Source organism: Grus americana, chromosome 16 (assembly GCF_028858705.1).
Source record: "Grus americana isolate bGruAme1 chromosome 16, bGruAme1.mat, whole genome shotgun sequence".
NCBI lineage: Eukaryota > Metazoa > Chordata > Aves > Gruiformes > Gruidae > Grus > Grus americana.
This window is the reverse complement of record NC_072867.1, coordinates 3,109,243-3,360,673: the sequence shown is the minus strand read 5'-3', so window position 1 is coordinate 3,360,673 and position 251,431 is coordinate 3,109,243. Positions and strand designations below refer to the sequence as shown.

The 251,431-nt window shown below is 56.8% G+C and overlaps 8 protein-coding genes across 14 annotated transcripts; 2 read left to right on the top strand and 6 right to left on the bottom strand.

The window, feature by feature from the left end:
- Nucleotides 1-5,315: 5,315 nt before the first annotated feature.
- Nucleotides 5,316-12,758, bottom strand: TESC (tescalcin). The gene is made up of 8 exons (XM_054844178.1): nt 12,611-12,758; nt 8,053-8,122; nt 6,916-6,996; nt 6,535-6,674; nt 6,383-6,444; nt 6,205-6,312; nt 5,697-5,744; nt 5,316-5,594 (listed from the first exon to the last, which is right to left on the bottom strand). Exons 1-8 carry the CDS (start codon nt 12,666-12,668, stop codon nt 5,517-5,519), a joined length of 645 nt encoding a protein of 214 aa, XP_054700153.1. The 5' UTR covers nt 12,669-12,758; the 3' UTR covers nt 5,316-5,516.
- Nucleotides 12,759-16,268: 3,510 nt separating this feature from the next.
- FBXO21 (F-box protein 21) lies at nt 16,269-38,214 on the bottom strand. Of its 3 annotated transcripts, none has more exons than XM_054844176.1 (12): nt 37,859-38,205; nt 34,948-35,083; nt 32,171-32,265; nt 30,015-30,136; nt 28,058-28,204; nt 27,226-27,359; nt 26,849-26,985; nt 25,844-26,020; nt 24,855-24,987; nt 22,057-22,247; nt 20,892-21,049; nt 16,269-17,951 (listed from the first exon to the last, which is right to left on the bottom strand). In XM_054844176.1, exons 1-12 carry the CDS (start codon nt 38,089-38,091, stop codon nt 17,773-17,775), a joined length of 1,842 nt encoding a protein of 613 aa, XP_054700151.1. In that variant the 5' UTR covers nt 38,092-38,205; the 3' UTR covers nt 16,269-17,772. The 3 variants fall into 3 exon arrangements, 2 of the variants coding, with proteins under 2 accessions (XP_054700151.1, XP_054700152.1); XR_008579496.1 differs by lacking the exon at nt 16,269-17,951 and adding an exon at nt 21,709-21,836 and having other exon boundaries at nt 20,911-21,049; nt 37,859-38,214; XM_054844177.1 differs by lacking the exon at nt 16,269-17,951 and having other exon boundaries at nt 20,909-21,836; nt 37,859-38,214.
- Nucleotides 38,215-40,980: 2,766 nt separating this feature from the next.
- Nucleotides 40,981-101,217, bottom strand: NOS1 (nitric oxide synthase 1). Of its 3 annotated transcripts, none has more exons than XM_054844609.1 (29): nt 101,134-101,217; nt 86,031-87,189; nt 76,554-76,686; nt 70,839-70,976; nt 70,226-70,371; nt 69,699-69,861; nt 68,351-68,442; nt 67,635-67,776; nt 66,768-66,907; nt 66,155-66,329; nt 64,986-65,087; nt 64,014-64,208; nt 62,765-62,850; nt 59,736-59,880; nt 59,236-59,340; nt 58,746-58,804; nt 55,755-55,871; nt 55,378-55,552; nt 54,835-54,973; nt 53,972-54,050; nt 53,266-53,459; nt 52,460-52,629; nt 51,999-52,209; nt 51,152-51,239; nt 50,755-50,876; nt 50,050-50,198; nt 49,310-49,504; nt 48,249-48,367; nt 40,981-47,007 (listed from the first exon to the last, which is right to left on the bottom strand). In XM_054844609.1, exons 2-29 carry the CDS (start codon nt 86,756-86,758, stop codon nt 46,944-46,946), a joined length of 4,371 nt encoding a protein of 1,456 aa, XP_054700584.1. In that variant the 5' UTR covers nt 86,759-87,189; nt 101,134-101,217; the 3' UTR covers nt 40,981-46,943. The 3 variants fall into 3 exon arrangements, with proteins under 3 accessions (XP_054700584.1, XP_054700586.1, XP_054700583.1); XM_054844611.1 differs by lacking the exon at nt 101,134-101,217 and adding an exon at nt 98,277-98,480 and having other exon boundaries at nt 40,981-47,294; XM_054844608.1 differs by lacking the exon at nt 101,134-101,217 and adding an exon at nt 98,277-98,480.
- Nucleotides 101,218-126,559: 25,342 nt separating this feature from the next.
- KSR2 (kinase suppressor of ras 2) lies at nt 126,560-212,307 on the bottom strand. 3 transcript variants are annotated; one of them, XM_054844716.1, is made up of 21 exons: nt 212,128-212,307; nt 205,036-205,176; nt 204,055-204,205; nt 196,035-196,539; nt 181,545-181,726; nt 172,714-172,783; nt 171,948-172,031; nt 168,951-169,018; nt 168,678-168,776; nt 167,265-167,383; nt 163,602-163,770; nt 160,634-160,675; nt 160,223-160,289; nt 157,992-158,040; nt 156,961-157,328; nt 143,920-144,016; nt 139,408-139,541; nt 134,528-134,659; nt 131,849-131,978; nt 131,264-131,397; nt 126,560-129,485 (listed from the first exon to the last, which is right to left on the bottom strand). In XM_054844716.1, the coding sequence occupies exons 1-21, from the start codon at nt 212,302-212,304 to the stop codon at nt 129,479-129,481; spliced, it is 2,925 nt and encodes a 974-aa protein (XP_054700691.1). In that variant the 5' UTR covers nt 212,305-212,307; the 3' UTR covers nt 126,560-129,478. The 3 variants fall into 3 exon arrangements, with proteins under 3 accessions (XP_054700691.1, XP_054700693.1, XP_054700692.1); XM_054844718.1 differs by lacking the exon at nt 168,678-168,776; XM_054844717.1 differs by lacking the exon at nt 126,560-129,485 and having other exon boundaries at nt 131,260-131,397.
- A 6,374-nt stretch (nt 212,308-218,681) lies between these two features.
- Nucleotides 218,682-221,495, top strand: RFC5 (replication factor C subunit 5). The gene is made up of 11 exons (XM_054844719.1): nt 218,682-218,723; nt 218,834-218,898; nt 218,992-219,128; nt 219,231-219,310; nt 219,648-219,721; nt 219,834-219,993; nt 220,127-220,208; nt 220,334-220,463; nt 220,672-220,749; nt 220,850-220,904; nt 221,184-221,495. Exons 1-11 carry the CDS (start codon nt 218,692-218,694, stop codon nt 221,278-221,280), a joined length of 990 nt encoding a protein of 329 aa, XP_054700694.1. The 5' UTR covers nt 218,682-218,691; the 3' UTR covers nt 221,281-221,495.
- An 823-nt stretch (nt 221,496-222,318) lies between these two features.
- WSB2 (WD repeat and SOCS box containing 2) lies at nt 222,319-226,400 on the bottom strand. The gene is made up of 9 exons (XM_054844798.1): nt 226,095-226,400; nt 225,751-225,922; nt 225,408-225,634; nt 225,056-225,187; nt 224,596-224,696; nt 224,180-224,352; nt 223,822-223,935; nt 223,220-223,327; nt 222,319-223,002 (listed from the first exon to the last, which is right to left on the bottom strand). The coding sequence occupies exons 1-9, from the start codon at nt 226,108-226,110 to the stop codon at nt 222,840-222,842; spliced, it is 1,206 nt and encodes a 401-aa protein (XP_054700773.1). The 5' UTR covers nt 226,111-226,400; the 3' UTR covers nt 222,319-222,839.
- A 1,315-nt stretch (nt 226,401-227,715) lies between these two features.
- Nucleotides 227,716-237,715, top strand: RASAL1 (RAS protein activator like 1). Its single transcript, XM_054844835.1, is given in 23 exon segments — nt 227,716-228,270; nt 229,848-229,904; nt 230,009-230,122; nt 230,222-230,283; nt 230,373-230,502; nt 231,342-231,423; nt 231,504-231,641; nt 231,918-232,006; nt 232,182-232,299; nt 232,391-232,544; nt 232,751-232,815; nt 232,952-233,064; nt 233,243-233,435; nt 233,525-233,662; nt 234,499-234,643; nt 234,909-235,084; nt 235,180-235,317; nt 235,797-235,932; nt 236,014-236,134; nt 236,239-236,303; nt 237,215-237,319; nt 237,322-237,390; nt 237,393-237,715. Coding segments are annotated over 23 exon segments (2,523 nt in total). The 5' UTR covers nt 227,716-228,205; the 3' UTR covers nt 237,443-237,715.
- Nucleotides 237,716-237,968: 253 nt separating this feature from the next.
- DTX1 (deltex E3 ubiquitin ligase 1) lies at nt 237,969-250,298 on the bottom strand. The gene is made up of 10 exons (XM_054844837.1): nt 250,182-250,298; nt 248,234-248,997; nt 244,543-245,203; nt 242,093-242,154; nt 241,772-241,933; nt 241,452-241,513; nt 241,118-241,276; nt 240,844-241,005; nt 240,660-240,749; nt 237,969-238,339 (listed from the first exon to the last, which is right to left on the bottom strand). Exons 2-10 carry the CDS (start codon nt 248,490-248,492, stop codon nt 238,115-238,117), a joined length of 1,842 nt encoding a protein of 613 aa, XP_054700812.1. The 5' UTR covers nt 248,493-248,997; nt 250,182-250,298; the 3' UTR covers nt 237,969-238,114.
- Between the last annotated feature and the right edge of the window lie 1,133 nt (nt 250,299-251,431).

Here is a 251,431-nt window from a genome sequence, read left to right as displayed (position 1 = left end):
AAACCCGTCAAATAAATAATCGTTTCTGTAGCACGAATGATTCTGTGGGTTGCTCCAGCCCTGTGTCTTCTGATGGAGCTGAACAGAGAAAGCTTCTGCCGTCATTGTTCTCCTCCCCTCTGTGCCGTGACCTGCTGCCCTGTCTCAGTACACCCTTGGCTTGTTCTGACTTCGCCTCTCCTTATCTCGTCTCGTTATCTTGAGGCAGCTTTGTTCTTTCTTCAGCTCCCTGCTGCAAGTAGCAGATAAGTTTGCCTTGTGCCCGCGTGCGTTGAGCCCTTTTCCCAGCGTCCATCTCCACGCTTCCCCTCTCCTTCTGCACTGCCCGTGGCAAGGCTGCCTCCCTGCTGCTCCTTGACCGCGGTAGTCGCTGAGCTGCGAGAAAACGGATGCTTTGCAGCACCTGCATTTGTAGAGGGGTTTGCTTTCTTATGCAGGGAAGACCTACAGGTCATCAATTCACTGGGGAGCAAGCATCAACCCATCCAGATGCTAGAAGGCTTCCAGTGGAGAAAAGAAATTCTCTGTCCCCACAGCCACCGTTTTGTTGGCTCACGGTCTGGATGCAGCTCCTCAGGGTGGATCGGAGAGTGGTCCTTTTGGTCTGTTTTTCCTATCATTGAAATTAATTTAGGAAGGTTGTACCACAGCAGAAGATTGTGTATGTATTTAACTAGCATTCCTAATGCAAATGAGGGCACTTAGGCTGTTGGAGGATATCCATGCTGGGAGTTTGATTTTTGTTTCTGAAAAGGGATGTTGTCCTACTTCGCTGGGTAGTCATTAATACTGTGCTGAAGTGGGTGCTGGAGTCTAGCAAATGCAATCGTGACTGTTCACATCTTCTCTAGGGTCAGCTGATATTTAAACAGAGCCTCTTCCCTAATAACTTCAAGAGCAAGACTGAAGTCACCACCCAATCTTTACCGGAGATAGATGCCACCTTTGGACTTTCCCTATGGGGACTCCCTAGGATGTGTTGGTGCTACCAGTTTGTGGTAGGTAGGGGCAAAGGTGGACTCTCTTCTCAGCAGCTCCCTGTTGTATCCCACAGGCAAAGGTCATCACTCAACAAGGGGGAATCTCAGCTGTGTTGGGCAGTGCCCGGGGCTCACGGCAAGGGTTTGAGTTGAGGAGCTGCAGTCAGGACGTGCTGGACCAGTGCTGCGGATTGACCAGGCAGAGGTTAGACTGAAGGTGAAGGCTCACGCTGTGTGAGAGCTGTGCCAGCCTCGTGACCATCAGACGGGCTGGGCGGTTGGGGACAGCTGAAGAATCGGAAGGCATCAAAGAAGGAAGTGGTTTGGGGTGAAGAGCCTTAAGAACAACTTCTGGTTTCTGTTGCTGATGACAGTGATCCTTAGCAAAATAGGGGCAGCCGTTGTCTTTGTGTGAAGGATCTCTGGACATAAGTTTCTTCCCTACTATTCTCCAAAGAGAATATACGCTCAAAGGGGGAGGCTGGCTGCGTACCGCAGCCTCCAGCTGCTCCCAGGCTCTGGAGCTCTGACTTCAGCGAAAACCCATGGGTGGCTTCACTGTACTTTTTGCACAGCAAAACAGTCCTGATGCAAAGGATGTGGTGGGACATGCTCAGCTGTGGTGGTGTATTGGAAAAAACCCGGCTGTCCCGCCACGTACTCTGGGTCCAAGGCACCAGCAAAGGCCCCAGGAGAGTGCCACCTCCACCCTTCCCTGTGGCTCGGCTCTGCGGAGCAGCACCTTCCCCTCCCACCCTGCAGCTTTCCTGCTCTCAGCCTCTGCTTGCCTGCCCTGGCCAGAGGGGAAGGGTCTTCTGTCAGGGAGGGGTGAGCACGTGGTGCGGATGAGCTGCAGGGGTGCACAAAATACTGCTTCGTGCCCTCTCCGCCCCCTCTTTTTTTCAGTAGCGTTTGGCTCCTCATTTCCCCTTCCACGCGTGGTCCCAAAACCTTCAGCTACGTCTTGGCCAGTGCTGGTGTCCTCCCAGCCCCTCGTACCTTTGAGACTGTTCCCTGGTGCTGAAGGAGAAGATAAGGTTGGAGACCTTGTAAGAACCAATGGATTAAGCAGTAGAAACTAGTGGGGAAAGCACCCCTTCCAGATCAGGATTTGTGCCAGTGGCAGATTTCTGGCCTGAAACTTGGACCTTCAGGCTCTGGGCCAAATGCATCTTCATGGAAGGCAGCTGCTGGCTTCTTTGGTGGGGGGGTTCCTGTGTCACCTCTGCGTCGTCAGATGCCACTTAAAGGAAGGGGGAGCTCCTTAAACTTTACTTTATAAATATCAGCTGCAACTGTCTGCCCCGGCTCCATCGCTTGTGCTCCTGCACTGCCCTGCTGCGCCTCCCATCCTTCCGGGGCAGGCGTCCCCCATGTTTCGATCTCTCCTGCCTTTCCTGGATTCCGCTGTGGCGGAGAGATGGGTGGGGATGGTGAGATGGGTCAAACTATCTGTTCCCTCTATGCCAAAAAAACCCCCACCCCCTGCCTGGGGCACCTGCCCTGCAGTCGGGCGGGTCACTCGGTCCCGCTCTTCCCTAACCACGAGTCGCTGCGCTCTCCGATGCTCTGCTCAGCCTTTATCAGCTTTCCCCGAGTTTTCCAACATGCGGCAAAGCGGCTTCAGTTTTCCAATTACCCTCTGCTGACACCACCGGGGTCTGCGACGGAGCTGTGTGCTGCATCACAGGTCTCAGCATCTTGGCAGCTCTGGCCGTGCCCCGTAACAGAACTATTATCCTTTATCGAATGCTCTGGGCTTTGCAGGATTTTTCCGTGGTCTGCGACAGAAATGTTACCTTTGCCAAATTTCCCAGCGCTCTGCCAGTTTTTCCTGCGCTTTACAGAATTATTATCCTCCGTCTCGCTGGGTTCGGCTGTGCGTAATGCCAATATTGCGTTACGCTTCCCCGGCTTTCCGCTGGCCGTGGGAGTGATGCTCCTGCCCACCCGGAGGAACCGTTACCGTGGGCAGGGCTGTACGCAGCCTCGGGGCTCCCGGCCTTCATCATCGGCCCTTCGCTGGGGTAAGGATCAGGCTTGTCCTCTCCGAACCCTCCCTCCCGCTCTCGACTCCATCCCGTTTCCCACGGAGAAGACAAAACCAAGCGAAGGCAAAATACGCTGCAGGCAGTTTGCTTTGGGTCCTGCCCCTGCTCCCCCGCAGGCCCTGCTCCCCCGCAGCCCCTGCTCCCCCGTTTTCCTCGCCACCTAACAAAATAGCTGGGGGACAGCTAATTAGCCCAAGGGATGATAATTACCCTCTTATCAGTACCCTTCAGTCCTCCTGCCCTCGATCTCCCTGCATTGCATGATGTATCCAGCCCTTGCTGGAAGCCCTGATGTCTCCTCCAAGAAAACCACAGTGTCGAGGGGGAGTGGGGCCACGGGCTCACGCCGACCTGCTGCAACAGCAGCGAGGGCTTTGCTGGGTGGCTCACGGGTGGAAAAGGCTCTTTCAGACGCACAGGACCGCTGCTGGGAGCAGGGTGAGGCCAGCGGCACGGAGCCCACAGCTGGTCTGGGGAGCAGGATGGTCCCGCAGCATCTGTACAGAAATTCCTGTGAGAAGACGGGGAAAGAGGCCCAGGTCTGGTCCTGACACCTGGGATTTGGGGAGAAGCTGAACGTTGTGCTCTCATGTGCGTGGGGAGGGAAGGGAGCACTGTGGGGCTGGTGCAGGGAGGAGGAGGAGGAGGAGGTTCAGTGTCTCCCCTCTGCACCGGATGGTGCCGATGCGATGGTGCCGATGCGATGCAGCCGAGGATGAGCCCAGACGATGGAGGTGGCCGGAGGAGCAAGAGGAGAACAGCACTGGAGAGTCGCAGAGCGCTGCGGATGCACATGGGGCTGTGGCTGCCGTCGGGCAGCACCGGGAGACCCTCAGGGCCTGAACGGCTGCGCTGGAAGGGCTGGGAGCTCCATCGGCACCGTCCCCTCCCCAGCCCCAGTGCTCGGCCCTGCCCGCAGCACCGGCACCAGCCCCGGCTCTCGCCACCCAGCCCAGGTCGAGCGCCACGCGCCAGCGCCACGGCGGGTCAACCAACGTCACAGGTGGCGGCTGCGCCGTCCCACGGCTTCGCAGCACGCCCGGCCTCGACGTGGCGGCATCCCCACGCGTGGAGCTGCGAGGAGGGATCGGCCCTGTCCCCGCGGCTCCCTCCGAAGCTGGGGCAGCCCCAGCCTGTCCTCGGAGCCGCCAGGCAGCACGGGTCTCTCCAGGACAGGACCGCATTGCAGGGAAGGGCTGTCCTTCGCTGGGTTAGCGCCGCTGCAATCCGGCTGCTGGCTCGGAAGGGCTGCTCCGGCGCGGGGGCTGCGGTCCAGCAGCTGTGAACGGAGAGCGGGGGCCTCGTCTCGGCGATGCGACGGATGGGCAAGATGGGGGGCGGGGGTGGTGTGTGTTTGGAGGGGCAAAGCTGCCAAAGGGCAAATCCTTATCTGTGCCCTCCGCACAGGGATGCCTGGGCAGCGCAGAAGCCCCCGCTAATGCCGAGCGGGAGGAGAAATTGTTCGTGCCCTGAGCCAGAGAGACGCCGGGTGCTCGCTGCCCGTGGGGGGTGGAGGGGGCTGTCGCCAGGGCCGTACAGGGCCGCGCATCCGTCGCTCCCTCCCGCCCTCGCTCGTGCTGCCGGCTGCTTGCTGTGGCGGGGGCTATTTTCCATCGAGCATACATGTCACCGGGGGAAGCTATTTTTGATAAAACAAACAAATCTTTCTGGCTTTTCTAAAAATAGCCATTGCCCTTTTTTTTTCTCCCCCTCCCTTCCCAGCTCAGGCTGCCTTAGAGACAGAAATCCGCCTCGAGCCATCCAGTTATTAATACCAGTAAACAAACCTTTATCTCCGGTGCCTTGTTCCAGCGGGAACATGTGGGGGTGGGAACCACCCGGCTGCCAGGAGCCCACGTCCCCATATCCCCGCATCCCCGCTGCCTGTGCCCCAGACCCTGTCGTGGTCCCACGCTGCTCCTCCTGCCTGGTTCTGGCCGGCAGATGCAGCCAAAGCGGGTGGTTTTGGTTTAAATTGGGGTTATTCCTTATGCCGCTGCCACCTTCGCTGGCTTGAGCATCCCGCGGGATGCAGAGGGGGATGTGCTGGGGATGCTGCCTTCACCTCCTGCCCCTCAGCATCCCCATCCCTGCCTGCACACAATCCCCGTGGCACGGGGGCCGGGGGGCTCAGAGCACAAGCTGGGCAGCTCCTGCCCCAGAGCAGCACATGGCAGAGGCTAAAAATTCAGATTTACTGTGAGACCAGGATTTGTGGAGGCTTTCTGCACAGGGAGAGACCCTGCCAGGTCCTGGGCGATGGATGGCCAGAGTATTTCTCGGCAAGGAGTAAAAAGAAAAATACCTTTTATTACAGATAAAAGCCTCTTATGTTTCTAGAGAGCAGAAGGCAGCCCCACTACGGGACAGGCACGCGGGCAGGCACAAAGCGCTTGGTGCCAGGAACATGGAGCCGCTGCAGAATCCTCATCTTCCTCCTCCTCATCTTCTCCTCCTCCTCTTGCTCCCAGGAGGCGGCCGGAGGTCAGTAGCAGTGCGCAATGGTCTCCATGTTGAGGAAGCGGACGTGCATCTTGGTCTCGATGTCGATCCCCTGCCACATCTGGAAGGGGAAGGGGGTGAGCGGGGCCAGGGGCCAGACGCCCAGGTCTCTGCGACCGCCCCACGCTCTTCTCCTGGGGAGACGAGTGGAGATGCCACCAACCTTAAGGAAGTCATCGAAAGTAATGCCCTCATACACCTGGTCCGGCCCCTGTGTGCAGCGAGAGAGAAAACATTACGTTGATGGGCCGGGGGCCTCAGGGCACTGGGTGCCCGGCGGTGGGTCCCTTGGGGCTGTGGGACACGTCTGCCATGGGTGCACAGCACTGGCCCTGCACCGTGCCCCATGGCCAGCCCAAAATTGGTTCCCAGAACCACCACGGCTGCAAGGAGCTGCTGGTTTTATAAGCACTAAAGCCCCAAGCCCCAAGGATGGTGCTTTCTGGGGTGCTGCCTGCTCATCCCCCCTGGGCTCTTGTAATGGGGGGGGGGGGGAACCCAAACAACAAACCCAACCCACAACCTGAAAGCTGCTGCCTGCAAAATACTGTCCAGCCAAAGCAGCCTGGGGACAGGGAAGATGCCCCGGGCAGGACGGACACCTTCCAGCCCCGTCTTTGATACCACGTGTGTAGCTCTGTGCCACGGCAGAGCAAGGAACCGGCTCCCACCATTTGTCCCACACAGATGCTGGCTGCCTCCAACATGGCCCCGTCGGCGATGGACCGCGCCGACTCCTTCTCCAGGTGGGGGTTCCCCGACAGCAGCTCCTCCACCACCTACGAGGCAGCGGGTCAAAGCCGGGGCCGGGAATTCAGTGGTGACGGGGCAGGAGGGACCATACGTTACATTTCTGTACTCCTGCAGCGTGATCTTCCCGTCGTGGTCCGAGTCGTACATGTGGAAGAGGACTGGGAGGGACGAGAGGAGCACGGCAGGGTGAGGGGAGCCCCTTCCCACCGCCCCCCCCACCCCGGCCCTGGGCTTTGGACGAGCCTCACATTTGAGTTTTTCTTTCCGGAAGCGATCGAGCTGCTCCTCGTCCATGTTCATCTCGATGGGTCTGAAGTAGGACATGATGGTCAGGAAGTCTTCAAAGTTTATCTCGTCCGCCAGCCCATCCGACTCCTGCCGCAGGTTCCTGCCGAGAGCGGAGCCGTCAGTGCCGCCCCCGGGCCACCCCCTCCCGCCTGCTGCAGAGCCCAGCGTGTCCCTCGGCAACGCTTTAGGACCGGTTTTTCCCTAAGACTCAGCTTAAATGTCGGTGATTTTCACCCTGGCTCCATCGCAGCCTTTAGGGAGATCTTTGCCCAGCCACGGCCTGCTTTTGGAGGACAAACCAATTGCCCCGACCCTCCCCGCGGTGCCGGGGATGCTCTTACCGCTTGTCGAAGAAGGCATGGACGATTTTCCCCCTAATGGGGTTGAACTCCAGATCGGGGATGCTGTCAAAATTCTCCTTGCTGCAAAGGAAACAAAGACAGTCCCAAGCGTGAGGGAGCCGCGGAGGGGGGAGATGCTGCGACAGTCGCTGAAGGGCTGGGGCAGGAGCCCCGACCCCATTCTTTCAAAACAATCATGGGGGAAAAAAAAAAAAAAACCAAAAAAGAGGTTTTGGATGAAAAACCCCTATTTGCTTCAATTCAGACTGAAAGCAAGCCGTGCTGCCGCATCGCTCCATGCGTGGTGCAGCTACGGGGGATTTTTGTCCCTGCTAAAATGAGAAGGTCTGGCACACAGCGGCTCGGGGCCGGTGCTGGGGCCGTTTGCGCGGCTCGACCTGCAAACGGTTGTGCGGTTTTCAGACAGTTTTCCCAGGAATAAGGTCCCGGATGGGGCTGGAGGAGACAGGGCAGGAGCTCCTGCCGTCCCCCCCTCCCCTCGGCTTCCTGCGCCCTGGCCAGTGTCTCGCTGCCGCCCCGGGCTGCGCTGCACAGACACCGGTTCAGCCTGTTGGCTATCGACTTTTTATAAAGCAAATGAGCCAAGAAATAATCTCGAGGTGGGGACGGGGAGGGGGGGAGGTGGGGGCAGCCGGGGTCCCTGGCCCACGCTGGTGAGGCTGGTCGGCCGTGACGGAGCTTTCCCGAGGAAGCAGTCGTGGCTTTGGTGCGCAATTGCCCGCACAGATGCCGAGGAGGGGGAAAGGGCGACTGCAAACCCCACCGTAGTTTCTCACTTCCCTCCCCAAAACTGATTTTTAAAGCTGGGGGGGGGGGCGGGGTGTGGAAACAGGATCCTTGGCAGGAGCGCCGCTGCTCTCAGACCATTGCTTCACCGCTCGTTTTTCCTCATGGTAGTTGCCGTGCCACGCTGCAGAGCGCCAGCTCAGCACGGCTGGGGGATGACCGGCAAGGACACGCTCGTCCTCGCAGCCCAGGGAGCCTGCGGTCCCGCCTGGGCCCCCTTCGGCCCCGCCTGGGCCCCCTTCGGCAGCGCAGGGAAGGCAGACGCTGCGGGCAGGGCTGCTCTGGCCAGCCCCGGGTATCGCCCCGGCCGTGGACATGGAAGCGCCGTACCGGATTGTCAGCTGGTCCCGGCTCAGCTGCTTGAATCGCCGGTGCAGGTGCTCGATCTGTTCAGAGGTAACTGTCGGGGGGGAAAGAGAGAGGTGACGGGGGGTGAGCTCCCTGGGGAACCCCGGGACACCCATCTGCAGAGCTCGTGTCCTGCCCGCTGCCACGAGGAGAGCGGCGGGTACCAAAACCTGCCACAAAGCTTGTTTCCCGGGGATGCCACCACACCCGCCCTGTGCTGGCAACAGCCAAAAGCAGCGGGGCAGGGCCTCGGGCACTGCTTGGCACAGTCGTCCCCGTCCCCCTTCGGTGGCTCTGTGCAGCCCTGCAAGGGCCGTCTTGCTCCATCGGGCCCTGTGTGCTCTGTCCCTTGCTCGCTGGGGGGGGGACAGGGCGATGCCAAGGGCTGGTTTACCCCCCGTCCCCATCTGCAGAAACGCCCCTGGCCCGGCCCGGCCCAGCAGGGAACAGCTTGCCCGGAGAAGCTGTGGCTGCCCCTGGCTCCCTGGCAGTGTTCAAGGCCAGGTTGGATGGGGCTTTGGGCAAGCTGGGCTAGTGGAGGGTGTCCCTGCCCATGGGATGGGCTGGGAGGTCCCTTCCCACCCAAACCAGGCTGGGGTTCCGGGATTCCATGATCCCACCTCCCCCAGTTTAGGCTCCCCAGCAGCAGGCCCTTCAAACAGGCTTGACCATTTAATTTGGGGTTTGTTGGTGCCCAGGGAGCACATCTCGACCTGCCCCAGGGCATCTCTACTTGCAGTGGGGAGGTTCATGTGCTCATGCCCACAGCCATGCCATAACATTAAAAAAAAAAAAAAAAAAAAGACAAAAAGAAACCCCTGAAGCTGACAGCAGCCACCTGTGTCTTGCCAGGGCGGAGGAAAGGCTGGACATGGAGGAGACGCATCGGCACCCAAAAAGCAAAGCCGGGCTTTGCAATTAGCTGCTGCTCTGGGGGAGCCAGGGCACTGGGAAACCCCAAACCATCAGGGTGGGTGCTGCCCCCACGCCCCCCAAGGGATGCCCCAGCCCCCAGGCAGCACGGCTGCACCCACCGGAGCATCAGCCTGGGGTCGGGCTGGGAGCAGGGCGCCCGGCAGCCTTGCTTTGAGACCCACGAGCCCTGAGCTTACAGCGTGACGCTCAGCAGCATCTTTTCACCTCCTTAATCCCACAACACAGCTTACTTTTTACTTTCTTTTTTTTTTTCCCCCCAGCTATTCTCTACAGGCTGTAACCAAGCTCTACAAACCCCACCGAAGACACGCAGAGCCTGGCTCTCTCGTGCAAATATTGCCAGTAGCCGTTCCCAGGAGCCAGGGAAGCGGCTTTCAGCTCTGTTTGCAGGAACCGGTGGCGTCTGTCTGGGCACCAGCTGGACCCGTGTGCGCGCTGCAGCCCCGGCCAGAGCCGGGCACGGGGCAGGGTCGCACCGGCGGCTGGGCATCAGCCTCTCCCGGTGGCACGGAGAAAGGTAAAAGCATGTAAATAATAAAGTATAATTGAGGGGTTGCAAATGGTTAACTGCTGCGGCTGAAAGACAACAGGTCAATGCTGAGCTCACGTGCTGGCTGGCTGGCTCCCTCGCTCTCTTTTATTATGTTTGATAATGTCCTTTGCTCTGTTTCTGACTGTTGTTTCACAGCCTCGAAATAGAAACTGTATTGATCAGTAAGGCCGAGCATTTACAGACCTCTATTAATGGACTGGAAAACCCATCTGTGCTTGCTGCTGGGGCTCTGTGCCTGCCCCAGATCTCTGCCCGCACTGGCACCTGCCAGACCCTTTGCAGGATGAGGCCGTTTTTAAACTGCCTGGACCAACTTTGGGGGTCCCTCCTCCGAACCCAATGGCTCTCAGGCGGTGATGCCAGGCTGCACGGGCACCACCGATACACCCATATGATCCCCCCCTCCCCAATCCCTCTCTGGCTGGTGCTCTGCTGCTGTCCACGCGCGCACACACACACAGACACACACACACACACACACAGACACACACACACACACACACACAAAGAAACTTTTTCTGGACTTTGCTTTCCAATTTTGGCCATGGAGAAGTGACCTTTCGCTTTTTCTCTTGACAACATCACCGTCACCATGGGAGCAGCTTGGCCACCAAGCCTTCAGCATCTGGGACTTGGTTGCACACCAAAAATCTTTGATCTCTCAGAAGAATGTCCCAGACACTGACATGACCAAAAAAACCTGGGGGTCACTGGTTCGTTGGATGCTCACAGTTGGTTCAGCCCCGCTCCCCATCCAGCCCACAGCTGCAAGGTGAAAAAAAAGGGCTCTTCCTCTCTCTTTCCCCAAACCCAGGTCTTCCTCGCCCAGCTCCAAGCTGCGGTGCAGGCAGGTCTCCGAGGACCGCACTGGTCCTGCGAAGGGCAGCAGCGCTCAGCTGCTTTCCAGAAAAAAAAGCTGCACCTGCACAAAGGGCAAAGGCTTTCCGGCGAGAAGGACCGGCTGATGGGCAGCAGAGGCTGCTCATATCGCTGAGAAACAGCCTCGGCGCTCTGATGCTGCACGCCCGCGTCCAAGCGCGGCAACCTCCGCTATAAAAACGGTATTTAAAAAAAAAAAAAAAAAAAATGGTAATAAAAATTAAAATGTTACTTAAACCGAAGGGCGCTTGGTTTGCTGTTTCGCAGCCTGTGACAGTTTGTGCTGCTTGAGCAAAGGGCACCTCCCGGGGAAAAGATGCACTGGAGGGGCTCAGCCCTGCGCTGCCCTCCCCGTGCCGTGTTTCACCTCTCTGGACCGGTGTGGGTGCAGGAACCGATCGCATCCTCCCGGGAGGAGCCACTTCAGCATCAGGCAGACGCTGCTGCTGCAGCTTCGTGATCAGGCACACGGCAGCAGGGCTGGGACCCGGCCCCGATGGCCCTGAGCAGGCAAATGTGGCTTTTGGGGTTCAAAGCACTGGGTGGAGAGGGCAAGGAACATGCCATGGGCACGTCCTGGGGACACGCAGGGAGCCCTGCCCTGTCCCTGCGCTTACCAAGGGTGACTGCGATGCCCTCCACGAGGTTGCACCGCAGCAGGAAGCCTGTTTAAAAAAAAAAAAAAAAAAAAACCCCAAAACCAAACAAAACCCCAACCCTTGCATTCTAGCAAGTTTTTCTAGCAGCAGCCACAGCACGGTGGGAGCCTGTGAATCCTGTCTGCAGCGCACTACGTGCACCCCGGTTGTGGCACGGGGTGATTGCACCTCCTCTTCCTCCTCCCCCTCCAACCTCTGGTTTCGATGAGACTTTTTTGGGTGTTGCCTTTTGCAAACCTTTCTCCGGGACTGATTCACGGGGGCAGCGGGGTGCCAGGCAGGTACCTCCCACGGGCAGGTGCTAGAGAAAGGCCCGTGGGCAGCGCTGCCTGCACAGGAGCTGCCTGCTGCAGGCAGCCTGGCAGCACCAGTGTGGCAGGATCCCCAGGCCAAGGCGTTCCCCCCCCCCCAAAAAAAACCACAACCAACCAACCAAAACCACCCCTCCTCCTACCCTGGGCTGCCACACTCGCACCCCGGGGGCTCCCCAGGCTGCTGCTTGCGGGGAGGGCTGAGCTCACCCCGGGGTGCCCCGTGGGGTGCTGTAGCAGACTGAGGAGTTGCTGGAACCCCCCTCCCAACCCCGGCACAGGGTTTGGCCATGGGCAGCGCTGCCTCCCTCCACCCCACCCCCCCACCCCCACCCCCCCCCAGCCTGCTCTCGGTAAGGCGGGAGCTGGGGAGGGGGGGAGCATCCCGATCCCTGTGCCCAGAGCTGGCCACGTCCTGGGGCATCCTGGCGTGATGACATTTCCCAGGAGGGACACGACCACCCCGTCCTCTGCACCACCCCTGCTCGGAGCCCCAGGCCACATCCCTGCTGCATCCCCCTGCCCGCTGGGCCCTTTCCCTCGCACCGCCGGGCGTTACGCACCGTACCAGCCCCGAGAGCATCACCCCTCCGCAGCGGAGCCGGTGGCTCCTGGGCAAAACAGCGATGTGGGGACAATTTCTTGCACTAGCGGCGTGGGAGGGCAAAGTGCTGCTGGGGCTCACACGTGTGCACGCTCGACGCCCCGGCTGGCAGCAGTGCGGCACTGGGGGAGCGCAGGTGCATCCCTGTGGGTGACATGGCTGCGCTCCCCCCCCCCCCCCGCCCCCGGTGACATGCTGGCACCCCAGGTGACATGCCTACATTGTCGTGTCGTTTCCCACCCCCCCCCTTTCACCTCTCCATCCCCTGGTGACATTTCTGCATTTCCCCCCCCCCCCCCATCACCTCTCCATCCCCCGGTGACATGCCGGCACCCCGAGTGACATGCCTACATTCCCCACCGCCCCCCCCGTCACCTCTCCCTTCCCCAGGTGACATGTCCTACACCACCCCACTCTCCCCCGGGTGATGTATCCCCCTCCGTGGGGGGCGGGGGGGCGGTGCGCGGTGCACGGCGGTGGGGCAGGAGGGTTCCGGGGGCGATGCGGTGCGGGGCTGGGGGCGGGGGGGGGGAGGCAGCAGGCAGAGCCCGGTCAAGGTGCCCCCGGGCCGGGCCGGGCCGCTCCGGGCGATACTCACAGCCGGTCCTGTCGGCCAGCTCCCGCATCTCGGCGGGCACGGAGTGCGCGGAGCCCATCCCGGGCCGTGCCGGGCCGTGCCGGGAGGCGGCGCGCCGCGGGCCGCTGCACCGGGCTCCTCCGCCGCTGCCGTTTATAAGGGCGGGCGCTGCGGGGAGGAGAAGGAGGTGGCGGCGAGGCTCCCCCGGGTCCCTGAGCTCCTCGCTGCTGCGCCGTCGTTAGGTTTCAGAGTTAACAGCCCCGCCCGCTAGCTGGTGTGGATGGGACCCTCACCGGGAGCTTCGGGGTGTGGGGGCAGCTTGAAGTCACTCGTGGCTCCGGACACTTGCCAAGCCCCCAGGAGAGGGGCAGGGAGAGGCCCCCATGCCCCCCCCCCCCCCCCCGGCTCCCTTAAAGGGAGCCGGGGGGGGGGGGGGGGCATGGGGGCCTCTCCCTGCCCAGGGAGCTGTGACACCCCCCCCCCCAGCCAGACTGGGCTCCGGCACTGCCAGCGAGACATCAACCCCCCCCCATGAGCACAGGGGAAGAGCAAAGCGCTTTGAAGAAACAACGCAGAGGTTTTAAGAGAGGCAGCTCAGAAAACACAGCGCGCTACGGCAGTAGGTAGCAAGTCAGTGTGGTTTATTTTTATTTTTTTTTTTTAAAGCCAAAATATAAACAGGACAGCAACCACATCATTTCCAGCTTCCCGTTGTCCCACATCCAATGAAATACCTGGTTTTTTTTTAAAAAAAAAAAAAAAAAAAAAAAAAAGAGAGATGCCCCCATCCAGCAACCTCAGCTGTCAGCATCAGGGGGACCCTGCAGATCAGGGGTCCTAATCCTTCACATAATTTTTCATCTAATGTGTCTTTTTGCTCAGCACAGGCATCCCCAGGCCACAGGAGGAGGGTAGGAGAGGGGGTAACACGCACACCGTTCTGTCCTTGTCCGGGCAGCCAGTCCCCGTGTGGGAAAGAGCCACCAAGGAGGCAGGTAGGTCCCATGGAGCTGTGACATCTCTTGGAGATGCTCAAAACTAGTCAGGTCAATACCTCGAGCAACCTGGTGGTTGTGAAGGGGGCCTGGAAGGGACCAGGAGAGCCCCAGGGACCCCCCTTCCAGCCCCAATCCTCCCCTCGCCCTCCCGTGCTCAGCGGCAGAGCCCCAGAGGACGCAGCTCTCTGCCGGAGGCAGGGCTGGCTGGCACGCAGGGTCTTGGGGCCTCTGGTTTTTCCCCGCAGAGGTTGGTGACAAACTGGGGTTCACCACAGAGGCCACCCGCCGTGCCCTCGCTCCGGGGGCTGGCAGGGCACCCTGCCCTGCGTGTCAGGATGGGTGCGGAGGGGTTGGAAGGGCTTCCCGAGAGGATGCTGCACCATTAGCTGTCCCTGCCCTGGCCCTGGGAACAGACCTTGCCGTTCTTCAGCCTCTCCCACAGGCAGCAGCACATCAGGACGCAGTCCTGTAAGGGAGGACAAACCTCCCCGGGGGGGCTGTTGCCCACAGCCCTCCACCCCTGCTAGGGGCAGTCCTGGCACAACCCCGAGCCCCACAACCCACTGGCACTGCTCAAAACCAGCCCCCAACTGCTGCTCTGTGCCTTTCCCTAACGAACCAGACAGCAATTATTACTTGCTTCCTGCCCCCTCCCAGCCTCCTCTCTGCCCTGCTCTGTATTTTTTTTCCTTCCCCCTCCAGAAAGCCATTTGGAGATGACAGCACGCAGCTGTTCTGTCCATGGGACAGGAACAAAAAGAGAGAAAGATGGTATAGATGGCATTAATTGCAGGAAACCCACCCCTCTGCCCCAGGGAGCGTGGGTACTGCACCAGACCAAGCGGGACAGGCTTTCTGCTCGGTGGGACGGTGGGTCGGCAAGAGAAGGGCAGCAATTCCACCTCCAGAAAGCAAAACGCCCCTTCTCCCAGGTGAGCTCTGCACAGACACGACAGCACAAACCGTGATGTATATATGTACCGCCTTTAACATAACGTACATCCACGCGGACCCAGACATTACTCACGGACACAAGGAACGTTTGGGATCCACTGCTGTCTTCTTGGGGAAATGGTGACTGCAGAGATGCCTGTGCTCCCGGGGACGATGACAGAAGAGCCACCTGATGCACAGGCGAACACCTAACATGACCACCACCAACCCACAGAGGTGTTTCCCGGCGGTGCTGGACCTCAGGTGCTCAGCCTGTGGGAACTGCTGTGCATTTCAAGAGGCTGCTCAAGCAGGGACAGAGAGGTAACCGTGGGGGTTTGTCCAGTTTTCCCCGGCCACCTTGGACGCTTGGGCTGAGCGTCTCCCACAGCTACGAATACTTACGTGGGAATTCCTCCTCGCTAAAGGCAAAGACTCGACCCGTAGCACGCCACACAGCCCACCCCACGGGGCGGCTGGCATGCCTAACCAAAACAGGAACAAGAAGGAGAAGCCTTTACACACCAGTTCCTTTGGTTTTGTCTGGAGTCCCAAAACCAGACTGGGACCCTGCACTGATGTCATGTGGTGCCTATCAAGATGCCTCCGGTCTCTTCCAAATTTGGCACATCCAAGGCTGTGTCAGCGCTCCTGGACGACACCAACCCACATAACCGCGCACTGACAGGGTCCGCACGGCAAAGCAGACAGGTAGACCTGCCAGAGGACACAACTCCTCCACAAAACATTTGCCAAAGGGATGAGAGGTTTCAGTTACGGGGCTGGCCGGGATGCCTCGTGTACCCAAGTCGCTTGCGGTGTGTCTGTCCCCCGTTGTGCAGTAGCACTCCCCTTTTGCAGCCCATGCAAAAACGGAAATGGCTAAGAGTCTGTGAGTGGGGGAAGTGTGCGTGAACCACGTGAGGAACAGCTCCCACGCTTCCTCCTTGTCCAGACTCTGAAAAGAGTCTAAACACAGAGCAGCCCCAGAAAGATGGGTACAATGGGCTCTGCGGGCTTCTCTGGGACCTCCATCTTAAAGCGCGCAGCGTGTTTTCAGTGGGTTAGGTATGCATTGTCCAGCACCAGTTTTCAGAGGAACTTTGGGCAGCTTTCTGTTAAATCCTGTGGCTTTTTTATGGCACAATTCTACCTGGCATTCAGGCAGCTCCTCATGCTAAAGCCTCCTACGAGCTCGGTATGTGGCAATTCTCTTGATGCACCTGAGAGGGGCAAGGTGCCAAGAGACTGCCCGCATGGCGGAGGGGAGCGTAAAGCCCCAGGAAACTCTCTGATATCCATGCTGTCACTCATCAAAGCCAAGGCTGGGAACAGGGGACACAAGCCCTGCTCCTGCCTGCCTGTTCTCAGCTACCAGCATCAACCTCATGACTCAACAATCCCACTCCCAACCTTGCATCCCTGCTAGGAATCTTTTGAGAGCTGCTTTCAACTCTTGAAAAGTGCTGGAGGATTGGGATCTACTCAAAAACAAGAGATGGATTTTAAGATTTTGCTTAATGATTCCCTAACCTGCCTTCAGCTGGATCCATTCGGCTTCAGGAGCAATTCTTCAGTCCCTTCCTCCTTCCCTCCCTCCAAGTTCATTTCGGTACAGACTTCTTTAAAGACATAATTCTACTCGGAGTACAGCACCTTCGCCATTCCTCAGCACTAACCACACAGGGCTCTTCTTCCTAAAGCACCAAGATTCCTGCAGACCACCACCACTCCGCCGGCAAAAGTGCTGGGCTTTCAGTATTTATTTTTCATATTTAATCAGTGCTCAGTATTTCAATAGGACGGCATGCAGTTCAAGCATTCTTTTAAGAGGAGGGCTGTGTGATTTCACGTGGCGATACCTGAAGTGCTATAATAGGCTACGAGCATCCACCTAACTCTACAGGGGACAGTACCTAATTCTCACCTCTGACGTAGCTACTGTATTGCAAGTGGATAGGAGACACTAGCTGAGCTAGTCTAGGGACATTGCTTCAGAAACCACAAAGATATGCAGGCTCTGTGTATGCACAAACACTGTCACTCTGCACCCCGTAACGCCTGAACCCAGAGGAGAAACCTTTTCTGCAGTGGTTCTGTCTGGGCCTTTAAGTCATGTTAAAATTCATGGGCCTTGAGCCCATGCTAAAGCTCTTCCCTTCTGGGCAGTGGAATATGCGCTCCCCCAAAATCTGCTCTCTTTTGGCAAAAAAAGGAAGAAGGCCTCAAGCTGCAGGAATTAACATTTCTCTTCCGTACACGGTTTGGCTGACTCCAGAGTTGGCCAGTTTCCAGTCACGATCCCACTGTACCGCATAAATACCTATAGACTGGAGACGGCAGTGAGCGGAAGCTCCCCATCCAGCAAAGTCACTCTGGCACTGACCTCCACGAAACAGTGCCACGAGGTTCAAAATCGTCCTGGAAGCACTCATGGCTGTGCCGCAGGTCCTGCCTCGGACATACACGATGAACAGACCAAAAAACAAGTTAAGAACGTGGACTGGGTGTGTTTAGCAGGCATGAAAAAAGGTGAGAAGCTCATCTTCTGCATTAGGAGAGTCTGTACCATCAGTGAGGTGGCCAACTAGACCTCAGTGTTACCACTGAGCTTGCCACCCCTGGAAGCCTAGCTGCTGCCGTTTTTGTTGCTGGGGCTCTTTCCCATGCCCATAAGGATATTCGGAATCAGAATGGTAGCTCTGGGAACAATCAGACTACAGAAGTGAAGCAAAATCTGACCAAAAATTCAGACTGGAGAAAACAACAGTGAAATGTAAGAGACTTTAAAAACTATCACCTGCATGAGATATACATTTTTAAAAAAAAAAAAAAAAAAAAAAAGCACAACCAAACAAAAAATCCACAATACTGCAAGGACAAGCAACTTCTTTCCCCGGAAGAGGGGGTTCTTTCGTATTCCACACCAGGGATCTCACTGTGTTGACCTTCTAGCAAGACAATCACAGAACGAGTAGTATGTGCAAGTCCTTCCGAAGGACAACACGCCTCCTAGCACGAGTCTCTGCAAGAACCTTACGCTTTGCCTCAATTACCAACGTGTCCCTGTGCCTTTGGGCCAGAATGGGCAGGCAGGCAACAGAAAGATGCTATAGCACCAGTTACAAAGTTCAATGCAGTTTTCAATGCATTAAGCCAAAGGATTGTCACCAAACTTGCCTTCCACGCAAGTTTTGCAAAGAGGGTAAAGCTACACTCCAGCTGCTTCTGTCCTCATGATGCCTTTTGCACTCATTCCTTGCCTGAACCATAGATCTTCTGAACTGTGGCACGTGTGAGCTCCAAATCCTCTGGGTACCGAATTTCTAGCTCGGTATTTGGTAGGTAGTGAATGCCGGTAAACTCTGAAAAATAGCGGCCAATGTCAGGGTGAGGGATCTCTCGTGGCTCAGAGTTATATTCCAGGTTCTCTGTTAGGAAAGGAAAAAAATCAGTTATCACCACATGAAATGGCCTGCTGCAAGGCAGTTAATCCTGCACCTCTCAAGTCTTGTTTCTGTCTCTAGAAACACTACCTCCTGAGGTTTTAAAGCGAAAAGAAAATCCCTAATCCAGGAAAATATGCACAGAGTATGCCAGTATGATTGCTCACAGAGCCTCATCTCCTAAGCGATGCGGACCCCATTTCCTAGTGGCATGAAAACTATTTTACGCCTGAGACCACACTGTCTGACATTAGGTTAGAGTGGTGGGACGCTGACCTGCTCCCACTCTGTTGGTCACAGGTCTTGGTTGTACACGCAGGGAGAGGCTGCAGCACTGAGCTCTGATCCCTCAAGTCCCATGGGAGATCAGTTCCTAGGAGAGATCCTTCTCAAATGCTCCAAGGTGAGGCCAGCTGCACAAGGTAGTCCTGGTAGAGGAGCTGAGTGCTTTCTTGCTTTAAGTCACCAGCCCGTGTTTCAACCACGTCAAGTCACCAGCCTGTGTTTCAACCACGTCTCGCACAGCAAAATTAAGTTTTCCAAATCGAAACTTCCCAAAGTTATGAGAAAGTCCCTAAGAAGAGCACATTGATTCTTTCCCAGAGCACCCCATTTCCTCCTTTGCACTAAAAGATAACCTGTTTAAGCACAACAGTTAAACACCACAGAAGCACTGGCATTAAAACACAAAGGTGACCCAAGCTGAGGGTCCCTTTGCTCCCACAGTATTTGTGTAAAGCAGTGTGACTGGGAGGCAGGCCAGCAGTAAATCACATGTGCAGGTGCCCTGCAGCAGTCCCCAAATGATGTCATTTTTCCCAGCACAGCGCCAGATATACAGGTAGAAACGAAAGTTGCGTAAGTCCCAACGTCTGACTTATCTGCCAGGCAGGGCAGGAACAAGATGGGACACAGAGACCATCATTCAGGAATAACCCATCTGTCTCTGAAACTATTCAGTTCACTGCAGAGAGCACACAGAAGTCACGTTAATCCATAGAGGCTCTTTGAAGGTACTGTATGTCAGCGTGTGCAGCCAAAAGCACCAGAGCTTTCTACACCTCAGTCGGCAGGTGCAGTCCTACGGGTTTGCAAAGTACCTTTTTGCATACTGCACCACTGCGGAAAACAATTTACACTCCACTATGCTCTGCAGAAGCACGGCTGAGCAGCGAGCTGTGTACAAAGGGAAAAGCACAGTGACGAAACAGAAGCTGGCAGGGGGGAAGAGGCTGAGACAAGCAAGTTCGGCACTAGGTGGGGAGCCTGAGAAACGTGCTGACTAGCAGCTTTGAGCCACAGATATCTGGCCGGTGCTGCTACAAGGCAAACAAAAGAAAGGCAAGAGCAGACAGGTAGATACCAAACTCACTGTATGAAACAGGTGTTTTGGAATTAGCTACAGCTCAACCTACGAATTTACAGGAAGGACTCAAACTGAGGTACAATTGCCTAGAGTAAGTTTGGTGTTATTTCTGAGCTGATTAGATAAAACTCTGCATGCAGATTTCTTTAAGATTCTTTCAATAAAAAACTATCATCCCCTGCCCAAAGTCAGGTCAGTGACTTATGAAATAGTTCCTTCCCAAAAGATATGAGGATGTATTTTAGAGGGGATACTCAATAGTCAGGCAGCAAGATTTCAGCAAGCAGGGACAAAACCTTCTGTTTTTCCTAGCAATGCCGAAGCACTTGGATGCCACAGAGTGTCAACCTACAGCTTGACTAAAATATGCTGTGCTCCGGAACCAGCCAGCATTATACCTGTTTATAAACAATTAGACAAAAGATTAAGAGATGACTCAGCCCCAGAAGCACTGCGGACCATTATCTGATTAGTTTTCACTGAGATGCATATTATATTATCAACCCACAGCACATAAGAATTTTTAAGACTCTCTCAGAGGCCGAGTACTGCCTAATACAAGCCATAAGGCCAAGCTGTGATAGTCCCAGTCCCCACTTCATCTTTGTGGACTACTGAATATAAAGTAACTCTCAGGACAGTGAGAAGTGTCCCCTCCTGTAAAACCACATGTAAGGGAGCAGGACATGCTAGGGAGCACCCCCTAGTGAAAGAGCTGAACTGCGTTTTGTTCGGCATTTCCCCTCCAGCAGCTTCCACAGCTTCTCTTACCAAAACAGAATCAGGCTGTGCAGCTGCCCTGCCAGCTGGATGGGATGCCTCTGGATCACAGGGAGAAGAACAAACACGAGGCAAAGAAACACTGTTTACAATGGACAGAGTTATAGATGTACTTTTCTTTTTTTTTTTCCTTTTGAACCTCAGTTTGACACTTCTTCCTGTATCCTAACCTCATATTCTGACCACCAGACAAGAATTTCCTTTCTTATGGTACGTTGCATGGGTGATAGAGATTTCTACACCTCTTCGCACTCATAAAGAGACATTCATTTTTGTCCCATTCTCATTAGAGGTGGCACTAAAAGCCACGCTACCTGTGCCCTCTGGGATCTTGGCACACAGCCTCTTGATGACAGCTGCTCAGAACCATGCCCTGACAAGCAAAGCCTGTGTGATCCCTCACTAGATCCTATTTCAAGGTCCTGCCCAAAGCACAGCTGTAATTTCAAAGAGCAAGAGCTGCTGACAGAACTTCAGACTTCAACAAAAGCTGAATACTTCTTTCACAAGCAGCAATCATGGTTTACACCATAAAATCAATCACGTCCAAAACACACTTCTTGGGCAAGAGGAGATTACACCAGAGTGGTCCTTAACATTCATTCCTCGCAGTACCGATTTCATGGAGAGCAAACAAAGCAGGCCATGATTCACGATCATTTTCCTTCCTACCTCAACCTTAACTAACAGTTTATGTTTTGTAGTTAAAAGTTAGTCACTTAAGCATGCCTTTCTCCTAATGTACTTCTAAACAGTAAACACAGGAGACTCCTGCTCACCTTGAGCAGCATATCTGCAAGAGCCATCTTCCACTAGCACGTTGTAGAAAGGCTGGTGGGGGCCATGTGGAAGGCTGTGGACGTTCATATTCCGGATCCATTCATGTCCCATCATGCAGGCGGGATCCCAGCCATAAATCACGCAGTTATAGCCATATCTAATTAAAAAAAAATTGCACACCAAAGACTGTGAAAACTCCAGAGCCAGCTCTTTTTCCTCAAGACTAATATAGCACAAGCAGGATAGGAACCTCCTGCAAGTTGCCACAAGGAGGAGAGGAACAAGAGGGGAAAAAAAAGCAATTTAAAAAGATTGTGTGTGTACGTGAGTGTATTTTGAAGTGGGGGTAAATGACTAGGAGTGACTGGATAAATAGACAGGAACAAACAGCTGAGGACAAAGGAAAACCAAATGTGAACAAGAAAAGAGAATGGGAAAGAGACTGGAAGTCAGCAACAGGGAGAACAGGAAACAAGAGATAGGGAGGGAATCAACCATCCTACTGTGTTGTGCAGTTACTTCTGTGCCCATCACACAGATGTGGTAATCCCAATACTGAACTCCCAGAAACAAAGCCATCATTATTTTCAGAATATTTACGCAATTAATCATGAGGTATTATAACTGTCACTGCTGATGCCCTTAAAATATGCTCCAGATGTCTTGTTGAGTCGGAGGAGCGGCCGAAGCAACACAGTGCTGGCATGTCATTCTGGCAGAGTAGTACAGAGAGGAACACAAAGCCTTTGTGCAGTGCAGGGAGAGGGGGTAATAATAGCACGGGGAAGGATTCACGAGCTGTCTCAGGAGTCTTACAATCTCTTTTGAAGTTGATTCAGTTCCACGGTCCCTCATTAATTGATTACTGATGTTTCTTCAAGAGCTCTGGGCTGTTGAAATTTTACCTTATGATGACTCAGACAAGTCACCCCACAAACTTCTCTCTGCAAGCAAACAGCAGTGAATACACTCGCTCTCTCAAAGGACAGACAGAGCTGCTCCCGTTTTTCTACGAGGTACACGGCACAGATGCACGTGCCTGGCATTTTCCATTCCAGGTACCTCCTTGGTAGATAAAACCACCTCTCATTACTGTCAGAACAAAGACTTCTGCACTTGTTACAGTACAGCCTGCTAAATTGGGGAAGGTTTTGAAGAGCTCACCTCTTGTGTTTCATAATCAGCCCGATCGAAAAGCAGACCTCTTTGTGCTTCTCATCTGAACGGTGCTTCACCTCAGGTCCCACCTCCTCTTTCCGGCGCTCAATATGCTCCAGGGTATGTTGAACCAAGTACCCGACAGCCCCATGCTGGGATGGGTCCAAAGCCTGAATATGCTGCAAGATGTCCAGAACCTTCAGCAACCAAACCAAAAAGACAGATTCAGAACACATCTCTACAGCAGTCCAACACTTACAAATATATACAGATACATTTCTCAAGTTCGCTGGGTTTAACTGTCCAGGTCTAGAGGTCTGCCACATGAATTTTCCACAGAGGACTGAGAACCTTTGCTCTAGCTACACACTCCCAAGGAGTTCTTCACACTTGCTTAGCCTGCAGAAATCATAAACAGTCCTCTCCTCTATTTGTAAAGCTTCCTACTTCCAAGGAAAGGCAGCATTGAGCAAAGTAACTCCCTAAAACTAAGTCATACAAGCTAATCGTGTCCCATTTTGCGACCACAGGGCATTGATGAGACCATTTCAAGGTTTCTGAGATGTTAAGAGAATACTGCTGCTGTGAAGTGATTCCAGATGACTTCTGCTGTACTTGAGAACAAACATTGTAGTTTAAAAGAGCTCCTCAGCATGTCTGTGGGAGCCTGGCAGAGGAAAAATAGCGCAGCACAGAAGAAAATGCAAATAACCTCGATGATGCTATACCATGAAATAGTGAACAAGAGACAGAGAACCTGCTCGTCTTGGAGTGACTGAAGAACACTAACTTTATGGGTGCTCTCAAAGCAGCAAACCCTGTAAATCCAGATTACCAGCCTACCAACACCCTCTGGCACACTATCAGAGCATCTGCTGCCAACTTTGTTAGAGGCGGGCAATGCAAGTTTTGCTTCTTTTTGTTTTTTTCTTTTTCTTTTTCTTTCTTGCTCTTACCAAAACTGTTGTCTGAATAGGTTGGGAGAAGACAGATACATCCGTCTTAACATCAAATACCTCAAGTGCTGCCACAATTCCAAAAATCTAACACATCTGGCAAAAAGACTGTCTCCTTGATCACATGCTGGAAGTTTTGGTCAATCCTAAGTTCAGAGCAGCAGAAGAGTAACAGAAATCTTGGGGTATTTAGCATGAACGTCAGCCAAGAGGTGAAGAAAATAAATTCAGAAAAAGAACAGGTAAGTAATTAGGTATGAGAAGAAGAAAAACAGCTCAGGCTTCCTGGCCATCTTAATTCTCTGGCTGGCATCTTAAGAAGGATGTGAAACTCCTGAAAAATTCTACAGAAAGGGGAAGGCCTAGCACAATGACCGTAGCTCCAGAGATTCTTGGCAATTTAATTAACTGTTATTTGCAAACATTTAGGACAACATTCTGGGTAACTCTGCTTGACTTTTAAGATTTTGTACCACTTTCTATAAATCTGGCAGACCTCTTATATCTGGTATCTTCTGTTCTGTCAGACTGAGAGCATTCTCTCTGGCTAGCTACAATCCTACCCAACGGCCTGGAATGACTGGATGCATGTGAAGATGCAATACTAAAAAGTCCAAATTTGCACATTTTCATTGCATCTGGCAACGTGGTGCAGTGAAACTACATGTAAAACTGAGCCACAGAGTTGTATTATTTGTTCTGAGAGGCAGCAAAATGCAAGTATGTAAAGTCGCGGTGCTTTACAAGTGCATCGCTGAGTGCCAGAAAAGGGAAAGAAGATCTCTCAGTGTTTCACGTACCTGTCCCCTGTTTACATACAGTTGCCATTTCAGCTCAGCGAGTCCCCCCCCATACACAATTTCTTAGTTTGTGCTGGTTTTTTCTACAGCGACCCTAAAATTTGCTGCCATAAGAAAGAAGCTGCAAGCTTAGCACAGTTTGTTCTTCAAAAGGAAGACAGCTTCTCCAGCAGTCCTAAGCTTCAGCTACTTTAGTGTGAAGAGCTTTGCTTTCTGCTCAGCTGTCCAGCCAACACTTCTGTCCCCTTGCCCAAAGCTCACATTTGAAAATGCCACAGGCATTGCCCAAGTGCGTGAACTTCACCGAAGTAGTACAGGAATTAAAGTAGAAAAGGAACACCTCTTTGCTGTAGTGACACACTAAAGAAATAATACTTTGAGTTACCTGCTTTCTCCCTGTGACTTCCCCAAATTCAGTGAAAGACATGGATGGCAACTTAGACAACTTGCAGGTTTCTACATTTTCTTTCCCACGCTCACAAGATGGCAGAACACAAGGTTTCTAGGTTAAAGGTAGTATTAATATTCCTGACCTTGGGATTCCTTTTAAGTTGCTTTTTCACAAGAGCTACCGATTATGTGGCTAAGGTTTCAGAGAACAGCTTTGGTCGCATTTACAAAAGATAGTTTCCTACAAGTTTTCTGATAAGGTAATTGCTCCTTTTACATGAGTCTGGCAAGCGCTTTACCACCACTACCATAATCTAGGCATAAAGCAAAAAGAATGCTCTTATAACTTGCAGCTAGAAGTCCGCAGTATCGGTTGCAAGATAACCTGTCAGACTTGGGCAGTAAATCATAAATTATGAGTCAGGCTCGAGGCTACTCACAAGCCTCCCCCTAGGGCAAGCAAGAAAGAATCATTCTCTTTTCCCTGCTTCATATAGTAGAAATTGATTCTCTGAAATGCGATAACTTGTTCAATTGTGTTTATTACAGAAACAACTTGTGGCAGACTGTAATGCAAGCTGACGTGGTCCAAAAATCAATAGACTAGTGTTAATAGCGCTTAGCCTATCAGAAAACATACAACCGAGTGGCAAGGTACCTTTTCTGGCCAGATTCCCAGGTGGAAGTACAACCTAGCCTGGAGCATTAGATGCTGCACATTGTCCGGATACATGGCCAGGTATAGATCCAACGAGTCTCTCAAGAGTTGGTAAGACTGATCAGTGCTTTCTCTGCCAGCAAAAAAGAAACTCAATTGTAAGGCCAGCTCTTCTACCCCTATCCCCAGTACTTTGCAGTACAGGGATAGTCACTAAAAACGTTGCTGTAGGTACAGGCACGCCCATTCAGTAAGGGTGACTCCGGGCTGACTGTCACTCATGACATCCAACAGCCTGCTCAGAAGGAAAAATGCTACATGATTGATGACTGCACTCTACCCTCCCACTTCACTGGTACTCTACTGGATCAAATAATCCTACACAGAGAACTCACTCCTTTTGAAATCTGCTTTTGTTCCCCTAGCTTAATTATACCTAAAGCAATCATAGAATCATTTAGGTTGGAAAAGACCCTTAAGATCATCGAGTCCAACTGCTACCCTAGCACTGCCGAGTCCACCACTAACCCTTCACTCTGTGATTTCTGTTTATAGCTACTTGTGAAAGTGATTATCAGGGGTATTTGAAAATAAAATCAGATTTTCTACAAACCAACAGTACCTTTGAAACTGCTCTTTTGAGCACTTGGGTTATGCTTACCAGAGGATAATGAAGGTTTCTGCTCTTAAGGGAACAGTGGACAGTCCCTATCAGCTTTTCACAAAGAAAAAAATGATCTGTCCATTTTCTTGAGGGGAACTAGTTTTACTAAATCTTCTCGCTTTCACACAATACTGCTGCAGGTGATTAAAAGCAACTAGACAACGCAACATGACATACAGAATTTTCAAGATCTGGGGTGACCCAACACCTTTTTAAAGCACTTGCTCAAATACTGTGAAGAAGCAGTATTGGACACGCAGACAGTATACTCTGGGCCCTGATTCCACAGGCTTTACACGCCACATGAACCTCAGTTACAACTCACCGCTTGCCAAGGTTTAAGAGATTTCCCACCATACGCTGCAAGACCTCTTTTGAAGTCACCACTCCATAGAACTCCTCTGTCACATGGTGGCCAATAAGGTACTCGCACTCCTTCACCGTCAGCTGCTTCCCCTTCCCAAAGGCGTCGATGTAGGTGTAGTCAAAAATATCTGTGCTTCTAATGAAACAACAAGGAAACCAAATTGTGATGACGGGTCTCGTGGTACAGCAAGATTACCTATTTCTGTTCTTCCCTCAGCACTTTCAAGTTTATTTTTAAAAGAAGTGTCATTCATACCTCAGCTCCCTCTTAAAATGAGATTACCTGCTACCTTCTCCCTCCTCCGAGCTTCTTCTTCAGATAAACATATATGGGAAAAGACAGAGAAACTAAGGGGACATTTTCACTCCATCGTGCCAGTTCTTGCCTTCAGACATTTTCAGGGTTGCTGTATCTATCACCAGATTACATTATGACACCGCACTGGAAAGCAAAACAGAGCCCATGCATATGGCATCTGAAGCCTAGTGCCAAAAGGGGCATATGCAGACAAAACCATCGCTCTGAATTGGACTGCTGATGTCATTCACAAAGTAAAGATTTCTGTAAACTGATCACAATCCAGTCAAAGGCATATCCTGCACTGACTCAGAGAATTAAATGAGTGCACAGAACAACAGCAATGGTCTCTAGCAACTGTTCTGTATGAAAGGTTACATGAAATCAGCACCTTTTTTCTTCTTTTCAGTTCCTCGTAATTTTCTTAAATAAGAGAAATATTACCTCATGGTTACTATTATTTCACACTCAGGAAATCTGTTATCATTCAGCAGCAGCAGAGCTGAGTTCTGGGAAAACTTCCTTTAGAAGTCTGATCTTTTCCTCCATATAGGTTATAATTACATATGGAAAATAATTAAACATTCTGGTATAGGTCTGGAGCTGTAAACCCTTTCTGGCTTTTATTACTGTGGACACAATTTCAAAATTCAGCAGATCGCTTACCCTTCTTTTCCTTGACACCATCGCAGTAGAAAATGACTAGGGAAGTTGACTGGTTCAAGTTTGACTCCCAGCTGCCTTGCAATTGTTAAATAAAGCACAGACAAACTGATGGGAATTCCTGTCCTGCGGATCAAAACCTGGGCAATAAGAATGGGATAAAAATGTGGGATATTAAGAAAAATGCAAACCCCCAAGGTTTGATTTCACAAATTAAAATACACCAACTAGACAGAATATGCACTAGAAGATGATTTCATATTGACTGTACAGCAAGCTGTTCTTCAGAGAGGATTATTTGTCTGACTAACTTCAGACAAATAAACACCACAAACAGAACTTCTTAAGCCTTGCAGCCTCCTTTTTTGCCTAATACATACCTGGTGAATGTATGAATTCAGGGAGTTATAGTAATCCAGCTCATTTCCTTTGTATTTTAACTGCTCATATAAGACACAATTCATAGCATCAAGCACCTGTCGCTGAAGCTCCACTTCCGGAATCAGGACTTCTCCTAAAAACACATGCAAAGAAATAAAGACTGAGAAAACAAGTGTACTTAACCTTTATGCAATGAACCATATACCAAAATTCTTCATATGGACTGAGAACACAAGAGACTCGTCTCAATTAAGAGACCACCCTGTGCTGGCACAGCCCTGCAGCTCACGCTGCTCAGGCATGCTTTCACTGCCCAAGAGTCCCAGCTTGGCCACTCCAGATATACAGACAGATCATTCTCTCTTTGAAAGACAGTAAACATTAGATAATGGTTATAAAAAACAAGGAGCAAGACGCTGCTTGACCTTTGGAGATGATAAAGCACACACGTTTTCTATTGCTGCTGACTTTCTGAGACTTGCAGAGGAAAAGAGGTTGATCCCCCCCACAGCTCTACTACAGGTATCAAGACTACTTAAGGCTTTGGGGACAAATGGGGGAAAAAAAAAGAAAAAAGAAGAATTCCCCTCCCAATCCTTTTTGCTTAGACAGCATCAGATGGACAGACAACCCCGGGCTATCGAATTCCTGTGACTGAACAAACGGCTGTTTCCTGAATGATGGTTTAAGCAAATGTCAGAATATTCTTGCCAGGGCATAAAGAACAACAGCTCTTTAAGCTGCAATAATTCAACAGCTGTTTCACCTTGTTTGCTTGTATCGAGACTTGCAGAGATGCTCTGCAGTAAAGCCTACGTTTCTGTACAGTACCTGCCTTGGAAGCCAAGCTGGGGTGCCTTGGATTTTTCATCCGCAGGACTTTGCGCACTTTATCTGTGATATCATCCACCTGTGCCTGGACACTTTTTAAGCAGATGTCTGACAGCGGGTTACAGTATTGGTCAATTAAAACAGCACCTGGAAAAAACAAACTATATAAGAAACAGGACTTCAGTTTTTTTTCGTTGCTTAGTTTTACCTACTCTAAATTCCAGGCATGCACGCAGCAGAACACAAGAGCTTTCCTTTTAAAATCTGCAGTCATATATTGCATTTATCACATAAAATGCAAAGAATAAGCTGACATGACAAATGCCAATTAAATTCAGTATTCCCTGAATCTTCAAAGGGAAAGCAATAGATTTGTACATGGAGCAGGTATGCCGCTAGACCAGGCTTAACCAGCCAACTCTCCAGTCACGTTGCATCTCCTGGCATCCTCCCGACTTAGAACGGTTTTTATTCAGAGCCTGAAACAATCTCAACTTCACTTCTGCTTCAGTTCTGATTTCTTCCTGCCATACCCTCCACAACTATCATTCTTGCTCATCATTCCCTCTTCTGTTACATTCATCTTTCTCTGCCACGCCTGCTCTCCATCTTCATGTCAAAACCTGACTATAACAGAACAGACTTTCATTTTCCTTCTGCCCAAACCTCTTCTGTCAAACTTCTGCAGGAAAAAAAATAGCCCCTTTCTCAGAATCTTCTCCTTGTCATCTTGTCACACCACCACTCTTTCCAAAGCCTCCATACTGTTCTTGGAATCAGCTGTATTCACTTGCAAGAATTTTGCGTGGATCATACCTCTTCCAGCTTCCTACACTGCTTCATTAGCACATCCATGACAGGCCTGTATTCAAGGATTTCAGCAGAACCCCAAGTCATGTCTTCTTTCCCCCCCTCCCCAGTGCTCTCCATGCTCACCAGGTGAAGTTTCACAAACGACTACCTTTCGGTGTTGTAATAATACCTCCATGGCAGAGAAATGCAAGTATTTTTGGCCTGCATGATGAAGTCACATAATTAATTGTCTCGGTTGTTTCTAGAAAAAGCCACTTTCAGCTTTGTCTTCTTGCCCCAATACAGTCTGTTCATCAGTCTATTGCCGCTAACAAGAACCAGCTTTGGTGACAGAGATTCTTTCCTATGATATTTTGAGGTATATATCAAGAGTAAGGGACTCTTCTACAGAGCCTGGCAGGTTTTGTCCCATCCAGAAGACCACCTCCTCCAAACAAAGCTTGAAGCAGATAATAATCCACCAGCCTGAGGACAAGAATCACAGAAAAGCCTTTTCTTTCTTCACAGCAGGTTCATGTGCCTTCCCACCACGTGGCTGGACTTCCACCCATCCATTACCCAGCTTTACACCACACAGCTCCAACAGTCCAGCAGTCAGGCAGCTCTCCAGAGAAAGCCGCAGTGCACAGGCTACGAGCTGCAACAACAATTCCCCCTGCCTGCAGCTTGCTCCTTGCCCTTATCTGAGAAGCTCTGGGGAAAGGAGATAGTAGGGAGCTGACTCAAAATTAGATCAGTTGGTCTGTGAGGCCGTATTCAGCCCATGGGCCACAGTTCACACGCTTCTGCAATGTCAGCTAATTAGGATGCTCAGCTAGTGCTGATTTCATCAATACATTGCTCAAGATTCAAATGCAAGTGTTTTACCATTTTCTTCGTTACTTTTCAGCTCATCTGTCCATGGGCAGTTATTCAAGCACACAGCACTGACAGAAGCTAACGTAATCCTGATGTTCTGATGCAACACTACGCAACTACTGCAACATTTTGAGGATTTCAGGTACATCAAAAATCCAAACTTAATTCTGAGTTGCTGTCCAAGGGCTAGTTGAAATATAAGCAAGGAAGCCTCTCTCCAAGTAAAACAACAACCATGAAAAGCTGTCATTAGGTGCTCTACATGGGATTTCTGCCAAAGACTTACCCTCCAAGAATGACTGCCGATCAGTCGGGCGTTGAAGATACTCCTTCAGATTTTTTAATATATTCTGTTGCCGTAGGAAGTATAGAATTTTCTTTGCATAGTACTTCCAGGTTAGACCTTTCCTGCACATTTAAATACAAAAAGTAGTATTGCCCTAAACAAGCACTTTAAGGGTGAACATTTGATTTAACTTTTCCAGTGAATACAGGTTTACAATTGAGACTATAGCTTTTCTAACAAAGACTGACACCACCACTATCAATGAAGAGTCAACCAAAAAGGTAAACGTTAAGAGGAAACTCATCAACAAAAAGCCCACAATATAAGACACTTGCAAAACATTGCTCCCATCATCTCCAATTTTTATCCACCAATGTATCATTTTGAGAAGACACAGTATCATGGGAAACAACACAGATCCTAATTAAAGCAGCTCAGGAATATCTGATTTAAATCCTATATTTTATTCATAAAACACTACCCTCTGTCTGACTGGATCCCTCCAGAATCAAACTTAAAGTATCCTCTTACCATTAAAAATAAATTGATGAGGGATATGAATGTAGGTCCAACAGTATTCAGAAGGAAAAAAAAAAAATCCCCAGAGAAAAAACCACTTCTGTTGCTCTGAAAAGGCAGGAGCAGATCAACAGTTGGCCTGTAGATCACACAGTCCAAAACCTTACAGCTTTTACAGTAAAGCCCCTTCACTTTCTAAATGAACAAGTGAAGGCAGAGTGCCCAAGAAGAATCAATAGAGAGCTGGTTACTGCCCAGGTCAGGTTTGAAGAGGTCACCTGAAATATGACAGACCAACTTCGAGGCATTCAAATCAAATGCATCTACGCAAGCCCTGGCCTTTAGCAATGCGTTAGAATTCTACTGACTCCCAGCCTCTGTCCTTGCTACGTGTTTAAAACAAGTCCAGTTTCCTTCTTCAGCAAAAATCCTCTTTCCCAGCTTACATTTCCTCTCCTCCAGATTGCAGGGCAAATCAGCCTTCTCCATCCTACCGGACAGGAGAACAATTAAACCTCATAACACTTTACCCTCTTCCAATAAATTGGGATGCTCAATAGGGACAACTACTTTATCGGGATATCTTCCAGGGAAATGATTTAGCCTAATGCTCCTGAATGGCAATGACTACAGCTTAATCAGGGTGTAATTAGCAGCAATTCTGCTTTATGGGGAGGCATTTGGCCAGTGCAAAGGCTCAAAAGCTTTTTAGCCAGTTGTCAAATGAGAGATGTTTAGTCCCAGTTCAAATAGAGTAGGTAATAAAATGGATGTGAAAAAGCAAAAATGAGATGATTGCCATGCCAGTTACGTTTTTTCAAGCTCTACTAACAGTCCCTTTAATCAAGACTACTAGACTCCATTAAAAGCAATCTCTCGCTGCCTCGTATCACAGCAAAATCAGCATGGTTTATATGCTACCAGTATAGTAAAGCAGTGACTTACTCATCTTGCCCAGTGTTAACCTCAGTGATGAGAAGTATTGAGGCAAATGCAAACCCAAAGTTTTATTTACCTGCTTGGCATTTCACCTGTCTGAATAATTTACAGAACTGCAGATTTTGCAGTGGCTGAATTAAACTCAGTTGCTTATTTGGGGACAAAAATTGTACCAACCTACTACAGCTAAGAAAAGCAACAAGAGGAAAAGAAAAAAAGCAAAAAAGTTGTAGTTTCATGATACAAGGATTCACGGTGGCAATCCTCATCGAGTACTCCTGCTTCCCTCCGGTGCTGTGGCCTCATCCTGCAAATCAGTTTAGCAGACTGATCCAGGTTTAAATAAAAAGGAAGATGAAGATGGGAACTCCTTAAGCCAAAACTACTGCAGAGAAGAGGGTACATGGAATGTGTCCCGAGAGATGTCATGAACTGGCAAGGAAACAAGCAACAAATAGCAACACAAAGCCACAGGACCTCCTTCTTGTAGAAGAGTTTACATGGTTTCTTCTGGGAATGTTAAATTTGTTCTGAAATGAAACACACAGCAATACTTCCCAGCTTTGGTAAGCCCCGGGATGTTGTTTTATGAGTGTGACAAAAGGACAGAAGCTGATGTCAGGCATTCACCATAGCACCATTCTTTAACTGGTGAAAGGAGAAAAATCCCTTCCACTTCTAATCCTTCTCTTTCTTACCTTCCTTCCATGTTAAGGATACACATCAGTTCATCCTCAAAAAAATGACTTGGGCACCCGAGAGTCTCAATGTCACTGAATCCATCACAGGGGACCTGTCAAACCAGACAATGAATTATGCGGAGCACAACAGATTCTTCCCAAAAGAACATAATTTCATAAAAAGTCTCCAAATCAATTTTGTTCTATTTTGTAAAATTTATGTAAGATCTTAAAAAAGTCCAGCTCACCAAGTGCTCATAGTCTCTACTCCAAGGATCCACTGAGAGCCCCAGTAGCACCCTCCAGCAATCTGAGCTAGCTACTACAGCATTCGGGGCTCCTACAGTGGGTGTATGGACCAGCACAAGCATACCATATCTTATGCAGGCTGGAGCCAAGCTGAAAGTAATTTTAAGGTGGAATCACCTTTCACCTGCAGTTGACTGCACCTCTACATATGCTGCCCAGTGTAGAAGATTCATCCTGGGAGAAGGAATGAAGGAGCAGGAGCCTTCATTTTTTGAAACAGTCACTTATGTATCTATATTCAGAACAGATATTTTCTTCCAGAATTCACAATTCTTTTCTAAACTTTGGCTGAACTGTAAGAAATCTATTTGCTTTCAAGCTCTGCAGTATAGGACATGGGCTAATACAGTAAGGAAAAAGCGATGCCCATCTTAGCAGGCACTCTGTAGGATCTAGCAGAAGTGGGTTGAAGGTCTCTTCCCCTCAATTCTAAGCAGAGAATCAAGCTGCAGTTTCTAGCCTCACAGGAGATGATCTTCACTATTAGGCCTTTGGGCATTGCTGAATGGTCTCGCAGTACTCTTTGCATACATGATTAAAACAGCAGGAATGCAGGAGCCTCTGCCCCCAGTTAATGCCCTGACACATTTCTCTGTGGTCAATGTCTATCTGCTGCAACTACAGTGGAACAGTTGAAAAAGAACAGCTGAAACACACGCATCTCCAAATACCTGACTGGCCCCACGGCATTTTGATCCAGGGGTGAAAACCTAGGTGCCAACCCTTGCTTGAAATCAGGTAACAGGGTTTCAACACAGGATCTTCTACATCTTAAGGGAATTCTGTACCAGACCACAACATATTCGCAAAGGAGCCACAGAGGGGTGGCTATTTTGTGGCTCTTGTGCGAACTTTTTAATTCAGCTGAAGTTATGGGCAGCATTTATGCCTATTCCACAGAATTTCAGGCTGACACAAATTGTAGAGCTAGACAAAACCCACAGCCGTCAACTAAGCAAACAATGACGTAACTGTGGTTCCATGTGCAAGTATGTCTCTCAAAGTACCGTTTCACCTTTTTCACACTGCAAAAGCATCTCAGAGTCAGGGTTGGGTGTCAGGGTTTAACCCCAGTTGGCAGCTGAGCACCACGCTGCCACTTGCTCACTCCTCCTCTCCTCCCAGTGGGATGGGGAGGAGAATCGGAAGAAAAAGGTAAAACTCGTGGGTTGGGGTAAGGACAGTCTACTGGCACAGCAAAGCAGGAGGGAAATAACAACAACAGTACTTAGAATATACAAAGCGGATGATATACAATGCAATTTGCTCACCGCCTGGAACTCTATGCCCAGCCCCTTCCAGAACAGCAATTCCTCCTCCCGGCCAGCTCCCCTCTTACATACGGAGTATGACATCATATGGTACAGAATATCCCTTTGGCAAGTTTGGGTCAGCTGTCCTGGCTGTGTCCCTTTCCAGCTTCTTGTGAAAAATTAACTCTATCCCAGCCAAAAACCAGGACATTGGGTAAAGAAGTTAAACAATATACTTCCCAATTCAGTGAACCTATTGCGCCTTGGGCCTGTTTTCAAATGACTTCTGACAACTCACAGAACGTATCCTTGCACAAGGTCTGCAGTAAGATAAACTCACAGGCTGTGGTATGTGTCAACAAACTATCAGTCCTTCAGAAGTTCCCACAGCCAGGTCTGAACACGCAGAAATGAGCAAAGAGCTTTTAAAGCTGCAGAGGCAACAGCTGAATGCAATACGCAGAGCGCATTTCAGACTCTGCAGTTTGCACCTTTGGATTGAGGTGATCCTGCCCCTCTACTCCACTCTTGTGAGACCTCACCTGGAGCGCTGCATCCAGCTCTGGGGGCCCCAGTACAAGACAGACATGGAGCAGTTGGAGCGAGTCCAGAGGAGGCCACGAAGCTGATCAGAGGGCTGGAGCACCTCTCCTATGAGGACAGGCTGAGAGAGTTGGGATTGTTCAGCCTGGAGGAGAGAAGGCTCCGGGGAGATCTAATTGCGGCTTAGCAGTACCTGAAGGGGCTCCAGGAAAGCTGGTGAGGGACTGTTTATCAGGGAGTGTAGTGACAGGACAAGGGGGAATGGGTTTAAGCTGAAGGAGGTCGATTTAGATTCGATGTTAGAAAGAAATTCTTTACTGTTAGAGTGGTGAGGCACTGGCACAGGTTGCCCAGAGAGGTTGTGGAGGCCCCACTCCTGGAAGTGTTTAAGACCAGGTTGGATGGGGCTTTGGGCAACGTGGTCTAGTGGAGGGTGTCCCTGCCCGCAGCAGGGGGGTTGGAGCTAGATGATCTTTGAGGTCCCTTCCAACCCAAACCATTCTATGACTATATGATTTTGAACCATCTCTCCCCTTTTGGCAGGTGATCTAACATTTTCACACAAAGTGAGGAAATACAAAATTTCTGACTGTATAGTTGAAAAGATGTGAAAAGAGAGGAAAGACAAACTAATAAAAAGTACTAAACAAGTAGCTAGGCTGTTGCATATACATAGAGAAGATGACTTACATGTTCTGAAAAGAACCTTTTGGAGAACGAAGCTACAATTCTCTGGGCTTCTAGACCAGCCTTGTGCCGTGCCTTGTATTCTTCAAGCCAGCTAACACCATCTGTGTGGCTATAGTATTTCAGCAGCGATGGCCATCTACACGAGACAGAAGTGAACAGGTTCATTAGCATTTCGACATCACTGAGAACCTCCAGAACCATAAAATGTTTCATATTGTAACCAGGCAACTTCAAGAGCTGAGACACTGCCAAGACACTGTACAACTTCAAATGTAATTGTATAAATTAATCCAATGACTGACTCAAGCATCAAAGCATCAATCCAACTGATGTCACCTGTGTATTAATGCTTATTAAGAAGTAAGGTCTCCTAAAGCCTGCCAACAGGAAACCTTCAAAAGGTTCATACTCCAGGTATTTCAATATCTAAATATCCTAAACACTTCTGAGAATTCCTCTAGAGCTTTGCAAGATAAACATAGGTATCACATTAGTAGAAGAGATACGGTTTCATAATAAAAGAAAAAAGTTTGCCATTCTGAAGATGTATCACATTTAAGCTTACTTGTCATCTATAGAACGAGAATTCACTGTCCTGTGTTCTTCCTACTACCTTGTGGGTCTAATTAAAAGGATGCACAAAACAGAGCTCCCTTTATTGCCCTTGCTGGTGGCAACATCTACTGGAGGAAAACAGAGAATTCTGAAGTCAAATTGTGACAGCTAAATACTTTTCCAGTTCATTTTTAATACAAGAAATAATTATGTTTTAAAAAACCCCACACCTTTCTTGTAAAAGAAAGCTATGCCTGCTTTATTGAACCTAAAAGACCAAAAGCTAAAACGCATTCCATAGTTTATTAAGAAGCATTTCAAGGTGCAAATGAAAACCTAACTTCAGGTAACGTTATGGGGGCTAACGGCAGCAGCACCTTTTCTAATAAAGCAGGCGTGTGCTGCTGCAACGCAGCCCTCTGCAATAAAATACCTGCCGGCCCAGCAATACCCATGACTGTTCTAAGGTACCAAGATCATTTGTGTATGAAACACAAAGAAGAATCAGTGCAGATGGAAATATTTTCGATGGGAAAGCAAGCTGAGAGAAAGGCCTCATAATTTGCTGGGGGGGTTATTTCACATTTTGAAATTCTGTTAATTATTTACAAAACATTTTCCTTCCAAGTGCATGGATTGCCTTAGGTTCTTTTCAGGTTATATATATATATATTTTATACACATATATATACACACACACACACTTTTATATATCTTTATATTTTTACCTTTATAAGTAGAGAGAATGCCAAATGTTTAAATCACTACTTCTGTATAAAAATTATTACCAACTGACCAAAACGCAGAGTTATGTCCATCCACACATGGAAGATACTTTACTACCAGTTAATAATAAAACTACACTGCAACTGCAGTTACAAAACAAAGTCAAAGACTAACCAAATAACTTCACATTATGTAACAATGTCTCTCCTGATGGATCCCCAGCCATTCATCTACCGCTGAAACGCAGTCACGTTGTAATAACAATTAAAATCATTTATTTTAGGATGAGAAAGAATAATTTCTTGGGTCGAAATTACATTGAAAATTTTAGGAAGATACAAGTGCAATTACTCACGATGGAATCCAGCCAGGACGACAAGGTCAACGTGCAAACTCCTGCCAAAAGTTCTATTATCAAAGAGAGAGGAGGACAGCAGCATGTGCTAATCACCCACTACATTCAATTTCGGCTCTTGGATCTGAACCATTTTTAAACTTTCAGGTTGGCCTCAGAAATTAGAGCCACTGAACTGGTGAAAGTATCTGGCCAGCCATCCATAGCTCAGTGAATTGGGGGAGCTGTAATTGTTCAGTAGCCTTTTTCACCCGTGAAAAGAGAATAATCGTCTCATTTGAGCAATGCTAAATTTTAGAAGCCAACTGGCAATTGGAGAAAGCAATATTGCTGCCTTTCCTGTGCCAAAACACAGACAAAAACCGGTAGCAGATGAGCATGCCCTAGTCTAGATAGGTCGGCAGCCCCAGTGAAGGAGTGGTGTTTCTAGGTCTGCTGAAACCAGCGTGGCATAAGCGATGTAACACTCACGCTTTATTCCCAGCTAAAGTGTTAACAGTTTCACTGATGACAACACAGCTATGCCCTCATCAGGTACCCTGTGACAGCCTTTGGGGAGCACTAAACTCACAAGCAGCAAAAGTCATTCCAAAGGATTTTGGTTTCTGTGAAAACAGCTCTCCCAAAAGCACCACAATATAAATAAACACCTCCCTTTGCTGTAAAGCATTAGTCCTGCAAGAGGACAAGTCTTGGCTGTTGTTCTGGAAGCTGCTAGCGGGGCCGGGGCGGCCAATGGACAGCCCCAGCGCGCACGGGCCCTGTGGGACTACCGCTGCCAGGGCCCAGGCTGGATCTGGGGACTGCCCGGCTGTGGAAGGGGCTGCAAAGATGGATCTCCTCCGAGTAAGGGGCTGCAAGGACACATCTCCTCCAAGCGGCAGGCTCAGCCTGGTCCCGCGCCACGGGATGCGGGAGGGGCAGCAGCCTTGCAACAGCCCCGGGACACCCACATCGCCTCACCCGTCACACACACAGCAGAAAGCCACAGGGCTCGTCCCACCCGTCAGGGCTTCGGCATGCACCCTGCGGGGCCGGGAAGGGCCGAGACACAGGGCCCGGGGGGCGGTGGGGGTGCACTTCCACCACCCCGGGACCACCCGGGCCCTCCCAGGCCAAGGGGCCCGAGGGGCCCGGCCTGCGCTGACGGGGCCCGCCGGGGCGCTGAGGAGACCCGCGGGCACCCCTCGCCCTCCCTTCCCCAAGCCGCGTCCAGCCAGCGCAGCTCCCCCCCCCTCCCCGGAGCGCCGGGCCGGGCCGGGCGGCGGTGCCCACCTGAGGCGGAAGCGCTCCCGCCACACCTTGCCGCGGGGCTGGCACGCCTCACGCAGCCGGCGGCAGGTGCACGACACCCGCCCGATGTCGGCGGCTCCCAGCACGTCGCAGCAGAGGATCAGCTCCAGCAGCTCGCCCGGCAGGTCCGTCAGGCCCATCCCGTCGGCGTCGGCCTCCGCCGCGCCCCGCGGCCCCCGCGGCCCCGCCAGAGCCGGGCTGTCCGCCGCCGCCATCTTGGCTGTTTACCTGGGCGACCCCCCTTCCCCCGCGGGCGGGGTTAGGGAGCGTCTGCCGCTTCCGGCGCGGAGCGAAGGCGGAGGAACGGCCCGGGGAGCGTCTGCCAAGTGCCGCCGCCCCACGAAACGCAGAGCTGAGCGGCGCCTTCCCAGTGTAGGCGCTAGGGAGCGTCCGCAAAGTGCCGCGGCGGCAGAGCCGAACGCGCCGCCTCTGCAGGTCAAGGGCAGCGGCGGGCCCTAGGGAGCGTCTGCAAATTCCTGTCCGCCCCCAGGGGCGGTGGGGACGCGGGGCCGGGGACACCCCCACACCCCCCGCCGTGTCCCTCCCCGCACCGTCGGCTCCGCCGGCCCCCAACGCCGACCCTGCGGCCCGGAGGGGCTGCGGGGAGCCCGGTGCATGGAGGTGCCCCTCTTGGACGTGCCTGAGCTAAGGGGGCCTGGCAGGGCAGAGCCGACACGCCGCGGAGTGGCTGTGGTAGCACGGCGTGGGGACCGGGGTGGCGGCAAGGTGTGTGGTGCTGCGTGGGAGTGACAGCCTGGCCGTGTCTGCAGCAGCACCACCGCCACCTCTGAGGTCACACCCTGACGGTCTCTGAGGTCACACTACTGCCATGTCTGAGGTCACGCCACTGCCATGTCTAAGGTCACGCCCTGATGGTCTCTGAGGTCACACCACCGCCACCTCTGAGGTCACACCCTGATGGTCTCTGAGGTCACACCACTGCCATGTCTGAGGTCACACCGCTGCCATGCCTGAGGTCACACTGTGATGGTCCCTGAGGTCACACTGCTGCCACGTCTGAGGTCACACTGCCGCTGTGTCTGAGGTCACGCTGCAGCCCTGTCTGAGGTCAGACTGCCGCCGTGTATTCGGTAATGCCGCAGGCACGCTCCCCTCTCAGGCTGGCGCCGCGGGCCATGCCGGGGGGGCAGCCCGTCGCTCCTGCCCACGGACGCCCTTCGTGCTCGCCCCTGCCCCTTGCCGACACGCGGGGAGGTTTCTGCCCCCGGCGCATCCACGTCCCGCTGCTCCTCAGGGAGCGCCGCGGGGCGGTGACCCAAATACGGGCAGATGAGCGCGACGGCGCGCTACCTTCCAAATACGGGCAGATGAGCGCGACGGCGCGCTACCTTCCTGCGTTCCCGAGGCTCCGGCATCAAAACCTGCCCTGATTTGTGCGCAAACAGCCCTCCTTGCTGTTTTCCCCGACGGACACGGGATAAATGATGTGAAACGCGTAACGCTGTGACTCAAGCAACCTTACAAGAAAGCGTTTCTGTCTCGCAGATAAACAGACATCGCTGACTGACGCCACCACCACCCTATTTATAGCGCTCCGGCGTTACAGGTAGCGAACCAGAGCAAGGCTGAGGTACCAGGAGAGACCCCTCAGCGTTAAAATCCCAGAGGACAGAGAAGAACGAGGGCCACCAGATTTCGGTTGAGTTTATTTTGGCTGTAATGCAAACAGGCATAAGTATTCCATAAAATCAGAAGGTGGGAACTATACAGAAAGAGGTGCATGCGTTAGAACAACGTGGGTATCTTGCAAACAGAGCCAGAGCCAGTCCGAGAGAGGGGGCTGGAGAACATTGTACGAATGGCGGAGACTGTAGCAGCATCGAGAGCTCAGAGGTAGGGGAAAACCATGTTTCTGACCGCTTAAAGCACTGGTATGATCGGATACACCACCGGCTCATCCCTGCTCCCACTGTCCCCACCCCTCAGGAAAAAAAAAAAAAACAAACCCAAACCCTACCGCAGGGTCACGCGAAAAGCTGCGAAACAAGGTACCCCTCCCTCCACGCATACCTGCCCTACGGGGTGCAAAGCGAGAGTAAAGACAACGTGGCATCGTTTTATAAACCAAATGAAGGCACAGTGACGCGGGGAGGTGCTGAGGGGAGGGAGGAAGGAGCAGGAGGACCAGAGAGCGGCGAGAGGTTGGAGCCCCATCCAGCAGACCGGAATTTACCCACATCCGAAGAGTTCAGAAAAACCTCTGCAACGGAAAGTTTGGGAGTTGCTTGCCCCAAAGCCGCTACCCATCACGGACCGGTCCCCTTTCTCATCTCGGCACCACTGCTCTTTAGGAAAAAGGCCACCAGCAAAAAAAAAAAAAAAAAAAAAATCCGAACCAACCTTTGAGGCTTACGCTTTTCAAAGGTGCCTAAGGGAATCGAGGGAATAAATCCCTGCTCCTATTACAAAAATTAATTGGCACTGAATATCAAATTCCCTGGGTGGCTGGCAGGACTCGTGTTTCTAACTACGTGCAATCTAAAAAGCAATGAGTCCTGGCTGAAAGTCATCTCACTCCGTTCATCTGCTGCCCGCGGAACTGCGGACGCTCCACAAGAGCCGGGGATGTTGCTGCAGACCAGGGAACCTATTCTGAAGCTCCTTCCTGCACACAGATCCCAGGGGTTTGTTTTTTTTTTGAAGGCATCTCGAGGCAGCAGAGCACGTTTAACCGCGGGAATTGCGGGGATTTGCCTATTTTTGTGGAATTCTAGCAAAGCGGAACTTTTGCATTGAATTTCATTTGGCTTCAAAGCCGTCACTTCAATGCTGGGCACGGGGAGATTCTGGAACACCATCTTCTGTTTCTGGAAATCCCGCTGAGTACTGTAAAGTGTGTTTTGTTAAGACACGATTCCGTGCCACGATCCCACAGAGAGAACAATAAAAAAGCAGGTTCAGAAGCGAGCAGCACTAATGCCACTTGTTGGAGTTGAATACGTATTAAGGCAGTTTTGTTGCCCTTGGGAAATTTCAAAATCTCCATTAGCAATTCTTGTGGGGACAAAATATTCAATTTTGTCCAAAACAATTTGATATACCTTTTTTTCTTCCCCCCCCCCCCCCCGCCCCAAGCCAACACATGAAAACAAAGCAACAAAAAGAAGCCCCAAATCAGTTGCTCTTTCAGATCAACTTTTTCAATATTTAGTCTTTACATTTTTAAAGTATTAAGAATGCCCTCTGGAAGGAAAAAAAAAAATACTTTGCCCAGTGTTATTCGCTAGCAGATTTCTGAACGGGAACACCGCAGTCTGGTGATGCAGGACTCTACCCACAGCCCAGCTCCACGCTCCTGCCCCAGAACATCTCCTCCAGCTTTGGTCCGCGGACACAAGAGAAGCCCCTGGTGTCTCGCCCGCTTCCCCGCCGTGGTGACGAGGAGTAGCTGCAAAGCCTGGACCTGTGGGCTCCTGTGAAACGTGGGATTCTCAGGGCAAGGCTCGCGGGTTGGATTTTCTTGCTTTTGAAGTGTTTCCTCCCTCTTCCCTCCCTGAAATCCGGCCAGGTAGGTACAGGAATGAGTAAGGCAGGAAAGCAGCAGCCCTCGCAGCGAGATGCTCCCACTGCTAAACAAGCTGCGGCTGCTCAGCTATCAACTCACAATCTGGGGTTGGTTTTGGTTTGTTTTTTTTTTTTCCTCCATCACAGCCAAACATCTGCAGGGGTGGAGGAGTTTCTAGTCTACTTCATTCCCGGTGCAGCAGGGAAAAAAGGTGTATCTGCAGTACAATGCTTAAATATTTCATGAGTTGCCCTTGTACCCGTGCTAAAATCAAGCCAATTTGGACCTCTGGTAAGGTCTGTTTTACTTTGGGAACCAAGTGCTTTAAAGCAGCAATCTCATGAGCTTTCTCCAGCTCCCCTGATTTCCTATGAAATACAGACGGCCACATGGAAGAAGCTAGAGCTCAGATCTCCCCGCCGAGGGCAGATTTCAAACGGATTACTAGAGTCATGCATTGCAGGCAAGTGCAAGTGCAGATTGACACACGCAAAAATACCGCCATCGTGAAACCGCTGCTGCTGCGAAAGCCCAAAAGCTGCTGAAATCCCCAACGCCACTGAAGCCGGTGGGCGTGGAAGGCAGTTTGTACCTGGGAGGACTCGGATTCTAAACTAATTTTGTCCGAGTTTGGGAATATGGTTTTCAAGAGGGTTAAGTGCTGGCCAAATTTTGCTCCTCCTGTTACAGCAGAAGAAATTGTAACAAAAGACAGAGTTACGGCAAAGTTGAATGGTCCTGAAAATGTGTCTCCATCTGTTCCGTAAAGGGACTGCGCTCCCCTCCGGAACTATCAAAGCAATTGCAAAGTTATCAGCGCGATTCTGGAGCTGAGAACAGGTCCCCAGTGAAAGCAGGAATGAAATTTAGTTTTGAGCATGAAATTCTCCTTCCAAAAAAAAACCGCTGGGAACTCTCTGCAGCTTCCTCGCAGGTGTAAATCAGAGGACTGCAACGGCTTCGGTGGTTGTAAATCGGGAGGCAGCAGCTTGGGCTTGGTGCAAGTCCAGGAGGTTTCAGCACAAACACGCCCTCTCCCCAAAGCAGCTTCATAAAAACGTGGTCTCCAGGACGCGGTAGGTGTTCACAGACCTGGGGTGCTTTTGCAGAAGGTGGTGTCCAGTTTGCACCCGCAGTCTAACCCCGCACCGCCGCCGTACCGCTATAAAACCCCAGCGCTGGGAGATTGGTTGCGGAGCACGGCTGAGTGGGGCCGGCCGTTTGCTCGCAGTTATCCCAGGGGGAATTTGCCCACCAAGAATTTCCCTTGTAAAACGAAGTCAGCCCCCCGTCTCCGTGCGCTATGAGCGTCTCTGGGGAACGGGAGGACAACCCCGGTGCACCAGTCTCTTCCCAGCACAAGGCACTGTAAGGCCGTTGCCACCCCCAGGCCCCCCCCCTTGCCGAGCAGCTCGCTGCACTTTTGGCCGAGAAGGAAGGAGAACGGAAGGGTCTCCAGAGGGCAGGTGGTGGAGGGAACCCGGGTTACAGCCCGGGACGGGGCGAGAGGCATCACCCGCTGACGGTGAAGGAACTGACAGAGCAATCACAGTTAGACCGGACACAGGTTCACACAGCTCCTGTCTCTCCCCGTCTCTTCTTCTGCACAAGCGCAAGCGTTTTCGCTCAGGACACGACTACAGGTTTGCTGGCCGTGCACGGACACATCGGCTCACGCTGCTCTGGGTGTGAGCAGAGTCCCCTGCTCGCCCCTGGGGACGCGTAGGCACAGGACGGGGGACAGGGAGCGTGGACAGCCCAAACTCAAACCCCGTTTCTCAAACCCCAGCATGAACGTGGCCGGCTCGGTTCCTCTAGTGCAACGAGCTCAGGCCTCCCCAGCAACGACCGTGGAGGTGTCATCTTTGCGAGCCTACTCCTGATGGCAGAAGTCTCATTATTTTCCCGCTGTCTCTCATAAACAGAAGAATAACAAACTCCCAGGCAGTCCTTCTGAGGAGATGAAACCTTTGAAATCATCAACAACACAGGCAGTAGATACCTTGCACTGAATGAACAACTTATTTTTCCCTGCTAGCGGACACAGCAGGTTGGGAAAACAGAGAACCATTTCCCACGAGTTTCCAAGTTCATATATAACTTTCTGTGGACATTCCAAAACCCCACGAATTTAAATCTTTGAGAAAAAAAAACCCCTCACTTCATTGTGTCTTGAAAATCAAATCTCCTGTTCGGAGAAAAGCCTCTTCATGTTTAATCCCTGGGGAGCGAAAAGGAGCTGAGCTGCTGCAAAACAGGCAGTGGTGGACATCTTCCAGGAGAGGGGTTGAGACATTGGATCAGGCTGGGTGTCCATCAGGTCCAGTATCCCCTTGCTGCAAGAGTCGTGTGGGGCGGTGAGGGAGCCTGGATGGGCAACAGGGACCCGGAGGTGACAACAGGGACCCGAGAGGCACAACTCCTCCGTGCACGACACCCCCAAGCAGCTCACGGCACGGGTCTGCGGCAGACCCCGCCTCGCGCTCTGCCGTTTATGCGTGCTGGAGATAGCGTAGCTACACCCACGCGTCAGAAATGTCACACCCAGATGAGCAGAGTCTAGACAACTGGTGGAAGAGCCGCGTTTGTGGAATGATAAAGCGGATCTGGAAGTTTATTTCCCCCTTTGCTGTGGGAGAAAATTAAGCTGGAGGGGAACGCAAAGCCCCTGCAGGTAAGGAGGATGAAGGAGAAGTTAAGATGGCTGAGACCGACTCAACAGAAAATAACGGATCAGAATTCCCAGCGGTGCGGCTTGCGAGCGGTCCTAGCTCGGGCAGAGGGAGCGGAGAGGCAGCCCGGAGCCCTGCGGGACGCGTTAACCTCACGGACCTTCGCGGCAGGGAGGGCGCTGCCTCTGCGGGGCCAGGCAGGCAGGCTGGCCTTGAACCAGCACGTCCCTTCCAAAGGGCTCCGACGGACTCGCCGACCCGGTGCCTGTTGAACTTGAGACGGCTTTGGCTGTCTGCCCTGCACAGACCCCTCTGGAGATCCCACCGAAGGCAAGGCACACCCCCCGTTCCCTCCTCCGCTGCCTTCCCTGGCGGCTCAGGTGGCGGGGGGCGATGGAGGTGGCAAGCCTTGGGCTGCGGGAAAAGCAAGGCAATTCGTCTCCGACACAGACTGCAGCAGCGATGGGACTTCCAGATGGGAGATGTTATACCAGGACAGGCAGAAGGCAGGACAGGAGAAAACTAATTGCCGGCAGCACAGATGAGCTGGAGAGAGGACGAAGACAAGGGCGTTTCTTCGGGCTCTACCTCCTCTCCAGGTTGCATCGCTCCTTCTACTAAAAGGAGGATCAGAGCACAAAGTCTTGAGCCAGGAGCAAATTTCCCCAAAGAGGGGTGTGAGCGTGATTTTTTCTCTTCAGCCCTGTTTCTGGGGGCAGAGGATGGGGGGTTAGGGCCAGGCGTGCTGTATGCTCACAGCTCTAGGGCCAGGGAGCTGGCTCCCACAGACAGACCCTCTGCCCAAATTCACACACCCCAGCAGCGAAGGGACGCGGACACCCCCCCCCCGCCGCCCCTCCCCACTGCTTGCCCTGGCGTTGGGGCACAACCCACAGAGGTGGACCACGGGCTGCCCTTTTTCCTGTCGTGTCCTGCTTTCACCTCCCGGTCACAAAGTCCCCAGGCAGTGACATAAAGCTGGCCTAGAGCCTGGCTCCAAACCCCGCTCCGGCCGCCCTGCCAGCCCAGCGAGCTCGGCTCTGGCCACACCGTGGCAGCATTCATTCGCCTTGTGCGCCATGCTGGATGCTCTGCTGGGACCAGCACCTCCGAGACCTGGGATCTCAAATTCTCCCAGTGCCTGGAGGCCTTTTGCTCCTGGATTTTGGGCTGGAGCCGTTTCAAGCATTCAGGGAATTGAAGTTGTAGAAGATGGTTACGGCACACGGAGACGTGGCCAGCCAAGCGGCAGGCAAGGGCAGGAGGTCCTGTCCTGGCTGAGGGTGGGGATACCTGCCCAGCCAGGGGAGCCAGCCCGGATTGTACCATGGACTGGGAGAGCAGCAAACCTCCTGCAGCTCTTTTTGTTCCGACTTTGGCTTAGGGCAGCTAATGTCAGCCCTCTGAAAGCAAGCTCACCGTTGCAGCTCCCGGACAAACCCTCTGCTGTCACCGGTGCGGGTGCTTTTCTCCATCAGCGCACGGTTCAGCAGAGCCGGGGCAGGAGGAAAGGCTCAGCATCCACCAGGTCAAAATGTCAACCCCGGACGCCTGCCTCCAGCAAGAGCCGCAGCCGTGCCCTGCTGTCCTCATCCTGCCAGTGAGGGAGGACAAACCTTCTTCAGGGCGAGGAAGGGAGGAGAGGGAGGAAGGACACACAAGGTCACGCATGCTTTACCTCGCAGACAGCTTTTCTCTGTTAAAGGGACTGATACCTTTCTGTGATCGTGTTAACAGATTGCTTTTGGGGCCAGATTTTTGCAGCAGGGCTGAGGTGTGAGCGTGTCAGAGCCCAGAATCACGCGGCACCTTTGCAGCCGATCTCACCTCGCTTCTCGTATGAGATGTCCCAGCAGAGACAGCTCGTGCGGCTGGCAGGTGGTACAGAGCCTACGGAGGGGACCAGCTCGCCACCGAGATGCCACACGCATTTCTTTTGGCAGGCAGGTCGCTCCGTGCTGGCACTTTCTGCTCCCAAAATTGTGGAAACGGGGTCTGCTGTCCTAGAACTGCTTGCGAGACTGCGCTAAGATGGAGCTGGTGCTCTCTGGGCTTTCAAGAGTCCTTGCTTGGCACATCCTCACCAAGGACCAGGAGCATCCATAAAGCTCCAAGTGCTGCCTTTGTTACCTCTTGTAGGCAAGATGCCTCTGGCAGCCGGGGTTGGAGCTGCTTCACTCCCATCCTCGTGGCTTTCCAGTCTCACCTGGGAGAGGGTTCACGTGTTCACAGCATGCAAAGCTTTGGGATGCAGCCGCTCCCTGAATCTCCCCCACCAGCATCATGGCTGCAGATCAGATATCTCCTGTAAAGCCTTCCGGAGGACAGCCTGGCCAAGCAGCGGTCATTGCCATGGGTCTTCCCCTCACGTACACATCAGCCGGTGTGTTCAGTGCTTGCTCCCCTGTGGGAGGACTTTCATGCCAGCAAAAGTGGGGACTGAGCAAAAGGAGAGGCTCACGGGGAACAGGGAGCAGAGAAGGAGGCAAACATAGCGCAGAGTCCGTTTAGGAGAAATCACGACACATGAACGAGAGGCATCCTACCCTTTGGATCAAAACAGACACATTGGTACCCAGGCTGCTCGGGGATGAACAAAGTTCATAGGTACGAGGACATTGCACATCATCTCCCCCAGCCTTGGGCACGTGCCCAGGTCTGTACAAGTCTGAAGGAAAGCCAAGAAAATGCAAGGATTCAGCCAAGCCCCGAGCTGGGGAAAGGGAGAGCCTGGGGGAAATAACCCCCAGCTCTGGTCGAGCAACAAGACCTAGCCATTGCCCAGCCCCTGCCACCTCTGCTCTCCCCCAAAACACCAAAAACGCGGATGATCACAAAGGTGGTGATTTCATGCAGCTGCAAAATGCCCTCATGAGAAGGAGGAGAAATGTGAAGTTCTGTTAGGAGCCACTGCAGGGTACAAAGCCATCGTACTTCAGTGGGGAAATCCAGGGAAAGGGGGTGAAAAGAAACGGCCACAGGACAAGAGCAAGAGAAAGAGGAAGAAAAGGAAATAAAAATCATCATCATCATCATCATCATCAGGACACAACAACAGGACAAGAGACAGAGCGCTTTCCATGGGCAGTTCCCCGCGGAAAAGGAGCCACCGTGTCCGTGAAATACAAAACCCAGCGCCCTCCGGCTGGAGGGGGCAGCAGGTGCTGGGACTGGTTTGGCATCCCCTTGGGGCGAAGGGTCCAGTTAGGAGCAGAAAACCCTGCAAGGGAAAGGGGAGAAAGGCTGACCTTAGAGGGGGTGGTGAGGAGCGTCTAGGACTAAGGACTTCCCAAGGGACCATGTTGTGAGGTGGGCAGGTAGGTAACCCTTATCCCTACCTATCGATGGGAAACTGAGGCACTCTGTATACAGTGCAGACCCCAGAGTATGGGCTTGCGTTGGAGAAAACTCCTACCCAACCCTCAGGGATGTTGGGAAACCCGCTCCGGGTCAGCCGGGCACTGCGTGGCACAGCCAGAAGTGCAGGGAAGGGATTGCGCCCCAGGCTGCCGAGGGCCAGGACGAGGCGCGAGATCCGCGCGGCCGCTCGTCCTTTATCCTAAATAATCCTTCTGCTCAGCCAGGGAAAATCCCACTGAGACAGAGCTGAGCAAATGGCAGGAAATGGTGCAGCAGAAACAAACATAGCAAATGTCAAGGTTTTTTACTTCTTAGGGTTCTTTTTACAACAGTGGGAAGAAAAGTCTCCAGATCTTTCCGAACTGGGCGTGCAGCAGCCTGGAGACCTGCCCACACTGTGGGTACCACTACCAGCACCCCCAGCCAGCACCGGAGCTGGGGAGAGCCCCCCCCTCGCCAGGCATCCTGCAAACCTTCCAGCCCGTCACCCGCTGGCTGGCTGGCAGGGGAGCGGGGGCAGGCAGGACTTTGGCTTTGCATCGCCACTCGGGTGGGATTGTCAGGTCTGAGCACGTTGGTACGACGGGTGCAATAACCCGGGAACGCCGGGGGGGGATTTGTCCTAGCGAGGTGACAGCTATTTCAGAGAGACTGCCAGGCAGCACCCCTGCTTCCAGTGCAAAAATCAAATGTCTTTTCTCAGCCTCTGCTATAACAAGGACCGCGTGTGCAAAAGTTAAAGCTCCCTTCCCCATCCCGCAGCCCACGCGCTTGGGAGACAATTGCAGGGGTTAAAATAAACACGTCAACTCACTCATCCGTATCTTTTTTGCTCTCCTCAATGAATGCAATAGACTCAGATCTAAGGCGGTTAGTCACTTCGTACGTACGCAGGGTGACTCCAAAAATATCCTCGTGGTACCGGCTGTCATCCTGAAACAGAGGATGGGAGAGGGGCAGGGGGGGAAGAAAAAAAAAAAAAGAGTATTTACAAACAGTCGGTGTTGCTGCAGCACCAGAAATCTCTCATGTTGTGGGTAGGTGCCAAATACACGGCAAGCGTTCTGGGCCTGGTCACAAGAGCTGGTGGGACGGGCAGGGCAGAGGGGCAGGAACAAGCAGGAAGGTGGGATGACCTTCCCAAGGTCACACTGCGGAGCTGCTCCGTGCATTAGACCTCCTCAACCGCCGGCACCCCAGGGACTGCCTGGCTATCGGGGGACAAGTGGCCCAAGGCCAGCTAAATACGTGGCTGTGGGCTCCCCTGGCTCCTGGATGGAGTGTGGGGACATGGTTCAGACGGGGTAGTCCCATGGGATTCAGGCTGAGTTGTCCTCCTGGGCAGAAGCAGAGCCTGTGTCCCAATCCAAGCCCGCTTCTGCTTCAGCTGCAACACCCGCAGCAACGTGTTTGCCCGGGGTTAGCATCCAGCCAGCCACACAGAGGAAATTTTGGGAGGGGGACACACAAACTGCCCTGTTAGCCTGCTGCAATGACAGAGGGACAGCGGGGGCTTAACCAGATGAGTAAGCCCTGTCTGGGGTACCAAGGGTTCCCAAAAGAGCTTGTACGAGTGCTCAGGACAGCACCGGGCTCGTCACAGGAGCCCAGCGCGGGCTGAGGGGGCTGCAGCCTGGAGCAGAGCTCCTGCAAAGCGAGGTCACTTCCACAAAGCGAGGTCACTTCCACTGCGCGCCCAAAGCTTTGGAAGATCACGCTCCCGACCTTGCCCAGGTGCAGGCAGCGTGGGTGGGAGCCGCAGCCCCCCCCCCAGCACCCGTCTGCTCGGTGCTGCCCGTTCTGCAGGAGGAGGCACCAGGTGCAGCGCCCGTGGCAGGAGCTCGCATGGTGTCGCGTGGTGCGGACGCTACTCACCCGCAGCTTGCTGATGAAAGCGCCTGCCTCCTCCACCGACAGCTGGCCCTGCTGCTTCACGATGCGCTGAATGGTCTTGAGGACGTCCCCGGCCATGGTGACATCCCCGCAGACGTAGATGTGGCCTCCCTGCTCCTTCAGTGCTTTGAACACGGTTTGGGCCAGCTGCTCCTGTAACACGTCCTGCACGTATTTCTGAGGGAGGAGGAGGAGGTGGGAACTGAGATTAGCTACAGCTTCTCAGCCCCATCCACCTGCACGCTCTGGCCAGCTCTGCGTGCAGCAGTGCAACGCGACTGCCTCTTTGGGGGAGCGTGCCTGCACCTTGCAGCACCCACAACGATAGAAAAGAGATGGGGGGAAGCAGCAACGCATCGTTCTGCTCTTGCACTGTCACACCTTCACCATATATCTCGTTGCCAGGCCTGCTCAGGTGACGGTGGGGATTTAAACCCACCGGGTGACATCCCTCCTTGGGAAGATGTGCCTTTGCCCTCCTCGTCTGCTCCCACCTGGTGAGGACGGCCGCAGCCCTCCGGAGCAAAGCGTGAGCAACGTGGGCACGCATTCAGGCTGGCGCAGGGATGGTGATGTGCCCTGGGAAGGGCACGATCCTGCGCACTTACACAACCAGAGCACCCCAGGGCATGAGCCGCTGTGGCTGTGCCGAGGAACCGGCATCTCCACGCCGTGCCGGCTGGCCACGGCCACCCAGGGCTGCACCGACACCCACCACGCACCTTTGGTTTGTCCGGTTCCCGGGAGTAGGCTGTGTACAGCTCTCTGAAGACACCTTGGGTTTTGGCAAAGAGCGTCTCCTCCTTGTAAATGTGGTCGATCCTGGACTGTCGGCAGCCAAATACCAGGACCATAGGACAAGGCTTCAGACCTGGGGGAGAGACGGGAGAAGCAGTTAGCCCGGGGACCACCGATCTCTGCCTTCTGCAAGCCACTGCCCTCCAGATCTGGCAGCAGCCTCAGCACCCAGCGTCAGGCTGCCAGGAGCTTTCCCTGCCCAAACTGGGAGGGAGGAAAAAACAGCAAGGAGGAGGTAACGCACTGCCTGAGCCAGTGTAAGGCCTGGGGTCACACGGCAGGGACGTTTGTGCCAGGTTTTGGGGAGAAATTAAACTTTTTTTTTTCCCTAAGTGGTCTAAATGATCAGTGGAAAATGCATATTTTACATAAACTTGCATTAAATGTTCTTTTAAAAAAACCAACTCCAGCGCTATAGTTCTGCCATCAAAACTTGCAAAGTTTACAGGAGGGTTTTCACGGAGTTTGTTTCGGGAGTTTGGGCTGACCTCCGAGCCTGCACTTGGGTCAGCCGCTGCTTCAAGAAGCCCTTTGCCTCTGCTGGGGCAGCCTGGGCGGGAGACTGGACCCCCCATCCCCACGCCACCAGCCCAGGAGATGAGAAACAAGAGGAACAAGTGTCGACCCACCTTTGTGCTGGATTTCAAAAAGCCGCTGCTGCCAGAAGCTCCGGAAAGGGGCGATGCCGGTGCCAGGGCCGATGAGGATACAGGGCACCTGGGGATCCTGGGGCAGGTGGAACCCGGGCGCGCTGCGCACATCAAAGACACGAGTTAAACCCAAGCGGGATGCCCCCTCCCTCGCCTCTGCCCACCGCAAGCTGAGACACCACTCAGGTGAAATCCCAAAAAGTGATGTTTTAGTGCAGAAGAACTGCACCAGAGAGGGACCCATTTGCTCCACAAATCCAGCCCTGTTTTCTCCACACCTTTAGTGCTTTGCAAAGGAGGATTGGAGGCAAAGAGGTCATCCTGCAAGGGGGCTCACCCCATCTTTTTCACCCCTTGGCTTGTGTAGACCACTTACCCTCTTACAAAACAGGGCACTACTTCATCGGTCTGTATCCGATTCAGCCAAGAGGAGCAGACTCCGTGGTGGATTGGTCCTTCTCCATCTAGGAGAGGAGGGAGGGAGGTCTGTACTTGACACACCAGCCAACTACTCCAGTTGCTTTTCCTTCTGAAATCCTCCCTGCTACATCCCACGTGAACACCTCACGGAAACATTTAGTATCTCTGTATCCATTCTCCATGAACTTGGTAGAAGTTTGGCACTTGGATCCCTCTGTGGAGCTACCCAAGCTCATGCAGGACCCAGCCCTGGGAGTGTTGGACCTCCACAATACTTAGGAAGCACCCAACTTCTCTTTGGTCCTTTTTGGCGGAAGCAGCATCACGCTGCAGTGCTTCCAGACACAAGCCCTCCGCAGCAGCCCCAGATGAATGGCCAGTGTCTTCCCCTGTGTCCTCCCTGCTGCAGGGGTGATGGAGCTGTGTCCACCCACGCCATGACTGCTTGGACACATCAGTGCTTGCGCAGGTACAGAAACCTAGCTAGTTGTGGCAATGGGGACTTTGGTGTGGGCAAACACATGATCCCACGTGGAGCTTGGAGCCACCGTGGCCAGCCTGTTGTTGGTACCTGACTCAGATCTAGTATCTCTGCAATACACTGCCCTTTGATGGATGGCCATTCTCCATAACACAGGACAGTAATGTCATGGGTTGAAGGAACCTAGTCACTGCAGCAGGCAGAAAGGCTTTAAAATAACGTCTCTCTGTTAAAAATCTCGTGGTGTTGCCCATGTGCTAATGTTTCTTCCTTGCTCTCCACACCAAGCCTGTCTCCACTGACCCCAGCATGAGCATAGTACCTCTTGTACGATAGGAGACCACTGCCACGGTGAGGTGGACCTCGCCTGGGTACATCTCTGGGGAAGAACTGATGGAGTAGTAACGCGGTTGGAGGAGAGGGAGCTGTGTGAGCAGCAGTGTGGAGGGCATCTGCACTGAGGGGAACTCCTCCAGCACCTCCACGATGGTGGGGTTCTTGGACCACTTCCATTCCTCGTACTCCTGCAAGCCCTGCAGCCAGGGAAAGAGGGAGGGATGGAGGAGAGCGCTGCAGCATCGACCTCTTCCAAGCCAGATGCCTCTACAGATATCCCACCGAGCCTCTGCAAAGCTGGGGTGGGTGGCAGTGCAGGAAGGCAGGAGGAGCCTTACTGTCATGGGTAGGGACTCAGCCTAACCACAGTGTGGGATGAAAATGCCCCAGGGTTGTGGTTGTCCCCAGGGTCTTGAGAAACTTGGGGTCTGGGGTCTGAGGGTTTACCTTGCTAAGGACCTGCAGACGTTTCTTCTCCTTGTCACTGGTGGCCAGCAAGGCAAACTGCTGCAGCAGCAGGGGTGTGGGAGGGGTGGTGATGTCCAAATAGTACTTAAAAGCCTGGAAGATGGTGCATGGTGGGACACGGTTCTCGTCTGTCCAGTTACTGATGACACCTGCCAAGAGGGAATTCAGCAGAACCATGGGATCAGCTGAGCATAAGAGCCGAGGTGGACAAATCCTTGCTTTCAGTCCCCTGATCAGCTCTGAGACAGTGAATGATGAAGAGCTGGAAAGAAGAGTCAACGAGATATCCTCATGCTACAAGTGAGACGCTGTACAATGAGCACAACCATGAGTCTGATACTCCACCACCTTCAGCCTCGGTCACTCTGAGTTAATATTGTTTTCCATCTCCTGTTATACTGGGCATGGCAGTTGGGTGTCAGACTTATCCCTGAAATATAGTGTAGGGATGGTCCATCAAAATCCCTTAACTCTTCTTTCCAGTCCTAGACATTGCTCTTTCCACGAGAATATAAAGGCCTTTAATTTTTCTGAAGAACAAGGAAACATCTCCCAGGGCCCTGCTCACCCTTCAAACCCTTGCTCTATACCCCAAATGCAGATGAGCAATGGCTCTGGGCCGAGGAAGGTTGAAGGAGGTGCTCCCAGTCCAGGCAAGTGTACCATTGAGATGGGAAATGATTTCTTCTGAGGGCCACCTACCTCTCCGAGGAGCTACAAGAACCGCTTCAAGGGACGGGTGAGGAGGAGAGAGGCCACCTCTACGCAGAGGTGGCTCTGGTTACCTAGAGCTGTGTTCCTCTCCTCCAGGAGCTCCACTTTCACCAGCTGATTGGCTGGAGGGGCATCTTCAAGCCTGTCGATTAGGGCATTGACCAAGTCTTCGTGGTTCCCTGGAAACACACCCAGGTGGTCCCCGGGCAGGTACTGCAGTTCCTGGTGTCCGTTGGTGTGGAGGCGCAGGAAAATTGTCAAGCGACTGCAGGGAAAGGAGAAAAAGCAGGATGTGTTTTCGGGGAGTCCTTCAGGGCGTCGCTGAGCTCTCGTCTCAAGAGTCGCTGGGTGTTCTGGGCAGTGGTGGCATGTCCAAGCCCTGGTGCCCCACTGAGCACACCACCAAAGTCAGAGCAGAGAGCTAGGAAGGACACTGCAGTGTCCACTTTCCCTCGCTGCTGACTCACCCTCAGGGACTTTTAAAAAGGCAAAACCAGTTTCACCTCTTGCTTCAGCAATTTTATTCTTTCTTTGCATGCACCCTGCCGCCCCACAAGTGCGGCCACCCATCTTCTCATCCTTACAGGCTAATTTATGTATCGGCAGAGATTTCACTGCATGAGAAGGCAGGAAACACCCTTCACTGGGTTAACATGGCTTCCAGCCTTGGTGAGGATTTGCGCAAAGGTGGCACGTGTGGGACGTGGTGCATGGACGCTTGGGTGCACCACGAGTGCATTCAGCTCCCGCAGTTCCCGGGGCAGCTGCATCTCCTACCTGGACTTCGGGCTCTGCAGGTTCTGGCGTGCGATAAGCCGGGCTGCATAGACGCGTTTTTTGTGGATGCTGTACAGTCCTGCGGAGGAGAAGGGTCAGTGAAGCAATGCAGCAGAGCGTGGCCAAGGCAGGCGGCTCCTGGCTTCTGCAGGGCTGTTGGCCATCGCTGAGGGTTCAGCCCTTTGGACGGAGCTGGCTGACACCAACTGCAGCGAGCGGGCTGCGGGCTGGACCACCCTCCCGCCTCCATCTCCTGCAAAGCTTCAGCAAGCCTGGGGGATGAGAAACCCCAGGGGGGAACCAAACACGTGTCCCTTTTGTTAGTGACTGAGGAGGACTCCTAAACCACCCGCACAAGGTGCGGGGACGTGCCCTCACGTGCAGGCACGCACCTCTCGCTGCCAGTACCACCTGGATGATAGCACAGCGCCTGAATTTGGGAAGAGCTAAGCCAGTGCGGCAGATCATCAGCTGCAGGAGCCGTGCTGAGGGGCCAGGTGTCGGTGGGCTGGACCTGCCGTTGCACCGCAACGCTCCGCGGAGCAGCATTTGGACAAAGCGAGCTTGGAAAGCTCCCAGGTTTCCAGCTCTTTGCTTCAAAAAACGGGGTCAGGAGGAGGGACATCAGATCATAGCCCAACATCTCTGTTACGGATACAGACAGGGACCAGCCCGAGGGGTCTGAAACCATCGCAGACTGCTCCTTTGGCACGTGATGGAGGGGAAAGGCGAGACTGAAATGCTGGGAATTTAACACAGAATAAGTAAGGAGATTTGGCCCCTTTACCCCCTGCCCCTTGAGCCCACTGTGTCTTCTCCTCCACCTGCCCCATGCCAAGAGCCCTCCAGGGTGACTTTCATACCTTGGGTGAGTTCTGGGGCTTCAGCCACGTAGGTCAGGCGAAACTTGCTCCTCTTCCAGCTCCGGTCATTGCTGATGAGGGAGTTGTTTGCTTTCTCGATGTTGACGTCGTCCCCCACGCAGAACACGTCGCACGCTGCCTGCAGCATGCACCAAGCTCTCAGGCATCTCCCTGCTGCCCCTGGGCTTTCTGAGCCCCGCGACCCCCCTTTTCCCACCCCACCTCAGCCAAGACACGGAGGAGGTGGTCTTGATGGTGTAGGGCTATACCAGCGGCCATGGGTCTTCTCGGGCCCTCCTCCCCCATGCATCTGGGATAACAGGAATTCAACATAGTATTCACCCTCTGGCACTCAGCACAAACCAGAGTGTCAGCTCCACCAAAATATGGAGAACCTCTTTATTGTGGCCCAGGGTGGTGGACGGGTGTCCCAGTGTGGGGAAGGAGAGGCTGGGTTTCAGTCCACCTCTAACCAACAGTTTTGCTCTGTCCCTGTGTCCTCCCCACCCTCCTCCTCTCTGGAGCACAAGGGAAGCGGGTTACCTTGAAGACCTTCTTGGCCCAGGTCCTGAAGGACTCCTCCTGGCCACAGAGCTCATCCCCTTCTCCCATGCGGAGGATTCTCTCTCCGCCCAGCTCCTCCAGGAGGGTGTCCACCGCACGGGCAAAGGCGCAGAAATGGGGGTAGGCACGCGACCCCAGCCCAAACACGGAGAACCTGTGGAGAGGTGGCACAGCTGTGGCTACCAAGCTGGGAGGGACACTAACATCTCCCTCCACGGCCAACATCAGCATGAAGGAGCGTGGAGGGATCTGCATGTTGCAAAAATACATCATGTTTTTGGTAAGAGCTGCGACAGGAGAAAGGGGCTTTGTGCAGCACCGCTGTCCCTTGCTGCGTCCCACCCTGTCCTACTTGCCTGACATTAGCCAGGGGCCCCGTGCTTTCAAAGTTGTCCCTGGAGTCCGGGCCGTCACTTGAGGATTTCCGTGCATCCGAGTACGAGGAGACGCTGTTGAAACGGACCTTGTAGCTCCTGTGAACAGCAACAGCATCAAGTATTAACAGTGGTGACAAACGTGCGTGTGGTTCCCACCGGGCTGTGTGCTCAGAGGGGACCAGACTATGGAGGAGACCAAACCGGAGTAGGGTCAAGCTCAGGGCTCAATATTTCCTGAGCAGGTACTGTGATCAGTGGCTAGAGCAGAGAAACGCGCTCCCTTCTGGGGGTAAGCTGTAACAGCCCATATGTTGCATCCCCCCAGCTGGACCTGCTCTCCTCCACGGGGTCCTCCAGTCACGTCCCAGTGGGTTGACCCAGGTGTTGACCACCACATTGTCCCCAGTGGTGAAGAGCTGGCAGGACCTTTGGCTTTACCTCTCCTTCCCTGGCTGCACACAAGGTCGGGTATATGTCTGAACACATATTTTGAAGGTTTTTCATTCAAAGGAAGTAAAAAAAAAAAAAAATAAAAGAGGGGATGAGGCGGGGGAAGGGGAGTGGAGAAAAAATCTGACAACAGCAGAAGTATTTCTGAATTAAACCATCTTCAAAAATTGCTCTACACAAGAGTTTCTAAATATACTGCCAGAGCAATGAAGCAGTAGTGTGTGGATGAGTCACAGCAGACCTCCTGCACCCTGCACACCACGCAGAGGAGACAACCCCTGAGCAAAATAACTGCCAGGGTCGTAGAGCCCTGTGCTCCACCTCTGCTCCAGAGCCTCCTCCTTTCTGCACAGACCTCTCATGCTCTTCTGCTTCACTCCGTCTGGATGGAGCCACCTCTTTCTCCGCTGTCCCTGGGCCACGTCCTCACCCCGGGTTACACGGCGAAGGCAGGGCAGCACAGCCCACCGGTTTAGGTGGGCATGAAACCCAAACTCCCCACTTGGGTGTTGGGCCCAAGGTCGGGGCACCAGCAGCTTGTGTTGAAATGAATAGGTCCTTGTGGCAGGGGATGACTGTTGAAAGAGGAGCTGCGTTTGAACAGCAGGTCCTTAAGCATGGAAGGATTATGAATGCCTCTGAAAACCCTTGAAAAACCCTTGCTGTAGGACACAAGGAACCAAATATACAACCACAGCAAAACCTCTGGGCTGTGGTCACAAAGCCAGGGCCGCAGCACCCTGGCAGGCTCCTCGAGACGCTGTGGCTTAGAGCGGCCACCGATCCCCACTCTGCAGGGTCTCGGCCACCCTCAGCATCCCCTGGTGGACATGGAGCTGGGAGCCCGTGGGGTGCGTGGGCAGGAGCTGCTCTCTCCAGACCTTTCCTACAGACACCAGGCCGACTCTGCTCCTCTTCCCTAGACGGTCTCCTCCAGGACACCTTTTCTCATTGCAAAAGCTTTTTTTCATGCTTAACGTCAGCATCTCTTCCTACCACCCAGAGCCATGACCTCTTGGCCTGTCCTGGGGGGGGGCCAGGGGGAGTAATTTATTCCCTCCGCCTCCGCAGTCACCTTTTCCGTATTTGAAGTCTGCTACCGCACTGCATTTCTGTCTCCTCTTCTTCAGATAAAACAGCTCTCACCCTTTTCATCTGTCCTCACAGGTCACTGTTTCCAGAGCTCTGACCACTTTTGCTGTCAGGTAACCAAGCCAGGGGCTGTCCTGGCTCTCAGAAACCCTAAATTACATTTAGAGGTGTCTGGGACAGCCAGCACTGAGCTCAGGTCCTTTAGTCCTCCTCAAATCTGCCTGGCTTGCCATGGGTGGCACCTCCGCACCCAACCCAATGTTGCACCAACCCAGCCCCAAAAAGTGAAGATCCTTGGGGTGAGAACATCGCACAAAATGCCCCTTCTCCATGCCGACACCTCCAGGGCAGCCTGCACGTCCCGTTTTGTCAGCTGTCCCCATTAAGGCACGAGACAATTGGAAACCTAATGGGTTTTCGGCTCGCGAGCCCTGCGGGGATCCATCAGATGACTCGGCTGCGCAGCAAGGAGACCACTGCATCGCCAGCAGCCGAGAGGTACAAATCGGTCCCTGCCCGGCGGTGTTTGTCACCGCTCTGCAGCCCCACCAGCACTGCTCTGCTCAAGCAGAAAGTCAGGGCAGTTAAATTGTGCTGCATCACTGGCCAGCGCTAATTCTGCCTTAATTAAGAAGTAGCCTTTTGCCAGTTGTGAGCATCGTTGCGTTAACTCAGGAGAGACTCCAGAGCAGAGAAGTGTCCCAGTTAAGCAAAATATATTGTACTTAATAGCTAAAATAAGAGGAGGTCCCAAATGATTAACACTTTGCCAGCTGCTCTCACTTCCCAGCCTCTGGGACGTGCAGCGAGATGCTCGAGGCTCATCTTCCATCAAGGAGGATTTTCTAAAACTCCAGACCCTGTCTCCAAGGTACCAGTTCCAGACTCACTGTTACAAACATCACAACCAGAATTTATAACAGCTCTTATTTTCCCTGGAAATATTTTCACACGATGCAAGAAGTTAAATTTGGTTCTCAAGCCCTCCCCTGTCTACCTCCACATAGCTGGGAACCCCCTTCTACCTCCAAGTCTTACTATTTTGGTGTCTCCTGGACATCTCCAGCTCTCAGATTTGATGATTTTGGGGAATTCCTGCTTTTATTTGTTGGTTGGTTTTTTGTTTGGTTTTTTTTTTTTTTTTCCCATAGATGCCTGCCTCTTATATCTGAAGAGAGAAGCTTTCTCTTCAGAGAATCACAAGCTGGAGTCCACAGGCACTCAATGCTTTTGTCCTCCCTGGGACCTCTACCAGCTCCACCCCCTGGTTTCTCCGGGCAGGTCCCATCCCTTGGACCTTTGCAAACTTGAAACCTGCGTGAGGATTTCACACGTCCTTCTGAGAGGCGGAAGGCAAAGCAGCACACTGCGGGGCTGCCTGCTCGCTGGGGTTGTGAGTGGGAAGGGAGGGGTTTGGGGTGCTCTTACTTCCTCTCCTCCAGGTTGGAGTTGGGATTCTTCATCTCCATTAACGCACAGCCAAATTTCTACAGGGAAGAAATACAAAAAGACCATCAGTTTTGATAGTCTTGGCAGGAAATGAAGCTGTGACCAAAGCCTGGACTGCGACTCTGCTTGCTGTCCCCAGCAGCCTGCAACGCTGGTGTACAGGGCTGGACGAAGTCGTAGCTCCCCAGCCAAGGGGCTGGCCCCTTTTGCGTGACGCTGACATCAGTGGTACAGGATGAATTTAGCGACAGATTAGTTACTTGTCTCACAGCAGGGAATAAGTAGACATCCCTATTTCAGAGCAGGCTGGGGGCAGGAAGCACAGCACCAGGTATCACACAGAACCTCAACCTGGTTTGGGCCATTCCAGCTCAGGCTGAGCAAAAAAAGGACAATCTTCCCTGTTCCCCACCATCTCTCTTCTGCCCGTGTTCCTGCTGTAGTCACCCGTCCCTGTGCTCTGTCCTACCTCTCCATTCTCAGGTGGGTCTCCATTGCCAAATGTGCTTGTGACCACCAGGACCATGGTTTCATGCTCTAGGTGCACGATATCATACTCGTCCATGGACATCACCTGGGAGCAACAGAGACGTTAGCGAGAGGCCCTTGATGGGGAGCTCTACCACCAGCCAGTCTCCTGGGACGGACCCCAGTCCACCGGGGGATGAGAGCAGCATTGTCTTGCTGACTCCATGGCGGTGCACTGTCAGAGATCTCCACACAGGCAAGATGAGAACAAGAGCCTCAAGGGACACGGACAAACCATGGGGCTACCACCTGAGAGGCAGAAGACAAATGTATGCCCCAATGCCTGCAGGAGCATTAGCTGGAAATGCTATTCATGTGCAGGCTTCAGTCCAGACCCACAAGGTCACATCCTAGGAGCTTCTGAAGACCTTTGGCAGCTGGGAAGCTCCACATGCCCACATACACACATAATCTTGCAGGGCCCGGGAACTAGTACAATACCTTGGCATCAAAAGCGTGCTTGAAGATTTCACACAGAGTTTTTGCATAGACCTGCGACTTCCCTGTTTCAGTGGCATACAGGATGGTTGCTTTGACCCTCTTGGCCATGGCCTGTCCCATCAGCTTGGCTGAGAACTTCACGGCCCTAGGAAGCAAGAATAAATCCTGGTGAGAGAGCTTGCTTCCCTGCCAGTGCCTCTAGCCCAGACTATTCACACCATTTTATTTATTATTAAATGAACAGCCTGCCTTAAAAACTTGCAGCATCGCTTTTTTTGTTGTTATATGCCAGAAAAGGAAGCTATGGAAAAGCGTGTTCATCTTGACTTGTCAGAGAGGAAGACTGGATGGAGCAGCTTGAACACAGAGCTGAAATACCTGCATGAGTATAAGGAGGAAAATGCTAAACCAGGTGTGGAGGTGGTCTTTCTGCAGGGACAGAGAAGCAGAAGAATCAGAGGCAGCAGTCACTGAAAGCAGCAACCAGATAACCTCAAAGGAAAAGCTGGAGACCAACCAGAGCCCAAGCTACGGGAGGAACAGTCACTTCTCCATCTCTTTGTGTCTTTAAATCCTACCTGGCTGCCTTTCTGCAGGAGGTGTCCTAGCCAAGCAGGAGCACCCGGGCTCCACACATCACACACAAAGCCCCGAGACACTGAGAAGGTCAGACGGGGCTGTCTGTAGTCCCTTTGATTTGCACTCCAGCGACGCTATGAACTTTACTGAGAGGAACAGCCCTCCTGAGGCTGAGAGGTTGCACATTTATTTGAGCGTTTGCAAGGCTGCGTCTAGCCGGCTGCCTCCTGTGGCTGCAATCGTGACAGGATGCATTTGCTCCAGTTTTCCCCACCGGCTCAGCTCTGACAGCAGAGCAGAGGGGCCCTGAGAGGTCACCGGCCTCTCTAATCCTGGCCAAGGTGATACAGCACTGGAAACGCTGGCTCCTTGTCTATGCTAACGCTGCTGGACGGGGTGGCGTCAGTGGGAGCAGAGCGATGGGGGACAAGGGATTATTATTATTATTATTTTAGGGCCATTCATAATCACAGAATTTGGACATCAGCATTGTTTTTCCTAAGTGCAGGATATCGTCACCTTTTCTAAATGGACCATTAAGCCTTTAAACTTGGCCACCAGAAAGGCAGGACTGGATTTAGCCTGCTGTGTTGCAATAGGGAAGGGGCAGTTTTCGGGGGGCTGAGAGACCACAAAGCATCTCTGTGGGCTTTGCAAGCATAAGGGCTGCGTGATTGACTTCGACAGGGTCATCAGCCCCTGCCCCGGGTGATCAAGTTCAGCAGGACTCCTGCACCCCCTTCGGACGAGCTATGGGGAATGGGGGTTGCAGCCGGACTGGTTATACTGGCAGGAGAAGAGAAGCCCAGCATCCCCCATGCTCTAAGTTTGGCAAATCGGTTGGGAAAGAAAAAAAAGGGAGGAAAGAAGAGGTAGAAACCCCACCAGGCTGGTATGTCCTGCCTTCTCCAGGCAGCTCCCCTCCACGTTGAAGTCAGCCTCAGGAGCATTTATATTTGCTGCTATGCAGTCACCCCTCGGCGTAGTTCTGCATATTAAAGTTGCCCCTTTGCTTTCCCACGACGGTGGTGTCCCCTGTCCCCAGGGCTTACGCTGGCCGCAGGGGAGGGAAGGGGCAGGACGGGCAGGGGCTGCAGGTTTGAAGGCTCTGGTTTGGCCAGAACCGGCACAGCCTGTCTGAACAGGCATCAAGATCATGCTGCGACCGGTGCCAAGTGCGACACTCAGGACTGCTGGGCTCCGTCCGCCACTTGTTCAGCTGATTAGCTCAGATCCAGGCAGGATTAATGGTGAATTACAAAAATAATTCCTCCCCCCTACATCAGGAACAATGGAGAGATTTTTTTTTTTTTAAATTACCTGCCATGGTCACATTTTTATAAAATCATTTATCAATCGCACACACACAAATAAAAGCATTGTTTCTTCTAACTCAATGGCTCAATTAATCTTCCTGCGCTCTCCACCAGCCCCGGGCTGCAGCCCAGACCCAGGCACCAGTGTCAGCCTAAGGACCACATTCATCAGCTGCTGATCATGTTTATGGATGCGCCGTGGAAAATAGCTTACAGAAGGTGACAGCTGAAGAGTGGGAACAAACTGATAGTAGAGACTCGGGGAAAGTGAAGCGTGGTGAGATGCTGCGAACAGCACAAGGCCACCTGGCAGCCTGGCCACAGATACCGGGGCAGACCCAGCCCTCCCCAGTCTTGGTCCAGGGCTCTGCTGCCGCGGAGCCAGCAGCTCCTACAAGAACCTCTCTGCCAATGGCCCACGGGGGAGGCATTCAGGCCAGGATGATCCAAAGGGTCCAAATTACACTTCATTCCTACACCCCTGCTGACTAGGAGCTTTGGCAGGGGAGAAGGACTCACGTGGTCCATTACTAGGGGTCAACTGTGCAAACCTCAGCTCAGCCCTGATCCGTCCGCTGTGTGTAAGGGGATTCCTCATTCCTGTCTCCCCCCTCTTTGCAAAGTAGGTGTTTGGAGGTTTAGACACGCACTGGAGACAAGTGCTCCTCAAGTAGCTAAAGAATCAGTGAGAAAAAGAGAAATATGGACACGAGTTTCATCTCACTTGTGCCAGCATGGCCCTGAACAGTGATGGGTGATCTCTCTGTCCCAGGAGGCTGTGAAAGGAGAAACAGGCAACATACCCCCAAGAAGTGAGAAAGCCATTCCTGAGCATTGAAGACCACCTTACTGGAGAATGAACCAGCTTGGGAGAAGAGACTATATGCAACAGCTGGTATTCACCTGGTCACACACCTTTTCGTGGTCTAATGGGGTGTTCAAAGGACTGCTTGTTTCTCCAAATGTCCCTCTTGGCAGCTGAAGCCTTCAAGTGGCCTAAGACCCAGGCTCACAACCCATCAGTTTGCACACATCCGTAGGGTAGCACTATCAAACAGCACAGCAAACTAAGCTGCCCAAAATCAGGACCAGCCTGAAGCACTCCAGGGCTTTTCAGAGCCCATTGGTACTTACTTTGCTAACTTCTTAAAGCCAATGGCCCTCTTCTTGGTAGGTGTCCCATTGACCCCTTTCCAGATGTGGGTGTTCCAGGGGTCCGGCTAAGAGAGAGAAGAGCAGCAGTAGCTTATGGGCAGTGCTCAGAGCTTTGAGAAATGCTATATCCACAGCAATGAGCGATTAATTCCTCTAGTCAGGCTACCTGGCCTCTTCACAGCTCTTGATCTCTTGTATATAGGTCCCTGGTCCTTGGAGCCTCGTGGGTTTCTTGGGGCAGTTGGGCAATGGAGCATGCACAGAAAAATTGCAGTATAATAAAACCTTGCTGGCTCGTAACAAGCATCTGGCCAACTGCCTTCTCACCTCTGAGATGGGCGTTAATAGACCATGACCAAAAAGAAGGCAGGCAACGCCAGAAGGGGAGAGGTGATGGAAACACATCCTTCCCCCTCCACAGCCCACAGGGGGTTTTTTTCCTAAGAGGTCCTTTGGGAAGGGGGGGCAGCTGAAGCAGGGAACAAGCGCACAGAAGCTAATTCAGTGTCCTCGCAGGCGACTGTCTGTAATCAGGGCCAGGAACCATCGGGGTTCCTGGTGGACTGGTTATAGAAACGAACAGACTGCTCCTGGTTTGTGATTGTTCCTTAAGGGCTCTTGACTAAAGGTCACATTGTGTGAAAACCACAGGAGCAGGGATGGTTGGCTAATGAGGGTGTGTTTGCTTAGGGCCCTTTTTCTCATGGTCTGAAGTGTTAAATACTCCAGCACCAGCATTTCAGCCTGCTGCTTGGCCTGCTGGGCAGCAGCCCCCCACCCCCATCAAATTGTTGGATCCCCAAGCTGGCAGCAGCCATCCACTCAAACCTGCAGGCTGGAGAGAAGAGGGATACGGTGACTACCAGGTCATTTCCTCACCTACCCAGCAAAGCACAAAATTAGGCACTTCCAAAGGGAGGAGCTCGGCTTAGTTCTGCTTCCAAGGGTAAAAGTTGGGGCCTCAGGTGTCCCATGTTCCCATGGAGGGGCAAAAAGCCATTGGCCTGGGAAAAGGTGTAACATCCAGGAGGCTATTACACCGGATTAGGGGGAATCATCAATTAGACTTGTTCATGAACGTCACTGCCTCAAGGGGCAGCTTGTTGAAGGTATTAGGTGGTGTCCGTCTCCTTCCTGCATCTCCCAGTTTCTGAGCTCCAGGTCCTACCCTGCTCTTGGCCATGCTTTGGGCATGCAGCACTGGTGGAAGGTAGGGTGTGGACAGTACCTGGTACTCGAAGGAAGGTGTGAGACGGTAGTTGAGCATTTCCTGATGGAAAACTGGGGTAATGCTGCCGGACATTGGTGGGACAATCCACACCCAGTCAGCAGGACAGCCTCCACGGCATCGGTACTCATTCTCCATGTGCTTGATAAAGGATTCAGTGGCTGAGTGGTGATCCACAATGGTCACCTTGTCGCTCTGTTGGATGGAGAAGAGAGCAGAGCCAGCAACTGTGGGTTAACACTCCCCAGAAGGCAAAAGCCAAAATTTTACATTTGCAGCTGTGTGACCCAACTATGCCTCACTCCCATGGCCTTACAGGACTGTACCTCTCGAGGTGACATTGATTGGCTGCTGACCCTGGTATTGCCAAGGAGCACAGTCAACGAGCAATGCTATTTTTCAGGGACAAGCTGCCCTTGTCCTTCCTGAATAGATGTGATATGGGATGACTGTTCCTCCTGTTATTTGTGGTGGGCCAAGCAAAGACTAAGATGGCATGAACAGGATGGACCATCCTCTGCTCAGCCCCTTGGGGAACTCTTTCATGGATTGCACAACTCAAGGACCAATTCTGATCCAGCACTGGGAAAGACTCCCACACTCTCAAGTTGGGTTGCCAAGGACTAGTTTTGCTACTTAACCTTTAAGTGCAAGTGGAGGGAGAACCTGGGCCAATTCCTGCCTCATGGATGGGACAGAAGGGCTGGATATTGCCCCCTTGGGGCACTCCCTCTGGACCGGCAGAGCTCAGATGCTGGTAGTGATGTCTTTGCAACATCCAGGGCACAGAGATTATTTAATTTCACTGAAGAGTCCTGGAACAGCCCAAAACTAGGAAGGCACAGCACAATTTCAGCTGACTGTATCAGCTGCTGCCATTGTCCTTGGGCAGATGTCTCCATCCTTGTCCCATCCAACACTTCTGTCCCTCAAGCCTGACCCAGACACAACAGAGTCCTGTTACTCAGGTACCTGGAAGCTGTACAGCACAGCAATGTTGATCTCCACCAGGGCCTGGTCCTTCCACAGCGAGGAGGTTTTCCTCATATCCAGATTCATTTTCTTGGCCACTTGCTGTAACAAAACATGGTAGGTGGTGAACACTTTTAATGGCCAAAAACCAAGGACTGAAGATCTCTGCTTGAGGAGAGGAACCCGGCAGAGGGACCCAGGCTGACACAAGGTCCACACAGGGCAAGGCAGCACACTTGCAATGAAGGGCTGACGTTTTGCCTTCCTCTGAGAAGACGTGATCCTGCCTTTTCCTCTCCATGACAGGAGCAAGGCCGCTCACCTCCCTTCCTCCCCCGGGCACAGGAAGATGATTAAATGCTGCTGAAAAGGGCCATCAAAAGCAGTTGCTCTTTGTTAGAGGAGAGGAGATGGGCGGGTCCACGGGACAGCAGGAGATGGTGGTGATCCATGTGCTGCGTGGAACAGACCCAGCACCCCTTCCCCTGCCAGAACCCCTGCTGCTCCCAAACTCTGTTCTTTCTCAGTCCATTTCTTCTACCTGGAGTCCTTCCCCCAGACACTATCACAGACAGGTGTGTGCACACACATGGGGAGGGATGCAGCCCCTCCAAGTAACACAGCGTGCCCCTTGGAAGGGCAAAGGAGCCACCCTTGATGTGTGCAGATCCCCTACACCAGCACCTCCCCATGGCTTGGCTTTGTCTCTGACTCCGTGTGAGGAGTCCCTGAGCCATGGTAGAGCACTCCAGAGGGGCCAGCTGGAGGGTCCCCATAGGCAGGCATGTCCCTGAGGAGTCACCAAGTGTCTCAGCACCCTCTCAGCCTTAGCTTAGCAAGGTCTTAGCACTTGACCTCAATCAAGCACATGGCCAGGTGCCTGCTGATCCATAAGATGCTTTGAGGAGTCTATGGGGAGCTCAATAGGCATCACACTCGCTCTTCTAGCTAACAGCTGGCCCCATAGGACACATAAAACCTTGCCAGCCTGTCACACCCTTGGTTATGGGGCTCTGGGAGAACATAAGGGCCCTATCTAAGAGAGACTTGGATGTCCTGTACTCTCCCACTGAAGGCAACACTCTCCCAGTGTCCTTCCTGCTCCCCAGTAATTTCATACACCCACTGCACCCCAGGAGCACCTCACCTTCTCGAGGAGGGGCAATTACCTCCAGTATGTTGTAGCGAGAGTTGTCACAATAGTCGCGGACCCCAATCTCTGTGCCCATGTACCAGCCGCTGAAGGGACAGGCCGAAAACTCCAAGCCACCAATCTCAAGGAGCATGTTGGAAACAGCTGGCAAACCATACCACTTCAGGCCCAGGTCCTTAAACCATTCGAACCTGCCAGGAGACAACAGGGTTAGGCAATCGACTAGACCTCCCCTGCCCAGTGTAGGCAGGGGAACAGAGGAGGTTGCTTTGCTATCAGCCACCAAGCTGAAAGGACATGTGAGCAGAATGGTTCCTGGAGGCAATATCTCCCTTAGGAGCTGTTTAATAGGGACAGAGTGATATATCAGGAGCGTTACAGAGTGCCTAAGTCCTGGGAGACTTCAAGGAAAGGGAAACCAGCCCTGATACAAGGACACAACTTGCTTTCCATCTCCAGGATCTGCCGGCTTTACATCAGAGTGGAGGGAAGACCTAGAAGAGGGTTTTGGATAAAGCACCCAAGCCACGGCAAGGAAAGGCCAAGCACACGAGGTGGCTTAGGGTGAAACCAGAGAAGCTGAGTCCTGCTAATCCCCTGCAGCAGTTTCGGGGCTTACTCTGACTTACTTGGGATGCCGGATGGGCACTTCCAGCACAAGCTCTGGGGGGATTTCAAAGAGCTCCGGATCGTTGCCGTTGGCTTGGAGGAGCAGAGGCAGGATATCGAAGCGCCCGTGCGGTGCCTTCCACCCTTGCTGAATGCAGATCTACAGACAAAACAAAGTTGGGGTTTAGAAGTCCCAGCAGACCACCTGCTCTTCAAGCATTATGGTCAGGGAGTTGCATGGCACTGAGCAGTGTCTCCTAACAGCATCTCTGCTCAGCCCTTATGGTTGAGTAATAACCTCCATCCTAGGGAGCTACGACACGGGGTTGCCTGTCACAATCAACTCATGGCCATGTAAGGGGGATTTGGGATTAAAATGAGCCTAGAACTAGATCCTTGGGTAGGATCACCATTCTGAAGAAGCTGCTTACCCTATTTGTGCCCACAATGGTGAAGGAGAAGTTGGGTGAGAAAAGCAGAGGAGTTTGGGAGAGCTGAGCTCTTACTGGTGCTGTGCGGGCAGCGCCAGAGGCAGCAGCAAAAGGCAAATCTCATTTCTGATTCCCACTGGCCCAGGTCAGCAGTGGGTACACACGTCCGCCTGCAACAGTTCCCTCAGCACCACTCAGTGACCCCTTCTCAGCAAAAGCAAAATGAGGTAAGAGTCAGTGCGGCTATGGCAAACTCCTGCATGCGTGGAAACAGTTTTATTCCTGGGAAAATATCCGAGGGTGAGACAAATCCAGCTTCACTTCGTGGCACTGCAGTGGGTGCGATAAACCCTGCTTGACCCAGCATATTCCTCACTCCTGAGATGGTCAGAGCTTCTGCCTGCCCCCACCAGCCCATTGCCCATGGTGCCCAGGAAGGATGGCTTCAGCCGGTACCTCCGTCAGCTCCACGTTTGCGGGGTCTCCCAGGATCGTGCCGTCGGGCTGCTTGTACCCAGCGTAGCGGATGAGCTGGGCGTTCCAGATGCGAAAGTCGTGCTTGCTGTCTGTCCGCTGCGGGAAGATGGTAATAGCAGATCTGGAAGGAAGAGGTGCTGGCTGGTGAATGTTGAGGACATTGCAAGGGCACAGGACAGAGGTCATCAGGGGAATGGCAAAGCGTTGTGGGGGAAAGGCGCTGCCCCTGTCTGCTACCACCCTGTGCACCACCTCTGCTTGTGCCTTGGACAAGCCCCAAACATTTATTATATTTCCTTCACCAGAAGAAGTCATGGCCAGGTCCACATGGCCAGGAATTCAGGGTGTTTCCAGCAATTCAGCTCCAGACAGAAGCTGGCTGCTAACATGGGGTTTCAGATAGATCTGAAGAGCAGTCTGTGCTCTGCATTTGATGCGGAATATAGGAAAGGAGAAATAATTGGAAAATCTGCCCTTTGAGGTCCCACAGAGAGCAAGAAGAGATATAGTTGGACCAGTAGGACACCTTCCCCCGATATCAGGTCCCTCTGATGCTCCCCAGGACAGGTGCTGGCTACAACCATCCTGTTGTGCAGCGGCTGCTAAAGGAGACAATATCAGCAGGGCCCAGAGCTGGGTTGACACACATCCAGAGGCCTTCAGATATAAACCCCGGTGACTCCCTGATGGCTCACCTGAGGTTCCCTTTGTTGGTGGCATATTTGATGTGGTTGCAGATATAATTGAACATCCCATGGGCTGTGGTGCAGTCCCGGGCATCAAACACCTGCAACAGTGAAAGCAATTGTGGTGATGCTACAGGATGCTCCAACTCCTAGGGCAGAGCCAAGCAGAAGAAACACAGCACAGGCAAAGCCCTAGAGGCCACTGTGACTTGTTAGGTATCTAAAGTTCCATAATTAAGTGTTCCCTGCCTTTATAACATGTGGATGTCTAATCCAGCTGCCCCTTCTGCTTTGGAGAGGTAAGTCATCTGCTGCTCAGGCAAAAACCTCCTCGATCCAGTGCTCCCAACCTGCTGCTGTTCCTGGCTTACCCACCAACAGTTTTGGGTTCTGCTTGTTGTCTCTTGGAGATCAAGACTTAAAGCTGAAATAGGACAGGTGTCAGTCAGGTCTGAGGGACACTGAGAGGATGGGGAATCATAGACTCACAGAATGATTTGGGTTGGAAGGGACCTTTAAAGGTCATCTAGTCCACCCTCCTGCAATGAGCAGGGACATCTTCAACTTGAGCAGGTTGCTCAGAGCCCTGGCCCAACCTGACCTTGAATGTTTCCAGGGATGGGGTATCTACAAAAGGATGAAGAAACCAGGAAAAAGGATCAACAGGAGGCCTGAAGACAACTTCTTGCAGAAATGGCTCCCCCCGAGGTTCAGATATGCCAAAAGAAACAGTGGAAGAGAAGAGCTAAAGGCTGAGCTGGGAGTGAAGGAGGCCCAGCTTCCTGGCCCCAGGCAGGGCCCATACCCTGTGTGAAGCAGCCACAAGAATTGTTCAGCAGCCCTTGAGCTGTGCTCCAGGTTACAGAGAGAGACATCATCTCTGTACCAAGGGATTCCACTAGAGATCACTAATTCAGATCCTACCCTATGCTTCCAGCCAGTCAAAAGGGCACTGAGCCAAATCTTCTCCTGCCAGAGTATCTCTGTACCAAAGATGAGTGTGTCCTGCTGCCTTTCTCCAGGCAGAGCAATAGTTTTGGAAGCAGCATGTAAGATAGTGGAGTAATATCTGATTTTGGAAAATCTTGTCTAGAGCACCAGCTTCCAGCTGGCCCCGTTTCAGACAGACACCTCAGCTACACCTACCCCACAGATGCTTTTCCAGCTCCTGCTGACTTCCCAGCCTGTGCATCCCCAAAGCTGTCAAGGAGAGTGTTAGCTGCTGTGTGCTGAACACCCGCAACTACCCGTGCTGTGCTTCCCCAGGTATCTGAAGAGCAAGTTTTGCCTCTCCAAAACTCCAGTGCATCCTTTCGCATGCAGCCTGCCAGCTGTCTGCAGTGGAGATGGTGCTCACCTGCAGCTTGGACCACTGAATCCTGCCCACGCAGCGGGCTGCATTTCTCCAGGCATGCTTGGCTCCATAGATCAGCTCTGTGTCCCGCAGCTGGTAGGTATCAGTGGCTTCAATCTCCTTGGTCACTTCCTCCAGCCTTTCCATGTGGGCCTTGGAGCCAGATCTGCACGTGTGGGGAACGGCAGAGATGGCAGTCACCAGCCCGGGTGGAGGGCAGGGAATCCTGCCGCTCTTCACCTGGGCACGACTTCTTTCTTTCTTAAGCACGACTTCTTTCTTTCTTAAGCACATGTGCGCATGTGTACACACACACGTGTGCTTTGCACCACGTGCAAATGGGAGAGGTCAGTAATTTGCACAGAGGCACACAACACATGCTAGGAATGAAACTCCCTGAAGAAGCAGCTGAATGTGGAGCGCCACAGTCTCACCCTGCTTTGACTCACAAGTGTGAAATATCAGATCGTAGGTGACATCCCAGCATAAGCAGCAGCCAGGGTCTGTCACCTTCTCCGGCCAATACTTACCTCTTTATGGAGGAGTAGTACTGGTCGATGAAGTCCTTAGCCAAGAGGAGCACCTCCTCTTTTGTCCTGGTATCTTCTGACTTGCGGACGTGCTGGCTAGGGGTCATTACTGAGCCCATGCAGATCTGCTCGGTGCACGCAGTCGCCTGATGAGACAGAAGGAGACAAGTGTGTCTTGGGCCACTGCAGCACTTTTGGTTACACGAGCTGGGCTGGAGGAAGTCAACAGTTAGCTACGCAGAAGTTGGTGGCATCTTTGACAAGCAGGGACAGCTCCAGCTTCTTTGTTTTCATACCTATCGGTAACGCTATGTAAAACAGCTCAAGCATGTGCAGTCATCTCTTGTCCCACCCGATACGGACATTTGGGGCTCACCAGATTCTTGCCCCAGCTCGGCATAAAGTCATATGCTTTTCCTGATTTATCCCAGATGGGTTTCCCTCTCACTTAGCTTATTGAGCCAGAGGTTTGAAATTCAAACACCACCAGAGATAAGACAACTGGCCTGAATTCATCCAGCTCTGCATTTCCAGCTAAAGCCATCTTGGAAACGTTATGATCCACTCGATTATGCTCAGATAACTCTTGCCCAGTCCTATCAACTCTACTCACCATCGCCGTCTTGAGGTGCAAAGTGTCGTGAAGCACTGAGCCTGTCTCCCAGTTCTTGATTTTGACAAACCGCGGGCATTTGGAAGGACTTCCATTCACTGTGTTCTTAGTTGGGGACTGCCGCCCGGATGGCGGTGGCTGGACAACAGTGAAGACCAGGCACAAGGTTAGTATTCATCAACGAGGTACAGAAAAAAAGGTCACAACGAGCAGCAGCATCTTGTATTAGTGGATGCCTGTGCTTAAATCTTAGTGATAATATGGTGAGACAAGGTATATGATCCAAATACTTGGCAGCATTTGTGATCCTACAACGGAGCAACCAACTCTCAATGCGATTGAGAAGTCATCCTTGTTTACAGGACAGCCAAACCTGTAGAAGAGGAGTTAAAAACAGAGGTAGAAGTGACTTAGGAGAATGTTGTGTTCAGGCTTCCCAGTGGAAGACTTACCTCTCTAAAATGTATTAGATGTTTCTTTTTAAGGAACATCACCTGCTCAAGTTTTGCACATGCCAAGCTCTGCCTCACTAATATGAGCACCGTGAGATAGAGCTAATAGCCGAGCGTTCCTCCGAGCAAGCCAAAGGCACATCTCCTTTGATATCAATGCTGGAAGATCACAGGAATAAAGATGGACAAATTATGCAAGTGGGAGGGCTGCTGAATTATGTATAGTTGGATTACTTCAGCCTCAGCTCTGAATCTCCAGCCCTCCCTTGATACTCTGCGTCAGGGTGCGCTCATCTGGAGTTACACGCCAACGTAAGGAAGAGCCTCAGCCAGCAGCGAGCTTCTAACGAGAAGAGCTGGCTGCAAGCGCTTATATTTGCACATGTTTTCATAGATAATATCTAGCATTTCGACTGTGACCCTTATTGGCCCCAAGCACTGAAAAACTTAAAGAGCAATCAGCGTCTGCCAGCGTATCGTGGGACAGCGAGATCCATGGTGGCCCTGGAAAGCAGAGAAGTTTCTTCTAGATATCAGACCTTATAGTAGGGTGTAATTCAGTCACTGCAGCCGCAACGGTGTTGCTGCAGGTTTCAAGGGGAGAATTGATCCTACACCAGAGCATCCTGGCAAAACCTGCTGATATTCGGCACCGCTTAAAGGCTTGCATCTCTGCAAAGTAGATGTGGGCTCAAATTGAGTTTTGATGTAGCCTTCCTTCACAAATCCTGTAGCTTGTGTCCCTGTCTGATCAATCTGCAAAGTTTTTTAAAGTCAGCACTGCCTTCAGCAGAGCTGTGCAGAGTCTCACCCTCCGTTTTGGTGGTTCTGTGTCACAGCTGCAGCCCAGGGACTAGCAGCAATAGTACAAATCCAGCATCACAGCCTGAAGGACCAACTGAAGAAGAGCCAGCACGTGGCGGAAGAAGCTCCTGTTTCAGAACAAGCACTTTTGCTGGTGAGCAAACCCAGGAGAGAAAGCAACAGAGGCCACAAGGATGACAAAAGCAGATGAGGCTCCAGACCCAACCTGTTCTTACTCTGCCAGACAGAGGGTTGCTACCCTTCTCTGAAGCAGAGAGAGAGTGATGCCTGATTGATCACGAGACTGATGCCCGGGCTGAGCAGACACCACTGCGTTGCCCTGGTGGCAATGGTGTCGGTATTTTTTTGCCCAGTTCTTGTTTTTACCATATGCTCCACACCTTTTTTTTCCTGGAAAATAGGGATTTTGCTGTCAAGCAGCCTGAGGCTCACACTGTAATACCATGCACAGAAAGCGTATGCTGGGAGCAAGAGAGAGAGGATGGAGGGGAAGGGGCAGTTCTACACCCTGACCCCTCGGTAGGACCCTCTTTGGTCCTCGCAGTTTCCAAAAGCCGCTCTCTGCACACCCTCAGACGATGCTGTCACGGGTCTCTGTGACATTCCTCGTGTCACAAATCCTGTGCTCTTCCCAAGGAGTGTTTTCAAGCCCTGGCCCCTGAAGCCAGATGACCACACAGTGGATCTCAGCTTCCCCTTTCCATGCTGCAGAAAACAAATATCAGACTTCATATAGTGCTCAAAACCAATAGTAAATAAGAAGAACCTCCTAAATGTAGTCCTGGAAAAGCACTAGTTTTAAGTTAATTTTTTTTAATTTTGAGGAATCTGGCCTGAATTATGGCAGTGTCAGTTCCTGGTCACTTTTTTTCTGCTTGTTTTACTCTTTCAAGAGAATTAAACCATTTCTGAGCCACTAACAACATCCTGCGCTTTCTGAACCAACCTGGGCCACCCTTGGGACCAAGGGGGATAAATCTGCCACCTTTCTGCTGAGCGTGATTGCTCGGAGCAGCTCTATGAGACTGGTAAAACCTAGCTGAAAACTGCTGCTCAAAGCCACAAACAAAACCAATCCTCACCTGTACCTCCACCTGCCAGACAGAAATTAGAAACACCAAGCAGAAAGCGCTCGTTGCAGCCAGCACCACTTTTTTATTCTGAATTAGTTTTGATTTGCTGACAGGGCTTCAGTGCGGCTCGGGAGGTGTGCTGCTAAACAGCATCGTGCTAGGTATGACCCAAGGGTGTTATGAATCCAGATGTAGCAACGACCCCACCCCTGGAGCGAGCGGCCATCGGCTGCTTAACATCTGTCTACAGATGTTCTACCTTAAACCTCTCTTCAAGCTACTCCCTTTCCTTTTTGTCTTTTCCCTGCAGGAACCGGCAAAGTTTGCATGTTTGCTGGGAGAGGGCCACGGCGCAGAGGCATGCCGGATCCCTGGGACGCCAGCCGGAGCAGCCGAGGCGACACCACCGACAAGAAGCAGAGGTGCCAGGTCTGGCGACTGCATCGCACAGCAGCTGTGGAGAGCGCGACACCCAGAAGAGCCCGGGAAAGAGCTCTGTGCGCGTCTGTGCCTTCCCTGCACGGCAAAGCCGAAGCCAAATATTACCCCTGGTTCTGTCAGGGAGGTTGTGTGAGATCCTTTCATGTTTTAATTAGGCAGCTGTGATATTAGTGACTCAAGAGTGGGACAAACGGAGAGACTAACGTAGCAGTCGGGGCGCACACGCATTATGCAAACATCTTTTACAAGGGAGCGCGTTGGCACTTATCGTCAGCGCGCAGCTTGCAAGCTGTCTGCAGCTCTTACAGATGCAGGGCAGAAACGCACCCAGCCCCCGGCGCTTCCTGGGGCCGGAATGGCAGGGACCATCTCCCTTCTTGCAGACCCGAGTGGGCTCTGCAGGTCCTCAGCATTCCTCCTGCGTCCCGGCTGGGCTTCGGGCATCCCTGTGACAGCGGCATATATTGCTGTGCTGGAATACATCGAGAGTGGGAGGACGAGGTCTGCAGCATTAGCCCGGGTCATAGATATATTGGCACGCTGGCGTTTCCTTCCAGACTGCATTAACCCCGCTAGCTGAAAGTGTGTTTTTCGCTTTTATAAAGCTGTAAATCATCCTTACAAGCGTGGAGCTGATATGACTCCCTTCCCCTGGTAGCTACATGGACACACACTCCCCCCGGTTACCCTGGAGCTCCTAACAAATCAATCTGTTTGGACTGAAATACGACTCACGCAGGACCTGGGCTGGTGCAGACACAGCATCTTTCCATCGGTCAGGTTTAGGGCCAGGGGAATTGGGCTCCTGGGAAACAAGCAAAACACACTGCGTGATTTTGGAAAAAAAAAAAAAGGGGGGGGGGGGGCTAGGGATTGATGCCCAACGGGTCTTTCAGCACCTTATTACAAGCCTGAGTGAGCGTTCCCCACCTGGCCAAGTGAATCCACCAAATCCTGCTTTGAAGAATGACGTGTATCAAAAGCTCGCGCTTGGCTTGACTTGCCCCTGTGTTAACAGTATTTATTGCAGCTTGCAAGAAGTTCAGTTGTCTTGACCGCATGCAGCCCAGGGGAATGGCTGCAGGGAGCATGGGGGAAAAAACCAAAGTGCCTCCAGAAGAGCTGGCATACTGATTTGGGGATAAGAAGGATAAGAAGAAAGCTGCACATCTAGTGAAAAAAAAATATTAAAGAGTTTAATAGCAGCTTAAGACTGGGGGTTTTGGCAGCCCTAACACGGAGAGAAATTATAACCTTCTGTGTTCAGAGCTTAAAGTGCTTATAGTAACAGACACGTACACGCAAGGAGCTTAGCAAAGGAGGCAGAAGGACGGTGTCTTTCCAGAGCCAGAGCAAAGGGACCAGAGCAGTGACCTGTCCTTGGGCGAGATGGGCTCGTGATACCTGCCACAGTGCATTAACCGCGCGGCAGGACACGGGGCTGCCCAGGGCCGTCTCTCCAGCGGCTGAACAAAGTGTGTTGCTGGTCTTGGATGCACCCATTTGCACGTGCCGATGTAGGATGATACCCACCGTAAGGTTGTCTATGCTGCTGGGAGACCTGGCCACAATCCTGAGCTGCAGCCAGGCGATAGGAGGATGGAAGTCACTCCCAACTGCATCTAAGCACCCAACCAGGTTGGTTAAAACCGTGCAGCAAGTCTGGCATGGTCAGGAGTATCTCAGCCGCCCCGCGTGTGCATCAGGACCCACACAGTGGGTCTCGCATGTCCCACGAGCCTCCGACACTGTGCGTGCTGCAAAAGTGCACGTGAACATCGTTCTGTTCAGGAGTCCCAGGAGAAATAGCAGTGCTCCTGGCATGGGGGGAATGAGGATGTGGGCAGAGTTAAACCCACGTCACCTCCGTGGGCATGAAGGGACCATGTCACCTCATGTGGCCTCACCCCTTGCTTCTGGCTTTGCATCTTGCAAAATGCCCGTGAAATGAGAAAACCATCCACTGGCAGAGCCATGGCCCGGGAGGTGCTGCCGGACACTGCTGGGCATCAAGGCCAAGCTCAACATCTGGGCGTCAACCACACCATGAGTAGCACCTACTCTGTGGTGGTCTGCAAATGGCACGTCAGCGAGGAGCGTTGCATTGCAGCTCGTTGGAGCTGGGAAGAGGCATCAGTCAGAGGTATCTGCTGAGGACATGCCTGAGCTGAGGAAACACTGATTTTCTCGGAAGTTTTCACATGACCACTAAATCACTTTTCTCCCCTCCCTTGGGAAACAGTCCTTCCTACGTCACCCTGAGAAATATGGCAGGGCAAGGAGAGCAAACGGTCCCCAGACTGGTGCCCTGCGTCCTGCCCTGCTGCTGGTTAATCCCATCAGGGAGACACGTTAGCCCGAACAGGCTTGGCAGTGGTCACACATGTCATGTGTTCCCCGAGGTGATCTTTCTGTCCTGGCAGGGTCTGCCTTACATCTCTGGCTTTGCTGCAAGCGTGGAGTTAATCCCCTTTTGGCAGGGAAGCCTGAGAATTTATGTCCGTGGAGTGTGAGGAGATGAAAAGGCACCGTACAACATATTATCTGAAGTGCTCTGTTGAATTACTGTCATATGAATCAAAGGGACTTTAACGATGCAACTCGGCGTTTTGCCACGAAAAGGGACGACAGTCCCAAGGGAGGTTTCAGACTCCTGGTCCCTGGCTGTGTTCCCATCCCACTCTGGCACCTTGGATGAAGAGCATCGTTCTCCAGTGACCTATACGCTGCCCGAACCACAGGGAATTCGGCTTATGGATCGAATGGGCTCTACACCCCATCAACTCCAGCTCTTGGGATCAAAGGTCTTCAGGGCAGTGCAGCTAGTCCTTGCAGGTTCTCCGTGGTGTGAGAGCCCACCAGGATGGGTTATGTGCCCCCAAACTCCCTTCCCACCCAAAGCAGCATGAGCCACGGACTCTCACCTGCTCAGCTTCGGAGTAGGGGTTGTTCAGGACCACGGGCACGTTGCTCTTCCCCCACAGGTCACCGAAGACACGGTCGTTCTCCATCTGAGCCGGTAAGGCTTTCTGCGGCTTGTTTTCCCCTTCCCTGAAACTGAAAGGTTAAAAACCGTTTGGGTCAGTGGGCTGGAGGGTGGCTGGGTGCTGGGACCACCGGGCCAGGCCCTGGAGCCATCGCTCTTCCTGCAGGAGCAGAAACTCCTGCATCGCCCTGCGGGAGGGGAGGAAATGCTCTGCCTCGGCCAAGACAATGAATCACCGCGGCGAGGGCAACCCAAACACAATAGAAATATCACCGTGCAGGTGAGTGCGGTGCCTGAAAAACAACAGGAACCCTCTGCCCTGACACTGCCTCTAGCGGGGTTACATGCCAGACCCTCTGCACCCCAAAAACCAAGCTGGAGCCCTGGGAAAGCAAGCACGGACCTGGGGAAAGGAGAGTTGCATGCACTTCCAGCTGCAAAACCTCACAGCAAAACCTCACAGCAAAACCAGCTGGGTTTGCAGAGCAGCTTGGTGTTCATGAGCAGAGGAGAGGAAAAAAAACCCAAGAAAAAATAGGTGGCTCCCAGGAGGAAGAGACAGCTCTCTCTCCTCTCCCTGACCTTTACAGAAGCTGCAAATGCCGTCGAGTGCAAGCGATTCTACTCAAGCAAACTGACGGGTTGCCTGCACGGAGCTGGGGACACTGGTAAGGCTGGGGGACTGAGGACATCCCCAGCGCTGGCTGCCCTGGCCCGGCGTGGCTCCCGGTGCACGCGGATTGCCGCACACGTTTCGCCTGGGGAGCGTACGGCAGGATGTCAGTGAGGCTGTTAAATGCCATCCGGGCAGGAGATGGAAAACCACTGCCGTACGAGCCCTCACGAAAGAGAAAAACAAATGGGGTTTAGAGACATGACATTCAGAGAAGGCAGGCTGCGGCATCCGCACCGAAGGCGCCGACCGCCCTGGTGAGGCCACGCGTGGGAAGGAGCTCCGTGGGTTGGGCTGCACGGGGCCGTGGACCAGGACGGGCGCAGCCCCGCGGCTCGCAGCCATGCTGCCTTCGCCCTTGCTCAACAGACCATCGAGGTAACGCGCTCTGGCAATTGTTTTGCTCCTGCTGTCAGTTCTTAAAATTCTTCCAGATGCCCGCTAAAGTCAATAATGAGCCTTCCCATTAATAACGGCGGGCTTTGGGCACTGACCAAAGTAGGACACTCGCACTCAGGACATAATTCACACCAACACGGTGCTCCCGACGCCATCTCGGGCAGACATGTACGTACAAACAAATTCAGTTTCACAATCCTCCTAACCCCCAAAGCTTGTATCTTTAGGTGTGGCTGAAGGAAAAAACTTCATGTAAAGACAATCTCCCCGTGCTCTAAATCTTCTGTAATTTTTCTGCCTCTACAGAGCAATGTTCAGCTGCCAAAATATTACACTAGGCTCCTGGACATCTTCCAAACATTGGCTGCCTTAGGGTGAAAGTGGCCAGCTTGGTACAAGCGAAGAGGTACAGGTGCCATAGGGGCAGTTCCTACTGGGTTTTCCATGCCCCCCCAGGAAAAAAAAGCTGTTCGTTTGTGACTTGTCTCCTACAAGTACGTGAAAGGGTTTCAGTCAGATAAACCACAAGAAACCCCACCCACCACAGCACACAGTCAAAGACAGCAGGTCCCAGCTCTCTGCTACACGGCGGCGGCGCTGCCGGGAGCTCTCGGTGGCCACGCAGGTCCCACAGCTGGGGACAACCATGAACCGTACGGCACCCACTCTGCCCTCTACCAGCCCACCTGAAGGGGAAGCTCAGGGTCTCTTGACTGGTCCAGCCTACCTCCATCTGGAGGATTCCCAGCGGCAAGACAGAGAATTAGCAAGATGAAAATTCAGCAAATCTGGCTCTTCCGCCTAAGCCAAGGCCAGCTATTAAACCTCCCAGAGAATACTCATTTCCACGGCCGCACATCCCTGCCCTCTCGCCCTGAGCCCCGTCATGTCAGGAAGAGTGGAGGCAGGTCAACACAGAGCCACCGAGCACAGGAGGTGATGGGCATACACGAGCCGTCTCTTGCAGCTGATGAGCCCCAACGTGCTGCTCCCCATAACTGGTCCAAAACCAAGACACAAGCCCTAAATCCATAAAGCTGTGGAAGAAATCCCTCAGCTTTACTGGCGCCTGGGGTTTATCAGAGGGAACCTGCCTGTTGGAGGACCACGGTGCCTCTCCAGGGCCACGGACTTTGCCTCTATGCAGACAGGAGAAGCTTGGGCAGACAGACCCCAGTGTGCCAGATATCCCACAGGCGCCTCCAAAATGACACTGAGCGTACGCCTGCAGGCGCCTGGCACGACCTGCTGTTTCCAGGAAGGTGTTTGCAAGCCTGTCTAAATGGGTGTCTGCCGGCACGAGGGAACCTCGGAGAGGAATCCATCAATCGGCAGCAGCAGCCGGAGGTCTGGGCCAGGAGGCTGCACGCGTAATCTTATTGTCCGCACACCAGCGAAGCCATAAATGTTGGTACCTGTGCCAACGGCATGGAAAAAGACCAGATGCTTGAATTAAGTCATCGCTGTAGTTGGCTACTTTGTGTATTACAAGTATAGCTGGAGCAGGGCCCCGCTCCCATTCACTGGCCCTGAGCATGACCCGACAGCGAGACGCGCTGTCCTGAGGAACAGCAATGTCCAGGTGGGCATTAGGGGTTGGATGCTCAGGAGCAAATGCTCCACATCCCATTGCATGTTTGCAACTGGAGCAGAAATGGGTCGCGTCTTGCTATCCTTACTTGACAGCCGTGTGGCTGTGGAAGCAAGGCAGCGAGGTGCCGCCCTCACCCTTGGTCTCAGCTATAATAGCGCAGTCAAGCGTAGCTGCGACAAAGCCATTAGTCTAAACTCGCGGCATGTATCTCCATGCTGGTGTTGTGCTGCGGTTCGCTCGGAGGTCCGTCCCTCGCAGGGCTGCGGGTGCGTGCCCCTGTGCTGAGCTAGCACAGACCTCTCCCGGATGAGGCTGCCCAGAAGTATCCGGCTCTGTCTTTTGGAGAAAGACAGGGAGAGAAAAGCCCATTCAGAGCAGCCGCAGCCTCACCCCAGATGGGGGGAAAAAAAATTTAAAAAAAATCAATTGCTTCATTTCACAAATATTTCCTGCCCATTTCTTGTAACTGCCTTGTTTGCGAGCTCAGACAGGAACAGGGTCTTTTGGGTCAGTTATTTTCCTCTCTTGGCCTGGCTTCCCCAGCCACCAGCAGAGTCGCGGGGCGACCTGCCATGTTCACATGAGGATGCCACTCACACGCTGAAGGAGACTGGCAGGATGGCCAAAACACCACGCGCCCAAGCTCAGCCTCCAGATAACGTTTCCAAAAGCACTTTATCGACAGGAGAGCCCAAAGGGCCGTTCTCACGGGTTCCCAGTGGGCGATGGGGAGGGTGCAGTTCCCCCGAGGGGTGTTTCGAGGCAGCCAGCATCTCTGAGCGCTGGAAGCAATGCTGTAGATCTGTCCTTGGAGGCACTTGGTTGGCTGAACTCTCCCAAATCCAGAGATCCCTCTCTGACCTGGTCCCGCTGCCGGCTCTATCAGATACTATTAGCAAGATCTCTGGGATCCAGAGCAGATTTTTGGGAAGGGACCCCGTTTGAGGTCGCCTTTTGTTCTGAAAGCAAAATTCGTTACTTAAAAAAAGAAAGAGGAATCCTGCCCTCCCCCACTGGCGCAAAGGCAGAGCCTTGGATGCTGCCTCACCTCGGAAAGAGCATCTGGCTGTTTGGAGAAATGAGAGGCACCACTGTTTTCTTTTGACTAATTTGATGATGTTGCAGTGCTCAGAGTGATGAAGCAGAAGGGAAGTTGCTGAGACAGCCGTTTGAGAAATTTCTTTTTGGAAAATCTTTGGAGAAAGAAGAGGAAAAAAAAGAAAAAAAAAAAAAGTTTGTCACTTCAGTCCTTTGAATCTGCTCGGCAGAAGGAGCTCTCTGATTTCCCAGGCAGAGACGAGAGGTACAACTAGCTGCTGCAATGCCCAGGGGCCAGTTTGGATGAACCGATAAGGACGCGGATGTCCACACTCCCGACGACGGCTCTCGTGCCGCGATGCCGATAGCAGTGCCCCGTGCTGCAACCACGGGGGATGGACTCCTTCCAGACCCTTGTCCTGGAAGCTGAAAACCCTACGCTTGAGCTTGGGACTGTGCAGGAAGCTCATACGTGCACGCACCGCTTGCTCTGAGCTTTGGGAGAGAAATTCCTTATTTTTACTTTCTTCCCCTCTCCTGGTGCGTCCTTGGAGACGGCTGCAAGGCTCCACTGCGCATTGCTCCTCCTTCCAGAGCTATAGACGCCGAGGTAAATGGCTCTTGCCTCACCTTTCTTTTGCCCCATGGAAAACCATACTCCAGAGGGCGTTGCATCCTCAGAAGTTAATATTTCCTTGCTATCACACCCCTGGGGCAGCTCAGAGTCTGCAACGTTGGAAAACGTGCTGGCTGCAGACTCCTCGCCTCGAGGGTTAAAGCAAGGTCTGGCACAACAGCACGCGTTTGAGGGAAAGGCAGGAGAAGGCATCGGGCAGGATCTGGGATTTGCAGGGTGCTGAGGATGGAGCAGAGCTCAGGAAGGAAGTGGGAATGCTGGAAGTCAAAGGAATAACTCCAAAAGGTGGGATGTGCTCTCTGGAGAGGCAGCGGAGATGCCCAGAGCGGGCAATTGCAGAGCGATCAAAGCAGGAAACCACTTCCTAAATGAGAACGGGGAGCCTGAACAGCACTGAGAGAAGAGGACAAAAGCCTCACTGACGAGCACGCAGCATGGCTTGAAGAAGGTCTCGCGCCCTCAGAAGGTCAGAGCATTGCTGGGCTGTACCCAGTGCTGGGATTAGGGACTGATGAGCCAAACGAGCTACACAGGGCGGCCTCGGAGAGAGGCCGATGAAATAATGAGGTTGGTAAATGCCGTTGAGCAGGCATTGACAGATAAACACCTGGGACCAGCTCCAAGCAATCCCAAAGTCCCATTGGCAACGTTCGTGATTCAGCCAGCACCAGATGCAACCTGCAACCGCCGCGCTCGTCCCTTCCCAGCCGTGCCCAAAGACCACCCGGAGGATTCCACCCTCAGCATCTTATTTGGAGGCCAAATGCAGTTCAGGTCTGCCGGGAGAGCGCAGGCTCGCACATGGGCCATGGACTTGTCTGCTGGGACCACCTACAAGGAGAATGGCTGTCCCGTGGGATGCAAGCAGCAGCACCAGCACAAGGGCTGGCTGGATGAAGGGTGCTTTGGAGACTGGTCCAAGAGGGCTCCACGGGGGTATATTCAGGTGGAATATGCTGTTTGCAGGCACAAAATGCCTCTCTGGATTAGACTCATGTAGTCAGAGTGACGAGGAAGAAGAATCCGCCCAGGGAGAAGGGGAGGGTTATTCACTGCCAAAGCTCCCTACTTCACCGTTCTGCAGAATGGCAACAACATGATAGTTTCAAGGAACCTTTTCATTTCAGAGGTTTTGTGTCCAAGTACAGAATAACGAAGACATCAGAAATGCAAATGAAATGTTTTGAGCAACACAAAGAGATTTTGGCGGCGGTGAAGGAGGTGGGAGGAAGAGAATTTTCTCTTCGAGAACTGCAAAATTACGGGGTTTGTTCCAATGCAGGATGGAGCCTGAAACCTTGAAACCTTTCATAAACAGAATTCCTGCTCTCAGCACACTTTTCCCTCTCAGGGCTGCTGATGCTGCTTTTTGGACCGAAACTGCCATGTTTCCATCATGCTGTTCATGTTATGGAATAGACCTGAGAAGAAAAATAAATACTGGCAACTTGGTGGGGGGGGAGAGGGAGGGAAGATGGGACATGACAATCTCCCTAGAGCTCAGAGGAAAAACAGACCTAGGTTAGCTGGCAGTGAGTGAATCAAACTCTATTTTTGTTTTCTAGCCCACGGTGAGCCTCATGGCAGAAATGCCAGCTCTCATCATACCTTGCACCCCACTTCCATGCTCTGCGACTTCATCGCAGATGGCTTGAGCCGAGTAGCAGACATTCAGCCGTGGTCGCAGCCCATCCCACGGGCATGCACCATGGACCCAGGGCACCTTGCAGCTGGAAATCAGCAGGGAGCAAAAGCCAGGTCATTGCAGGGGCAGCTCCCCCGGGGAGTGCAGACCATGGGTGCAAGGGATGGAGATGAACTGATATTTTTTTCCCAATACATACTTAACAGTTTCCAGTCTTCCTTGCAAGTAACACTAGAGACATGGGCTGGAAGCCTAAAGCATCAGGTGTAATTTGCATCACTTTTGGCAAAGCCCACTTTGAACAAGAAGTGTTTGGCTCCTTGTGAATAACCTCAAACTTGTACCATTCCCTTTTAGCCCTAGGAAAGCTGTCACAGCTCTGTGAGCCGGACCGGCTTTGACAAAGTGCTGCAGGCTGTGAAGGTCAGCACCAAGAGAAGACAGAGGAAGAACAGGACTGGTCTCTAGACCAGCACCTCCAACTGGATGAACAGTCAAGTGGTCCAGGCTGTAGATGTTGAGCTCAACCTTGAGCAAGGTTTTGCACTCTCCTGGGGTCTAGGTAGAGCTCTATTCCTGTTCTGACTAACACCAGCTTTGCTTGCTTCCCCTCAAGCCTGGAGAAGTCACAGCCTCCAGCGTGACAGCTCTATCAATCTGATAAGGCTTTCTTATTTTTTGGGGCATTTCTTTGGCATCGACCAACACAGTCTCCATGGTTATCCGCTCCCCATTGCTTCCTGACCTTTCTGCACTTCTCCTATGGACCAAGAAAACTCTCACTGTAGAAGACCTTCATGATGCCCCAGCTCTGTCTAAGACCAAGCAGAGGAGATGAATCATCTCCAGCATGTCACAGGAGTGGGAGGAAAGGTGGCTGAGAAATGCCCTTTACCCTGCAGAGTGGCTCTCGACAAGTTTTCCCTGCAGTATATCTCCTTTCCCACTTCTCTGCTTGATCCCAGGTCTTCTCGCTCATACAGAGTCCTACCGCAAGAGCGAGGCTGCAGCTTTTCATCAAGCAGAAGATTGAAGACTAATTTTGACCGAAAAGTGGATTTTCAGTCCCAAGGTACATAGATTACATAGATTTTTTTTTTTTTTAAAGGACATTGAAAAATAAAGTGAGTGGAGTTTTGGTGAAGTACCCACTTCACTAATATTCTTGCTGGTTTGAGGTCCTTCAGTTTAAGTGAATTCAAAGTGTTCCAGTTTAATCTCTTTATGAGTAGAAGATACTCCTCAAAGAAAGAAATCACATTTTTCATCCTTTTCCCCAGCTGGAACAGAATTTCCTCGGAGAACCCGCAACTGGTGGGATGGGATGGGGACATTGAGGTGGACAGTTTGAAGGGTGAGGCTGTACCTTGTGTCAATGCTTGGGATTGTGTCCTCCGGGGGCTTCACCACATTATGACCCCCAGCTCCACCGCAGCAGTCTCAGCAAACACAGAGGGACAGAAGGGACTTTTAAGCAGCCCTGCACATTTTGTTGGACCTGTAGTCAAGCACAACCCCTTCAAGGTCTCGATTCTTTGGTTGCTTAAACCAGGTTCCCCCAGGGATGGGTTTATGCTGGATTAAAGGACGTGCAGCCTGGGCAGGTAGCCCTCAGCCTTCCAGGGTGAGAGCTGGGCTCGAGGAGTTAAATTGCCTCCTATTGCACAGCAGAGACCAAAAACAAGGGTTTCTGAAAGCAGACAATGTGTCAAGACTTGGGAGCGTGAAGGGTGTCCCCGAATGTACCCTGTCCCACAGCTCTTCCCCAGACGTCTGCCACCCGCCGCCGGCACCGCGCAGATTTATTTTTTTTTCTTCTGACTCAGTGTGACCACCCTAACGGGCTTTGAGCAACCGTGTCCTCCACGGAAAAAATGCACAATTTGGGAGAGCAGAAATGACGACGCGATAACAACTGAAAATAATAAAAAAAAAAAGATGGAAAACACACGGCGTGGGTGTTGGTTTATGACGGGAACGATCAGGAGCTCAGCCGGAGCTCTGCCACCAAGCCGGGTAGGGAACCCACCGCACGGATCCTGCTCCTCCACAGCCAACAGCTCTGCCTTTACCCTCTCGTTTCCAATTAAAAAAAAAAAGAATACATTTCTTTTTCCCCTCCCTAAGGAAGCAGGTGCAGCAAGGGACCGTGAAGTTACAAATCCCTCTGTCACTGAACCGAGATTACCAGCTCCAGCAAACCCGCCTGAAAAAGCCTCCTGGCTTTTACAACCGGTCGGTAACCGAGGGCAGCCACAACCTGCTGCGGCACCTGACTCCGCTAAAATGTGTTTGGGGACTTGGGGAAAGGCAACGGGAAAAGGCAGCTTATCATTGCTAATGAATGGCCAGGAGGAGAGGGAGCTGGTACTAAAAAAACCATAGCTACCAACAACGGTTTTGCAAAGCACGAAGGATCACAGGGATCCGCTTCGGCTGTGGAGCGATGGTTTCCCTCTGTAAACACCTCTCGGGGAAATGCCGAGGAAGATTGGGAGGGCAACACCACACATGTGGCCCCTTGCAGAAGCAGATACCAGAAATGAAGCAGTTCCATCCACATGAAGGGACTTCACCCTCCTCAGGAAGCCATGGGGCAAGCACCCAGCTGTCCCCACCCTTGTTATACATGCATACGCGTATTGAAATAATTAGCTCGATCTACAAACAGCGGAGGGGACGAACAGGCAGCTCCGCTGTTGCATTTCAACAAGGGATGGCCATTTCTGAGCTCTCGATGGGAAACATTTCCCCCCGTTCCCAGAAGACGGGGCATCCAAGGCGGGTCCCACTGCCATGGTGCAGAGGTGCCCTTGGCTTCAGCTGGAGTGGGGCTCCCCTCTCCCCTCCCCAAAGCCGGAGCCTGACTGCCAAAAGCACAGAAGGTTTTGAAAAATCATTTCTCCTGGGAAGCATCATAGTCTGTCAGTCTGACCTTCCTTCTCCCTCTCCGGCAGTTAATCAATAGCAGATTTCAAGGGGAGAGCTCCAAAGCAGAATAGCAAGGACAGACGATACCATGAATCTTATTTGGCAGGTGGGGAAACTGAGGTACAGGATTGTGTTTAAAGCTTACAACAAATGAGATTGAGAACACAAAACAGAAACAAATCCCAGCCCAGCCCATGATCCACCACATCGCATAGCTGAGCTTTCCATGAGACATTACTCCCGCTGTCTCCCCAATTTCCCACGTTTACATCTCTCTCCCTTTCTTCCACCATCTACTCCTGATTTTTCATTACTTTTATCTCCCCCTCATTAACCGCTTCCCCCTTTTTTTTTGCATCCCTTCCTCTCTGTCTCCATCCTGCCGTGTCAGCCAGCAGCCATTTCTGGAGAGGTGCTCACCGACACCTAAACCAGCCGCGTTGGGTAGCCAAAACCAGCACATTTCACCAAATGTAAAAAATGTATTTAGGGACCTACCAGTCCACCTGGACTTCTATATCTCTTGTCTCTACCTTGGAGGGTGCATCTCCATCGCTGTCCTTACTGCTGCTCTTCAGGAGATCCAGGACAGGCTCGATTTCTTTGAGCAGTTCATTGTCTTCCACACCACCGTTGAGGCAAGGGTGACCACAAGCACCCTCCTTCGCCTTCCCAGCATCCTGCCCTTTGCTGCCGGTAACGACGCCGTTAACGTGGACCATCGGCTCCACCTCCCGCCCGATATCTCTTGTCCACAGGGAGCCCATGGTGCGGTCAGCTGCTGGCAGCGGCTGCTCTTTGCCGTGCAGGCTTGGGTTGGACAAGTCAACCGCCTTTGGAGTTGGGCAGAGGGGTCTGGTGACACGGATGGTTTTCGGCGTCCCGTCGCCTGCAAAAGTGGTCTCCAGGTGAGTGGTGAAGCCCTCGGGGCCCCGCAGGATGAGGACCACGTAGGTCTCGGAGGCAATGCTTCTCAGTATCTCCAGCGCGGTCTCATAGCTCATGTCCACCAGGGGCCTGCCATTGACAGCTAAAATGATGTCCCCAGCCTGGATGAGGCCGCTCTGCTCCGCAGCCCCTCCCCGGATCAGGTCTGAGATGATGACTGGCGGCTTGCTGACGCGCTCCTTCACCAGGAAGCCGAGGCCGCCCACCTTACGCTTGAAGAGCCTCACCGAGATGACGTTGGGCTGTATCTGCTGCACGCTGAACACATTCTCTTCCATGGCAGCGCCCCTCTTCAAGCCTGCAGACCAGGACCTCGACACTCGCAGAGCGCAGAGAAAGTCGCTGCCCAAGATGCTTATCCACGCCGGGGCGGGGAAGGGGCAACGCTTTGGCTTTTAAGCAGCTGGCCTCACTGCAAAACTCCTCTGGGCTTCGGCTGCAGGCTGGCTTTCTGCAGCATACTCGCTGCTGCCTCTCTCCGAAACACAGCCCGGGGAAAGCAGGGTGTATCACCGGTGGAAAGCAAGGCTAGGGGCAGGGCAGGCAGGGCAGGCAGGGCGGGCAGGGCTGGGCATCGCGCGGCCGAGCAGGGGCTGGAGGGGGCACATGCCAGCTTCCAGTCAGCCTCTGGTCCTGGGCTGGGCAGAGGCGGGGAGGCAGCCCGCGTGCTTCACCGACATCCCTGCAAACGGTCCGCGAGCTTCTTTATCTAGAAAGGAGGAAAAAAAAAAAAGGAAAAAAAAAATACACAACAAAGGAGAAAGAAAAGTGAGATAGGGCAGGCATAAGTGCCGGCTCGGCACGGGGCTCAGCACGCCACAGACACCCACATGCATCAGCCCGTCCCCACAGATGTCATCCCCCAGGCTGCGTTTGGGAGACAGGCTGCAGCCTCCCATCGCTCTGGGCTTTGTTTCCTCTGCTCCCCCTGCAAAAATCGGCACCATCTGTTCGGCGGGGGCCGGGAAAGCACGGGGGGGAGCGGGGAAGCCCTCGGAGGGGGCCGCTGGGCATCCTTGCACGGACCCTCCCCACTTTGCCGTTGGGTCGCAAACAAAAAAATGCGCGAGCGAGTCTGGCAAATGGGTAGAGCCGCGTGGAGCTCAGCAGTGATTTCTGCCGGCTGAGGATCTTGCCTCCCTGCGTTTTCCAGAGTATCCAACAACCTGACGGTCGAGATGGATCGGGGTGACCGGTCAGGGGACGTATGTCCCTGCCCAGGATGGAACCCTTTCCATAGGTGCTGTCACACCAAGACTGTTTCGGTGCTTCAGGAAGAAGAGTAGCAGCCACCAGCGAAATGAGTCAGTAGAAGAGGACGTTCAGCTCCCTTACCCTGAGTTACAGCAAAGCACTTACGATGGATGGCAAGTGCTTTTAAGCCTGGCTAGAGGGATCACAGCCTCAGCCTGACTCGGCTCCTCCTCTCCCCATATTTCAAGCCTGGCATGATATCCTGGGGACACAGGAGGCAAAGCTAGCACTCCCCCGTGCCCAGCCCTGCCATCCGGTTCCAAACAGTTCCCAAACAAACTGCTTTAGCTGATGGAAAACCATCTAGAGGAGAACATGCAATGAGTTTACCCAGCTCTCGGGAGACCTCGTGCAGCTGGGTATGACTTCATACAGCCCTCGCGTGGCTTGGGGAGCCACGTCTCATTGACTCCTGATGGGACCCTGGTTCTTACGTGCCTACGCTTGCATTTGATAACTTCAGCTCCCAAATCCTCTCTGTGCTTCCCTCCCATTTCTTAGATGCTCTGGAGAACATTTCTCTCCGGGACTGCGCCCTGACATTTAGCAGCAAGCTGAAATGCAAATGCCTTCTTTTCTGCTTTAAATCCAGATTTTGGGGAGAGAACAGAGGGCACTAGATCTGCAGGCTGGAGGCACTGACATGCCAAGGAAAACACTCTCCGGTCTCTCAGAGGCAGCACATTCAGGGCAGCATTTGCACCTTCAGACACCGAGCCCCCCTCTGCCAGGAGCTCACTCCAGCGCCCGGATGGGAAAAACAGGGATCTGAGGAGCAGGGCAGTGACATCAGCCCTGGCATGAACTCACTTGAGCATTTTAATCCTCATGTGACGAAGGCTGCTGACCCCAGACTGACTCTTTACAGGCGAGTAAAGAATAAAGCAATTAGAGCCCGATAACCCGAGCCGATGGATTTAACCCCTCTTGCCCTTCTCCTGCCGTTACTCAGCGCTGCAGAGCAGCAGCAGCCTGCAAAGGGTTAAATGTCACCTGAGTAGGTCGGTGGGGAGTCATCACCTCCTCAAGGGCTAATTAGCCCCGGTGACATTAGCCCTAATTGCTGGGTGACTTCCCACCAGTGGCCCTGGCCAGAGGTCACTGGAGCAGGACCTCCGCCAGCCGTGATGGGCTGTGCCGCCTCACAGGGCTCGGGCCAGCAGAGCAGGACATCTCCTCCAGACCCTCAGGCCACCCGGGGGGGGGGAAGGTCACCTATTTGGGGAGGAAGGAGGGCAGCAGAGATCTCCTCCTACAGGGAAGGTTCATTTCCAGCCCCTCCATCCCTTCCCCAGCCAGACCCCGCTTTCACCGGCGGCGCTGGACGCAGCGGCACAGGCAGGACCCCGGGCAAACCTTCCCCCTCTTTTGCAGGCAGGAGTCCTCGGCTTTTTGGTGCCGGTGCCAAACCACAGGACCAGCTTCCTTCTCCCTGCACAGGGTCTGTCTTTTCCTCGCCCTGCTCCCGGCAGCCCACCAGCACGCCCAGGAGCACAGCACCGTCCCTGCCCCCCGCAGCCCCTCCACTGGTTCCCCCCTGCAAACGAGGTCACCGTCACCCTGACGTCCGGGCAAGCCGCTGGTTCCCGCAGGACTCATTCCTAATGCATTAGGTGATGCTGTAAGGACGAACGAGGCTTTGAAAGCGATTTAAGCGCCACGCAAGTGTGGGACTGTCAGCTTCTCTTCAAGGGGACAGCCCTGTTATTTGCTTGGGTTAGTCGCCAGCTATGCGGCGCTCACGAACTCCTCGCAGTCGGTGAAGTCTCTGTTCGCATCGTGCCCGTCTCAGTGGGGCCAGGGCCGTCTTGGGGACTGCCCCCCATCACCGCCGGGCTGGCAGCATCCCTGGCAGCTCCCACGGGTGGATGCTCAAGAGCCAGAGGAGATGATGTCCTTCAGTCTGGTGTGACCCCTTACTGCGGCGCTTGCAGGGGACCGGGGCGATGCTGAGCTCACTGGAAAGGGCACTCGCCCACCCCAAAGAGCTGAGAAACCCCAAAGTGTTTACAGACCCTCGCTCTTCTCCAACCAGACCAATTTCCAGTTCTTTGCTCAAAAAAGCTTATAATTTGTTACGTACACGCAGCTCCAGCCTGCAAAATCCCAGGGAACATCATTGCTGGGCGCACATTGTTCCCCATCCCCGAAACCCGCCGACATCTCAGCATTCCTTACAAGTGGGAAGAGGAGAAAAAAAATAGATTATAGGTGATACCTAAGCACCCAGCCAGGGATTTCTCCAAGATGGGGGTGAGCACCAGCATGTCCCCTACAGACAAGAGGGTAACTCGTTCCCAGACCTTGCACGCTCTCGCCCGTGGGTGATGGGTGGCCGGTATGTCCCCCCTCAGCCACGGACTCTGCAGCAGCTGCCCGGGACTGGCTGGAAGACAGGGAATGACATTATTTGCCTGTTGGGGATTTATTTTTTCCCCCTTTTCTCAAAGTCAAGCCTTTTCTTTCCTATTTCTCAGCTGCTCCCAGAGTAAGGAAGGTCAGAGAAAAGCCAGAAAGCCGAGGGGCAGGCAGGGAGATGGAGGGTAACCTGTCTCCGAGCCCCTGACCCTTCTGCTCCTTCCGGCAAGATTTGGCCCAGCATTTTCGTAGAATCATAGAATCATTTACGTTGGAAAAGACCCTTAAGATCATCGAGTCCAACCGTTTTCCAGCTACAAAATCTTGCGCAAACTCAGACTGAAGATGAGAGGGAGATGTTCATGGCAGGAGAAAGCAGCAGGAGACACCTGGGAGAGCAGGGAAGACTTCCCCAGGCACCCAGCACAGGTCAGGGCTATCCCCGTGCCCAGCTCCCCGGGTGTCCCGGGACGTCTGCAGGTCTGTTCCCAGAGGGGACACGTTTCGGATGAAACCTGAAGCATTCAACCCCGTGCGAAGCGACAGGGAGACGCCAGCTGTTTGCAGCGCGGGAGGCTGAGCTGCACTCAGCTCCGCCGAGTTCGGTTCTCCCTACGAGCATCATTAAGAGTCTGATTTATGAACCCAAGAGCAGTAGTACGTTTGCCAGGTCATACATTTAAACCTACTGGAGGTGTCACGTCTAACTCCTTAAAACCAGCGAGAGCAGCGCGGTGAGCAGGGTTTCACTGGGGTGAGTGCTGCTCAGGTGGAAACACTTATTTCACTCTCGAAAGACGGGCAGGAGATGGCCAACGCCGTGAGCAAAACCAGTCTCAGCTCCCTGCCGAGCCACCCCCCTTTATTAAACACCCACGGATGGGGCCGTCCCACTCCCTGCCTCAGTTTCCCTCCCCTACCAAAGCATAAAATCAACTCAAGTTACAGAAGAGCAACAAACCCTGCAGAGCTGCAAACTCGTAGCACCCCAGACAAGCGTTACGAAAAGCGTTGACTCTGATCTCGACACCGATCCATGCTGACATCGCTTGTTTGGAGGCTTTAATCAGCGTAGGGAAGAGCAGCAGAACAGGCTCCCCTACGGCAGCAACAAAGGCATTTGCTTAACAAACAAGCCCGACGAAAAACCAATAACGAAAAGCTTTTAGAGTCGCCAGATAGCATTTCAAGCAACAAACTCCAGCACATATGTTAATTGGATGATTTGATTTAGAAAGCAAAGCGGAGGAGAAATAAATCTTAGGAGCTTAACGCAATCTCTTAACTCTCCCAGCCAGGAGCTGCAGGCTACGGTGAGCTAGGATGTACCCAACACCAGCCCTTCGGCGCGGGCACTTGGGTTGCCCTTGCCCTCAACAAATCGATTTTGAGTCTTGTCTTTGCTGCGGTAATAGCTTACGTTCCTACGTGCCAGCTTTAAATGGAGACCATTGTCCTATTTAATTAGTTTTCGTGGGATTTATAGCGTTCAATGAAGAACCCCAGGGCTGATGGATTTATGGCTGTTTAATTTTTATGACCCATGGAGCGTCAGTGAATCTGATGAGGAGCAATGGGATGCAACATATGCACAGTTACTGTAAACCTGCGTGTTTGTGCATCTGAAAATGAAGCATTAAAGTGATTCACTGGCAGCCAGCTCGCTCGTGCCAGCAGTTCTGCGCTCAACTCCCGTTTGGCTCAGACCGCTGCTGCGGTGTATCTATGGCCTTTTAATCCCGAGAATATATAGACGATGTTCCTGCAGCTACCTCTAATTATCCACCTCCCACCAACCTTGCCAAAATCCGTCCGGGAAGGAGCGAGCCCTTTCTCCTTCACAGCCAAACGACGTGCTCCGCTTCTCCCTTCCCATCCCCAGCAGACGACGCTGGGAAGCGGCTATTTCACCTGGGCCACGACATTTTCTTCACCCCCAATAAACCTGATTTACACGTAGGAGTGAATTAAATAAGAGGCACTCGGCCATCTGTACAACACCCTGGTGCCAGCGCCCGGCGTCCGGTGATGCTGCAAGAGCCGCTGGACCGCTCCACGCAGCCACGGAAGCCAGCGGGCTCAGGAAGGATGCTGCCGAAGGGACGAAGTGCCGAGGTCTCGGCCCTGGAGACCCCCACGTTAGCAGAGCATGGGTGCTCGCACTGAAAACACGCCTGCCACCGGTAAAAGAACAGTTAATAAAATAAACGCTTGCTTTCTGATATAAATAAATCTACCTCCATTGCACGGAAGAGTTCGTTTGTCTCTAATCAGGGGGTTGTTTTCTGGAACGCAAAACAATACACGTTTGCTCGTGGCCATGGCGCTGGGCCGAAGCTGCCCCAAAGCCCCGCAACCTGCACGTTTATCCAACTCCTGGCGCCTGCTTTTGTGTTCATCCCAACCTGGGGAATTAAACGGCCAAGGAAAGCCTGGTCCTGCCGGAGCAAGCAGCCACCGGCATTCCTTCTAGGCACCTGGACTAGGTGATCATTGTAGGTCCCTTCCAAGTGAAATATTCTATTCTGTTCAGGCCAGCGTCCTGCACACTCCTAATCGCAGGGCAGCAAGGCTAGAGGAGGCAGAAGCACACCAAAACTTTGCTGTAATTTAATGAAGTCCCTCGTCCCTCTCCCCTTTGCCCCATCCGATAGGAACCGCACCTCTCCGAGCAGACTGCAGGCAATACGTTTTAATGTTGCCAAGACAACTGTGTTGACAAAATTCCCTTTTTTTTTTTGATGACAGAAACAGGGTTTTGTTTTAATTTGGAGTTCAAGGCTCAGCATATTTCAGTAACACGCCTGCCATTTCTCTTTTACTGTTCTGTACAATATTTTCTTGGCGCCTGCGGTGTGCAGCTGAAACCGAGTTTAGATAAAACCGTCAATTCTGCCGCTAACCCCATCTGAAAGTGATGTTCTTATTAGGGCTCTGCCCATCTGTAAAACATAAATTTCACCGCCATCAATTTGCCAAGAGGATTGGAATTACACCAGCAACTCCAGTTTGACAAATGGGAGCTGCGTTAACAGAACACCACTTTGTCCTAAATGACAAAATAGGTAAATAGGAAATAAATGAGAAAATGCCACTTGATAGATGGTCTAAAAATCCAATCGCAGCACGAGAGGGGAATCGTGGCTCTGTTTAGGAAAAAAAGAAAAAAGGAATTTAAAAATCGCAGCAGGTTGGCTGGAGCTGTAATAGCTCCAGAGCCGTCAGCCGGCATCAATAAAGTCAGCGGCAGAGCTCGCGGCTCAGAGTCGGTCTAGGAATTAAACTCCCGGCTCGTTTCAGCAGCTCACATTCTCATCCCCTCCTTTGCTGCTGACTCCCCAAAAATCCTTCTAGCGCAGTGTTAAATTTTCCTACTCTAACAAGCCAGTGGGAGAAGTAGCCCAATTAGGACAGTAAATAGCAGTAAACCTTATTGTCACCGACTTTTTCTGAAAGAGTGACTCACATCACTATTTAAAAACCTCGGGAAAACAGCAGGCTCCTCGCGGCACAAGCCTGGGTTCCTCGGTCTGGAGGCAGGAGCCTCCCGCCGGGTCCCCGTGAAAACCTGCCGCTGCAAAGGCTGCGGGATTTTCTCTGTCCCCCGAGTATCGCTACCATCTCTCTTCGGCACCGAAAGGTGCAGGAGGACTAGAGGTGCGATTCCCCACCGATGAATCCGGTACGTGGAGTCAAAGCAGAGCTCTCGCCCTCTTCGCACCGGCATCCTCAGCGACTGCGCAAGGCAAAAAGCAAAGATAATTTGTTCCCCTGAGTTTCTGTCCGCGCTTTTCTTACGGTTTTGCGTTAGCACTTGTTGCCATAGTATCAACAGCAGCGGCAAAGTTCTCCGTGGGCCTCCTGGGACCCGTCCCTTGTCCCACAGAGGGCTCTGGCTCTAATTCAGGCAGGAACAGAGTCGGGGGGGTAGGTGGAATTTTCTGCTTCCTCATTTTTGCTAAAGGTGCTGCCGGCGACAGCGAGGCTGCTCCTTAGAGGCAGCATCAGGCACATCATCCTCACTCCACCAGCGTCCCTGAACACAGCCCTCGTCGGGGCTGGGCACGGTGGCCAGAAAGCCAGGAGTGTGGAGAAAGGAGTGGAAACGGCCCCTGGTACTTGTGCGTTCCTGGGGCTTTTCCCCTTCCCCCGTGGGACAGTCCCACGCCGGTGACGCTGCTTTTGGCTGAAGCAGCCCCAGCTCCTATCTCGAACACAGAGAGTTTTTTCCCCTGCCAGAGGAGAGGATTTGGGCTCCCCAAGCCCCTGCTCCTCAACACCAGCATCACGGGGACAGGCAGCAGTGGGGCTGGCTGTCACACCAGGGCCACGGTCCCACTGCACGCCAGCGGGACTGGAGCCCTCGGCCGAGACGTGCCACTGATATTTCCAAGGACATGTTCGTTTTGATGCCGTTTGGGGATGAAGGATGGGTCCTGCTCGGAAAAGACTGAGCTTGTGTGACTTTCAAGGCAAGGAAGAGCTGCACGTTTGCAGCGCGTCTGAAAACATAAGCCTGAGACTCTGCACAATGGGATTAAGACAAGCCTACCCTAGAAGGGCACTGCAAGATTTCCTTAAGCATTTCGGAATTGTCATGTAAAAGAGGGGCGATGGAAAGAGTTGCCTTAGCATAAATACCTCCGGTTTTGTATATACACACACGGTACTTGCAGGTTTCCATGCTCTGCATATAGAATCAACATACTGATACCATATGGGCTTTCCAGACCGCGTGTTTCTGGTGCCCACAGCCAGATCCCGAGCGCTTGGCTTGGCGTCATAGCGGTACTTCGCTCCGTGTAGGGCGGCAGCACGGGGTGCGTTGGGTCAGGTATCGCACACAGCCCATGGCAGAGTTAATTTGGAACAAGCGGCTGGAATTAAACATGCTTTCATCCGGCTTCAGCCAGACAGTGGCTTACAGATCCTTCCCTCTTTGGGACACAATATGTTTATTTTTGGCTACGTACGAGAGATCAGATCGCGTATATAGATTTGATTGAATGCACAGATACAATCAGAACAGCACGAGTAGACCAAAGGCATTTCAGCTTCATTTGGAGCCTCCTCTCAAAACTGGTCCCTTGCTATCAGCATTGTATTTCTTTAGTAAAAATCGATGGTATCAACAAGTATCAGACAATATTCTCGTTACTCAGGAAAGGTAAATGCTAATCTATGCGAGCCGAGCTCATGTGACTTATCAGTTACTATATATAGTTGTTTTCAGGCACTGATTTAGGCAATCTGGCAGATTTCCTAAGCCTTTGTACAGATACACTACTGAAATGGAAAATACAAAATACACGAGCAAAGCAGGGGGGGGAAAAAAAAAATCTGACAGGGCCAAAATGTCCCTGAGGGTCAGGGAGGACCAAGCCCTCCCCGTCAGCAGACACACAACATTAATTGCAAGGATTCAACCCAAACCCCTCTGCCTAAAATGGCCTCTCTGGTATTCGCTCACGATCGCCACGCTGACAGAGGGAATAAACAGAATTCAAAGGGCACGAGGATTTGTCACTCTCTTTTGCTCATGAGGGAATGCAACGCTTCTCCCAGTGCAGATACCTGATTAGAGAAATATCCCCCCACCAAAATCCACGTCTGCGTAAGAAGAGACTCTGTACTGGGAGTTTGTTTGCAAACATATGCACGTTTTAAAACTGGAGAGTATACGACTGAGTTTGTAGCGTCTTTAAGAAAATATTCTGGGTAATACAGGCTAGAAGAAAATAGAGGGAGGAAGAAATTGCTGATGCAACCCCAAACTCTTTAAAATAAGACTTCCCCACCTGAAACCTTTAACAGGAAAGGCATAGCCAGCCAAGATGTGCAGGTAGAAATCTCCGGGAGAGTGCTATTTTGAACAGCCCCGCTGCCCCAAAAGCCTCCCCACAGCTCCCTGGTGATCACCTCTGTACACCCCGTTCTGCCATCTGGCTGAGCCATCAGCATTTGGGGATGTAGAAGAGGAAAAGGAGCCGGCATTTAAAGCAGTCGAGCCCCCGACCACTGCAACTGCCCCCTGCAATCTCCCACATCTCCCGCTCCAGACAGCCGGTGCTCCCATGGGAAGGAAGAAGACACTTCCCCTCCATTTCAGTGAGAGGCGGATCAGCTCCTCGGGGACTCAGCAGATAATTGTCAAGTTGCCTGCCAGAATTTCCTCCTGACAGTCATAACTTGAAAGCGTTGGAAGAAAATGTCTGCACCTGGGCTGCGGAGTCAAGCGCGCTCAGGGAGAGCAGAGCTGAGGGAGGGAAAGGCTCTGCGGGACTAGAGCTGGAGGGGGTGATGCACACCCACCCCAGCACCAGATGCTCCAGATGTGCGTGAACAGAGGGCTCTTTTCCTCTGCTTTGCCAGTAAAAAACAAAAGCTTTCTACCATCTACCGCAAACCAAGCTGAAAGCAAGACCACAGGCAGGGCAGGCAGGGTTCATCTCCTTTGATCCCTGCGACAACAACTCCCTTCTGCATTTCGAGCGCATTCAGAGGGGAGTGTCGAGGTCCTTGGTGTGCGGGTGGGGAGAGGGAAGGGGCAAGATCCGGACTGACCCCCCGGCTCTCCCTGAAGGACAGGAGCCAGCCGTGAGCGGGACATCCCAGGGCTTCACTCGGGGGAAGCTCCCTTTCCCAACCCCGGGCTGGATCGGAACCTTGCTCCCTCCCCACCCCAGTGCCCCGGGGACGGCGGGGACACGACGAGCCGGTGGGACAAGGGGAACAGTAGGGACCCCCCCACCCCAGCACTGGGAGGGGTGATAGCATCTCCTACAGCCCCGAGCCCTCCCCGCCGGTGCCCGGGCTATCGGGGGGGGGGGGGGGGGGGGGGGGGGGGGTCGGGCTCGGGGCTCCGGTCGGGCGCGGCGCCCGCAGCGTTCAGCACCCGGGACAGCTCCGGCCCCGCCCGCCGCCGGCCGGGGGGAACAGCCCTGGCCCTGCCCGCCCCCCCGGGAAACTGCCCCCACCCCGGGAAACTGCCCCCCACCCTCACCCCCGGGAAAACCGCCTCCCCCCGAGGAAAACTGCACCCTTGCCCTGCCCAGAAACTCTCTCTGTTAACTCCCCCCCGGGAAAACTGCCCGTCTCCCTGCCCTCCCCGGGCAAACCGCCCCCCCTACCCCAGGCAGGCCGGTCCCCCGCCCCTGCCCTCCCCGGACAGATCGCATCCGGTCCCCCCCGCCCGCCCCGGCCCTTCTCCCTTCCCTCCCCTGGCAAAGTGCCGGCTGTCCCGGGCACGCTGCCCGCCTGCTCCCGCCTGCCTTCCCCGGCCAAATTGGCCCCCTGCCCTCCCCACGCACACTGTCCACCTGCCCCTGCCTTCCCCCCCCACCCCGGGCAAACCGGCCCCCCCCCCCCAACACCAGGCACGCCGTCCCCCTCGCCTCCAGCCCCTGCTGTCATGTGTCGTGTGCGTGTGTGTGTCCCCGCGGTAAACTGCCCGCCCGTGCAAGCGCCCCCCCCTCGCCCCATCCAAACTTGCTGCAAAGAGTTGCGGGGGAGGAAGATAACAGCCAGCTTCGCTCCGTTCCCGCAGCTGGCTCAGCCCCTCCAGCCCGAGGGACGCGGGGGGAAACCGAGCACGGAGGCGGTGGAGGAAGTTTGCAGCGGAGCCCCGGGGTGCGGAGGGGGGGGGGGAAGGACGGACACCGACACCGACCGCGGCTGTCCGGCGGGCAGCACGACCCCGGGGGGGGCGGGGGGGGGCCGGGTGGGAGCCGCGTCTCAGCGCGGCCACCCACAGTCTCGCTCGCCGGACCAGCAAAGCGGCTTTAAGCCGGGCAGATCCCACGCGTGCCCTCCGCTCCCCTCCCCGCCGCAGGGTCCGGGGGCGGCTCGGTCGCCTCCGCCGAGCCCCAGGCTCCTGCAGCCGGAGGCAGAGCCCGGCTGCCCGCACCGGCGGGGCTGGGGACCCTCCGCTTGTCCCCCCCCCTACCGCGGCCAAGGGCACGGCGGAGCGGCGCAGCCCCGGTGCCCCGAGGCACGGCGGCGGGGAACGCTTCCGACGGGCGCCCGAGGGAGCGCACGGTCCCGCGGGACTCCGCGCTCCGCGGCCGGTCCCGCACCCCCTACCCCGCCGCAAAGTTTCCCGGAGAAGCGGGGCTGGAGGAAGGGGAAGGGGGGTTTGGGGGGAGGGGGGGGACGACGACACAGCCCGCCCGCCGCCCCACCTACCGTGCGGCGGAGAGGAGCCGTCCCCGTCCCCCGCATCCCTCCCGGCGGCTCCGGGCACGGCGGAGGGACGGAGCCCGGCGCGGCGCTGGGCTCGGCTGGGCTGGCAGGGAGGGAGCCAGTCCTCGCTGCGCCCCTTTATCCCAGCATCACCGAAACGAATCCGCTTTGACGTCCAACCAGGGTTTTTATGGGTGTGGAGCGAGCCGGTGCAGCCAGCCCTCATTAGGAGACACTCTGCTCTCCAAATCATACATCTTTTATATAACCTCATTTCCAGCCTGGCTTTTCTTCCCCCTCCCTCCTCTTGCCAGGGAGCATCGCCCCCCCCAGCTCCCCCACCAATTAAAAAGCTGAGAGGCGCGCGCACACACACACACACATACACACACCCCGGCCCCCACTTGTTGCTGGGAAGCTCCTCACCCCACTGGCCCGCCTCAGCCTGCCCCGGGGGAGCGGGGGCTCAGCCTGCCCCAGCACCCCTGCCCCAGCACCCCTACTGCTGCCCCACTCCACCGCCAGCTGCCTCCGTGCCCCTGGAAAGCCACAGCCCCCCCCCTCCATCTTCCTGCTCCAAGCTGGGTTGTGCTCTGGGGGCTGCAGAAAAGCCCCCCCTTTCCCTGACAGCAGGCAGCCCCCCTCCTGCCCGGCCTGCCCCTGCCCCCTCTGTGTCAGGGGCAGACAGCACCAGCCCCACTGGCATCCCCCGGTGCCCCCAGTCCGGAGCTGGGCAATGCTGCAGGTCAGGGCAGTCCCGCTCCTCTCCCAGCTGCCCGTACCGCTGCTGCCAGAGCTGAGCCTGAGCTGCACGCAGGGGAGAGAGCAAAGGGGCTCCTCCTCACCCCGTTGCCCCTTCTGCCTCTTTACCTGCCCCCAATAAGGCCCAGTGCAGACCGAGGCTTGACATCAGTCTCCAGGCTTTGCAACTGTGCTCATTCCCATGGCAACAACAAACACACAATTATAGATATATAATATTATATAAACCCAAGCGGGCTCTCGGGCAGGAGGGCGAGGTTCACCTGCTCGCAGCTTCCTCCCAAACCCAGGAGGCAGGTCCCACCAGAGCACGGAGAGACGGCTTCAGCCTGGTGAAGACGCACAGCCCCAGGCAGCCCAGCAGCTCCGGGAACCAGCCGCCCCGAGCAGCCCCAGCCTGCTGCCCCACTGCCTCTCCGGAGGCAGGCAAACAAAGCACAGCGCAGCAGGCGATTCAATTACAAAAACTTCCCACAGGGAAGAGGAAACGGAGCAGCCCTGTTCCTCCCCGGCGCACAGGGAGTTTTGCAGAGGTGGCAAAGGGGAGAGGATAGGCAAACGCAGCAGCAGAATTGGGGCTGGGGCTGCTTCCACCATACTCCCCCCCTCCTCACAATGCCCATACGTCAAGCTGTAAGGCACTGTCTGGGGCTAATGAAAACATGATTATGCTTATTTAGATGCAGGAGGACTAATCTAATAGTGAGCTACCCGACGGCATCTGCTCTGATCCATTGGGCAGGGAAACCTGCCCCGTGGAGGGATCAGTAGGTGCATGCCGGCAAAAAAGGGCTTTGTAACCCAGTTGCAGGCTGAAAATTTCTTAGCCTGGGCTGAAGCTGACAATCCAACACCTTCTGCTTTCAGGGCTCACACCTGGGCTGGTGATTATCAGGGAAACCAGACCAGTCCCCCTTGGATGGCAGCACAGACAGACAGGGGTGAGCAGAGCACGGCTGGATGTCCAGCTCACACAAGGCTGATGAGTACGATGGCACGCACGTGGTGTTCGAGGGGACTCTGTGCTGCCGAAGCCACCCTGACACCCGATGTGAGCTCCTGCCACCCGCACCTTGCTGCTTCTCTGCCCACCAGCCCTCCCGCCGGGGACGTAGATCTATGGGAGGCAAAACCTTGCTGGGGAAGCAGAGCCCTGACTGCTGGGGTGCTCGGATCCATTCACGCGGGGCTCTCTGCGCCACTCGGGGACACAGCTTTGGCAGGGCACCTCACCCACCCCACCCGGCACCCTCGGCAGGATCCCAGCCCTCTCCCACTAGCTCAGAGCTTAAGAGACCCAGATGAGCTGTGCTCATCCATGGGCCACGTCCTCACCAGGGCATGGCAGCACTTCCTCCACCTGCAGAAAACTTAATGGGACGATGCTCATTTTTGCATCAGCTAGAGCTTTGCAGAAGCCCATAAATCCAGGCAAGGGAGGAGCAAAGCATCGGCCTGAGAAGGGAGCTGCTGGCCCGTGCACATCCTGCGCATCCCCCTGAGCCAGAGAAGAGCCCCAGGTAGCCTTTCCCTCCAGCCGGTAGCCATGAGTCAGCCCGGAAAGGAAAGCTCAGAGATTCATAAACAACTAATGAGACAGATGTTGGTCTGCGAATGGAGAAGGTGGAGCGTGACCCTCTCCAGCCCGTCTGCACCCAGCGAGCCTGTTCCCACACAGCTCTTGGTGTGACAGCAAACGTCTGCACCTTCCTTCCTCCAGCAAAGAGCATTTGTGGACAGAATTTCTCCATGGGGGCATGTTCCTGTAATCCTGCCTCCTCCTACTCGGGTAGCCGAGAGCCCTGGAGAAGAGACCCCAGCTCTGGAGAAGCCCCCGCCACGTCCAGCCCTGCCGAGCCAGCCTCATCCGCCAAAGTTGCTTCCCCCCTTCTCACAGCCGGGAGCAAACGCAAACAGCAATACCGAGCAAGTTACCCCCCAAAACTGCTCGGGAGAGGGAACAGCCTCTTCCCTGCCCCTTGCACAGCTGCTCCCCGGTTCCCCCTCTCCTCTGAAATCAGCTCAGCGCTGCTTGCTTCTGGCCATATGCTCCCAGCGGTTAGAGAAGCCAAATATAAACACAGCAGCTAATGCTCACCCAAGTTTCCTCTCTCTCCCTCCCCTGAATCTGGGCTCTTTCCCCTCTCCTGCTGCCCTTCATCCTCACCCACCTCTCTTTCGGGAGCCGGCGGTGGCTGTGGGCTCCGGTGGGGAGGTCGGGTGCGTGCCAAGAGTCTGGCGATGGGTGTTTCTCGAGGGGTGGGTGGCCGGCAGCCGGCTCTGCTGCCGGGGCTCGCTGCCTGCCGGCGGGAACGTGCCGCTCAGGATGCTCGGCTCTAAGATCCTTAGCAAACCGTGGCCTCGGCGCGGATCGCGCACACAACATCCCCCGCAGCCGCGGCTCTGGAGTTATTGGGCTGCTATTTCGATGCAACTCGAAATGCGTTCGAGGGATTACCGCCCCGGGGAATAAAGAAACGGCTGACCATATTTATGCTAAAGCTTAAGGAGCCTATGTAACCGCACACACACCCAGAGCAGCTGATAGCGGGGTCTGGCACAGAGACTGCAGCGATTTGGGACAAATCCCAGGATTGTCTGTCTGTGCTCTAGTTTAGAGCGAGTGCCTATGCCGGTGCTTGCCTAGAGGTGGCAGTGAGCCTTCGCTCTCGCCCTCTCCCCGAGCAGAGCCGGGCGGCGCAGGAGGGCCCGGGCAGTGCCCAGCCGGGCCCGGGCGTTGCGCTCTCTGCCGGGCTGGCCGCAGGGGAGGCGATTGCTGGGGGCAGGAGGTACCCGTGCCCACACGGCAGCTCCCGCGTGGGATCCGCAAGGGGTCCCGCTGCCTCCTTCCTCCCGCGCCACGGGCTCAGGGGGGTTCGGTGGCATCCTCCTCCCTGCGAGGTTCGTGGGGAAAAGCTCGGGGTGTGATCAAATCCGGGCTGCTTTTAAAACCTGGGAGGCCACGGCCAAGGGAGCTCGCTTTCAGAGACATCCCCGTGCCAGCTCTCAGCTCCACCAGCCCACAAGCTCCAGGACATGTTTGGGGGGGGGGTGGGAAAAACTCTTTGTTCCCCACTTTCAGGAGCTGTAACAATTCCCGGGCTACCAAGCAGAGATGTGGCAACGTGAAGTCTTCCAGCACAAACACCGCCGTCAGCTTTTCCCCAACACTGCCCTCCTTTCCAACAAGACACGTGTAAGTCCCACCAAAAATCAAATATATGTCTTAAACCTCCCTGCACTGGGGGTTACGGTTTGAAACACGCTGCTGGAAAGATTCTTTTGGAGCGTGTCTCACAGCCTCCAAGGGTATAAAGTGGGTTATAAAGGGTGATCTCTCTCTCAAACATACGCGTGGGCATGCACGCACACACAAAATCTAATAAAAAAATATTAGTCGAAGAGTATTTGGCTTCTGGCATTCAACTAACTCAAGCTTCATACAGACACCAAAGAAATGAAATTATGGGAGCACACAAACAAGAAATTCCAGGGGGATGATTTAATGTTTCATCGCTATTATAGGGCAGAGAAGTACCTGTCTGTCTTCCCTTGCACTTCTTTTTCTTGTACTTCAAAATGTGAACCCCCTACCTTTAAAAGTCACGGTAACGTGTTTCCCCCAGCCCAAGCCCTACCACCTTTCCATCAAAATCAAGATCGCTTTCATTATCATTTTAAGGACACGTTGCAGGGCTAACAAATACACTGAAGTTCAAGGACTTCTTCTAAATCCAGGGTCTAATTCAGACAGATTAAAAAAAAAAAAAAAAACAAAAAACCCAACACTCCTTTAAGACGTCGCTTCACAAGCTGAACGGGGTTTGAGTTACTTCTGGGTTATTCAGATGCAAACACTGTTTTGAAACACAAGTGCCTGAGCCATCCACCAGCAGCTGTAAGTTTTGGGGCAGATGCTCGGCAGCGGCAGAGCTACACGACTCCACTGAAATCAGCAGAATCAAGATCATTAAAGCCAGCTAAAACCAGCCAGTTCTCAGTATTTTATACCATCTGAGTCCCTATTTCAAGCCCATTCTTTTCTAGTGGGATCCAGCCCCCCGAACGGCACCTTTGGGTCAATTCTTGGGGTAATTGCAAACTAGAAAAATCACTTTTGTTTCAACCTTAAACAGTATACGTAGAGATTTTTTTTTTTTCTGAAGTGACACATTTCAGAGGACTGTACGCTAAAGACTCTTTCAAAAAAAAAAAGTCCCAAATCCCTAATCTTAAATGAAAAGTTATCACCAGAGGACCTTGGGGTGGGTGGTGACAAATACAGGAAAGGGCCCTGCGTCAGCCAGCGCCCTGGGTAAATAGGGACGGGGAGGAGAGCGGGGTGCTTGGAGCAGGCTGACGAGCCTGATAAGCCAAATCTGCAAAGCATTCATTGCAAAAAAGAACACAAAGCAAACCCAAAAGCAGAGAAACAGCTGCTGTTGAGTTCTTAATTTCTAAAAAAGAGCAAGAAGAAAAGAAAAAGAAAAAAAAAGACAACCATGCCAGAAATACTCCGCTACCCACCAGCAAAGCCCCTCGTGTGCCTCCCCGTGGCGGGGGGGGGAGGAAGAGAGGCTCCAGCATCCCTGGTCACCCCACAGCCCCCCCCTCCAGACCCACTGAAGTGAAGCAGTGTATTTGGGGCACCCCCCCCGAGGAGGAGCGAGCCGCGCAGCCCCTCCATCACGTCATCGCATCCACCCCAGTTTCATCCAGCCCGGATGGAGCAGCACAATGATGCGACCCCCCAGCTGCAAAGACCAAAGGGAAGGCGATAACGTGGAAGGCTGATCCCAGCCCCCAAGTTACTCACAGCCCCAGCAAAATAATAATTAAAAAAAAAAAAAAGAAGCCTTGGGGGATGTGCAAGCATAGGGGGACACCAAGATGTTGGTCACCCACCTCCGAATCAGCACCATTCGGCCACAGCCAAACGGCGACCGAAGATCTCTCCCAGCCCAAACGCGTGAGTCAGCGGCTCCCCAAAAAAAGGGAGAAAAACAACAAGTTGAGAAACAGAGCTGTAGGGATTTTTTTTTCCCCCCTTTTCTTCCACAAACCTAACAAAAGAAAGACGGCACTCAGCCTTCCCACCGACTGGGGAGAAGTTTGCAGAAGCTGTGCCAGGAATTTAGATTTATTTCTGGAATGACTTTAATGGAATATTGAAACGCCACTGTAATTTGAAGGTATTAAACAGCTTCTTCTAGCTAAACCAAGATGAAGCAAACCCTTCCACAAACCACTTTGCTTTGAGCCGACGAACACCCCAGCACAGCCGGGAGAGCTCAGCAGCCCGACGCAAAGCTCCAGCAGCAGGTTTGAACATGTCAGGCCCTGAGTTCACAGCTTTTTTTTCTTTAAAAAAAAAAAAAAAAAAGCAATTTACAGCTTTTTGGCTACCTCCAGACGCAGCTCGGCCTCAGTGATTCACCTACCTCCAGGCTGCAAGAGTCTCCCCACAGCCAAATCCTGGCTCACACGCAGCCCCCCCCTGGTTTCAGGAAGCAGAGCTGACCCCACTAATGAGTGGGAATTGGGGCTGAGCAGCTCACCAGGGTCACCTGTGAGAGCTTCGTTAGCACCGAGGACCCCAGCCCCGAGCAGGGCTGACGTCAGCTCTAATAAGGTTGATGGAGATTTTGCCCGAGGTCAAAAACATCCCCGACGTTTCCTTGTGAGATCACCGGTGCCGCGTGGATTTCAGCCCAAATCCCAGCCCCCCGCTTGGCATCCCGCTCATTTCAGCCACCTGGGACCCATTTTCATGCAACTCACAAAAACATCCGATTTTTTTTTGAGGTCTCAACCCTCCCATTACATTTGGTTGAAATTAGCTGGATTTGTTAGGACGAGGCGGACGGATAAACCAAAGCACAGCTGTTTACTTAGGAAAGCGCTACCAAAGGTACCTCCGAAAAAGAATACCGACCCCCCAAACCTTCTCGTGTTTTGGTGCTGTCGGAGAAGGGAAATTGTGCCTGCGTTTAAAAGCTGGAGCATTTCCACTTCTCCATACCTCCGGCGGGTGATGGTAACTCCACCATTGCTGTCCACAAAACCCAAACCAGCTGCTTCGGAGGCTCAAATAATGTTTTCCTCGCTCTTTAGCTGGAGTTACCCCCCCAGGGAAACGCTGGAGGGACCCCAACTGCTTTTATTTCCAGGTTCCTGCATTCCCTGGTGCACCTTAACACGCTTTGGCTCTTCCGAGCCGACTCGGTTAAGTCTGGATTAAATTGCTTGCTGTGACATGAACATCTGACCTAGGGCTTCGCCTGCAGCCAGCCGTAGCTGCGTGCTTTCGGGCTTTGCCTAACAAGCTTGCGGATATCCTCGCCTTTCCGTAACACTCCGTGGTTGGTAATCTGCCTGCCAGCCTGGGGGTCACGGCTGTAGGACTCGCTGCTCCGTGGCTCTCCGGCTCCATCTGGTTGAGCTTCTGCTCCCAGCACAGCTCAGGACCTGGGGGGTGATGGGTCCCGCCTTGCCCCTGAAACGACAGGTCCCAGAAGGAGCAGCACCGCTGTCCCCCTTGGGCTCCTTCAAAGGCCACTTCAGCACGGGGGACGGTCCCTTGGCCAGCAGGCCACCGGCAGAAGCCCTTTGGCAATGGAAGGTGGGTTGCGGCTGCACCCCTAGACTTCATCAGCGTCCCCAGACAAGGCTGTCACCGCCGCACGTCAAATGTGTTGAATCCCCCTCTCGCCCCACCGCAAAATACCGGAGGAGAGCCCAGGCAGGAGGACGGAGACCCCCAGGCTTTGCCCTCACGCTGGCCGAGCACCTCGGCTGGTGGAGGAGGACAGCCCCATTGCATCCATCTGCAGCCCAGCAACATTTTCTGCCCTGCTGAGACCAGTATCGAATAGTTGTGGGCCAGGAGGGAGGGGAGGTGTTCAGAAGATACCAGGAGAGCTGACATCCAAAGCACTCAGATTTTTATTTTATTTTTAGCAATGTTTTCCCATCCTCATTTGAGAGTTTTTTTGCAGCAAGAGCAGCTGATGGCCTGGAAACGGGCTCTGAGTTAAGAGCGGGAGGCACCCATCCACACAGCCTGAGGGAGAGCTTTGAGGCTAAAAACACAGTAAACAGGAAAACCAGCCTAACAAAGAGAGAGGCCACCTTGGACCTGCGAAGTGCTACCCCATGAAATGCTGGAAAATAACCACCCTTCTCACCAATCCCCGTTTCACAAATGGGGAAACTGAGGCACAGAAGGGGCTGCGGTCAGCCAACACGTTTGCAGCACCCCCGGGACCAAATTTCAAATAAATAAATAAAAAAAATAAATCAAAGCACTTTTGTTTTTCCTCACCTGCCTGCCGGATGAGAGACAGGGCTGGGGGTTTCCCCCGCAAGGTTGAAGGACCATCAGGAATCCCTCGGGCAGGGCAGGGCTGGAAAACACCCCAAAGCAGCAGCCACAGCCAGGGAAACCCAGCCTGGGACTTGGCAACCCAAAAGCTTCTGTTTGCCATTTAGACAGAAATAAATCAGAGAGTCAGATGCTCAGAAAGACCAGAAAGAAAAGAAAAAAAACCCCAGGCAAGATCAAGCAAGAGAAGAGCTGTTGCGAAACCCCAGGTCACAGCAGGCAGCTCTGTCCCTGCTCCTTGAGCTGCAGGGAAAGCTCCCAGCCCCAAAGCGCTCCCCAGCAGAGCCCACGCTGGAGCAAGCAGCGGAGCGAAGATCCCAGCCCTCCTCCACGGAGGCCAGCTTCTCATCCCGGGGTGAAACGAGGCCGGTTTGGGAAATCTGGGAAGACCTGCGTGCACGCTGATGGAGGAGGAGGGGAGGGCCGTGGCGTTAGCAGGGGCCGCGATGGCACCGGGTGCGTTACCCGCGGCTCACCCTGCGGTGGAGGTGGCACCTGTACCCAGGCACGTCCCCTGCGTGACCCATTGCTGCCACCAGTGCCACCCCGCGGGGCTCAGCCGCTGGGGCTCCAGCCTTGCCGGGGGGCGGGGAGCAGGGAGGCCCTGGCCAGGAGCAAGACGAGCTGTTTGAATTAGAAACACCTCGCCTTATGGATTTGTGGGGCACGCTCTTCCGAGGTGAGGAGGTGTTTCGTGCAGCCGTCCCTGCCCTGAGTACGTGCCCTCGCCGCGCCAGGGTGAGCTGCCGTCCCCATCCGCGCGGGGCCAATGGTCCGGCACGAACAGCGGAGGGTCGTTGAGCCAACGCCAGCCCCCGCTGTGGGTTTTCACTGAAAAACCCCCCACTGTTTGCAAAGACCATAGGTCCAATTCATCTCTGCCCTGGCTTCACCCCAGCCAAAGCACCAGGGTGTCCCACTGCAGAACCAGGGCAGGACCGGTGGGACAGGTCCCACTGCCCCAGCCCAGAGCACCCCTCCCCTGCAGACCCTGCCTGCGATCACACCCACAGGCTCCTGGGCAAGAGCAGGAGGCTGCTGGCTTTTCCCCGTCGCAGCTAGAAGTCAGAATAAAACACGCCTCGGACCTTTCTTGGTGTAATTCAGCTTTCCTACAAAGAAATCGCTGTCTTTCTAAGGGTATGTTTTCTCCTCGCTAGCCCCGCAGCCTGTTTCACCTTCCCTCTCCAGCATCCTGCTGGTTCGTAAAGAAGTCTCTCTCACCTTCTCTGAATTTTGGAGTGCTATCACAACCTCAAATGTGTTTTTCTTGCTCTCAGGGTCCTATCAACCCCCTGCAGAGGAGGACAGAGCAGCCTATTGCCCTCAGCTGCACTCACGGGGCGCAGAAGTGAGCTGCAATAACCGGGCACATCTGAGACCTCTTCGAATCTTCGATACAATCGAGATGGATGGAGCCCGAGACAGGCTTCCCCCCTCCCCTTTTTCTTTCTCTCTTTTTCGTTTTTTTTTTCTTCCCCCCCCCCCAACCTTTTATTCCCAATGGCCAAGAACATTTAGTCTGGCCGGGAAAAGGAAATCTCATTACAGAATTACGGTTCATTTAGCAGGTCCCACTGGAAGCCCTGCAATAACCACTGGCTTCCTAACAGGATTAGCCAGTGTCTGAACCTCCCGATCTCGCTGCAGTCATCTCCACTCCCCACAACAGGCTCGAGGACCCCAGAAAACCACAGAAACCCAAAATGCAAGTGGACACGGGGAAGGAAAGATTGAGGAGAGCCAAAGATTGAGGCTTCATTGGTGTGAACATGGGCACAGCTAGCGGAGGTTTCAGCAGACATTATCCCAGGGTCTCCAGCTACAAATCCCACTTTGCTTTGCTGTCTTGGCCTCTTCCAGCCTGATGGCTCATTCTCAGTCAACGGTATGTGTTGGTTCCCACGAGGGGACTGGGGATATGAACTTCAAGATACTGGAGTGATGCAAGTTCTGCTACAGCGTTAAATAGGACATACACTGTCTGCTGCACCTGAACCAGTACCAAGATGCTTGTGTAAGGTGGTTCAGGGTCCTCCTGACATCAGTCTTGGAGTCTACATGCACATGGAGGGTTTTGGTTGGCATCACACTGCATGGTAGCACATTTTCTGGGATCGGTAAGAGGGTTTAGAAAAAATAATTCAGAGGAGGAGAAAATGAAGAAAGAAGCCAAGTTACGAGGGGCCACCAGAACAGCCAAGATCGGGTTTTGCCTTCAGTGATGCTGAAATCTTCTTGCTTCTCCCATCCCTGCCCCCAGTCAGTACAAGGAAGCGGTGGTCAAAGGGCACTAGATTGGGTATAGCACTGCATATGAAACCACCTCTGCAGTTTCACAGGGGTGGACATCTGCCTCTCGCCACAAATCCGCTCCCAGCCCTTCATAACCACAGCAGTTCATACACGGAGAGAAAGCAAACTCTGTCCCCAGCAGCAGCCGGCAGAGATGTCGGGCTGAGGATGGCAAAGCCGCCTTTTCCAATGCAGCCTGGAGCTGGCTGCGTGCTCGGCACGGCAGCCCGTGCCCAGGCAGGGAGGCAGCGGCAGGAGCATTGCAAAATACTTCTGCCTACAACGGCCAACGAAGACGACAGGAATTGTCTCGGTGGCATCCCTCCAGGTGTTACCTTGGAAAGAAGGAGTGCAAAACACTCCAGGTAGGATTTGCCTGGTTTGCCTTCCGTTAGAGCAAGGAGAGGTGGCACAGCTCTGGTTTAACCAAAAGCAAGAAGCAGGAACCTTGGTTAACCATGTCCGACAAGACCATGCTCTCACCACTACCTTACTCCATCACACATCTACTCGACCTTACTCCATCACACATCTGCTACAGGGAGCTTTTGCCATGGCAGAGGCCACACCAAGCACCGCAGGGTGCAGCCCTGTGGACATCCAGGTGCCCCGTGGTCCCCCGGGACCATAGCCCAGCCCTGCTGCGGTCCTTCTCCAGTAAGGGGTGGGACCCCTGGAAGGTGTTGGAGCTCGCCCACAGCTCCACCTCCAGACATGCCTCTCCTCTCTGACAACACGAGGAAGCCAGAGAGTTGGCTCCCACCTTTGATGCTCTGAGCGAGCTGGGGTGGCTGAGAAACATCATTAGTGCTGGAAGAAATAAAAGGGTTGGGTTGGTTTTTTTCAAGACACTGCATCGCTGTCCCCGGAGCTCCCACGCTGTTCCAGCTCCACCAGCAGATGTTTCCATCATTAGCAAGACTTTTGACTGGAGGCGAAGGGATGCGGTGGCCTTCACACCGCTGCTAACGAAGCTGCGTGGGCAGGGGTTAAGTGCTGGGGGTCAGCCCGGTGCTCGGATAGCGGCAGCAAGTGGAGGTTTGTGCTCACAGCACGCTCCCGTGAAGGTGATGGGGACCTCGTGGGTTTTGCACGACCAGCCCAGGGGACAAAGCACAGGGTGAAGACAGAAGCTGTGGGAAGAAAAGAGGGAGGGGTGATGCAAAGCCGAGAGTAGGAAAAGTTTTGCTCATGCACGCACTGTGTAATTCAGTTTGCAGCATCTCACTGAAGCCAAGAATTGAGTAAGAGGCCAAAAGGGACGAGGTGTTTATGTGGCTAATGAGAACACGCAGGCTGTCATCATCCCTGCTGGCGAGAGCGCCCAAGGAGGGCGTGACCCCCTGCTCCTGGCCTTCCACCAGCGTCCGATCACTGGGAACACCAGTGGATCCTCCCTGGGGAGGGGGATGACAGACAACCTCTGTCCGGCAGTCTGTCTGTCCTTGGGTACCGGCAGCAAGGTGCAGAGGATGGGCAGGGGAAGGAACCGCCTGCGCCTTGCCAGAGCACCAGGGCAAGGATGCTCCCGCTCCCTCAGTGCAGAAGTCACCCTTGTACCAGTCACCTTGGCTTTTGGGAAGATTTTTCAAGCCCCTTTTGGCTGCAGACTGAGCTGGCACAGAGGTGTGAGTGCTCTGCCTTCCTCTGGCCCCTCTGCAGGGACCCCTGAGCACCGTCACCCTTCCCACCGTTGCTCCCTACCGCCGCTGTGCAGGACAGAGAAGTTACTCGGTGAGCTGGGAATGAAGAAATCTGTCCTTCTAACATAGCCACATACAACACCCAAGAGCATCAGCCACCGCAGAGGAGAGGATACGGGGCCTGACCCGGGAAACCTGGCCGGCAGCAAGTCTTGATACAACTGCACACCATACACTGCCCCAAGCTTCCCCCCACCCTCCTTTCCATTTTCTCTCCCTTGTTTGTTTGTTTGGCCATACAAGCATTTATCAGCAGCAACAGGGTCTGGCAGCCCAAAACTTTCCCTAGGGAAGAAGTTCTGGCATCCAGCGGCCAAGTCAGGAGATTCTGGAAAGTTGCTCTGAGCCTGTCTCATCTCATGACTTGACATATCACCGCTGTCCATTTCCCTTCCCAAGGAAATCTGATTTGTTCCAAAGTTTATAGTTTCAGTGACCTAATCCCAGCATAGTCGTTCCTGTTTCCCTTTAATTTACTGCCGCAGCTTGTATTAATTGATGTATTGCAGAGGGCTTGAGCCAAGCTAATTGTTTTAGAAAAAGAAAAAAAGAAGAAAGAAAGGGAGATGTGAGGTCCCTTAGTGGATTACGAAGGTATTTGACTGGGGAAACGGCAGCCACCAGAAAATAGCAATAGCTCCGATCAGAAGCAACTGCCCGGAGAGGTGGAGGCTCTCCAGGCTGCTGTTCGCAACATGCCATCATGCTCCCTGCAAACAGAAATATCTTCCCCAGGAGGACCTTGAGGAGAAAGGCAAGGTGGGGTAGGGGAGGGCTGTGATGTCCTCTCTACTCTGCCAGGGCTGCCTTCACCCCTCTGGCTCTGCCCTTGCCCAGGGCAGCTTCTGTCACGGAACGATAGCGGGGATCAGGGGAGTTTCCCGAGGACAGGAGAAAGGCAACTGTCACCCATCGTCCAGCAAGGCCGATCTAGGGAACCACAGTGGGCTGCTCAGCTTGCCTGAGAAGGTGATGGAGCAAGTCCTCCTGGAAGCTATTTCCACCCATGACGGACAAGAAAGTCATTAGGAACATCCAGCAGGGATTTATCGGGCATAAATCATGGCCAAAGGACTGGATCGCCTTCCGGGGTGAGAAGATTGGCTCTGTGGACCAGGGCAGAGCAGTGCAAGCTGTATAACTTCACGTAAGCAAGGCCTTTGACAGAGTCTCCTGTAATGTCCTTGTGGCCCAGTTGTGGATAAGCAGATAAATCGGCGACAGGGTGCACTCCCAGCTCATTTTCAGATGATGCCAGATAGGGAGAAGCAGTTGACATGCTGGAAGGCAGGGCTGCTGTCCAGAGGGACCACGATGGGCTGGAGAAACAGCCCAACAGGCACTCAGGGAATTCAAAGGCAAACCCCAAGTCCTGCCCCTGGAACGGGATAACCCCAGGTGACAGGACAGGCTGGGTCCAAAAGGCTGGAAAGCAGCTTTGGAGAAAATGGTCTGGAGGTTCTGGTGGGCAAGAAGAGCCATGGTTCAGCTTGGCCAAAGCCAACTGCTTCCCTGGGCTCTATTATTCCCCTCTATTCGGTACTTGCAGGTCTGGACGGTGTCCAGTTCTGGGCTCCCCAGGATAAGACAGACATGGACACACTGGAGGAAGTCCAGTGGAGATCACTGTCCTGATTGGGGACTGAGACAGGAGCACACAATGCACAAGCGGAGGCTGCAGGAGTCAGGCTCCTTCTCCCCAAAGAAGAGGAGGGGAAGAAAAGACCTAATGGATGTCTGCAACCACCTGACTGGAAGCTGGGGAGAAGACAGCCGGAGGTCACCAGAGGCAGGCTGAGATGCAACGGCACAAGTTAGAACATGCGAAATTCTGACTTGCTATTGGAGGGGGGGAAAAATTCCCCATGAGGATGGTCAAACACGAGGGATTTTTATGCTTAGAGTTATTCGAAGCTTGGCTGGGTCATGTTCCTGAGCAACCACCTCTGGCCCTGCCTGGAGCAAGGATGCTCACGGTGCAGGCAGAGGAGGCAGGGTGCAAGGCAAAGCACAGAGGTTGTTTGTACAGGCTAGGTCTGGAGACCTCACACTCAGTTTTGCCAGTTGGTTTCAAGCAGAAGCCAACAGAGAACAAGACAGAGGAGGAAGAGGCTTCCCCTCCACCAGCTCCACCTGACCACCCGGTGTTTCTAGGTCCTGATGCGCAATGTGGTGCTCTGGGCAGACATGAGCCAGGTCCGACCCCATGGGAGAGAGCAGCAAGGGAGGAAGCACGGGTCTCCTCTGCCCTCCCTCATCTCCCTGTCTTTCGTCCCTGCCCACCCTCCTCCATCTCCTCTGGGAGAGGCGAGGCCAGAAGCAAACCCCCAACGCCGGGTCAAACCGAGACCTTTCTGGGGAGCAGCCCAGGAGCGGGGGTCATGCACGGCTGCCAGCAGAAAAGCATTTCACAGATTGGTAGGGGTGGGAAGAGACCTCTGGAGACCATCTAATCCAACCCCCTGCCAAAGCAGGGTCACCCAGAGCAGGTTGCACAGGATGGTGCCCAGGCGGGTTTGGAATCTCTCCAGAGAAGGAGACTCCACAACCTCTCTGGGCAGCCTGTCCCAGGGCTCGGTCACCCTCAGAGGGAAGAAGTTTTTCCTCGTGTTGAGATGGAACTTGCTGTGTTCCAGTTTGTGTCTGTTGCCCCTTGTCCTGTCACTGGGCACCACTGAGCAGAGTCTGGCCCCATCCTCTAGACACCCACCCTTTAGATACTGATAAGCGTTGATCAGATCCCCTCTCAGTCTTCTCCAGACTAAACCACCCCGGCTCTCAGCCTCTCCTCATCCGAGAGATGCTCCAGTCCCCTCATCATCTAAGATGACTAGTTTCGCAGATGGGGATGCACGGAGGGGCACCCCGGCACGCTGGCAGACCCCGGGAGCAAAGCCCAGCTCCCACGAGTCCCTGACACCCCCTGAACCACAGCACCATCCTATTAAAATATTAAACTTTGCCCGGCAAGAAACTTGCTTCTCATTGTTTTCCTGGCCGAAAGTCCCCCCTTTTCCATAAATCAGCCCAGGCGCTTTCAGCATGACTCTCGCGGAGAGGTTGATTTATTCGTGAGCAACACAGGGAGTTTCCAGATTAACACTAATTGCTCGCCCAAATTACTTAATAGTTTAAATTGCAGTCCTCTCTTTGGAAATCATCTCAGACAGTTCAATAAAGAACTATCATCGAAGAGACAACTGCAAATTGATAAAGTCTTTGAGACGAGGCTAATATCGTTGCTGTCTGGCAAATTTATTCATCCGAAACAACACGAGGAGGATAAACACCCTTGCTCGGTGAGGAAGACACCGCCTGCTACCGAGTTGCTCAATTTTCTCTTCCAGAGACGCTCTTATTACTTGGAGAGAGCCACGACGCTGCTGAAAGAAAGGCAGCCGACTACGATGCCTGCGAATAAATAGCACCAGCCTTTTCCTCATGGAGAAAAAAACCAAAATTTTAAAAAATATAATTAATAAGAATAATAATGTGAATATTTGTGCTAGTTATGACGGGAGGCAGGGGCTGGTGCTCCCCTCCGGGGGGATGCTGGGGGCCGGCGTGGATGCAGGAGCCGGCTGGCGGTCACCGATCTCCTGTGGGGTTGAAATTGTCACCCAGGAGGGGAGGGGAGAACTTGTTTCATTTTGGCCATTTCCCAATTTCCCGGCCCCTCCGGGGGCAGGAGATGCGCTGTGGCTGGCAGGGGAGGATGAGGGAGGGCGGAGGGGAGGCCAGGGATGGGGGGCGCATCGGGGGAGAGCCGGATGCGTGCGCGGGGGGGCTCAGCATCCTCCCGCTGCAGGGAAGGGGGGGGACCAGCGACGCCAGCGGGGACACTGCCCCAGCAAGGAGGCTTGAAACAGCCTAAAGGCACAGGACCAAGAGAACGGGTGCAAAGGAAGCACCAGGGTGGTTTGGGGGGGATGCTGACCGGGACAGACACCGCCAGCACACCGGGAGCATCCCCTCCGCCGTTGCAGTATTTTGGGGTCACAGCGCAGCCCGGGAAGACACGTACCCAGGGTGAGGGAGGACCTCAGCACCGGCACAGCGGTGGCCGTGCCCATCATCCCGAGGTGACCCCACTTGCCAACAGCCCCCTGGGACCCTGCGTGCCCTGCTCCCACACAGCCAAACCCCCGCTCCTCCCCATGGCACCCTCTGTGCCCCGGGACCGAGCGAGTTGCTCATTTCCTCTGTTTTTAAAACCATTTTTGGAAAGTTTGGCTGAAGGCTGTTGGGGGAACAGGGTCTCTGCTGACACCCGTTTGCCTGTAACACAAACCCCGTCTACGCTGGGTCCCCTCCAGCCCCCAGCACAGGGCGTCACACCAAAAACCGCAGTGAGAAGCTCCTCGGCACGTCAGGGAGGGGGCTTAAACGCAACGTGCTCAACCAAGAGGCAAAAAAAACCCAAACCCCAGCTCTTTCCCCGGAGAGCGGTGTGGGAGCGAGGGGGTTACCGGGAGCCGCTGCCCAGCGCGGTGCCAGAAGCCACGGGGATTTGAGAGAAAGCCCGGCCGATGGCTGCCATCTGCTCCTGGCACCTCGTGCCACTGCCGGAGCCTGAAAACACGCGAGCGCATGGAGAAAACAAACCGCGGCCGGTTCTCCTCCCCGCCGCGGCCGGCCAAAAGCAGCCGGCAGCCCTGCGAGCCTGCGCTGGTGGGCTCGGTGCAGGCAGGGGGGAATCGCAGGCAGCTGGGGCACGGCCAGGCGGCGAGAAGCAGCAGCAGGATCTGATCGGCCAAGCCGCTGAAGCCCTTTGGTGTGTTTAAAGGGCTACGAAACGCTGCCCACCTCGGTGGCTTCGCAGCCGGGGACGCGTCCCCCTGGCCCTCGTGGGGTGGCTGGTGGTGGCCACGCAGGGGAGGCAGCGGGAGGGATGGGGAGCAGCTGTGGGGATGCTGGGGGGTCCCCAAGGATGCACCGACAGCATCGGTTCTCTGCGCCACGGCGGCGGAAACACCGATGCCGAGAGATAACCTCGGGCGGGGGCTCAAGCTCCTGAGGACGCGCGGAAGCTCCCGGGGCTGCTGCCGAGGGTGGGACGTGGCGTCGCAGCCCACGCTAAAGGGCACTCGCACAGCGACACGCAGGGCCACAGCTTTGATACACCCACCCCCTCCCACCCCCCACCACGCTGGCCACAGGGAACAGCGGCGTGGAGATCCATCCCCATCCCTCCGGGAAGGCGTCCAAGGGAGCCAGCGTGGCGGAGCAGCCAATTAAAGCAAGAAACGGGCAAACGGCGAGCGCCGGCACGCAGCCTCAGCTGCCACGGCCGGGTGGCCTCTGAGCCGTGGGGGAGAGCAGCCGAGTTTCCTGACCCACATCCCAACCCCCCCTCGGTGCTCCGAGAAAGAAAAACCCTTCTTAAAAAAAAAAAAAAAAAAAAAGTCTCATTCATCATTCAGCCTCTGTTTGTTTTCTGCACTCCGCTAAGCTCAAACAAGCAAAACAGATTAGCTGGGCTCATTTGTTTCCTACTTAATTACACCTCTTCGGCGCTGATGTAATATTTCAAGATTTGGGTTGCTAAGGCTGAAAATCCACCTGCCCCCCTCCCACACCCACCTTGGCTTTTCATTCCCATAATGAAAAAGCCCAGATGGTTTTTGTTTTTTGGGTTTTTTTTGCAAAAAACCCTCTAATTATTGAGGAATTCAACGCTCTGAATTCAGAAGCTGCCAGCGAGCGCTCAGGTTGTCAGAAGCAGATGGACGCCAGCTCCAGCTTTTGATCACGGTCTCCGAACCCCTCCCCAAAAAACAAGGCGGGGGAGGGGGGTAAGGACCCCACATCTGCAGTCGCACGCAGCCCCGGATAACTTCAGTCGTTCCCCCCCTCCCACCCCGTTCAGGCTTGCTTTGGCATCAATAGGACTTCCCAGGAAGCTGGAGCAGCTGCGTGCCGACGCAGTTTGCAGGATGAGGTCCTTGCTGGAGGAAGGAGCGCACGCCTCCCCGCAGAAGTTGCTGCGCAGGCTGGAGGTGCCTCCCCTCCCCTTCGGCTGCTTTCCTTCCTCCCTTCCCCTGGCCCCCACGGCCACCCCTCTGCACCCCACATCACTTCGTCAATGCGAACGCCTGCCGAAAATTTGCCGTGGTTAATCCAGCAGAGCACGCCCCACCAGCCCGTGGCACGTAGGAGAAGCTAAAGGTCCCAAAAGAGCAGCCAGGTGCACGTGGGAGGGATTTTTAAGGATTCCCGTGCATAAAACGGTCCTGGGGACCCCAGCCCGTCGACGCGCTGAGCCGGGAGGGAGCTGCTGACCCTCCGCTCTGGCCAAAGGGACGCTGACGGCAGCACCGGCCCCCAGCCCGCTGTGCAAAGGCCAAACGTGTTACACCGAGGGGCGTAAGCAGTAAAGCACCTGGAGGGTTGGAGACAAGACGTGACGCCCCCATGACTCCCAGGCTAAGGGACCAGCAGGGAACAGGGAGCAGAAGAAGAACCGACCCCCACAATCCCATCCCAAATAAACCGCAGTGCTCCCACACCTGGAAACCTCCTGGTTGGGTGGGACACAAAGATGTTCGCACCCCCCTGGTCACGCAGAGCCACCCTGAGCCTCCCCCCACCACTGCCAACCCCCAGCCAGACCCCCCCGGTACCCCCACCGCCCCCAGCCTTACTTGTGTCCAGAGCGAGCCGGGCATCGAGCATCGCTCGCCCCCGCCGCAGATGCCGTTTGGCCGAGGCCCCGCTCCCCCTCCCCGCCCCGCGGGATTTCAGCCCCAAAAGAAAGAGCGAACAAAAGGCACACACCGACTCCATCGCTCCGGAGCCGTCCGAGAGGCGAAGGGCTGGCCGGAGCTGGCCGGAGGGAAGAGAGAGGCGCTGGGCGGCGGGGAGAAAGGGCTTTGCTTGCGGTGGAGCAGGCGGAGGGGACGGTGGAGCTGCGGGAGGGCTGCGTGCGCGACGCCGAGCCGGCTGCGCGGCCCCAGCCAGCTTTCCCACGGTGGCATTCGCCCTCCCCGGGGCCCAGCGGTGTCCCTGTCCCCTCCCCAGCCCGTGCAGCTCTCCCAGGACCCGCTCTGCCCATCGCCCCAGCCAGGGCATCCCTCTGCTGTCCCCAGGGTTGGGATGGGGGGTAATTGCTTGTGATTTTTGGGTGCCCAAAATCCCCCCAGGGCACCTGGCACCAGCGCAGCCGCAGAGTCCCCGGCAGCGACCGGCAGCTGACGGAGCAGTTTAGTTATTCAGTAACTTTTAACCTCTCTGGGTGGAAGCTGCTCCGAGCCTGCCTAATCACACAAGCTGCTTTTTCCAGCTAATTTCCAGACGTTTAGTGGTTTAGAGCCCGTCTCTCCCACGTACCGACTGGTGGGGTTGGGAGAAGGGCAAGGATGAGAGAAAGCAGCAGCTTTGGGTTCAAAACATCCAGCTACTGGGAAAAAGCAGAAGGAGAAAGCCCAGCAGACCCTCACTGCTGCAGAGGCTTGTCCCCTGCTTCCCAGGGACACGTGCACGGGGGAATCAAGACCTTCCCCTCTGCAAAATGCTTTTTCCAAAGCAGAACAAGGTGCAGACACAGGGAAAAGGCTGTTTCCAGGACAAACGTGACTCTTTTTGCCCTACACCCGGGGAATTATATACGCCTAAAGGAAGGAGTTGGGGTTTTTAACCCACTCCCAGAAAAGAAAGCAAGGAGCTCTCGTCCTTGGTGCAGCTGTGGAGGTTTGTTTGAACTTTACCTCCCTCAATCAGGAGATAACGGGTCTTTCCGGGCATCTTGAAGGGTTTTGCATTGATTTTTCTCAGCTACAAAGTGAGGGAGAGCAGAAAGGTGCGTGCAGGCTGCTCACCACAACTTCAGCCCCCCCGTGTGCTGCAAAGTCAGGTGTGCCTGGAGAATTAGGATGCAGCCGAGCTCTGCTGCGTTAATTAAACCAGTGCTTTGAGATTAAATCATCAGCAGGGACCCTGTTGTCTCCTACCCCCTCCAAGCTCCCCAGCCAGCCAGCCATGGGAGAGCTGCACCTTGAGTCAGCACTGGGTTCGGCTGCTGCAAAGCCCCTGAGCTTCCCTAGCTCAGCCGGCACCGAGACAATTTGTTTCTTTGATTTTAAGAGACTTTAACCCCAAGTGAGAGCCCTCCAGCCCCAAGCAGGGAGCGATGTGCTTGACCCACGCGTTGCACCGGCGGCGGACGTGCCTGTCTTGCTCAGAGGCCTCAGCTCAACCCCAAGGAACCCAAACCTTGTAAAATAAGAATAGTTTGCAAAAGTCACGTCCTGCCCTGATTGCTCTCAGCGCCCGTAGATCAGGTCCATGCCGGACTTCACACGAGCCCTTCCCATCCCAAGGCGACTCAGATGCTGCTCGAGAGAGAGGGCACGATCTCCTGTGTGTCTTCCAGTCCCTCACCGTTTGCTTGCAAACCCCCACTTTTATCGGGCTGCGAGCCATTTAACCCGGCTGTTTCCTCCTCCAAAGCTGGAGCAGGTCCCCATTGCCCTGCACCGGGACCATTTGACCACCAAGTCTCCACGAGAAAGACTTTTGAGCAGCCACCTCGCAGCAGAGGCATTGGGGCAGTTGAGTGTTTCTGCTTTTACACCCCCAGTTGTGGGGCAGAAGCAGGATCCATCCCCGCTCAACAGCCGGCTTTGTGCAAACGAGGAGGGGGCAGGCAAAAAAGGTGCTGGGCACTGATTTACAGGCAATGTTTTTTTATAATAAATTACAGGCATTTAGCAGTGCAGAAGGAAGCCCTGGAGGGATGCTCCGGGGCTGCAGCTGGACAGGAACGAGCAGTGGGTCCTGCTGGGGCAGTTGCTGTTTTTTCAGCTTCCCAAGCATCTGAAGGCAAGCCCCTTGCCTTCCCCACCTTATTTCTGCAGGCAACAGCGCTGCGAGCCTCTGCAATGGCTTTCATCTGCCCCTTTAGGAGCTGAGCATGACTTTCCCCAGCCACTCAACCCCCAAATTCCCCCCCCCCCCCGCCCCCCAAGCACGACGGGCACCCCAGCACGTAGCTCACGGCACACATCCCCGCGGCAAGACCCCATCCAGCATCACCCCAAGCCCCTGGGCCAGCCCCGGCACGCACGGACCCAGCCCGGGGTCTCAACCCACCACCCCCAGCACAGCCCGGGTTTTGCTCACCACTGGGTCCGGGGACAGCCAAAGCGTTGTTCCCCTGGGAAAAAGTCCCGGGGGATGCTCCCCGGGAGGCTGTGGCTGAGCCTCTCGCCTGCACCCACCAGGTGTGAGTGAGCAGCACCCATGGGCCCCTCTCCTGCCAGGTGCATTGTATTTAAGGTGTGGGAGAAAGCACTGATAATGGGGCAATCCATTTTCCTCCTGACACCCAGGGCAGGTTTGCTCTGAGCCAAGCCCAGGGGCAGGACCTGGATGAAACCACTGAGGGCATTTGCCCAGCCACAGAGCAAGGGGTCCCCACGGCCAAAACCTGCCCCTTCCCAGCGCAGCCACTGCCCAGAGCCACTCCGCATCCCTGCGGATGCAAGCGGGAGTCACGATGTGTAGGCTGCAAAACCAGTACTGTAGCAGAGCCGTGGTTTAGTTGCCCCACCAGCGTGGATGCGCTGCCGTAAATGCAAAACAAACTCAGAAGCAGCCCAGCGTGTTGGGGTTTGGGGGGGTCTGGGCAGGGAGCGGGGACTGATCACCGTGCGGTAGGATGCCACAGGCTTATCTGAGCAGCAAACCCCCCGTGCGAGGGGCAGGCGGGGAGCCATCCCCACTCAGGATAGGAAAGGGGTTGTATGGAGCAAGCAGCTGCAAATAAGACCCTAAAAAAGCAAGCAAGCACGGCCAGGCTGAGGAAGGACCCATCACTCCGAGGATGACTTTACTGCACACGCGCAGCCACAAATGTTTGCACCCGTCAGATCTGCAGGCCTGAAATAGCCGCCAGCGAGTGAAACCCAACCCGGGGCTCGGGCGCCGTAGCGGCACCGCTCTAATCTCAGTGTCCATGAGCCCAGGGGTGGCCGTCCCGTCCCGCGTCCCCCCCAGCTCGCGGGGCAGCCAGCGAGGCCACGAGAGCCTGTTGGTGCAACGTCAGCGCGATGGTGCGAGCGGACGCAGAGGGACAGCTGGTCACCGAGCTCGGGGCGTCCCCAAGGACCTGTGGCCGCAGCAGTCAGCAAACCCAGCGCTGCAAAAGCTGCCGAGATAAAGAGGGATTTGTGGAACGTGATTTTCCAAGAGACCTTCACAAATCACCCCGTGAGCTTCCAGAGCTGCAGCACGACTGGGTGTGATCCTGGTCGGGGCGGCGCAGGAGGAGTCGTGGCTCTCTGCCCCACGGAAGGGCCGAATTGCCCCAGCAGATCGCAGCTAGCGTGGCTTTCCCCGCGGATGGAAGGGCCAGGCTGGGGGCATCCCTGTCCCAGGCACCCCTCTGCGCCAGCCGTGCCGAGGGTGACGCGGGCAGAAGCGTTTGCTTTCACGGAAAAATATGGTTTCTGGTCCCCCCCCAGTGCTCCCAGAAAACAAACCTGGCATGATGTGCTGGGGGGAACGGCAGGCTCTGCCCGGGTCTGGCTGAGCTGGGGACGGTGCCCCGGCCCTGCCTGTGGCTGCGGGGGCAGAGGGAGCAGCGCCCAGCTGAGCTCTGCCCCAGGGCTGCTGGCAGAGGAGGAGGGGAGGCGAGGCCGAAGGCTCCCCGGCAGTGACAACACCCACGCTGGGACAGGCGGCGGGTTGCTGGGCTGTCCCTCTCCTTCTCCTCCAGCTGGAGACAGGGATGTGGTGACAGCGGGTACCGCAGACCATCCCTGACCCACGGCTGTCCCTAGCGTGGGTGGCACAGGACCTTCCTCGTGCCCCCTGGGGACCCGTGGCAATGCCCAAACCCCCGCCATGCCCAGCGAGGTCAGCCCAACGGCACCCAGGCACGCACCCTGAGCTGCACGTTTATTTTCCGAGGGGACCTTCAGCTCACCCATCTCCATACCACGGGGACCTCACAGCCCACCCAACAGCGAGGGGGGGCCCTGACCACCACCCCCCCCCCCCCAGGTCCAGGGTTTGCTGGACAGCCCCAGAAAGGCACCCTGTCCCAACAAAACATGGGATAAATAGATAAATAGCTGCAAGGCACAGGAAAGCCTCCAGCCAGTTTTTTCTACCTGGTGCTGCCAAGGGCACAGCTCTTGGACCCTTGGAGGAAGCCGCAGGTGTGAAGTTTAGGGCAAAAAGCTGGGAATTGCTGCTCCTTCCCAGCGCTGCCAGGAGGAAAGGGTCCCACGCCGGGAGCCAAGCAGGAGCTCACGTAACATCTCTGGGTGCAGGACAAGGCAACCGGGGGTCAGGTTTCTGTCCCAGAGGGCAACGTAAAAATAGAGGCGAGGAAAGGGAATCTGCTGAGCAATGGGCCAGCAGGATGATGGGGACCCCAGCCAAGGGCAGCCCCTCTGCCAGCAGCCAGGCAGGGGAGGATGGAAACCCCAGGGGGGAAGCCAGGCGGGTCCCTTATACGCCCTGGCTGGCACTAATCCTGCTAACGAGCTGGGTCTTTCTGCAAAGCGGGATCAGCTCTGCTCCGGCTAAGAGCAACAATCCTGTTAAAGGACGGGTGGCCACGACAGAAGCGGCCAATTAGTCCGTGCGTGGCCAGCCACCCGCCTGGGGCTCCCCGCAGCCCCCCGCGATGCTCTCCAGGACAGCCGCGGTGGAGCGGGCTGGGGTTGTCCCGGCGTATCCTGCTCCTGTGGCAGGACAGCCCTTGATGAGCTAATCAAGCCCTAACGAAGGGCTGGAATTGGTGCTTTATCCCCCAGCCCAGGTGTGCAGCACCCGGGCAGGATAACCCCCCCACCCCGGTCCATGCTGGGGTGGCTGCGGGGGGGGCTCATCTCAGCCCTGGCCCCCCCAGGAGGGACCAGCCCTGTGCTCCAGCAGCGAGGGCTCGTTGAGGCTCCTGAGAAAGCCCAGGCGAGCCTGGGGAGGAAACATAAATTACAGCAGGCAAACAATACCCCATTGTCGGGCACTGCCACAACCCCAGCCCGTGCCGCGGCTGCACCCGTCCTGGGGAGGACCAGCGCCAGCAGGATGGTCCGGACCAGCCCGGATCAGCGATGCAGGACCCCCGCTAGCCCCATCCTGGCTCCAGCTGCAGCACGAGTGTTGTGTTAATCCGCAGCGGTTTTCTGCTCCGCAAACCCTGCGCAGCCCCAATCCCCCCCCCGGTGCTGGGCTGGAACTGGTGAGAGTGCTGGCTGGGGGCCACGGCCGGTTCTCACCCTCCAGACTCCGGGCTCAGCTCCTCGCCAGCCTTTTCTTCTCCTTTTTCTGCTGATACAGAGCAGAAAGGGGAACCCAAACCCGCCGGCAGCAGGCGCGGTGCCTGGAACCGTCCCTGCGGTGACGGCGCGGTCCCCACGGTGAGCAGTGGCTTGTGGCCGGCGTCCAGGTCTAACAGCCAGGCGCATCGTCTTGGTAGCCACGTAGCTGATTTTTCAAGTTCAGGTCAACAAAAAGCTTCAGCATGTGCTTAATTTGGGGGGCAGTCAAGGAAGATGCGTGCGTAGAAAACCCAGTGTGCCCAGGGGGAGGGTGGGTCACCCAAGCAGCACCCAGGACACGTGGGGACACCTCTGAAGCCACCATCCTCGGGAAAACACGGATGCCCTCTGCTCTCCTCCTTATCCCTCGACATGGGTGACCCCGACAGAGTTACTAGCCCAAAGACCACAGCCCCGTTCGGCGATCGCAGCCTCTCACACCAGCCAGGCTGGCTGCACCACCCCGTACCCGGCCCTGGGTGGGAGCGATGCCCCCCCTGAGCCCCAACCCACGGGCCCACAGCGTTGCCGTGGGCTCTCCCGGGAGCGGCGGCAGGAGGGCTGGAGCCGGCGTCCTGGGCGGTTAGCTCCTCTCTCACTCCCTGAGCTTATTCTTTGCCTGTGAAATATTAATGGCTCATGATTCATCAACAGCAAGAAGGAGATTTCGACACGCGTATGGATTCATGTGGCTCTCCAATACGCACACATGCGCGCGTATGTATATATATATATGCAGATATGTATTCAGAGGAGCCTTTAATCCGCCACCGCCGCTGTAAAGGCTGTTTTGGGGATATATTGCCCATTTATCCCCGTCCTGGTGCTGGCACCTCATTAGCCACAAGCCAGGAGTGAGCTCAGCATCCCTGCGCTGGGCTCAGCAGGGGCTCGGGTGCTGCCGCTGTCATTCCAATTAGTGGCTCTGTCCCTGGAGCCGCCATGGCCACGCCTGCCCACTTACACACCAGTGCCAACCAGTTACGCTCCAGACTGGTGGGATCCCTCCAGATTTACAACAGGGGAAACACCAGCGGGGTTTAACCCCCCGTTTATTGCATATATGCAATATATGCATATACAGTGGTGACACCGCGTTGCAGCCAGCATCCCATCCAGCCTGCAAGCGAACCAGGGGGGTGGCAAAGTCCCCGGCATGGTGAGGGCATCAAGTGGTGGCTCTTTACCCCCACGATCCCTGTATCTCTCTCCTCTGGGACGCCCGTGCCTGGCCGCAGCAGCCCACTTCCATCCGGCCTCGCCTTCCCCATCCTTCCCAGGAAAATCCCCCCGGCCGGCTCCGCCACCGCTCCCCACCCAGGATGTGCCCGGTCTAATTGGTTACCGGCTCCTGCAGGCTTTGAAAGATGAAAAGCCCTCAACAGGAGAAGCGTTGAGTGTTCATGGTTTATTAATGGTGAGCCATCATTATTTTACCTTTCAAGCACTCAGGTGATGGCGAGGAGGGAAGGAGAAGGGGGGGGAAGCAACGCAAACCCTCCGTGATTTTCTTCTCCATCTCCTACCATCGTGTACCGCCTGCGTCAGCCCCCGTGAGCGAACACCGCTGCTGCTTTCCGCCGGGCTCTTTTGCAGATTTATGGTGGCCCCCCAGTAAAACAGCATGGGAGAAGCAAACAAACAAAGCAGCAGATGCGAGGAGCCTCCAGCGCTTCATCATCAGGCTCAGCCATCCCCGCAGGGGTCCGGCTGGGGAGGAGCATCCCCCCGGCACACACACACACCCCCCCCACACACACAAACACGCCCCAGCCCCAGCCCCTTCGCCCGGCAGAGATTTATCCGCTGCCTGCCCCATAATTTTCCCAACTCCCATGTTTTTGGCTGCCCATCCAAATGTTCGCTGTGAATTATCATCCCCAAAGGGCCGGGCTGCGAGCCGACACGGTGGGAGAGAGGAAAAAGGGGGGGGGGTCCGGCAGCGTCTCCCCACTGAGCATCGCTGGAGCGGAGCTCGGCACCGAGATACTCCCGGGGGTCGAACGGAGGAGAGTGGTCCGGACCCCGGCACGGAGCGGTACTCCCACCCCATCACCGGGATGCGATGCCGCTGCGGAGCAAGGAGAGGGCAGGGAGCGGCGCGGGGACACGGAGCAGCACAGGGGTGCAATGGTTTTCAAAGGTTTGCTTTTGGTTTGTGGTTTTTTTTTTTTTATTGGCATAAATAATTCATACACTGTCACCTCACCAAACACTGCACGAGAAACCACGGGAACAAATGGCTATCCATTTCTGCAGGTCACAGAGATTCGCACTCAGTCAGACAGCTGAAATTATAAATACTTTCTTCAAGTGTAGAAAACGTTATAAATGTTACTGTACAAATTTACATCGGGGAGATCCATCGTGCCTTTCTCAGCGAGTTGGGTTTTTTTTGTTGTTGTTGGTTTGTGGGGTGATATTTTTTTTTTTGCACCAGAATCAACTGTTCTTTTCCAGTGACGAGAGTTTTGCAACGACGACAACAAAATATATATATATATATATTTATGTATATATTTATAAAAAGAAAAGGGAAAGAGGAGAAGGGAAATGAAAGTCAGCTCATTCTGCAACGGTCAGAAATAACACAGAGAAAACAAAGCAGGCCATCGAGTTCAGTTTGAAACTGTACAGGATTTCGAGCTCGTTATATATGTATATATCTATATACATACATATAGAGATATGTATATATATTTATATATACCTTATATACAAGAAAATGTAACAGCGTACTTTACAGGGACCGGAAGTTAAAGAAGGCTTTTGCAGCTGACCAAGCTTCCCAAAGAATCATTATTCACAAAAAAACCCCCCAATAATTAAAAAATAAAATAAATTAAAATAAATAAATAGCGAAGAAAGGAGGAAGGAAAGCAAAGGTGCCCGGCAGAGCGCCGGCCGCCAGCGGGCTCGACCTGGGGCTCCCCGCGGCACTTGGGGGGTGCAGGCGGCATCTCACGGCACCACCAACGCAGACCCCTTCTCCTTAGCACGGCCAAGGAGACCGAGCCGTAGGCACCAGCCCTTCCTCAGCATCCACCACACCTGAAGGTCGAGCAGCTCCTCCACCTCCAAGACGGTCGCTTCTGCCCACCGTCTGTCTTAAATCTTAATTATCTCGGCTCCCGCCACGGTCAAGTATCGGATAAAAGTCGTCGGGGCCGGACTCCGAGCTCATCGCCCCTGGGAATCGGCCGGTCATGGCTCTGCGAGGATTTGGGTAATTTGGGGGGAAGGTGGATATAAGGAGCAGCAGGACCAGGGGATTTGATTTAGCAGCCAAAGGAGGACACAGTGCTTCGGGGCCGTGCAGCACGACCGCTCCCATCACTGGTACTGCCTTCCCTACCCGGCCCCAAACGCAGCGTTCCCCGTGAACTACTGGAAAAACCCTCAGGCACCGGCACGGTTGGGGACCGGGGAGCTCAGGGAAGAGCCTCGCAGGGCGCCCGAGGGAGAGGATGAAGCAGCTGAGAGCTGGAGGAGCAGACCAGGAGGACATCACCAGCGCTTGCTCTGCTGCGAGAGCCCGGGGACGTACCCCGGCGTTGGGGATGGTTCCCTACAGCTCGAGCTGCCGCCCAAAACACCACCATGCTAAAAACAGCTCCGCTCTCGCCTGACGCATCTGGAAATAACCCCCGTCTCTCCTCTAGCTCAGGCAGCTAAACTGAGCCACCGGATGGACCTTCTCGCTCCTTCGGATCTCCTATTAGAGGGCATTGTGGAGAGCTTCTCCTACATTCTCTCCCTGCTGAAGGGCTGGATATTTTTAAACTGGGGGAAGAAAAAACCCTCTGAAAGCCAGAGTCAAAAAACAAAGAACAACAACAACAAAAAGTAAGATTTGTTGGTTTGGGTTGGTGGTTTTTTTTTAATAATTAAGACTTTCAGAAATAAGAAGGCATGATGCAAATAACACGGCTGCAAAACAACCGTTGCTGCGCTGAATGGAAGGGAAGGAGCTGCTCTTCTGAGCTAATTTATGATAAATACAGGGCAGCTATTTTTCCATCGATACTATTGTGTGACAGCTCTGCTCGTGGCCTGGCTGAGACATTACGGTGAGGGAAAGGGGGGAGAAGGAGGAGGGAGATGAGGGAAGAGTTGGCAAGATTTGTTGGCCATAGGAGCATTTAGCTCCTTTCAGATGCCCAAAATCCAGGGGGAAACGCTTGGCCGAGGCCACAGCAGAGAGCCCCGTGCTCCTGGGGAGGACCTGACGCGGTGGGGTAACCAACGTGCTCATCGGTTCACTTGTTTCCTTGAGTCTCGGCCAACAAAACAGAGTGGGTGTCTGCCAACGGGTGGTGAGAGCCCATGGGGGGACAGAGCAAGGCGAGACCTTCCAGGCAAGTAGAGGGCTTGGGGCACAGAGAGCAAACCCACAGCAAGTCTTTGTACCTTCCGCGATAAACCTGCACAAGGTCTATCAGGGTACAGCCCTTTGCCAGCCCCGGTGCTGAGCGTCACCCGTGGTATCACCCCCTTCATCCTTCCAACGTGCTCCACTGCCTACTGCACACCTAGGAAGCTCACGCCTACTTAGAAACTAAAACCACCGAGTGAGAAGGACACCACCTTTCTACAGCGATCGCTCCATCTGAACGTGGTTTGGGGACCGGTGATTTCATGGTGAGACCTCCCCGCACCCCCTCGGCAGCAGAGATCTCTGTCGTTGGGGGTTCGCTCCCTCCCACAGAGCCCAGGACCACCGTGGGTGAAGGCATTGGTGAAAACTCAGAGAGACCTGAGGATTAGTGCAATATTTATGGCACACGCACGCACACGTGCAGAGGATGGAGAGGGCATGAGAGAGCAGAGAAGGGTTGGGACGGGGAGGACGGGCGGCAGAGGACATCGCTGCCACGGCCCGGGCTGGGATGATGAAGACGATTTGTGTGTGGTAGCGAGAGATGGGATGTGGAGGAGGCAGAGGGCGAACAGCCATGGAGCGTCCTTCTTCATCACCGGGATGAGGTGATGCTCAGCCACCTACGCTGAGCTCTGCAGCATCGCGCCCAGGGGACCGCAAACCACCCGTGCTGCCTGGTGCGGGGGGCAATTAGCACAAATGAGGACTCATCCTGCCCTCGCTTGCTCATCCCACTTGGCCTCAGCATCAAAGGCAGAAGCAGGTGATCCTGCTTCATCTCCACTTCACGCGAAGCATCCGAGAGCGAGGTGCGACCGCACGGCGCAGCAAATGTCCCAAAAGCACCATCGGGACCGACCCTCTGCCAGCACGCTTGGAGGCCGGATTCGGCCCCCCTGCTCCTGCCCGCCTCACATTTTATACATACGCACGTGTGCAAATTTTAAGAAATAAAAGCACCTTCATACATGCCCCCACAATTACAGTAACATCTCTTCCTAGCTGCAATTAGGTTTCTGATCTTCATTTACTTATGCTAAAGTGGTTCAAATGCCGGCAAGGGGGAGTTAGAGGAGCAGCAAATAAACCAGGCTGGTTAGTTTGCAGACCCTCGTCATGTCTCCAAATTAAAGCTAACTTAGACTACGATTGAATTGTTCAGGATGGTTCCTGTCAAGCAATTACACTCAATAAGGGCCTGAAAACACAATTTGCTATCCTCTGTCACTTGACAGCTCATCTAATGGGCCCATCCGAGCTGATGGGCAGAGGGAAATACCGGCACACGGTATTCAGATGGCCACGCCGGCTCCGAGACGCTGCCTGAGGAACATCTCCTCCGGGAGGTCAGGGATTTGGCTGATGGAAGATGAATATGCAGAGGAAACCAGTCCTGGGCACGGCTGCTTGTTCAGCCGAGACATCCACGGCTCCCGTGCGCGGGGCTGGGAAGGGAGATGCTCTGTACAACCAGAGCCTGTCTGCATCCCCGGCTCCGGCAACGAGCCCGGGGAAGGCAACGGGAGAGGGGCAGGACCCCGACCCCAGCCGCTCCGCTCTGCCCGGCCCCGGATCATCCCCAAACCCGGGGCTCCGGCAGCACCTTCGGGAGCGAGGGTCGAAGCCAAGAGCAAAGCGACGCCGGGGAGGGCGAGAGGGAACGGCTCGCTCATTAGATACGCGCTGGGGCAAACAGCTAAATTAACGGGAATGTGGAGATGCGCCCTGCCAAGAGGGAGACCTGCGGGGGGAGCGTAAATGGGTATGGCCGGGAGGTAGAGAAGCCACTTGTGAAAGGTCACTGCTGCCTGTGAAGGGGCTGCGGGGGAGCAGGACTCCTCCAGCTCCGGCTCTGCAGATGCATTTCCCCGTGGGGGGCAGCTAATAGCAGCAGCACTCCCCGGCCCCGGCAGGCTCCAGCACTAAACTCATGAATCAGCAACATTTCCCCCCCCTTTTTCTTTTTTTTCATAAAAAAAAAAAAAAAAAGGAAATGAAATGAAATAAACCCACCGAGAACCAAGAAGCAACCCCTCCCCAACCGAGCATCACGAGCACTGACCATGCTGATTGGGATCAGAGGAGTCCTGGGGTTAAATTGAAGCCGTCTGCCTCGTGGGTTGCCCCTGCTCTGCGGGGAACCGGCCCGAGACCCGACCCCGTGTGCCCGGACAGCCGCCCACCGGCCCCATCCCACCACAGCCGCCGGCCCCGGGGCTCGCCCGCCGGCTCTGCTCCTCCAGCCCTGGCAGAGGCTTCGCGGGGTGAAACGCTGCAGGAGAAGAGGCTCGTTCCCATCCCGCTGTCGGCCTGCGGCGCCCGCTGCTCCTCCGTAGCGCCGGGTTGGGAAGCGGAGAGGAAGAGGAGAACCGCACGGGGAGGAAGGCACCGTCCCTTAACTCTTCCCGTCACAGCCTGGAAGGGACACAACACGGCAGTGTCAGCGCCGGGCGCTTCATCCCGCGGCACCGTGGGGGTTTTTTGCAGAGCGGCTCATTGCAAAAAGCCTCCTCGAACGGCTTTGCCACGGAGCTGCCCCCAAAGGCAGCGACACTGCGCGAAGCCGTGCGCTCCTGCGCTCCTGCACCTCCCCGCCAGCCCGGCCTGGGTGTCCCTGGTGCAGGTTCAGTTATCGTCTAGAGGGGAAAGGGCTTGTTGGGTCCCCCACGCCTCCCTCTCCCAGCAGCAGGACCTCCAAGGGGGTTTTGCCCACCGTGCCCCTCGCGCAGGGCTGGCAGAGCCCCCCGGGTACCGCAGCCAGGCCGCCCGGGCGAGCAGGGACCCCGCGGGGAAGCCAGGACCTAAATGGGAACCGTGGCCGGAGCCAAGTCCCTGAGGAAGGAGCCAGCTCAGACGGAAAGCGAGTGCCGAGGCGAAGCATCCTCCCTCCTGTCCTGCTTAGAAAAAGAGGCGGCCGGTAATTAAGGGGAAGCGGTGGCAGGCAGAGCGTGGCTCGGTGATTGCAAAAACCTTCCCAAACCCAACCGAGCAATTCCACAGCCTGCTGCTCTGGGGTTCAGCAGCTTTCCTTGCCACCCGAGCGCCTGCTCCGAGCACGGCTTGGTAATTAACTTCCCTCCCGATTAACGGCTTACGTTCTGGGTGATCTGGGGGCCGTTTGACCGCTGGCTTTGCGCTGCTCCCGGGAGCCCCTCGTCAGCCCCGAGCACACGGGGATGGGAGGTGGCACGGGGGACACGTCAGCACAACTCCGGGGCCGTCCGCGCTTGCCACACGGACAGGGAAGCGAGGAGGTTTGGTTATTAGATGCAGGAGGAGAAACCAGCATCTCCAGCCCTCGGTGGGGTCCAAGAGGGATGCTCGAAGCAACTCCAAGCACCCTCGCTTCTCTCCCTCAGCTTGGCTTTCCCTCACCCCCCCGATCCCAGTTTCCAGCCTCCGCGGGCTGGAGACGCGCACTGGGAGAAGGAGAAATCTCCCGATGTGCATGCAGCATCCGCATGGATTAGGCTTTTGGTCCTATTTGTCATCATATGATGAATTCCAAGGAAGAAAATTAGTTTCCAAGTGTTTCTTCTGCATTTTTCCTGCTGTTACCAACAGCCCAGATCCCAAAGCCCCGACTGGGGAGCCGTTTACGCTGCGTTTGCTGAAGCAGAGAGATGTGACTAAGCCAAAGCAAGGAAACAGAGCAGCACTTGGCCACGAGCTGTCGGTGGGAGAAGAAGAGACCATGCTCTTCTCCCACCGCTGGAAGCTGGGACGGCTGACGGAGGCTGCAGGTCTGGGGAGGGACCCCGGGCAAAGCATCCCTCCATGTCAGTTAAATCAGGGCAAAAGAAGGAAAAAACACCTTCCCAGGAGGGAAAGCTGCTCTGAGCATGGTGCCCTGGCCGATGTCCCCAAAGGGGATGTCCCCAAGGCTCCAGCCTGCCCCTGGACCTACCCTGCTTCGTCCTCCAGCATTGGTGGAGCACACCAGCAGGTGTGATCCTCCAGATCACCTCCAACTACTTTCACAAGCTTTTTCACCCCGAAAGGACAGCCAGCACTGGAGTGAGAGCTGGCATGGGCACGGCACCCTGCGGCCACCCATCCCTGCCCCCCCACGGGGCACCAGTACACCCACAGCTTGTCCCCGCGCTCCCCCACCACCGCCAGCCGTTCAGCTGTGACAGTGGGGTCTTGAGGAGCCCTGGCACGGGGAAGGACGGGCAGGGGCAGGGACTTACTCCGCCGACTTCCAGAAGTGCCCGGGGTGGGAAAGGCGACGGTTACGCTTTGGCAGTTTCTCCAGCATGTCCATGAGCTTGGTGAAGGTGGGTCTCTCCTCTTGCTCGTAGGCCCAGCAGAAGAGGAGGATGTCCTGCGGCCACGCAGGGCGAGCGTGTGAGCTAACAGAGCCAGGCGCTCTCCCACCACAACCCCTGCGCCCAACACCCACCCTGTGAGGACCCCGTCTCCATCACCGCATCCTTGAGAAGGGCTGGCGTGGAGGGGATGTGCAAGCTGAGCGGATACTCGTGCCGCAGTAGCAGGACCGAGCCTCACTGGCTGGGGAGAGAGGGACCCCTTGCTTTTGGGGGGAGGGAAGGAGGGACCCCTTGCTTTTTTGGGCAGGGAAGGAGGGACCCCTTGCTTTTTTGGGGAGGGAAGGAAGGACCCCTTGCTTTTTTGCTGGCAGATCCTGGGCAACACAGAGTGTTTTTCAAAGGGACCCTCCACCCAGGGTGTGCACCAGTGGGGCACTCCATGCACACACACACACACACACACACCCCCCCACCAGGCTCCAGCGCCTGCCCCACACCACCTACCGAGATCTCCTTGCCCATCCCGATCTGGCTGAGGTTGGGCTTCATCCCTCTTCCCACCTGCCAGATTATTGCCTCCGCCGGCTGCGTCTTGAAGGGCCATTCCCGCGCGTGCAGCTCGTACCAGATCGTGCTGTTGGGAGACGGCGAGGATTAGAGATGGGAGGAGATGGGAGGCATCCCTGGGGGGGGGACGTCTGGCCATTGCACCCACATCCACCATCTCTCCCTGCTCCAAAATTACCGACATCCAGGAGATGCTTCATCCCAGATACAACACCAGAGGTGCTCAGCGCTCATTACAGAGATCTCACCGCTCCCATCATCCAGATGGGGAAACCGAGGCCATCGACTTGGCTGTGAACAAGTCACCGACCTGTCGCAGCCCCCATTTTACACCAGGGAAGAACCTGGCCCGTGGGCAGGAGGATGGATGTTGATGGGCAAAGGCACGGGCAGAGCCGCCAGCCAGCCTGTTACATCAAGTGGGAATCTCCCACCGGGCTGCGATAGCGCTTTGCCCTGCTGCCTGCGGAGCAGCTTAATAGATGATGCGGGGGGTAAATACGCCGTCCAGCTGCCGGGCCGGCGTTTCTAACTCTGCCACCTGCTCCAGCTGCGCGGGGCGGCGAGCACCGGGAAGGGCGAGCCCAAGCAATTGCTTTTACTCCGACTTTTCCCTTTTTGCTTCTGCAAAAAGCGCTCCAAGCCACAAAAAGCCATCCAAGCCATGTCATGAACCATCGCCGGTGCCCTCACCAGGCGACGGCACACGTGAACCCCCGGCCATCTGCCGCTGCACCGCTCTTATCGCTGAGCCAAGCCCTCCTTTCCTTCAGGACTCCCAAATCCAAGGGAATATCCCAAAACAAGGGCGTCTCGGCATCTCCGGCTGAACTGCCGGCCGCCCCCGCGGTCCTCCACCCCCGCTACCGCCTGGGAGTTTTGCATCCTCATTTTCCGGCACCCGGAGGCTGGATGAGCCCCGACTCCCACAGCGCTGGCCCCGATTTCCACGGCAAATTCCCCAGAGCAGCTTTTCCCTTCAAGGGATGCCGTCACGGCCAGTTAAAGCAGCAAGAAACAGGGTTAAAATGGCATTAGGGTGGGAAAAATCTGGTGGAAGGGGTCTGATAAATGAAGGATCACTCTCGGATAGAGGGGGGCTCCCTGATTTTGGAAATCAGCTCTCCTGATTTTGGAAAAATATGCACAGTTTGGCTGTAAATCTCCAAAAATTTGAATAACGTGAGATGCCCATTGGTGCTGCGGGGGCGGAGGAATGGGGGGACTGGGGAGGGGCAGGTCGCGGTGGCACAGGACGAGATGCTCAGGCAGGAGCGGGGATTCTGAAGGTGCCTCAATGCATCCGACGCAGCTAAATTCAAATTTCTAGCTGGGAGCTTGGGGCTTAATTTTTCACCTTCCCACGTGCAGATGCATCCAAAATATTTGGGCTGCGTTTCCTGGGGTATGGCTGGTGCTACGGAGAGCGGTCTACTGCTCCATCTCCCTTTGCACGAGAAGACCACGCATCTAATATTAATTATTGCCGCAATCTCTCAGACTTCGGCGAGCACACGCCGCCAGCCTCAGCGCCCCGCTCCGCATCGCCCTCACACACACTTTAATTTAACGTTTCTGTCTTCTTTAAAAGATCTTTTCCTCTCGCTGTGGCTGATCCCCAAATCCCTAGAGGGAAGCGGTGATGGCAATAACCCTCCGGATCATCTGTGAGCCTCCCGGGCTCAGCGGAGGGCAGCAGAAACAAGAAAGAGGAAAAATGTGGGAAAATCTTAATCTTTTAAGGAAATTCATGCTTTACATAAGGGCAGACCTCACAGTAAAAAAAAAAAAAAAAAAAAGGAAAAACTAAGTCTAACTAACCGACTCTCACTTAGTTCAATACAATCCCTTAATTACTTCTTTATTTTTGTGCTAAAGTTATACCTCGGGGAGGGAAGGAAAAAAAAAAAAAAGCCAGACCCTTTCAGCTGTAATTACTGTGGGTTTGATGGAAACATCACCTCCGATAACAGCCCCACGCACGCTAATCCCCGCTGCCTTTAAGGTAGCCACGAGAAAATTAATCCTCTGGGTAAAACCCCCTAGGTCCTACGTCTGCCTCGAGAAAGGTTTTATCGGGCGTGACTGGGCTCCTGCCGTAAGAGAGGCTTGCTTTCAGATAAGCGGCAGGAGCCACGAGCCGGTTCGCTGAAGGAGACTCATCAGTTCTCTTTTGGCCGTTCGGCATCTCCGCTCCGCGGCAGCCAGCTGGTGGGGAGAATCGGGGCGTTTGGGGGCTCTCAGACCTGTGTCCCCAGCCCTCCGCGTCCCCAGTCGACATCCAGAGGACCTTCTCGTCGGTACCCGCCCCGGGAGGATGCAGGGGAGAGATTATGCCGGGCTGGCATCCCCAGGATGCTCCGAATCCCATTGCCCAGAGCCACCCGGGTCCAGAGCCGAAACAGGAGGATTTGGGGATTTAGGGGGGTTTAACTCAAAATTTCCCGAAGCTGGGAGGTGCTCGGAGCCCAGCGATGGGGATTCCCCGCAGGCGGAGTCCCCTCAGTGTTGTGGCAAGCAAGCAGTGTCCCCGTCCCCTCCCGGCTGCTCAGGGCGGCTCACAACTGACACAACTGCGCCAGTTCTCTGCAGCCCGCCCACTCCGCGGGGACTCACCCCAGTGCAAAGACATCCGAGTGCTTGGAGAAGGGCAGCTTGTCCTCCTCGGTGTCCGGCGAGAGCTGGCGGATGATCTCAGGGGCGAGGTGGCACAACCAGCCGTTCTGGATCCGCAGCTTGTTTTCCCGCCTGCCAAAACATGGAGCCAAAGCCGTGGGGTACCACGGGGAGCGGAGGGGGACATCACCACCGCACCACCGGCAAGCAGCCCCCCAGCCCTCCCACCCTCTCCCCAGGTCATTTAAGCCTGGTTTTCTCTACGGCATCCTTGCAAAGTCAGGCTTTAAGCCTGCTCTGAGAAATGCCGGCACAGTGGCTTCGCGCCTGTCCCTGCCAGGCAGCGGGGCACAGTTTGGGCACAGGACGGTGGCGAGGGGCAGTTTTGGCTTTGCCAGGCTGGGGAGGGGGATGCAGGGTCTGACGTGGCCCTTGCTGTCACCATTGCACCAAAACACCTTAAAAGAGCGGAGGGCAAAGCGTTACCCGGGGTAAATCCCACCAGCGTTGACACCTGAGCTGGTCCCACTGTGGTCTGAGCAGCACATTGGACTGGGGACCTCTAAGAGCTTCTTCTGACCAAACCCACCCTAGAGTAACAGCCTGGAAATCAGTGTTTTCAGGTGTTTGGCCCCAAAAAGCCCCTCTCTGTCCCACCTTGGTGTCCAAGCCTCCCATGCCGTGGCCCATGGGAGCAGCCTGGCTCTGTGATTACCACGTGCCCCGCCACGGGCGGTGGCTGATCCTCGCTGTGACACTGCTATGAAATCTGGCGCTGCCACCCAGGGACTTCATCTTTAATCCCCCTCACCAGCCCCTCAGCCGTCTTTACCTCCTCAAGGTCCCCCTGCTCGGTACAAACACATTAGGCTCCTTTGGCCAACAGCTGAGGATGATGTTGGTTGCTTCTTCATCCTTTACATCCTCCAGCAGGCACCTAGGATGCACCACTGGCACAAAAAGGGTCCCCAGGGAAGGGAATTGGGCAAGGACCACCACACATTAAGCAGCCTGATCGTCTGTCTAAGCCCAAATTCGGCAGTGTGGTTTGGCACGAGATAACAAAACCTGTCCCACGTCACGTCGGGCTGGAGAAGGAGGAGCCCATCATCTCGTATCAAGGAATTCTTTCCCTGTTTGTACTCGGATACCCTCCTGAGGATGGTGATCTGCAGGGGTAAGGGACGGCTGTGGGGTTGCTGGGGTCAAAAATCCCAGAGCCCAGGTCCCAGGGGACATCATCCAGGCACGGGCATCTCCATCCACCCCTGGGGCAGGATGACAAGCTCCCACTGCAAACGCCGACTCCTTGGCTGGCTTTTCTCCCCGCGGCTGCACGCACACAGTGCGCACAATCCCAAGGCGACGCAGTCCGGATCCTCCCGGCCACAAAGCCCCATCCGTGGGTCTGGCAGCGACCGGAGGAGGAGCTCCCCCTCCCTAAGGAAGGACGCTGCCGGTCCAGGGAAGCGCTGATTGAGTCTCCATGCCCCCCTGGGCACTCGATGGCTCCTCTTCACCCCGCTGTGTCAGAGCCACCGCCGCAATCAGCAGCACCGGCGAGGCGCGGAACCCTCCGGTCCCCAGGAGCCGGAGGCGAGAGTGCTTTGGCACAGGGGGGAGGCTTTCAGCTCCCCAGCCAGCCCCCGCTGCCATCCTCCACCCTTGCGCGGCTCTTAATTACAAGCCGGCGTTAAGCACTGGGGCAATTAGAAAAGACATGGAGGTGTTGCTCATCCTTCCTCACCGGTCCTCAATGTCTACGGTCTCCATCCCCAGGCAGGCAGCACTCAGATCTTCTCCAGCACCCTCAGCACGGCCAGGATTGCACCTGGGGCTTTTATTTTTGCTCACTCAAGTCACCCAGTGCCATGGTATCCCGGAGCGGTGTTCAGGCTCGCCCTGGGATGCTCCAGGGATGGGATTTGGCTCTGCAGCTCCCATGCAAGCACGGCCCCGTACTTCTGCAAAGCTCACGTAGCGATGGGTTTACGAGCTCCCAGCAATGAGGGCTGAGCTTTAATGCTATCCCAAACACGGTTCAATTACAGCAAATTAAGCTTTCACGGCAAAAGTTTGCCTGACTTCCTGACCGATCTGGCCACTTCCACTAGCAGAAACCAGCACAACCAGCTGAGCATCTTCCAAACCGACCAAAGGACAAGACAACCCCAAGGCAAAACCAAGAGCAGAAGAGCTCTTCAGGCTACTCAAGACCCACCTCATGCTCCTCCTAACTACAGAGCAGCCCTACCAAGCCCAACAACGCTTAAATAAAGCAGAAATAAATCTGATTTCACCAGGATAAGACACCGGCTTAGGAAGTCTCTACAGAAGGTATTTTAGTTGCGATAGCCGTCTTGTTTTTCAGCAGCGCAAGCGTGTCACGGCATGGGTGGACACTGCAAACTCCTTGTGCCAGATGCTTTCATGAACTGAAGGTGAGCCTGCTCTAAGAGGATGAGGAGGATTTTTAAGCCATGTCTTTTTTTTTTAACCCTAGTGAAAACCACCCAGTTTGTAGTTCTCGTTCATATCTGAAGCAACATCCCATCCTTAATGTGACCTGCAAAAATTTGCTCCGTTCTCCATACATGCTTGTCCTGCAGCCATGCAAGCCTCCAAGGACCCAAAACTGGGCTTTATCGTTCTTCTCCATCTGCGAGAAACCATAATCAGAAAAAAAAAAAAAAATCCCCCTACCCTGAGAAGAGAAATCAGACCTGCAGACACTTGCTGCTTCAAAATTCATGGCCAATGAGCACGGACCCCCAAAGCCTTCTCTCAGCTCTCCACCGGCAGAAGACACGTGTGCCACCAGCAGTCCAGGACAGCCACACCACAGGGCAGCTCTTTGGGGCAGAAATTTTCCCATTTTCTCAATTTTTCTAGTAAAATGCTGCTCATTTCTGTCCAGCCTTGCATTTCTGACCATCCTTCCTCTCCTGAGGAATTTCCTGGACTTTACCCCCCACGTGACACCCCAGTCTTGAGCAGAGATGGCCACCCATTGGTCCACCCCATCCAAAACCCCATTTCCCCAGCATCTCATCTCTCATTTTATCTCCAAAACATCTCTGATGTTCCCAGCAAAGGTGCCTAGCAAAATTTGGCCCAATTTTTGCCCAAATCCTTTTATCACTGCTGGTATGAGCTGCAACCTCATCCTGGCAGGACCAAAACCCCAAACCCCCTGCCCAGCTGCTAAACCAGAGCCAAAACCTACTTATCCACTGCGGGGAGAGCAGCAGCACTGTTTGATTTCTTGGGCTTCCTAAGCTTTTTGACTAAGTTTGTGCTAAAACCAGATGATATTTATACAAGCGGAACGGAAAGACTGGCTGCCCGGCTCGCCGCGAGAGGCGTGGGATGGAGAGGGGTGGCCATCGCCTTTTCCTCTAATCCTTTGACCTCATCACATGGGAACTAGCAAAAAAAAAAAAAATTTCCAAGATGCATTTAATCTCCTGAGCATCTTTGCCTTAAGGTGGTGATCGGCCACGAGAACCTCTCCAGCGACAAAGCCCATCACGTGGGGTGATGGAGACCAAAAGGACAAGAAGGCGGGTACCACGCTGCCGAAGGAAACCTGCCCGAGCTGCCGACGCCGATAACGCTGCACTTGGCCCGTGCTGCTTCTAACACAAAGGAGTTTGTGAAAAAGTGCTCTCCCGCTGGAAAAAGTCAGGAATGCTCTTTTTTTTTAAGTTTTAACAAAAAAAGGAAAATATGACCTTTGTTCTTTTTTTCCCTCTTCTGGTTCCTTCCCCCCCCCCCAGCTTTGCTTTTCTTCCTTTCCACGGCTGCTGAAACTCTTTGCCCTGCTGTACCTACAGCTTGCAAACCTCCCAAAGCACTGGGAAAAAAAAAAACATTTAATAAGGAACATTTGCCAAATGGGCTTGATTCCAAACCCAGAGAGACCCAAAAAATATCACAATGCTGTAAATGTCCTGAGCTTGGCTCTCATTTTCTCTCTGTCTTTCTCCGTGCCCCGGCTTGGCACAGACACCACGGCCAGATGTCTGCAGCACCCGAAAGGTCACCAGAATGGCCAGGGGACAACCACGGGACAACCACCGCTCGAGCCGGGCTGCCGCTCTGCCTGCGCTGCTCATCAGCCCGGAGGCAGGAGATGAAGCAGATGCCGGGGGATTATAACGACAGTGTTAGGGAAAGACCAAGGAACGAACCAGGTTTGCCAGCCTGGTCAAACGGAGTCCAAGGAGCATCTCCTGGACAGCTGCAGGGTGGTTTGGCCATGGAAATGATGCATCCCGTGGGAAGATCCTGCACGGGGTCCAGGTCCTGCCTCTCTGAACCAAACTGCTGGAGACTCGCACGCAGCACCGTGCTCCTTCCTACCAACCGAAAGCAACTCTGCCTTTAAACACTAGGTTTAAAAAAAATAAACAAAACAATATAAAATCAAGCTGCAACTTCTGCACCCAAGGAGCAGAGCAGTTTGTTTTCACCGCTTGGTGCTGAGCCCAGACCCACCTTGCTGTGGAAACCCCAGCCCTGCTCTCGCCATCCCTCCGGGGCTTTGCACTGCAAACCAAACGCCAGCGTTGAGCGTGGAGCTGCGTTTCAAGGCAGCACCACTCGTGGGGCAGAAGGGTTTCTGCAGGAACTATGCATCTTGCACTTTTCTCAAAGCAAGCCTCCTCAAAAGCAAAATCCCGGGAGGTGAGATGGTGAGACCCCCGGGGCAGCCCCAGGACACTCAAAGGCACCTTGTCCTCATGTCTGTTGAGGCTGCAGACCCAGAAATGCACTTGCACAGGAGGTTTTTGGGCTCCCTCCCCATGTTCCCAGCTCAAAGGGGAGCTCTAGGGCATGAGGAGGAACACGGGTATTTCCACCACGCCATGTCCTACCTGCCTGCTTGGAGAACTCCCGAGATGCTGAAGAGGCCGAAATCCGTGATCACCACCTTCCCGTTGTCGTAGAAAACATTTTTTGACTTGAGGTCCTTGTGAAGGATCCCCTTGGCATGCAAGTAGCCCATTCCCTAGGACAGAAGAGAGAGAAAAATACCCCAAAACTGAAAAAGCGGCACAAACAGGACAATGCCAGAGCAGGGGCAGCCCCCCAATTGCCAAGACAGGGAGAGGCTGGCTGCGAGCATCCCTGTGCCACAACGGCACGTCCGCACTACCGAGCTACGGCGGGGCCAGCGCCAAAGGCTGCACGTCCCCAAACGTCCCTGCAGAAAGGACAGACGTCCGGGGGGTCCCTGGCTCGGGACGGGCATCGGGTGGTGCTCACGAAGGGCGATGGGATCACGGCGTGGATGTCTCGGGAGCGACGGTGCCCACTCATCTTCCTGATTAATTGGTTACGCAAGAAAAATTAGCGGCAAACCAAACTGGCAGTCGCTTTCCTGAAATCCTCTGCTGAGAAATTGATGATGATGATGTTTTCGCCTTCGTTCTCTTTCGGGGCTGGGAGCAGAAGGGAAATAAGTCAAAGCTCTCCATCACCGCTATCGCCTACCCTGGCTGAGCCATTAGTGCTTCCTACGTGCACACCGACACCATTAGCCTGGAAACAAGCCCCTCGCAGGAGTCCTGCCTTAATTCTTTTCCCCTAGGAAAAGCTACTTGGTGGTTAATTAAAATTATTGCTAATGATGCAAAAAAAGGCCATGGGTGGGAAATCCAAACTCCCCTGCGCCGGGCTTGTTTAGCATCGGCAAATCAAGCAGACTGCCGACAGCTCCGTGTGGCGGATGTTCAGCTCAACGGGATAACCAGCTCTGGGAACCGGGCGGGCGATAAAAGCCATTTATCCTGACTTCAGCAGGGCTTTCGATGCTGTCTCACTTTTCATTCTCCTAAGCAGACTAGGGGAAACTTGGTCTAGAGGAAGCTACTGAAGGATAAGTGCCAAACGGGCCAGCAAACTTTTACTTAGGAGTGAATATCAGTTGTCTGTCACTGACACGGGGGGATTTATTAACTGGATTTCCACAGGGGTCCATCCTAGGTCTGATCTTTTCACGTACCGTCATTAACCACGTAGGCAGTGGGACAAGAATAAATTTTTAAGTTTGCAGCCGATGTGGAGCTGGGAGGCACAATCCAAATTCAGAAACGATCTGGAAAAATTGGGAAAGCAACCTGGAAAACCCACAAATCCTCAAATGCAAATGCCCAAGACGTGGGATAAAAATCCTGAAGGTACCAAGGACTCGCCAGAGCTGCGGGGCTCTGCTCCAGCAGCGGGAAGGGCTGGGGACAGCTGGGGACAACGTGCTGCTGGGGACAGCAAACACCCCGACCCAGCAAGTCATGGGGGTTCAACTGCACCCCTCGGCGGTCAGATCCTGAAGACCCTCTGCCAAGGGATGCTGGAGGAAGGAAAAGGAAAGGATTCGGGGCTGCGGCTGGCCCCAGGATGCCACAGCTGCAGCTGGATGCCAGGACCATTCCAGGCACCGGGATTAATTAGGGGTCACCAGGTCCCAGCACATGAAATAATGATGAGGTTTAAAATTCTGCTTTAAAATGTCACTGTCACCTTCACAAAGTGCCGGGGTCGTGCAAGGAACAGCATTTCAATGCCATGAGCCCATTCCTCCTGCAAGGTGCAGTGCACAGCCCCGAGCATCCATGGGACAGGATGAGACCCAGCGCCATGGGGATGCTCTGCAGCCCCTTCCCATCGGCAAGGACTTGGCACCCGTGCTCACGCAGCGTGGATGGGAACGCATCTCCCATGCGATCATTGAATGCAGCCAAACCTTTGCTGAAGGTATTTCTCAAGGAGCCCCTGGCAAACCCAAATCCCTCGCCTCGCTCCGCGAGGTATCGCACAGATCCCACTGCAAATTCCAGCCCCACCGCCTTCACCCCCGGGATGAGCGGTGAGAAAACACTCTCAGCCCAGTAATGCCTTAATTTGCTTGGCTGCCCGGCGTGCGTGCAAAGCCAGCTCCCTCTGCCGGCTTCACTTCTTAAATAAATTAACTTTCGCCTCCGGAGGATCGCGGCATAACGAGAGCCCTTGCACCCGCTAATCCAATAAGCTTAACAGCTCTGCTATCGCATACGGGGACTCAAAGGATAAAGTCAAACGACTGCCACAACTGGAGAGCGGAGCCAAAGCCTCTGCTCTGGTCCTGCCTCCAGCTCCTCTGGGCGATGCTGCCCCAAGCCCAACCAAAAACCCAAGCCCAATCTAACCAAGATGTCGGGGTTTTCCATCGCTTCTCCACGCCAGCCCCCTCCGAGTCCACCAAAACATCCTTAACATCTGCTCATGGTGGACACGGAGAGGTGGGAAGGCAGAGAAACTGCTCCTGCTGGTGCGCACCAGCAACGGGCCGTGTGTCCAGGGCACAGCACCGGGGTGGCTGAGACAGGGGTGTGATGGGCCTATCCTGTGAGCAGGAGCTGTTGTCTTAAAATCCCTCTGGTGCACAAGGAGAGCCTGGGCTCAGCACCCATGCTGCACAGCTTTGCCTTTGGACCTCTGCTAACTCCTACGGGGACCTGGGTCAGACCCAAAGCCCCTCTGCCCTGCCGCAGGAGCACCCAACCCCGCACTCCCAAGGAGGAGAGGACGCAGGGAAGCTGGCTTGCTGCTGGGGCTACAACCAGCTCTACGTGCAGTCATGCTGCTTTGCTTCAGCAGATCTCATGGGTGATGCTCTTCATGGACATGCTTTCACCTCACAGATCCAGTGATGCTTGCAATGCCTCGCAACACCACGAAAAGCTTGAGGTTTCCGACCCGTTCCTAATGCACGTGCAGCTGCAGAAGACAGCAATCTCTTAGCCTAACTCCTCACAACCCCAATCCACACGAAGCAACGCAACCCACACAGAGAAAGGGGCTGAACCGAGCCATTACCTCCCGCTGTGAACATCTGGGAGGCGAGAACCCTGAGCACAAGAGCGGTGGTAGTCAGGGGAAAAAAAAATGCGAGACAAACCTATGTGATGCTTGAGATGTTTGCTCAGTGGGAAAAAATCCATCTTTAAAAAGTGGAAAATGCAGATCAAAAATAGAAATGAAGCAGAGAGGCCCTCAGTGGTCTCACACACCCCAACTTGCAAGCCAGAGCTTTGGAAGAAGGTGCCACCACCCCGCTTGGGGCACACCACAGCCCTGCACGGGGCTGACAGCATCACCCAAGGGGTCCAGGAGCACCCAGGGGGCAGGCAGAACCACTCGGTGCCTCAGGACAGCACACCAAAGACGCAGGGTTCATCTCTGGTGGCTTCCCTCCATCACCCCACCATGGGGCTTGGCTGCGTCACCTCTCCAAGACACCTCTTGCAATGTCTGTAAAGACTCAGCAGAGTGGTTAAGCCTATGCTTGACTGTCAGCTCTTGCCCGGAGCACAGAGACTTTGAGGGAATTTAAGGAATTTACTCTAAAAACAGGATGCATTTTGCTAAATCTGGGTGTAAATAAACACAAAATAGACAATCTGATAAGATACAGCATAAGCACTGGCAGGGGAATGGCATTATTCAGGATATATTGCAGAACATATTCTGGTTTACAACATCGATTGGAATATTTAAAGGGGTTTAAGATCTGCCAGAAAAAACAGCTTCTTCCCCCCCGTCCCAGAAATACATTAAACGTGAGCTCAGCCCCAGATGATTTGACCTTGCAGGGGGCCGGAGGTACTGGCTGACCTTGACCGAGGCACAAGGTCAAATACTTTTGGTACTGTTTGGTGTTAAATGTGTTTGGAATCACAGTAGAACCCTACTCTGGCAGGCGGCTCGACACCTCTGGGGAAAACGACACTCGATGGGAAGCTTTGATGGCTCAGGACCCAACTTCCCGGCCACTCGACCCCGCCACACGAGGATCCTCCCCAGCATCTATTGGTACGGTCACGTCTGAAGTGTCAAAGACGCACTTTGAGTCATCTCTGCAAAAGGAAAAGCTTTTCTAGCTCTGAAAAATGTACACGTGCTCTGCCTCGTGGCGCACACAGCACCATGGCGCTGACTCCTCCGGGCACCTTGGCTGCGGGGATGCTTTCATTGCAGAGACACGGAAACCTCAGACCAACTGCAGATTAATTTGGGGTTTGTTTTTTTTTCCCCGAGAGGAGAGGAATGTCCAACCAGCAGCTCAGGGCAGCAGCAAAGCTGTACTTCCAGGGGGGAAGAGGAGCTGGGGCCAGGATGATCCCCAAGCTCATCGCTGCACGGGGACCCCGCGGGAAGCCTCGGTTCCACCCCAGTTCAGCTCCAAGTGGGCAAGGGATGTCTGAGAGACCTGGATTTTGAAGCCAAGAGGTGCTATCCCACCCAGCCTCCTTGACTTCTTCACTCCCGCTCCCCGGAGCAGCTCGGCCGGGCTCTCGGCCGGATCCGGACCCTCATCGGTGTCGAGCTGCCCCCGCACCGTACCGTACCTTCACGATTTCTTGTGCTATCTGCCGTGTCTTGTTGACGTCCAGGACGATTTTGGCATCTCTCACCACCGAGTAGAGAGTCCGTCCTTTACACAGGCTGAAAGAACAGGAAAAGGGAGAAGATAAAAACACGGTTCATAAACACCCGCCGAGAAACATCCCCAAATTATAAAGGCAGCGGCTGTGGCAGGGAACTATAAATAACCACAAGAGCTTTGGCTACATCTCAAGGCAGATTGAAGATTCAGCATGGAAACTGGGGGCTCTCCCCAGTTTGGCACTGGGAGGGAGCTCACCCCGCTCCCTGGTGCATGCTGGTGCCATCGCCGTGGCGTCGAGCCCCGTAAGGGGGAACCTGGGCCGGTTCCCCGTCCCTTCCCCGCGTCCCAGCCTACGAGCGAAGCACCTGGTCCTCTTGCTTCAGATGTTTTGTGCAAAACTGGCCGCGGCTCCCCGCCTCTTCCCTCGGAGCGTACAATGCTCACAGATGTAATATGAGTCAAAAGAGGAAAGACGGGGAGGGGGGGGGAGAAAAAAAAACCAACCCAAACCCCAATGCACTGTACAATGTCCTCCAATTTTCCTTCTCGTACCAATTACAGTAAAATCTATTTACAGAGCCTTAATTACCAAAGGCAGCTGGAGGGGGAGGGGGGGGATATAAACCAATTAAAAATATATTGACATTTGAATATCATAATGGAGTACGTGGGTGGATGCTGCCTCGACTCCCGCCCACAAAAAAAGGGCTTTTTTGCTTTTCTATATCCACCCACGCTCATTACAGGCAACTTTAGAAAGATGAGACTGGATACCTGTGCCCGGGAAATAAAGCGACCGACACACATCTCGTTAAAGAGGCTTCGGCAACCGCAGACATTAATTTGATCCTGTTCTAGTTAGCAAATAAAAAGTTACGGGTTTTAATTCCTCTGCTCTCCCCACCGCTGCATCCTCGCTCAGCTCCACCGCTTTCCCCTTTGCCCCTCTCCTCCAGCACAGACCGGTCTGGATTTGTCCCCTGGGAGATAACAGGTTTAGCCCCTTTTTGGGTGGAAATAATCAGCCCGAACCGTGTGTCGTTACAAGGGCTGAGGAGCATCGCACCGAGCCAGCCTGGGTTTGCCTGGGTACCGCCTTGCTCAGACAGGGAGAGGGGCCGGGGCCGGGGCCGGAGCTCCGGCATGGATGAGGGGGAAGAGGGGTGCCAAGGGCAGCGATGCTGAGCACAGCCCAGCCCCACAGCGACTTCCTCCACTTTGCAAATCCGCAGAAATCGGGAACGCAACGTGGCGGTAAAGCCCCGGTTTTATTTTGTAAATTATTTTATGTTTTGTGGTTTATTTTATTTTTATTTGAGGCTGGCCCAGAGCAGTACCAGGAGACAAAAGCCCCAGGAGGCTGCGCCGCATTTTCCTCGGGGACATCAAAAACAACGGCAATCCCCCCAAACCGTGGGGCGGTCACCGTTCCCCCATCCCTACCGCGCGTCCCCTGGCCAAGGCCATCACCTGGATGCTAACAAGGTCCTCGTGAGCAATTAAAACGTGATCTGGAAAGCAGAGGAAGCTGAGCTCTCGGCAGCTCTTTGGGAGATTAAACTGATTGGGATCGAGATAGCGCTTATTGGGATTAAACCTTACTCGCTTCTTCAGAAGCTCACGGATACAAAGGACCCTCCTGCTCCTAAGCCGAAAGCTCCGCGTCCCTCCACGGGCAGAGAGTGCAATTTTCAGGTCCAGCAGCGAAGCCCGAATGGGGCCGGGCCCATATCTCACCGCTTTTGGAAGGACAACAGCATCCTTCAGAGTGCTTTGCCGCAGGTCGGGTTGGGAATGGCGAGCAAGCCCCGGCAGGGACTTCAGGGCATCTTTGTACCCGTGCGACCGCCTCCTCGGGAATGCTTTCCCTTGCTCAGGTGTCTCGGCACGTCCCCGGGCACGCCAGCTGGACTGCAAACCCGAGGCACCCGCAATTACAAACACCATCTTCCTCCAACTAAACCAGCTGCTTCCTATCTTCTGCAATAGCTTGGCTGCAGTCATGGGGAAATACGAATTTGTCTGAAGATTAGGATCCAAGCACCCGAACTGCTGCTTGGAAATAAGTGATAAAGACGACCCGTGGGTTTCCGCAACTGGAATTAAAGGGTGCAAAGTAACGACGGACCACCATTCCGGTGTGAAGTCTTTTTTTGCTAATTTGTTAAATAAACCTGTAAAGATTCAAGCTCCGCGATGCAACAGGCTTTCTGCCACCTCCCGTGACCTGCCCGCACATGAAGGAGCTCCCCCAGCCCTCCCCGCTCCCCAGCAAACGCTTGTTTTCCCCCAGAGAAAACCATTCCAGAAAGCTGCTCATGGTCTGCGTTAGCCGTGAATCGACGTCGCGAACACAATGAATAGATTAGTGCTGGAAGGGGGGGGTTTGATTTCAGCCCTAAAGTGAGTTAAGATCAGCTGTTTTCCTGGAAAACGGTCGTTTAGAGAAAAAGATCCTCAAATTTCTGCCTATCTGAACCGCTGAGATAACCCCGGGAGCGGAGCTCAGAGCCCTGTACTGATGAGATTCCCGTCTCTCCACTTCATTTACCGAGGGACGGCGTTAAAGGAGACAGCGGACGCACCCAGCGCAAGCAGACCGGCCACCGCTCGCACCCGGGGTGGTGGGACCTGCACGTGGTGAAGCACCGCGGGCACGGGACGTGCCACCGCCGCTCCTCAGACCCCGGGAGAGCCTGAAGGCAGCCCAGGTGCCTCTCTCCTCCCCTCCATGAATGACTCCTCCGAATGAATTCAACTAGCAACCGCTGCACCGGTATTCGTTAGAGTTTTCTTGCTGGATAAGGAGCTGCCAACGCAGAGATAAAGCCGGGTTGATACCTATTATGCAGCACCTGAGCCCATTCAACCACCACCTGCACAACCTTTTCACGGCAGAGCTCAACAATTTTGTTGCTTCTCGTTCCTCGCCTGCCGTCAATCGTTCCCCATTCGGGCAGGAGCGACGGGCACAAAGCGCGGCTCCCGGGGCACACGCGTCATCTTCTGCCTTTCCACTTGAAGAGGTCTACGCTGAGCCGAGGCATTGAGGTACCCAGCCGGCTGCGAGCGAGCGACGCTGTGGATCACAAGGCCAGAGACTGCCTACGCTTGACACCAGAAACAAAAGCAGACGATTTGTGTCTTCAGACGGATCCTGGCATATTCACCGCTGAAGTATGTATTCACAAACGAATACTTCATCTTCTCCTCCTAAACCTCTCCATCCCGCCCGTCGGCAGAGTGCGGAGGTTGGTGACACGTGCCCCGGCGCCCTGCGGTGACCAAACGCCAGCCAGAGCTGAGTGTCAGCAGGGAGAGCCCCAACGAGCAGCTCGGGGAGGTGCAGAGGTCCGTCCCGGGGTCCCCAGCACCCAGGAGCGCACCTCAACGCACGGCAGAGCCTTCCCCCTGCCTTCAAAAGCCCCGGCCCCGTGGCCCCATCCCGCTGCAGATGCAAGTCTCTATTCAAAACGAGTTTTTGAAGTGTTCAGCCAAGCAAGCCAAATCCCAAATTGCTTTATAAACACTCTGCATTTCGCCAGCGTGGGCTGAAGACATCAGCAACGGGAGCAAAGCCAAAGCGACTTGCAGAGGAACAATTTGGGAGGGATGAGTGAGGAAGAGCTGGAGTGCTGCCTCTTGCTATGTTTTGCCATTTGATGGGAAAACAGCCTCATCCATCTCCCACCCGTCGGGGTTCCCCCCCCTCCTTGCAGTACTGATGGCCATCACCTCTGTGTTGATGGCCATCACCTCTATAGCGCTGAAGCTCCGAGCCCGGCTCCTGCTCAGGAATAAATTCAGAGCGGAGGGTACGGCGGCTGCGTGCAGGTCGCGATGCCGTTACTTACCGCTGTTTTGCGCTTTTCTTCCCTCTGCCCAACCAGCCACATAAATACCCATTAAATTAAACGGGATCATTTGAACACCCCAAAGTGATAAATGCCAGACCCCAGGAAGCTCATTACTTGCTGGTATATTGATTTATGGGGAACCAGCTCAGATACCATGGTGACAGCCGGCACGACGCACCCAGGGGAGACACAGAAGGAGAGTGGGAATTAATAAGAAGTACTTTAATATAAAAATACCTCTACTAGCAGGTTACATCTGTGCTTGAGGAAAGACAGAGCAGAGGAGGGGCTGCCCGGATGCTTCCGCATCCCCCACCAGTTGACTGATTTTTTAGTATTTCACAGAAAAGAAGAAATCTCTGGGGAGTATTAAGAAAGATACGGCCGCAGCAACCAGAGCCGCTGAGCTGGGACTTATTTGATTTCATTTGAGCAGGACCAGCCGCGGCAGGGAGGGGAGGAACGAGCGCTGCGCACGCCCGCACGTGCCTGAGTTAGTCCGGAAGTTTTCAAGCTCTTTCCATATATTGGCTTGTTTTTCTCTTTTACCGATGTCTGGCAATTGTGCTTTTGAAACGAGACGGCCACAACTGCGTTTCCCAAAACGGAAAACTAAACAAGGCTGGAAGGCTGGCAAAGGGAGAGGTTTGGGTTCATTTTTATCCCTAGGCTTTGTTTTCCTCAAAATCGATAAGAAATATCGCACCCTTGATGCGCGCTCTCCCTGCTGTGCCGGCGCGAGCGAAGCGGAGCAGTGGCACCATCCGGCTCCCCGAGCCCTCTGCAGCCGAATGCCACCCCGAGGACAGCGGGGACAGCCAGCTGGGACAACCGGGGTCACGCTGATGTGACCTGCAGTGAGTTTGTTAGGTCTCCGACTAAGGAGAACGCTGGCACGTGTCGGACCCCACACCTATATATAGAGATATTATATATCCCCAGGCCCCGGAGAAACACCACTCATCCTCGCTGGACCACAAGCAGGGCGGAGAGCAGCAGCCCAAAGCTTTGCGGCAGCACAGCGCCATGAAACGCTGGACCGGGAGCCTGCAGACCTGATGCTGAGCATCAGCATCCATCAGAGCCCGGTCCCTCCAGGCGCATCGCTCGGGGGTGAAAATACTTCTCCCGTCAAGCTCCACCCCCAAATTGAACCCTGACACAAGTCTCCCCCCAAAACCAACCCCAACGGGGAGGCAGGGAATTCATTACCTGCCACGAGCAACATTTTTGGCCAAGTCCCCAGCCCACAGCTCGCAGCGATGTGGCTCCCGCTTTGCACGGAGGAGCAAAATTAACACAGAGAAACAGAAAAGCCCTGAAGAGACGATGCTCCCCTTGTCCCGCGCTCGCTATCTCCGCCCGATGGAAGCGCCGTCCTTTGATGGATCTTACTTAGGAAGCAAAATTTTCCTCCCAGCAGCTGGCACGCGAGATAACTACAGCCAGCGCAGCCAAACCGCAAGGGCTGGAGGAAGAGGAGGAGGAGGGGAATCAGCCTTCCCGAAAAGTAGCTCCAACTCCATCACAGCTTCGGAAAAAACCCAAGTTATTTAGAAAAAGCAAGCTCCGTGCATTTTTATTTGAAGGAGATAGTGTCAGAGGAGACGAGCTATTCTACAGCTGCAGGGAAAAGAGCTAAGAGACAGGTGAATGCAAAGCAGCCGCGAGCCCCAGCAGCTTATCTAAAGCCCTGGCTCCAAACAAGTCATCCGAAAACACTTGATGCTTCGGGTGGCACTTGCTGCCTTTTGAAAGGGCGCGCTGGTAATCGGCTCCGAGAGGGCCGGCTGCGTGAAGGGGCTTTGACCTCTCCTTGCCTTTGAAGGAGCCTAATGTATTCTCCGCGCCGTGATCCTCCCGCTATTTTGAACGTCAGGAAGGAAGAGAAATTTAAAAAAAAAACCCCACAAACCACCTTCTTTTTGAAGAGAGGGAAGAAGCAAGTCTTTTGATCAAGACAGCTGCTTTACTAGAACCCAACTCCACTTTGGAATAGCAATAATTATTATTATTAATAAAAAATTAATCATGCTGTCACAGAAAGGATCTATCGCCCTGGGCAGCATCCCCTTTGGCCAGGCAGGAGGATGCCAGCACACGGGTCCTCTGTGACCTGCCCCAGCCAAACAACCCTCCCCGGCCCCAAGAGCATCCCCGGCATTGAGGATGCTCAGAAAAAAAAAAAATAAGGAATCGTGCTGAGATGTCACTCGATAGCGAAGGGAAGAGCTGGCACCGGCAGAAAGACTTGGTGGGACCAGCTCTCAGCGGGGCACTTAATCACAGGCTTTCCCTGAAACACCCGCTTAAATCCCTTCCTCTCCAGGAAAGCGCTTCAGCGCCGCGTCCCGCTGCGTTAAGTACTTTCCCCAAGAAGTGACGGCCAAAATAGAAATATTATGGCATTTTGAAACACTTTTAAAATACAAAGGAGAACTTTCCCCTCGAGCATCACGCACACACACACCCCCGCCAGAGGAAGCGCGTTAAGGCGGCGCTAACGAAGAGCCGCCAGCGGGGATTTGACGCTGCAATGGGTAAGAGAAGCCGAGCCAGCGGCGAAGCAGTCAGCTCTTCTTTCAGCATCAAACACCCTCGCAGAGGATCAAGCCGCTGCCTTTCCCCATCCCTGCCATCCTCTTCACTCCGGATACTCCGGTTTCCACCCCAACCCATCCCACCCCACGAGCTGCCAAAAGCGACGCTGTCTCCAGGCGGAAGATATATACTCGATTAACGTATATATTAATACACGTATCGACTTTCCTGTTGTCAGCCGTTATCAAGATTTATCCAGCCTGATGGCCTCTTATTGATTGCGAAGGAGTGTATTCCCACGGGTCAATCAATTCTGATCCAGCCTGTGGCATCAAGTCGATACCTATTTATTATATGATCTACGAGCTCCATTATTTAACAGCTAGGAAAGGGAAAAGGCAGCAGAAAGTAAGAGGAGGGAAAACAAGCGGGAGGCAGGGCAGGAGGCGATGCTTTGGCTCCCAAAGTGGGTCGCTCCATGTGGGGAGGGTTAGGGGAGGCAGGACCTCATGGAAAGGCATCTCGGCAAACGCCCGGCACGGGGACGCGTGGCTCCAGCCTGGCATGGAGGAAAACGACGTGGCAGCTCTGTGCCTCAGTTTCCCTCCTGTCGAGCAGGAATTAAAGCTCCTGCTTAACTTTCCGGGGCAGGAAAGAAGGCTGAGAGGATGTATATTGAAATGGGTGGGTTGTAATGAGGAGAAAAAGCTAATTTGCTGTTTATTAAAGACCAAATGGCCAACATTGCTCCCTGGAGAGAACAACGGGCTGGCTGCAAGCAGCACGCACAGGCTTGCACAGCTTGCCCTGGCCCCACGGAGCACCCACGGGGGAAAAAAACCAAGCAGCCCCGATCTGTTTTGTCCTAAGCGCGATGTTTTACACCCTTCCCCATTCACTCCCATCCTTCAAATCACGTTAAATAGCCACTCGGCCCCCAGCTCCCCAAGCATTGAGATATACAAGCCCCAAATCCTTCACAGCTGAGCCGGGCCGCTGTAAATGTCGGGAGGTTTGGCACGGGGAGAGGTTTGGAAAAGCCGTGCGTTTAAAGCCGAGCTTTGCCCAGAGCTCCCCGTGCCCGCAGGGAACGGGGTCTGGGGACGGGAGAGGATCCCCTGCGAGGAGCCGGGTACGTTCCTCCCGGCAGCAGAACCAAGCATCAGGCATCGCTAAAAGCCAGCGGAGAAATAAATTACAAAACCGAAACGAAGCCCAACATTTAGCCCACGCGGCGCAAGAAAGTTATCCTGTAAGACAGAGCCGCAGCATCTCCGACATTCTTCCCACCCCTCGCTCCCCCCCTTCCCGTTTGTTCATGGCAGGTAACGTGTTCCCCGTTATTAAAGCCTATTTGCTTTGCCCCGGAGGAAGAAAGAGCAAACTCTGTTTTCATCTTTGGCATCTCACGTGAGAAGAGGTGCCCGGGTTTACGTTCGTCCTTGGCACCCGGCACCCCACCAGCTCCAGGGAAGGGTTTGGGAGATGCTCCCTCCCCGGCAGCGGCTCCTCTGCTGAAAGGCACCTTCGACAAATTAATTCTCCTTATATAGTCCTGCCATGGTCAAGCTTAATTCCTAATGTTCTTCAATGTTCTCCTTGGTCTTCCCGACACGTTGCAGCCATAAATCACGGCCACACGTGGGATCACCAGCAGCTATCGAGCTGGCTCCCGGTTGCGCCCTGTAAACCCAGAGTCGCTCTGGCATCGCGCCGTGGCGAGAGAGGGGCCAAAACCTGGCCAGAAGCATCTCAGGGTGCAAACCCCAGGGTCTTTGCGCGGGCTCCTAGTGCCACGTTTGAGCTTTTAACTGAAAAAAACAAGTAACCTTCTCAGAAAAGCTGCACCAAATCCCCCACGCAAGTCAGCAGGAGCTCAAAGCACGGGCAAACTCCGGCTCAAACCTCCTCTCTCCTGCTTTTCAGACCTGCTAACCTCACTCCTTTCTTGCAAACAATGTTCACACCCACCAAAAGCCATTGGTGCCCCCCAGAAAGCTGCACCCAGCGTGCTGATCCCCCCACCTCCATTTCAGACTTGAGGAGATCCAGGAGCCTTAGGAAGGATCAATAAGCATTAAAATCCCTTTTTCTTTTTTCTTTCTTTTTTTTTTTTTTGCCCCCGAAGGAACACCCAGAATCCTAAAACCTGCTAGTTTCCGCAACCCATTACCTTCGTGGGTGGCTCGAGCCATTTTAATAGCATTAGAAAACCGTGAGACTTTGTCCTTTGAAGGACCTCCCGGGTGGCTGAGGCTTTACCTCCCCTCCCCGTGCTGCCGCTGACGGGGGCCGGGACCAGGACCCCCAAGGAGCTGACGTGAGCTTCCCCAGGCTGGCTTTGTCTCATTCAACGCCGGCAAAACCAACTCGTCGTTTGCCCGTATGCAGCGCAAATGACATTTTGTCAGTCCTTTCATTTCCACCGGGACGAAGACTTCGATACCGTTTTGTGCCATCCGCTATGCAGCATTCAAAGCTCCAAGGCTCACATTCGCTCTTGCTCGAGACTAATTAAGATGAATGTTAACTGTCCCCACCACTCATTACCCAAGAGAAAGCCTATTAGCGGCTCTGATGGAAGCGCTCTTTGGTGTCACCACCTCCCGTCGCCAAAAGGTGCTGAATTTCCTCCTTTCCCACCCAGATGGTACCGTTAAGAGACGGCCTAAGACTCCTAGAATGGTTTGGGTTGGACCTTTAAAGGCCATCTCGTCCACCCTCCTGCCATGAACAGGGACATCTTCAACTCGATCAGGTTGCTCAGAGCCCCGTCCAGCCTGATCTTCAATGTGTCCAGGGATGGGGCACCCACCACCTCTCTGGGCAACCTGTGCCGGTGTTTCACCACCCTCAGGGTGAACAATTCCTTCCTTATGTCCAATCTAAATCTCCCCTCTCTCAGTTTAAAACCGTTACCCCTTGTCCTATCACAACAAACCCTGCTAAGAAGTCTGTCCTCATCTCTCTTATAAATCCCCTTTGGGGACTGGAAGGGGCTCTAAGGTCTCCCCAGAGCCTTCTCTTCTCCGGGCTGAACAACCCCAACTCTCTCAGCCTGTCTCCAGAGCAGAGGTGCTCCAGCCCTCGGATCATCTCCGTGGCCTCCTCGGGACTCGCTCCAACAGCTCCATGTCCTTCTCGTGCTGAGGACCCCAGAGCAGTAACCCAAAGCATCGAGCTGCTGCCTCAGTTTCCCCTGCGACCCTGCCAGGCACTCGTAGCCCTCCCAGATTTTGCCCATGGGCCACGGTGTTCAGAGGGGCAGATTTCTTTCTGCTAATGAGACGATCCTTCAATAACACAAGTGGGCAGGAAGGAAAACGTAGGGACGTGAAAAAGTAAAAATAAACTCATCTATAAATAACCCCTCTCCGGCAGCACCGGGCAGCACGGCGTGGTAAAGCCCCTTCCAGCGACCAGCAGCTGCTTCTGGCGTTCCGGCAGGAAAATGGAGATTTCTTTAACAGCTACAAGAAATTGCTCTTTTTTTTTTTATTTCTTGGTGGAAAACACGTCCTTGAGTGACAACCTCTGGGCACCCAGAAGAAAAGGGGCCTCTTCTGCACACAGGTTCAGCTCCGGGGATGCGTGCGGGGAGGAACGGGTGAGGAAATGTGGACATCCTGGGTTTGTGTCTGTAATTAGCCCCATCAGACAGCTGGGACCGATTTTCCCCTGCTCCAACCAAAGCCTGATTTAAAGTTATTCCTGTAAACCCAGGGGGAGAACCTGAGTTGCTTCAGAAGAATGCTGTTTGAAGAGCAATGCTCTCCCCTGCGCAGGGTCAACCATCCTCCTGCCTCCCGCAGTGCCACATCCTGGACCATTCCCAGTATCTTCAACCATTCCCAGTAGCCTGGACCATTCCCAGTCCGGCTCGTGCCACACTTTCCTCTTCCCAGACTCATTCCCTACAACACCCAGGCAGCAGCTCCCATCCCAGCAGAACAGTCCCCAGGGCTCACATCCCTTAGGAAAGACCCAACTATTCCAAGAAGCGGGGTCAGCTAAGGAAACACGCACGGGACAGAGAAGCGAGAAGGCTTTTCCCCCACAGGAGGTGACCAGAGATGCCCCAAGAAGCCCCCAAAACCGTTCAACCAAAGATAGAGCAGACGAGGACTGCAGGCACCAGGGCAAGGGAGCATCCCTGTGCTGTCGCCCCAGGAAACGCAAGGGATGCTTTTGCCCTGAGAGCCCCAGAGGTGCCTCCTGGGGAAGCACCAGCAAAACAGACCCCCATGGGAAGCCTCAAAGGGGAATAAATTGTGTCTGGAAATAACCTCTGAGCTAAGGGATGTTCATTCATGCAGTCCTGGGCTTCCCAAAGATTCCATCCTCCTCCTCCTCGCTTTTCCTGCACCTTCACGGCCAGCCCGCCGCCAGCCCCGGCCACGAGCCGATCGCACCGCAGAAATCCCAACGGGAGAAAAGCAAACGGGTTTCCAGTTGCAACTGAAAAACCTTCGCGACGTTGATTCAGCCTTCGAAGAATACGGCTGAAAGCGGAGCGCCGGTTGTAGGCAAAGAGCGGGCAATGCTGGGAGACGTTGCGAGCGCAGGTTATATTTAGGGCAATCCAGTAAAGCTGTACTTTGACCTTAAAAAAAGGGATCGAGCGCAGCTGGGAAGAAAAGCAAAGCGAGCAGCACGCTTCGCAGCCCTCATATTAATGCATCAAGCTACTGCAGCGCACATATTTATTTTGTCAAGCTGTCAAAAACGGCACCTTTATGGTTTTATATAAAGAGGCATTAGAATAGAAAACACTCTGTAGCTAAAAAAAATTAAAAAATAAAAAAAAAAAGAATATATTGCCCAGGTTTTGGTATTGAATAGGATTGAAAAGCTGAGCAAATAGGGGCTGCAGAGGGATCGCGGAGCAGGACGGAGACACTGTTTTCCTCTGGGTAGAGGCGGCAACGCTGCCCGGTGCAACACAGGGACGGGGTTTCTGACGCATCGATCGATACGTGTGTTTGCACGCTTTTCAAAAAAGCTTTTGGCCTGAAGCTAGCTAATAGATGGCGATCTGAAATGCTGCTGAATTTTCTCAGATGACTGTTTTCTGGTCCAAAATAAAAAGCATATTTTCTCCAGTCCCCAAGCTGGGCAGAGCCAGCCCCTGTTGGGAGTCACCCCGTCTCCGGAGGATGCACCCCCCGAGCCGAGTGCACCCCATGAACCCACCGGGGCAGGGGGCAACCGATGGCACGAGGAGCCACAAATTTGGGTTGAAATCCTTTGCTGTTGAGCAAGAGGGGGAGCAAAGCAAAGCCCCCACACCCCAGCACCCACAGAACTGCCCCAGGGGTGGGAGGTGCCGCTTTCAAGGTGACATTAGGAAGGGATGATGCAATATTTCACCGCTAAATGGCTGTCAGAAGCGTTGCCGTTTCAGCGCAGGCTTTTTGAAACGCTGCCAGGAGGAGGCTGGAAATTCAACCTCACCTTGGGGAAACTTCTCCGAGAGAAGGTAACCCACGGCAGGATGCAAAGCAGCGCCATATCGAGCCCCGCGGCTGAACACGTGCTCTAGAGGGGAGGGAAATAACTGAATACTCAGAAGTAAATGTATTCCATTCAGAGTTCATTCATTCGTATTCGCTGCAGCCTCCCCGTCTCGAGGCCAGTGGGGATTTTGTGATTGCCCGCCCGTGCAGGAGTACGCTGGGATGCTCGGTGCTGCCTTTCCCACCGGGCGCGCAGGTGACGGCGGGTGCGTGGCAATTCCTTGTGATCGAGGTGTTCCGAGGTGGTTTGGGACACCCCAGGTCCCAGCTTGCTTCACACCCAGCCGCAAGCAGCCCCCTCCAGCAGTCTCATTCCTGCACCTTGCTGCAACGTCCCCGAGCATCACCAGCCAGCAGCTCTTCGAGCCCCCAATCCCCCTCCCCTGACCCCATCCCAAACTCACTCTTATTAGTCCCATACCCGATTTTGGGTGTAAAAGAGACAACAGCTTTGGGAAAGGAGACCGTGACTTATCCTGCAAAGTTTCCCACATTCTCGGGAGTGGGGAGACCCCCCCGGACAGGCTCCAGTCTCCTGGAGCCCCAGCTCTCCTTGCAAGCCCCCAGTTTTCCCACCTCTGCTGCCCTCCTGGCCGTTTCACAGACCATTGGACCTAACACCTGCACCCCACTGAGCCTTCTGACACCAGGGCTGTTTTCACAGCACCAAGTTATTCGTGGAACCCGGTGTCTGCGCGTGGCTTTATGCAATTACAGGTTTTTCTACGCTGTGGCAGCGCTCGAGCAGCATCCAGACCCCATCACCCATCCAAGGACCTAACCAGGGCACCACATACAAAAATAAAACCCCGGAACAGACGCTGCCGATCCCAGCAGGTTACATCCCTCCTGCTCACAACAAACCGTTCCTGTCCCAAGTTCCACTTCTACAGGAGATGAATCTGCCTGGACTCACTTAAATGGGTTTGCTATCTACCGCGCAGCATAAATCAGAGCAGACGGAGAACATCCCTTTGCTAGGGCAGGGAGGCACGGCCAGCCTCGCCTCCCTGTAACGTTTGACTCCAGAAAGGTGTTTTGGAAAGAAAAAATTATTCCGGCTGAGCACGAGGCGTGGGAGCTTACCTGGTGATGATGGCGAGGTGGGGAGGGCTCATGCAAGCTCCCATGAAGAGCACCACGTTCTCGTGCCGGGTCTGCCGGTACGCCATCACCTCCCTCTTGAAGGCCTTCAGCTGGTCCTCGTTGTCGCGCTCGATGTCGATGAGACGGATGGCCACCTCCCCGTGCCAGCGCCCGTGAAAGACCTGCCCGAAGCGGCCCTTGCCGATGAGCTCGCCGATCTCAAGCTGCTCGAAGGGGATGTCCCACTCCTGGAGGAAGATGCTGGTCTGGCTGGCCTTGCGGGGGAAGTTGCGTGCGGAGAGGAGCGAGAGGTTCATCTCTTCGAAGTCGTCCTCGGACTCCTGAGCCTCCTCGGTGCCTTCCTCGTTCTGCGGGGAGGCAAAGGGAGGTGAGCACAATAAAACGGGGGGGAAAGCCTGTGGCCGAGGAAGATAACACGGACAAAACCCCACTGACTCAGAGAAACCGGGCAGGTCCCCGGGCAGAGGCAACCGAAGCCAGCGGAAACCCAGATTTTGCAGAGAGGCATTTATTTCCCCCCGGGTTAAACATAAGAGAGCAACACACCGGGGCGATTAATTCACTGGTCTGGAAGCAGCATTCCATCCCGCCCCTGCCGAGCCGTGCTCTGCTAACACCCACTGCCCCCAGCCCCACACCCCCAGCCCCCCCGGGCCAGGTCTGGCTTTTCCCTCGACGCTCCATGTATGCTTTCTATAGGATTTACAACGCCCATTAAAAGCCGCGTCCCCCTCCTCGCCCTTCGCCCCTTCCCCTCCATCACACTTTTAATGCATCTCCGAGAAGCTCGTTGAATTATAAACTTGAGGGCAGAGACGAAGCCCATCGGGGTCCCTCTTCATGGGGTGGGCACACGGATGACTGGGCAGGATCAGGCCTGGCCAATTAATTCAATTATCAGCAATTTCACTGCACAGATGCTAAAACTTCTCTGGTTCCCGTGAAATGTGCCCCAAGACGTATATAAAATAAAGGCCCGTTAAGCAGAGGAGCGAGCCCAGCCGTCTCACCTCCGAGGTGGGCTCCACTTCAATTTGAAGCAACGGGTTTCCTTCCAGGCTGTTAAAAGAATTACTGAATTACCGCCGGGTAAAAACAACGGTGAGGTGGGGAGCACGCGCGGGCATCGAGCCCCGCTTCCCACGGCGTCGCATTGCACCGGGACTAAAGGGCTCGGGCAGGAGAAGTGCCAGGCTCGCTGTCAATTTGGGAGAACAACCCCTTCCCACCCACGCCCTGGCTGCCCCCATCCCCGAGGACGGCTCTGGGTGCTCACACGGGGGGGGGGGAAGATAGCGGGGACGAGCAATATTAATTATTGCATTGATTAATATCGGATGCGTGAAATTCCAGGATGGATTTGGTGATGTGGGAGCACACCGCCGCCTCTCCATCCCGTCCCCCAAAGCGCGCGGTGCGCAGGATGCACCGTTGCCGTGCGCCCCGGGAGCCGTCACCCCCGACAGCCCCAGGGTAAGGGACACATTTCCCCCTGCCTCCGCAGCTTTTGCCCGTGTCAAGGCAGCGCTGGGGCACGCGCTCAGGGCGTTTTTCGGTGGTTTCTAAGATCAGAATGACCTTCCTAATGAACACCAGCCAAAGCGACGAGCGTGGCTTATTAGCAGCCAGAAGAGGACAAAAAAAATAAATGGGTTTTGCGATTATTTTTGAGAAGCGGAGGTTTCAAAGACTGTCCCTGCAGTAAGAGCACCCAGATTTGCCCAGTTTCCCAGCCCCCTGGGCCAGGAGCTCCTCTTTTCCTTCTCCGCTTACACAGCACCGCCCAGCACCAGGTCCAGGACCAGGGTGTCACTGCACCCACCAGTTAACGGGCAATTAGGGAAATTCCGTGGGGAAGATCAGCTGGAGCAGCTCGGGTGGTTTCCAGCATAATGTAAGTATATTATAAGTCATTATTATCAATAACATAACTAACAGCATCCCCTCCCAGAGACAGCAAGGAACACAGGGGAGGTGTAACACCCCCCAAGCCCCCAGGACGCAGTGGTCCTGCGCTTCCTATCCCGTTCAATCGCCACTAAAGAGCTATAAATCCCAGGGGAAACACAGGTCCGTATACAAAAGGAATCAACCCGGATATTTTAAGCGGCGTGGAAAAGCCGGGCGGCTGCAGACGGTTTCTGCCGCCCGTCCCGACGCACGGGCGGTTTGCGGGAGCCGCAGTCTCCTCCTGCCTGATCTCTAACCCAGGCACGAATACCCGTCTCCCGAGCATCCGAAGCAGAGTCTGCTGTTTAACCCAGCCGAGCCCGGGGTAACCTCAGCGGCTCCCGCGGGTTATTTTCAGTGGAGCGAACAAGAGGAGAATCACAGATTTGGCATATTGAAAGCTATTCTCCCCACAAAAGCCTGCCAGCCCTACGCCTGATACCTTGCTTTAGGCAGGGAAGGGAAAAAAAAAATAAATAAAAGGCTTTGACTTTACCACTTTGCCATTAATTTCCAGGCCACCAGCCACCAGTGGGGACAGCGGCTCCATCCCCGTCCCTCCCATCGCCTCCCCCCGAGGTGAGATCCGCCGGACCCCCCAGCAGTTGCCGATGCAGTTTGGGGAGCGTGGGCGAGCCGGACACAAAGCACATGGCAGCCGGGAGCGAGACCCTATCTGTTAAACTCCTGGCTTGTGAAATCCTTCAAAAATGGCATTTATAAAAAGGATCGGTGAGCAAGCCTGAAACGTAACGTCGCTGCCAGGGCGGCGCAGGCACGAATACCGGGTTCGGCAGAGCAGAGCTGGTCCTAACGCCGATTAGATGCTGCATCTCAAAACTAATGTCAGGGCCAAGTTTATTGGACTTGAAAATATTACAGGTGGGGCTGCAAGAACCGCCTTTATTATAACTATCTCAGAGTCCCTGGTTCTCTAAGATTAATCGCTTGGGCTTTGGCTTCTCGGACTGAAAGTCTTTTTTTTTTTTTTTTCTGATTGCAAAGCGCAGGGCGGGTGCATTGCTGCGGGTTATAAATCAATCCCCTGCCCTCTCCTTTCAACCCTTCTCCTCCCCGAGACCCAGAGCCACGAGCCGGGTTAGGGCGGCAGGAGCACCGGGGCTTCACCCCGACCATCCACCCCAACCTGCCCAAAAATCATCCCTGAGCCCTGAACTGGTCCCGCAAAGCCAGGGGAGCACCCATGGGTGCCTGGAGGACGAAGGGGGGGAGGATGCGCTGCCTGGGGAGGGGAAGGGGCAGGCAGCTGGGAGGAGGGGGAGGCACTCACATGGGGTTGGAGTTGACGGGGTGCAGGATCACCTGCGGGGCTCGGGTCGGCGTCTCGGGCACCACGTCTGGGGAGAAGAGAGCGGCGTGAGAGCTAGCCAGGAGGCACCGGGAGCCCCCTCCAGTGCCGGGGGCACCCAGGGCGACTCAGTCCCACTGGAAACCTCCCTTCCACCCCAGGGCCGATTTAGGTACACCCTTAGCTATAGCTGTAACTGAGGGGCACCCAGCCCCGCAGCGCCTGAGTAGTGCACGGTCCTGCGACAACATACTGGGTTTGGGGAGAAATCCCAGCCCAGCACAACCCCCCAGCACAAACCCAGGGGTTAGAAGAGCCGGCCAGGCACCCACCGCCCTAAGGGACATCTCAGCACCCCACGTTACAGGAGAGACTTCTTTTGAAGAGACTTACCTGGGAAAATGAACTGCTGCTTGTACTTGTAGTAATGGGAAGCTGGAAAAGAGAAAAGGGGGGGTTAAACACCGACCTGCAGAGCCAGACACTGGAGAGGCTCCAACCTGCGCCCAGTCCTGCACCATGAAACATCAGCCCCAGGTCCAGGTCCCCCCCTGCACAACCAACCTTTCCCACCTCCGTCTCTCCGGAGGATGCCACCTACAATGGCACGTAGAGTGTCCGGGCCAAAAAATTAAGACCTTAGCCCTCTAACAATCTGGCTGGATTATAACTGAATTTTTTCCACCATTTGGAGAGTGTCGATGGCATCTGCAAAGTCACCGGTGGGATCTGGACACCTGATTGCCAGCAAAAGCCCGCAGGTTTGAGTGCTCAGCTCCTGCCCGGCCTTTGGGAACTGCTCGGCATCATGGAGACACCGAGCGATGGATTTGCAGCCGCTGCCCATTTTTGCCCGATCCAGCCCATCTATCCGTGCATTTTTGCTGTGCTTCAGAGACGTGTCCTTCCCGGGCTCCCTACCTGCCTCCCGGCACACTGAAAGGAGCCGGCGGCTGTCAGCAGCCCTGGGAGCTGCTGCCCAAAGCCAGCGCTGCAGAAGGGCTCTGGGAGGTGTTACCCTCCGTCAGCTCCCCGTCGCCAGCAGGCAAAGCCCAAGGGCTGATTTGACTCATGCAGGCAGGCAGGTCATGGGTGTGAAGCAAGACAGAGCTGCTGAGGCCACCAGAGGTTGGCATCAGCTCAGAAGTCACCTTCTTCTTAAGTTTCAAGACCCCAAAGACCGTTCCTCAGCTTCTCCTTTCCAGCTTCGAGACCCCAAAGCCCGACCTCAGCTCTGCAGCAGGACCTGAGCAGCCCTGAGCCAACATCAAAGGAGACTCAAAGGTAATTCTGGCAGAAAAAGGTCACCGTGTTGCAAATTTCCAGGCTCAAATCCTAATCCCCAAGATGACCATCTTGATGAGACAAACCATGGAGAACTTCACTGTGCTTTCATCTTCCTGCATGGAAGTCCTGCTTTGTTCCCATTCACCACCGGGTTCTGCTCATCACAGACATGAAATCAGGGAGCAACCACCCCCCTGAGCTGCTGGGGTCTGATCCTGCCCTGCTCCGGGCAAGTGTGCCAGGGGCTCCCTGCACTGGCTCAGCTGCAGCATGTCCAGGTCCCCATGAGGAGATGCTGCTGCCCACTACGGGGGTTACTTCTGTGGTTTCTGCTTTAAACAACGTGAAATAACATCTCAAAGACCTGCAGGGAGGTCTCTGCTCCAGAAGTGATGCATGATGGGGTCACCGAACACTGGACCCCCTTCCCCCCAGACCCAGGCAGGGTCCAGGGCTTGCCCAGCCAGCAGTTTGGGGGTGTTAATCACTGCGAGCCCGGCTATCACGCTGCTGAGACATCAGGATCTGGCTGGACCACCACGAACTCGGTTATTACAGCACAGAAACCCACACCACGCTGTGGACTATCCTCCCAGCACTTGGAGTCTGGAGGGCTGTGGCTGGCGAAATCCCGACCTGAGGAGCAGGAGAGGGAGCCGAGCCCCTCCTTGACGGACAGGTCACGTCCTTCCTTGGGTGCTCAGTGCTTCCTCGCAGCTCCTCCATGTCTTCCTCACGCCCCTCCAGCATCTTGCCTGAGCCCTGGGCAATCCAGCAAGTGAGACTTGTGCCCGGCTGCATCCTCTGTGGGCACACGAGGACCTGTGTTGTTTGGGTGGTGGGGGCGGTTTCCCGCTTTTGGAAGTGTTTTCTATTATGGCGATGGATCCTGCCAGTCAAATCCCCCCTCGCCTCCCTCCTCCTCCTCTCTAGCTGAAGGCTTGTCAAGACAGAAGGGAGGAATCACCATGGCGCAGCAGGATCAGCAGAGCACGAAGGTGCCATCTGGTTCCTCTGGAGCAGTCCTGACCCTCCTTCCTACCAGACCAGGTCGTTAACCCTGGGGTTTGGGGATGCAGGAGAGACCCCAACCTCCTCGCTGCTGCCCCATCAAAGAGGCTTGTGGCCACAGACCAAACAGGGGTCACTGGCCCCAGGGCAGCCATGAGTGCTGCAGCATCTCTGAGATGGGTCGGGGCAGTGGGTGCCCCTCCTCTCCCCTCACCAGGCCCTTTTTGGGAGTGGCTGGAAAGGCAGGTGGGTGGCTGAGGACAGTTGAGCCCCTCCACGCTGCCAGGAGTGATGTTGAGCCGTTCCCCTCCAGGAAGGGACTTTCCCTGGAGCAGCAGCACTGCCCCAAGGACATCCCAAAGGCAGCCGTGCTGGGACAGGCTTCGACACGTCCTCAGGCCAGGAGGAGCTTTTCTGGCCATTTAATGTAGCTCCTGTGTCCTGCAGCCACCGTGACCAAATTACCTCTTCCACCATCCCTGAAGAGACTGAAATCCAGGAGCCGATGGGTCCCACATACCCAAACAAGACTCGGTGGGACAAGCTATGTCAGATACCCTCAGCACCAGCTACACCCCACTATCACCCCACACACGCTGCCAACAAGCTTGTTGGAGGTCTGTCATCCCAAAGACACAGTGAAGTCAACCCAAGTTACCCTTGTAGAGGGGTAAGACCTTGTTTCCCATTTGCTGTTGAGGCAATGCAGCAGGCAGACGCCATGGACAAGTCATGCCTGGGAAGGTTTCTGTAGCCTCAAGTGCAGCAGGTTGCCTACAGAGCTTGTGCTGGCTCCATCCTTGGAGGTTTTCAAGACCAAACTCGATCAAGCCTTGAGCTCTGACCCTGCTTCAAGCAGGAGGTTCGACTAGAGACTCCCAAGCTCCCTTTCAACCTGAATTATCCTAAATTCATCTTTGTTGCTCATTTGTGCTTCCAACTTTTTCCCATCCCAGCATAAGTCCAGGCAGGCAAGCAGGTAGAGCACGTCCTTACCCTGAGGACACCCTGGGGCACGATGCCCTCTCATCAGGCAGATGTGGAGGTGGGGAGCTCACGGTACCTGGCAAGTTGAACTGCTTCTGCTGGCGCGGGCACTGCGGGGAGGGGTGCATGGGGGACGGCGGCGTCGCGCTGGGCGGCAGCGGTGGGGCCGGCGAGGAGGGTGTGGAGGAGGTGGTGGAGGAGGGGTTGCTGCTGGAGTCTGGCTGGTAGGGCACCGGGATGTGGTCCTGTGGGACACAGGGAAGAAGAGAAGAGAGGAGCCAGTGAGAGCAGTGCCGGCTGGTGCCACCCTAAGGTGCTCCAGTGCAGAGGACCGCAGGTGACAAGCAAGAGCTACACAGGTCATCCCAGTCCCCTGTTTCCAGAAGCCCTAGAAAACAACCAGAGCCCCAGCCTGGTGCCATTTGTATTCACAGTTTGCACCAAGACCATCCTCTCCATGCTACACACCCATGGCTGAGGGCTCCCCAAACCTCTGCAGAGCCATGGCCACCAAGACTAGAGTTAGGGGTCACATCCTTGGGGCTTGGTCCTTGGAGACATCAAAGACCTGGCAGCCTCTGCTGACCTCCTTTGAGCCAAAACCCCAGTGCCTCGCTTGGAGCAGGGGGCCGATTTGAAAGATTTGAAAGGATCAGCCAACACATCCCAAGACATCCCTTGCCCTTCGTTGACCTTTCCTCATCAAGGCAAGGACGGCAGCTTTGGGTGCACCCTTCTGGGGCACACTGCGATGGGTGAGAAAGGACCACCTGGGAGCAAACGGGGAGCAGAACCTGCCTGGATATCTTAGATCTTACAAGGAAAACTGAGGCCAGAATTTCCCACCTTGCTCGTGACCTTGCTGCCCAACCCGGGGACACTTAGCAGGGTCTGACCTGCAGCAGCACCGAGCACTCCCGTCTCCAGACAGGCGCACCCACGGCACGGTCCCTCCAAGGTTAGAAAACCTGCATGAACCTCCCCCAGCAGGTAATTTTGTCCAAACTGTTTGATTTTTAAATGAGCTGGGCTTTCCAGGAAACCCAGGTACATTTTATATAGACCACCCTGACACGCACAACAATCTTGGCTGGCTGAATTATTTTTTAAACCAACGCTGAAGGCCACTGACAATAAGATTTTGATGCTATTCACCGAGAACACGGTGTCTCTAAAGAAATGCTTTTAGAAACATCAAAGTAAGAAGGGGGCCCCTGTTGCATAAAGCACATTTATAGAGGAAACTTTAAGCAGAATGGGAGTGCTCAGGTCAAAGCCAAATAGATATAGACATAGATATAGACATAGATACATATGCACGCACTGCATCATCATGTTCTGGTTAGAGAAAAGCTAGGAAAGGTGAAAGGACAGCACGGCAGAGGCAGAAGGAGAAACGGGGCTGATGCCCTTCACGCCCAAAGCCTTTGTCAGTGAGCTGAGTCACTTCCCCACTGCCCTCTAACAAAATGAAACAAATCACTGGAAGGACGGGCATTAAAAAGAAAAAAAATGCGTCTCTCTCTCTCTCTTGAATTCCTGCAGTAGCTCTCCAGCCTCAGAAAGACATTTGCACCACCCCAGGACAACAACAGAGCAGATTGTTACACTAAGCATCTCCTAAGAGGTTTAGGTTTAAAAAACGCACCCAAGAAAGCATCATCTGGTACCCAGGCTTTGCTTTGGAGCTGGGGGGGTCCTGCCAGGCTTCGGGAAGCCAGGGTTTTGACGACCTGTCCCCCATCACACCGAGAATTTGAGCATTTCCAGCCCGCGAACACCTCGCCCTGCCTACCCCAGCACCTCTGTGCAGAGCCTGCAGACCTGCACTACCTCTGGCCGCCCGCGAGAAGTTTTCCACCAAAGGCCACAGGCTCTAAATTTCATCAAACATCACCCCACGCTGTTTCGTTGCTATTAATGCAGTGCAGAAGCAAGCACACCAGGTGCACTGTCAGGTCTGGCTTGACCAGTTTTGCCAGGGACATAATCAAATTCTGGGCTTGTTTTATTTGTAACAATAAATGTGTTATTTACAGAAGTCTCAGGTGGTAGCAGAGACCTCAAACCACCAAAAATTCAGTTTAGATCCGGAGACTGAGAGGCCACAGCGGAGCAGGACTGGCGGGACATAGGCATTTTATTTTTAAAAGAAATAACCTCAGCGTGCAACCCACACTGGGAAACCCAAGGGGCAAGGGGCTTGCAGCACGGCTGCTCATCAAGCTCACCCTCGCTCTGCTCCATGAATTAGCAACATTCCATGGGATTATTTTTTTAATTTAAGCCCCCAAGCAGGTTTCTAGGCAGCTCCTACCCACACACATCAGTCCCATAGTGGCGGATGTGCCTGGAGACCCATGGAGACACCTGCAAGGCTTGGTCCTGGCAGATGGCTGAGGAACTGGGAGATGCCCCATCCTGGGGACAACCCGCCATTCACCCCCTGCCCCAAACACAAATTTAATTTGCTCTTATCATAGAATCATAGAATCTTTAAGGTTGGCAAAGACCTCTAAGATCATCGAGTCCAACCATCAACCCAACACCACCATGTCTACTAAACCATGTCCCGAAGGGCCACATCTACACGTTTTTTGAACACCTCCAGGGATGGTGACCCCACCACCTCTCTGGGCAGCCTGTTCCAATGCCTGGCCGCTCTTTCGGTGAAAAAATTTCTCCTAATATCTAATCTAAACCTCCCCTGACACAACTTGAGGCCGTTTCCTCTTGTCCTATTGCTAGTTACTTGGGAGAAGACACCAACACCCACCTCACCTCAACCTCCTTTCAGGGAGTTGTAGAGCGATCAGGTCTCCCCTCAGCCTCCTCTTCTCCAGGCTAAACACCCCCAGTTCCCTCAGCCGCTCCTCACCAGCCTTGTGCTCCAGATCCTTCACCACTTCGTTGCCCTTCTCTGGACACACTCCAGCACCTCAATGTCCTTCTGGCAGTGAGGGGCCCAAAACTGAACACAGCACTCGAGGTGTGGCCTCACCAGAGCCGAGTACAGGGGGATGATCACTGCCCTGGTCCTGCTGGCCACACAAGCCAGGATGCTGTTGACCTTCCTGGCCACCTGGGCACACTGTTGGCTCATGTCCAGTCAGTTGTCAACCAACACCCCCAGGTCCTTTTCCGCCAGGCAGCTTTCCAGCCACTCTGCCCCAAGCCTGTACCATTACACGGGGTTGTTGTGACCCAAGTGCAGGACCTGGCTCTGAGCCTTGTTAAACCTCATACCATTGACCTTGGCCCATGGATCCGGCCTGTCCAGATCCCTCTGCAGAGCCTTCCTACCCCCAAGCATATCAACACTCCCGCCCAATTTGGTGTCATTTGCAAACTTAACTGCAGGTACACACGATCCCCTCGTCCAGATCATTGATAAAGACATTAAACAATTAAATTCCTTCTTAAATTCCTTCCTTTAGAAATTACTCTCCCACCCAGAAAATGGGATTGATGCTCCCGAAGGACGTGCCCTGGGCAAGCTGCTGCTCCTCACGCCAGGACCATCCCCGCTGGGGAAGCGGAAGCAAACGGAGTGGCTCAAGCAACCCAACTCGGGTGGCGTTGGCAAATGCCACCGGCTTCGGCCCCTTTATCTGCACAAGCAGCAGCTGCACGCGAAGAACCAGCAAAAGCCGCTGATATTTCGGCAACATGGGGCCGGTGGCCTCTGGCAGGGGGTGGGTGCAAAAAGGGGGTGTTCGGGGTTCTTGGAGCAGCTCACCTTGTTGAGTTTGTTGGTTTTGGGGAGCGTCTGGCTGACGTGCAGGTCTGAGTACCTGGGGGGTTTCCGCAAGGGGTTGTTGATATCGCAGGGCACCGATTCTGTCCGGACTAACCTTGCTGGATTAAGAAGGGAGAGAGGGGGAAAAGGGGATGGAGAGGAGGGGGAGAGAGATGGAGAGACATCAAAGCTTCGAAGGAGCACTCGGGGTCAACCCTGCGCTGGCAAACCACTCTTGAATCGCTTTCCAAAGCAATCCCTCGCGACACCTCCAGCCGCTTGGCTCCTGCCCCGGGATGCAGCCAGCCTTCGGGCTCCCTTCTGCGCCCAGGCTACAGCCAAACCCCCCCGGGATGCGGGGGCGCTTCAAGCCCCCCGCGGTGGGATGCGAACTGCACCCTTCTCCCCCTGCCGAGGGGCTGCAGCTCGGGGAGGCTCAGCAGCCACCACGGCCACCTCGTGAGCCGGGGAGTCAGCCAGCATCAGGAGGAGGCACCATCCTCTTCCTCACCACGGCTTTTCAGGGCGAGGGGAAGGAGCCGGCTCAGAGCACCCTGCTCTGGGCGGAGAGATTTTTTTTTTGGAAAAGGCAGCTTGCAGCCTGGGGGGACTTGGGGACAGGCTGGCTGCAGGGCAAGGCATTGAAGAGCGTTTTGGGGAGGCTATTTCACTGATGCTGAGGCCACCCCAAAGCCACGCTGCTCCTTGCTCCCATGCTAAAACGCACAGCGGGCAGCTCTGGCTCTTGCGGCATCGCAGACCGCAGCCATAACCCCCAATTTCCGCCCATCCCAGGAGCCCACCTGCCCCCGGCAGCACGGGACGCTGCTTTCCCTGCCTCTTGGTCAGGGTTTGCAGCAGCTCAGAGCATGGCAGAGGGGGTCTTCAGCCCCTTCCACCCAAATTTGCTGCAAGCAAGAGCATGGGGGCCGGAGTGAAGGCTGCAAAATTGCCCCCCCCATCGTAGCCACAGCATCCCTGCTCGCCTTGCGAGGTGCCACCAGTGCAATGCATTCCCCTCGCGATTAAACCAACGAGCATGTTTTTGGTGGTATTTGATACACAATAACGGCCTTAAGAGCTTAAAATTCAAGGCAATGGTAATTGGAAGCATTTCCCTTAGGCGGTCGCGGTCCTCTGGCCGTCAGGGAGCACTCGGCCAAAATCTGGAAGAAAAGAGGTGGGAAGTGATGCCCGTCGTCCTGGTGCAAAGTTCTCCCTCCTCTGCAGATTTTAGGATGGAGGAGAGCAGGATAAGGCAGCTCCGAAAGCACCACGAGCATCCGCAAAGGCACGGCCACGTCCCCGTTGCGGGGACCCCCATGCACCGACAGCGCCGCGGGAGATTTCGGGTCCCACGCGTCCGCCCTAAGCTCTCGACGGTAGCAAAAGGCTAAAACCTGTTGCACTTACCCCGTGCGGTGGGGAATCTGAAAAGAAAAGGAGGCAGGGGAAGGGTGGGTGGAAGTGGTTTGCAATGCAAATCTGCCTCGCCCCGAACGGCTCGTCTCCCTATAAGCGGAAAAAACGGTGGGTAAAATTTTCACAGAGCGCCCAAGCGGTTCGGGAGCCTCCGTCCCGCCGGCCGTCAACGAGGGTCGGGCTCCCGAATCGCCCGGGGGGCTTTTGAAAGTTTTACCTGGTGGCAACATCCACGGAGGCAGAAGGGGGAAGAAAGGCCCTTACCTCCGCGGTGGATGATCAGCAGGTGACACGGAGGGGCCTCTTTGGTGCATTTGTTGTGGCACTTGAGCCTGGTAGGGAACAGAGGAAAAAAAGGCGTGAGAAGCGAGGGGGACGCGGAGCACCGTGGTACGGCCGGAGGGACGCGGCTCGCAGCAGGGAGCATCGCAGCAGAACGGGGCCGGCGGGTGGAGGGAGGTTCTCCTCCCCCTCTGCTTGCCCTGGTGAGGCCACATCTGGAGTTGTGTGTCAGTGCTGGGCTCCCCGGTTCAAGACAGACAGGGAACTACTGGAGAGAGTCCAGTGAAGGGCTGTGAGGATGATGAGGGGACTGGAGCATCTCTCGGATGAGGAAAGGCTGAGAGAGCTGGGGCTGGTTAGCCTGGAGAAGAGAAGACTGAGAGGGGATCTGATCAACGCTTATCAGTATCTAAAGGGTGGGTGTCTAGAGGATGGGGCCAGACTCTGCTCAGTGGTGCCCAGTGACAGGACAAGGGGCAACGGGCACAAACTGGAACACAGGAAGTTCCATCTCAACACGAGGAAAAACTTCTTCCCTCTGAGGGTGACCGAGCCCTGGGACAGGCTGCCCAGAGAGGTTGTGGAGTCTCCTTCTCTGGAGAGATTCCAAACCCGCCTGGGCACCATCCTGTGCAACCTGCTCTGGGTGACCCTGCTTTGGCAGGGGGTTGGATTAGATGGTCTCCAGAGGTCCCTTCCAGCCCCCACCAGTCTGGGATGCTGTGAGCCTTTTCTCCACGCAGGAAGGTGACTCGAGGTGCGTTTTGGTTGTGCACAGCCCCTGGGTGGGTGCTCGTGGCTTGAGCGCTCCCACGGGCAGAACCTCCCGGATCCCTACGGTCCTGCCACAACCCCCAAGGCGCCCGCACGGGCTGCGTGCGCAGGGATAAGCAGCGGCATGGGATGCACATCCTAGGCAAAGGAGAGCCACGGCGGGGGCATCTGTCCCGATGGAGAGGTGCAGGAACCCCCAAACCTGGGGGGGGAGCTGTCTGGCTCCCCACTTTCTCTCCCGGTGACAGGGGACCAGGTACCCAGCAGCCAGCTTGAGGATGCCCAAAATTGCCATTTCTGCCAGCCTGGGCTGAAATAAAAGCCGCAGAGACCCGCGCTCGGGGGAAAGCCGCTTCCCCCTGACCACCATCCAGCTCCAACGCCGCTTTACGCTTAATTAAATTCAGGGGCAGCGGAGGGGAAGGAAGCGGCTCCCCGGCCCCCTTTGGCTCCCGATGAATCTCTGCCATTGTGCCCTCCCTCCTGGCTTTATTACCAGGACATTTAACAACAATAATGAGAGCATTTACACAGCTACGTTGAATATTCTGCAGAGCTTTGCCTGGTTTCGCAGAGCCGGGAAAGGAGTCTACGGAGGGCTTCACCCCTGGGTCATGCATATAGGCATAAGCAGGCTCACGCCACCCCGAAACGTTCCCGTTCATTCTTAATTAGGGATGGAAACGAGTTCCCGGCTCATGCTCCGCCACGGCAGCCTCGGCGGAGAAGGGAGAGCCACGGGGGGAAAAGGGAAAGAAGAGGAAAGGATTTAAAAAAAAAACAAGAGTAAAGGATGGAGGGGGAAAAAAAAAAAAAAGACGGCAGCTACAAGTCAATGAGCTGGGTAATGAAAATTCAGGAGCCGTGCGCGTTAGCTTTTATTACCGAGCCGTTCCTAGAGGGAAAGGCAGAGATTAATTTGGTATTCGAGGCCTGGGGGAGGCTGGGGTCTGTTTGTTTGTTTTACCTGCGCGTTCGCCCTCCCGTTTCTGGGGGAAGCAGCGCCGGGGCCGGGTGGCTACGGCAAAACCGGCGAACCTAACTACTTTGCGTTCACCCTTACTTTTAACAACCGGGGAATTTATTTGGATTGGGTTTGTTTTTTCTTTTCTGAGCGACTACAGGCAGCAGGACCGACACAGCGCCGGAGCTGCAGCATCGCAGTGTCCCTCCTCCCGCGCGGGAACCAGCCCCGGGCAGGCAGAGCAGGCAGGGCTTGCAGGCAGCAAAGCCTCCGGTCGCTTGAGCATTGAATGCAACAGGAATCACTGCTTTAAAAAAAAAAATAGATATTTGATAATATCACTTCCAGAAAACCACCACCAACTGCACAGTAACCAGGCATTTCTTGTCCAGGTTTAAATCCCAATTTGCTAACTCATCAGCATTTAATCAACGGCAACAGCGATCGTTATCATTTGATAGCTCCGGCTAACTCAGTTACGCTCGGACAATCGACGTATTCCCAGCACCCGTCCCTAGAAAAAGCAATCGCGTCTCCAGAAGCAGCTTTACTAAGTGCCGACGGCCGCACGATACCACGTAAGAGCCGGGCGCCGCCAGATTTCAAGCAGTATAAGTGGCCCCAGCCCCGGCCTCGCTAATCTTTTTCCAGTCCTGCCCAATTTTACGGCCAGCGCGGCCCCTCTCCTTTGCATCCTCAGTGCCACAGCATTGCCAGGAAACAGAGGGCCACCAAGCATTTTTTTGACACAAAATACAGAGGATACAGCCCAAGGCTGTGGGCAAAACCCATCCAATGCCCCGAGCTACCCCGCAGGCAGGCGATGCCCTCAGCCCCCCCGGTTCGGCCCCTCCAGCCCCCCGCCCCCTACGGATAATTCCATACGTAACCCTATAGCGTGGGCATCTAAAGCCGGGCCAAGGACGGCAGCGAGCGGGGAGGCTGTCAGGATCTGACTCAGAGCTCTGGCGAAAGCAGAGCTGAGGTCTGGCAGGCAGCATCCTCCCCGAGGACCTCCCCGCTTCCACCCCCGGCACGCAGACCCGACCTCAGCCCCGGTTTGGGGTGTTCTTCACCCGATTTCACATCTTATGAAAACTTTCTGCAAGGATGTGCTGGCGAGGGGCTGGTTGGTCTGCCCATGCCCGAGCCCCTGCTTATAAATAAATAATAAATAAACCCTAACGATCCCCCTCGCAACGTTAAGGAGTGACACAAACAGCTCCGGCACCGTGACGTACTTGCAGTTTTTGCATTTTAAGCCGAACAACATTCCTTTCCCGCAGACGGTGCAGGTCTGAGACATCCAGTACTTGGTGGAAAACCTGCGGAGAGAAACGCGGAGAGTGGCCGGGGCGGGGAGACGAGGCTGTACCACCCCATCCACGCTCCTGCAGAAACTTCTCTCGACCCACGCTTATCTACCGAACCCCGATTCTTCCTCTCCTTGCTGCCCTCAAACAGTGCTGCAGGTGTCGAGGCGTCTCTCTAGGGATGCCAAAACACAAGTCTGAGCCCCCCTTTGGTTACGCAGAAGGGCACAGCCTGCTCCCAAGGGGTCCAAGCCAGCCAGGATGGGCATTAGCCACCGGCTCGCCGTGGCCAGAGCCCCCAAAACACCTCCCTGCCCTGGGCACCCAAGTTTCCAGCCGGTCAGAGAAGCGGCTGCCCCATCAAATAGCAGCAGCGAGGCTATTTCTAGTGCTTTTCCTTCTCGAGGTAGATACGGCAGGGCAATAATCTGGAAATTTGCTGAAGGTTGGCAAGGTCACGGATAATACACGGCTTTTATTGATAGCGACTCGAGCTTTATCTAAACCAAATCTGAACTGAAATGGAATTTAAATGGGCTTCTAGGACGGTGCAGCCCAGCATGGGAAAGAGGGGGAGCGGCCCCGAGCCCTCCATCCCGGAGCAGAGATGGAAGTGGAGATGCTCATCCCCCGGCATCGGGGGGGTGGGGCAGAGGGGGGGGATTCACCCGGCGCTGCGGCGGGGTTGGCGTACCTGTGTTTTATCGAGTTTCCGAGATCTCGACGGGGGATCTGCGGGGACCAGCGAGGCACTGACAGCGTATCTGCGGGGAGAGGAGAGACGGGGAAAACCATCAGGCGGTAATAAAGGCGAGAGCCGGGGTTCAGGCTTTTGGGGAGGGGAGGGAAGGAGATACACAACAAATAGAGTTTGCCTTATATTGCCCCTTAGAGATGCCCTGCCGGGCTCCCTTTCTGCAAAGCAAAAGGCCTCAGCGGGGAACCGGGGTCTCTTGCCCCCCCCTTCCCCATAACAGCACCCAGTCTGGGCCAGGGAGAGAGGTGGGAGGTGATGCGCCCACCCCACGGGTGCTGCACCCATCTGCACACAGAGCGGGATTGCAAAGCTACCGGAGCCACGTCACGATGTCCAAACAAGAAAGGGAAAACCGAAGCCGAAACGGCAACCGCATGGTTTATTAATAAGACATCACGTCTCGTGGTTGCGGCTGGACAAAAAGCCAAGCGTCAGCCGCTCGGAAGGCAATTTCACTCGTATTCAGATGGAAGAACAAAGTAAAAAGCAGCCTCGGCGCTCTCCTCGGGGAAAAGGACCTCGGCTGGGTAAGGAAAAAGAGATAAGATCATTAGCGCTGGCTGGAGCAGGCAGGTAATTAGCAGCACGGCCATGCCGGTGCCGTGCCTGGACTCCACGTCCCCCCTTTAGCCTCAGCAAGGGCAGACACCCACCTCCTCCTCCTCCTCCTCCCCCAGGACTCAGGAGAAGTCCTGCCCCGCGGGATGCTCAGCCCCAGGGAGGGGATCCGTGCCCGGGATTCAAAGGCTGGATTTTCAATACAGAATTCCAGAGGTTTCCCGGGCACGAGGCGCCAGCCCCGGCACGACGCGAGCCGAGCCACGGCGTGGAGCCGAGCGGCAGCCCCCAGCCGCGAGCCCGGCCGTTTGCTCAGCATGCCAGCAAATCCCTCGCTAAATACACTTTCGATATTATCCCTCCGAGCAGGGAGAACCACTGTTTGCTTTAATATCCCATTTTAATATAGCGGGCGGCAGGGTGTTTTAATTGCACTCTCTTTCTGAAGGTTACATTTACATGCCGCTTCCCATGCAAGGCGCTGTGAAAAGTCTGGGGAGCGTCCTAAAGCGCATCCATCTCCTGCACCTCCCACCGGCAGCTGCTCCGGCTCCTGCTCTCACTCCACCGCCTCGGTCCAGATCACCCCTCGGGCACAGTCGGCAATTAAGATGTTGAAGGACTACAAAGTCAATTAAGGTAATTGCTGCCCCCGGCCCCAGGTAGGCTGTTTTACACCAGCAGCGTGCCAATATTTTTGACCCATGCATCTCACCAGCCCTTGAGACAACCCGCCCCGGGGCTGCTGGACCAGCATCCCTCCCACTACCCCCGTATCCGGGGACATCCACAAGCCACGGCGACGATGCTCTAAAGAGTGAGACCGTTCCACGCACAAGCACTATTCCTCCCAAAACGTCATTTTCTCCTCAGTAAATCACATTACACAAATAAGTTCCCCCCCTCCCACCCCCCAACACCGGTCCTTGATGAACTAAACACCCAGGCAAGAACAGCTCCTCTCCCAGAATTAAATTACAACCTCCGCTTTATCAGCCACAATTTATTTCCACTAACTTTCAGCTGGCCTCAATTAAATCCTGCCATCCCGGGGAGGGGGAGAGGGGACGTAGGCAAAGACGACCGAGCCTTTTAATTACTTTCTAAATGTGCTCGCTGCAAAAATGTATTAAAGTGTATCAGGGATTTTAACCTCCTAACAAAAATGAGACCGACGTGATTCACGGCTAATTATGTTCATTAGAGGGAGCGATATACGAAGGATCGCGGCGTTTAACAATAGACCTGCTGTTGGCAGGAAGGAAAACAAGTAAAGCAGGGCAGGAGGGCAGGGGAAGGCGCCCCACGGCCACGGGGAACAGCCCCAAAGGCTTGGGGGGCTTTGACGTTAATTAACGATGCTTCCATTTAACTTGTGCACGTGAGAGGCTCACCCGGAGGAAAAGCTGCGATGTTAAATCGGGGTGATGCCCAAAGGGAAGGCAGAGGTGCAGCAGCCTTCCCCCCTCCTCCAGCACAGGATGAACATTCCCATCAAAACCCCAAAATTGCCACAATTTGAGGTGATTGCAAGAAAAGACAAAAAAAAAAAGAAAGAAAAAAAAAAAAAAACCCAACCACCTCATGGCCACGGGAGCGTGTCTCACCACCACAGGGGGACCAGGCTTTGTTGTAGGGACCCCGCGACGGAGCCGTGCCGGCCCCAAGGTGCTGCGGCTGCCCTCGCGGCAGCGGGACGAGTCGACCCTCCCGAGCCTCGAAGCACGGCAGGCGGGTGCCCACCTCCCTCCATCCTCCTGCTGCCCCCCACGCTGCCGCCCCCGAGCTGCCCCGCAGCGACTGATGGCTCCTGACCTCCCCTGCCCAGGTGTCACTCGGTACTTATACATTTATCACCGGCAACCTCCTCTATGACTTCAAAACCAGAGCTCTTTTAGCCGTAAGTCCCTTCGCACGAGTGCGTGAGGGCAATTTTAGGATTTGTTTTTTTCCCCCCCTCGCCTCCTCCTCAGGTGGTGTTTAATGGGCACGGGTGTAACTTCCCAGGGAAGAACGCAGCTGGTACCCACTGAGCAGCCCAGCGGGGACCCCCCGACCGAGCACCCATCACCCGGAGGGCCCCTCAAAGGCCAAACCCTGCTCCCCAGCGCCGTGACGCTGCCCAGCACCGCCCGGCACAGCGATCCTCACGGAGCGGCACAGACCCCGCGGCCGGGGCACTCGCTGCCGGGGGTATGCCCCCTTCCTCCCGAGCACCCTGAAACCTCCATTCTTTCCTTCGCCGCAGCACCGCGCTGGCAAAGGTCACGGCTCCCGCTCCGCGCGGCACAGCTCAGCCTTGAGTCAACAGCCCGAGCTTGACGGGGCTCAGATGTGCCGGGAGGAGAGCGGGGAAGGGGGGGAAACCGCCCGGGCGGAGGGTGACAGCCGCCTCCGGCACGTCTCTGACAGCCGACACGGGAGAAGAGCCCTGCCGCCCGGCTCCGCAGCGGTGACAGGCAGCCGTGACAGCCGCCGCTGGTCCCTGAGTGGCACCCGCACGCCTCGGAGGTGACGCGGACCGGGATGCTGCCTCGGCCGTGACGCCCTCCTCACCCTCGATGCCATCCCAACGGCTCCCCGGTGCCTTTCGGCTGCCGGTGCGGACGTTTTTCCCTCGCTCCCCGGCTGCGAGCCGCAATGCCCGGGCATCTCCTGCATGGAGAAGAGCAGCCAGAGCTCCCTTCGTTCATTTATTTGGGTTTCCACCCTCCCTGGGGGCAGATGAGGAGGGCAGTGATGCCCTCGGCAAGCCCTAACACCCCCACGGAATACACCAGGAGCATCGCCCGGGGCCAGCAGCCGAGCCAAACCACACCGATGGTGACTCTTTTGGCACGATATCGCCCTTATTCATCTCCTGGCACTTTTCTAGACGTCCAGAGAATTGGTGCGAACGTGTTATCCATCACCACAACAGCCCGATAAACAAACCCTCCTCCTCCTCCTGCTACCGCAAACAGCGTCAGGCCGTGGTCGCATTATGAACGGGACAGATAAAATCGATGGAAGCGAGCTTGGAAAGCATCCCGGGATGAATCACTGCAAAGCCAAAGAGCAGCCAGGAGACACTGCACTTGTCTGCAGACGTTCTATAGACCCACGTCTGCCCCACCAAAACCCTCCCAGCACCGGCCCCGGGGTGGCTGAGTCCCCTGGGGACGTTGTGGGGGGACACCGGGGTGCGGTCACCGCCTAAAAGAGTTTGACAACCACGACAGGTCCAGCATCAGGTATATCTCTACAAACCCACCCCCAAGCAGAAATCGCAGACCCTATCGTGACGGGGGATGCTGGCAGAGGTCACTGCCAGCACGGTCCCATCTGGGGAGCCAAGCGCACCGGCGAGCTGCTCCTCAGCAAAGGGTGCACCCAAGGACCCAAAGTCCCTCCACGAGACACCTCGGTCCTCGCTCTAGCTGGTTTTAGGGCCAAAACAGGATGGGAGAGATCCCCAAACAGCTCAGCTGCAGCAGCGAGGGAGCCGCAGCAACGCTTGGAGCAGCAGCACCAGCAGCTTTCCCTCCCCGTGATATAAAATCCAGGCGGGATTCAAGCTAAAAAGGGCATCAGCCTGCCCCCTCCCTAAGCGCGCACGGCAAATATCCCGCACGCGAATCACAGCCAGGTCCAAACCCAGCGACGGCCCCACGGTGTCCCTGCTGCGGGCGGAAGGATGATCCGGCGGGTTGAAACGAAAGCTCAGCCCTTGCCGAGGGGATCATCCAAAGCAGCCGAACGAGGCAGAGCTATTCTCCGAGCATCTCTCTAGTAAGAAAACAGAGTCACTTCATAATCCCGGCAGTTCCTCTTTGCAGCGTGACGATCCTATTTATACAGCCGAAATGTCACGTTCCGTCGCTTCGCTGGCTTAAATACTCACGTTGTGATTTTTCTCCCCCCCTAATTCGCAGCCTTGCGGGGTCAATCACGCTTGCCCAGACAAAGCTGCGTTCTTCGGCTGCGCGCAGGGTAGGGAAGCCTCCGGTGCCGCGCTGCCGGCTGGAGCAGCCGGATGGTGAGGCAGCCAGCTGTGGCCAGATGTGGGCTGCCAGGGAGGTCCCAGCCGGGCTGCCAACACGGTCGTGGAGTGCTCGTACCACGGCTTGTATCGGCAGCAGGGCAGGTTCAGAGAGCAGGAAACCACTGATGGTCATGAAGAAACGATGTCCTGCTTGGGAAGTCCCCCACTGAAGGCGGTTTGGGCCGGGACAGTGTTAAGGAGAAGTTTCTTCCCATAAAACCACCCCCAGCATCAGGGATGGGATGCCTGTGGAGAGGGGCCGCGGTCCGAACGGCACCAGCCACTCGCACACGTGCCCCGCAGCACCCTCCACACGAGCATCGTGCTCTCGGCTCCTGCCTGGTCCTCTCCAGCAGAAAGGCTGGACTTAGGGCTCCTGGATTCTCAGCGCAGGGCTCGATCCACTGGACATCAACAACTCCTCGAATCTCTGCTCTCCACCAGCCATCCCTACCCAACGCCAGCCCTTCTGAGGGCTCTGTCGCAGACGCTCAGGGGCTGAAGGACACGCAAGGAGCTCTGGTGGCATCTCAGCGCTTGCCACTTGCTTGGCCATCACTGCTTGACCACCCAAGCCCCAGGCAGGCACTGGGGCAGAAAGTCAGCGACATAAACTTCAAAGCCCTTGGTTTCTAAGCCAAAAGGCAGAGCCAGGACTGGGATCCAGGAGAAGTGACCCACCAGGGACACGGCCAGAGCAGCACCAAAGGCAACAGTGGATGCAACGGAGCTGATGTATAGGATCGGGCTGACGCACCCAGCTGAGAGCTGAGGAGAAGGGAGGTGGGCATCATCGGGGACCACATTAAAACAGCCACGATCAGCTCTGTAGGGATAAGACGAGGGCTTTGAGGGGTCACTGCTCATAACTCCACGTACCAGGGGATGCTCCATGGCTCTTGTCTTGTTCCCAGGCCACAGAAAGAGCCTCTCCACTGTGTGCGGCTATTTCAGGGCCAAGCCAGAGTTCAAGAGTACCCCAAAAGTCTTTACTTTCCCCCTTCTTCTTCCCCTCCAAGGGATTCTACGGAAAAATTTCAATTCAAAACCAAAATTCATGGGGATCCTGGCCTTGTGTGAAGGGGACTTTGCCCCTCCAGCAAGATTTGTGCTGTGGGAGAAATAGGCTCCTTCTGCAGCTCACGGCCAGCCCTTCTGCTCTCGCTCCATGCCTGTGAAAATCCATTCCCATCAGGGCAAACAGGCTGTTAAAAGTAAGAGAGAAGCGTCCCAACCCGCATCTGATCAGGACCAGGGATGATTCAGATGGGAGCACGCTCCTGCCACAAGCAGCAAGACACGCTGGCTGTTGAAAAGAGGTCGTCAAGAGACAGCCGGGCAGAGAGGGGTCTCGCCAAGGGCTCGCCAGCCTCCTCTCCCGCATCTCAATCTGACAACAACAACATTTTTTGGTTTCGGTGCTTAGGGAAGTAATTCGACATCAATCCAGAGCATACCAGGCGCTGCCGTGCTGATCCCATGAGAGAAAAGGGGAAGAGGCGTTTTGCTGTTGGGGTTTTATGAAAGTTTAGGTACCCGTGGTCATAGGGATGGGATATTGCGGAGAATTTGGCTGCCAAACCGCATCTGTGTCTCTGGGACGGGGACAGGGAGGTCCCTGGGATGCGGGGTGGGTGGCTCACACCCTTGGTGACCCCCACGAAGCTCATTCAGCAGTGCACGGGAAACCCATTGCACTTAAGAGTCAATGAGAAATAGTGGCACCCCAGGAGATGGGGCGAGGTGTGACCCCCAAACCACGACCAGCTCTTCTCATAGGACCTACAAGCCCTGGTACTTTGGACCAGCAAGAATAGCAGCAAGAGGAGAGCAGGGGGTCGAGGACATGCAAAGTGTCATGTGCCGGAGCAAGGGGAAGCCACCCAGGTCCCATAACGGCAACATGGGGCATGGGGAAAGCTGCAGAGATATCTACTGCTCCTCACAAATAAACGTGCCTCTGCACGGCTTGGCATAACTCATCTTCTGTCCTCGAGGTAACGAGCCCTCGTGTCAAGCTCCATTAAACCCCATCTCCCTCCGCGCAGGGCCATGCTCAGCACCCGGCTGCTGTGAGCAGGATACGACCGTTCTTCCCATAGGGTCCTAAACCCAGAAAGCAAATGTGGAAGCAGACAGAAAACTGGGATGCAGCTCGAGGACAAGGCCACTGGTACAGAAACGATGCAGAAACGCAAGAGAACTAAGAAAACTACCATCTAGTAGGATTTTTTTGCCTTGCATCAAATTTTCCCCACAGGAGCGAGGGTCGCTGAGCACATGGATGTTGCTCCTGCAGCGACCAAACGGTTTGGCTGATGCTAAAACCTCTCAACAGGGTTCAAGCAGCTGGTGCAAACCAAGCCCCTCTCTCCACGGCTCACATCTAGCCCAGAAAACGAATGTTCACAGCAGCCAAGAAAGTTGGATGGCCGAGGGAAATGAGAAGAGACACCTCTCCAGCAGCCTTAGTCACTTGCTAGCCCGTCACTTCTCATCGCATCACGTTCCTGCGATGCCACATTACATCAGGTTATCACACCACGGGATGTAATCCAACGCTGATGCGTGAGGAAACCTAATGCGACAAGACGCGGCGGGGGTTTGCTGAGAATGGGGTTTATTTCTTGGTTTCTGGTCTGCTAGTCCCCATCTAGTTCTGGGCTGCAAGTTGAGCTCAGCCCATGCCGCGGGGAAAAAAAAAGAACAATGCAAAAATACCCCTCGCTCTGGGCAAATCTGCTGGCTGGTAGTTGAGAGTCAGGTAGTTGGACATCTCCTCAAATAACATCGCCTGCCTGCAGAGTTCCTGCCAGGTCTCACCCCTGTCCCCAAAGCCAAAGAAATGGGAGCCAAAGGATGCCAGAAATGGCTCGATGACCCTTCAACGATCCCAAACAGCAGCTGACTGGGGTAAAAAAAATAAGGAAAGAAAGAAATCACGAGGGTTTTGCCTTGCAGAGGGCTGGGAGAGGCATGGCTGTGGGGATGCCGGCGGGGGGAAGGAGCTGCCCCATCACACCAGCGCCTGCAAACGGTGAAGCCGTCCCGGTGCTGCTTCCCGCCCCGGTGAGAAGTACGGCGAGGGGGAAAACCTGCCAGTGCCGGGGGGCTGGGTGGGCAGGGAGGGGTGTTGTCTGCAAACCCCCTGCTACAGCCAAAAGCCAAGCAGTAAGAATGACTAGAAGAACCCCAAATGAGCCAAAAAGACTGTGTTTTGGAAAAGCAAACAGAAGGGAAAAGCCTGGGGAGGGGAAGGTGGCAGAAAACCAGCCTGGATATGGAGTTGGAGGAAGTTTTTAGCTGAATAACAAGAGGCAAGGAGAGCTTGCCCTCCCCACAACAGTTCTTGGCAAGGAAATCGCTCCCAGCAGCTGCCGTGTGTTTTCTGGGAGGGTTTTGTTTAGGCTGAGCGCCACGCCTGGCTTGTAAAAGCTTCAATTCCTGCAGAATTAATCAGGGCACCGGTCCGAGCCCGGGAAATAAGGGTCAGACTGTTTCTCCCCAGCCAGCCAGCAGCAACGCCCTGGGTGAGCTCATCAACCCAAACCCACCCATTGAGTCCCACCACCAGCATTTCCTGGAAGAGGACAAGCCACCCCAGGCAGACCCGCAGGCAGGACTGGGCCGGTTGCCGGGATCAAGGTCCGTGTGGTTTGCACCAGACCTGTCCACATCGGGGCCGGCTTCACCTGAGGCTCCGCATCGGCCGAGAACCCTGCAAGCAGGAGGGGTTGGAGAAGCAGCCTCCTTGCACGACGGTGAAACCACGGCTGGATCTACAAAGGAGCCCTTGGAAAAGTCACTCTCAAGTGACAGCCAGCCAGTGTCACCAACCCAGGCAGCACGGAAAGGCTCGTGGCTCTTCCAACCCTCCCGTGCCGATGCGGTAGAGGAGCCTATCTCTCCGCACACACCAATACGACGGTGGGTTTGTGTATCTACAGACGTATATAATCCAGTTTCCAGGCTTGTATTTGCCCAGAAGCACCCACATCTCTCCAAACACTGATACGAGGCACCCGCATGAGGGCTGTGCTCACCGCGCAACGCTCAACCAACGTCCTCCGGACCATCGATGCGCCGGCGGACACCCCGAGTTTCCCACAGTCGTGTCCTCTGCTTGGCATCAACCATCACCCACCCCATGGAAGGGGGACCTGGAGGGGGGCTTACTGGGACTTACTTGCTGAGAAGGTGGCTTCGGTGTGGACGGGAGGGGTGGAGGGGAGGAAAGGCGGGTACCCCACGAAGAAGGAGCGCAGGGAACGCTCGGAGAGGAGCGGGGAGCGCTGCGCTGGGATGTTCTCGCAGCTTCCCACGCTGTTGTGGATCTTGAGGTTCAAGGGCTTGTTCTTCTTCTTGACTCTGGAAGGAAAAGGGAGGAGAAGAAAAAAAAAAAAAGGACAGAAAAGTGAAGGGCAAGAAACTGGGAGGGGGGGATTTGCTCAGGGGCTGGGGGGAGGAAGCGATGGCACCCGTGGGACGGCTGCTCGCGCAGGGAGGTTCTGCGCCGCCCCGTGAGCTTAGACCCATTTCCCTACAAGAACTCTCAATCCCTCCCCACCACCAAAAAAAGGCAATTTTCATTAAGGAGCACATTGCATTCCAGAGCTCTTCCTCCTGCAAAACCTGGCTGAAAAGGGTCAGTTGGTCCAAAAGCCCCATCACCCCAGTCTTGCCGCCCTTATCGCATCCCCAAAATCCCCCGCTGCCCGCCAGCCCCCCCCGTGGGGCTGCATCACCCCCCCATACCCCAAGCCGAGAGATTGCCCGCACAAACCCGCCGGCGTGGACCTCGCCCACGGCGCAAAGGCGTGCTTGCGGTAACGTCCGAGTCCTGGTTACTACCAGCCCTGCTTCGAATGGGGGAAACTGAGGCACGGAGGTCACCCAGATCACCGGTACTCTGCAGCACTCAGCACCAGCTCCGATTTTAACGTCACTTAACGTCACCTACATCCATTTTAGGCCCCAAGCAGGGGAACTGAGTACAACCAAGGGGTGGGCTGCAGCGGAGCGCGTCACCTAAGGCTGACGCTGTGAGCGGCCCCAGCGGAAACCCGGGGAACAGCTCACCGAGGCACAGGACCGTGGGGCGGACAACCCGAAGCACTGGGAAATGTTCCTCAGAAACAGAACGCTGCAGAGCGGGGGGGTACGAGACGCCCACCTCTCGCTTATCAGCCCATTTTTCTGCCTGCCTTGCACCATGACAGGGACCAGCCGTCACTTCGGTGGCTCAGATGGACCCAAAGCAGCGCGCAAACCTGATAGATTTGCACCGCAGACCGACACCGACAGCTCGCAGGGGCTGGGCTGCAGGTTTCTGGCACAGCTGAGCCTCGCTGGCTCAGCCGCTCCCACCCCGGCCACATGGCAAGAGCGCAAGGTAGAGAGGAGCATCGTCTGCCCTGCCCCAAAGCAGCCTCCGGGAAAGGCAGCTCAGCCCTCTTGGAGATTCGGAGGATTTGGGGCAGAGACCCCCAGCCGAGGACGGAGCGGGCAGTGCGACAGCTCACGGTCATCAAGGACCCTCGTGCCCTCCCAGCTCGCGAACATCTGGAGGTGGTTTTCTCGCAGGTGACACAGTTAGCATCAACGCACAACTGAATTACAGCCTTTAATTCCACCCGCTGCCTTCGGTTCACGGTTATATTGTTAGAATTAGGCAAAAAAAAAAAAAAAAAAGCCAAAGCGGGAGCAGAGAGGGAGGCAAAGGAATCGCAGCACCTCTGCGACAGCAGCAGCAGCTGAGCCCGTCCTGCCACAGCCCGGGAGGGAAACCCAGAGCATCTGGTCCCAAAACCGAACCAGAGCCATGCGACGCCGCGAGCCCTCTTAGAGTGGAAATGAGGAGAGAATGAACCCAGGCGCTGCTCTCCCCAAACTCTCCTCCGTGCCCCACAGCTGCTTTCCTGCAAACACCTACACGCACGTTCGCAGGCACCGGGTCCTGCTCTGCTGCCATCGCTCCAGCACCATCGACCGGAGACGCACCCGAGCTCGGACACCCGCTCCCGCCCGCAGGCGAGCCATCGTCCCCGGGTCCCAGCAACGCCCAGGAGCATCTGGCCGTGCCAGTCGATAGGAAATGACCGTGCTGCACTCGCCAGCCCGCTTTAGCAGAAGAAAATTAAACCGTCCTCTAATAAGCTAATTGTTTCCTCGCACAGGAAAAGCTGCTGCTGCCTTGAGGGTGGCTGTAATGACTTCTTTGGGTGCGCTGGGCTCGGGGATGGGGTGGATGATCGCCTCCAGCCGGGACCAACAGCACAACCCTCCTGGTTTGCAGCCCGCGAGGGTCCGATGCACGGGCAGCCCCGCGGGCGATGCCCTGCCGGGGGGACCTGAGCTGCCCCTGACCCACCCTAAACTCCCCAATCCTTAAAGCAAATCTGCAAAGCACCAAGGTGAGGAGAAGCCTGGTGTCCCCCAGAGCTGGTCCAACCCCTCCGTGGCTGCTGCTTGATCCCAACCCAACGGCACGGCCGTGACATCTCCGCCAAAGCCCCCGGCACAGCTCCCCCGGCGCGGGCATGGCCCCAGCTCCCCGCAAGCTCGGCTCCGGCACTCGGCCCAAAGCGCTTCCTGCAATGCAGTGATTAGCCACTAATCTCATTTTTTTCCACCCATAAATCAGTTCCAGACCAAATATTTACTGTGAGCATCATTTCCTCGCCAAGCAGGGCTGGTGACAGCTCTCATTATTAGGAAGGATGAGTGATTTTGGACAGAGAGAGATTTTTCTCTCTCCCTGTTTCTTCAGGAAAAAAAGAAATAATAATAATAAATACACAAACCCACCACGATCGAACTGGGTGACCGGCAAGGGTCGGCTGCCTGTCTCACCATGGCCTTGACCCCTTCCCTTGTCCCCAGGGAGGGGGGGCAGGGACTGAAGGCTCCCCGCCACCTTGGAGAGGAGTGGGACGCTGCAGCAGGAGCATCCTCCCCCCCCCCGGGACAGGGTATCCTGCTGCAAGCACCCCAACATTGGCAACAGCAGCGCCCCAGCTGTTAGGGACCCCCCGAGGTGTCCCCGGGGTGCTGGGGGACTGAGAACAAACCTGCACCTTTCACCTCCCTGGATGCACGCAAGCGCTCGGTGCTCCCCCAAGCTTTGAGTCCTCCTCGAAGAGGCCGAGATGGCAGCTTGCCCCTCCGTGGGAGAGCAGCACCGGGGCAGGATACGGCCACAGAGCCCACGGCACCCGTGGGGAGCCCGGGAGGAGCTGCAGGGCCAGGGCAAGCGCGCGGCCAGGTTGCAGAGGACACGGCTGTCCCTTTGCTGGCTTCCTCCTGGTCTCTCCCCCAACCGGCAGCGGGTGTCCCAGCACCGCGCACAGTCGGGTGGTGCACCCAGGACCAAACCTCTGCTCCGTCCTCTGGCAAAGGCAATAGGGAGGAAGGTAGAAACAGCAAATAATCCAAAATCTGGAGGAGGATGGGCCCTGCAAGAGGCAGAGGGCACAAACAACGAGCCGCAGAGACATCCCAAGAGGCAACGCGACTCCTCTGCAAACTCCTCTCGGCTGCTCCGAAGCAGCCCCGAGGTCAGGACCGCCGATTTGGGGACAAGGCACCGGGGGTGCCAGCGGGTCACAGAGCCAACCCCTCCCTGCTGTGCAAAACAAGCCCCATGTGGGGCTGCTTGTGCAAAAGAGGGTCAAATGCTGCCCTTGCTGCACGGGCTTTGGAGCAGGGGTGCAGGATGAGGCCGGCCACGGGCACTGCATAAGGGGCTTGCTGCCATGCAGGAGGGTCACAGCCCGCTTCTCGGCGGCCTCCTGCACCCGCTCGTTTGCATTGCAGCATCCCAGAGTGAAACAGGGATGGGTCAGGGATGGTTCCCCCAGGCCTGACCCCAGCGGCGCTCGCCCAGAGCAGCCACGGCCGCGGGGCAATAACCACCCCCGTGGGGGGCATCTCCTCGCCCGTCAGGGCATCCTCCCCAAGGGCTTTGCGGAGGGCTCCGAGGGAGGCTTCTTTGGGAATGCTGCTTCCTAGGATCGTTTCAGTCGGAAAATACCCTTAAGATCATCGCGTCCAACCACTCAGACCACGCCGTGCTCCTCTCAGCCCACGGAAGGAGCACCAGGACAGGGACGACACGCCAGAGCCCCCTCCCCATAACCCACTGACAGGACGCTCAGGAAAACCCAGAGGACTCCGGGCTCTTGGAGACCTGGGAGGGGACAGGCGTTGGCCGCTGACTCTGCCATCCTTTGGGAGAGACGCACCCGGGGCCGCACCAACGCAGCCCTGAGCTGCTCCTAAATCAGGCTTTTTCCACTCCAGGGGGGAAAGGTGTTTCGCTTTTCAGGCGGTTAAGTGGAGATAAGGGAGTAAATCCCGCGGGGGGAGGAAGCTGTACCACCGCCAGCCTCAACTGCCAATTCCCACGCATGACTTAGCCCATCTCTGGCCAACGTTGCCGTTTTCCCCCATTTACCCAAGCCAGCATCGCGCGAGACGGGGGGAATAAGCACGTGCTGGAAAGGCGGCGCGGTCCTCCCGGCTTAAACCCCCCAGCACAGCCCGAAGCCCCCACACCCCGGGGACAGGAGGAGCCCCCTTCCTCTGTGCCAGGCTCCGCTGGGCATCACCCCCTCACCCGGCTCCCAAACTCAACGAGGACAGTGGAAGCGAAAAAAGGGATATTTAAAAAAAAAAAACAAAACAAAAAAAAACCAACAAACACCCAAAAATACAAGGAAGGACATCAGCTTAATTCAATTTTCCATAGGGGATAAAGCCCTGAGACGACAGCAGGGTGTGGAAAAGGTGAGTACCCCCCCCCCGCCCCCCCCAAAGCATCCCGGTGATTATACAGAAACGCCGATGGAGAAGCAAACGGCGGCAGAAGGGAAAGGCGCAGCACGGCTCTGCGAAGCCGCGGGGCTGTGGAAGGGGCTATTTAGATGGTGGCGATACCTCCCGGCCCCCGGGAAGGACCATTTTCCTCCAGTCACAGCTGGGCAACCACCAAAATGAGACTCCAGCCCGCGCCGGGGGGGGGCTGCGAAGCACCAGGCGGGGGGAGCGGGGAGCTGGTTATGTACCAGTTATTTTTTATTTTGGCTTCAAAGGGTTCGTGGGGAATGAAGAGGAGTGCGCGCAGCCCATCTCTAGGCGTGAAGCCCCCCCCAAAATCTAGGAGACACCCTGGGGTGACTACAGCAAGCCCCTGCCACCCTCAGGGACGGCAGGAAAAGTGCCACAGCAGGGACAAGAGCTCCTTTCCTGCCAGATTCGGAGCAGATCCCCAAATCTGAACATCCCAGCTATTTTTTTTGCCACTCCAGGAGCCCCAGGTACCCTCTCCGTGCTCAGCCCAGCCCAGCCCCGCTGCAAGAGGCTGCAAAGCCGGGCAGCCCGGGGGGCTCTGCGAGCACCAAGCACCCCTCGCTGCAGGGATGCCGGGCTCCCTACCGATGAGACAGGGCCGGATCCTGCCCCACGCAGCCCAAACCTTTTCTGAGGTCCCCAGCCCTCAACCCTTCCCACGTCGCGAGCCCCACGGCTGCTCCTGGACCCGCAGACCCTCCCCAGCATCCCATCAGCCTGCTCCGCTCCATTACCTCCCACCATCCCCTAACCCTCTGCACGGGGAAAAAAAACCCAAAAAACCAATGAAACCCCTCATTTTTATCCTTGCCTTCCCCGTGCATGTCCCAGGGGAGACGCCAGACACAGCACCCTCCACCCAAGCCCCCCGAAACAAGAGTTCACGGGAACATCAGGGCTCGTTTCTGCCGCAGGCTGACACGGACGCTCGGGAAAGTCAGTGCCGCTCGCCGGGAGCGATTCCACGCGCAGGCAGGTAAATGCCAACCATTAGGAACATCATTTCATGCAAGAATTTGCTAAATATATGACGATGGCTTTCAAATAAAGACCAAAAAAAAAAAAAAAAATATAGCCCAGCTAGTTTGAAGCGCTTAATGCAAATCCCTTTAGGTGTCAATCCAGCCTGAATGGCTCATCCCCGCCTGCTACGTGGGATCCGTCAAACGCTTATCACCGGCTTCGGGGAAAAAAATAGAGGGTTTCAACAGGCGATGAAAAACACGAGCAGACACCCAGGACAAAGGGCCCGTCACTCCCTTCAGCCCCGGCCAGGCTCTACGTGCATCAAAGCCCGGCGGGAGGGCAGGGATTGACAGGGGCTTGTGGCGGGATGCGGGGATGGTACGGATGCTGTAGGGTCCCCGATGGAAAGGTTCCCGGCGAGGATGTGCAAAGGCACGAAGCAGCCAAGATGTCCCCGGGGTGATTCGCAGGCTGGGAGAGCGGGATGCACTGGGAGAGTGGGATGCACTGGGAGAGCGGGATGCACTGGGAGAGCGGGATGCACTGGGAGAGCGGGATGCACTGGGAGAGCGAGCACTCGCCAGCATGAGCGGGTGTACGAGGATGAGCATGGCAGAATCTATACGTTACGCGGAGCGGAGATGCGACGGCCATAGGGCTGTCAGCCCCGGCGCGTACGACTCTGCCCAGGGCTACGGCAGAGCCACGGCCGTCCCAAAGAGCATCCCGAAGGGGACTCGGCAACCGGCCCCCTGCACCCCGGCAGCAGCCACTTCTCAGCACCCACTTCTTAAATAAAAGAGAGTCTTTTCCCCAATTTCCACCCGCTCTGCTTTTGTTGTCACTTGCCAATATTATTGTAACAAAAAAATAAAATATAAGAGATTTAAATTTAAAATTTGGCTGAAAGAGGTGAGCTGACCCCGCAGCTAACTGCGCCAGACTATGTTTTATTCACCACTTTGCTCCTCTCCAGCACACTCCAATTTCAACGCAAGCGTTTCTTTTAAAGGAAGGGAAATAGGGTGGGGGGGAAAAAAAAAAAAATTCCTCTCATCGGTATTTCAGTTAGCTCTCTGCAAAGGATTAAAGATCGCTGCTGCCTGGCCTGAAGTGCACAGCCTCAGGCAGGATTCAGCCGAGAAGATTTATGACCTTTTGACTGGCTTAATTGCACAATATTCTGTATTAAATCAGAGGAAGGGGAAGGTAAAGCCTGCGAGGCTCTGCCTGTCCGCGCCGGGCAGTCGCCTCCGAACCGATCAAGCAGCATCCGCGTGCAACGACAGAAAAAAATAAAAAAAAAAAAGGGAGGAAATCCCACAAATTTTAATTTTTTTTTAATGCAAGAAGAGCTGCCAGTTCTGCACGCTTCCTGTTGGGTTCCTGTGTTGGCACATGGCTGGCAAAACCCAACTCCTCTCTTTAGAGGTGAAAAAAAAAAAAAAAAAAAAAAAAAAAAACCAAAAAACCCCAAACCACAAAAATCCAGGTGACTTCCCTGGCCAAGCAGTACGAGCATCCCCAAACCAACAGGCTTGGGGAGTTTGGACCAAAACTACCAGGGCTGGAGCCATCACGGGCGGAAAAGGAGGCACCAGGTCGCCTGGCACGCACGAGAACAAACGCGGCAAGGATGGCACCGGCCGCTTCGGCACGTTCCGGGTTCGACGCAAACGCACGGGTAAAGCCAGGGGATTATTTGAACGTGTCCGAACAGACGAACTTCCTTCGTTACGCACCCAGACCTGAACAGGCTCTATACAATACTAGCTTGATATGTAGGGAAAAAAAAAAAAAAAAAAAATAGAGAATATCCACCAGATGTTACATTTATCCTCCTCATTACCGTAAGAGGCAACAACCCCCTCCTCCTCCAGCCAGAAGAAAAGCAGGTTCTTCATATCAAAGCCTCGACAGTTAAATATTTATCCAAGTACCCGTCCCCGCTTCCCTGGATGGCTGAATTTTAAGGTTCAAGTCTTACTGATCTATTATTCTCTTTTCGTAGCACAAAGCATAACTTTTTATTACGGCTTCAAATTATAAAGCTGGGAAATTCTTTGAAGGGAGCTCGAGTCAAACAAGGTGGGGTTTTTTTTCCCCCCTGCCCGGGACTCGTGTGGCAACGAGACAGAGCTGCAGGAGGGCAGCAGGAACGATGCTCGGAGCAGACGCAGGCTGCTGCGTGGAAGGAGCTCGAGGAGCTAATTGCCAGGACCCTGGAGCAGATCCTGTTTCTCATTAATCCCCTTCTGTTTTCTTCGTTTCCACCGTTACGTGTCTTTGAGGGACACGCAAGGGCAGTGGTGGATCAGCACCACCGGCCGTGGTCAACCAAAGGATGGGGAGGTTGAGTTTCTTTTTGCTGGAGCCATTTCCACGCTGGTTCAGCCACGCGCCCAGATGAGTGGGTTTCTCCAAACCCAGACATCACAACCTCAGCCGGGCAGGCCAGCGCCGGGCATTTCCCCCCCCCACCCCATCAAATTATAGACTCCTAGAATGGTTTGGGTTGGACCTTTAAAGGCCATCTCGTCCACCCTCCTGCCATGAACAGGGACATCTTCAACTCGATCAGGTTGCTCAGAGCCCCATCCAGCCTGATCTTCAATGTGTCCAGGGATGGGGCACCCACCACCTCTCTGGGCAACCTGTGCCGGTGTTTCACCACCCTCAGGGTGAACAATTCCTTCCTTATGTCCAATCTAAATCTCCCCTCTCTCAGTTTAAAACCGTTACCCCTTGTCCTATCACAACAAACCCTGCTAAGAAGTCTGTCCTCACCTCTCTTATAAATCCCCTTTGGGGACTGGAAGGGGCTCTAAGGTCTCCCCAGAGCCTTCTCTTCTCCGGGCTGAACAACCCCAACTCTCTCAGCCTGTCCTCAAAGGAGAGGAACGAGTGGGCTGAAGACCACAGAGCTCTTCATCGGTATAAGACCCCATTTCACAGCCACCATCATCTCCATGCTTGCAAAACTCAACTAGGACAAGTTGATCAACTCAAGCACTTGCCTTAACAGGAGAAGAGCAACGTCCATATGGTCCAGGCACCTGCCCACACACCTGGACCTGTTTTGGGAGGCAATTCTCAAAAAATTACACCACTGGAGGGAAAAGCATGGACTGCCAATGGCTGGAAAACCCTGAGGTGGAGGTTCATTATGCTAACTACAGCTCTGCAAACTCTTCATCTCAGAAAAGACGTGGGGCAGTTTTTCTCTGTGGTTTGCTTTCAGGTTGCCTCTGGATCTGAGGTTGCTGACGCATGGTGGGCTTGGGCAGCTCTTTAATTGAAAGAGAAAAGTCAGAGCAGTCTCACGGCTTTTTGAGAAGCCTGCTCTCTCTCCCATCTTGGTTTTCATTTAGTTATTGCCAAGGAAGCCACCAGAGCGCTTGGCCAACCCACCACCTGCTTGAGCGCTGAGCTGGCCACAGTGGTGGGTCAGTGGGGGCTTGCAGGATGGTGATGAAATGCGCTCACCAACCTCTTGGGCCACAAAGAGGAGGACAGTGGAGCTGCTTCTTGTCTGTCCTGCAGAACTACAGCTGGAAGAGAGAGCTGAAAAGAGCTCAAGCACATCCTCCTGGTTGTATCATGACCAACAGCGGTCAAACCACCTCCTCCTGGTCGCCACCCCGGGACATTGCCCACAGCAACTGCCCTCACCATGCCCTCCCCTCCCATGTGGACACCGTGGAGGCAGCAAATCAGGCAACGGTGCCGGCAGCAGGAGAGCTCTGCCGCCTCTCACCCCCCCCCCCCCGCCCCGAGATGTTAATCCTTATCTAAATTCATAATCACGCTCTTCATTTTCAAAGTGGCGAAAGGAGGCTCAACTTCTCATTAAAGGACAGGGTGAAAAGTTTCTCTTCCAAGCATGTTAAAGCTCCTGCTACTCTTGATGGAATACCACAGCAGTAATTAACATTAATGACACACCTAAGGAGAATCACAGCCCAGAGCAGTGGGATAATTGCAGCAGAGAGCCAGTTTGTTACAGAGGCTACCCATCACTGTCAAGACGCGGTGTGCAGACCATACTTTGAGAGAGCTGGAGACAATCCAGGACCTGTGCAAAACTCCACAGCCCTGACTCACCATCAAAGGCACCGAGATTAATCAGAAAGATTATTTGGAAACAGAGAGAGAGAGAGAGAGGAGATGCTGCTCGTTCTGCTCTCCAAATTCCCACCCTTCGATGCTCTCCCCCTTGCAGAAGTACCAGCCAGCTCTCTACGTTTTCGGACACCATACAGGATGAATAACACAACACTGAAGTTGCTGCGTACGGATTATTTGCATGTGTTGGTGGTGTCCCGCTGCATCCACCTGCTCTGCAAACATCAATCTCTTGTTCATCCTCAATGCCAAGAGCCCACCTGCCTTTCCAAGCCTGGGAAATGTCAGAGAGACACCAGGCACAAGAGCTATCTCAATGTCGCTCTTTCAAATCCAGCCCACACGGAATGTCAAATAATTGATCTACCTGGTAGAAGCGTTGATTGGAATTGATACAAGGGAAAACATCATTATCATAAAGGTTGCAGAGCAGCAGAATAAATGACCTATCACTCAGTAGCATTTAAGACCAGCTTAGATGATTAACTCTGAGGGACAGCCTAACCGCAGGCTGCTCGGTGTGGTGGGAACAGTGGAGAAGACCTCTGGTGCTAAGTTTCTGCAAGTCTATGACCTCAGTCTTTCCACTCTCTGCCTAGATGCCCCATGTAGGATCCTGCACTAGACTTGGCCGAGTGCTGTAGGAGATATCCTCTTCTCAGGGGTTTCTCTGTTACATGGGATGGAGAATAACACCCACAACGGAGAACATGTCAAGTCAGAGTAGGTCTAGAGTTGGAAATAATACAAGGGAAAAGGAAAAGAAAACAGATACATGCTCTATCAGCAGATCAGATGTGAACTTCACATCTGACTTCATCCATCCAGGATATCCTCATCCTGATTTTGAAAACTAGCACGAAAAAACAACCTCAGCGTCAGTGAGGCTAAAGATAAGGAAGTCAACCATCACAAGGCTTTGGATCAACAGACTTTTCCACCAGAACACCTAACCCTATCTGCGTCCACCCCTTGAATGCGATTGCAACGATACAGGATAAGGAGACTTCATTGAAAACTTACCCAAAATAAAGCTGCCTTGAGCTGGAGGAGCCTCCTCCCAGCCCAAACCTGACCCTAGGTACACCACAAAAACGGCATGTCCTCTCCAGCAGCTGCTTCGCTTTAGCCCTCGGGACAGCTCAGCGCTTCCTCTGGGGCTCAGCTCTCTCAGGTCACGCTGCTTTAATCCACCCTCCCAATGCTCTGACCCCCCCTCCCCGGCTGCTTGCCAGAGGCCGTGGAGTTCATGAGTTTGGCCAGACACCAGCATGGCAAAAGGAGCCACAACTTGGGAAGCAGATGAGGTTTTGGGCTCACCTCCCCTTCGCGTGGGTCTAAGGATGAAGACCACCCACCCACCGGTTTTTGGGGCAGGACACCCCAGGGCAGATCTTGCCTCCAGAGGACAATTTTACACGCACCCTTCCAAGGGTTAACACGCTCTTGAGCTCACTCTTAACTAGCTTGATTTTTGTTCCCCAACTAATGTATTTTTAAGAGGGTTGTTTTTTGGTTTTTGTTTTTTTTTTCCCTGACTTCTTGCTGATGAATAATCATTAACTATCCATGAAAGATTTAAATGGCCCGTGGAATTCATGAGGTATTAAATGGGCATTATATTATCAACCACTCTAAATGTTTTGTTTCCGTTTCAAGACCATTCATGAGATGTTTATGGATTGTGGATTTATGGAAGCCAGGGGATCTTTTTAGGAGTAATGTTCCATACCCCAGAGTTACGGTCAACAGCTGGAGGCTCCGTGCAGGAAAATCTGAGGCTGTAAGCTCAAAAAAATTAACCCCTGCTTCAGAAGGTCTTGGCGTAAAAAATGATGGATTAAACCCTCAAAATAAGCTCCAAAACACAAAATGCAAGCGAACTTATGAGCTGTCATTAAGAGTCAAGTGGTACGTGGTGGCCTTGCTCCAGAGAGGACCCAGTCGCTGCTACTGCTCTCCCAAATATACGGTGGTGGTTTACTTTTGTGCCTGCACTGAGATGGAAAAATATGCGGGGGCAGCCCTGCAGCACCCCGACAGCTTCCTTCCATCAGTACTGACCCGCGGCTCACAGGGAGAGAGCTTTTTGCTTTTGCATCCCTGGGTCCCCAGAGCCCATTTCAGCCCATCCTGAGACGGGACACATCAGGTGAGGAGATAAATCAGCCTGAGGGACACCAGCCTCCTTCTTGGGAGGGTTTCAGATGGGTCCCACCAGAGAGTGGTCTGCAAAGAGGCAGTATGGGGGTAAATCTAGACCCAAAATCACCCCAGGAGATCCCACCCAGAACTTGGGGTCCCGAGCAGTGCCCCCGGGCTATCAGGTCTCCAGGTCTAACACCTCTGTCCATGCTGGGACACAAGACAGGGAACAGAAAGCCACAGTCCAGCGCAAACCAAGAGCCCGCAGCTAAAACCAGAAGGATCAGAGGAAGCCCAAAATCATTTTTCAGGGACGAGCTCCATTTCACGTTTGAGGTCAGGAGGAAACCTTCCTCCCGCAGAGAGCACAGAGGACTCGGACACCGAAGTTACGACACTAAAAAAATACCAACCCTACAATCCATGTTACACGGACGTGGCCTTAAAATAAGAATTAGCTGATAACAGCCCCAAAAAGCCGCTCTGTGCCAGGCAAAGCGTTAGCCACCGCATCCACACTAATAAACTGCTAAAACTTCAGCACGACTCTGCTGGGAAAAAAGGGGAAAAAAGAAGAAGCTGCCTCTTTAACGTACTAATTACTATCCTGAAACACTAATGGGATTAGCAAGCAGGATTTAGTGGTTGCCTCCTGAAAAATCATTAAGTGCCATTAGAGAAAATTAACCTCCCCGGTTCTCCGAGCGGCTTTCAGGAGTCTGGGTCCTTCCGCATGGACGCGATGAACCCCTGGTAGGACACGAGCACAGCGGAGCCCTATTAATATCGGCTCATTCTTTCCTCTATTAATTGTCTAACCGTGAATTCAAGTTGCCCAGCACCACCGGGAAGGGGAGCGCCAGCGAGGCTGGGCAAACTGGACCATGGTCGGGCAGGGACTGATGAAGGAAGAGTGGACGTGACCACGTTCATGCAAACTTCGTTAATGATTTCCTTCCCTGCTCTTTCTCCTTGCAAGAAAGCCGAGGCATCCCCCCCCCCACCACCCCCGGCTGGCTCGGGGGGAATCAGCGGCCGAAGGGTTTGCCGGAGTGAGGACAGACACCCACGTCCAAATCTCATCCCAGATCCATGGCAGGGTGACCTGGGACGTGCGATGACCACGTTGGGGATGAAGTGGTTGGGGGGAACCAAAGGCAGGCTTTGCCCTCGGTGTGTTAGCAAAGGACGGAGCCGGGATCGGATGCCGAAATGCAAATAAAAAGTAGGAGTGGGGACGGGCTGCTGGCTAAGCTTTGCTCCTGCAAACGTGGAGATGCTCGCTGGGGTCGGACCAAAGCAAATACGCCTTTCCGGTGCCTAAGCACGAGGGGGAGGGTGGCGTGACAGAAGACATCATCCAGCTGAAATAAATGAATTTCCGAAAGCTAAAAGCCTTTAGAGGCGGCAAGCTCCCAGCCCGGGGGAGCAGGATGACCGTCCTCATTTCATGCAACGACCGCAGCCCCGCAGCCAGAGGGAACGTGACGGGGAAACAAGTGACACCGCGACGCTGTGGCCACCGCATACATCTGCCACCCCAAACCCCCTCCGGCCTCCCACCGCCCGGACAGGGGGACACCAGGGTCTGGCAGCCAGGAGTACCCCACCCAGGCAGCGGATTTTAACCCTTCGCGTGCCCCAGCACCACGGCCGCCCTCAGCGCCGGGCGGGAGGGTCTGCTGGCACAGCACCCGGGCTTTCCCCTGCTCCCACCACGTCCCTCGGGGCACTCTGCCAGGGCTTCTGCCCTTTTATTCCCCCCCCCCCAAGAACCCCAAATTTGAGGACGAGCAGCACAGTTTGCCCTGAGGCTCCTGTTTCGGGAGGCTCCTGGGGACCAGCCGCGCTCCATCCCAACGCACCCTCGGGGACAGGAGATTATGCCCAGAGGCGGCATCGCCGAGGCAGCAGAAGGGCTTTCCGAGCACGGCCACCGAAAGGGCCCAAAGGAGATGGAGAAGGAGCGCGTTGGTGCTGGGGAGCCCTTTCCCTGCACAGCAGCAGCCTCTGCCGGCACCCGAGCTGCAGAGCAAGAGCGGCAGAAGGAGCCGCGGCACGGCCGGAGGCTGAAGGGACTTCTGCAAACACCATCAGGGATGGAAAGATACCACGGAGGTCTCCAGAACATAAAGCACGGTGTAGGAAACATCCACGTTCCAGCCCAAAGATGATTCTCCCCATCTCGCTCCCGCACGCGCTCACACCCACGCGCAGAGCTCTGACGGCCGGGGTGCACGTCCCTGCGACGCAGCTGCGAAATCCCGCCACCCCACCCAGCCCACCCACCCGTGCCACCGCGGCCACGCTCCGGCACGTGGGGGCTCTGCCCCTCGGTGCTCCCCCCCATCCCACGCTCCCAAACCGAGCTCCCAGGGGGCCAAAGCAGACACCGTCCTGGCAGCATCCCCACTGCCAGCTACGAGCTAAAAAGGCCTTTTCTACCTCAAAACTCAAAAAAAATAAAAAAAAAAAAAGACACCGCGCCCCAACATTTAGGGACCAAAGCGCTTTCCCAAAGGAACCAGGATGGGATTCATCACCCAGAAGCTGCCTCACCGCGCACCAGCACCCCGGGGCACCCACTTACTTGGGGGTGTGTGCCTCGTCCACGCGATGCCCGAGCTGGAACTCGTGGGACTTGCTGCGGTGCAGCGCGGTGAAGCCAGGGATGAGATGGATCAGTTTTCGCGACGAGGGCGGGGGCGTCCCGGGGGGCTTCAGTTTATTCCTCCGTCGTACCGGCGGCGTGCCCGGCGGCGTCATCGTGGTCACGATGTTGGGGGTACGCGGAGGGGTGTGAGCGGCGTGTCGCTGGCGCGGGGATGGCGGCAGGGAGCGGTGGCCGGACTCCACGGGTGGGCACAGCCCCGGGTGACCCTCCACGGTCAACCGGTCCACGTGGGTGTACATGGGTCCGTGGGGCGAGCCCGCGTGGCAGTGATGCTGCCCGCACTTGGGCTGGACCTTGGGGCTCTGCGAGAGGTGCGTCCTGCCCCACGGCCCCGGCTCCGGCTGGCACCCGGGGCTGTTCTCCTTCCCCGGCTCCGTCGTGGGCCACTGGATGGTCCAATCCTGCTTGGAGAGGCTGCCGCCTGCGACAGAGCACACAGACACAGCCATGCGGCGCGGCAGAAGCCACACGGTCCCCACCCCGGGCACTGCGTCCCCCCCCCCCATCCCCCCCCCGAAACGCCAGCGAAAAAACCCCACTTCTCCACATCACGCACACGCAAAGCCGAGGAAACGCTCTGCAAGGGCTAGAGCGGTGCCGTGCCCACGTGGGTGCGCGTCCCCATCACCCAGCTTCCCCCCAGCACCCCAAAACGTGGCCTGGGCACGGGACACCCCTCGCCCGGCGCAGGCTGACGCCCCAGGCTCGCCCCCGCGACCCCCCCCGCCCCAGCCAGCCGTGTCGTTTGGTAACGGAGCAGGGGGGACTGTAATTAACTGGGGCTCCTCTCTGCTGCTAATTATTCATCTCCACCGGCGCGGAGATGAGCAAAGAGCCGTCGGCAGCAGCTCCAGAGCGCCAAAGTGACGGACCCGAGTCGAGGTCCCTTCGCCGGCTCCTTTTGATCGCCTCCGCTAAGAAAAACCAACATAAAACCGTAATCTCTTTATTTTAAAAAGGCTCCTTCCCCATCCCTTTTTTTGATTATTAATTGCCTGGCTGCTTCTCTCCCCAGACTTTTTCAAGGGGAATGTTTTATTTCAAGCTCCAGAGGCAAAGTCAAGGAGGGAAGGGCTTTGGAAATGAAAGCTTTAGGGGAAAAGGGGGACGAGGAGTTTTCTTGAATCGTTCTCCCAAAGCAGAAAATAAAAATAAAAAATAAAGCCAGTCCTATCCAGCTGCTTTTGGAGTCGCTTCTCCAGCTGCTACGAAAAGCCCTTCAACCCAGCGAGAGGCTCATAAAAAAGTTAACGCCCTTCCTCGTATTTTTATTAATTAAGGAAAAAAAAAATTAAAAAATCCTGCTGCAGGAAAGCCTCGCCACAGGGACACGTCCCCTCCAGCAAGGCCACCCTGCCCGCAGGGACCCGCACCCACGTGCCAGCAAAGCCGGGTGCTCAACCCAGCAGCCAGGCTGCCTCCTCGTCCCCAAGGCCACCGGTCCCCAGAGGCCACCGTGGCTAGTGACACCGAAGGGGCAGCCGTGCACGGGCATAGGCGAGGGAGGACGCGACGCCGTGACTTAAACCCTCCCGCAAGCCATCGACCCTTCCGGTTAATTAACCCGCACCCGGGGATGTATAAATCAGCATGCATGTATGCAAATCAAGCTGCTCCCCCATTGGTTGCTCTGCCTGCATAGATTTACATAACTCAGCTGCCCAGATGCTGCGGGCCAGGCAGCATCCCCACGCTCCCACCCCCAGCAGTAATTAGCAGCAGTTAACGAAGGAGGGGAGCCAAGGCCACCGCATCCCCCCCCGCCTCGTTGCCATCCCCTTCGACGTAACGCGACCGATGCGCTCGAGAGCAAAAATAACCCGTTATGGGGCTGGTGGGTGCGTCAGGGCTAAAAATACCCCGGAGAAGCTGGGGAAATGTATTTGCAACACACGGCTGCTTCCAGGCACGCCGCAGGTAGCAGGCACTCCGCTCGATGAGATACGCTTAAACCGAGAACGCACGTGAAAGCAAAAATAACAACAACAAAAAAATAAATCCCCAAGCTCTTCTTTCTGCAAAGCGCGTTAAACGCTTTCGGATTTCACTCTCCCCCTCCCCGCCCCAGGCATTTGCTGCTCCGCCAGAGCCCGTTCCCAGCCAGAAAAGCGAGGGAAGAGCTTGCACGGAGCAAACTCCCCTTCGCCCAGTTTTCCCCAAGCTCTGCCTGCCTCGACGGTGCCGCCTGTTCGCTCGGAAAAGCCTATTTGTTCCGTTCAGATAGGGAATATTAATTGCGTATCCAAATCTGCAGCAACTACGGCCGCCCCCCACCCCCCCGGGGGGCCACCTCTCCCCTCCCGGTTGCCACCGAGCCCCGGCCACTAGCCCAAAGGGAGAGATGCTCCCCATGGCCAAATCCGCGTTTATTAATCCCCTCGGCGCTGCCGTTGCCTCCCCGCTTCGCTCAACCTCCTTCGCTCCGCCGTGTTTAATTAGGGAAGAAGCTTTTTCCGAAGCACTCCATGAAGATAAACGAGCAAACGAACGCCCGGGAGGAGGCTGAGAGGAGCGGTGGCCGGCGGGATGCAGCTCACGGATCGAGAAACGGGGAGAAATGGCTAAACACCACCGGAAAAAGATGGATTTTCCCCCTGTTCCAAAAGGCGAATAGGAAATCAAAGCAAAACTTGCTCAAATAAAACGTTGGGAATAATTTGCTGCCCCTGAGGGAGCTGGGGGAAGTGGGGCCCGTCCCAAGGAGGAGCCGTACCCAAAGCGGCCCCGCACCCGGACCGCTCCTTGGGGGATGCCGCGATCGCTCCTGCCTTCCCCAAAGGCAGCAGCACCCAGATGACCCAAATGAATCACAGAATCCCTGACTGGTTTGGGTGGGCAGGGACCTCCCAGCCCATCCAGTGCCACCCCTGCCATGGGCAGCGACACCCTCCACTAGCCCAGCTTGCCCAAAGCCCCATCCAGCCTGGCCTTGAACACTGCCAGGGAGCCAGGGGCAGCCACAGCTTCTCTGGGCAACCTGTGCCAGGGCCTCAGCACCCTCACAGGGAAGGATTTCTGCCTCACATCCAATTCTTCACTGAAACGAAGACGCGCACAAAACCCGAGCAAGATCTCGGCTTGCTTTACGGCGAGGGAAACCCCCAGGGCTGCAGCCGCCTCTCGCAGCGCCAGCATCCCGGGCCATCCCGCCCTCGCCATGGGGCAAAATAAACCCCGGGCATCGCCCAGCCCCACGGCGTGCCGAAGGGACGGCTCCGCAGCCATGGGGCACCGGGAGGGACCGACCCGGCAAACCTTCACACCGTGGCCAAGGCAGCTTGCAAATTTGCCCCGAATGACGATGCTCACTGGGTTTTTTTTGTTGTCGTCGTCGCTCATCGCCCTGGCTGACCCTGCACCGTCCCCAAGCCACCCACAGCCCCTCCCAGGGCCAGGACAGCTCATAAATATTCAGCTCTGGATCATTTTCCCATGCCCGTAGGACAGCTAATAACCTCCACACATAACTCACTAGTCACACGCCATCAGCTCCTCAATCCACAGCGGCCTCGCTCAGCTCTTACTTAATATGAAATTAATCCCGCTTCGAGTTCAAAACTGACGCCTTGGCTGCTAATAAAACACCGCTGCCAAGTGTAAGGTTTCATAGCCGAGAAAAATTCGATACAGGCTTGTTAACACAATAAAGCAGGGGTTTAATATAGGGTTGTCACTATATTTGATAAATGTAAGATGCTTTTGGGTTATAAGCTGCTCCGGGGCGTTCCCTACCACCGGAGCTGCCCCCAGGATGCTCGGTTTGGGAAGGGGCTCCATCAAACCCCATCCTGGCAAAATTCATCACCATTTAAGCGATAAAACAGCATCCTGCTTCCTCCCTGCTTCCTTCCCAGCCCCCATGCCCAGGCAGAATTGGCCTGGGAAATTAGATGTCTTTAATTAACGACTCAATAAATAGAGATTGATGGAAAAGGTTAATACTGTACCTCATTCCTGCTTTATTAATACTAATCTTGGCTTCTAGAAATCGACCACTGCCGCACTTGCAAAAAAATTACACGACGTTTTAAAGAGGCAGCAACTTGTTCATTAGTTACATTTCCTGACTAGGACTGTCTCCTGGTTCACAAGGAGATAAAAGCCGGATAAAAAACCACGTCCGTCACGGCACGGTACATCCGGGGTTCCTTCCCGAGGGGCTGCGATAACCTGATGGACCCGAGATCCCAGCACCGCATCCCAAGAGATCATCGCTGCCATCCCGAGATGCTTTTTAAGCCCCCACCCAGCACCCAGCACCCAGCCGGCTCCTCGGGGCTGTGCAAAGCCCCTCGGCTGGTGGGGTCCAGCCCGGCATAACACAGCTCCTGGGGGGTTGCAAGGATCAAGGCAACACATCTAGCGGGTAATTTCGAGAACCCTCCACGGAGGGTTGGTGGTGCGTCGGATGGAGCCCCAGGGGACAAAGGGACACCGAAGGGACATGCGAGAACCAGGTCAGCTCTCAAGCCAGCGTAGACCTTCCTTGCCCAAGCCTGCAGAGAGGGCAAGGCTGGTCGCCAGTCACCAAGCCGTGGAGCCAGCTGGCAGCTCAGCATCTGCTGGAACGCAGCTGAGGGATGGGTACTGGTCCCTCAGTACCAGAAGGACATTGAGGTGCTGGAACGTGTCCAGAGAAGGACAATGAACCTGGTGAAGGATCTGGAGCACAAGTCTGGTGAGGAGCGGCTGAGGGAACTGGGGGTGTTTAGCCTGGAGAAGAGGAGGCTGAGGGGAGACCTGATCGCTCTACAACTCCCTGAAAGGAGGTTGAGGTGAGGTGGGTGTTGGTCTCTTCTCCCAAGTAACTAGCAATAGGACAAGAGGAAACGGCCTCAAGTTGTGTCAGGGGAGGTTTAGATTAGATATTAGGAGAAATTTTTTCACCGAAAGAGCAGCCAGGCATTGGAACAGGCTGCCCAGAGAGGTGGTGGGGTCACCATCCCTGGAGGTGTTCAAAAAACGTGTAGATGTGGCACTTCGGGACATGGTTTAGTAGACATGGTGGTGTTGGGTTGACAGTCAGACTCGACGATCTTAGAGGTCTTTGCCAACCTTAAAGATTCTATGATAAATGGATGGAGCGTGGCGTTGCCTTAGTACACCCCAGATAGGAGAGCTGCAGCCCCACCGCTGCTCAGTCCCAGCTGCCCCCCAACAGCACTGAGGACATTGCCCACGTTCCAGAAACTCCATTCTGCCACGTCCCCATCCCCGCAGCCCACCAAAACGCGCTGCCCGGACCACGGTGCATGTTGGACCCTGCCCTGAGCAGCTGGATGGGATGATCCGCTCCCACCACCCCACCGCAGCCCAGGGTGGCTAGTGAGGTCTCACCCTGACCCGGCCAAGAGGTACCACCGCTCTCATCCCCCCCCACCTGCAGAAGAGGGGCAGGGGCTCTGCTCCCCCTCTCCCAGGAGGCCAAAAGCAGAGGAACTGCTGAGATGGGGTCATCTGACCAGGCAAAGGCTCTGCCGAGCAGGCGAACACCAGCGCAGAGGCAGGAGCCGTGCAGCTGTGCCGAGCGGGATACAAGGCGACCATCTGCCAACCTGCGGGGAACTTTCTGCACCCAAAGCCTCTACAAATTCAAGGAGATTTGGTCTCCTCTGCTGCCCGGGGAGCTCCTGCATCCCTCAGGAGCTCTGCAGTGCCCCAAGCTGCCTGTCCCCTCCCTGTCCCCAAGGCTCGTGCCGTCCATCAGACGACGTGCCCAGGGGTTTCTCCGGCAGCGTGCACATACAGCGCCGGCGCGGCAGGGACCCACGCCGGCCAGCAGCACCAGGGGCTGCGGCACTGCCGAGCCCGAGGCTGCGGCCCCAGCGGAGCAGGAACGGCCGCTGCAGCATCTCCGCAATGCCGGAGGGACAAAACAGCCGCCCTCGCCGCACAGCCCAGCCCGCAGGCCCCCCCCCCCCCCCCGGCCCCCAGGAGCGGCGCGATGATGGATGGAGTTAAATGGAGCGCTGGGGAAGGCGAACGCGCGCGGCGTTTGGATAGCAGCAAACTCCCTCCCGCGGGGACCCAACGGGCCACCAAGCCACGTCCCGCCAGGAGGGCTGGCAGCCCCATCACCTGCCCCATTACAAAGCAAATTGAGCGGCGAGCATCCCGCAGCCCCCCGCTACACACACGCACCCCACCCCCCCATCTCTGCCAGCCAGAAGAGAGGAGCAGAAGATGTTTTCGCATCTTCGCTGCAGCTGCCGAGCCGAAGGCTCACACGGACACCGGGGAGTTCCCTTGGCCGAGCGAGCGGAAGGGCAGGATGCGGGATGCAGGCGCTGGGCTGAGCCAACGCAGCAAGTAAAGCAGTATTTGTTTGCAACAGGCTTTCAAAGTCCAAAGTGTTTAAACAAAGAGCGGGCCGAGAGCCTTCCCCAGGCTCCGAGGGAGGCGTCGATGCCCTTCCTCAAATAGCGGAGAGACTTAGTGAAAATGCCAAAGGGAAGGAGGGCAGGAGCACAGGCGGGAGCTGGATTTAGGGAGTTAAAGAGCGTGGGGGGGACTCATGCTCCGCAGGAAATGTCAGGCTGGGTTCAGCCATCCCCACCTCGCCGCTCCAGCGCAGGGGTGGAACCAGCCGCTCCACCAGCCCGGCGGCAGCATGCGGTGGCGGGGGCCCTCTGCTGCCGTCCCCCAACACCGGCTGGCACCGCCACGCCACGGGTGGATGCGGCCGAGACCCCTCCAGGGCAGGGGCTGGGACCCCCCACCTGTCTGGGACGTGCTGAGCAACGGTAACGTGGGGACGTCGCTGGTCCCCAAAATCTGCCCCTCGTTGAAACCACATCACATCACCCTCCTCGCTGCCGGCCCCGGCCCCTCCTGTCCCCGGGGGCTGCTCTGCACCTGCAAAGCCCAACCGAAAGCCCAGCAGGGCTCATCCTCCAGCCCCCCAGCCCCCGGGGATGCAGCTGCGTCGGCGGAGCCCCTCAAGAGGGGATGGGAGCCAGGCAGAGGGGTCTGGGGTCCCCAAACCCCGGGGGTCTGGCAGGACGGGGGTCCTCCGAGAGGAGGGTGCTGCCAGGCCAGGACTGCCAGCAGGGACCACAGCTAAACCAGCGCCCTACCATCTCCTTGGGGGGCACACACCTAGAGAAGAGCCCCCCAACTCTCAGACCAGACCTCGCCATCAGCAGCCCCAGGAAAAGGGCACGGCATCACCCAGCAAAGCTCCAGGAGAGCCGCATCCTGCGCCGGCACCCGCTGCATCGCTCGCCCCCTCCCCGAGCAAACCCGGCCATCGCTGCAGCCCCCCGCCCCGCTCCCAGCATGGAGAAAGCCGGAGCGGCTCCTGCTCCGCAGCGCGGAGCTCTGCTGCCACCGCCCGGGGACCCGCCGGCTCAGCACCCGCACCCCAGCACCCAGGGCCACGCCAGCACACCCCAACCCTCGCCCCCCACCCCGCTGAGGGGAGGCACCCACACACCCCCCCACGCCGGGGGAAGGGGAAGCGGGGTTTGTGCGTGCCCTGGGAAGGGGCTTCGGACACGGGGGCTTCGCTCCGCGGCCGGCCGGGAGGTGATGCTGAGCGGCAGGAGCTCGCTGAGTCTCAGGGGCTTTTCCAGACTCTGCTGGCTATGCTCCCACAAACAAGAGGGGTTCAGGGGGGACCCCATAAGAAACGCTGAGCCCTCCTTGGGCTAAGCATCCCTGCAGAGAACTAACAACTCATCACTTCCTAGAGACGCGAGCCCCCCACACGCTCCCGAGCCACAGGGATGCACCAGAGCACAGACGCGCCCCGCGGGCAGCGGGTACCTCGCCATCCCCCGGCGATGCAGGAGCTCTGTGACCCACGGGGAAAACCCTGCAAACGCCTCCGATGCATTAAATCCACGCTCCTGGCATCACCGCAACGGCACGGTGCCGCTCACCCCGACCGACTCGAGGGGCCACGGCCAGCAGGTTACGGGGGTGCCCGACTCACCGGACTTGTGGACGCTGCGGAGGCAGGAGAGGGAGGCGTTCAGGCGGGCACACTCCTCGCTGTTGGCCCCGAACTTCTCGACAGTGGCACAGACCTGGTCATCGGTCATGTCCAGCAGCTCCTCCAGGCTCAGCTGCCCAGGGGCGATCTCCTGGTGGTGGGGGGGGGGGGAACGGGGCAGGAGCGAGACAGGAGGAATAAATCATCCCGGAGCATCCTCTAAGCCTCGGGGCACACAGATGAGAAGCTGTTCTCTCCTGCTGCCCCATTTGGGTCAGAGACCCCAAACCACTCGTTTTCCACCCCAATCCACATGAAAACCCAGAGAGCACAGCTTAAGCCTCGGCTTTATCTCAAGTTTTCGCAGGGTCTGAGGCCTGTCCAGCCCCAGCTCAGCACCAGGGCATCAGGGCACCATGAAAACCTGCCCTGAGCACGCAGGGGGACGGGGCACCTCTGGGTGCCACCTCCTCACTGCACCCATCGCCTGCAGGAGCCCAGGACGCGGCAGAAGGATGCTGTGACCTGCTGTGGCACTACCACAATGTGACAGGGACACGAGGTGGGGGCAGCACCCACAAGGCTCCCCTGGCACCCACATCCTTCACTGGGAGTAGCAATAGGGTGTCCTCACTGGTGGGTGGAGGAGAGCTGTGGGGTGGCCCTGGCCAGCACGTCCCACCATGGGCTCACAGCATCTTTCCATGCAGTAAAATGACCTGGTTCCTCCCCTGGTCTCCCACCCCGCTCCCCACCCTCCAGCCTGCCCCAGGTCCCAAACACACGGCTTCAAGCCAGTCTCCATCTCAGGGGGGAAAAAAAAAAAAAAAAAAAAAAAAAAAAAACAAAAAAACCCTGCGCCCTTGCCTAGTTTTGCTCAAGGATCCCGCAAACCCCTGGGGAAAACTACACTACCGGAGAGGTTCAGCACCCAAACCCGCAGCGGGGCCCTTCCCGCTCCGGTTGATGCCCAGCCCTCACCTCCATCACCTCCTTGCGGATGTCGACGATGCGGAACCAGTGGAGGAGCTGGGGGAAGCCCTCCAGCTTGGCGTTGCGCTCCTGCAGGGCCACCTTCCTCTTGCACGACAGCTGCCGGCTGAAGTACTTGACCAGCTTGCTCTGGAGGAGAAGGCGAAAGCCCCATGAGACCCCCTGGTGTGACCCCGCGGCAGGAGGGGGTGACCACAGGCAGCTCGGGCTCTGCCCTCCCCCTGCCCCAGGGCACGCAGAGCCCCTCCTGCCCTCAGGAGACCCCCCGGTACCCGCAGCCGAGGGCTGCTTTGGCATCAAGCTGCATGGCCAAGGAGGGGTATTTCCCCACCACCCCCCAAAAAAAAGCCCTTTCTCAGCTCCTTGATGGGGATAAACCCCACGTGCTCCAGCTCTGGGGTCTTCTTGGGGGACGGGTGGACAGACACCCCCCACACACACCCCAGAGACCCCATGGTGGGTGGATGAGGAGGGAGGACAGAGGACACAGGGGCACCCGCACACCAACACAAATACCAGTCCCCCCCAGCACCCAAAGGACACGCTCCCCTCCCTTACACCTGGGCTTGGTGCAAAGGGACCCCCCACACACACCCCCGAGCATCCCCCATGGGGGGGCCCGCAGCGTCGCACGGTGCCTATGCTGGGACATGGGTGGTTGCTCCTTATCCCCCCCCAACCCTCCTTCCTCCCGCTGCTCCTCATCATCGCAACCAGAGCCATCGACCCCGCTTCGCTCTGTCGTAGCCCCAGCCCTCCACCGACCGCTCCCCCACCCCACCCCACCCCACCCACCACGAGGCCAAAGACGCCGCCTTAGCGAACGCGGCCTGACAGCTCCCAAAATAAAGCCGCGGAGCGACTGGCCTCCTTTCTCAGAAACGTAGAGCAGAGCCTGGCTCGCTGGAAACCTGCTGGGATTTCCTGCTCCCGCTTTTCCAGCTGGGTGATTCCCCGCCGCCGGCGGCACTAGATGGTGCTGTGCCCCTGCCCGCCGCCAGCTCCCGCGCACCCCAAAAATAGACGGGCAAAACACGCGACGGTTTGGCGTAGAGAGGCGAAGGGAGAAGCCCCGTCACGGGGTTCGGGAGAGCTTCCCCACCTCTCCCAGTCCCTTCCCTCGCTGGTACCCAACAGCGACGGCCGCGGCGCTTGGCACAACGGGATGCACGCGAGAAGAAGGGGGGGGGGAAATCAGCCCCCCTGCGCCCACCCATCACGGTTGGGGTGAGCTGGGTGCACCCAGAGAGGTGCAAAATGGGCAAAACCAGCCCTCTGGGTTTTGGGGGACACCCGCTCCAGGTAGCGCAGGTACGGGAGAGGCTGGTGGCCCCCATTCCCTCGCAAACAGTAGGTCCCCACCGCGACGTCCCACCAGCATCACCCAAGCAGGTGACAGCTCTGCCGGGAATCAGACGCCCCAACCGGGCAGCTTTTCCCAAACTGACTAACGGCCACGGAGATTAATTACCAAAAATGAATGCCCAAAAGAGAGCCGGGGCTGGCAAAGCGAATGCTGGGGAGGCCGCAGGGAGCCCCACGGGGCACGCTGGGCTCGGCAGCGCCCGGACAAGCTGCTAGGTCTGATTTTTAAGAAAAACCTCTCCCCCAACACAGGCCATCGAAAGGTTTCAGGGTGATCGCACATCCTCAACACACCCCAGGCCCTCGAGGCGAAACAGCAAGAGGCACCTTGAACGCCCGCAGAGGCAGCCCTTGGCCCCCCCGGAAAAACCCTTCCACGCACACAACTGCGGCAAAACACCAGCAAAAACCTTCCTAAAGAACTCACCTCCATCCCACCAGCCTGTTATCCATCTGTTCCTCCACAACGGCCCCCCCCAGTGCTAAAATCAGGGTCCCAGAATGGGGCCAGAGCTGGAGACTGGGCAGGAGCCCCCCCAGCACCACCACCACGCCGTGATGTGCTGGGAACAGGGAGAGGGGGGGGGAAGTGGAGGGACTTTAATTTCCAGGCTCCAGGTGGGGGGAAATTCACCCCACCCATCCCTTCAGAGACCGGAGGGACCATCGTTAGTGCAAACGAGGACCCAGCCGGGACCCTCGTGCCCCAGGTGTGGGGCGATGCTCTGACCCATGGGTCTGCTCAGGCTGGGAGGAAAACGAGCCCAGTAAACCTCCGCGGAGTCCAAAAGCGCTTCTTGTTTTGCTGAGAGCTTCACCGACGGGGCTGGAAAGGGAAACGAGTGAGACGGCCCCGTGCCGTGGGGAAAGCCCCGTCCCACGGCTGCGGAGATGCTCTCGCTCACCCTGAGCCGCTGCTCAGCCCCCCCGCGCGGGATGGAGATCTTGCGACGGGGCTAAATGCCGCGCTGCTGCAAAGGGCAGATCCTGCTTCGCGCTTCTGCTGGGGCACAACCCCCCTTGGCTCTTCCGTGCCTCAGTTTACCCATCTGGAAAAGGGCAGGGGGACACCCCGGGGTGCCGTGGCTGCGGGTGTCCAAGCAGAGGGGTGCTCGCTGTTTGGGGGACACGCTGCTGGTCCAACCGTGGATGCAGGGGACGGGGACAGGGTTACGGGGTGGCCCATCCACCTTCCCCTGGAGCTGGGGCTCAGTTCTTGCACCCTTTCAAGCACCTCTCCCCCCTCCAGCACCGCGAGGGGGTCAGGGAGGGTGCGACGCTCTGACAAAAAGGGGGTAAAGCCGCAAGCAGCCCCTTCCCCTTGGCCACGGCGAGGGGCCGGCACCCCCCAGGTCCCCCCCATCTCCTCCCCAAGGCACAGACCTCCTGCTGCCAAACAAGAGCAGGGGACGGGTGCAGGCAGAGGAGGGATGTCCCCACTCCACGTCGCCTCCCCGGGACCCCAGGTGACCCCGGTGAAGAGAGGGGCTGGGGTCACCCCCTCCACCTCCATGCCAGCCCTGCCCCCTGCTCTCCCCTCCACACCCCAATGGGGATTTCCAGCCTCTTCCCGTCACCCCGAGCAGGATTTCCCCTTGGCAGGCTCTCACCCCGAAACCCGGCACGGCGGCAGGTGTTTGAACACAGACACCCCCCCCCGGCCCCCCCAAACAGGCGCTGGGCACGGGGAGCGAAACAGCCGGTCTCCAAGGAGCGGGAGGGCGGCTGCACCCCCCCGGCACAGCACCCTGTGCCCGCCCTGACGTCAGCCGGGCTGGAGACGGCACCGAGCCCTGCCTGGAGACCGGGGAGAGGCGGTGGAAAATCCACCTGCGAGAGCACGAGGTGAAAGTTAATTAACCCGGTGCGGGCTGGGCCGTGCACCGCCAACGCCAGCGCCCGGCGAGCCATCGAGAGGGACCCCGCGCGCTGCCAGGATGCCCGTCCCGCTCAGCACGGCAGAATCGGCACGTGCTTGTGCCAGACGCCTTCGTGCCTCAAAGCGGAGAGGTCGCTTTGTGACCGCAAAGATTCCCGGCGCAGCGGCGGGCAGCAGCGGATGCTTTCCCGCGGCGCATAGCTACAACCACAGCGACTCTTCTCCGACTCCTACCAAGGGGCTCGTTATTCCAGAGACACCTGGAGCACCCTCGGGCTGGGGAATACCTCGCCGCGGTTCTATTGCCCCTCTCAGGGCTCTTTCCAGACCCTGCCAGGCTCGCGTGCCATCTCCGGCTCGGCACATCATTTATTTCAAGCACTGCTAAATGGTCCCCAGGGCTCTCCCTGGGAGCACAGGGGCCGAAACGGCTCAGCCCAGCGTCCTGGGGATGCCTGGCTCTCCCAGAGGACGCAGCCCAGGGATAAGTGTGCTGTGCTCACCCACAGTATTAGACACCAGAGAATCCACGCGCTCGGACAACAATTATCTCGGTGTCGGGGCAGTGTCTCCTTTGACCGTGGCTCACGCAGGTTTGGAAACAGCCACGGCTTTTCCCCTGGTGCCTCTCCTCACCCTCATCCGTGTGTTCATGTGGCAGCCGAAAGCGTCCCGGGAGGGTTCCCCGTTCCTGGCGGGAGCACGGCAGCCCGGGGAGGGGGAGCCGTCGATCCCGGGATCATCCTTGGAGCCGTTCCCTGGCTTCTGGGAGCCCTGACACACGCTTTGAAATGGGGAGGGGGTTTGACCCCACCGGGGTTACCCCAGCACAGAGAGCAACGCGGCGCAGGACAGCCGGAAAAACCACCGAGCAACTTTTCCTTCTCGCTGTAAGGCGCACTGCCCTCAGACCTCCAGCAGACACGCAGGTAGCAGCACCCCTCTTCCCTATTTATACCCTGTACCCCAAATTTAATGATGCAAAGCCCGACTGCCACGCTCGGATGGGGGAATAAAGCCCCACCGCCCATGCAGGAGCGGGCAGGGCTACCGGGGCGACCGCTCGGCTCCCACCCTCCTGCTCCGACGATGCCCAGCCCCACATCTGCTGCCACCCCATAGGAAGCAAACCGGCCCCAACTCCCACCCCGGGTGGTGTCGGTCCCCGTTTTGGTCCCAGGCACCGCCTCGGTTTCCGCTGGAGCCCGTTCTGAGGTGCAAGCAAGACCTAAAAGTCTCCCAGCCCCGAGGAGAGGCGCTGCGGCCAGCGGTACCCATCGCAAAGGAAGGATGCCGCATCACGGGATGCCGTTACCAGCTCCCCGCACAACCCCAGCACACGAAGGACGGGACCGCGCGTGTACCTTAAGGCGGTTGGGGGAAAAATAAAAAAAAGAAAAAAAAAAGAATGGAAAAACTTCTATTAATCCAGCAAAATCAGGGTTTAGTATATGAGAATTAACCAAAAAATACGGATTCACCCATTTTATTCCAAGCTCGCGCTGATGCGAGGGCTGCGCAAAGTCTCCCCGGGGTGTTCGGGGTGAGACGCCCTCCCAGTCCGCCCAGCCCCGGCCACTGTCCCCTTTGCCGTGCCGGTGGCTGGCCCGGTTCTGCTGCCACCAGATGGGAAGGGAAGAAACGCCGAGCAGGGCCTCCGCGTCTGCGTCACGTCCTTGGGACGCGGCGGTGGCGGCAGGGACTCAGGGCCAAGCTCGGCTCCTGCTTACGCTGGCGGCAACCCAGGACAACGCCACCGGGAGCTGGTCCAGACCTACACCAACGTGCCGGCGTCGGGAATCTGGTCCCGGATTCACCCATGGTCACCCTCCTCCTGGGAATCGCCCCGTTTCTGCGCTGAAACGTAGCGGGTGAGTGTCGGCAGGGACGCCCATGGCTGAGACACGTGGCCAGCGCCCCGGTTTGGGGGTGTTTTAAGGAAGGCGATGCTGGGGCTCCCCGCGGCGGGTGCGGCACAATCCACAGGAGCTGGAGCGATGCTTCCCCGGGAGCGCCCGGGATTTACAGGGTGGCCTTCGCCTCCAAACCTTCCGTCTGGACCAGGCTGAGCTGCCCCAGCGACACCGGGACGCCGCTTCGCCCACGCTCCGTCACGGGATGCCGGGAAGAAGCATCCCACCGGGATGGCTTCACCGCGCTCTTCAGCTCCCCTCGGTCCCGTCAGCGGGAGGGAGGCAGCAACTCGTCAGCCGTGCTGACCCTAACGAGGCCATCACTCCACGTGGGACAAACTTCTGTAGACCTGCACCTCTGGGCATCGGCTCTTCTGGAGGGTTTTCAAGCCTGCTTGCTCCCCACAAAGTCTTCCTCACACCCCAAAACCGCTGCCGCTTCATCCCCGCCTCCCTGTCCCTCTTCCGAGGGTGCTCCGGGGCCACGCGTGGCCCAACAGCTCCAGGCTGAGCCCGCAGAGAGGAGAGGACGGGACGGGGCTCGGAGCAAGGGGAGGCGGCGGCAGGATCCGTGTGGGAACGCGGCACAAATCACTGCCCGGGATGCAGAGCGGGGAGCTGCGCCCCAACCCCGGGGTCACCCAACGCGAGCGGCACAGCAGTGGCACGGCGATGCCCCGCTCGCTCCCGCGGCGCTCGGGAGTTTTGGGAGCAAAAGCAGCAGGACGGGGCGTTTTGGTGACCCGCTATGCCACCACGTTTGGGTTCTTGGTGAGAGCAGCCAGGTTAGAAAGCACCCCCCGAAAGGCCTGAGCAGGGCAGGGCTCCGAAATCCCACCACCCACAGCGCCGGCTCCATGTCAGCCACCCCCACACCACCACGGCCCCGCCGGCGTCTCCCCGGGGTCACGGCACTATCACGGCCACGCTTCTCCCCGTTCCGCCGCCGGCTGCGGGGTCCCGCTCGCCCCCAGGCACCCCAGCCTGCCCACCCTGGCCTGCCCACCTCCCAAATCCATCCCCAGCCGCGATCCGGCACCATCCGAGGGGAACCTCTTCCTACGGGGCTACAACAGACGGGGCCCCGCTCGGCAGCTTTTATTTAGGTGTGTTTTTCCCCATCTATGAAACAGAAATAAATCCGTCCCGGTGCTCCCCTCGGCACGGCCTCGCTGCCTGGGCAGCACGGAGGCCACGGCTGGCGAAGCCTCCCCTTCCCGCCGGGGCTCTCCCCGCTACCGGGGAAGGCTGGAGGCTTTGGGCAGGCGTTGCATCACCGCGGCAGAGTTACCGGGGGCGAGGATGATGCTGGCCTGCCTCCCGGTGAGGGGCTGGAGCCCGGCCGAGGGGATGCAGCTAGCTCGGAAGGTAGGAGCATGGAGGGGGGGAGAAGGATGCAGCCGGGCCGGGGGGATGCTGCCCGGTGGGACGGTAGGAACCCCGGGAAGGGATGCAGCTGGGCCAGGGGGATGCAGCCCGGCCGAAGCGGGAGCCCGGCGGAAGGGATATGGCCGAGCCGGGGTTGGGGGGCGGGATGCAGCCCCACGGGGAGGTAGGAGCCCCGGGAAGGGATGCGGCCAGGCCGGGGGATGCACCGGCGGAAGGGATGCAGGTGGGCCGAGGGGATGCAGCCCCACGGGGCGGTACGAGCCCGGGGGGAGGGATGCGGCCGGGCCGGGAGGATGCTGGGGGGCCGGGGCCGGGCCGGGGAGGGGATACCGGGAGGCCAGTACCGGGGCCGGGCCCCCCCCGGCGCTACCGGCAGGAGGGTTTGGGGGGGCCGGACCCACCTCGGGGCCACCTGCAGAGCGCGCAGCCTCACTCGGGCTCACCGCAGCGCCGCGGGGGAGCCCGGCACGGCCCGGGTGGGGGGGGTGGGTGGTTGGATACGGGGGGGGGGTGGGGGTGCCGGCGGGCCCCTACCTCCAGGGTGCGGATCTCCTTCTGCGTGAGGTCGTTGGAGGCGGCGCACTTGGTGCGGAGCCCCTCCAGGTTGGAGATGCTGATGTCGATCATGTTCTGGACCAGCTCGCACTGCTGCAGCGCCTTCTGCAGACTCAGCTGCTGCTCCTCGCTCCTCGTCATGTTGTCCTCATCCATCGCTCGCCGCGCCCCCCCCCCTCCCCGCCTCCCTCCCCTCCACCCTCCGCCGCCGCGGCCCCCCCCCTCCCTTACCCGCCCCCCCCCCCCCGCGCCGCTCAGCCCCGCTCCACCGCGGCCCGCAGCATCGGGGCCCCGCGGTGCCCACCGAGCCGTCAGCGCGGCGCCGCGGCCGCCTTCCCCCCCCCCCCGGGCGCGGCGGGGCGGGGGCGGGGGCGGCGCGCTCCGGCACCGCGGGGCCGCGCTCGCTGCGCGCCGCTCCGCGCGGTAAAACACCCCCCCCCCCGCACACCCCCCCCGCACACCCCCCCGCACACCCCCGCGCACACACCCCCACCCCCCGCCATCTCTCCGCCACCGCGTACCGGCACCTGCCCCCGCCCCGGGCACGGTGCGGCGGGGGGAGCCCCCGGGGAGGGGGGTGCGGGGGGGGGGGCAGGGGCAATGCGGGGACTAGTGCAATGGGGGGGGGCCTGGTGCAATGGGGGGGCCTGGTGCAATGGGGGGGGGCCTGGTGCAATGGGGTGGCCTGGTGCAATGGGGGGGTCTGCTGCAATGGGGGGGCCTGGTGCAATGGGGGGCCTGGTGCAATGGGGGGGTCTGCTGCAATGGGGGGACCCTGGTGCAATGGGGGGCCTGGTGCAATGGGTGGACTAGGGCAATGGGGGGCCTGGTGCAATGGTGGGACCCTGGTGCAATGGGGGGGACTAGTGCAATGGGGGGGCCTGGTGCAATGGGGGGGCCTGGTGCAATGGTGGGACCCTGGTGCAATGGGGGGCCTGGTGCAATGGGTGGACCCTGGTGCAATGGGGGGATCTGCTGCAATGGTGGGACCCTGGTGCAATGGGGGGGACTAGTGCAATGCGGGGACTAGTGCAATGGGGGGGCCTGGTGCAATGGGGGGCAGGTGCAATGGGGCCACTAGTGCAATGAGGGGGCACTAGTGCAATGGGGGGGACTAGTACAACACGGGGGGGTGCTGGCACAATGGGGGCACTAGTGCAATGGGGGGGCCCTGCTGCAGTGGGGGATCCTGGGGCAATATGGGGGGCCTTGTGGAATAGGAGGCCCTGCTGAAGTGGGGACACACACACTGGTGTCACAGGGGTGCAGCTGCACTGGGGGACCCTGGTGCAATGGTGGGGACTTGCTGCAATGGGGGGACTGGTGCAATGGGGGCCCAACTGCAGTAGGGGTCCTTGGGGGAACTCTGGTGTAACAGGGGGGTCCCGGCTGCAATGGGGGAGCCTACTGTATGGGGGCCTTACTGCGTTAGGGGGCCCTGCTGCATTGTGGGGGGCTGCTGCAATGGGGGTCCCTGGTGCAACTGGGGCTCCTGCTGCGCTGGGGGCTGCTGCTGCAGAGCAGCCAGGCCAGGCTGTGTTGTGTGTGGCTGCAGGGCAGGTACAGCTGGGGGGGGTACAGGGGATGTGCACCCCCAAAGGCCTAAGGAAGCGATATTGGGGTGCAAGGGGGTACTGCGCTGTAGCCCCCACTGCGGAAGGCAGGGAGGAAGGATTCACATCACTGGGGGGCAGGAGGGGCAGCAGGAGCAGCCAAATCCTGCCTTGCTCCACGGACCCCAAGGGTCACACAGAAGAGGACGAGCGGGGGGGGCAGCCAGGACGGAACTCTCCAGCGGGATCTGGGAAAAGCCAAGGACTGACCCTGCGGTCCCTGCCCTGGTGACGGGATTTAGCCCAAAAGGGAGCAAAACCAAATAAAAATCAAGATGCTGCACCGCAGTGTGCCTCCCCCTCCTCTCCCCCGCACTCCCCCCTCCCAGCGCTGCTCCAGCTGCCACAAAAGGGGGTTAAAATACTGAGGATGCAGTTTGGGGGAGCAGCAGAGTGCAGGGGAGAAGGATGGCACCCAGACACCCCTCTGCTGCCCCTCGCCCAGAAGCCACGGTGATAGCCCCACGCTCACGCCCACATTGTCCAGAAGCCAAAAACCCCCCCCAGCCCCGCGCGCACCCCTGGATCTCCGTGTCCCAGCATCCAGAGCCCCTACAGAAGCACTAACCCCACACACAGGGGATGAACCCCGTTCCTCTCTAGCACGCTCAGATATTTTGGGGTTCAGCCCAGCCCCAGGGAGCGGCAGAGGAAAGGGGGTGCAGGCGGCACGCACTGACTCCCCCAGTGCTGAAGCCCTTCCCTTGAAGAAGAGCCTTTCCCTCTGCCGGCTGCCATGCTTGAAAAGCTTTACAGGAGCTTCCTGTATGCATATAAAACATTTTATATACATATTATATGTGCGTGTCTGTGTATATATAATTTTATATATAATTTTAAATATAATGTTAATATAATTTTTATTTTTTTTATATGTATATATATATAAAAAAAAGGTACCTGGAGGCAGCCAAGAATGGCCAACCTGGCCAACAAGCTCAGCAGTTATTTGGGAGAGACGGAGCCAGGACGATGCTGCAAGAAATTCCGCCTGTCCCACTCCCCCCCCAGCAAAGCTTCTTCTCACCCGTGACCCCCTTGGCGTTGGATATTTGACTTTATTCCCAGTTGACGTACCCATCCCAGTCCATATCAACTCCACGGAGAACACAAACCAAACCTCCAAGACCTTTATCCACTGCGCTTGCAGTGGTCATCTCACTCCGAGTCGGGTTATGGTTAAAAAAGTTTGAAATTTGCTGATTTTTGGCTTTTTTTTTAATCAGATGATTTAATTTCCAGGCTTGCCCCCGCATTGGGATGACCACACATGTCCCTTTTCCTCCCTCTCACTAACGAGCTGTTTGCTGACCGACAAAAACCCTCTCTGAGGGTGGGAAGAAGCAAGTTAGGGGATTTTATAGACATTTTTGGAATTTTAGTGTTCTGGTCGGTTTTGCGCTATCCCGCCAAGAAGGGACCCAAAGCTGCAGCCACCCTGGCTCTGCAGGGTGGCCCCGACCCCGTCTGTAAGGGGGAGCCAGAGGGGGCTCCCCCAGATGGGAAACGCCAGCAGCTCCCCCGAGGGAGAGCGGGGCAGTGGCCGAGGGCAGGACCCTGCCTGCACCCGCTGCCGCCGGCCCGGGGAGCCTCCGAGGGACTTGGGGTTGGGAGGGGTGATAAAGGGGAGGAAAATACATCAAAAAGGCTCCAAAAGCCAACTCCAAAAAAAAAAAAGAAGGGAGAAGAAGAAAGGAAGAAGAAAGAAGAAGATTATATGATTAAAATAAAATAAAATATGCCAGACTAACATACCCGAACTGAAAAGAAAATAGAATAGAATATAGAATATGGAGAAAGGAAAAAGAAGAGGAAAAGGAAAAGGAAAAGGAAAAGGAAAAGGAAAAGGAAAAGCCATACCCAAACTGAAAAGAATAAGAATAAGAATAAGAATAAGAATAAGAATAAAGAATAAGAATAAGAATAAGAATAAGAATAAAAATAAGAATAAGAACAAGAACAAGAACAAGAACAGAACAGAATAGGATAGGATAGAAAGGGGATGCCAGACTGAACCGCACAGAGCCGTTCCCTTCTGCCCAGGCCAGGACTCGCTCAGACACTTTGCAAACCAGAGCGGGGCCGGGCGGTGAAAACCCACCTGAGCGGGCAGCTGGGAGGGAAACCCTGGCGCGATTCCGTAATACGGGGGATCCCATCATAGCTGGGCTGCCGTCTTAATTTTGTTGCATGTTTATATGCATATGCTTCAGCTGGGCTGGGTGGGAGGAAGCAGCACCGCAGCGGCTGGGTTGCACTGGTGGGCACTGGTGTAGCCCTGGGGGGGCTGTGGGGGTCCCACAGGAGAAGCATCCTCCGGCTCTGCCGGCTTTTCCTGCGGGAAGAGGGAGGCAGAGCCCTCCGGAAAGGCCGGCATTCGCTTGACTGCTGCGGCAGGCGCTTGGGGAAGGCAGTAATCGCCAGATATTGAACTATCGCCCGTGTTGGAAATGCGATGTGATTCCTGTCATTAACTGGAGCACAGGAAAAAAAACAAAAAAAACCCAACCACCACGCTGGAAATTTTCTCTCCTGATGGCTTCTGTGGTTAATCAAATCTTTCAATAACCAAACCAGAGATAAGAGGCCAAGGCACTCTCTGTACTCTGTACTCAGCTCATTTGCAACAACAGATTTTTTTTTTTTTTTTCCCCTAAAACATCCAAGCTACCGGCCCAGCCGTTTCTCAGCCCGTTGTTCCCGGATTCCAGGGAGGGAAGGATGGGATGGTACCCAGAGGAGGAAGGTTGCTGAGAGCACCGGCTCAAAATTAGGGTACTGGGGAGCAAGTGGATCCCTCCTGGCATCTTTTGACCATGCCGCTCCTCCCCCTCCCCATGACTCCAGCAGCTTCCAGGGCAAAAAAAAAAATCCCACAATCCCAGTATCTGCCCTTTAAAGTAAAGTAAAGTCGAGTCGAGTCGAGTCAAGTCAAAATAAAATGCAACCGGGGAGATTCCACTGGAAGAAAAAAAAAAAAACTGAAACCAAAACCACCAGCAGCAGCAGACCTGCAGTGATTTGGGGGGTGCGCCGAACCTCACACTCCCCAAAAAACCCTACTGCAGTCAGTGGGACGACCCACGCGCTTGACCCGGGCTGGCCCGCGGTGCGAAAGGCAGATGTGCATCACGGATAGCGGGAACGGGCCCGAGATCAAGAAGAAAACCTGTGCTTTTCTGTTCCACAGCCTTGGACAGCTTCAGTTATTCCTTTCCTTCGTTATCAGTGCCTGGATTTCGTACGCGGGCTAGCTGTGCGCGTTGTTACTCAGCGCCATTAACTGCTTCATTTCTTAAACACAAGTCGGTTGTGGCACAATTGGTTTCTATAAAATGTATTTTGTAATGATTTAATTCACCTGTGCTGGTTTTCTTGCACGTCCGTGAGCTCAGAGCTACAGAGAGTCCCTTGAAATCAGGTTCATTTCCATTTTTCCTCGCGCCTAGCAAGGACGATGCTCTCCCGGGGCACAGCATCCCGCTGGGAAGGGAGACGATGACATCCCCTCGGCACGGCCGGCTCCAGGCAAACCCAACCAAACCGTCCCTTGTGAAACCAACCCTTTGCTGGCCGGAGAGTCCCCGCAGCGTCACGCAAGGCTTTTCCCACCAAATTCCCCATAAAACCACCCCAGGAAGCTTTTACGCGCCGTTGACCATCGGCCACGGGTGCTAAACCGTTGCCCGGGCTTGTTGCCGACCCCTTAAATTCAGGGTTGTCTTCGTTCATCTTAAAGGCTGCGGTGCCGCTCCGCAGGCAAGGGGCCTTTCTGATATTAGCATTTTTATTTCTTTATTATTAACATGCCAAACAGCATCTCCGCCTCCGCGACGGACGGATCCATCCCTTGGACTTCACCTCTCGAGGAGCGCCTGGCTCCTTTCCCTGTGAAAGAGCATCTCTGCCACCGGCTACCTGGAATTCCCGCGTCCTCTTCCGAAGGGATGCGCCCCGATTCCTCAGGGCTGTTAACGAACCTATCGACAGCGCTACAAATTGATTGCGCTGTTTATCAAGTCTGATGTGACCTACCGGTCCCCTACCCGAGATGTATAACGGGTAAATAAGCCCGGACAGGCAGTTCAGATGTTGGTTAATAATTCAGCCGGTCCTAACGATGCAGAATCATTGCAGGGGGATGCACCCATCAATTTTAACAACGTTAAAGAGCAACCAGTAAAAAATAAAATAATAAAATAAAATAAAATAAAATAAAATAAAATAAAATATAAAATAAAAAAAAAATAAAATAAAATAAAATAAAAAATAAAATAAAATACAATAAAATACAATAAAAATACAATACAATACGATACAATACGATACAATACAATAAAATAAAATAAAACACAATACAATACAATAAAATACAATATGATACAATAAAATAAAATAAAATAAATAAAAAATAAAATAAAATAAAACACAATACAATAAAATAAAATAAAAAATAAAATAAAATAAAATACAATAAAAATAAAATAAAAATACAATACAATAAAATACAATACGATAAAATAAAATAAAATAAAATAAAATAAAATAAAATAAAATAAAATAAAATAAAATAAAATAAAGTAAAATAAATAAATCTTTCAAGCAATCTGGTCAAGAAAGAGGTGAAATCGCCCGTGAGGAATAGCTAGGCTGGGAAGGAAAAAAAAAAAAAAAATAAGAAAGCAACTTTGCGCGTTTCTAGAAGATTTCTCCTGCAGCTCTTGATGTTTTCCCACCCCTTGCCAGCGAGGGGATTTTCCCCGCGAGTTTTTTTCCACCCCATCGCCTCTCTTTTTTGGTTTTTTTGGGATTTTTTTTGAACCTCCCGGGGTTTTTTTAAGCCATTGCACCCGGGATGGGGCGGAACGGGCCGTACGGCCGCCCCGCCCGTTCCGCCCCATCCCGGGTGCTCTCGCGAGATATCGTGATAATGGCGCGCTCAGCTGGCGGGAATCTGCCGTGGTACGGCCGGGATCGGCGAAAAGAAGCGGGGGGGGTGTGGGGGGGGGGGAGATCGGTGGGCTCTACCCCAAGCTGACATCCTCCTCCTCCTCCTCCTCCTCCGGTTGCAGGGTGGAGAAATACCGGCCGCAGGCACTGTCGGAGTTGGTGTCTCATCGGGATATCCTCAGCACCGGTAAATAACCCCCCCCAGCCTGCAAGACCACCCGGGGGGGTGGGTTATAGGGCATCCCAGCACCCCCCCCCAATCCCGTTATCCCCTCTCCAGTGCAGAGGTTTATCAGTGAGGATCGGCTCCCGCATCTTCTCCTCTATGGTCCTCCCGGTACCGGTAAGACTTCGACCATCCTCGCCTGCGCAAAGCAGCTCTACCGGGAACGGGAGTTTGGTTCCATGGTGCTGGAGGTAAGCGGGGATGGGATGGGGGGGGGGGTGGAGGGGTTCCCCCCCCACCACCCCTAGGCGCATCCTTAGGCAGGGATGCGGATCTACGCCGTCTCCCTCCAGCTCAACGCTTCCGATGACCGGGGTATCGACATCGTCCGAGGACCCATCCTGAGCTTCGCCAGCACCAGGACCATCTTTAAGTAAGCGGCGGGTCTGCGCTTCCCAAAGCTCCCCGTCCCTTTGGCACCCCCCCACACACCGACACAGCCTGCCCCGGCGTTTGGTTTGGGAGGTGGGGTTGGGGGGGGCTGCTGGGGTGGGCGCGTGCCGGTGCGGATGAGAAGGGGCCAGGGGTGCCCAGGGGGCAGGGAGGATGAGGGTGGTAAGGATGTCGGTCTGGAGGGGAAGGGAGGGCTCCCTGGAAGCATTCGTGGGGGTCAGGCTGGCAATAAGTGCCCCCTCGCTCCCCCTTCTCCAGCACCAAGCCAGCAGCTGGGGCCACAGCCACAGCCACCCCCTTTTCTCTCCCTTTTCAAGGAAAGGCTTCAAGCTCGTCATCCTGGATGAAGCCGACGCCATGACCCAGGATGCTCAGAACGCTCTGAGGCGAGGTGAGGGGCGCTGGGGACCCCACACCGTTGGCACCGCTTAACCTTTCCCGGGGGGCGGCAGCCTGTCCGAGGCGGCAGACGAGGACCAGCCTCTCCTCCCTCCTCTTTGCAGTGATCGAGAAATTCACCGAAAACACCCGCTTTTGCCTCATCTGCAACTACCTCTCCAAGATCATCCCCGCCCTGCAGTCCCGCTGCACGCGCTTCCGATTCGGACCCCTCACCCCGGAGCTGATGGTGCCCCGGCTGCAGCACGTCATACAGCAGGAGGGGTGAGCGGGGGGCAGCGCGGGATGCGGGGGGGTCGCGCCCCCCTTCTCCCCATTCCCCTGTGCAAGGAGGAGCAGCGGGTTTGGTTTTCCACGGTTATATTGCCCTGCGGCAGCCCCAGGTCTTGTCTTCCAGGGTGGATGTGACGGAGGACGGGATGAAGGCTCTGGTGACCCTCTCGAGCGGTGACATGCGTAGAGCCCTCAATATCTTGCAGGTTCGGAGCGTGGCCGCGGCCGCTCTCCCCTTGTGTGAGCCGGCCCCACACCGGCAGCTGCCCTGGAGGGGCCAGTGGAGGAAGGGCCGAGCTCTTCATCCTTCCTCCACCCTCCTCTTCCTCAGAGCACCACAATGGCCTTCGGGAAAGTGACAGAGGAGAACGTCTACACCTGCACGGGGCACCCCCTCAAGTCTGACATCGCCAACATCCTCGACTGGATGCTGAACCAGGACTTTTCCACCGCCTATCGCAGTATCCTTTTCCCTCCGCTGGCCCTGGGGTTTCATTCCCACCACTATAAATCCTCCCCTTTGCCGGGACTTCCCGTCCTGCGACCTCCTGCTCCGGCTGGGGTGGGTGCTGCTCGCTGGGGAGGGCCCCCAGGGTTGTTGTGGGGGTGAGGAGTGGGATCTCACAGGAAAAGGCCTGGAAGAAAACTCTTGACTCGCTCTCATCTCAGAAATCACGGAGCTGAAGACGCTGAAGGGCTTGGCCCTGCACGACATCCTCACCGAGATCCACCTGTTTGTGCACAGAGGTGGGGGCTTGCGGGGCCGGCTGCTGGCTCACCCTGGGAGGGACAACCGTCCGTCCGTCCCCAGCCCGCACTGACGCACGCCATCTCCTTCTCTCCGCAGTTGATTTCCCACCCTCGGTCCGCATCCAGCTGCTGATCAAAATGGCAGACATTGAGTAAGTGTCCGCTCACCCCAGCTCCTTGCCCCGAAACACCCCAGCTGGGGGGGTGCCAGCATGCCCACCCTGTGGGGGTCACCGCTACCACGCTGCGCCGAGTCCTGGCAGCCGGTGGGCACCGCTGGCAGACGCCCGCAGCCCCCCCGTGCATCCATCCCCGCTGCATAAACCTGCCAGCGCTGTGCTTAGCTTGCTCCGTCCCGGCCAGGGCTGTCGCTTTGTCAGGACACAGACGGTGGCGTAAACACCCAAACCTGCCCTTGCCCCCTGCTCCAGGTACCGGCTGGCTGCTGGGACCAGCGAAAAGATTCAGCTGAGCTCCCTCATCGCGGCTTTCCAAGTCACCAGGGACCTGATCGTGGCCGAAGCCTGAGTCCTGCTGGGCGGATCCTTGCTTGCAAAGCCAGACCTGGCAGAAGCTGGGAGGGATCGGCAGAAGCTGGGAGGGATCGGCAGCCCCACGCCCGCAGCCGCCCCATCCAGCTTTTCCTTCCCTTTTTGCAAGCCTTGAGCCTGCAGCCGTGGCGCGAGAGTCGGGCGGCGTTGTTTCACAGTTTCACCGGGAAATACAGGTGCCTCTAAAGCCCAGCAGGTTGCACTTGTCTTTTTTTTTCCCTCCCGTACGGCAAGGACCAGAGGGCAGTGGTCAAACCTCACCCCCTGTCCCCGCTGTCCCACTGCAAAGCCATCGCACCAGGCAGGCTGACGCCCAGCTGCTGTCACCTGCCTGCAAAACCTCCCTTCCTTGCAGGGCAGAGCTGCCCCGGGCGTTTACACGCTGAGGAGCACAACTGCAGCTTGTGCCACCCCCGTGCAGCCAAGCGGGGCAGCCGCACACAGCGAACTGCACGGGGACAGCGCGGTTTCTTGCGGGGACATCCCCCTGTTACAAGAGGGAATACAGTTGTGGGTGATACTCATACGGGTTAGGGAAACACCAAGCTTTCTGGGTTTGGCTGCTCAAGGGGGAAAACATCCCGGGGAGCAGTTTAGAGGAGATGTTCCTCATCCTCTCCATCAAATGGGGAGACGGACCGAGCCCTCCAGCACGCAGGGGGCTCAAAGCACGGGCTGTCACTCCAGACGCCAGCCAAGCGGGATGGAGACAAGCGCACGAGACCGCTTCGTGCACAGCATGTCTGGATACCGGGCTGCTGGAGCTCCAGCGGGGAAAGCAAGCCACGGAGGAACGGGAGCTGGGGGCCGTGCGAAGCTCAGTGTCCCGCCTTCGCGGTGGACTGATCCTCCCCAGCAGCCTCCGCTGAACGCTCACTGGTTTGCCGCATGTCAGAGCCCAGCGAGCGCTCGCTGCCACCCCAGCAGCCGCGGCAGGAGGGCTGGAGGCCCCGGGCTGGAGCCCTGCCCTGCCAGGTATTCCCCAGGTCACCTCTACAAGCCAAAAGGAAAGATGTGAGGAATCAATTTTTTTTTTTTTATTCTGTCATCGCTGCTGTCTAGTCCGCAGAGACCTGCTCAGGTTTGTCCGGCTCACACAGAGCCCGTGTTCCTCCAGGAACTAAGCTACAGTACGAGCCGGTCCCGGTGAGGGTCGGTTTTGTCAGGGACGGTTGTAGCCCCCGTATTCGTACAAACAACAAAAGCTCCGCTCAGACTGCAGCTTCTAACCCTCAACCCACAACATTGCACTTGGGAGCAAAAGCACCTGACCCAAAACTTGCGGATAACAGGGGGACAGGGGGACCTGTGTCCCTTGCCCTCTGCGCGCAGTTTTGCTGGGTTCTAGTATTATTATACCAAAAAATCCCTCCGTGTTCACGGACACAGCCCCAAAACAAGGGGAGCAGCAATCCTCCTGCCCCACGGCTCACAAATCAGCGAGACGTCGTTGCTGCGGTGCCTCCTCTGACCCAGGCCAAGCCCCGTCACCAGGCAGAGGGTTGTCACCTCCATCCCTCCGCTTTCCGCGCTGCCTTAAAAGGTCCGGTAAGTAAGGAATTCTTTCAGCTTCCTGGGAATGGGGAGCGCGAGGACCTGGTACGTTGTCAGGAAGGTGCGCAGAGCTTTGCGACACAAGTGCTTTAGCGACGAGAGGACCCTTGGAGCAGTCCAGAATTGGACGTGGCCATCTCTGGTCCTGCAACGGGACCCAAACAAGCCGTGAGCACAGGGCAGAGCGACGCGAGAATACTCAATTACCCTTAAACATCCCGAGCTTGCAGCAACCACGCATTCCCCAGCCCAAGAAACCAGCCTGCACCCCCAGGGAAGCCCAGAATTCGCTGAGCAGCTGCGGAGCTGCAGGAGGAGGGAGCAGCCACGTGTTTCTCCGCTCTCTTCTCCCACGTACGCACCCTGTGGCAATGAAACCGCCGTGTGGAAAGTACATGCAGCACAGGCCGTTGGTCATGGGAGCAAACGCAACCGGAGACCGCAGCTCCAACGCCCAGATCCTTAGGAGCCTAAGGAGAAAGGGAGGGGACACGATGCCAGGACCACATCCGCGCAGTGCCTGCAGCTAAAATAAAGCCTCTGGGTTCACCTGAACGCATGCAAACTCTGGAGTGGGATTTTCTTCCCTTGGGCTTAGAGCATCCCAGGAGTGTCAGAACACGGCAGCGAGGCGGGAGGCACTGTCCCCTGTAGAGCCGAGCTGGACGCAGACAGAACTAGCGACCGTGCCGAGGGGCGCGGCGAGGGCGGCACAGCACGCAGGAGGACAGGGCCCTGGCTCGTCACTCAGAGGGGTGACAGGGCCCTGACCTTGCTACCCCTTGCCGCAGCCGAGCTGCGGTGTCCCAGGCAGTTGCCCCTTTCTCCTTACGCCGGGCATTGGCGCGGGACCTGGCACGCGAAGTCTGCTCCCCCCTGGCATGTCCTGAGCTCCCGGTTTGTTTTGGTGGTGCCCTCCTGGGGACTCTCTTCCCGCTGGAGGTCCCCAAGGGGCTTCACTCACCTGTCATCCGCCACGGTGGCCAGGTAGAGGCCCTCAGGAGAGAAGCAGACGGAGCGCAGGGAGCTGGTGTGGACCTCGCTGCTGTAGTCCACCGCCGAGTGCAAGGGGACGTGGCTGCGGGTGGGGACACGGAGCCCAGCGTTAGCCCCAGGCTGCCGTGAGCCCCATCCCCAGGGCTCCGGGGCTGGCAGAGGGGCCCAACCCAGCAAGTCAGAGCCCCCCTTCAGCTGCTGGAGACAGGGGAGAGGTGCTGGCTGCGCCCAACTAGAAGGGAAGGCCACGCTTGGCCCCGACAAACTGCCACAGCATCGCTCTGTCCCCCTTCCACAGTCCCTCACCGGCCCCACCGGCTCCGTACCGCAGTGTCCTCAGCTGCTCCCCGGTGTAGGGGTCCCACATGATGACACAGGCATCGTAGGAGGCGGTGACGAGGAGCGCCGCGTCTGGCGAGAAGTCACACGACACCACGCTGCTCTGGTGTCCCTCCAGCCTTCGGATGAGGGTGTAGGACCGCATGCTCCACAGCAGCGCCTGCGGGACACGGGCAGGGGCTGAGGCTGGGAGCATCCCTGGGGTGGGAACAGAGGAGAAGCATCTCCCCCGTGGGGTTTAAGGCACGTGGGCTCTGGTCCCAGCTCCTCCAGGCAGAACCAGAAGGGCTGAGGAGCGAGGGCGGCTCTGGCCTGGCTTGCCAAGGGGGGCTTCTCACATGGAGGGCACATGGAGGTCTGGATTCAGCAGGACACGGGATGGCTTCCATCCCACAGGACTCACCGACTTCTCTCCAGCAGCGGAGCAGAGCATGCTGCAGTCTGGGGAGATGGAGCAGCAGTAGACCCACTGCACGTGGCCTGACAGCACCTGGACCTGCCGCCCTGGGGACGGCAGACACACGAGTCACAAGACGGGAGCACGAGAGACAGCGCTGTGCCCTGCCCCTGCTTTCCTCTCCCTTTCCTGAGAGGGAATCCACGTGGGGCTGGGGGGTTCCCCTAGGCAGATCCCGAGCTCTGTCTACCTGCAACCCCCTCCTGTACCTCCCAAGCCCCACCTGGAAGAGGACAGCTCTGCTCCGTGTCGCAGGACTCTCCCCTTCTTCCTTAAACACTGTCCCCAAAGATCCTCTCCCACCATCTCCCCAACTAGGGTGGGTTTCTCCCTCCTATTTCTCACAGCAGAGCTCAGCCTCAGCCCAGGGTGACCGCGCACCAGGGACGTCCCCGCATGCTCCTACCATCTCTGCTCAGGTCCCAGACACGCAAGGTCTTGTCCCGTGAGGCCGACACCAGGATAAGACTTCCATTGGGAGCGAAGCTCAGGTCTCTGACGACGTCCTGGTGCCCCAAGAGGCTGAAGAGGAGGTGTCCTGCAGAGAGGGGACGCGCTGAGTGCTGTCCCGCCGCAGGGAACGAGGCAGTGACCCTCAGGCACAGGCAGCCCTGCTTGGGATGGGGCAGGGGGCTCCCGCTCACCCCAGGGAAGTATTCGGGGAAGGCTGAAGACAGGACCTCCTTCCAAAGGGGAGCAAGGAGAGAGAAACCAGCCTGAAGCCATGGCTGCTCCCGCCATCGGTGAGGGCCACTCACCTGTCTGCACCTCCCAGACCTTGATCTGCCCGTCGTTGAGCCCGGTGGCCAGGATCAGGCAGGGAAGAGCCACGGCGCAGGCAGGGTCCGTCTCCTCTGCCGCCGGCCAGGTGCTGAAGGCCAGGCCCCACACGATCTGGCCGCACTCCAGCGTCTTCTCCTTGGCCACCCCTCGGCTCCTTCCCTCCGCTTTGCCGCCGCGGCTCTTGCGCTCCGAGGTTTTGCAACTGCCGGGAGAAAGGAGGGGTGCACGTTTACCCCCCGGGACGGCCTGGCCCCCCAGCATCCCCCCGCCCCGGCTCCGCGCAACCCCCTTCTCCCTCCAGCCGCCCCCCTAACTCACAGCTCGGCCTCCTCCAGGGGCCAGGGGATCAGCTTGACCACGCAGTGTCCCTGCGACCAGGCGAACCAGGCGCCATCGGGGGAAAAGGCCACGCTCCAGGTCTCGCAGCTGGATTTCCAGTCGTAGCGCTGGGGACGACCCGGCTTCAGCTCTGCCAGCAGGACCGGCTCCTCTGGGCGGCGGGACGGCCACGTTACCCCCCCCGGCCTGGGCCTCACCCCGCTCCTCCCGCCCTCCCCATGGGGATTGGGGGGGGGGGGGGTGTCCCGGAGGACGGGGGGTACCCGCTGCCCCGGCCCGCACCGAGGCGGCCCCGGTCACCGCGGAGCCCGGCCTCGCCTCACCTCCGCTCGGCTTCATGGCGGCTCCGCGAACCGCCCGGCCCGGCCCCGCCGCCTCCGCCCGGCCACGGCAAAGCCCCGCCGGGCCGGGCGCGGCCTGCACGGGCCCAGGCCCAGGCCCAGGGTGGCGGTAGCAGCGGCGGCGGCGGCGCGGGGAGGGGAGCCCGGCTGCCGCCTCCCTCTCCTCCTCCTCCTCCGGCGGCACCGCCCCGCCGCGGCCCGCCCGGGGCCTGGGCCTGGGCAACGGGGGCCGGGGCTACCGGGGTGCTGCGGGGGGGGGAAGGTGCCCGGGGACGAACCCCCGCCGGGGACGAGCAGGCACAGGCCCCCGGGCAGGGGGAGCGGCCGCACAGCCTCAGCTTCCCCGCCAGACCCGGGAGCTCCCCCGGTCCCGGGGCTCTGCCGCTCCCCGGGGCAGCAGCAGCAGGGAGGGACCCGGGGAACAGGCCGGACCGCAAACAAAGCGCCGGGCCGCGCCAAGGCCTGCGTGTGGGGCCAGCCTGTCACCCGTGGCCCCCCGGTGCTGTGGGGCTGGCGGCGGGGGTGCACCGAGAGCACCCAGTGCCCCGCACACACCCCCAGGCACCCAGCACCCACACGGTGACACTCCCTGGCAGTGACACCCCCCCCCCCAGGGACCCAGCACCTGCACGGTGACACCCCAGGGACCCAGCACCCACGTGGTAACACCCCAAGGACCCAGCACCCACATGGTGACATCCCCCTGGCAGTGACACACCCCCCCCGGGCACCCAGCACCCACACAGTGACCCCCCACGGACCCAGCACCCACATGGTAACACCCCAAGGACCCAGCACCCACATGGTGACATCCCCCTGGCATGATGCCCCCAGGTCACCCACATGGTGACACCCCCCTGCAGTGGCACCCCAAGGACCCAGCACCCACACAGTGACACCCCCTGAAAGTGACCTCCCCCCCCCAGGGACCCAGCACACACACGGTGACACCCCCCTGGCAGTGACACCCCCGCCAGGGACCCACCACCCACATGGTGACACCCCCGAGCAGTGGCACCCCCAGGGATCCAGCACCCAGATGGTGACACCCCCTGGCAGTGACCCCCCCCGGGGATCCAGCACCCACACAGTGGCACCCCAAGGACCCAGCACCCACACAGTGGCATGAAGGACCCAGCACCCACACGATGCCCCCCCCCCGGCAGTGGCACCCCAAGGACCCAGCACCCACACGATGCCCCCCCCCCCCCCGGCAGTGGCACCCCAAGGACCCAGCACCCACTCGGTGACGCCCGCCCTGGCAATACCTACTGTGAGTCACCACAGGAGACATCTGGCCAGCCCACCCCCACACCCCCCCGAATTCACCATCCCCCCCAGCCCCCCCCAGCGCCACCCCCATTCCTGGCAGCAGGGGGGCCACACACCAACAGGGCGGGGGGGGCAGGGAGACCCTCACCCCCCACTTCTTGTCCCCCTCCATCTCCCCCCGCCTTGGGGTGCAGAGAAGCCGGGGTGCGTGGGGATCGGGAGAGCACTGCTGTGCTGCACCCACAGGCACCCCACGATCTGCTGGAGTCTCCCTGGTCTGGCTGGGGGGGGGGGGGTGGGCAAGGTCCCACGGGGGTCTTTGGGGTACAGACAGAGCCCCCCCCCCCCCAGCCTGGGGACAGTCCCCTGTGCCACTCGGGTGTGACAGGACAGAAGGCGTCCCCCCCCCCACGCCCCCCACTGAGGGGGCTGTGCCTCAGTTTCCCCATCGCTGGAACGGAGGGGGCCTTGCCCACGCCGGTGGTCGCTGGGACGCGGTGGGACCCCCACGACGAGCCGCTGGGCCGTTAGGCCGGTGGGCACGAGGCCAGCCCACCCGAGCTCGCCCGCCCGCCGCCGCGTGCCCGCGCTCCGGCTCGCTTGTTCTCGCCCGCTGCTCCGACGCAGGTGGGGAGCGAAGCAGCGAGAAAAACAACCGAGAAGAGGAAAAAGGAAGAAGCGGCAGTGAGAAGCGGTCGGGGAGGAGGAGGAGGCAGGTGTCGGCAACCCCAGCGACGGTGGGGGGGGGGCTCGGGGCACCCCACGGGCACCCATCGCAGCCCCCCATGGACTCCTAGGTGCCCGCCCTGAAGTTCGCCGGCATGGCCAAAACCACCTCCCTGCGCTGCCGGGTGGTGGAGGGGAAGGACCTGCCCGCCAAGGACGTGTGAGTGGCTTGGGGGGCTCTCGGCCCCCCCCCAATTCCCCCTGGCCCCCCACCCTGGGAGACGTGGCGGGGAGGGCTGGGAGCCCTGGGTGCTCTGCTGTCCCTACAGTTTTTGGGGTTCCTCCTTGCACCCTTGCTGACAGGGACCTGTTGCCCCAAAGTGGGGGTCTGGGGGTTGTGGGGGACTGCCAGCCCCCTCGGATGCCCTCCCCCCCCCGGAGGTTTACAAGCCCCCCCAAGCCCTTTGGCATCCCCCTGCTGTCCCCCAGCAGGGTGGGGACCCCCCCAAGGCTGCGGGTAGCACTGGGGGGGCACAGCCCCTCGCACCCCCACATAACCTGCCGGGCATCCGCACCCTCAGGGTGGGCTGAGGGGGGGGGGGGGAGGAGAATGGGGAGACCCATCCCTGCTCCTGCCCCACGGATACGCCTCGGCGGATCTGCAGCTCCGGGCTCCTCCGGATGTGCCAGCCTGGCACCGCCGGCCGCTCCCAGGGCCGGGCAGCCGGGATCAGCTGCGGGCTGCGGGCAGTGGGGGGTCCCTGCCTCAGTTTCCCCACCCGGTGGGGGTCCTGGCACCATGCTGGGTGTCCCATGCGGGGGTGTCCGGGCACAACGGGGTGATCCAGACCCACCAGTATGGGGGCGAGGTGCCTGGTGCCACTCCCAGCCCCCCAAACCCAGCTTGGGGATGTCCTGGGGCTGCGGAGGGGCTTGGGGTGACCCGCTCTCATCTGGACTCTTGAGGGGGTCACACGGCCAGGGTCTGCCTGCCCGTCCCTGCCAGACCAGCCGGGCCGTGGGCTTTGCTCTGCCGGGACGCGGTGAGATATCCTCGGCGATTAACAAAGCCGTTCGTTAGCCAGCACGCAACATCGCCCGGGCAAGCGGTGCTGAGCCCCCAGCCTCAGCCAGGACCTCCCCGTCCCCCAGTCTGTGGCTGGGACAGGGGCTGGGGTCCCCTCCCCTGCCCCACTCGGGATCTCCTTGCTGAAGCCCATCATCCCCTGCCTCCAGCAGCTGGGGATTCGGGGCTCCAGCATCGCCCCGCTACGCCACCCCAGGACTGGCATCCCTCGGTGCTGGTCCGGCTGCCGTAAATGAGCAGGGAAGGGGCTTTGCGGGGGACCAGGTGGCAGAGCCCCAGATCCCGCCCTCGTCCCCTCCATCTGTCCTCCCCCGCGGAAGGGGTTAAGCCTGGGACAAGCCCTGGGACAGGCCGGTGTCACCGTGACACTGTGGGTTGCCACAGAAACTCAGGCTCAGCTGTGCCGCTGACAAGACCCTGGTACCCATGGGTGGGGGCACGGGGACACACAGCGATGGCTCGGGGTGGCCCGTAGTGGGGTCCCCCAGCTCAAGGAGCACCGGGAAAAGGTGTTGTCCCCATCCCGGTGTCAGCTGCGGGGCCCGGCTGAGACCCGGCAACTCATCTCACTTGCTGGGGCTGGTGCCTCGCTGGCGGGGTTTGAAGCGAAGCTCCAGTCCAGCCCCCTGAGCCCCCCCAGCAGCATCCCCGAGGGCGGGTGGGACCCCCGGGTGGGGTGCTGACCCCGCGCACCCACGTTCCCCGTCCAGGTCCGGCTCCAGCGATCCCTACTGTGTGGTCAAGGTGGACGACGAAGTGGTGGCCAGGTACGGGGGGGGGGATGACACACACGCCGTGCCACCCCGGGGAGGGGACACGCGGGGCCGGGCGCTCTCCCTGGGGGTGCAGCCACCTCTCCCATCACCGACAGGACGGCCACGGTGTGGAAGAGCCTGAACCCTTTTTGGGGCGAGGAATACACCCTGCGCCTGCCCCGCGGCTTCCACAGCCTCGCCGTCTATGTGCTGGATGAAGACATCATCGGGTAGGGGGGACACAGGGGGCACGGGTGGGCACCAGCCACCCATGGGGTGACATGTCCCTGCCAGTGGCCTCAGCGCCCGCCGTGTCTCTGCCCTCGCAGGCAGGATGACGTTATCGGCAAGGTCTCGCTCAGCCGCCAACAGATCTCGGCCGAGCCGCGGGGTGAGTGGGGGGCACGGTGGGGGGGCTGGGTGGGGGGCAGCGGGGCCCATCCTGGCACGGTGGGACGCCCACCCTGTCCCCCTCGGCAGGCGTTGACAGCTGGCTCAGCCTGGCGCCCGTGGACCCCGACAAGGAGGTGCAGGGTGAGATCCACCTGGAGCTGTGGGTCCCCGAGCAGGGCCACCCACGGGTGCTGCGCTGCCACCTCATCGAAGCCAGGTAAGGGGGGGCTGGCGGGGCACAACGGTGGTGCGGCCGCCCCCGGCGTCTTATTTTCGGCTGGTGGGGTGTGAGCAGTTGGGAGGAGGGGAGGTGATGGGGACAGCTGTGGCACGGGGAAGGACCCTCGCTGTGTCCTGCTTGGGGACGTCGATGATGCCAACTCATGTGTCACGATGCCGTGGGGTCTCAGCAGGGAGTGCGCTGCCTCGGACACTGCCAGCCCTGCGTGAGGATGAGGACGGGGTGGGGGGGGACACGAAGGGCAGAGCTGGGTGGCCCAGAGGGCCATGGGGTACCTGGGGACGGTCCCCACCAGACCAGCCGCCTCTTGCACTGCAATACTCCCCTTTGGCTTCAAAACTGGGGGAAACTGAGGCACGTCCCGGGCCGCCCCTCCGCTTTGCTCTGGTGTGTGAGTGTGTGCGTGCATGTGTGTGCACGTGTGCCTGCACGTGTGTGTGCGTGTGCCCACGTGTGTGCCCACACACACGGCTGCCAGACAACAGGCTGCTGGCAGAGGAGCAGGCAGCAGAGGCAGCATCCCGCTGCCATGGCAACCGAAGCGGGTACCAAGGCAACGGGATGGCCATGGGGGCAGCCAGAAGGGCCAGCAGAGCCCCCCCACTGTGCCATTTGGCTCCCGGGGACCGGGGGAGGAAGGGGTTTGGGGCAGGAGCACTGGGGAATGGGGACCCGCTCCCACCGGCATCCCCCCAGCACCTGCTGGCTGCCCCACGGGTGCCCAGGCAAGCCCGGGGAAAGAGGGGGTACAGGGGTGCAGGGACCATGCTGGCTCCTTGCCCGCTGTGCCCCCGCTGACCCCCACCTCCCTGCAGAGACCTGGCCCCCCGGGACCTCTCGGGCACCTCGGACCCCTTCGCCCGAGTGTCGTGCTGCGGGCACACGTTGGAGACAGCCGTGAGTCGGGGTGCTGGATGCTGTGACCCAGAGGCTCGGGCACCTCGTCCCCCGCGGCCACCGGTCCCTGTCCCCAGCAGGTGATTAAGAAAACCCGTTTCCCGCACTGGGATGAGGTGCTGGAGTTCGAGCTGGCGGAGGGTGAGCCGGGGGAGACCGTGCTGAGCGTGGAGGTGTGGGACTGGGACATCGTGGGCAAGAACGACTTCTTGGGACGGGTGAGGAGCTCAGGGCACGCTGGCATGGGGCAGGGTCCCGGGGGCACCTCCACACCCCCTCCCTGTGCTCAGGGTCCAGGTGACCACGGGGTCAGGACCCACGGGGATGGGGACAGGGGTCTGTGCACCCGCTGAGCCCGGGGCAGTGCCGCATCCAGCCGCCCTGCGTGTCCTGGGCTCTCCCCCGAGGAGGGGTCCCTGCTGGCAAGGGAAGTGGGGTGCAGCACAGGGTGCTGGCACGTGCCCCCACACACGCTTAGACCTCCGGCCCTTCAGGTCGAGTTCCCCCTGGACACCATTTGCACGGACCCCACCAAGGGCTGGTTCCAGCTCCTGCCCTTCCCCAGCACCACCGAGGACCACGGGTGAGTGTGGGCAGCAGGGCCAGGCAGCTGCCTGCACCCTGCGTGAGCGGCTCCCCAGGGCGGCTGTGCCCAGGGCAGCATGGGGTGCACCCCCCCCATCCTGGCTGGGAAGGAGCTGGGGTGATGGGGGGCAGCAGGTGCAGGATCCGGCCAAGCCCCTCCCGTGTCATTGCAGGGGGCGGCTGGGCGCCCTGCGGCTGGCGGTGCGGCTGGTGGAGGACAGGGTCCTGCCCCGCCCCTACTACCAGCCCCTCATCCAGCTCCTCACCGAGCCCATCCTCTGCCCGGGCCAGGTGGGTGCTCTGGGGTGGGAGGACCCTTGGGGGCAGCCGGGGACCACCCCGGCGTGGGGGCTTTGCCGTGCCCACCTTGCCCTCCCCACAGCCCCCCGCCGGCACAGCTCTGGCCATCCTGGAGGAGGTGACCTCAGGGGAGAGCCGGCAGGACGTGGCCACCAAGCTGGTGAAGATCTTCTTGGGGCAGGGGCTGGCCGTGCCCCTCCTGGACTATCTCATCGCCCGCGAGCTGGCCAGGACCAGTAAGTGCCAGGGCTGGGGGCACCACCCGCACCCCTCCAGCCAGGAAACTGGGTGGCCAGTGTCCCCCCAGACTCCCACGGGGAGAAGAGCGGTGCCACCAAGGGGGAGACAGGAAAGGTGCCGCGTGTCTGTGGGGTCGGGCACACCAGGGACGGCTGGGGCATCGCCCCGTGCCCGCCTTGCCACGGCCTCTGCGCTCTTCCAGCGGACCCCAACACTCTCTTCCGCTCCAACTCACTGGCCTCCAAGTCCGTGGAGCAGTTCATGAAGGTGAGCGTGGGAGGGGACACCAGCCTGGTCCCCGCTGCGCCCTCCCGTGACGGCATCGGGACCCAGAGCTGGGTTGTGTCCCAGCAGGGCATCTGGGAACGGTTTGGGGACAACGGTGACTTCCCATCCCTTGCAGGTGGTGGGGCTGCCCTACCTGCACGAGGTCCTGAAGCCCGTGGTGAACCGCATCTTTGAGGAGAAGAAGTACGTGGAGCTGGACCCCGGCAAGATGGACCTGAGCCGCAGCAGGCGAGTGAGAGGGGACGGCTCGGGGGGGCACGGTGCCTGGCATGTCCAAAGCCATCCCCATCCCGATGTCCCCTGCAGGAGTGGGTCACCCATTGCTGCTGAGCCCACGGGTCACCTTGGTGGCTTTTGGCCCGTTCCTGGGCGTCGGGTGCCCCCTGACCCGGCAGTGTCCCTGCAGGAGGATCTCCTTCAAGGGGTCCCTGTCGGAGGCGTGGGTGCGGGAGAGCAGCCTGGAGCTGCTGAAGGGCTACCTGGGGGACATCGTCGACGCCATCGTGGGCTCGGTGGAGAAGTGTCCCCTCATCATGAGAAAGGCCTTCAAGCAGCTCCGCGGGAGGGTGGAGGAGCGGTTCCCCTCGGCACAGCATGAGGTGGGACACGCGGCAAGGCTGGGGCTGGGAGTCCGCACGTCACCAGGACCTCCGCCCCGAGCCCTGAGCTGTCCCCCCGCCCCGGCCAGGAGGTGCGGTACTTCTCCATCAGCGGGTTTCTCTTCCTCCGCTTCTTCGCCCCCGCCGTCCTCACCCCGAAGCTCTTCAGCCTCCGGGAGCAGCACGCCGACCCCCGCACCGGCCGCACGCTCCTGCTGCTCGCCAAGGTGCGGGGAGCCCGAGGAGGGACGGGGACCCCGGGGAGGGATGGGGACCACTGGGAGAGATGGGGACCTGGGGGAGGGATGGGGAACTTGGGGAGGGATGGGAATGCTGAGGAGGGATGGGGATGCCTGGAGAGGGATGGAGAGCCCAGGGGAGGGACGGACGCCCTTGGGAAAAGATGGGGACCCCGGGGAGAGTTGGGGACCCCAGGGGGGATGGGGAACCTGGAGAAGGGCAGGAACCTTGGGGAGGGATGAGGACCCAGGGAAGAGATGGGGACCTTGGGGAAGGATGAGGACCCTGAGGAGGGACAAGGGTCTCAAGGAGAGATGGGGAGCCTGGGGAGGGATGCACAGACTCCAGAGCGGGACCCCAGAAAGGACAGAGACTTCAGGGAGGGATGCGGACCCTGTGGAGAGATGGGGACCCGTAAGGGATGGGGATGCCAAGGAGGGACGGGGACCCCAGAAAGGCAGGGAGACCCTGGGGAGAGGTGGGGACCCAGGGGAGGGATGGGGATCCCGGGGAGGAATGGGGAACCTGGGGAGGGACAGTGACCCCAGGGAATGACGGGGACCCCAAGGAGGGCAGAGCCACTCCTGCCCCCATGCCACACGTCACGGGCTGGCTCCTTCCCACTCTGCTCGAGGCCAGCCCTGCCCGTCACCGGGCCATGCCACCGCGCGTCGGCCACAGCTCCCATCGCCCTCCTGGCTGCTCCCCAATTCCCAAGCCCCTGGGGTGCAAGGGAGCAGCCAGAGGTGGGGTCCCCCTCCGCAGCCCCCCACGCCACGGGGCGGGGGGTACAGCAGCGTGAGCCCTTCCCCGCGCGGGGCAGGCGCTGCAGAGCATCGGCAACCTGGGGCTGCAGCTGGGGCAGGGCAAGGAGCCGTGGATGGCCCCGCTGCACGCCGTCCTGCTGCCCAGCGTCACCCGCGTCAAAGCCTTCCTGGACAGCCTGGTCGCAGTGGAGAGCACCGAGGGTGGGTGAGCGGGCACGCCGGGCACCGCGGGGGCACGGGGGGGCACCGCTGGTGCTGGGTTCGGCCGTGCCAGCACCCAACACGGAAGGGAGGGCATCATCCTTGCTCTGCCCCGCACCCTGGGAGCGTGCCCGGGGAGGGGGAGGTGCTCGGTGCCGTGCGGATGGTGCCAGGACGGCCGGGGATGGGCATCCTCGGGCTGGGGGAGGCGGTGGCACTTGGGGTGACACCTCTGCCTCCCTGCCTGGCCGTGCCACGGCCGCAGCGGGCGAGGGGCCGGTGCCGCCGGCACTTTTCGACCCCTCGGCCACCATCAAGGAGGGGTACCTGCACACCCGCGTGGCAGGGGGGGCTGCCCTGCTGCCCCGCTTCGCCTTCAAGAAGAGATACTTCTGGCTCAGCAGCGAGGCCCTGACCTACTCCAAGTCCCCCGAGTGGCAGGTGGGTACCACCCGTGACCCACACCCCACGCTGGGTGTCCTGGGGGGGGGGGAGACACGTGGGTGCAGTGAGTCACAGTGTTTCGGGGTCCGCAGGTGCGCTGCTCCATCCCGGTGCCGTGGATGCGGGCAGTGGAGCGGGTGGACGAGGGCACCTTCCAGCACCCCCACGTCATGCAGATCGTGGCGCAGGATGACGCCGGGCAGCTCCACACCACCTACATCCAGTGCAAGGTGGGTGCCCCTCACCCTACCTCGGGCACCCCGGGAGCCCCCTCCACAGCACCCAGCCATGGGGCACCCCTGGGTCCCATGGGGACAATGGGAATCGTCCTGGTCCCAAATCCAGCTATAGCCAGGCACCGGCTGTACTGGGAACACTGGGGTGCCCAGCCCTGGCTGCACTGGGATCAGTGGGATATCCAGCCATATCTGTACTGGGATCACTGGTGTACCAGCCCTATTTGCACTGGGGTCACTGGGATACCCTGGCTCCTGCGGTGCCACCTCCCCACCAGGTCCCACCTGGGCAGTTTTGCCATCAAACTGTCACTCCCGGTCACCCAGTGCCCACCCCTGCCAGTGACCCCATCGGTATCACCCGTGCCCACCTCCACCCTCCTCCTCCTCCTCCCCCTCCCCGCCGGCGGTGCCCAGCGCAGGGTGCCCGTGGGTGCCCGGCGGGGTGCCACCCTCCCTGCGTGTCCCCGCAGAGCGCCCAGGAGCTGTGGCAGTGGCTCTGGGCGGTGCGGCAGGCCAGCAGCGCCAACGAGGCCATGCTGCCCACTTGCCACCCGGGCACCTTCCGCGCCGGCCGCTGGACCTGCTGCCTGCAGCCTGCCTGCACCGGTAAGGCCGGCAGGCACCCTGGGGTGGGGGTTCCCCTGGGCAGGGGGTGCGGGGGTCCCCAACTGCGGTTGTCGTCGGCAGCGCCCGGGTGCAGCCGGACCCACAGCACCGTGGCGCTGGGCGAGTGGAGCGACCCCCTGGACCCCGCAGCGGCGGCGCAGACCCTCTACGGGCACCTCCGGCGGGCAGGGGCCCGGCTGCGGTGAGGCTGGGGGCGGGGGTCCCAGGGGGTCCCAAGGGGGGTCCCAGGGGACCCTGGGTGCTGGCGGGCAGGGTGGAAGCGTGCTGAGGGTCCCTCTCCCGCAGGGCGGCGGGGGCCGAGGGTCCCGAGGGCGGCGCGGCGTCCGAGCCCCCCTGCCCGGGGCAGGCAGGTACGGGCAGCCCTGCTGCGGGGGGGACTGCACCCTGGGGTGCTGCCTGGGGCAGCCGGCACACGCAGGCACACGCATGCACTCGTGCATGCACGCTTGCACACGCATGCACACACATACACATGCATGCTCACACTTGCACATGCATGCACACACTTGCACACTCATGCACACGCTTGCACACACGTGCACACTCGTGCTCACACTTGCACGTGCATGCACACGCTTGCACACACATGCACACGCTTGCACACGCTCGCACACACACCCGCCAGCGCTCAGCTGGTTCCCTCCACCAGGGGACAGCAAATACACGCGGCCACGGCCACACGCCCACACGCCCAGCTCGATGCACACGCCCAGACACGCGTGCGCACACACGGATATGCACGTCCGGGTGCGCGCTAATGCACACCGCGGGTGCGTGCGTGGGTACACCCACGCCGAGCTTCAGACACATAGCCCCCCATAAACACCCCCCCATCCCCACGCACACCCCCCCACGCCCGCATACACACTCCCCATGCACACACACACGCACACACACACACACACACACAGAGCAGTGCCTGTCCGTGTCCGTGGGGCATTGGGGGGGATGGGGGCGCAGAATGGGACGTGGGGGGACGGATGAGGGCTGGTGCGACAGGCTGGGATGGGGGGACACGGGGACACGGGGTGGGACATAGCGGGAGTGGGGTGCTGGTCCGTGGGTGGGTGCCAAGGGCGGGTGCCGGGGGCGGGTAGAGGGGATAGGTGGGTGCTGGGGCAGTTGCTGGGCGTGGGTGACGAGGGCATACCCCGGACGGGTGCCGGGGGTGTACCGCGAGTGGGTGCCGGGGATGGATGTCGCGGGTGGGTGCCGGGGGGGTGGGTGCCGGGCGCGGCGCTGACCCTGCCGCGGGGCGCAGGGGACCCCTTCGAGGGGCGGCTGCAGGCGGTGCTGCGGGACCTGGACATCGCCCACGACGCCTTCGCCCGCCGGGACAGCGCCCCGGGGCCGCCCCCCCCGCCCCCGAGCCCGGCCCCGGCGCCCACCACATGAACGGCGGCGGCTGGGACTACAGCTCCCAGCGTGCCCTGCGCCCTCCCGCCCCAGCCCGGCCTGCCCGCGCCGCGGGGCCTGCTGGGAGCTGTAGTCCTTGTCATCCACCCCGCTGCCCCCCGCCTCCCCCCTCTCGGTGGGGGTCTCATTCCACCCGGGGCCCGTGTCCCGCAGGGAGTGCCCGTGTGCAGGGGGGCCCTCCAGCACACGCGTGTGCAAACGCACACACACATGCTCCTCCGTTCCCCCCCACTGACACCCACCCTCAGTGACACCCCACTGGGGGACGGATCCTGCAGCGATGCCGTCCCAGGAGGGACTGGAGGGAGGTGCAGAGACACGAGTGGGGACACGGGCGGGGGGGGGCGGGACACGGTGGGGACACGGGGACACTGGCCCAGCGCGGGGTGTATTCTGTAACACAGAGATGTACACATGGCACCGGCTGTACGCAGCTCCGTGGGGCGGCGGCGGGTGGCACGGGTGGCACGGGTGGCACGCGGCGGCTGACGCGCAAAGAGGCCACGGGTAGAAAAAGAAAAGCACCAGCCCACGATGCTATCGCCACGGGAGCGGGGCGAACCGGGATGGGGAAAGGGGGGGATGGACAACGGGGACACGTGGCAGGTGGCACCGGGTGGCCCAGGATGGGAGACACGAGCCCATCGGCAGGGCTGCGGCATCGGCAGCGAAGCGGTGCGGGCGGCAGCGGCACGGGAGGGGACACGGGGCGGGGGGGTGGGGTGGGGAGCCCCTCACCCTTGCCTCAGTCCTTCAGGGTGGCCTCAGAGACGCCCTGGGCCAGCAGCTCGGCCAGGACATTGTCCAGGTAGTTGGGGTCGGGGTAGCCGTGGCCCGTCAGGTTGGAGCCAAACTCGGTCTTGTGGTGGATCTCGTTCCACACCACCGTGTCCGACTCCCCCGTGGTGTTGGAGGTGCCGATGGTGAAAATGAGCCGCCGGTCCCAGGCCACAATCAGCAGCTTCAGCACCTGCGGCAGGCGGGCACAGCCATCGCTTGCCCACCCTGCACCCCCAGCCCTCCTCCCACCCGGCACAGCACAAGCCCCAGCACCCCAGGGTGCAGGATTCAGAGCCAGCATGGTGTCCACATGGTGCCACCCTTCCCTGTGGCACAGCCCAGCCCCACCCCAACACTGCTGCATCCTCCTCATCCCATCCCATCCCTTCCCATCCCCATCCCGTCCCATTCTGTCCCGTCCCATCCCATCCCCATCCCCATCCCATCCCCATCCCATTCCGTCCTGTCCCGTCCTGTCCCATTCTGTCCCATTCCGTCCCATCCCATCCTGTCCCATTCCGTCCCATCCCGTCCCATTCCATCCCATCCCATCCCATCCCCATCCCATCCCCATCCCATCCCCATCCCATCCCATCCCATCCCATCCCATCTCCATCCCATCCCATCCCCATCCCCATCCCATTCCATCCCCATCCCCATCCCCATCCCCATCCCCATCCCATCCCATCCCCATCCCATCCCATCCCCAACCCCATCCCCATCCCATCCCATCCCCATCCCCATCCCATCCCCATCCCCATCCCATCCCCATCCCCATCCCCATCCCCATCCCATCCCCATCCCATTCCATCCCATCCCCATCCCATCCCATTCCATCCCATTCCATCCCATCCCATCTCATCCCCATCCCCATCCCATCCCATCCCCATCCCATCCCATCCCCAACCCCATCCCCATCCCATCCCATCCCCATCCTCATCCCATCCCCATCCCCATCCCATCCCCATCCCCATCCCCATCCCATCCCCATCCCATTCCATCCCATCCCCATCCCATCCCATCCCATCCCATCCCATCCCCATCCCATCCCCATCCCATCCCATTCCATCCCATTTCATCCCCATCCCAATCCCATCCCATCCCATCCCCACCCCCATCCCCATCCCCATCCCATCCCATCCCCATCCCATCCCCATCCCATCCCATCCCATCCCATCCCAATCCCATCCCATCCCCATCCCATCCCCATCCCATCCCATCCCCATCCCAATCCCATCCCATCCCCATCCCATCCCATCCCCATCCCCATCCCATCCCATCCCCATCCCATCCCATTCCATTCCATCCCATCCCCATCCCCATCCCATCCCATCCCCATCCCATCCCCATCCCATCCCATCCCATCCCATCCCATTCCATTCCATCCCATCCCCATCCCCATCCCATCCCCATCCCCATCCCATCCCATCCCCATCCCCTTCCCCTTCCCCATCCCCATCCCCATCCCCATCCCCATCCCATCCCCATCCCCATCCCATCCCATCCCATCCCCATCCCATCCCATTCCATCCCATTTCATCCCCATCCCAATCCCAATCCCATCCCCACCCCCATCCCCACCCCCATCCCATCCCCATCCCAATCCCATCCCATCCCCATCCCATCCCATCCCATCCCCATCCCCATCCCATCCCATCCCCATCCCATTCCATCCCATCCCATCCCCATCCCCATCCCATCCCATCCCCATCCCATCCCATTCCATCCCATCCCATTCCATTCCATCCCATCCCCATCCCCATCCCATCCCCATCCCCATCCCATCCCATCCCCATCCCCTTCCCCATCCCCATCCCCATCCCATCCCCATCCCCATCCCATCCCATCCCATCCCCATCCCATCCCATTCCATCCCATTTCATCCCCATCCCAATCCCAATCCCATCCCCACCCCCATCCCCACCCCCATCCCCATCCCCATCCCATCCCCATCCCAATCCCATCCCATCCCCATCCCATCCCATCCCATCCCCATCCCCATCCCATCCCATCCCCATCCCATTCCATCCCATCCCATTCCATTCCATCCCATCCCCATCCCCATCCCCATCCCATCCCATCCCATCCCATTCCATCCCATCCCATTCCATTCCATCCCATCCCCATCCCATCCCCATCCCCATCCCATCCCATCCCCATCCCCTTCCCCATCCCCATCCCAATCCCCATCCCCATCCCATCCCCATCCCCATCCCCATCCCCATCCCATCCCCATCCCCATCCCATCCCATCCCCATCCCATCCCATTCCATCCCATCCCATCCCATCCCATCCCATCCCATCCCCATCCCCATCCCATCCCATTCCATCCCATCCCATCCCATCCCCATCCCCATCCCATCCCATCCCCATCCCCTTCCCCATCCCCATCCCCATCCCATCCCATCCCCATCCCATTCCATCCCATCCCCATCCCATCCCCATCCCATCCCATTCCATCCCCATCCCATCCCACCCCACCCCACCCCGGTGCCATCAGGGACACTCACCTTCCTGCCCTTCTCGTTGTCGGGCAGGTAGCAGTGCCGCGGGAAGCCGCGTGCCGTGAACTTCTTGCCAGGATTGGGGTGCTCCGGGCCCTGGGTGGGAGGGCAACACGGTGAGTGGGTGGCTCAGGGTGGGGGCACCCAGCCCGGCGGGGGTCCCGGGGGGCAGTGGGCACAGGTACCTCACCTGGATGCCGGTGGGGATGTCGTAGACGATCCGGATGGTTTTGGAGTCGGTGTAACCCGGGAGGGAGTGGGGAATGAGGTGAAACTCCATCTTCCCGGGGGGCTGCGTGCCCGTCTTCTCCCCGTAAATGGCCTTACAGGTGGGGCACTGCAGGCTGCCGTCCTGCGTGGGCACCCGGGCCGGCGTCAGGGACAGCACCCACCCCACAGCACCCACCCGTGGGGATGGGTGACGGCGGGAGGGTGTCGTCCCCCCCGGGGCGGTCCCGGCTCACCTTGTTGCCGTTGTTGTACATGGCGAGGAGGCAGAGGAGGTGGTACATGTGCCCGCACTTGCCCAGCTTGCCCACCAGCTCCGGCTTGATGCCCCTGTGGCTCAGGACGCCCTCGTAGCCCGAGGAGGTGACCAGCCGCTCCATGCAGATGGTGCAATCCTGCCGGGCATCAGCATCCACGTGGGATGGGGGGGTCACCCCGGGCTCTCTGCCCACCACGGGTGGCTGCCCGTCCCCTGCCTGCACCTCTCCCCGTGCCCCAGTCCCGCGAACCTCCAGCGGCCCCAGGGTGAGCCCGTGGGCTGAGCCGCGGTGCCCGGGGATGCCCACCCACCTCGTCCGGAGGGTTCTTCACTTTCTGGATGTAGCGGCGCACCACGTCCTCGGGGGTCTTGCCTGCCGCGGGCAGAGGGGGGGGATGCCATCAGAGCCCGCCCGCGGTGCCCCCAGCGCCCCGCCACCCCTGCCGCCAGGATGGGCACAGCACGAGGAAGAGGGGGTGCCAGCATGTGGCACGGAGGAGCTGTGGGCATCACCCCAAAACCCTCGGGCAAACCCCACCCCTGCGGGCGGCAGCAGTGCCTGTGCCTCAGTTTCCCCTCCAGCAGGGGCTGGCGTGGCCGAGGGCGTGCAGGGAGACCGGCAGCTCCTTACTCTTTTTGAGATGTTTCTTTTTGGTTTTCCTGCAGATGCCGTTGACCCCGGGCACAGGTTTGATGTCACTCTTGCTGACGGGCGGCGGGTGCAGGATGGGTTTGGGGGCGCGGGTCAGGCAGACAGGCAGCCCGGCGGCGCACATGAGGATGCCCGTCATCCCTGTGCCGGGGAAGAGGTGCTGTCCATCCGTCTGCCCGATGTCTGTCCGTCCTTCCCACCACCCGGCCGTGCCCCAGCCCCGTGCCCTGCCCCTCTTGCCCCCCAGACCCACGATGTCACCCCACGGTGACACCTGGCCGGTGGCAGGACCCCCCTTACCTGCGAGGGCAGGATGGACGGGACCGGTGCTGTTCAGGTTCTTGACTGGGAGGGCTGGCACCCTGCACAGACACCGGAGGGGAAGGGGCTCAGCCGTGCTGGCAGGGCTGGCACATCCCCGCCGCGCACGGCACGTCCCCAGGGCAGCATCCTCCCCGGGGTGGCGCGGGACAGGGTGACCCCTTGCCAGCCCTGGGGGGTGGTGTCCCATCCCATGGGGCTGTCACCCAGAGCCGCGTGTCCATCCCTGGAGACACGATGGTGCTGAGGACATCACCTCCTCCTCCTTCACCCGGGGAGGGTGCCTCATCGGGATGTCCCTGGCGATGTCCTGCGTCCCACATCCCCCCATGGGGACCAACCCCGTGCCTCGGCAGCCCACCCGTCACCCTGGCCATGGCTGCCATGCCCCAAGGGCACCCTCACCCCTCCAGGGCTGCCAGCACCAAGACGATGGCACAGTGCCTCCCCGCCTGCTCATCCCCGCTGACCCACGGCACCTCCCACGGGTGGGTGCACCCACGGCTGGGTGCGCGCTCGTGCGTGCACGGCGCTGGGTGCGCACCCATGCGTGCAAAGCTGGGTGCGCAGCTGGGAGCGCGAGCAGATGCGTGTCCAGGCAGATCTGGGTGGGAGCTGGGGGCTTGGGCGCAGGTGTGGGCAGGGACGGATGGGGCTGTGCCCACCCGTGGGGTGGACGGAGGGAGGGATGGGCAGAGGGAGGGATGGACAGATGGACGGACAGATGGAAGTGTGGCTGGGCAAGAGCGTGGAGGGATGGAGGGAGGGATGGAGGGAGGGATGGAGGGATGGAGAGGGATGGAGGGATGGAGAGGGATGGATGGAGGGAGGGATGGATGGAGGGATGGATGGATGGAGAGGGATGGAGGGATGGAGGGATGGATGGATGGAGGGATGGAGGGATGGATGGATGGAGGGAGGGAGGGAGGGATGGAGGGAGGGATGGAGGGATGGAGCAGGGCACACACTGGGATGGAGGGCAAGCACAAAAGTCCAGCCGAGGAGCCCTGTGTAGTGCCCGAGTGCTCTCCTTCCCGGGGGGGGTTACCTCAGCTCGGCAGCCTGGACAGCAGCCCCTGCCAGCAGTGTCATCCCCCTCCCCAATCCCGAAAGCCCCCCACGCACACAGCCATCACGGTGATGAGTTCGGCAGCGCTCAGCCCCTCTGCGGGTATTTTCCCTCCCGTTCCCAAAGCTGCCCTTACCCACACCACGGCCGGGGCAGTGGTGGAGGTCCCGGCCCAGCCCCCCCAGGCTCTTCCTGGCCCTCTCCTACCTGTCCATGGGGACACAGGGGATGGGACCTGCGTGCCGGGACAGGGACCGGGACGGGGACGGGGACAGGGACCGCTTGGCCCAGCGCCCAGCACGCGGAAGCGAAAGCAGCACGTCAGCAGGGGAAGGAAATGCGCCAGGACCTGCCGGGGGCTCGGTGAACCTGCCTGCCCCCCCAGCCCCCACCTCCCAGCCCCAGCTGGGACCCCTCTGCCCCCCCCCGTGTCCCCCAGCCTGGGACCGGCTCCTGCCACCGCGGCAGGGAGCTGGGAGCCATGGGACAGGCTGTCCCCTTCTCCCTGGGGATGGCTCGCTGCAGCCGGGGTGTTAGCTCCCCTCCGGGGGGGCTCCGACCAAAGACCCCAGGGCTGGACGTAGCCGAGCGAGCGGCACCAGGGCGTTCCCAGGCCGGCAGGCTGCCAGCCGCGCCATCGCGGCCTGCTCGTCAGGTCGGGCTTGGGGCCATGGCCGCTCCTGCCTGCCCTGCCTGTCCCTCGGCCGGTGACAGCCTGGTGCCCAGAGTCCCGAGGGGACAGCAGGCCGATCCACCGAGGGGTCCGGCCATGGGGGCTTAAGTGCCAGGACAGGGACACCCACTGGGACACCCCACTGGGGGTCTGCTCCCCCACCCGCATCCCCTCGGCGAGTTATTCCCATCCTTGGAAGGGACACTGAGGCTGTGGTCACCACGACTGGTGGCATCGGGCCATGAGCCGGGGTCATACAGCCCATGGTGGCCAGCGGAGACACAAGCGCCCTGGGACCAGGCACTCCCATCTCCTCCAGCCGGCACGGCACAGCACGGCACGGCACAGCATGGCACGGCACGGCACAGCATGGCACAGCACGGCACGCTGCACAAATCACCGCAGCCCCTCTGGGATCCAGGGAACCACCCGGGACGAGCCAGCTGCTGGGGCTGTCCCCCCTGTCACCACGTCCCCAGGGTGGGCTGCCTGGGGCTGGAGGTGACACCGTGCCAGAAGCGCCAGGGCTGCTTGTGCCAGGTGACAGCAGGGGACGAGGCACCTCCACGTCACCTTTCCCCCCGCCCGGTGTGCCCATCCCTGTGCCCACCTCGCCTGGCATCCCCAGGGCCTCGGTGACACCGCGGCCGTGCCCTTCCCCAGGCCGCCCTCCCCCAGCCAGCTTACCCCGGGGGGACGGTGGCACGGGCGCCGAGTCCAGCCCCCCGCTGTGTGCCGGGCCGGTTGAGGTTGTTGAGCCCGGGCAGCGATGCCCCGCCGGGCACACTCTGGCTGGGGGCGAACGCCCCGCCGGGCACCCGCAGCCCCTCGCCCTTGGCCGCGCCACCCGTCACCGCCGCCGTCCCCGTCCCCGCCGGCCATAGAGCTGCCCCGGCAAAGGTGCTGCTCTGACGGACGGCGCCCGGGTAGAGCTTGCGGCGTTGGGAAGCCAGGATGGCGTTGGAGGCGGCACGGGTGCTGTTGACCAGCAGGCACTGCGGGCAGGAGCAGGGTGTCCCCGTGCTGGTGCCCACCGGCCATGACTGCGACTTGGGGATGGAGCCCATGGTGAGGGGATACGCCAAGTCCATGCGACGCCGGAGCCGGCGCTTGCGTTGGGTTTGCCGGTTCATTTGGGACATGCTGCTGAAGTAGATGAGGTAGCAGAAGCCCAGGGAGGAGAGGTCCAGCCAGGGGTGCTGCTTCTCGTAGGCGTTCTGGATGGTGATGCAGATGTCCATGTCGTAGGGCGTCCAGGAGCTGTTGTCATTCTCCCACTCCCACACGATGCCCTTCCCCGGGGCCGAGGACGGGTCGTAGAAGTTCCTCCGTACGGGGCGCATGGTCCCTGGGGAGACAGCGGGGGTGAGCACCCCGGGGTGCCGGTGGAGGGACCCACGCCTGCATGCACATGTGTGTGGCCGGTTCCCAGCCCGGCACCCCGCAGGGATGGGGATGGAGAGACGCTTCGGGGTGCAAGCGGCCGTTCTCACCCTCCACAAAGCACCCCAGCGTGCCGAAGGGGTGACAACCGCTGCACCCCACCAGGCAGCACCCGCATCCCCTCGGCCGAGCAGCAGCGGCCGCGGCATGCGATGGATCGATCGGCGTGTCTGCAGGGCCGTGCCTCCCCGGGGACTCGTGAGGCTCAACAACCCTCCATTAGCTGCGGCGGCTTGGCCGCCAGCCGGGCCGTCGGCAGCCGGGATCAGCCGTGGGTGATGGCGCTCAGCCCCCGGCGCCTTTTTCCATCCCTCTGGTCCAGGTCCATCTCCGCCCTCCCCAGCCGGGGTCCCCTCGCCATCCCCGGGGCGGGGGGAGCGTTTCCAGGTCAGGAGGGGTTTCCTCACAGCCGCCACGGCTCCGGCCGGCGCTGACAGCCATGGGAGCGAGGCGTTGTCCCCCGCGCACGGCCAAATCCCGGCCCCTCTCTGCGGGTTTGCGAGCGAGTCGGACGCCGCAGCCGCCTCTGAAGCTCCGCGGTGGGGGGAGGCATCGCAGCCCCCTCCTCGAGCCGCAGCCCTGGCAGCGCCCCCGCAGCACGGTGCCCTTCTATCCCCTCGCCAGCACCGTTTGCCCAGCCCGATTAACGACGCTAATAACGGTCATTAATCATAGGCCGCGTCAGGCAGCGGAGCCCGGCCCCAGCTGCCGGCTCGTGCTGAGGCAGCTCTGCCGGCGGCCCCGCGGGAGGGAGGTGGAGAGGCTGCTCACCCCGCTCCGGCACCCCACGGAGAACTGCTCGTCCCTGCTGCCCGCTCCTGCCCCCATCCCGAATCCCACTGCCCACTCACGTCCCCATCCTGCTGCCCACTCACGTCCCCGTCCCGCTGCCCACTCACGTCCCCGTCCTGCTCACCCCCCTGCCCTGCATCCCGCTTGTGTTCACACCCGTGCCTGCCTCCTCGCGCCCGTGTCCCCCATCCTGCTGCCCGCTCATGCCCGCATCCCGCATCCCGCTCACATCCGCGTCCCGCATCCCGCTGGCCCTTGCATCTGCGTCCCATGTCCCGCATCCCGCTCACATCCGCGTCCCGCATCCCGCTGCCATGAGCAGAGGGGGACAAGGTGCGGGGACACCCCAGCCCGTGCATGTGGGCACACACAGCTCCGGGTCCCTGAGGGCCACCAGCTGCCCCCAGCCCCACAGCTCCTGCCCCTCCGCCAGCCATGATGGAGCCACAGGGCCGAGCCAGTGTCCCCAGGGCCACAGGGAGGGGACGCGTGTCCCCGCTGCTCAGAATGGGGTCACCTCATTTCACGCCGTCACTGGTTTGGCTTGAGTTTCTCCCCCCCTCACCGCCAGCCTCCTGCCCCACCTTCCCTGTGTCCCCATGCCACAGTGGGCACCAGGAGCACACTCAGCACAGGGGACCCTCGTGTCCCCGAGCGTCATGGGACCCCAGAGACATTTCACAGCCTCCAAACCCAGCTGTCCCCAGGCCACGTCCGAGGGCAGAGATGATGGATGGAGGTGGATACGGGTGCAGGTGCCAAGTTGCCCCTTGCCAAACCCGTGACCGGCTGGAGACCGATTTGGAGCCAGGCTTGATGGCAGAGACAGGGTGACAGGTCCCTGGCTTGGTCCCCATTTGGGTCCCCAGCCTGTGGCGGGAGCCACATCCACACGCAGGGTCATTCGCCATCGCCGATGACCGTGAACGGTGGCATCGGCAGCCAGGTGAGGGGGGGCATGGCCATGGGAATCCTGCTCTGGGGTGGCCCCTGTGTGTCCCCAGGTAAGCTTGGGGGGGCTGGGGGTGTCACCCAGTGCGTGGCAGGTCCCCTGCCTGCTCTGCCTGGCCTGGGACCGACCCTGCCCTCGGCAGCCCCACACTTCCCGGCAGGCAGGGATGAGGGGGTGGCCAGGAAAGCACCCGAACCGGCGAGTCCCCTGCGGCACAGCCGGCACGCGCCGATTTAATGGGTCACACCGCGACGAGGACACGTTTAATGGGGTCTGGGCTCGGTGCCGGCACGGGACCGGCTTTGATTTCCCCCGAGGATATGTGGCCTGGATGCGTGCCGCAGCTGCATGGCTGCAACCAGCCCAGCGCCCACCGCAGCTCCCAGTGCCCAAACTGGGGCCTCCCCAGTTCCTTGGGGACCCCAAACGGAGCAGCTTTGTGGGGCAGACAGGTGGGGTGACCGGTGTGACAGTGGAACCCACCACAGCACCCCACGGGGGGGTGGGAGGGGATAGAGGGACTTGGGACACGTCCCTCCAGGGCAGGGGTCCGAGGCGGAGGGGGAAAGTGGGGAGGGGGAAGGGAGAGGCCAGGAGGAGCCTTGGGGGGGCCACGGGGGGAGCAGAGGGCGAGGGGACGAGAGGAGGAACGGGAGGGACAGGTGGACGGAGAGGAGGGTGTGCGCGATGGGATGGAGGGACAGATGGACGGACAGATGGATGGATGGATGGAGGAATGAAGTGACAGACAAGTAAGCAGAGATACACTGAGAGGGAGGGAGGGAGGACGGACAGACAAACAGATACACAATGAGATAGATTCACGGATGAACGGACAGCAGGACAGCCGGATGAATGGAACAACAGGCAGAGAAATACACACACACTGGGGTGGAAGGATGGAAGGGAGGAAGGATGGGTGGGTGGGTGGGTGGATGGATGGATGGATGGATGGATGGATGGATGGATGGAATGACAGACAAACAGATATGCAGTGAGATAGATGCATGGATGAATGGACAGCTGGACAGACAGATGAATGGAACAACAGGCAGATAAATAGATACACACTGGGGTGGATGGAAGGACAGATGGATGGATAATGGATGCATGGATGGGTGGATGGGTGGGTGGATGGGTGGATGGGTGGATGGGTGGATGGATGTTCCTAGCTCAGCGCCAGCCCCTTACCCGTGTCCTGCCGGAACTGGTGCATGGACTGGAGGTCGATGACATAGGGCGCCAGCTGGACGTCGACCTGGCCCAGCACCACGCTGCCGCGGGCGTCCTCCTTCAGCACGTTCTCGATGTGGTGGCAGACGGCAGCTGAGTAGGGCCGCCAGCGCCCATGCTCGTTCAGCCACTCCCACACCACGACGCGGGCCAGATTTTGGGGGGGGAAGCCCAGGCCACCAGAGGCCAGCATGGCCCCTGAGCCCTGCCGTGCCATGCCGGGGGTACAGCGGCTCAGCCCCGTGCCATACCCCGGCACAGGGACACGGGGGTCACCCAGAGCCCCTCCAAATCCTCCTCCCGGTGCCTGCGGGCTGCGGGCTCCAGAGCTCAGCAAAGCAAACGCTGCGGGGCTCTGCAGAGGTGGGCGCTGCCAGCCAGGTCCCCAAGGTCCCCGAGCTGCCCGGTCCCGCTCCCCCAGGGCTGCCGCGCCGGGCTGGGGCCATCCATCACCCGGCACGTCTTCCTCAGCCCTTCCTCCTTCCCACGGCGCTGGCAGGGCTCAGGCTCCAAAAAGCCACCAGGACCCCCCCCAGGGCTGCGTCGGCTCAAGGGTGACTGGTGGTTGCAGATGATGCTGAGGGGACACAACCACGGTGCTGTCCCCAAGACACCCCCTCCTCTTGCTCCGCGTGTCCTGCTGCTCAGCCTACGTCCTCGGTGGCTCCACGGCTGTCCCCGCCGCCCAGCACATCACCGGTGGCAAATGAGGGGGTTGTCACCTGCAAAACAGGGTCACGACGCTGGTCACCCCGGGTACCGCCAGGCGGATGGCAGCTGGGGGACCGTCCCCATCACCCCCAGGGAGCTGGCGGGCAGCGAGGCCGCTGTGCCCTCAGCCCTGGCAGCGTGGGCTGCCTGCCAGCCCCGGCCGGCTGCTGGCCTCCAACGTGACAGCAGGAATGGGGGGACAGGGGGGCACAGGAGATCCTGCTCACAGCCTTGGGGTGCTGGTGGGGGCTCCGCAAGGCCGGGGAACCCCATCGCTCCCTGCCCAGGCGGTCTGGATGCTGGGGGAGCCCGCATCCCCCCGAGCCCGCTCCAGCCACCGCTGATTTATGATCTGCACTGCAGGCATCGGGCTGGGGGTGATCCCGGGCCGCCCGCCCCGGCCCCCCGCTCCCCTGCCCAGCCCCTCGCCCACCTACGGCAGCCCCCAGCCCCACGGGGGTGGGTGGGAGGTCGGGGGGGGCCGGTTTGCTCCACAGCCACCGTAGGCAGACAGACGCACGGATGCGGCCAGGCACACACAGACACACTGACACAGAGACGCACGCCCGGGCACAGCGCTGGCACACACACAGCCGGTGACACAGACAGACAGTGGGACCGAGACGGACGGACAGACAGACACAGGGACCCACGGCAGCACAACAACACCCCCCCCCCAGGCAGGGATGCACGCACAAGCACCGACACAGGCGTGCACACACGCACCCTCGCACCTCTACACGCGTGTGCACCCTCGCGCTCACCCAGCACCCGCCGTGACCCCAAGCACCGCCGGAGCTGGAGGGACCCTCGCCCCAACCCCGGGGCCCCCCACGGTACCGGGCTGTGGGGACGAGCCCCGGTGCCAGCCCCCCCCACCCCTCCCGGGGCCCGGCTGCTCTGGGGAGGGGTGGAAACACCAGGCCCGGCCCCCGGTGCACGGTTCCCCCCCGGTGCACGGTTCCCCCCCAGTACACACCAGCCCCCGGTGCACGGCAGCCCCCGGTGCACGGTTCCCCCTTCCCCGGTGCACGGCAGCCCCCAGCCCCCCCGGTGCACGGTCGTTCCCCCCCCCCACACCCCCCCCCCCCGGTGCACGGTCCCGCCGCTCCCCCCGCCTCCCCCGGAGCCGGCACCCCCAGCCCCGCCATGGCCGCCACCGCCGCCCGGCATCGCCCGCTCCCCGCGCCGCTACCTCCGGTAGCCGCAGCCGCAGCGGGACCCGCAGCCGCACCGGGAGCAGCGGCGGCAGCGGGAGCGGGAGCGGGGCCGGGCGGCGGCAGCGCTCCGGCAGCGCCAGGCAGCCACGGGCACCGGCGGCGGCGGCGCGCACGGCCGCGCGGGAACCCGCACCGGGGACACGCACCGGGACCGGGCACCCGCACCCGGGGACACACGTACCGGGACCGGGCATCTGCACCCGGGGACACACGTACCGGGAACGGGCACACGCACCCGGGGACACGCACGGGGGGAATCGGGCACCCGCAGCGGGGATACCCACCGGGACCGGGAACACGCACCGGGACCGGGCACACGCACCGGGGACACACACGGAGGACCGGGCATCCGCACTGGGGATACGTAGGGGACTGGGAACACGCACTGGGGACCTGTATTGGGACTGGGCACCCACACCAGGGCCGGGCACCCACACCGGGCACCCACACCGGGCACCCACACCGGGCACACGCATGGAGGGCCAGGGACACACACTGGGGACACGTAGAGGACCGGGCATCCACACTGGGGACACACAGGGGACTGGGAACATGCACTGGGGTCCTGGATTGGGACTGGGCACCCACGCCAGGGCTGGGCACCCACACCGGGCACACGCATGGAGGGCCAGGGACACACACTGGGGACACGTAGAGGACCGGGCATCCACACTGGGGACACACAGGGGACTGGGAACATGCACCGGGGTCCTGGATTGGGACTGGGCACCCACGCCAGGGCTGGGCACCCACACCGGGCACACGCACCAGGGACACGCGTGGAGGACCAGGGACACACACTGGGGACACGTAGAGGACCAGGTGTCTGCACTGGGGACATGTAGGGGACCAGGCATTCACACCGGGGACCTTTACCAGGACTGGGCGCTCACGCCAGGGCCAGGCACCCACACCAGGGACACGCATGGGTGGCTGGGGACACGCTCTTGTGACATGTAGGGGACCGGGCATCTGCACCAGGGCTGGGCACCCACACCAGGGACACAAACTAGGGCCAGGCACCCACACTGGGGATGTGCCCAGGGGACTGGGCACCCACACCAGGGACACACACTGGGGATACACGCCGGTGCCGTGCATTGGGGAACCCACACTGGGGAAGAGCACCCACAGCCAGCACCCACACCGGGGACCCAATGCACCGTACACCCACACCTGCACCAGGCCCTAGGCTAGGACCCACACCCACACCAGGGACCCACAC

Coding starts and splice junctions, on each gene's coding strand:
- TESC (XM_054844178.1), bottom strand. CDS start 12,668: ATGGGCTCCGCGCACTCCGTGCCCGCCGAGATGCGGGAGCTGGCCGAC. Junction 6,997..8,052: donor CGGGACCAGCTGACAATCCG/GTACGGCGCTTC, acceptor TTTCCTTTGCAG/CAAGGAGAATTTTGACAGCA. Junction 5,745..6,204: donor GCATCTGTGTGGGACAAATG/GTGGGAGCCGGT, acceptor CGCTGCACACAG/GGGCCGGACCAGGTGTATGA.
- FBXO21 (XM_054844176.1), bottom strand. CDS start 38,091: ATGGCGGCGGCGGACAGCCCGGCTCTGGCGGGGCCGCGGGGGCCGCGG. Junction 28,205..30,014: donor TCGGCAGTCATTCTTGGAGG/GTAAGTCTTTGG, acceptor TGTTTTTTCCAG/GTGCTGTTTTAATTGACCAA. Junction 26,986..27,225: donor TGAATTCATACATTCACCAG/GTATGTATTAGG, acceptor CTTATTGCCCAG/GTTTTGATCCGCAGGACAGG.
- NOS1 (XM_054844609.1), bottom strand. CDS start 86,758: ATGGAAGAGAATGTGTTCAGCGTGCAGCAGATACAGCCCAACGTCATC. Junction 66,908..67,634: donor CAAACGTGGAGCTGACGGAG/GTACCGGCTGAA, acceptor TTTTGTCTGTAG/ATCTGCATTCAGCAAGGGTG. Junction 62,851..64,013: donor CACCTTCCTTCGAGTACCAG/GTACTGTCCACA, acceptor TCTCTCTCTTAG/CCGGACCCCTGGAACACCCA.
- KSR2 (XM_054844716.1), bottom strand. CDS start 212,304: ATGGATGAGGACAACATGACGAGGAGCGAGGAGCAGCAGCTGAGTCTG. Junction 163,771..167,264: donor AAACCAACAAACTCAACAAG/GTGAGCTGCTCC, acceptor TGTGTCCCACAG/GACCACATCCCGGTGCCCTA. Junction 131,398..131,848: donor GGATGGGCAAGGAGATCTCG/GTAGGTGGTGTG, acceptor GCGTGGCCGCAG/GACATCCTCCTCTTCTGCTG.
- RFC5 (XM_054844719.1), top strand. CDS start 218,692: ATGGCGCGCTCAGCTGGCGGGAATCTGCCGTG. Junction 218,724..218,833: donor GCTGGCGGGAATCTGCCGTG/GTACGGCCGGGA, acceptor CTCCGGTTGCAG/GGTGGAGAAATACCGGCCGC. Junction 219,722..219,833: donor TCAGAACGCTCTGAGGCGAG/GTGAGGGGCGCT, acceptor TCCTCTTTGCAG/TGATCGAGAAATTCACCGAA.
- WSB2 (XM_054844798.1), bottom strand. Junction 224,353..224,595: donor CCGCTGCTGGAGAGAAGTCG/GTGAGTCCTGTG, acceptor CGTGTCCCGCAG/GCGCTGCTGTGGAGCATGCG. Junction 223,328..223,821: donor GCCACCGTGGCGGATGACAG/GTGAGTGAAGCC, acceptor CTTTCTCCTTAG/GCTCCTAAGGATCTGGGCGT.
- DTX1 (XM_054844837.1), bottom strand. CDS start 248,492: ATGGCACGGCAGGGCTCAGGGGCCATGCTGGCCTCTGGTGGCCTGGGC. Junction 245,204..248,233: donor CCAGTTCCGGCAGGACACGG/GTAAGGGGCTGG, acceptor CTGTCTCCCCAG/GGACCATGCGCCCCGTACGG. Junction 241,514..241,771: donor AAAGAAACATCTCAAAAAGA/GTAAGGAGCTGC, acceptor TGCCCGCGGCAG/GCAAGACCCCCGAGGACGTG.